The sequence below is a fragment of the Dermacentor variabilis genome, chromosome 6 (genome assembly GCF_050947875.1).
Source record: "Dermacentor variabilis isolate Ectoservices chromosome 6, ASM5094787v1, whole genome shotgun sequence".
Lineage (NCBI taxonomy): Eukaryota > Metazoa > Arthropoda > Arachnida > Ixodida > Ixodidae > Dermacentor > Dermacentor variabilis.
The window spans coordinates 114,743,246-115,031,603 of record NC_134573.1 but is presented as its reverse complement, the minus strand read 5'-3'; the positions used below and the strand labels follow the sequence as shown (position 1 = coordinate 115,031,603).

General features: G+C 45.6%; 1 protein-coding gene, 1 long non-coding RNA gene, 1 other non-coding gene and 1 pseudogene across 4 annotated transcripts; 1 reads left to right on the top strand and 3 right to left on the bottom strand.

Annotated features, from left to right (window-relative positions):
• Positions 1-37,955: 37,955 nt before the first annotated feature.
• LOC142584332 (uncharacterized) lies at positions 37,956-48,678 on the bottom strand. The gene is made up of 3 exons (XR_012828761.1): positions 48,559-48,678; positions 40,344-40,426; positions 37,956-38,030 (listed from the first exon to the last, which is right to left on the bottom strand). It is a non-coding gene; the product is annotated as an uncharacterized LOC142584332 (long non-coding RNA).
• A 57,342-nt stretch (positions 48,679-106,020) lies between these two features.
• LOC142585061 (multidrug resistance protein mrp-7-like) lies at positions 106,021-269,830 on the bottom strand. Of its 2 annotated transcripts, XM_075695534.1 has the most exons (26): positions 269,690-269,830; positions 251,475-251,609; positions 250,827-250,967; positions 228,754-228,891; positions 226,535-226,602; positions 225,132-225,251; positions 220,486-220,614; positions 211,343-211,508; positions 204,257-204,514; positions 195,154-195,357; positions 186,704-186,850; positions 184,608-184,701; positions 182,015-182,220; positions 181,083-181,259; positions 180,635-180,802; positions 173,343-173,527; positions 170,771-170,843; positions 167,715-167,925; positions 166,212-166,522; positions 163,643-163,975; positions 152,505-152,609; positions 130,485-130,679; positions 129,435-129,593; positions 126,192-126,358; positions 125,463-125,657; positions 106,021-108,120 (listed from the first exon to the last, which is right to left on the bottom strand). In XM_075695534.1, exons 1-26 carry the CDS (start codon positions 269,825-269,827, stop codon positions 107,976-107,978), a joined length of 4,368 nt encoding a protein of 1,455 aa, XP_075551649.1. In that variant the 5' UTR covers positions 269,828-269,830; the 3' UTR covers positions 106,021-107,975. The 2 variants fall into 2 exon arrangements, with proteins under 2 accessions (XP_075551649.1, XP_075551650.1); XM_075695535.1 differs by lacking the exon at positions 126,192-126,358 and having other exon boundaries at positions 107,995-108,120.
• TRNAS-GGA (transfer RNA serine (anticodon GGA)) lies at positions 126,623-126,696 on the top strand. The gene has a single exon. It is a non-coding gene; the product is annotated as a tRNA-Ser (tRNA).
• LOC142586512 (U2 spliceosomal RNA) lies at positions 230,799-230,979 on the bottom strand (annotated as a pseudogene).
• Positions 269,831-288,358: the final 18,528 nt, after the last annotated feature.

Genomic DNA, 288,358 nt, shown 5'->3' with positions numbered 1-288,358 from the left:
TCTACTTCCACCTTTTGGGTGGGGCCTCTGTCCGGATTTATTCCAACTTCGGCCAATATGGCTCTTCCTGTCCTCGTGGTGCTAAGTCTCTCAATTTGAGAGGTTCGCACCGCTTCCACCAGTCCTGCCCGTGTGTTGTGCACTCGTAGAGCCATCAGTCTCTCTGTTGATGTACACATGGGCAGTCCCAGCGCTCCTGTTACGCGTTTTCTCATTAGAGATTCAATCTTTTCTCTTTCCACCACTTTAAAATCGAGATATGCCGTTGCACAGCTCACCCGGCTGAATATGTACGCGTGTATTAGTTTAATCAAATTTTTCTCCTTTAGCCCTCGGCCATTGCTCGCCACCCGCCTAATTAGGCACAGGGTCTGTATTGCGTGATTCTGCAGCCTCTTGACGGTCTCGCTATTGTGGCAGTGTGACGGAAGAATCAGGCCCAAGATTCTAATTTGCTCGGCTATTGGTACCTCCTTACCCGCCACTTTCATTTTAATCTCCGACGGTGCCTGGCACCTTAAGTGTTTCGGATTTTACATAAACAATTATGATTTCTGCGGCGAGCATGCTAGGCCTCTCTCGGCCGCGTAATCGACCGTGATGTCGGTGGCGGCCTGGAGCAGGCTTTCGACGGCTGAATCACTTCGCCGGTTGACCCAGAGGGTGATATCATCCGCATATATACTAAATTTTAATCCCTCGAGCTTTGCCAATTGCTCGGGGAGTTCCCTCATAGCCACGTTGAAGAGTAGGGGAGACAGCACTGATCCATGGGGCGTACCCTTACTCCCTAGCTCAATTGTGGGGATTCCAGCGTTTGGAACCTCATGCAGGCAGTTCTTCCCGTCAGGAAGTCCCTGATGTATCGATAAGTCCTGGTACCTACATTAATCTTGTTCAGCCCTTCCAGGACCGCCTCAGGCATTACGTTACAAAAGCCTTCGTGAGGTCCAGTCCCAGAATTGATTTTGCATCTTTAGACCTGGAGTCTATTCTATCATGTTTCATTTGGAGCATGACGTCCTGCGTACACAAGTGAGGTCGGAACCCGACCATCTCATGTGGCTTCATGTAGCAGGGCGATCTGTGGCCACATGAATTTCTCAAAGTAAATTGCGTCAGAGAAATCGTAAAGTACGACTTACACACAAGTTGAAGAAGTAATAGTTTCGGATTGTTTTTCAAAGATACGAGAATAACGGCATCGTCACGTGAGAATATCGCCGAATGACGTTAATTGATGATGTCATCATCTCAAAAAGTTACGTCACGCGATGACGTCTTGGTCGAGTGGTGAAGTGATTATGTCACCTGGTGACGTACTGTGATGCCTTTTAGAGAAGCGGCACAATGTGCGCTTTCCGCTTGTTTGCACTTTCTCCGGGATCGGCCTGCATTTTTGTGTGAGCACAGCGCACGCGGACACGAGAAATACCAACAAAGTAGAAGCTAACAGCTTCGTTGTAAAATGGAGCAAAGCAAGAAGCGTACGTGGGATTTACAATATCGTTAACTGGTGAAGCAATCTCGCGTTGTCGTCCAGCACGGCCGAAGTGCGACTTCGCAAACGTTAAATTTTCCATACGATTCGGGTTAGCTTGTCACGGCCACCGTTTCCCAGCATTTCCACCTTGGCTCACGGAACATGACCGCTGACGTCTGTACATATGGCCTTAGACGAGTTACGACCCTGCTCCTGCTCATTAGTGCAAGAACAGGATAAGTAGGCAAGTGTAAGCTGTACTAATTCCCTTAGGTATACTGAATGATTGCTGAATAAAATCTGATGCACTTAACTGATCGATTACAGTGAAACACGGTCGGATGGGGCCCCGCAGCAGTGGAGTTAACATGTTCAGTCTGTTTATTGAACGCCGTAATAAATTTGGTACCTTACGGCAGGGTCTAAATAAGTCTGGACAGCCTGCATAGCGGCACCCACACTCTCAACACTTCCTGTTGTTTTTGCGTAATTTTACTTTAAAAATTACAGCGATATGACTTTTACGGAAAGCAAACAGACCAATTTCTTTTATCAAGCCGCGCGCATGCGTACTGTCCGAAGAGAAGCTACGATGGAGGAAATGGGTGAAATCGCAATGGCGAAGAAAATTTTGTGGGCACCCGCACAGTGCGCATACGCAATCTTTTGTCGCCTGCCCAGACAAGCATGGGCTCCGCTTTGGGCGCAGCAGGTGCAGGAAGCACCTTGGAGCATCTGCTCTTAACAGAAGTGAGTGACGGAGCTTAAATTCGGTGGTGGCAAGATATTTCGATTGTTTCAGCAGTTTAATGCAGTCTGCGATTGTCGTTTACGTATGCCGAGCAGCTATGGGTGCGTGAGTACGCTTTTAGTTTCGATATGCTTTGAGAATTTAATTTATATTCTTGAAAACTTCGCCACTAGCGAAAGTAAAAGTAATTGTATTGGTATTTTCCTCCCCTTGCCCCGGTGTGCGCTGTTATTCACAGTAACATCTAACACTACCTAGCCCAGACTCAAGCTTCGTTGAAATTAAGCACGGGACAAGAAAAAGTGCTATACCTTGAGCGTCGGATCAGAGAAGCAGACTGGGAAATTCTGCAATATTTGACGACATCGTTTAGCGTCAAAATTAAAGTGCACGCAGGGATACTTTTGAGGCACGCTCGCCGCACCGGGCTTTTTGACGCAGTCAGCGAGAAACAGCTCGGCCATGTGACGCACTTAATTTCGCCTGTACTGAATCTTGCTGGGACAAGTTCGGGGTGCTTTCTCTGAGCCCAACATTATTTTAAATAATTTGGTACTTTTCGGATGCTTTGAAGGTACGTTCGCCACACCCGGCTTTGTGACGCAGTTATCATAAACCAGCTTGGCCGTGGTCACAAAGTTAATTTGGCACATACTGAATCTTAGTGGTACAAGGTAGTGACACTTTTTATGGCCACGGGACATATTTCTTCCGGTACTCAGGCTTGTCAAAAACGCGATGAGCGATTTCCACGTGTGACAACACGGCATTGTAATAAACGAGAGGAAAAGGGGTTAACCGAGGGGCCCGATTTTTATTGGTCATATCATGAGAAGCCAAGAAACACTGACACCAAGGACAACATAGGGGAAGTTACTTGAGCTGAATAAATGAAATAAAGAAACGATAAATTAGTGGAAATTAAAGTGGATGAAAAAACAACTTGCCGCAGGTGGGAGCCGAGCCGGCTAACACTCCAAGGGTTCTACCAGAACTCATAAGTACCCAAGAAAGTGGATGGGAAAACGACGCCGCGGTAGTTCAATTGGTAGAGCATCGCACGCGAAATGTGAAGGTTGTGGCTTCAGCTCCCACCTGCGGCAAGTTGTTTTTTCATCCACTTTAATTTCCACTAATTTATCGTTTCTTTATTTCATTTATTCAGCACAAGTAATTTCCCCTATGATGTCCTTGGTGTCAGTGTTTGTTGGCTTATCATAACACGGCATTGTGTTGCTTGCGCTGATAGAACGCGCAAAAGACAACGCCTAGGAGCTGAAAAACCAGGAACTAGAAAATTGTCTGCTCAACGACTGAAAACAGGCTTGGCATCCACGCATTTGTCTTGAGTGCGAGTGGAAGGCATTCTGCGAACATCCGGCATAGCCTAAGAGCCTGTGTTGCAGCTAAACTTGGCACGCAGCGTACCGTCGCATCGCCTAGCTGTTTTGGAAACTCGCAATCGCCCGCGCATGTGTGCTCTTAGACTGCAGGAAATAATGAGAATCATAAATGTTTTTATTTCCAAGAAACTTTGTTGAGGGTTCTCAAGGTGAAAAGCTGCGACATACAGCTTGAATGACCTGAAGACCCTCACATGGCAGCAGCAAGACTCCTATCGGCAAACGTACAACATATGAAGCACTCATCTGTTAGGATATACAATTACAATGTAGCAAAACAAAATGTACAGGAACGGGTGATGCTTGGAAATGGTATGTTTTCAACATATTTTATGGTATTGTTTGGGATGAGTCGGGTATCTTCTACGCCATGTATATCAAAGCGAAATGATTTTGTTTGTAATGTCGTCCATTCGCCACTTCCGCACGTTTCGCCTCTACACGCAGTATTCCGATAACATCTAAAGACTAGAATGACACATACTTGTATTTTAGTTTTTCAGCGGGAACTACTGCTGCTTATCTGGTGCCCCAACTTTGGATGAATGCACATAAATCCCGGAACGAGCACCTATATAAAGCGAAACAGACATTTCCCCACTTACAAGGCGTCTGGCGTTTACTTTTGTAACTGCACATAGTACAGATTCGATGGTGGCTTGTAAATATTGTTCGCCGTCAGTCATTTTCACTGAATAATGAAACGATTCCGAACTAAGGCCGTGCGTGGATCGGCAGTGGAAGAAAAAAAAAACCTCCGATGCTAGCATCGAAAACGCGCCCACCTAAAATTAAAAACGAATACCGGAAGGGTGGTTCTGGTGTTAATTCCATCCGCTTGGTGTGATAAAGTCAGTTCGGCCGCTAGGCTCTGAGCAGCTCTTAGTGTTCACACTTGTTGAATGCCTTTTTCTATGACAACGCATCCCATCCCCCGCTGCCCTGCACGCGACGGATGACGGTGTGTTTGCACTCCGCTATGTTCCTTCGCGCCGCCTTATTGAGCGGCGGTCATCGCCTTCCCTCGCGTGCTTTTTCTCGCACATACAACATACCACGCGCGGCGACGGTGTTATCGCCCTCGGACTTGTATGGAACATAGCGGTTTTCGTCTTCTGTTTCAGTTAGCCACATAGCCACCACACACACAAAAAAAAAAAACAATTTTCCGTCACTCATGCTGCCGGGCCTTCCTTCAGGTGTTGCTTGATGGGCAATGCCTTACTGAATGCACCATTATTGTCCGATCATAGCAGTTAAGATACAACGAAGTCGCAATAAGTAGTAGCGCTAGAGTCTCATCTAGAGTCTGTACAGAAGTACGTTTATCTAGGTCAGTTACTCACAAGGGAGCATAATTATGAGGAGGGAATTTACAGAAAAATAAATATGGGTTGGAGTGCATAGGGCACGCATTACCAAAACCTGAATGGAAAGGAAAAGTGCACAATCATTGCATTCTACTTGCGCTAACATTCGGGGCAGTAAGTTGGAGGATAACAGAGAAGCTCAAAAACAAGTTGAGCATCGCGCAAAGAGCGATAGAACGAAAAATGTTAGGCGTGACGTTCAGAGACAAGAAGAGAGTTGGGTGGGTCAGAAAGCAAACAAGGATAGCCGATAGGCTAGCTGAATATAAAAATCATGATGATGATATTAGGAGAAAGAAAATGAGCTGGGCAATGCCATGTTATTCGTAGGTTAGATAACCGATGGACCATTAGAGTTACAGAACGGGCACCGACAGAAGAGAAGCGCTGTCGATGACTGCAGATAACCAGGTCGGCTAATGAAATCAGGAAATTTTTGTGGGCGCAATTTGGAAAGAGCTAATGCAAGACAGATGTAATTGAGGTCCCAGGATGAGCCCTTTGTCCTGCGTTGAACGTAAATACAGACTCATGATGATGATGTAGCGACAGTGGAAAGCTCCCAGTCGGAAGTTTGTAATGCCTGCGGTATGCACTCCAACTTACTAAGGCGAAATCATTATATGCTGCACTACGCGAAAATTTGACGTTGTCATCCGCGGCGTGACCGAAAGATGGTACCAACAATGGCCGACGGGGGAAGAGTAAGCGCACGTCAGAAAATGCCTGCATTCACGTCAAATTTGTCAGGCAGGTACCTGTAAGCAAAGTAAATAATTGCCCTCGAAAAGAAAAATAGGTAAATTTCTGTCTGGGTTGAAATCGAACACGGGCCTCCGGGGTGCGAGACGAGCACGCTTCCCAGGCGCCACGGTGGCGCATTGGTTATGGTTGGCTGACGTTGTGCCTAGTGCGTGCGTCATTGCACACGTCAGGTCACTACCCCCTGCGCGTCACTTGCCCTTCGGGTTTCATCGATGCTGCGTCTACTGCGATGCATTACGAAGCTTCCACTTCCGCGGCAGCTGTGAAACCTGGTCGCCCACGGAAGCACAGAACACGAAGACAGGAGACATAAAGGAACACGGCATAGTCATTACAAATCTATCATTAGTCAGAAAATAAAATTACTGATTCTGCAGTGAAATGATCCGAATATTTCCAGTCTGTGGCCAACGTATACACGAATACACACACCGATTCCACAGAAAGAACTTTAATACATGTCGCAAACAGAAATCGAATACAGTTCACCTAAGCGATTACAATGCTTCCGCATTCCCACTAGTAAGGAGCGTTAAATGTATCTGCTGAATTATTATTTTTTTTATTCTTTTGTAAGTTTGCTTCTCATGATCAGGGTCCCATGTCAGTAATTGGCCTTGATAGACGCATTTCTGCACAGACAAGCAGCCTGGCGATCATGAATTCTTGCTACACTTTCTCGGTTTGGCCCCTCAATCATTAGTTTCAACTTTTCCACATAGTTGCAGAAGAGGAGAATACCTTGAAGTGAATAGCTTTGGAGAGATCGTTTCGCCTTTCCTGACTCCTTTCTTGATAGGTGATTTTCTGCTTATCTTGTGGCGAAGTAAATGAGTTATGGAATCTTCATAACTATTTCCCAAGATATTGAGGTAAGTCTCCTATACTCCTTGATTACGCAATGCCTCCATGACTACTGGTATCTCTACTAAATTATAAACTATTAAAGTAATATAAAGAGTTTCATTCCACTGCGCAGATTTCTCAATTACGTGAATGATGACATGGATGCGATCCACCGAAGAATATTCCGTCCTGAAGCCAACTTCTGTGTCTGTTCATTGAAGTCAAATGTTGCCCTCATTCTATCGGGAGCTTACAGGAAAGCTACCCCTATCGTTGAAAAAAAAAGTGCACAATCACTGCACTTTACTAGTGTTATCATATGGTCAGACGCTTGGAGGTTAACACAAAGCTCGAGAGCAACTCAAGGACCTCTTGGAGCCTTGGAAGAAATATGTTAGGTGGAACGAATAACAGACCGCTAGAGACCGGTGTGGATCACGGGAAAGGCGGGGACAACAGATGTTGTCTGCAACGGCGTACGGGCCGATATAGCAAGGGGGCAGCTTCTCACGCGGACTACGGGTTGGACCCCAGCCGAGGCGGCTGCTTTTAGATGGACGCGAAATGCAAAAGCCTATATTCCTGTACTTAAAGTTTTAACGATCTGCAGGTGCTGAAAATTATTTCAGTGCCCTGTTACGGGGCATACCGCATAGCTACAACGTGGTTCTAGCACGTAAAACCCGAAAGTTTAATATATTACGACGTCTCCGTTGAGGCGACGTTTATTGGGCCCGAGTACTCGGCGTCAAACCAGCAAAGGCACATCCCCGATGATGATCACACCCGGAACTGAAGATGATGATGATGATGTGTGTGGTTTAGTGGCGCAAGGGCCAGATATGGCCAAAGAGCGCCATGTCCGTGTTAATTTGTTTGCAGTGAAATCATGAGTACTATGAAGTTGGTGTGCTGGGGCTGTAGAGGGGCCTTAAAAATGGTAGCGCTAAAGTGCGTAAAATCTGTATAATAAGATTATGGCGATGACTTATGAAGTGTACTACGAACAATAAGACAATTAAAAAGAATGATATGATGTCTAAAGATATATCAGGTTATATAAGATATGCTAGAGCACTAATGCCTCCTTAGAGCCCTTGAAACACAAGGGCCTGGAGGCATGTGCTATTTAAAACAATTATCGCAGCGGCATCCTCTGGAGCGAGGATGCTCTACGAATTTAATGGGCTTATGACGTGTAGAACTACATCTTTTAAGAAGTCGAGGACTGCCTTGGTGTTAAAAAGTGGTTCATGACCAAGAAACATAGCCGGGTGCAGAGGGATGTAATAACGGTATGCTAGCGGAAAATGTTTCTTTCTTTCAGGTTCGGCTTTCCGACACTCCAAGAGGACATGGAGGACGGTCAGCCTCTCACCGCATCTACCACAGGTTGGAGGATCGTTTCCCGTGAGTAAAAAGTTGTGGGTCCCAAATGTGAGTCCTATTCTGAGGCGACAGAATAGGACTTCTGTTCGCCGAGATTTTGTTGGGGAGGCCCAAAAACCTAACCTGGGCTTTATAACGTGCAGTTTGTTATTTGTTTGCGCGTCCCACGTGCACCGCCAGGGACTTCGCAGTTTATTTCGTACGAAAGGCCTCAGGTCTGTGACAGGCACATCAGCGGTAGGGTTAACAGCTTGCGATGTGATTGAAGTGGCCATCTCGTCCGCGAGAACGTTACCTTCGATTCCCCTATGGCCAGGGACCCAGCATATTATGATATTCTGGTTAGATGAGTACGCTTTACATAATGCCGAATACAGTTCATTGAATACGGGATTTTTATGTTTGTAGAGTGACTTTAAGGCCTTCACGACGCTTAGAGAGTCTGTATAGATCGCTGCTTTTGAAAGTTTTGATCTTCTTATATGCTTCACGGCAGAGAGTAATGCGTAGGCCTCGGCCGTAAAGATGCTTGTTTCGGGATGCAGTACATCGGATTCCGAGAAGGATGGGCCGACTGCTGCATAGGATACCCCGGCATTTGACTTCGAAGCGTCTGTGTAGAAATCAGCGCAGGAGTGTTTGTACTGAAGTTCCCCGAAATGCATTCTGATTTCAGCCTCAGGAGCGTGCTTTGTAACTTCTATAAAGGATATGTCACATTGTATCACCTGCCACTCCCAGGGAGGTAAGAGCTTGATTGTGTGCATTAAGCGATGCTCGAGGAGTGGGACATGCATTTCATTGCTAAGCTCCTTCACACGCAGCGAAAAAGGCTGTATTATGGAGGGACGGTTGCTGAAAAGTGTAGCGCACGTCATATCGGTAACTGTATCAAAACATGGATGTTCAGGATTGGAGCGTACTTTAAGGAAATATGTAACGCTGATGTATGATCTCTGTAGGTGGACAGACCATTCATTGGATTCGGCATATAAGCTTTCAATTGGGCTTGTTCTGAAAGCGCCCGTAACTAAGCGGATACCTAGATGGTGAACAGCGTCTAGCATCTTTAGCGCGCTCGGGGCGGCAGAGTTATATACCACGGCACCATAATCTAATCGTGACCGGATGAGGCTCTTATACAGATTCATTAGGCACTTCCTGTCACTACCCCACGTAGTCTGGGATAGAAGTTTCATTAAGTTCATTGTTTTCAGACACTTTTCTTTGAGTTGTTTAATGTGTGGGACGAAAGTGAGTCTATTGTCAAGTATAACACCTAGAAATTTGTGCTCTTTGTTTACAGGTATCTGTTGTCCACACACTTCTAAGCAGGGATCTGGAACCAGGCCTCTCTTCCTTGTAAACAAAACACAAGAACTCTTATGAGGGTTGATTTTGAATCCATTTTTCTCTGCCCACCCTGACACCTTGTTCAAACCATGCTGTACCTGTCTCTCGCAGACTGCGAGGTTACAGGATTTGAAACCTATTTGAATGTCGTCCACATAGACGGAATACAAAATGGCCGGTGGTAAGGAAGCACGAAGTGTTGTCATCTTAACAATAAAGAGTGTGCAACTGAGCACGCCACCCTGGGGTACACCGGTTTCTTGTGCAAAAGGACGTGACAGCACATTGCCTACTTTCACCCGGAAGGTACGATTGGACAAGTAGCTTTTTATTACGTTTAGCATATTACCATGAATGCCCATTTCTGACAAATCTCCCAAGATTCATTAGCGCCAGGTCGTATCGTACGCCTTCTCCATATCGAGGAATATCGATAAGAAGAACTGTTTGTGTACAAACGCGTCACGAATATGTCCTTCACTACGTACAAGATGGTCGGTTGTGCAGCGCCCTCCTCGGAAGCCACACTGCAAAGGATCAAGCATTTTGTTTCGTTCAAGGAAATGGATGAGTCGCCGATTTATCATTTTTTCAAATACCTTACACATGCAGCTTGTAAGGGCTATCGGGCGGTAACTTGCCACTGAAGAAGGGTCTTTCCCTTGTTTCAAAACAGGGACCACAATGGCTTCTTTCCATGCCGTTGGAAGGTACCCTGCGTCCCAGATAGTGTTGAAAAGTGTAAGTAGTGTTACTTGCGTGTCATTGTGTAAGTTTTTGAGCATTTCATACATGATTCTATCGGATCCCGGTGCAGAGCTCTTGCATGCGCTCAAGGCAGCTTTCAACTCGGCAGCACTAAAAGGGCAATTGTACGGTTCATTCTGTCGGCATTTATTGATGAGTGGCTTGCATTCTTCTATTTGTTTATATTTTAGGAAGCATTGCGAATAATGATTCGAGCTTGATACACTCTCAAAGTGCTCCCCAAGTGAGTCGGCCTGGTCTTTCAGTGTATCGCCCTGTGTATTTACTAGAGGGAGTGAATATGTTTGTCGCACTCTAATCCTATTAATCCTGTTCCAGGCTTTGGCCTCATCTCTAAACGACTTAATACTGGATAAAAACATCTGCCAGCTTTCTCTTCTGGCCTGCCGGCGGGTTCTCCTACCTTGGGATTTTATTTTTTTAAAGTTGACAAGATTCTCAGCGGTGGGAGAAGCTCGCAGCAACCCCCACGCCGTGTTCTGATTCTTACGGGCGGTCCGACATTCGCTGTTCCACCACGGTACGCGTGGTTTGCATGCCAAACCACTTACTTCGGATATGCATTTTGATGCGGCATCTATTATGAATGCTGTAAGATAATCCACAGCAGCATCAATTTCTAAAGAAGACAGGTCAGCCCATGAGATGCTAGAGAGAGTTCGAAATTTCTGCCAGTCGGCTGTGTCTATCTTCCACCTAGGAGCTTGTGGAGGATATTCGTTTTCTTTAGATGTTTTTATCAGTATGGGGAAGTGGTCGCTCCCGTAAGGATTGTTCATAGCTTCCCATTCGAGTTCAGGCAGTATACAAGGGGAAACTAGGCTGAGGTCAATTGATGAAAATGTTCTGTTGGCGAGAGAATAATATGGGGGTGCCTTCTTATTCAGCAGGCATGCAGCAGAAGAAAAGAGGAACTGTTCAACAAGACGACCTCGCGCATCTATACGAGAGTCGCCCCACAGGCTGTTGTGCGCATTGAAATCCCCAAGTACAACGTAAGGTTCTGGCAATTCATCTTTGAAGGACTGAAATTCATGTTTGCTTAGTTTGTAGTGTGGGGGTATATAAATCGAGCAAATAGTGATAAGTTTGTTTAGCAAAACAATTCGAACCGCCACTGCTTCAAGGGCCGTTCGTAGCTGTAAATGTTGACAGGCTATACTTTTATGAGTGAGAATCGCAACACCACCGGATGATGCCACGGCATCATCGCGATCTTTGCGAAGCGTATCATACGTACGGAGAAAGTTTGTGTGTTTGGATTTTAAATGTGTTTCCTGTAAACACAGCACTTTTGGATTATGTTTGTGGATGAGTTCCTGCAAATCATCAAGGTTTCTCAGAAGACCTCTGACATTCCATTGTATGATTTGTGTATCCATATTTAAAGTGAATTTGTGCTGTGTTTACGGAAACGGAAGTGATGTCTTAGATTACAGAGCTCTTGCGAGGCCCTGTAACCGGGGTTCTGCCTTTTTTGGAGCGTTCGAGGGAGCCTCGCCGCTCCTTAGGCGCTTGGAGCGCCGTGGGGATAGGTGTTGTGTCCATTGCCTCATGCGAGGCGCCGGACACGCGCTCTTGAGAGCGAGAAGTTTTTCGAGAGAGTCTCACTTCGGAAGGCGAGACCCCTGCGCCCACCAGCCCGGAGGTCGATGGGGCTCCCTGAGGAATTTGGCTGCGCCGGCTGTTGCCAGCGCTGGAAGGGGCCTGGGAGGTTGGGGCAGCCTCGGCTGCGCCCACCTTCGGGGTGGATGGCCCCGTCTGCTGTGTTGGCGTAGCAGCGTCAGCTGCAGCCGCCGGGGGGGCGGATGGCGTCACTGCCGCCTCACTGGGTGTGGGTCGAACAGCCGCCGGAGACCGTTGTGGCGCTGCCCCCTGACGCGCCACATCGGCAAAGGTGTGCTTTGGCAGGAAGGATACCCGCCTGCGTGCTTCCTTGAAACTGATATTTTCTTTTACTTTCATCGTTACAATCTCTTTCTCTTTTTTCCAAGATGGGCACGACCGCGAGTACGCGGTGTGCTCCCCATCACAGTTCAAACAGTGGAGAGTGTTTTCACACGATTCAGCGGAGTGCTCATGAGCACTGCATTTTGCACAGGTTTGGCGGCCGCGGCAGTTCGATGAGCTGTGGCCAAATCGCTGGCATTTAAAACATCTCAGAGGGTTTGGGACATATGGTCTGACCCGAAGCTTTACATATCCTGTCTCAATACTCTCAGGGAGCACACTTGTACCAAAGGTGAGAATTAGATGTTTTGTTTTGATTTCTTTTCCATCGCGCCTTAGCAGAATTCTCTTAACATTGATTACGTTTTGATCACTCCAGCCTTCTAATAGTTCAGCGTCCGTAAGTTCCATCAGGTCATCATCTGAAACTACACCACGGGTGGTGTTCATCGTGCGGTGCGGGGTAACTGTGACTGGGACATCTCCAAATGATAGAAGGTTAGGCAGTTTCTCGTGTTGTTTTTTGTCGCGGAGCTCCAAAAGGAGATCACCGCTAGCCATCTTTGATGCTTTATATCCTGGTCCAAATGCCTGAGTTAGAGTTTTTGAAACAACAAAAGGTGAGATTGTTCGTGCTTCTTTTCCTTGTTTTTCAGAATGGATTACATGGAATCGCGGGAAAGTGTCTTTTTGGCGTCCAAAAAATTCAAAGATATCTTCGGTGCGCCCCCTTTTCAGGGAGCGATCAGATAGTGGAGGGAAAGAACTAGCCATAAGTGGGAGTGTATTTTTCGGCAGTAGCGCCAGCCACCCACCATGGAGCCCAACAAGGGGACGCTGCAGGGCCTGTAAAACAGGGCCTACAAGCGCCAGCTGCACGCTACCGCTATAACCAAATATGATATTATCAAGGTTGGCTACTCACACAAGGTTAACCCTTGCTGCCAGGAAGGTCGGAAGTAATAAAGAAATGAGAAGGAGACAGGAAAGGTGGAAAGCAAGAGAAAGACGAAGGCTGGAGGGAGAGAGAGACAGGAAAAGGCAACTACCGATTTCCCGCGGGTGGGTCAGTCCGGGGGTGCCGTCTATGTGAAGCAGAGGCCAAAGGGGTGTGTTGCCTCCGCCGGGGGGCCTTAAAGGTCCAGACACCCAGCATCAGCTCAACACCCAGGATCCCCCTTTCCCCAGACACGGCTAAGCCGCGCACGGCTACACGCGGGAGGGTCCAACCCTCGTGTGCTCGGGTACGTGGTGTCGCAACACACCAAACGCCTGCTGACGCAGACGCCCCTGCGGGGGAACTGAAGATGAGGATCGGTCAACGTAGGATGATGGTGATCACATACAGATGAAGAACAACGTAATAGACTCCCACACTAACTCCCCCCCTCTCCCCCACGTGGAAGCGGCCATTCTGGCCGCAGGACAAGGCGACGAAGTACGCCACGTGAAGGGTTTCATGCGGGAGACGTGAAAGACCTCGGTGCTGCGACAACGGCCGCCTGTTGGGGCGACAACAGCAGTGAGGCAATAATTGACGGATGATGTCTGCTCTAAGACTATGTATGGCCCGATGGATCGCGGTTAGAGCTTGTCACATACACCAGGAGTGCGAAGGGGCCTCAAGAGGAGTACCCTGTCACCAGGTTGGAAGGACACAACGTGGTGGAATGTCATAGATGATCTTCCGGTCTTGTTGTCTGGCAGTTGTGTTTAGGTGGGCACACTGGCGACACTGAGCGAGTCGTGAAACGAATTCTTTGCGAGACGATGTAGGTGCGTTTACAGGATCATCGAAGAAACAAACATCGAGAAGGGAATTAGGCGACCGTCCGTAAACTAGCTAAAATCACGAGTAGCCGGTGGTACGCTGAACGGCAGTGTTGTAGGCGAAAGTGACGAATGTTGGAGCGTTTCCCAATTTTTGTGGGAAGGTTGAATATATACGGCGATCATATCGGCAAGCGTGCGATGAAATCGCTCTGTCAAGTCGTTAGTTTGTGGATCGTGCCTCGAAGGTGTTTTGTGGGTGGTACCAGATTCGCGCATGACTTCATTTAAAAGTTGCGAGAGGAAAGCTTTTCCATGGTCGCTCAGCAGTATTCCCGGATCACCATGGCGGATAATGATAGCGTGAAGGACGAAGTCGGCAACTTCCGAAGCCGAGCCAGTGATCCCTGATATTGTCTCAGCGTAGCGCGTCAAGTGGTCGATGGCGGTCCCCATCCAGCGATTGCCAGCAGGAGTAGCAGGGAGGGGCCCGTATAGATCAATACCAGCAATGTCAAATGGTACGGTGGAACACGGAATAGGCAGTAATTCACCGGCAGGAGCAAAGGTTGGGAGTCTGCGACGCTCTCACGGAGAACAAGAACCGACTTCCCGCGCTACACTAGTATAGAAAGTCCAGGCCAATAGTAGTGGCTTCGAATGCTATCGTAGGTTTCATGGAAACCGAGATAGCCAGCCATTATGTCATCGTGGAATGCTTCGAGGACATGGTTTCAAAGAGAGCGTGGTAGAACGGGCACACAGCGGTGACCGTCAGGGTGGCAAGTGCGCCGATACATCACGCGATTGTCCAGCTTGAATTGTGCGATTTCGCGTCGAAGCCGCGCGTTAGGTGGGCGAGACGCGTGAGAGAGGTAGGTTGTCATATGCCGACTATACGGGGTAGCCCGTTGGCGAGATGCGAAAGTGAGATCGTTGTCCGGAGAAAGGCAGACTATTGAGGCTAGGGAGGAAACCGGCGTAAAGGTCACATCCGAAGAGCTCCTTTGCGACCGAGTTACCGAGATGTCGAGCGGGTACGCAGGAAGCGCACAACGAGAAAGAGCGTCAGCATCTTGCTGCTTTTTGCGAGACTTATGAATAATGTCAAAATCATGCTCTTGCAGGCGGCGAATCTAGCATCCCAGGCGTCCGGTTAAGTTGTTGAGCGTGGAGAGCAAGCATAAGGCGTGGTAATCCGTAACAATTATAAGATGACGCCCATGCAGATAGGATCGAAACTTCTGTATGGCCCAAACAACAGCCATGCACCGCTGCTCAGTGATCGTATAGTTCTCGGCATCGGTGAGTACGCGGTTGGCGTATGCCACGACTCTCTCTCACGAAGAGTTGTCGCGTTGTAGAAGAATGGCACCGATGCCGTGGCTGCGAGTGTCTGTGTGCAAGAGAGTCGGTGCAGTGTCATCAAAATGGCAAAGCACAAGTTCAGACGTAAGGGCGCCCTTCAACTTGTTAAAGGCTGCTTCACTTCCTTGAGACGAGAGGTAGGGTACACCGAAAGCAAGTAGCTTGTGTAGTGGCGCAACGATGGAGGCAAAGCGCTGTATAAAGCGACGGAAATAAGAAGCGAGGCCAAGGAAGCTTTGCAAGTCTTTAGGCCTTTCAGGGTGAGGGAAGCGGAGGATCGCAGCAATCTTGTCAGGTTGAGGACGTATGCCGTCCATGTTCACGACATGTCCCAGGACCTTAATAGATTTGGTCGCGAAACGGCATTTGTTCGTGTTGGGCTGAAGACCGTCGTCGGTAAGGCACGTTAGAACTTCATCCAAGCGTTGTAGGTGCTGAGAAAATGTTGATGAAAAAATGACAATATCGTCCAGGTAGCCGAAGCAAGTTTTTCATTTCAGGCCACGCAGCACGGTGTCAATCTTGCGCTCAAAAGTCGCAGGTGCGTTGCATAGCCCGAAAGGCATGACGTTGAATTCATAAAGTCCATCGGGGGTAGCAACGCTGTTGTTTCTTTATAATCTTCGTGGATGGGAATTTGCGAATAGCCAGAAGGGAAATCGAGGCTGGAAAAGTATTCTGCGCCGTGTAGTAAATCAAGGGTGCAGTCAAAGCGTGGCATAGTATACACGTCCTTTCGAGTCACCTTATTTAGGGCATGGTAATTCTCGCAAAAGGGAACGGAACCGTCTTTTTTTTCGGACCAAAACAACAGGAGATGATCAAGGGCTATCTGAGGGTCGGATGACCTTCTGTTGTAGCATGTCCGCGACATTTTCTTCTATGATATTCCGCTTGCCAGAGACACGCGGTATAGGTGTCGACGCACTATAGACGCTTCGTCTGTGTGAATGCCATGCGCTGCAATTGTGGTTTAGCCCAGAGTCAACCGATGGACATTGAAAGAATTAGCCTGTTTGTTCAACAAAGCAAGCAGCTGCTGCATCTCTGAACGTGGCAACTCACTACTGATGGCTGCAGTAAGGGCGGAGGTAGAAGCAGTAGCGCAAATAGAAGGGTCTTCCGAGGGCACATATTTAAGGGGCAAGACGCACACAGGCCCTGGGTCAGGCGCGCAAGCCACTGTGGTGAGTAGCGGAAGGAGAATTTTCTCCGATGTTGCGTTCGGGGCGGTGACGAACGCAGAGCCGTTATGAAATCGAATGACACCTGGTGTAAAAGTGATGCTTATATGAAGGCAACAGGAAGAAGGCGAGACCAAGACGTCGCCATGATCAATATCGTTTGATAGAATGGTAACAATTCGCTGTCGGCTGGCAGGTAGTTCCATATCTTCCGCAGCGATCAGGCGCAATGGCGAGTAAGTTTCTTCTCCAAGCAAGTAGTCGGTGTCGGTAAGATGTACGACGCGTTGCCCACAACAAATGGCCGCGGAAGCAATGTAAGAAAAGCCCACCCTAAGATAAGCTGATGAGCGCACTGGGACAACACAGCAAACTGAATATGGTGCAGGATGTCATCGATTAGGACGAGGGCAGTACAGAGAGCGGAAGGCCAAACAGTGTCCCCTTGGGATGCAATTAGTGTCGGTCCATCGTAAGGCGTCGTGACTTTTCTAAGGCGGGAAAATAAATCAGGATGGATAATGGAAACTGTCGCAACTGTCTCCACAAAAGCATCGACGGGCACCCCTTGGGCAAACACCGAAAGTATATTTGACGAGCGCGCAGGACGAATGTGAGTCCTGTTGACATGTGCAGTTCTTGCTCCAAAAACTGCATCGCTTAGTTTTCCGGACGAACGATGGAGTTGAGTGAGACAGGCCGTAGTGTTGACGTGGAGCGGCGAAATGGCGAAGGGGAGCGGCGTCTGGCTGAACGGTAAGTGCTTCGGTCGTCTGTCGATGCGGGCGGAGATCTAGAGCGGAGCGGAGGGAAAGAGAGGCGCCGGCTTTGGGAAGAGGCTCGACTGGACGTACCCCCTGTTTCGTACCACCTATTTCGTACCCCCGACGCTCGTCTTGCTGGCGCTTGAGGCAGAAACGTGAAATGTGGCCGCGATAGCCGCAATAATAACACGTGGGACGTGGCAGATGCGAAGGCTGGTAGTACAGATGGCTAGGTGCTCCGGGAGCCAGTGCAGTCAGATGGGCCGGTGAAGGCTCAGACGGCATGGATACGATGTTCTGTGGAGGTGTGGCAGTAACGTACGCGTACGTTGTTAACGGGACCATTGAGTTGACGTTGGCTGGCGGCGATGTAGCAACTTGCACGTACCTTGGTAGCGGACGAGAGGCTGATGGTAGCATGTGCGCGGAGTAGGTTCAAAAGGCCAGTTCATCCCTGATGACCTCACGCAACGCCACGCCAGAAGGTAGACTATAGCACCACCGACGGCAATGACATTTCCTAGCGTGCTGCACTGCCAAGCCCCACACATACCTACGATACATAGACGACATACTCATAATATGGGGACATGGTCAAGACAGTCTAGATAAATATGTAGCATTTCTAAACTCTGTTCACCGAACAATAATATTCACATCAGAATCCTCAACTGAGCGCATAAACTTTCTGGACACAAAAATATACATTGACAATGGGGAGCTAAAGACAACGCTGTATACGGAACCTTTCGACAAACAACAGTACCTAGAATATACCAGCCACCATCCCAGACATTGCAAACAAGGCATCTTTAAAGGCCAAGCCACACGACTACGTCGCTTGAAAACCAAGACTACATAGACAGACTCGATCACCTTAGAGAAACCCTATCAAACAGGAACCACCCAAACAGTGACCTTCAAACTGCCTGCACCGCTGCAGCCAAACTTGATCGAGCCGAGGTCCTCAAGCCCCGCCCGTGGATCACAAGAACAACAACGCCTCTTCTTACTACTGAATTCTCTAACGCACTCTCAAACGCGAATAACATCCTCAATAAATACTACCCAATTCTCACCAGCAACAAGAAACTTAGTAAGATCTTTTCAGACCCTCCCAGAGTAGCCTACAGACGCAACACTAATTTTAAAGATGTTCTTGTACACGCCAAACTAAAGACAAAGAGGAGGTTGGGAACTAATCCCTGTGGCCGCCCCAGGTGCTCTACATGCAAACATATTCAATCTACTACTACAGTAATAAAAAGTACAGCGTCGGATTACGCACACAAGGTAACTTCGGCTTTCACCTACACATCAAGCAACGTAGTCTGATGTCCAGAATGCGCCGCTTGTAGCAAACAATAGATAGGTGAAACTGGACAACAAATTCATACAAGACTCAACGGTCACCGCGCGGACAGAAAACACAATTTACCCAAAACAGTAGCCAGCCACTTTAATGAACATGGTCATATATTTGACAAAGCAAGGCTCTATATACTACAAACAAATTTCCGTTCCCCTCACGAAAGGAAGTATACGGAATCATACCGTATACACAAGTTTAACTGCCTACACCCGACGGGAATTGTTTTGGCATGCGGCAACTTAGAATCTTTAAAAGCGGTAACTTAAATCTGAAATTCTCATATCATCAACCAAGACACAAAACACATTATACCACCCGCTAAACCTTAATTCTTAACCTCACCTACTCTTCCATTTGGAAAATTTTTTTCCTGGCTACTACTCGATTTATTATACTCTTTTAGGTTTTTACGCCTATATCAACTGTACGAACCCATTCTCCCATGTGCACTTGCCCCCGCCCGCTTCAGCGCTCGTCACCCTCCTGTGCGTTATTCCGGTTTCGGTCCCCCCTCTGTTTTCCCTCCTTTTTTCTTTATATATATTTTTTGAAACCCCCTCACCAACACATTCCGAAGTCAATATGCCTTTATCGGCGCCTCAACCCAGGTTATTGCCATTTCTGGATGCCGCCGTAACGACACCTACGCTGAGCGACTGGGGCAATGCCCCTTGAAAGACCATACCGCTGCCTTACAGTCACCCCATACATTGCACCGCAGACTCCTCGTCGCCATCTTAACTACTTCAAAATTACTCGGCGTATTGCTTCTATGCTACTCTTTTTTTTTCACTGGCCTTTCTTTTCTTTTCTCCCCGCGCTCCCACTCTTCGGCTCTTGTCCCCCCTTCTTGGGAACGAAGCTCACAGACGTCGGACGAAAGCGCTCGTTTCCTCTGTAGTTTATACCTTTAAAACAAGCCGCGAGCGACAACACCCGCACGTGAAGTCACTGCACTAACCGCTTAAAACTAACATGCGGAGGATGACGAGGCCGCCTTTGACGAAGATAGGTACTCCTATCGAAACGTTGGCCAGCCTTTCTGAGGCACCTTATCCCTGCTTGCAAACTTTATACCAAAGCCCATTGATAGTAATTTTTCGCGTATCATTGCTTTTATAATGAGACGCAGTTGTGGGTCCACCGTGAAAGAATATTCACCAACGTCCGGCTGAATGCGAACAGACTCAAGTTCGTCGAGGCGCTGACACGTTGTGACGATGTGAGCGGTTGTAGCGGGGTTCTCGATGGAAAGGGCAGTGAAGGCGACTGCTCTAATTCCTTTCATAATGTGGCGTAGTTTGTCTGATTCTGGCACAGATAAACTCACGCGGCGGCAAAGCGCAAGAACATCATCGATATACGATGTGTAATACTCGCCTGGCTGTTGTTAGCGAGTATCGAGGGTTTGCTTTGCGATGTTAGACCGAACCGCCGGGGTACCAAATACATGGCGGAGTTGCTGCGTAAAGGCAGCCCAGTCAGTAAAGCCTATCTCGTGGTCGAAGAACCATGTCTTCGCTACACCCTTCAAGTAGAAGGAGACATGGCGGAGCGTGAAGTGGTCGTCCCAACGATTAGCGGAACTTTCTCGCTCGTAGTCGTCCAGCCAGTCCTGCGCAGCTTCCGCACGAAGGACAGCGAAGAGATGGGGGTCACGCTGGTGGCTGCTTAAGATATAAGGCGTGGCTTGCGGCGTCGGAACAATATCGATAGAACTGGGGGGTGGGTCGGTCTGAGACATGCTAGCGGACAGTGGGCGCAAGCGGTGGCCTTAACGAAGCTCCAGGGGGTCGACTGAGTGAGTAGAGGACTGAGGGTCAAAAAGTAACCTCCACCACGTATGACATCTCTGTTGGAGCGACGTTTATTTGGACCGAATACGCGGCATCGAACCAGCAAAGGCACACCCCCGATAATGATCACACCCTGAATTGAAGATGAGGACCGGTCAACATAGCATTATGATGATGACATACAGACAAAGAGAGCGTAATAAAGGCCCACAATATATATATATATATATATATATATATATATATAGATATATTGCTAACCAAGGCCACGGCATCTATTAGAGTGCGAACGGCCACGCTTGGGTGGAACAATGGTACACTTATTCTTTCTGTTCCCAGCGCAGCCTTTACCACCAATAGGCTTTTCTCCAAGTTTGCCGCAGACTTTTGGATCCAACGGAAATTACGTGATCACCTGACATGGCGGCATTTGGCCTGTTTCAGGCCGGACGGGTCGCCGTTTGTAACCCATTCGCCCACTTCGCGGAAAGAGAGTAGTGTTGTAGACTTGCACCTCGGCAGCAAAGTTTGGGCGTTATCGCTGCCGTTTTCTTGACATTCGCTCTTGATATCGAGCAGTGAAGTCCATAGGCATCTCTTGTAGTCTTAGTCAAGAAGAAGCATGACAATACGTGCTTTTGCCTAAACTATTGCCGCCTAAACAAAATGACGAAGGACGTGTGCCCTCTGCCGCGGATATGTGACGCGTTGGATCGGCTATGTCATGCAAAGTATTTTGCATTATCATTTTGTAATATTTTTTTTGTAGTACAATCCTCAAAATGGCCTGCTGGAAAAACGAGGTCGTTAAAGAGGTGGAGACATTAAAATTTTCGTTCATGCGTTTGTTGATTCCAACGTTGCGTCATGCTTCAGGGAGCACGATACACACAGCGGGATTCATATATATCCGATAAATAATTTAATAATAGCATTATTATACCGAGCGATTTCGGTTTCGGTTCCTGGGCTCCGGGGGATGCTATGACGTCACAGAGGAGGAAACGCAATATGGCTTGGTCACGTGGGCCACAAAAAATGCTGCTATGCTGCTCGCGCATACGCATGCTCTGCCAGCAGAGGTGAACAACTGGTAATTCGAAGTGCATGTCGCGATTATTATAATTATCGCGAAGAGCGACAACAACGGTAAGAAAATATTGCGGCTTGTGAGAGTCGGTGATTCATTCCGAAGCGCCGTAAGCTTTAGCTTTGAAGTGAACCGGGAAAGGCCTAGCGACGATATCGGCGGCACCAAGCGATCATAGGCGGTGAAGCTGCCGTCGGTGCCAGAGTGACCACTCCTCGGTCGCTGATTGGGCGCTTCACCGTACGGCTGCCGCACAAGTGGGTCCCCGGGCCCGTCCTCTCTACGGCAAGGAAATGCCGCCGTTCGCGAGCAAAACCGCCGTCGCAAGGGGGGCCCGCGAACGGCAAACGGCGTGCGGCGAATTTCCGTGCCGGTAACGTGGACGGGCCCTCACATTGAGAAAAGCCAAACGAACGAGAGACCGCTCCGGGCTGCCGAACTATGCGACTATGCGAGGAGAGAAGCGGACAACACGAACGCCGCATATCCTGGTCCCTTTCGGAGTCGGCCGACTAGTGATACACTCAAACGTGTAAAGGCCCGTCCGCACGGCAAATCGCCGCACGCAGTTTGCCGTTCGCAGGCCGCCGCGCGGTGTTCGTGTTGTTCACTCCTCTCCTCTTGTGTCCGTGTCCGCACGCCTTACCCCTTCTTTGCATTAAGAAAGGATTTCTATATGCCTGTAGCTCGGTCATAGTGGAGGCTATGCTCGGTCGCTCGGCTCAGCATTTCATCGCTACTCATCATACGTCACGTTTTTGTGCTAGTGTGCTATGACGTCGGTAGTTTCGTTCCTGCTCTGTGACGTAACTGCCGCGCGAGCGATGGGTCTCGACTACGAGAAGGAGTATTTAATGACTTTTTGGAAGCTGAATTAAAATTATTTTGAAATGTTTGCAGCGTCCAATCCCTCGTTCTGGGTGTGCTTGCATACGGAAGCAGCCTACAACATGCTTTTTATAGCCTCAATATTTGGTGTCCCAAGCCCTTTAACGGGGTTCGAGCGAAGACCGTCTCTATCACCGCAGATGGCGTCTTGAAATTCAAGTGTCCAGAGTTTCAAAACACTTTAAGTATGATAGTCTCGACGAGAACCTAAGCCGGACTCTTCCCCTAGCACCGTTATATTATGTGAAACAGTGCTAGATACATTCAAGTCGCCCTAAAACCCGAAAAGGCCGCTTCGCCTACGAAGAGCTACTCTTTCGAGGTCGCGTCATCAGCTAGTCTGGAGTACGTCCAGATTCTCAGAAGACAGCCGCGACCATGAACTATCCGTAGCCCATGAACAAGAAGGAAGCAAGCAAATTACCTGGTCTATGCGCCTATTACAGGGACTTTGTCAAGGCATTTTCCTGCATTTCCGAGACTCTGATTCACGTCACGAAATGACGAGTCGTATTGAAGTGGGGAACGCTAAATGTCTAAGCATTTCAAGAGCTCAAGCGATACCTACAGTAAAAAGCAGTGCTCTTCCACTTCAGTGAAGGCACGGACACGGAAATTCACACTGAAGCAAGTAGCCTTGGCCTCGGCTTAGACCTCAGCGTTTTCCTTGTCCAAGGGAAAGACGGAATTGAAAGGCTCATTCTTTACGTTAGCTGGTCGCTGTCCAAAGCGTAATCCAGTTATTGTACGATGGAATAGGAACGTCTTACGATAATTGGGGATACCATGAAATTCCGCCCTTTCTAATATATACGGTAAGCCCTTTGAGGTCGTACTCGACCATCATACCTTGTTTTCGCTAGCACGTTTATAGGATCCTTCAGGACGCCTCGCACGATGGAGTGGCACACTCCAGGAATTCTACATCACCATCGCCTACAAGTCCGCACGGACTCACTCTTATGCCGACTGCCTATCGTGCTCCCCATTGACCCGCCGCCGCAAGATGATGAGGATGGCGATTCCTTCTTGGGAGCAATAAACGTAGAAGGCTTCGCTGCACCTCAACAAGCCGACACAGAAATAAAGAACCTCGTTGAGTACTTGGAACGCGACACTAATGCTCTCACTAAGGTATTTAGGTGAGGATTGTCTTCGTTTTCCTTGCAAAAGGACTTCCTCATAAATAAAAAAAATCTCGCCATCCGCACAAACTACCTTCTTGCTGTGCCCTCAGTACTGCATCCAGAGGTTCGGCCTGCCCTACATGACAGTTCAACCACTGGGCACCTCGGATTCTTCCGTATGCTATCAAGCACACAAGAGAAGTATTACTGACCACGCCTCACCACCGACGTTGCCCTCTATATCATGAGAAGCCAAGGCTACCAGCAATAGAAGACACCGCCAACAAAGCCAGTGTGCTTTTTGCGGCGTCTAGCCCCCTTGCAGTCCATTAAATAGACCTGAATGACTTGGGGTCATCTCCTACGTCAACATCCGGGAATAAGTGGACCGTCATGGCTGCCGGCTATGTTATCCGTTACGCAGAAACGAAAGCCATACCCGGAGGCACCGTCTAAAAAATCCTGCTACGAACATTCTATGAAGATTCATTGTTCAGAACATGATACTACGACATGGTGCTCAAGAAGTCATCACTGACAGAGGAACTGCTTTAACGGCGGAGCTTACCGAAGCCATTCGTACAGCCGGAGAGCCACACAGTCACCTCAGGACAACAGCCCACTGCCCACGGACGAATGGCCTTACAGAGCGCCTGAATAATACTCTCGCCGACATGTTATCGATGTACGTCCATGTCGAACACAATTACTTTACTTGGATGCGGTCCTTCCGTACGTAACCTTTACTCACAACACGGGTGTGCAAGAAACAACGCAGATTCTGCCGTTCAAAGTGATCCACAGAAGGAACCCAGGGATGACGATCGACGCCATGGTGGTACCACATGTCCCTCACAGAGACAGCGTGGACGTCGCCGCCTATCTTTAGCGCGCCGAAGAAGCCCTGCAGCTCGCCAGCATTCACATTAAGAATTAGCAAAGGAGAGACAGCCGACATTAGAAGCTTTGATGACACTACGTGGCACACCAGCCTGGCGGTCGAATTTGGGTTAGCACTCGCATGCGCCAACGTGGCCTAAATGAAAAGGTACTTCGACGTTATTCCGGGTCATACAGGATCCTCCGACATAGTGACACACTGGACTGTGAGGTCGTGCCGGACCGCATCACACAATCGCAACGTCGCCGCGCGCATCTTATCGTCCTGGCGGTGCGTCTCCAGCCATTCCACGTGCGCTAACCAACTTTGGAACTTTACTTTGTCACTGCTTTGCAATTGTCTTACTACCTGTGTTCTTGTTTAATGCGTCAGCATCCTAGAGCTACTTCCCTCGGAAATCTGTCCGTGCGTCTGTAACACGTGATACGGTGCGCTTCATAAATCTATGTGGGGTTCGATGGGGGTATTTAGTGGATGTCTTGTGACTACGTGCTACCTGTTGCTACTGAGATGTATAGATAAAACTACATATAGCGAATATTGGAGAAGTATTAGGAATAAGTAAGGATAATTAAATACTAATAACATTCATTACGATACAATTTGTCAAGGTCAAATAAGACTCCTTAAGACTAATGAAGAGTAAGGAAGCCTAGTGGAAATAAGTTGATTAACTTTTTTGATCTCTCGACGGCGAAGCAATGCGTCAGCATTATTGCAACAGCTAAAATTAGGTGCCCAACGAGAACGTACGCCGAGAAAGACGCCCATCAACTTGCACATGTTGAGCGATCGATGCGCCTGGGCGCCTAGGAGCATCTGCGAGATCAGCAGTCGTGTGCAGTTCGGAGACTTTCGCCATATCCGCATCGCTACCCCTCATCTCCGTGTGCACGCATCGTCGGTTTAGACGCTCCGTTAAGGCTGCTAATAAAAACAGAAGACAATTATCAGCCTGCGACTTTGCCAAGATTACATTGATAGTTTGTGTAATGCCTTTTAGTCAATTTAGCCCATGTGAAATTTTCTTGCAGTAGTCCTTAAATTTTCCCCAATAAGGTTAATTACGACTCATTAGGTTAAACAATAAGATAATTACAACAGGTCATTGCAATAGTTACCACAGATTGCATCATCCTTTATACAATTAACTGCGGTTTGCGTAAATCGGCAACTCAATCAATCGTTCGTTTCTTGAGTGCAACTTCAGTGACCGGAAATAAGACTTGCGCATTATCGGACAAGTCTTGTGTGTTTAAAATCGTTATCTAACGCTTACAGTGTTTCCCCCATATTCTTGAAAAACATAAGGTAGCAATGGATTGATGTATTTGGGGCCAAATTTGGGGAAATGCCATGCGCGACATGTACGGACAGTTTCAAAGGTGGCCTTGGCGCCTTGCAGCCCTTGAGTAAAATTACTTTTAGACGCATTCTAGTGCTTTAAAAGCGCATTTTACGAACCGCGCAGAAAATTTGTTCATTTTCCTGAAGAAAAGCTAAACGCCACAAGGTAGACAATTAGTGGAAACAGGGAGCATTTTAGAAGGGATGCGTGTCGAAACATTTATGAGCGTCATGCAGTTTTAGCTTTTGCACAAAACGTTCCCAAATGAGGCCTTGAGAGTGCTGTACAATCGTTATTAGGGATTCTTCCGAGTTCTTATTTACCAAGTTTTCATTTAGTAAAAGCCAGGGTCTTGCTAAGGGTAAATCGCCACAGAAGACTAACGTTTGTCGTAAATTTGAGCTTTCTAAGTAGCAATAAGACGAACCCACAATGCGCTCGGAGAACCAAATTAGGGACCTTGTTCATTTCGCGAGGAAACCTGGTGCAACCAATGGGTGATGTCTCGGCAAAATTTAAAGTCTCTGGACAAATTGCAGCCTTTGCAGCACACTACGCATGAAAACAGTCGGGAACATTAAAACTGTTTTTGAGTGGTGTATAAGTTAGCGTCCTTCCTGTGAATACTATATTTCCACCGAGAACGAATTTGCTGAAAGTAGGGGGAAGGTTACAGCTGCTATAGTGCTTCCGAATATTAACGTGCGTGGGTGAAGTACCACCTCTGCTAAACAAAATGGTTAATCAAGTTCCTGAAATCAGTAAACATGGGCATTGCTTCGCACTGGTAAGTCATATGCGGGCACAGTTGCAAAGCGTCTGGTCTAATTGAATGGAATTAAAGTTCCTAATACAACTGCTCGAAAGAAACAGCTTCGCTGGGAACATAGGTAAGCCTCTCCAAGGCAACACAGGTCTACTTTCTTTTTCATAGTAAGGTACGATATATAGAATCGTTGGCTCCTTTGACAGATTGTAAATTATTGCACTGAAAAGTTATCACTGAAACGCGCTAGAGAAAGAACGTACGACGCAGACAGAAGCGCTTCAAATAAATGATGTGTGATAGCCAGAAGTTTATTTTCGTTTCACATCACTTTATTTGCTAGTCTTATTTCTTTTGTCGCATATGTCCTGTTTTACAAACAGTTAAAGCATATCTAGATGTGAGATCCGCTACCACATAAAAGCAACTGCTCATGCGCAAGCACTCCTCCTGCGACAACTGCTACCTGTCCACCTCACCACTCGAACTGCCCATGCGTGATCTTTATACAACTTTATCGCGCCTTCGTTGTCCTTGCGCTTAGAAGCCGAAGGCAGAGAACCGCTCAATGCATTACTCAAGTTGATTGCACCTGCAAGCCGTCCTGCGATTAGTTGAATACTAACGCCGACATGGACGAATTCCTAACACTGCATTTACCTGCCACGGAGCCAACATGCCGGCTTTCGGTTGCTTCGCTTACCCCAGTCGAGGTGTTCGCTGCTGTCACAACTTACTGTGTCGTGAAAATCGGCTGCAATTTCTGTCTGGCCATGAATTCTCTCAAGTCGAATGAAGCAGTTTAGAAATAAACGGGCCTGCTCTTAGAAACAGTGGCCAGTACTAAATCGCTGCAGTGATCGAAAGACGTGATACGACTACATTGATGTCGCAAGTGGATAGCGCCTAGCAAACGCCATGCGCGTTGGCTCGCACAATTACTCAACGCTTTCCACTGTCCGAGTGCGTGTGCAAAACTACTCGTAACGACTGCTTCCGATGCATGCAGTGGCTCAATCACGCGCGCTCTTCTCAAACGAAACGCAATTTTGACGTCACTGTATTTTGTTTAATTTTTTTTAACGTCAGACAGTAACCGGTTCCAGTTTCCGGTGCAGAACACGGAATTTAGCTGCAGCCAGTGACATTCCTTTTCAATAACTGTTACTTACTTCAAGCCTACACCTTTCTGTGAACCTATTTCTTATTTGCACAAATTATTGCGGTGTTTTACAACATTTCCTCCGGCGACAGACGTGAGGACCTCGATTAGCGCGCCCGCGTCGAAGCAGAGCTTAAACCGGGCAGATTTAGCGCAAGCGCAGTGGGCAGGACGCCCTGCTATTGTAGCAGACGCCGCTAGAAGAGGGATTGCGCATGCGCATTTCACATTTCGCAGTAACGGGTTCAGGATCACGGCAGGCCATAGCTTTCAAATGTTTATATATCCAATCTGTAGGAAAAACATCTTTTTATGTCTTTCTGAAAAATGATATAAGAACAAAGGCACCCAATAAATTACAAAATCATAAAGATGAACAATTTGAAGAGTAATGTCGGTACATAATGGCGTCTCTTCCGCAGAGCCACCAAAACAGCCGTTCGCAGATATAGTGTATCTGATCTATATATTTTTTTGGAATTCCTTTTTCTCGCACATGGATCTCGCACTGTACTTTACCTGTGTAGAACAAAGAAACAACGATTATCATTCAATTTGCTGTAAGTGGCAACAATAATCTTGACTCAACTTATCAACTTCAATATCCCTATCACATTCGAGGTCTTTTGTTCTGTCTGTATTATTACCTGTAATTCGAATAAAGTGCTGATACCTGAAGATTTTTCAAGATAATGGGCCCATGAGCGCAGCGAAAATGGCGATTTCTTGCAACTTAGTCGTAAGGAGAGACGTACGCATTTTGTGCCAAGAACGATCGTAGCAGAATACTTATTGAAAGCGTCCGGAAAATGTATGTTGTATTTGAACATTGCGGCAGTTGCTCATATAGAAAATTTGGAAATATAGAAAATCGCACCTATTTTAGGACACCCCGTCAGCCAATTTCAACACTCAATTTAGGCAATAACGAAACCTAACGCTCTAGAATCGCGATTACGTCGAACGGAAAAGCTTCGTAACGAAATGCGAGACGAAGTTTTCATAATCGCTGATCACGACATAAACGGGAGCGGTACATCGTGGCATGTGTTTCATTAGCCAAACGTGCCGTATCTGCATCCGCCGCGATGTTCCGTTTGGACATCGCCGCGCATTTTGTCGTGGAGATATTTCGCAACGTGCTGTTATTTGTTCCCAGCGAAGTACGGCCACTTCTTGTACGTTTGTCGGCAGATGCATCGCGCAGTGTGATCGACGAAACCACGGCAGTTCGCGAATGGCGCAAAGCGTTCATGTACGGCCTGAAATTAAAAATCTAGGATGCTATTTTTGCAGCAGCAATAACAGCAGGTACTTTAATGAGTTTCATGGAGAAATTTATGGACTACATAACCCCTTACTCAAAGTTACCTTTATTATTTACACTTCTGCCACTCAGACGCAACAACGAGCTTTCAACGGGAATGCAACAGTGTGTACGTAACTGGGAATACTTAGCGAAATACGCAAGACGCAGCCACCGATGGCTCGTTAAAGACAGCAGGTTACCGAATGTGGTTTCAGTGAGGCCGAAAACAGAGGCTACAATGCTCTACATCACGGAAGGATGGCATCCGAAAGGTTCCTCCAAATCGCGCCATCTATTAGGGTATTCAAGCCGATGCAGGCCCATCAGGAGAGGTTCTTTTCCAGGGCGTCTACACCCTGAATGCTCTCTCGTTTCAGGAATTCAGAGAGCAGACGGCAACTCGTCAGTGTTGCTTCTCAAAGCGTAACATTCTCCGAAAAACGTCCTCTTCGATGTATCTGACGTTAAGCCGTCCTTTGCGAGGCGTATACTGCCGCCGCCCACGCGGTGCTACCTCCGTTCTGGGCACCGTAGAATGAATCTTCGATAGCAATTCCACTTACATCGTCACACAACAGGTGGTTCTAGGGCACACTTTCTGCTTTCCGGGTGACTGTAAGCATTTTTAGAGGCTAGAGGCGCCGCGCAACTTAAGAAGACGTTAGCTGAGCTCAGGTCGGAGTTCTCTGACTCCCCCCCTCCCGCAATATCGTCGCTCAAAATATTGACCCCTGCGGCGTCCCAATCGTGGAGCCCAACGCTGCTCTTGTCCCAATCCTAAAGCTCTGATGATCCTCCCAATCTAAGAGCAACCATTAAAACGCAGCTTGGGGGCCCCAATGTCTTGCGAGCCCAACGTTTTGGGTCCTCCAGAACTCTATATTGCATGAATTTAGCGTTGAAATTCTATTATGAATAACTGGGATTACGTACGATTTTTAAGATGCCTTGAAATATTGCGGCGCGTTGAAATCTTACTGCATCCCTATTTGCCATGTGAATACGTGCCCTTAAGGTCCTAATAAAATGGTCAAAATAGCAAACTTGTGTAAGTATTCTACCGAAACGCATTATTCGCGTCAAAGTATGTTCGCCTCGCCTAGGAATACATCCGTATGTTAAGTGTAATGGGCGCAGAAATTTTCGCATTCGTACCTGAAGTGAAATATTTTCGTATGATTACTTAACGCTCGTCTTATCCCGGAGGAAAGGCGTCATACGAGGTTCCTACTTGGTTTCTTTGGTGCCCTCGGTGAGACTGACAAAGCACCTTGTTTGTTACTGGTGGAAATGAGGTGCACTATACGAGTAATGCGTAATAAATGTTAGAAGTGCCTGTGAATTATTTGTCGTTTTTGCAATAACAACGTACCCAAGTGCTCCGGAGCGTTGGGTGTTACTATTACATGCGGCACATTCTATAGCCTTCTGTCGAGTCATACGTACAAGTGCGACGACAATGAAATTTCGCAAATATGAGAAAACATGACGGCAAATCTTACTGCGAAGATGCATGAGTGGGTAAAATGCATGCAGGTAAAATAGAGCCTTTATGAAAATTTTGTTATGAATTGCTCGAGAGTCATATATATGGCCATTTAGGCTATGTGGCCATTTTAGATTGTTTCGCATTGTGCCGAGAGAACTAAATGCTACACCAAACTTACATTTGGTTTCAATGAGTGACATTTTAAGTGGAGTTTGTAGCAATAGTTTCATTTTTCTGTTTTAATAAGACCTTCGCAACAATTACTCAACCCTAGTTCTTCTGCTGTTTTCATGCGCCACACGAGGTTCGTCGTTCGTTTCCCCCCAGTGTCCTTGGTAATGTAAACATGACAGCTTCTTTATGTTTGGTGAAAGCAAGCGCCAGGTTATGGGCGATGTGTAGAGAGAGAAAAGGAGAGAAGAAAGGAAAAATGCAGGAATGGGAGTTTAACCAAGACTGAGCCCTGTTGGCTACATTGCACTAGGGCAAAATGCAAAAGGTAAGAAAAAGATTAGGAGAAGAGAAACCCCGCTGTGGATATCAGCGACGTAGCAGCAGTTTTATCTTATCACAGACGGTCCTCAGTGCGGATCATAGACGGTCGCTCAATCATGTAGCCTTCAAAAATCGCAGCAGCGCTTTTGGGGCCTTTTGTAGCTGCGATATGCGAGGCCATGATCCCAACATCTTGTCCAAGCTGAAAGGTTTTCTATCCAACTGATTTAGAACTTGGTAAAGTTGAAATTGATGGAGTTATTTTTTTACCTTTAAAATAAGTGACCGATCGCTCCAGATCGTTATGACTGTGTTTTACGAAAGACGCCGAATTTAGGCCATTGCCCAAGGCAGAATTACAAAGAAATTACGGAAAAGAAAACATAGTTGAAGCAAGAAGTGCCTGGTTCTTGATCTAGTTTTCTCGCGCCTGGTTAAAGTTTCTACATATTGTTGCTAGAAAACCTAGGTGCTGCATTTTTTTCTCCGCACGCTTCGCAAGACCTTGCATTCGACCACCTCGAGCTTCTGTGGGCGAGTAGTGAACAAGGCATCTTTCGTGAACGGCGCGGATACCAGACGGTTGTCTACGAGCCCCAGAGGAGCTACACTGATGAAATGCCTCAATACGAAGTGGTCAGCTTGAAATGCACAGAATGGGAAAATTCTACAGGAAGCCAGGCTGCTGCTTGCAAATCTACTGTCAACAAATTATAAGCTTTTCAGCTATTTTTCAACGCCCGTCTCCCAGAAACACCGACGACTCGAACCTTAGCGTGACTTTCGAACGGCACATAGCCAACAGTGAGCTGGGAGCGAAATTTCTGACTCCTGCGGAATATAACGATCACATATAATCATGCTTGCTGAGATTCCCTGTATTGTCGTCATTCTGGAATATGCTGAGAGTGCAGTAGAGACTTATCCCCAGAGTGCTATCCTGACAGCTTCTGCCGTTCGCCAAGTATTGGCCCATGACTGTTGAATATTGAAATTTACATACTCGTATTTAGAGGTGACATGGTCAGGTTTCTGGGAGCAGGTGACCAAACTGTTCAACTGAACAACCCTATATCGGCCAAGATCGCACTTTTCTATTTACAGCATATAGTTGCGCTGCGCGGCGGCTATTGTCCGCTTACCAACTTCCGAAATTACTTGCCAAGATTGTCGCAAATATTTTTTTGGCGATCGCAAGAGAGAACACCACAACCTGTGAGCACTTTACCACGTACTTCCTGTCGATTCGGGTGGTGATGCACAAGGCCTCGAGCATGTGTACCAACTCTCACGTACCAGACGTACCAACTCTACCTCTCAGCCATGCTGATTGATGTCTACCATGCGATATTGTTCTCATATACGCGCGCGAAAAACCGGATCAAGCATTAAGACAACTTTAGTCTGCTAACAAACGAAACATCGAACAGCCAGCAGTGGCAACTGTGGAATCGGAAGCCGAGATAAAAGGGCTGTTTACGCTCACACGCATAGAACAGGGTACCCGTGCAAGGAGGCCGAGGCCGAGGCAACGCCTCCTAGATAGCATGTAGTGCCAGCGACATCGACGTAATCACCTTAGGAAAGAAGATGATTTCAGGCGATGCCATGAGCGGCGCGGGAGCTTAGTTATCTGGGAACTGAATAAATAAGAGATAAGTTGAGTTTGAGCTCCGCTGCTGGAATAACGTCTCGTTTTCTCTCTCTCATGTGCTCCACAATTGGGGACCGAAACTTGTGCCTGGTAATAACGCACCAGACAAAAACAAAGTTGAGCCATGTCCATCACCGACAACGAACGCGAGCACACCTCGATCAGCCCGGAAGCCGCTGAGTTCGCTTCAACAGCTGTGGTTGTCTCGAGTACCATCCGCCTGCCAGAATTCTAGCAGCAGAGGCCCATTTTGAACTCTTGCGCATAGCGTCACTGAGCCGCAATTACTTCCTTGTGGTCGACGTGCTTCCAGCGGCCGTCATGGACGAGATTTCCGACCTTCTCCTTTCATTCATGCACACCCTCCCAGCGTCGCCTCATGATGCAAGCAAGGCCGCCATACTAGATCAGGCAGCTACGCCTGAGCGCTCACGAATGCAACAGCTACTCTCATTCGAGCAGCTGGTCAATCAACGCCCAAACCAGTTACTGCGCTGAATGCTGAACCTTCTCGGCCTACGCGCTTCCTCCATGAACAACGCCCTCGTACATGAACAATTTCTTCAGTGCTTGCCCGCCCAAGTCCAGATGGTGCTGGCCAGTGATTCAGCCCAAGATGTGTCAGATCCCGCTGCATTGGCCGGCAAAGGGATTGCAGTTTCCAATAAACGTCCGCTGGCTGCAGCTATGATGTTGGCATCAGCGTCGCACACTGCGCGTTCTTCGTTTCCAAACCGGCCAGAGATAGCGTCGACAACCTTCGTGAGCTGTGCGACAGACTGGACGGGCTTCTGGTTGCGACCACTTGTAGGAGCGTTTCTGCTCGTCCCCGGCGTCATCGCCGATATCCATTTCGTCAACGCGGTCCGTCCAGCGAGTGTCACCGCTACAGTGCAGCAGTTCAGTCAACCATCTGATAATATCACCGTCATTTTGGTGTGCAAATACGCCACCGCCTTCTTTGCACTAGGTTGGGAAGCCGTCCGGCTGATTGCTAACGGCGATGAGTGGTTACGGCCGCAGCCCTTGTCGCCTCTTCTACGTCATCGGTAAGGCAACGCCTTCTGACCTACACGGGTGCACAGGTCACCATTCTATTTGCTACGCTCCCTTTTATACTTGCAAGCCATGAATGGAACTCGAATTCCGGTATTTCGACCACGCTCGCTCACACTTAACCTGGGCCTGCGAAGAGCTTTCCGATGGTTGTGCATGGCAGCCGACATCAGTTATGCCATTATCGGTGCTCATTTCCTCACCGACCATGGCCTCATTCTAGACGTCAAACCACAACCTCTCCTGGATGCGACAACCTATCTCTCTGTGCAAAGCATTGCTGCGCTGAAAACCATATATTTAGCGTTCCCTTGCGCTACGGTTTCCTGTGGACCCTTTCCTGTTTCGTTACGAGAATTTTCCGAACATTCTGCATCGCCCAACTGGAAAAAAGCCCGTCTGCCACGACATGCGACACCACATTATCACTTCCGGACCTCCTGCATTCTTCCAGTCATGTCGACTTGCTCCGGGCAAGCTCAAAGTTCCCCGTGCAGAGTTCGAGAACATGGATCCAATTTGGCATTATTCAGCCGTCCACCAGTAACCGGGCAGCTCCACTTTACGTGGTGCTTAAGAAATCGGGTGACTAGAGAGACGCGAGTCCACATACATCTTGGACGTTCATGGCAAATCTGACACCATCGCACTTGACCGGCTGAGGCCAGTCACATCCCTTAATTTAGCCCCAGCCGTATCCTTTCTGGTCGGTGCTCACGCTACATCACTCCGCTGAGTTTCGTGGACCTGCTCATATCGTTTGCAGCTCATGCTGGTCTATAGACGGGGAGCTATATAGCCTCAGCGACATCGACGCGATCACCCTAGGAAGAAGACGAGGACAAGCTATGCGTCAAGCGGCGCGGTAGCTTTGTTGGCTGGGAACTGAAATAAAAATTCGGTGCCCTTCCACTCTGTGAAGAAGGATGATCAGCGAAGCAGTAAATGTGGGCCCCTTACTCGCGAACTGCACCTCCACTGCTGGTTGGCACGGCATTGCACATTCTTTAGCTTCAGCCAACGTACAACTAGTGCGCAACGTCTGCTTCAACTACATCGCGGGTCGGCCCGGCATCGCACTATCTTCGGGAGCAGCCCACGTATGGGGAGTGCTTAACGCCAGCTTCACCTCCTCCGCGGATCGGCCCGGCATTGCACTAGCTTCGGGATTATTCCACTTAAGGGGAGTGCTTAAAGCCTGCATCACCTCCACCGCGGGTCGGCCGGCACTGCGCTAACTTCGGGATCGGCCCCCGTATGGGGATTGCTTGACGCCTGCTTCACATTCGCCATGGGTAGGCCCGGCATCGCCGCTATCTTCGGGGCCAGCATACGTATAGTATAGTTGTAGAATAGTTGGTCTATGTCCACGGCGACTAGATCCGCCATAATCTAGCCATAAACAGCTTCGCTGCAAAAGATCAATTGAGTTTGAGCTCCGGTGCTGGAATAACGTATCGTTTTCATTTTCTCATGTGCTCCACAAGCACAATGCCTCTCCACATCGACCCGTGATGTCGTGCTGCCATGCCCGACTTCTATAGAATCTAATAGGGATCATTCCGAGTAAGCCACGGTCATTTTGACGCCAGCGCTTTCATCACGCCGGGCTTGGCACTGGACATTTTGGTCCAAGCAGCATGGCGCAATGAAGAAGAGTGCCCAGGCCTGCTGTTTAGGAGGCGTTCGCCGAGGCAGGCGGTTCGAGGAGCGCCACCGACGCAAGTTGAGAGTGCTCTGGCTGGTGCACAGGAAGCGGCAAAGGAGATGATGTGGATATCACATCATGTCTTCCGTTTTGGCACGGATGATTGAAATTGAGGAGCGGCACTGGGAATTTTGGTAGCAACAAAGTTGTATATTGCCACGCGGAAAACAATGATAGACTTCTAGACAAATACGCTGCATATCTCACTTAATACTATTTTAGGCGTACTTTAATGCGATTAGCTGTGAAGTGATATAACATCATATGGTATTGCAACCACAGAAAACACGTAATGTGTGAGGTGTGTAATGCAGCCGGACTCCTCTCTCGTGCTTTCCTCAGGACATGCTGGGACACCCAGCAGCGCCCCCACCTAATACGCGTGCGGCCTCGGAAGTGCGTGGCGTGCCGATGCCACCGAGCAATGAGAATGGCTGAATCGCTGCCAGCGCGCGTTCCTGGCGCAACGCTAGTTTCGGGTTGTTGTGCTTGTGAATGAATACTGGAAGTGCAGTTTCACGACGGGACGAGAGAAAGACACCGACGCGCAGGACAAGCGCTAACTCGCAACCAAATTTTATTTTGATGAACACACCGAAGTTAGGATGAATAGTTGGGCGTGTTGTTTTCGGAATACACCGAAGACAAGCATCGCGGAAGCGCTCTGTCACCAAGTCAATCAATGCGTCATATCAAAGAACATTCTTGAGGAACCTTGCTTGCTGTGCTTGACGAACCCGTGAGATGAGGGTTCGGTTTCGGCAGCGCCGGAGGATCTTCAAAGGTTTTGATGTAATGACTGCAAGATGACCACGGTATCAAGAGGACAAAATAACTACGAAACAATAGCGATCGATAGAGTGAAGATGCCGGTATGATAGCGCAAGCATGAAAACGAAGGAACGAAGACGACGCGTGGGGACAACTTTGTTTTTGCGTATTACCTCACGTCAGCTATTACGTAGACCATATGCCAGCCCGGTCGGCCTCGGTTTGTACTATGGATAGCTCACTCATGACGTCACGGGTGCTTATTGTCCCCGTGCTAGTGCCCGATCATGACAGCCACAATGACGTCACTGCAACGAATGACCAAGTGTAAATTATTTTGATTTGTAGCGGCGACCATTTTTCAACGAATTATCTCCGTTATCAATTTGTCCCTTGGTGGAAGACACGCCTGTCTAGTTGCCAGGCTGCCGCTTTTCTTGCTTACGGAGCTTCTCGGCATGCTGGTAGCAGAAGGTTGCAGAACCGATTACGTCAATGGAAATCATCTATATCCAGTGCAGGTTTGCACTATGTCGGAGGCTAAAACATTGTGCAAGACAGATGCTGAAGATACTGCCCACAAACTAAGGGTAAGGATAATGTAACTAATCACTGTAAATTGAATAATAATAGCCAAAGAAGACTGTTGATCATTTGGCTCGGCGAATAATGTCGCAAAAGTGTTGAAAGTCGGCGAGGACGCATCTTTGTCGTGCATTCTTTGCATATTGTGGTCAATAAAAGAGATACAGAAATCTCCGCAAACGTTTTTCCCCAGTCAACACGTTCGTCGAGTTATTGCTGTTTTGGCTCTACAGGAAGCCAGCGCTGGCCAGGAGGCGCTACGGCAATTTGACTGTCCTACAAGAATATACTGAGGCCTTCCGATGGAGACGCCAAGGAAATGATATACCGTAAACAAACGCGCGCCCTGTCAACGTTTGATACCACCCAGTGCATCTGGACAAATTTATTTTCTCCGCATAGATTGTCCTTTTGAGGAATGCGTGCGCTCTGCAGGTTCCAGCACGCCGATACCTAGTCAGGTCAGTTGCTGGGGAGATGTTTATCGAGACGAGCGTCGAATTTGCTAACGCGAAATGCGAGCATGTAATACTACCATAAACTGTTTCCAACGCTCGCTAGGCAGTGCGTAATAGCGCTGGTTTTGCGACGGCCAATTTCGAAATATGGAGGTGCTGTCGCCCTGTTGTTGTCGCGCCAGACTAGTTCTCGCATCAGCAACTTCATAAAAGTAGTTTCCGCGGCGATAGCAACAGTTTCCCCGAAGTAATTAAAGCGTACGGGCACCGCAAACACTATAGGCCATTGTGGAAACAAAGCGACGGCCTCCGCCTGTTCGGGGGCGCATGCGGTAACACTGGCTCAATGAGTTGGACATAGTTAAGCTACGTCATTACCACCTTGGCTAGTTACAACAGCGTACTGAAAACAAAGACGAAGGAAAACGGAAACACAACAGCGCTTGTGTTGTGTCGACGTCTTCCTTTGTCATCACTTTCAGTGCGCCGTTGCTTATTTCCCATGAATCAATACCGACTCACCAAGCTTTCTGTCCTTTTCATGAACTTCGGCGACAGGCTAGGTGTACACAGTTATTGGTGTCAACTGAGTGTTGACCTAATCACCAAATCAAAGCTCTTCAAATAAAGAGTTAGATCATGCTGCTGATGTTTTTGATATGAACTTTTTGATGCGCACCGTTACAGCAGTACACACATGTGCAAAGTTAAGCTTTCTAAATACGAATTTCCAAAGATTATTTCTCAATAACTTACGATGATATACCGGAATTTCGTTGAATTTTAGTATGCTTCATTTTGCTTCCCACTTACCAAGCCAGGGATATAACATAACCCCACACTCTCCAGGATAGCTGTATCGCCATAGTTTTTTTGTGACATTACCGATCACTGAAAAATATAGAAGCGAAACAACATAAGCCCAAAACCAAAAAGGGTGGGCAGTGCATATGGTAGGCGGATTACTATGCGGCGTACGTTACAGCAGTGGCTGATGTAGGCTCACTACCCAGGTTTTAACAATGTTCCACGTAGAATTGGCAAAGGATTTTGCCAGTTTAAAAATAAACTAAGGAAAATGCATAGTGCTCCCAGTGAATCAGATCTTAGGTACGAGAGAGCACCAGTCAAAGGCTTTCTATCTCAGCCACTACCTCCCCGCTACCAAAGCGAAATGTATTGTACCTGAAGAGAACGGCCGGGCTGCTCGCAATGTTTTGCGGAGCAACGCTTTCCAGCTTACCTATCCCGGCACCGAGGTGAGAGAACTTAAAGTTAGCAATAAAATTTCAAAAGTAAGACGGTAAACACAAATACGAAATAGGTTGTTTCTTCTGTTGATCACCGAGTAACGCAACCTCTAAGGTGCAAAGCCACCGCCTCATTATCATTATCATCATGGCGTTCTCTTCTTTACGGCAAGAAACTGCTTCACGCATATCTGCGAATATTTGCTCCAAGTTTTAGAGAATGAAACTTGACGAAACTGGGCGCGGCTTAGCGCGCCTAATATGTGCACCGTAACGTCCCGCACAGGCGCTTACATTTAACGTACGTCAGGTAACAAACGTATTCTAAAGCTGTCTAATGATTTTTCAAACTGATGTGAAATGAAACACAGCAAACGAGCCTGTGCATATTATTGCATCAGCTGTAATCTCAGCGCTTCACAATTTGTGCGAAATTGAATTGTGTTATTTCTTTTCATCCAAGTCTTGAATGTTTGTATTAAAGCTGCTTCTGCTCAAGGTATTTGGTAATCTAGACGAAGAGAAAGCATACTCTGATATCATAGGATATACTCAAATTCCAATCCTAGAAAAACTTCTCGCAATAAAGATTTTAAAACATGCATATCCAACGCACATGTTGGAATCTACGTAAAACGAAGCTTAAGTACAGCGTATGGCAAGCAAAGCGCAAGAACCACGGACAGATGGAGAGCACAGCACATGCGCTAATTTCAACAATTTAATTCTTTGAAACAGGTGGTGTATATACATGCACGTGACTCAAGTGGTTCCGAGGCATGCGCGGATTAATGAGCATTTCGAAAAGATAACTCTCTTTGAAATGCTCCAGTTTCGGTCCAATTTTTTTGCGGCAACGTACATGCTGCGTGACGATTTCTTTTTGGAAATTAAAGAAAGCCCGCGAAATATGAAATAAAACCATGTGACTGCGCTCATGCGCTATCGTATTGCAGCGCTCTCAACCGCGCTTCGTGCAAAAGAACCGTGGCGAAGTGAGAGACCGCGGCTCCAGGCATCCGCTTCACATTGCGGCAGCAATTTTGACGGCGGCACACGGAAAGGAAGCGCTGTCGTCCCTGGTGAGCGATAGGATCGGCGCACGGCTTAGAGTACAGCAATACGAAAGCGCACGAGCGCAGTCAGGTGGTTTTATTTCATATCTCGCGGGCTTTTTTTAAACGCCCAAAAAATTGTTGCGCGGCATGTACTTTGCGACAAAAAATAGGATCGGTCGTCTCTGAACACCCCCTCTACAAGGCAACGAAACAATAATAATTAATATTTGGGGTTTTTACGTGCCAAAACCACTTTCTGATAATAAGGCACGCCGTAGTGGAGGACTCCGGAAATTTTGACCACCTGGGGTTCTTTAACGTGCACCTAAATCTAAGCACACGGGTGTTTTCGCATTTTGCCCCCATCGAAATGCGGCCGCCGTGGCCGGGATACGATCCCGCGACGTGGCTCAGAAGACTTTCGCGGACTAATGACCATGTAATAAAGATAACTAATTTTCTGGCAAAGATCTAGAAGGGATCTTAAACGCTGAAAATGGATGTTATCAATTTTTGCAGATTCAACAATCAGTCTAGCTAGAACATCATTATTTCTTATCAGACCAGTGCAACACTGAAAAAGCGGACGACACCCACACGTGCTGCAGTGGAGTGCTAGACAAACCATCTGTGTTTTCAAACTCTTACCTTTATGTTTACTAAGTGCAAAGGACATGTTTCTTTTCAATTATGTAAGCTTCGTATAAATATTTTTGCACGTGTGGCGTATTGGTTGAGTAATAGAAGTCACTGAAGAGCGTGCATAGTGAAAAGAACCGGCAATACGATGGACCTAAACTCAGGTAGGACATGACGGCACGGCACACTAGAACTTTCGCGCAAGCATAAAGCATCTTTCGTAAATAAAATTTTTGCAGCATTGTGTTTATACTCACCAGGCCAATTTGTTACATTCATGTAGGGACCTGGGTCGTGGGTTCCATTTCCTAGTTTTGCATGAAGATCATAGCGCTTGACGCTACAGGTAGAATGGTATGGTTAAGAAAAAAGTTGATTTTTAGTATTCAAAACACTAAAATATTGCGCACAGCATGCGGAATGGGGCAGTGTAATGGCAAGTGCAGATGACTGCACTAATCCTATTAAAAACGCCGTCAAACCTATGCACCATGATATATAAAGAAGGTAGGTGTTCTTGTTACCTACTGTATTAGCTCTCGAGGTGCTGCATTTACTTGTTTCCAAGAATACCGTGACCTGTTGTGCATAGTTTATTTCGTTTATCCCATGTTTTTTAGCTGTTAATAATTTAATCTCACTGAACGTGTTGATGTGACGTACTGCGTCCACCTGACACTCTCCTGAATTTTTATCCATGTTCACCCGCGTACTTCCCTTCCTTGTGTTCCAACATGTCAAACATGCATACAGTTCTGACAACGGTAAAAACACAGCAGGTCTTGCTGTTCCGCGTGCACGTGAAGTCAATGAAATCACGTTTGCTTCGTGTTTCCGCTCACATAGCTTAGCGAAGATAAGCTTGGCAAAGCAGCGCTCTCCACGCTACAGAGGACAATGAATGACAAAGAAACAAACAACAACAACGTAGAAGACCTCGACAAAATTTTGAACATCCTGATTAAAAAATCTTAAAATGATATGCTTTATGTCGGAGCGTTTGCAACCCACATGGTCAAAATGGAATCATAAAATTGCGTATTTAGACGCTATTTTCAATCTTTTTGATGTATTTAATGCACATTAACCAGAAAACTACTCCACAGGTCGCAGTGAAACTCTAACATCTTTAGTACGTTCCATTGCCAGCTAAATGTAGCGTTGCGGCGCAACCATGGGTGGCGCCAATCAGAAGAAGACGATTTAACGTGTGTAGGTGGAATCGTCTTGACAGCCGTGTTATTTGTGCATCGTTGTCTCTCTTGTAAATATTGTAAATACATCGTTATATGTGACTTCTTCGACGTATCAAATTGGCGAGAGGTGAGGGCTACCCACTAGAAACAACAACGGAGCTCCGCAGTGGCCGTCACCTCTTACTGGACAACATGACGGACGAAGCAGGGCCCGACAGGGCATGGCCAACATCGACGCTCACAGCCCCGATGATTTTGCTGGCTCAGCCGCGGGATTCAGGAACGTTATGCGGCTCCGATCACCTCGATGTGGAAGGCTGGATTGCCACGAGCATGTAAGGGCCCACAACAAATGGGATCCGACGATTCTGTGGGCTAACTTGATCTTCTACCTACAAGACACGGCGCACGTGTGGTATGACAACGACGAGGAAGAGTTTAACGACTGGGACACGTGCAAAGAGAAGATGATGGACAGAAGCTGATAGTAACCAACAATCCCGACAGCATGTCACCTACAACATATCTGAGCGAAGTAAGCGACCACAAGTTTGTTCATGCAACTTTTAACTTCGTTCAGCTAACACGTGAAAGTTATAAGAAAACCGTTCGTCTTTAGGGCGAGGCTAATTACAAAGCAATTAATAATGAGCTAATCTGTTCCTTCCCTATATTCGAAACACCTTTTCGTAGGCATTCTGTACAGGAAAAGTGGTTGCTTTTCAAGAACAAAGTACGTGAATTAATTGAGAAATACATACTAGTATGCAGCTTACATGCTAAAAAAAGACAAGCCACTGTTCAATCAATCACTGGAACGACTAGACAATAAGAAAAAAACGTTATTTCCGAGCTTCAATACTGCGAAAGTCCATGTACGGGGGGCAAATACTATTCCGCGGAAACAGCATATCTCGCCGCAATGCGTGACACTAAGTACAACTATTTTTCATAATGACCTTCCTAACATGTTAACAAGTAATCCTCAACAGTTCTGAGGCGTGGTAAACCCGGAACACAAACACACAAAACACTTGCTGACGAACAGATTGAGGTTGTAGGTGACGCAGGAAGCGGGAACGCATTTAACATCGCTTTTGCGAGTGTATTCCCTCGTACGTTTGACATGCGTTCCTCCTTACAAAGAAGTACCACCAGTGAACTAACTATGCCCGAGATTGTATTTACCGCAAATGGTCTACAATCTCAGATTGAACATCTCATGGTCACATCATCAGCTGGCTTTGAAGAAATTAATTCATAGTGATTACTAAATACTAAGAAAATTTCTGCAAACTGCCTGTGTCTTTCGTATCCCTTTCTACAACTCAAATACCTGATGACTGCATAGTGGGCAAGGTCATTCCCATTCTTAAACCAGGTAATAACAAGTCACCGTTGAATTATCGTCCAATACCTTTAACAAGTATACCGTGTAAAATCACGGAACATGTCATTTATTCACGAATCATGAACTTCCTAGACTCCAACAATTTCTTTAGTTCTTCACAGCATTGTTTTCGCGAAGGTTTATTCTGTGAAACTGGGCTAGCTAACTTTCTTCATGACTTACATTTCAATTTGGACCATAATCAACGAACTGATGCCATCTTTGATTTCGCGAAGGCTTTCGATAAAGTGTTTCATCAGCTTCTACTAATAAACTTTCTGGTCTAGATATTCACCGTCTTGTTCTCAACTGGATTGAAACTTTTCTGAGCAAGCGTTCCGAATTCGTCTTTGCTAATGAACACATTTCTTACCCTCTCCCAGTAAAGCCCTGGGTGCCCCAAGGGTCGGTACTGGGGCCCCTGTTATTCCTAATAGACATAAGTGATTTGCCTTTACGTGTAACAGACAGATTCATATGTCTGCGGACGACTGCGTCATTTATCGTTCCATCACTAACCCCTCTGAGCAGCAAGCTCTTCAAAATAATTTTAACTGTATTCACGTGTGGTGTGACCAGTGGCTTATGACACTTAACCCGACTAAATGTAAATCGGTATCTTTGTCTCGTCGTCGTAATATCCCATCTTTTCCTTACGCTGTCGGCAACGTTAATGTTGAGAGTGTAGAAACATAGAAGTACTTAGTAGTAACACTATCTTATGATCTAACATGGCGCGCACATATCACTAACAGAGTAGCGTCTGCTAACACAACACTCGGCTTTCTAAAACCTCCTTTACGTCACGCGCCTGAGCACTTAATGTTGCTGACTTACAAATCCATTATCAGGCAAAGCTTGAGTACGCCGCAGTCATCTGGGGTCCACATCAGGTGTACTTTATGGATACACTTGAGGCAGCACAGAATCGAGCAGCGCGATTTATTCATTCATCCTATTCGTATCATACCAGTGCATCATCCTTAAAAGCAGAATCATCTGTGTTTCTCTCGCACTTTGTCGCCGCATAGCATCTCTAGCCCTGTTCCATGAGTTTTATTATAGCACCCGTGACTCTCCAAGCTTTATGATCCCACGAGCCCACATATCTCATCGTACCGACAATGCCCTTCATGTTGCCCGGCTACGCAGCCGAACTTCTGCATTCTCCACCTCCTTTTTCCCGCGCACAACATTCGATTGGAATGACCTTTCCCACAGAGTTGCCGCTGTCACCTGCTTGCCAATATATCTTCAAAATGTAACAGACTGCCTGTCGCGAAATTAACATGTGGTTACCTTTGTCAAAAAAAATTGGGCGTGTCCACCCCGTATGTAACATTCCCTGGAGCATTAAAATATGCAATGAATTACCGGAATTACCGGTGCGTGCGTGTGTGTGTGAGAGAGAGAGAGAGAGCTCGTTTGTTAACATAGCATTTATAGACTCCTATTATTGATCGGTGTATGCTCAGAATATTTCGCTTATGTACGCTTATGTTTGTTCGTTATGTTCGCTTATTCATGTACTGTGATAATTGCAGAAATGCTGCTATTGACCTGCTTTTTTGTGCTCTATGTAATATTCGAATTTTCATGTACTGGGGTCCTAACCCGCCTTTTTTTCATGTGCCTGTGCTGCCCTCTGGCGGACGCCGCTGGAAACGTTTTGGAAGGGTGTCGGGACTTTTACCGGTTGATTTGGGTATCTGCGGTGAAGTTGAGTGTGCGTCGGTTGTGCGCTTTGTGGACGACGATTAATTATCAATGGCTTCACCTGGGCAGCATCTCCTTCAACCATCGATTACTGGGTGAACAGACCCGAGTGCTAACCGGAGTGTTGTGCTAACAGAGCGGCCGACAAAGGCAAGCTGAATTCCGTCTGCCGACGCGGCTGACTTGAAGTTTGTTGTTGCTGATGCCTGCGCTTCCACCTAACATTTTGTATTTCATTTGCACATTCATTAAACAGTTCGAATATTCAAGAAGCTTTCTAGCGCAGCCTTTCACGTCGGATTTCCCAAAGCGGTACATATGTTTACATCGCCATCTACAGCCAAAAATCGCTGTTAGCTTCGTATATTCTGGAAACGGTGGGTCACTGATATGAAATAATGTCAAAACGCAGGAAAACCACGGCTGCTTGCAAAACATACATATCTGCGCATATGAGTCACGTTGTTCCGCTCAGAGACGGGTCAAAATGAGCGGCCGAGCCACTTAAACAACGGCAACTGTGATCCACACATATACTACTGGCTGTTGTTACTGATTCTCGCTTTTGTTTAATTTCATCATAGTTGCCGTTTGTGCGTGCCATAAAGTGTTACTACAGAAAACTGTGCTCGGCATAAGCCCTCACTTATAGGCGATGTAGCTCTCTTGCGAAAACGCGGATGCCATCGCTGACACCATTGATAACTGAGCGAGTTTATGCTGCTGTATCGAATGCACTGTCTCTTCTTTCCCGTTTCATGCAGAGGTAAATAGTGCTTCTCTGGAATTAAGAAACGTGCCATCATAACAACACACACAGACCAACCATCTACATAGGGAATACGACTGGAAGCGTTAGGGAGCGTTCACGTAAGCACAGGATGTTGGCACAGCGCTGTGTCGCCGCTTGCCGCGTATCGTGTACACGACATGCGAATTAAAGAGTCGTTGATATCAAATCGTTATAGGGTCACAATTGAACTACAGGAGCGGTTTACTCCGTCCTACCTGCTTATTTTTTAAGTTCAGGTTCCCGGTAGCGGGTGCATGAACTCGACGAGGCTAGGCCTAATCCAGCCCTCGCTAAACAGGAACAACATTGACTCAAACTTCATGTGCATGGCTTGGGAGGACTGGACCTTGTGCATTTCAACTTCGGCGGCATGTCGACGCATTTTGAGTAAGAATAACTGCATATACAAGCGAATTTGCGGCGGCTATCGCGTTGTCGGTTCGACGGCCGATCACGCGGAGTTCAATCGAGTGGTCATAGTCGGCACACTGATTTTATCGGTGCAATCGACAAAAAAAAAGCCCATCGCGCTACAGCTCGCGCCCATTCGTTCAGTCGTGGTCGGCCAATGGTGATCAAATGGTATCAGCGACACACTGTACTGAGTAGTCAGCCAATAGTTAGCGTCATCGTCTTGTCGGTCTCGTATAGACCCAATGTTACCGCGGCGTGAACGAGTACATGAAGTCAGGCACGCGGCTGCCATCACCAGCAAGAGAGGGCTAACGCTGCAAGAAAACTGCGTCAGCAACGTGATGTTTTTGAAGTGTCGCCCAAGTGTAACGCAGGGCTTTATCGATAAAGTTGATCGCTGTCAATGCAAAGCGGCAACTACGTGCTTCACGGTGCAGTCCGGACGAGGCCCTGGCCGCTTTCTTTTTGAAAGTGGAGTTGCAGTCTTACGCTACGCACGTTTTCGGCACCACACTGATGTGTAAACAGAGCAACAGACCAGGCCAGTTCCAACGCGGTACACGGCAGAAGTATTCGCTGCAGTTTGCATTCGCGCTCTTCTTTTTTTTCGGGGGGGGGGGTGGGGGGGGAGGGGGCATTTTTGCCCGATATCAGGCCCCGCGGCCGCGCACGCGTCCGTTCCAAAACGTTCCGCGAATAATCAGCTAGGGCCGGGCGCATGCGCCGTCGCACCGTCAAAAAGGCGGATTGTACAAGTGCTGCTTTTGGGCCATCGAGTTACGGCTAGTAGGCCAACATTATGAACGAAAAAATAAAAAGACAACCTCCTCAAAAAGCGGAAATGACCGCGATGGCACGACCAAGACGGTACGACGACGGTATGCCAACAAATGCATGGTAGCGTGTGTGACGACGATGTAGCCACATTGATGACATGATAACGGCGGCATAGTGATGATTGAATGACGGTAGTATGGTTATGATAGAATCACGAACAAGAAATAACGCAGATGCATCGATGAAGTTGGTATGACGACGACGACATTGCGAAAATAGAATGGCTATATACTGAAGTGATGACAACAGTGAAACGATATCGTGACGACATATGGAATAACGACTATAGTATGACGACCACGGCATTACGAGAGCTAAATATCGAAGGTACAATGTTGACGACGAAACGACAGCGTCGGCATTCCGATAAACCGTACGACAACGAATTCATGACGACAACTACGTGACGATGACGGAGTAGCGACGATAGTGTGACCACGTCAAAAGGACGATGAAATGACTACGAGTGTACGACAATTGATGGCGTAGCAACAACTGCATCGCAATACCTGTAAGCGACGGTGGTTTGACGACGGCATTACGAGAGCCGGTTGACGAAGCTTGAGTGAAGTTGATGGCACGTCCATGACCGCAATACGGCGGATGTCTGTCAATGGAGGTCGGATAGTCATTGCCTGCTGATGATTTCATAATAAGGGTGGCATAATCACGATTGAACGACGACCGTATCATTACAATGCAATGACGAAGGAACATCAATGTCGACTGAACGAGGAAGGCGGTATGACGACGACTCCATGACGGCAATGGGATGACGTTGCTGAAGTGATGACAATGATGAAACGACAGTGTGACGGTGATGGCGTAATGACGATGACATAACGAGAGCTGAGAGCTCGTCATACCCAGTGATTCATGCTATTGACTACTTTGACCACTGGGACGCAGTAGGAGTGACGACGACGGAATGGCAAGAATAAGACATCAGGAAGCTGGAATGACGACTATCAAATGACGACTACCACGACGCATCACGACTAGGAGCACATACCTAGTGGTCAAAGTAGGTACGCGACTTGGGCCACTGGGTCGGCGTAAGAGAATGGATGGACGGACGGACGGGGGACGGACGGACGGAAGGACGGATAAATTTTTGCTGCCAGCAATGACCTATCGAGCACATAGATCACCATATGCGACTGCTTTTTTTTATTAGAATTTCGTAAGTATGCGGCCATAAAGACACGAATGGGAACTGGAATGAAATGTTGGCAGCAAAATTCCACAGCCACTAAGCCATCGTGGCAGCTTCAGTACCTTTCCAATAAGATGTGGCTATGTTGGAGATCTGGCATTTCAGGCATACTTTGAAATGAGCTGCTCGCAGACGAATCCATTGAAGGCGTTTTGCGTACAACGTAAACAAAACTTAAGAAGGTGACTTAGGTACGGAAATGTCTTGCGTTCTTCGCCGAGGCCTTTACACGCGGCCGGTATTTCCCGAAGTCATTCAAGAGAAAAGGAGACATTGGCGAGATGATGCGAAGTCTACAGATAATGCAATGACTATTATATCTACCCTAAAAGAAACATCACTTTAAAAGTATTTGAATGAATGTGTGGTGTTGGCGCAAGGGCCAGGTATGGCCAAAGAGCGCCATGTGTAAAAGTATTTCATTTTTGTTTTCGGTGCTCAACCAATTAAACATGTAAATGATCTAGCCCAATATCTAACGATGATTGCGCAATGCAAATGAGAAAAAGAAGAAGAAGAGGAGGAGGAGAAGGAGGAGGAGGAGGGGTGTCCGCCTGAACGCCACCTATCAAAGACAGTACGGTATGAAACAATTCACAGTGCAGCTAACAAATCCGGGTAACAAAAACAAGTTTACGCGGCACTCAGTACGTTCCTAGTTTACTAACCCCGTTGACCCACACGGCAATCATAAAGAAATGAGAATAATATTTCCCATCTTTCAGATTTGCCCAATTTGGGATATCAATTTCCATTATTCGGCCATTTATATTTCCCAGTAATAAACACAACATATTCATTTCTATTTCCATAGAATATACCGGAAACAAGATATTCTAATTATTCTTCAATCAGCGACACTTCGACATAATCATTCAACGGTTTTGCGTTAATGCATCGGCATACGTACCGGTTGTGAAAAGGCATAAATAATGTGAAGTTATAATCGGTATTATTTAGGTCTTTCTTGGTGTAGTAGGTACACATCTCGTGATCGAGGTCAGCTTCATGCCTGATACTTCTTCCGTATATGTAGGTTTTTTCCGTAGTGTTCAACATCTGAAAAAAGAAACGTTCGTAAGCACACACACACACACACACACACACACACACACACACACACACACACACACACACACACATATATATATATATATATATATATATATATATATATATATATATATATATATATATATATATATATATATATATATATATATATATCGGCTGAAGATTGAACAAAATATTAGCTCTCTTATATTAGCCCCCTTCTCCAGAAAGAAACAAAAACTAAAAATTTGGCGATGCCAGTTAAGGCTGATTACGTGTGGGAATGCAAAAGCATTACAGTCCCTTTGGTGAAATGTTTGTTTTTCCGCGCGTTACTTCTCCGCGCAAGCTTTCGCCAGCGTTGCAGCTGCGTCTCGGTAACGCCAAATCAAAACGCGTCAAGCGTCTAAACGCACTCGTTTACCCGGGAGGAGGTCATGACTCGAAGGACCGTGCAGCGGCGTTCAATCAGACAATAATTCCTTTTTTGTTTGCACACTCAGTTTATGCACTCATGACGTGGCGCCACCTCCTCACCATTGGCTGCGTCGTCACGTGCCGAATGACGCAAGCACTAGGTTACACATTTGGTGAACCAGAACCATGGAGCCGCCGCGAGGTCGGGGAAGCGGGGTCATTTCGAACTCAGGAGGCCTGGGTTCAATTTTCCCACTCAGACCGAAATTTACCAAGTTTTTCAGCCAAAGCGATCGATTTACTTTGTTCATAATAACCTTCCTGAGAAACCTAACATCAATACGAGCATTTTTGACGAGTTTTTACTCTTTCAGCCTTCAGTCGTTCTTGGCCCGTAGATCGTAGCGACGTGGACGACGCCGGATTTTCGCCTAATGGGGCATATCCCGACCACTGGATAAAAAGAAAAAGTTTTTCTTTTTGTTTCTTTACCAAGCGGCTGTGGGCATGTAATGCTTTCGCATTGCAAAATTCAAGAAAAAAAACTCGGTAGCGCGACGAACGGACCTGAATTTTCCCTCAGCCAGGCGCCGTCAGAGCCAGCCACACAAACAGCACAGACACGAATCTCGGCAACGGGGGCCGCATTTCGATGAGGGCGAAGTGCGAAAACACCCGTGTACTTCGATTTAGCTGCACGTTAAATAACTCCAGGTGGTCCACATTTCAGGAGTCCCCCACTAAGGCGTGCCTCATAATCAGATTGTGGTTTTGGCACGTAAAACGCCATAGTTTCGTTCATTTCAGCGCGGACACGAGGTAACCTCATGTTTCCACCCGCACTACAACAGCCGATTTCTTTCTCGCAGGCAGATTTGAACGGGGAGAGTCGCCTCCCGTCCCGTCTGTGCGTCCGCTTTGCCCTTTTGCGTTGAAATGCGTGATTCGGACGGTTGCGTTTTGGTGATAGGGCGCTGTAACGTAAAGCTATTCCACCCTGTATCAACTCCATTGCTTTTACTAGCCCTCCACGATTCTCTTACTAGCCCTCCGCGAGCCCGTTTCAGATGACGTGCGCACGCTGAATGTGCACGATTGTGCTGAATAAAAGAAAACTAATTATTTCCGGTTGTGCGACCTTTTCACCATTAGCCCTTCGCTAATGGACAAGGCTTTGCCTTTTTAAATTTGTCTTTTAAAATTGGGTTTTCGTTCGAGAATTAGTTAATGAACCAGACGGTAAATGACCGCTGTAAAGTTAATACGCTTACAAAAACACCTCGTGTGATCCTGTAAAAGTTAGTTATACAAGTTGTTTGAAGCACTGCATGCGACCAAAAAAAAAAGAAACCACCAAAATATTTTCAGGGTAGCAAAAACAGAATAGATGTATAAGAATTTTGCCTTTTATAATTGCATTTCCATTCACAAAAAATTTTACCAAACCAACGGTAAACGAGCTTTCTAATGCGGATATGCTTACATAAAGAAGGCCCCTGAAACTGGCTTCAGACCCGTTGCATACTGGTAGAAATAGAAGTACGCCCTGGCAGAGTCCAACTGCTAATGCGAGTGCCACGTTGTGCCGGCATTTTCCTATATTACGGAGTGCCTGCATCAGGATGGAGAACCGTTACACAAATCGGTAACCGCAAGCGAGCCCTGCGAATATATGTGTCCTAAATATATGGAACAGAATATCTTCTTGGAAGTTTGTCTGGACTTTGTTTATTATTGGGTACCTTTAAGCGGGGTCATGTATGATTGAACGTGCCCGTGTAACTTCTCCGTGATTTCTTGCACCTACACAACAGGAGAATTGTTCCTTAAAGCGTACAACAAAAAAACATTGCCGAGTTTTCGTTGGGGTACACTTTCTTTTTGCATTCTTCTTCCCTGTAATCAATTTCCTCTTATATATGGGCAACGAAGGATTTCTTTCGACACATCGTGCATTGTCGTTGAAAGGGCCGTAGGAACCTTTCGATTGTACGTGTCATTTCCGAAGGTCGGATCATTGCAGTAATAAGCCTTGTGAATTTTCTCCAACCTACATACATATGAAAGTTATCCCCTTGTAGGCTGATCAGGATATGCCATTAACTCCTGGCACAACGAGCCGTGGTAGTGATAGTAGCAGTAAAACGATGTCCTTATTATGTGATGGTCTCAAGGCCTGCGAGGGGATTGGCTAACAATAACGCCACGCTCATATGCCTACAGCACCGAGTCACGCCAAACCCCCTGATACAAGATAGGAGCGCGTGGTACGCACTTAGGTTAAGCCATGCCTGTAGGCCGTCTTCGCCTTGCATGCTGACGTTGCCTTGGCCGGCACGACTACGCAAAGTGCTGTTTCAAGGACAATTGTTGTTCACGAGAGCACTGCGTTGTGGCCCAGTTCTGAAGTCCGTGGTGCGGACTAGGGCGTAACTATGAGCGTCGCATCGCAGCGCCGCCAGGGCGCTTAGAACACTGTAGCTGTTCTGTGCTATTCCGGGGCGTCGTAGAAAGCTGGCTAAGTGGAACGAGATTTCTGAACCCACGTTGAAGTCAAAGGAAGCAGACCAAAAAGAAAAATGTGGAAGTGTCAGGATTGCCGCAAACTTCGCAAAGCTGTCGGCTCAACTCAGAAAGAGAGCGACGATTCTACAATTGCGACCGTGCTACCTGACATCAACCGAAAACTTGATGAACTGTTCCCTCTGAAGAAAGTCGTTCAAGACATGGAAGAGTCCCTGAACATGATGGCCAAGAAATTCGACACCATTGTTTCTGAGGTTGCGAGGCACAATGGTGAAATTAAGAACCTGAAATATGAGTGCCCGAACTTGAGGAAATCGGTGCCTGCGCGGAAATAAAAAAAGGTTTCTTGTGCGGTTAACGATCTGGAATACCACATCCGGAAACTGAAAATTGAACTTCATGGCATCCAGAAGAAACACAAGGAATGTTTAATGTCTGAGGTTAACGCTATTGCGTCAAAATTTAAGCTCGTACCTTTAACTGAACAAAGTGTATTTGCTATCCACCGGCTGCCCTCTAGCTCAGATAAGATTCCTGGAATCCAAGTCCGCTTCTCGAATCAATCGACTTGAGATCAATGGCTCGATAAACGTAAGGATTTGCCAACTGTTAAGAACAGCGCGTACATAATGGAAAACCTAACTACGCAAAACAGGGTCGTACTGAAATTGGCTAAAGCGTGGGAGCATGGGCATGATTTTTGCTATGCATGGAACCGAAGTGGCAAAGTTTTCGTCAGAAAAGAAGAGGGTGGTCGTGCGCACTTGATAAAATGCCCCAGTGACCTTGCCAAGCTTGTTTCCTGAACTCCTGGTGACTGTATTTGTATACGTCCACCATGTCTTGCGCTGATTGGGTGTGCCCTTCTGACTTCCTTAACTACTTTGGGTCTACACACAGAAATGGTGTAAAATGCGTTCATTTGAATTCTCAGTCTGCTTGTAGTAAACATGATGAGCTCGACGCATTTTCTGCCAATCTAAGCGTTTCTTTCGATTTTATCATGTTGTCAGAAACGTGGTACAACCAAAGCTCGGCCGTTTGGCAACTTCCCAACTACAGATGCTTCACGCAGTCTAGGGCGATTAGATGTGGCGGTGCAGTTAGTATTGTGGTTCGATACGAATTAGTAGTGCAGCATTAGAATATTTCTCTACTGTGGCCGAAGATTATGAGGTCCTTTCAATTATATGCTCAAAGTTATTGGTTACTGTTTGTTATAGGCCGCCTGATGGTAACACTGAGCGTTTTTTTCTATTCCTTGAAAACTTCTTTTCTTATATCTCTAACAATCACTATGAAGTTATTTGTCGTGGCGACTTTAATATTGACTACTTGCATTAATTTTGTGTCGTGACTTTAAGCTCTTATTACATTCACGCGGTTTTTCAAATGCTATCTCGGTGCCGACAAGAGTGACCAGTCACACAGCCACCTGTATTGATTTATTTATTACCGATTTCCCTGAGTGTAATACAAAAGCTGGTGTCTGTTCTTTTGTTTTGAGTGATAACATGGCCATTGTTTTCAGCGTAAACCGTAAAATTAGAAGATCTTCCCCATGTGAATTTTCCCCGCAGCTAATTGCCCCATTTCTAATGGAGAAATTTCGTGATGAACTGCGACATATTCACTGGAGTTCAGTTTCTCAGTCAAACTTTGCTAACTTCGCGTATGAGACTTTCCTGGCATTTTTTGTGTGCTCTACGACCGGCATTTTCCAACTCGCACTAAAACAAAGCGCACCTCAAAGATTCGAAAACCGTGGATCACGGCAGGACTATTCCAAGAAGTAAAAGAAAAAAAAGGTTATATAACAAGTTTATCGTGTGCCGTGACATGGCAGATCTAGACACGTTTAAGAGATACCGTAATAAACTTTTAAGAAGCCGCGACAGGCTACGATTCGCTATAATAATGAATATTTCGGGACCTGTTCGAGCGATAGTAGGAAAGTATGGAAGAAGGTGAATTCGCTTCTCGGTCGTTCACCTGATGCCCTACTCCCTGTTATTACTAAGAAAGACGTGGTTGATAGTGCTGAAATGTTACCTGATGTTTTCAATGATTATTTCACCAACATTAGTACGTTGCCCACAAATAACAGTGCTTGCCGTTATATTAAAGCCGCACCTCAAGACACAGTTTTTCTCCAGCCGACCGATGAACGGGAAGTTAGCCCATGCGATATAGATAACTTGCAGATGAAACCTGCTAAATACGTTCTCGATGTAATTGTCCCAGTGTTAACACATATTTATAAGTTATCACTCGCTAGTGGTGTCTTTATACGTAAAATTCAAACTGCAAAAGTCTTATCTTTATTCAAGAAAGGTGATAAACAGCCATGTAGAACTGCAGGTCAATATCTGTACTCCCGATATTGTCGAAAGCTTTAGGACAAATAATTTTTATCCGTGTATCTAACTTCCTTGAAACTAAGAACCTCCTAACTGACTCGCAATATACCTTTCGCAAACACAGATACTCTGCTTGCACTTCTTCAACTGAAAGAACATATTTGACAATATTTTGAGGACCGCCACCTTACTTTAGGGGTATTTATTGACTTTAGTAAGGCAATCGACTCCCTCAGTCATGAACTATGATTAAATAAACTTACCTACGACGGTATCCGCGGTGTCGCCTGAAGATTATTTCAGTCGTACTTGCAGCACAGATGCCAATATGTTTTCATGAAGAAAAGAGCACTACGAAGACGCGGACTAAAAGAGGAACATGTACGACGGACAAGGCGCTCTTTTCACGGTTTGTCCGAAGACGCGGCTTGTCCGAAGACGGACAAGCTGCGTCTTCGTAGCGCTCTTTTCTTCAAGTATGCAAAACCAACTAGCCCACATCAAGCTTCTGCTGCAATATGTGTTCATTTACAACAAATCATCCAAAATGTCATGTGTTACGGCAGGTGTTCCCCAAGGCAGTACCCTTGGGCCTCTTCTGTTTAGTCTTTACGCCAATAATATCGTTAATATTGATCCCGGTGGCAAATTCATCATCTATGCTGACGACACTACTGTCCTATTTTTGTCCAACTATGCTCCGGAGCTAATGTCATTGGCTAACTCTTGTTTCGAAAAAAACGTATTTATGGTCTCTAAAAAATGGTCTCAAGATTAACGCTGATAAAACAAAGGCACTTTTATTTCAAGCAAAGAATAAGAATACCGGTCTTTATAGGAACGTGGTGTTAGGACCTTCTAAAATTGAACTCGTCCCTTCTGTGAAAACACTCGGTGTCTGCTGTTTTGACGAAAATATGAGATGGAGTGATTTTCTTGCAGGCCAACTCTCCCTAATTACTGGAAGCGTTTTCTCTATTCACTACATGCATCGGAAGCTTAAAATGTTAATTTATAATGCTTTATTGGCGAGCCACCTTCACTATTGCTGCCTTATTAGGGGCACCAAATCTGTTACAAATATTAACCGCTTGCTTGTAATACAAAAGAAAATTGTTCGTGTAATTAGTGATATGCCCTTTGACTCCCCATCTAGCCCCCATTTAAAAAACTTCGGGTAATTAAAGTCAGTGATATGTTTAACTACCGCCTTGTTCTTGGATACCTAAAAAACCAAATAGAACTTAAGCCTTGTTTCATCTCTGGCTAGATTAGAACACAACATCCCATGTTATAACACCCGGTCCCCGGAATCCTGGCATGTGCCGCACGTGAGTTCAACCTATGGTAACAAAATGACTTGTTACACCCTCCCCACTCTGCTGAATAATCTCAGATCTGCGTCCATCGATGTGCTTAATTGTTCTGGAAGAGAACTGTACAATGGCAGATAACGGTATGCTTTGACCATGTACCTAATTTTCTTTTTTAAGAGTTTTGTGTATCTATATATCTACATTGTTTGTTTTTCCCGAGCTGTCTGATGTGCGAAACAAATTAAGTGAACTCTATGTACGATATGCCCTTACGCTCTCTTTCCGTTCTCCCTTTTCGTTGTTCCTCTTTCCTTTCGTTTTCTCTTTTTTTTTCTCGCTCCTTGCTGTCTGCTGCCTTTTGGACCTTATAGTTATTAGGACCAGTCAATTTGCTTTTTTATCTTTTTTTTCTGGTGCCTTGGCACTTTGTACCACTTTTTTATGAATAAAGTTATTATTATTATTATTATTATTATTATTATTATTATTATTATTATTATTATTATTATTATTATTATTATTATTATTATTATTATTATTATTATTATTATTATTATTATTATTATTATTATTATAACAACGTTGTACGTATCTATCGCCGACAGTTGCTTGTTGGCTATAAAGTAAAGACGGATGTCGGAGGAAACTACAACGATTTATTTTACGTATTTACACAACTGGCTCCAGATGTGGGAGCATAATCCATGCAAGAGCACGTTAAATGTCTGGGCTCACTACATGTCTGAGCACACAAACGTCACCGCTCACTCACTGCACAACTGGTGACCGCTTTTAAATCAGTTCTTTTCCCTAGTTAATGCGACAAGGGAATCTGATTACTGTCTTGGCCAATGATAATGCTCGAACTGTTCAAAAACTCCCACCCATGGTCGCACCAACTTACTGAACTCCTACTCCTAACGCCCGACCTTGGAAGCAAGGTTGAGGCAATCTGGAAACAGGGTTTGAGGTACCTTCCACGAATGTTTCCGAAACTGGCTCCTTGCTCTCCGTGGCGATCAGCTTGTCAGGGTCATCAGACTGACATTCACGATAGTTGCTGCTTCCACGGAGCGCAGCGGTTATTGTTAGTTCGAAAGGAGCGCCTTTGTTTGCTTGTCAAAATCACCGTTGTGCCTCGTCAGAGTCCCAGTGGGTGCTGGTGATGTGGCTGCCTCGTGGTAAGCGCCTAATAGATGAACATTGCAGTTTTGGGACGCAAGAACTGTTGCGGACGTATCACAAAGAGGATAGCGTACATGAGACAAGGCAGCACTCCCTTCAGTAAATAACTCCGTAGCTCAAGTATAGCGTTTCTCCAAAATCTGGAACCGATTTGCGCACGCACGGCATCGACACCGTGGCGCTACTATCGACAGAGCTCCCCAAAGCCACACTAGGTAACAATGATTCTGACGAAACTGGCACACGATATTGACGTCGAACGCTAGATCATGGCTGCGGTGGTCAAAACCAGAGATTACCAAGACGAATTTTGAATTAGATTTTGAATTGTCTTTGTATTCATAAACTTACAATTTATGGGGGATTAAAGGAAAAAGTTGAACACAGCAACTTGACGGGCCTTAAAACCCTGTCTGAGGCAGCAGCGGCAGGCACACGAACTTCTTTGTAATTCTACGCGGGCTGCACTTTGTCAAGTCGATCACTGAAGAGACAAAGCTCTTCTTCTGAAAATCATATAACAACGCCTCCCCACAGACGTTGGTCCCGAAGAAAGACGCCAGTTTGACAGCATTGTTTGCCATCTTTTCGTATAGTTTCTGGATGCGGCACCCGGTGCATTCCTCGTAGCTCCACTGAAAACTGCAGGTCGATCAGTAGAGTCAGTCTTACGCCGTTACCAAGAGGAGTCGTGAAAAAGTTGGTGGCTCAGTTCGTAATTTTTGAATAATTTCAGATATTGATTAAAATGGGTCAAAATCTTTTTGACATGTTGAAATTCGCTGTTGCGCTTTCTTCTCCACTTGTTTGATCATTTGTCTTCCAATTAAAAAGCGTTTTCTGATCTTAGAAATCAGTGAAGCAAAATAAACGCGAATACTGTTCCAGATTTTGATTGCGAGACACACCAAACATGGTGCCTTTATAACAGATAAGAAGTCGCTGTGCATGTTGGCATTCGGATACCATTATTGAGGAGTCGTGCTAGGACGATGTGAAGAAGTCGACCCGCCAATCTTTATCACCCTACTACAAACCCCTTAAAAATTGGCGTTGAAGAGTGGCTTATTTCTGTAACCGTAGTACAAATACTATAATCAGTGTTACTTGATCTATAAAACCTTAATAGAGGTTCAGTCCAACTGCGCTGCCAGTTGAAGGAATATCTGTGAAGGTTCAAAATGGGCGAACAAACGCAGGAAAGGCATCTGCGGTCAAAACATACAGCGGGGAAAGAAGGGTTCGATTCAATTGCATGGACGCTGCACCAATATTTGGGTCTTGGCCTTGGTGATCGCACAAATAGATTCGTTTTATAAAGATCCTACACTACCACATTATCTTTTTGTTGTTTTCGTTATGCATGCTTGGAGCCGATAACGGCTCATTGGGTTTATTCATTGCATTTGGTGAAAAAAAATATTGTTTTTTTTCGTCTCAGATGCCCTTGCGCTGGTTACAGCATCAGAACCATACAAACCTAGATTTCACCACAGAGCGCATGCAGCCCATTACTACATGTTCTTCACCCATGATTTAAATGGTCAAAGTGCCGAAATGACCTAGTGATATATTAGGTTGATGCGTCAATAAAAACGAGTAGTACTTGCTGAGGCCTGTGACCTCCAACGTAAGAAAACACCACCCATACACCCGGTAGAGATGGTAAAGCAGTGAACCTCAAATGTGCGGCCCCAGTGTTTACGTTGACGTCGACGTTGTCGCTGCTCTGTCTCGCGGGCCCGAACTGGCAGATCCTCGGCCTGACGTCGCCGCTGGCGATCTGACTCGACAGCGGCGTGTTGCGCCGCCTGTTTCTTGAACCTCGACCGGCGTTACTACTGGGTACTACGTTGTGGGCAGGTTGCAGGCGTCCAGTAGACCATGGCGACATGGAAGGGACGAGACGATTGCTAGTGTGAAACTTGCTTTGTTTATTGGTCGCAGATAAGGAAAAGAGAATGAATGAAATGAAAAACTGCATTGCGGGGACGCTTAAATAGGCCCGAGAAAATCGTAGGCGGGATCTTGCTCACGTCAACGTCACGTGACATGCACTGACTCTGGTCGGGGATGGGTGGCTGGTCACTTCTCCCAGGTGACGTTGCACGTGCTTGCATCCTCTGGTGGCAATGCACGGAGTCTGATCGGGGATGGGCGGCTGGTCCTTTCTCCCAGTTAACGTTTGCACGTGCTTGCCTCCTCTGGCGGCAACCCGCGGGTCCTCTTTGGTTAGCGGAAAGGGTCTCCTCTAGAGTGGGACAGTTCGCGGAAAGTTTTCCCATTCGTCGCACACACCCAAAGGGGCCTGTCATCACTGCGGGGCACCTGCCAGACCGGCAACCACTCGAGACAACCATAGCAAATTACGAATCTATCCTCCGTTTCGATTACGCAAGGTCTTTGAGCGTCCTCTTTGTCCAACAGTACGCCAACAGTAACAGGTGTCGACGGCGTAACGTTGCCGCTTTTTCTCCGATTCGCGATCTAGCTCGGCCGCACGAGGCGCCGGATCGGCCCGACATGGAGGAAAAGAACTAGGAAGCTTACTAGAAAGTATGCGGCCTGTAGGACGAGCAACACAGCAACAAAAAACGTCAAGCGGAAAGATAGAGAGGCTAAAATAACCTCATTGGTGGCTGCAATGGAAAAGAAGCCTGCCATGACTATCTACTTAAGAGGAAAAAACGAAATCAGGGAAGAAACAATTTATGATAACCCAAAGGGAAGCTCTTTACTTTTCGAAGCGAGATCAGGATGCCTGAGAACACTCACCTATAAAGCGAGATATATGAAGGGAGAAGAAGCATCTGCTCGCTGCGGTAAAGCTAGGGAAACTATGGAGCATGTTTTATTAGAATGTGAAGATGTCTGCCCAGCGGTCGATTTAGGCACCACTGGCCTCCTTGAAGTCCTTGGGTTCAGCGAGAGGAGTAGAAAAGTAAACATTTCCGCAATAGGGACTAGCAAGAGACGATTGGAGGATTGGTGCAAGAAAAGTAGGGAAACGACAAAAAACGGAGACATGCAAAAGCAGAGTTTGCAATAGGGGATCAGAAAATTTGGTTTTGGAAGTTTATCGTGGGTTCTTTTTTCTTTTTATTCTTTCTCCTATGCAGGACATTAGGCAGTGTAATAGCAAGAGCTTGGTGGCGCAACCCACCGCTGTGTTTTAAAGGGAACGCTCATACCAGCCATCCATTCATCCATTGCCGCTACTCATTCATTGCATCGCGGACCCGATCTTCTGCCGAGGCGTTGGTGCGACGCTGATGAGATCTCTCCCGCTCCTGCTCTCGGTGCTGTTGCTCGTAGGCCAGCTGCTCCTCGGGCGAACGAACGATGCGTGGCCGTCTTATTGGGAAGTCAGAGAGTGACTGCTGCACGCACACTTCGCTGCGAGAGTGATGACCTCACTAGCAGCGTAGCCAATGGTGCGCCACACCTACTGCGGTACGGTTACTGTGGTAGGACCGCGAGCGTTTCGCTTAGGCATATACAGCGTCACTGTAGCAGTTATCGGCGCCAATCGCGCAAACGTGCTAGTGCCACTGCTCAGGCGTTCGTCGTCGTCGTGTTCTTCCACAGCTCATTCCGTTGTGTTAAAAAATATCATCAGCAATGGCTCGAGCCTCGTCGTCTTCCACAGTGGCTCTGTTGCCGCTCATCATTCCAGCGTAGAATTTCACTTTTCTTTTCTCATCGTAAAGGTGAGGCAGTGTTTACAAGGTTCCGAGGCATTGCTTAAGGGAGTATGAGCCTAAGGGGATTTCTGTGGTTGGACCCCGAGCGTTTTGCCTAGGCAGATATAGCTTCGATGTAAAACGCGACGTAATCCATCTGACAAAGACTGGTGACGGTAGCGCGTTTAGTAATGAATATTTATAGCGAGACAACATATTGCCACACTCGAAACGAGTTGTCCATGAGGTGTGTACTGCAGCGAGACTCCTTATTCGCGCTTCGCTACGAACATTCGGCGCCATCTCGCGGGACCCTAGCGAATCCTGCTTATGACCTCCGAAATGCATGACGTGCCGATGCACGTGAACGCTGAGAAAAGCGTAATGCTGCAGCAGGGCTCTTCTCAGGCCCTTCTGTGTTGATGATACTATAACGAAGTATACTATGATGATGATACCACGATGAATTATACCCTATGAATGCTAAGATTTTAAGTATTTTGCTTTCACATAGCAAATGAAAAAAAAAGACATCTTTTTTGTACCATAGGTGTAAATGGCGTTAATAAGCACGTATTGATTTGGAAGTCCGACTGTGAAAATTAGGCAAGCACGGAAATTAGGCCACATAATCTATCGCTCGGATTTTATTGTATTCCTTTTGTCCTTATCTAATTTTTGGGATCAAGTTTTACTTATTGTTTAAATCAATATATAATTTCATTCTTAACACTGGAGAAGCCTGTAGAGCAATTCGAAACGTTTTCTTTTCTTTTTGTTTTCAAGTTTGCGCCCTCGTGAACATCTCAAATGATCAAGGTATGCTCAATGCTAAAGATTTATGACTGCTATGTAATACTGCCGCTACCAAGTATTTTGCTATGCATTTTTCTACACAAGGCAAAAGGCCTAGGATATGGGGAAAACCACACATGTTTTCGTAAAGAATGCGTTATTTCCACACTTCATGATACAATTGATACAATTAACTTCGCCCGCCACTTTTACTGATGGTTTCAAAGGGTGCGGGTACTCGAAGAACCGCAAGCACAGTTTGTTCTTAACGGCTCAGTTTTCGTCGGGGATTCTGCTCTCCTACTGTGAATGAACCTCTTCAGCTCTGAACAAAAAGGAACCACCCGAACTACCCACTCCCGAAGACCCCGAAATAAGCCAGTGACAAAGAAAATTGAAGGTCTGTAAAAGCCGAACATACATATGAGGCGCTGTGCGGTAGCCACTCATGATTTTCGCTCATATGGTTTACTCGATATCACGATGTTCAGACGATAGGAACCTCTCACTAAACAAGGATGCCTCTCATATGAAAGCTTACTGTCAGTGCAATATTGTCCCAACCTGTCTCGCGAAAACGTAAATCTAACAGATAATGAACGCAAGATAAGCATAGGGAAAATGAAGCGCACGTTTTAATTGATATCGAAATATTAAGGGAAACAGTAATGGAAGTGAAAGAAAAGACAACTTGCCCACGATGGGAGCCACATCCTCAACGTCTGTATTACGTGTACAGCAATCTTCCAATTTTGATTCGAGGATCAGACCACATTTTCAATCACCCGGTAAGCAATAGGAATAGAATGATCGCACCGGTCCGCAGATGAATGGGAATGAAATTACAGCCCGAGATTTCGGAAAAGAGTTAGAATGAAATGGGCACGTAGTTTCGGAGCGCTATATATTTTATACGACACTAAAAAGCCCGTAAATTTTCTTTTATGCGATAATATACTCAGCTATTCAATTACATTTCTCAATTTTTACTTACTACGGCTCGTTCAATATTTTCCTTTAAGATGTAGTCTCTGACGCGGTAATAGTAAAAAGCATGGTATTTTGCGCATTCTACGCTTCTGAAGACCTGGAAACCTATTTTCGTTGCAATGTTAAAGGGCATATAAAGACACAAACATCTACCAAGCGGTTACTCCTTTACTTTTGATAAGGAGTCGGCTTAGCTAAGTGCTTAGTTTTAGTCAACTCAATACGAGTTGTGTAATGATTTATGTCGCGAATTATGATTTACTTAGCAAGGGAATGCATGGCCTACAACAAAGGGAGCAGGCCGATAACAACGACGTCGCAAACGGGGGCACTCTTTGCGAATGTACAGGCGCCCAAATCTTTAACTGGCGTGCGCGAGCGGCGACTTTTCCGTGCGTCAGCGCCCTATGACGGGGCGAGGCTAGAAACAGTCCGAGGCAAAGCGCACGCCGACAAAGCGCGCTCAGCTGTGCCCATGGTCTGCTAGGCTGTTTCCAGCCTCGCCCCGTCATACGGCGCTGACGCACAGAAAAGTCGCCGCTGGCACACGCCAGTTAAAGATTTGGGCGCCTGTACAGTGATTTAAATCGCGATCCATGTTTTTCGCACAATATGGAATATCTAGAAGGCACGATAACTTGGTGTCACAGAGGTGCGCTGCAATATGGTGTCTGTTAATGTGCTAATACATGTGCAAAGGGAATAAACGCGACAAGCTTCAGCGATTGCTTTGACTCTGAACTCCTTTGGGGTGACGGCAGCATTATCCTATGCAGTGAAGATCAAGTTCTTAATGTTGTTAGCCTGTGGTTTCCTTAAATAATTGCACTCAATCTCTGCGGCGAGCACGATGTGAGAATATTTTGTACCTTGACGTTCTCAAACGATGTTTTGGAGATTATAGATAAGAACGCCCGCAAAAAAAACTGATTAAAAGAAAACAGTACGTAACAGAAATTATGATGGCAAAGAAATAATATGTAATGGTATTTTCTCCCTTAAAACATCAAAATACTTTTTTCAGAAGGACCGCAAGGCCTAAGTACCGAAAATTTTTGGAAAATTCATTTATTTACTCGAATTGAAGGAATGCAAGCGTACAGCTTAGGCACTCGACGAGATAGAGTAGTGCGACGCTCAGCATTCCGGTGATACGAGAGGAGTGGAATTGCCGGCAAACTTTATTCTCCAAAATGCAGCGGGAATTGAATGAAGGGCTCCACTCCGCAACTGTGGTGTGTGCTGACCTAGGCCACATCCACCTAATTACTCCCGAGTTCGCGTACTATGAAGCGCCGGCAGGTAAATTATTTTTCGCATCCGCCGCCATGGCTGTGAGTTGCGGCGGCTAAAGCTCACGGGGCTAGACTTGGTACACATGCAGAAATTCCAAAAAAGTTAGACAGCTACCGGCGGCCGCTCCGGCCGTAGCTTGAATTGCAATTGGCCGCATGATCCCAATGTATTGTGATTCTACCACACTTTCTGCTTTCGCCATCAGAAAGAAGAAAAAACGCCCGTGATGCATGCCATTGTTACGGGGATGTTGGGAGTATAGAAGATTATATTTACAATATATATACCAAATGAGTCTGAGTAGTTAAAATGTCTGACCACTAACAACCCGCAGCAGCCAGCGTCTCACGATCTTCTTCTTCCTCTCTTCGTTCATGCTTCCGTAACAGGACCCCCGGGTGGTGAAGTGCCGTCTCGGTGCATGGTAGGCGAAGAACTGCGAGCGAAGTATGGCTTCAGCCGCGAAACGTGGAAGCCGTCAACAGGCGGCGGACTTGAAGATGGATGAAACTGTAACGGCGCGATCTCCTAATTGACGTCGTTAACTTGACGTAGGACTTCACAAGGCCTTGCGTAGCGAGAGAAGAGCTTCTGGGAGAGTCCGACACGACGAGAGAAAGAGAAAGAGAATAAACATTTTTGTTGGGTGAATGCAGATTTGGAGAGGCGTCCTCATTCGAGAACGCCTTGAGCTCGGGCCGCGTCCTAGGCCCTCGCAATCAGCCGTTGCTGATCCTCGAGGTCGCAACTGGCCAAGGCTCTCTCCCAAAGCTCGTTGGTGCAGTAACGGTTCGGAGGATTTAATGGTCCCCCTACTATGTGCCTGAGGGACCTGGTCTCTGCGCAAAAGCGGCATTGCGGAGATAATTGTGTAGGGGCTATGAGGGGATTTCTGGTTGGGTGGGGGAATCGCTCCTGCTCAATCGCTCCTGCTCTCTAGGTAGTGACTTGTGTGGGGTTGCACATGTTCTGCTGGTTAGCTTGTAGTGTTGTGTGATGTCTTGGTACGAGATTAGAGGGTGCATGCGCTCGGGTTCAGATTCGTCGGGCTCGGATTCCTCGGCGACCAAAGCAGCATCGAAGCACCTGGAGTGAACTGAACATCGCGATGGAACCGGTCGTAACGCACTTTTTGCAGATGCCGCGAGGCTACTAAGCGAGATCGGGCGACTTGACGCGCCCTGTGAGCATGATCGATGACTTCGCGAGCGTACACAGTAGCAACGCGGGGCACAGAAGGTAGTAAAGGGCAATGTGGGTTCGCGATCATACAAAATATAAAAGGGTGAATATCCTGTGGTGTCATTTCGGGACGAGTTATACGCAAATGTCTCGTAGGCCAACACGGCGTCCCAGTCGCAGTGATCGTTGGAAACGTACATCGACAGCATCTCTGTGAGTGTTGGGTTGACACGTTGCGTAAGACCATTCGTTTGAGAGTGGTAGGTGGTGGACAGCTTGTGCTCAGTGACACAAGAGCGAAGGAAGTCGTCCACAACTCGAGACAAGAAAGAGCGGCCGCGGTCTGTAAGTAACTGCCGAGGTGCACCGTGCTGGAGAGTGACGTCGTCAAGGAGAAAATCGGCGACTTCTGTTGCGCAAGTAGTCGGCAACGCCTTTGTTATCCTGTAGGGTGTCGCGTAATCAGTAGCGACGGCGATGCACTTATTCCCTCTAGTCGTCGTCGGAAAAGGGCCAAGCAGGTCAAGGCGTACGCGAAAGAATGGTTCAGAGGGAACTTCAATTGGATGGAGTCAGCCGGCAGGTGGCAAAGGAGGTTTCTTCCGGCGCTGACACCGATGCACAGAGCGGTAGAGACCCGGCCAGAAGAACTGGCGTCGTACGCGGTCGTATGTACGAAAAACCCCAAGGTGTTCAGCTGTCGGTGCATCATGAAGTTGTTCGAGAACGACGGATCGCAGATGACGGGGAAGGACAAGGAGCAACTCGGGGCTTTCAGGGTTGATATTGCGGCCGTAGAGGATGCCGTCGTGCAGCACGAACATGTGGCACGTGCCGTCGGTGCTGCCAGATTTCACTCCGGCGATGATGAACTGTAAGGATACATCACGTTCTTGTTCAGCGCGCATGTCGGTCGTGTCAGTCAAAGCCATCACCCTGCTCACCGAATCATGCGCTACAGGATCAGGGGGATCCACGGGGTGACGCGAGAGGCAGTCAGCGTCCTTGTGCAGTCGTCCAGACTTATAGTTGACAACAAATGAAGATTCCTAGAGCCGCAAAGCCCAGCGACCAAGCTGTCCTGTGGAGTCCCGGAGGGAAGACAGCCTGCAGAGGGGGTGGTGGTCTCTAAGGACCGAAAACGTGTGGCCGTACAAATATGGCCGGTACATGGCGGCAGCCCAAACTAAAGCCAAGCACTCCCGCTCGGTGATAGAGTAATTCCTCTCGGCTATCATGCGCTCGGTACCATTCTACTGTTGGGCGAGAACAGCGCCGATGCCGTGGCCGCTTGCGTCAGTGTGGACTTCGGTAGGTGCAGAAGGATCAAAGGGGGCAAGTATGGGAGGGGTGGTCAGAAACCTGATGAGAGCGGCGAACGCGTGAGCCTGCTCGGGGCTCGATGAGAATGACATGTTCTTCTTTAGAAGATCTGTCAAAGACCGAGCAACATCGGAGAAGGTATTGAGGAAACGCCGAAAGTAAGAACATAGACCGACGAAGCAGCGCACGTCAGAAGCAGAACGTGGCACAGGCAAACTGCGTACGGCGCGAACTTTTTCCCTATGTGGTTGGACACCGGATCCGTCAACGAGGTGTCCTAACACGGTAATTTGACGAATTGACACTTGGAGTTGAGTTGAAGGCGGGCTTTTCGGAAGACCGCAAGAATTGCAGCGTGTCGGGTAGGGTGGCTACCGAACGTGGGAGAAAAAACAATAACATCGTCAAGGAAACAAAATCTGCGTGTTCCATTTGTAGCCTCGCAGAAGAGAGTCCATCATACGTTTAAATGTCGCAGGAGCATTGCATAGGCCAAAGGCCTTGACGTTGAACTGACATAAGCCATCCGGCGTGATGAAGGCAGTCTTCTTGCGGTTAATTGCATCAACTGAAATCTGCCAGTAGCCGGATCGACGATCAATGGAGAAGAAGTATTTAGCTCCATGCAAGCAGTCCAAAGCGTCATCGATGCGTGGTAGTGAGTAGGCTTCTTCTCGCGCGATCTTGTTTAAGTGGCGATAATCGACGCAAAAACGCCAGGTACCATCTTTCTTTTTCACAAGGACGAGGCGAAGCCCAAAGGTTGGCTGATGGTTCGACGACCCCTTTGCGGAGCATTTTGTCCACTTCTGATTGGATGACTCGACGTTCAGCATGCGATACCCGATAGGGACACCGACAAATATGATTTGTGTCTCCCGTGTTTATACGGTGGAGAACGATATAGATATTTGGCCTAAAGGCCTGTCGCCGAAATCGAAGATGTCATTGTATGATTCAAGCAGGTGACGTGGTTCCGGGGCCTGTGCAGAGGTGAGGTCACGTGCAATCATTTTCGCGAATTCATCCGTTAAAGAACCAGAGCTGTGAGCTGAAATCGACGCTAATAAGCTACTCTCGGCATTCAGACTCTCAATGTCAAATTCGGAACCACTAAAAACGCTGTCCAAGAACATGCCGGCCGGAATCACTTGAGGGCACAGGGCGAAATTCAGAAGCGGCAGAACGACGTCGTTGTTAGTAACCGTGACCAACCTATGCGGAACAGGAACGTTCAGGCGCAAAAGGACGTATATGACGGGGCGAAGCACATAGTCGCCACCAGGAACCTGTGGCTGGGTGGTCAAAGTGACGTAAGCAACTGCCTCGGGTGACAGACGCACATCGTGAAGGGAGCACAACTGCGGTGGGGCGGTGCTGGGAGCATCGGCGAGTTGAGGCAGTCTCAACTGAAGAACGCCGGTCGGGCAGTGGATGAGAGTAGAATGAGTGGATAAAAAGTCCAATCCAAGGATAACGTCGTGAGGGCAGTTGCCAATCACAGTAAAGAGAAAAGAGGTAGGGCGGCCGGCTATAATTAAGCGCGCAGTACACATTGCAATAACAACCAGCATGCCGCCGTCGGCCACACGAATTACTCGGGCAGCTTCTGTGGTGAGGACCTTTTTAAAACGTCTACGTAGGCTAGCACTCATCACAGATACGTGGGCTACAGTGTCGGCGAGTGCTTGGACAGTTGCGCCGTCTATTTTAACGTCTATTACATTTCTCCTAGTGGGCACAGACAGAGGATTTGCTGCGGTAGTAGGCATTACATCACCACCTCCGAGGGCTGCATTTCTTAGTTTTCCGAAGGGTGCGGCCAAAAGCCACAGGGGACGAAAGGCGACGTGGCTGCGGCGAACGGGAAGATGGGCGACGTGTTGGCGGTGAACGAGACTGGGGTCCGCGTGGCAATGGGGAGCAGCTGTATCACGTGTTCCTAGCAGAGTTGTCGGCGCTGTTAGACTCGGCGGTGGGCGAAACATTGCTGGCATTTCCATCAAAACGACTCAGGTTGGTCGGTGTGCGAGGTGGTGAGGGTCAAGAGTTTCGACAGCATCGGGTGACATGACCAGTGCGGGGAGAGGTGAAACATATCGTCTAGTCGTCCGCAGTTCTCCACTCAGTCGGGTTGCGATAGTGCGGAGAGAAGCGTCGGGATGGAGCGAAAATATTAGAAGGGTGTTAGCTAGCTCTGGGATTGGCGACAGTACACACAGACCGGAAACCAATGTTTTCAAGTTCCTCGCGAACGATGGCTCTTACGAGGGGAACTGAAAATGTGGTAGCATCAGGGCTACACGAACAGAAAGCTGCGGGTGCCATAGCATCCAATTCAGGTCTAACGATTCGCACCATTTCCTCTAATGGCGACGCATGCTGCTGTGCGGGTTGATCTTCACACGTCGACGCTGTGGCAGTATTGGGAAGTTTGGCGAATGGTTGCAAGACGCGTCGGCTTTTAGCGTGCTCGAATTGTCGGCACTCTTTAATGATTGCATCAACTGTAGAGCAGCTTTGGCATATGAGCAGGTTAAATGCGTCGTCAGCAATGCCCCTAAGCACGTTCCCATGTCATGTTCATGTTTTGTGATGTCGTGATCGGCCTTACGACAAAGTGCCAGCGCATCCGGGATGTACGAGACATATGACTCCGTGGGGGAATGGGCACGGGAGGCCAGTTCTTGCTTTGCGGCAATTTTACGGCTGGCTGGCTGGCCAAACAACTCTGCTAATTTTTTTTTGCATTAACCCCAGCTGGTTAGCTCCGCTTCGTTGTTTTCGTACCACACCTTCGCCGTGCTTCTTAGGTAGAACAACAGGTAAGCTAGCATAAGCGTAGGGTCCCATCTGTTAATTCAACTAACACGTTCGTACATGGCCCCCCACTCTTCAACGTCGGCGCCATAGGTCCCGCAGAAAGTTCTAGGATCCTTGGGTTGTACAAGCACAACGCAAGGTAACAGCGACGTAGTTTGCGATGGTGACGTAGGAGTGCGGCAACGATGTTGATCCGGAGTGCTCACCGTCATTCATAGTGCGGACGGTGATGCGACGTCCTCTGCGGAGCTCTGTTTCCAGCCGTGGTACCTCTCACCAATATGTTACGGACATGTTGGGATTATAGAAAATTATATTTACAATATATATAGACAATGTGTGTCTGAGTAGTTAAATTCGCTCACCACCAACAACCCGCAGCAGCCAGCGTATCGCGAGCTTCTTCTTCCTCTCTTCGTTCATCCTTACGTACCAATATCTATAAGACTGTATAATGAAAACTGGCATTACTTAAAAGGTTATCCAGGAAACGCATATCGTTACAAGAAAAATTGACGATCCAATATAATCCGTAATATAGCTCTGTTAAATCTTAAAAGCAACTCCGCAGATCACCTACACCATGTGTCACGCGATAGTGACACAATACGTACTCAGCGGGCTGCAATAATGCGCAATAACCCACTGGCCATGGAGCAAGGGATAAAGTCAATTTTAGCTCCCGCGAAAAGAGAAGTGTGAATGCTAGTTAGTGGAGACAACACTGTTCTGCGCAACTACATACAAAGAATGTAAGAAAGCATATTGCAAATGGTCATATACAATGCAGAAACGACGCAGGTATACCAGAAAGTAATCTGCTTTCTTGCAGGTTTCAGCTCATGCAATCGACATTAGCATAAAAAGACAGACCCATGCACACAAGATCAGACTCGCAACTCCTTTCCTTCATCAACGAATACAATATAAGCAGGGGCAATCATGAAGGGAAAAAGAACGCCTGAATTGCACGAACAACAAATGGTTTTTTGCATGCCCAGTGCAGAGTAAATAACGCAAGTTAGAAAGAGAACGTTATCGGTTAATTAGTTCGACTTATTTGCCGTAAATGCCAGTGCTGCGTGGCTAATGCAGGTCAGAGCGTTTCTTGATGTGAAGTGCATGTTCTTTTGTGTGTACACCAATTTTTGTTAGTAAACAAAATCAGTGTCTCGTATAAAGTAGATTGACAACACCAATCATTACAATGCTTAGGAAAATTTGAGTACTTATCGTTGTTAAATGAATGCATGTGCACCTTGATACGGTTGCTAATGCATTATCTTCCACGTGGCCACACGTAAAGACTACTAAGTGTACTACATCAGTTTCTGTATTTTAGATATACGGAACATTATATCACAACCACATTTCTATATTTTCCATGCCAACTCAGCCATCTATCTTGCTTGTGCTTGTGAAGTGCGCCCTACAGTTTATTTGAAGAAATTTGCCTCCCCTTTACATCAGTCTCTTTTGACGCAATTGTTTAAATAAAGCGCTAATTGTATAATGTGCTCGACTCGTTCTTTCGAGAAGACGTCCAGTACATATTCACAAAGTGGCACAAAGGCTCGGTGAAAGTAACCATCGGCTCTCTTGTAGCTTATATAGGAAGGGTGAAACCTTTTATAGAACTGTGGCGAGCTTAATTTTAGGAGTAGGTGCCCGATGGCGGAGCCTAGAGAAATGTTGTTTCTCATGCATAGATGGTACACAACGGCCTAGGAAAGGAGTGAAATGTTAGCGAGGTAGCGATATGAATGGTTGCGCAGACTCTCCTAACGCAATGATATATGTTCGAGAGCAAAGCATCTAAGCACTGAAATGAGGCGGTTAGCTTTGCTGGTTATGCCTCGTGAGTTTACTATATATATTATATGGGGAGCACGTCCAGTGTGAGAGAAATGGCGCAGTAGGGCTTTTTTTGCATAGGAAGGAGCAGGTCCTAAAGCTCAGAAATGCTTATTTCTGCGAAGGAATGATAGAGTGCTGTTTTGTCAATTGAAATACAGTTGTGGAGCCTTTCTTGCATTCGCAGAAGTCCGATCAAAACAGCTCCTGCTCTCTGTAAACATACGGTGAAGGTGTTTCAAGGTAGTGCCACACACAGCTGCAGCACTTCAGCTTACGAACCTTTTAGAATTTTTATATTCTTTCGCGAGAGGTTTCAAGAGCCCGCATATTGCATCCAAAGAGTGTTTTGCAGAGCGCAGCTTGAAACTGCGCTAAAAATTTGATGACGCACCTATTCTTACTACCACAGAGCATGCCAAAAATACATTAAAAGCTGTCGAACTTCTATAAGTTTCTAACACCGAGCAAGATTTTTTTAGGAGGGGAAACTGCGCTCGCTCCGACATAATATAAGGTCACGGAGGGGATCCCGATGGTTTAGTGACATCCCCTTTGAAACGGGGAGGTGATAGTCACTTTGCGCGCTTGAGTTAGTCAGGTATGGCATAAATCCCTTTCATTTTTTTTCATTTTATTATATGGGTCATTCCATGCCAACTGTCCCAACCGTGGCATTGGAGAAAAATAATTTCTCTCAATAGATTACAAAAAAAGCTCGGCATATAAAGCATTACTCGCACAATATTTTGCGAAATATTTTGCACTCTCACGAAAAAAGGAATTTGAATGGGATGTGGCGATGACAGCACTGTTCAGAGCGACTACCTACAAAGAATGTACTAAAGCATACTGCAAATGCTAATATACAATAAAGAAACGACGTAGGTATACCAAACAGTAATGTCTTTTCTTGTACATCTCAGCGCATACATTCGGCATTAGCATAAAAAGATAGACCCATGGGAACAAGATCACACTCGCAACTCCTTTCCTTTTTCAAGGAATAAAAAGCTAAATAGGGGCAATGATGAAGGGAAAGAAATGTGCAGGATGTGCACAAGCAACAAATTAATTTCTGCATGCGCAGAACAGAGGAGATAACATAAGTTAGAAAGAGTACATTACTGGTCAATAAATTCGAATGATTTGCCGAAAATGCCAGTGCTGCTTGGCTAATTCACATGAGAGCGTTTCATGATGTGAAGCGCATGTTCTTTTATGTGCACACATATTTCTGGGAGTAAACGAAATCAGTGTCTCATAGAAAGTAGATTGACAAGACCAATCGTTACAATGCTCAGCGAAATGTGATTACTTATTTTCAAGACAGTACATGTACTGCTTGATACGGGGGTGCTAATGCATTATCTTCCACCTGGCCACGAGTAAAGAGTATTAAGTGTACATCAGTTTCTGCATTTTAGAAATTTGCAAAATTATAACCACATTCCTTTATTTAACGTGCAAAGTCAGCCATCTATAGCACTGTTTGTGAAAGGCGTCCTAGCTTATTAGAAAAATATTGGCTCCCCCTTACTTCTGTCTCTTTTGACGCAGTCGTTTAAATAAAGCGCTAATTACATAATGTGCTCGACTCGTACTTGCAAAGAGACGTCCAGTACATATTCAGAAAATTCCACAAAGGCTCGGTGAAAGTCACCATCAGCTCTCGGGTAGCTATATAGGATAGGCGAAAGCTTCTCCAATTGCGACAAGCTTAATTTTAGGAGTAGGTGCCCGATGACTGAGCCTAGAGAAATGTTGGCTCTCATGCATAGATGGTACACAACAGCCTATTAAAGAGGAGTTAAATGGTAGCGAGGGAGCGATATGAATGTTGCGCCGACTCTCCTAACACAACGATATATGTTCGAGAGCAAAGTATCTAAGCACTGAAATGAGGCGGTTAGCTTTGCTGGTTATGCCTGGTGATTTTACTATATATATTATATGGGGAGCACGTCCAGTGTGAGAGAAATGGCGCAGTAGGGCTTTTTTTGCATAGGAAGGAGCAGGTCCTAAAGCGCAGAAATGCTTATGTTTGCGAAGGAATGATAGAGTGCTCTTTTGTCAATTGAAATACAGTTGTGGAGCCTTTCTTGCATTCGCAGAAGTCCGATCAAAACAGCTCCTGCTCTCTGTAAACATACAGTGAATGTGTTTCAAGGCAGTGCCACACACACCTGCAGTACTTCAGCTTACGAACCTTCTAGAATTTTTATATTATTTTGCGAGAAGTTTCAAGAGCCCGCATATTGCATCCAAACAGTGTTTTGCGGAGCGCAGCTTGAAACTGCGCTAAAAGTTTGATGACGCACCTATTCTTACCAACGCAAAGAATACCAAAGAAACATGAAAACGTGTCTAGCTTCGCTGAGTTTCTAACACCAAGCAAGATTTTTTCAAGGGGGGAAACAGCGCTCGCTCCGTCGTCCTGATGAAGCCACAGAGGGGATCCCGATTATTTATTGACATCCCCTTTGAAACGGGGAACTGATAGTCACCTAGCCTGCTTGAGTTTGTCAGGTATGGCATAAATCCCTTTCATTTTTTTTCATTTTATTATATGGGTCATTCCATGCCAACTGTCCCAACCGTGGCATTGGAGAAAAATAATTTCTCTCAATAGATTACAAAAAAAGCTCGGCATATAAAGCATTACTCGCACAATATTTTGCCAAAATATTTTTAGCAGAAAAAAATTTTTGGGCACGTGATCGCCATATGAATTGCACTATTTGGCGGAAAACCAGGTGCAAAAAACAAGTTCATGCAAAATCGGCCGTTTCTTGCATACTTTAAAATTAGCGTTTTTTTTTTCTGAACATACTTCTTTCATTATAATACAGTTTCACAAAGTAACTTTGTTTTTGTCTCATTATCACCGATGAGAAAATGCAAAAGTTATAGCGCTGTTGGGTAATTTTCCCCAAACACCAGGCAGCGAAGAAAACCTTAAATTACATTTATAGAACTTCCCCTAAAACATACTATCTCCTAAAATTTTACTTTCGCCGATGTGCTACGCATGGACGCTATAATTAATTCCTAAACTTTACAAAAAAAAACGCTATTTTGGGTTGTCTTTATATGTTAGTAACGCACTAAGGTCGTCCATGAAAAAGTAAGCCGAAAAGCACATATAATGGAGCAGCTGATTTCTAAGTTTGACTTTGAAAATGAGGAAAGCTCAAAAATTAGGCCAAATTATGTATCGCACGCATTTTCTTCTCATGATTTTGTCCTTCTCTAATTTTTACTGTGAAGTTTCACTTATTGTGTAAATCAATATATAATTTCCGTCTTAAGACTGGAGAAACCTTGAGAGCGGTTGAAAATGTTTTTTTTTTCAGGTATGCGCCCTCATAAAAATCTCAAATGATCAAGGTAAGCACAACGCTAACGATTTGTGACTGCTATGCAATATTAGCGCTAGCGCGTTTTTCTTTACGCACTTTAAGACATAAGGCAAAACCCCTAAGATATGTGGAAAACCGCACAGTTTTGCGTACAGAATGTGTTATCTGCGCACTCCATGATATCATTCAGACAACTAACTCTGCCCGCCACCTGTTACTGATATTTGCAGAGGGTGCGGTTACCCGGAGAACCGCAACCGGCAGTTTGATCTGAGCGGCTCAGCTTTCGTCCGCGTTTCTGCTCTCCTACTGCTTTACCAAAAAGAACGACCCACACTACCCGCTCCCGAAGACCCCAAATACGGTAGTGACAAAGCAAATTGAAGGCTTGTAAAAGCCGAACACACATACGACGCCATGAGCGGTAACCACTCACGATTTTCGCTTATATGGTTGACTCGACATCACGATGTTCCGGCGATATGATCCTCTCACTCAACAAGGGTGCCTGCCTTATGAAAGTTTACTGTCAGTGCAATATTGTCCCAATCTGTCTTGCGAAAACTAAAATCTAACAGACAATCAACACAAGAAAAGCATAGGGGAAATGAAGCGCATTTTGGAATTGATATAGAAATATTGAAGGAAAAAGTAATGGAAGTGAAAGAAAAGACAAGTTTCCCACGATGCGGGCCACACCCACAAGCTCTGGTCTACGGGTACAGTACTCTTCCAATTTTGATTCGAGAATCATCCCACATTTTCAGTCACCCCATATGGAATAGGAATAGAAAGATCGCACCAGTCGGGCAGATGAATGGGAAAATAATTACAGCCCGAGATTTCGGAAAAGAGTTCGAATCGAATGGACACGTAGTGTCGCAGCGCTATCTGTTTATTTTAGGCGACACTGAAAAGCCAGTAAAATTGCACGTTATGCTGTATTATACTCAGCCGTTCAACTACATTTCTCAATTTTTACTGAATACGACTCCTTCAATATGTACCTATAGGTGACAGTCGCGGACTCTGTAATTGTAAACAAAGCAATATTTTGCCCATTATACGCTCCTGAAGACCTGGAAACCGATGTTCGTTACAATGTTAAAGGGCGTGTGAAGACATAAACATCTAGCGAGCGGGTACTACTCTACTTTTAATACGAAGTCGAGTTAGCTAACTATATAACTTTAGTCAAATCAACACCGGTTGTGTAATGATTTATGTTGCGAATAACTATTTACTTAGCGAGGGAATGCATGACCTACAATAAAGGGAGCAAGCCAATAACAATGTCGTCGGAAATGGGGGCACTCTTTGCGAATGTACAGTGATTTAAATCGCGCGCCATGTTTTTTGCTGAATATTGAATATCCAGAAGGCTCGATAAGGTGGCGTCAGAGTGGTGCACGTAATTATGATGCCAGTTAACATGTTAATAAACGTGCAAAAGGAATAAACGCGACCAGCTTCAGCGACTGCTTTGACTCTGAACTCCTTTGGGGTACGGCAGCATTCTCCTATGTGGTGAACAACAGTAGCTTAATGTTGCTTGTCTGCTTGGACCTTAAATGATTGCACTCACTCGCTGCAGCGAGCACGATGTAAGAATAAGTCGTATGTTGCTTTAATCAAACGATTTTTGGAAGATTATGGATAAGAACGCCTGCCGAATATAACACATGCAAGAAACAGTACGTAACAGTAATCGAAATGTAAAGAAATATAATGTAACGTTATTTTCTGCCTTAAAACATCAAAGTGTTTTTGTTGTCACTGAGACTGCCAGGCGCAAGTATCGAAAAATATTGGAAAATAAGTTTATTTTCTGGAATGGAAGGAATCCAAGGGTCTAGCTTAGCCACTCGAAGAGAGAGAGATGGGCATCCCTCAACATTCCAAGTACGCGAGAAGCGAGGAATTACAGGGCAACATTACTCTCCAAAATGAAGTGGGAAGTGAATGAAGGGCTCCACTCCACAGCTTTGGTGTGTACTGACTATGGCCACGTCCACTTAATCACTCCCGAGTTCGTGTATTATGAGACACCGGCAGGTAAATCCTGTTTCCCATCCACCGACATGGATGTGAGTAGCGGTGGCTAAAGCTCAGGGGGCTAGACTTGGTACACATACAGAAACCCTAAAAAAATTAGACAGCTTCTGGAGACAACCCCTGCCGTTGCTTGAGTTGTCATTGGGCGCATGATCCCAAGCTATTGTGATTCTACCATGCTTTCTACTTTCGCACACAGAAATATAAAAAAAAAACGCCCGTGATGCATAATATCTCTTCACGTAATTATTCTGCGCAATCCCGCCAGGTGAAGAGAAGTAATTAAGCGGAAATGAGACATCCACCCACTCGTAGCAGCTGCTACAGAGGAAACCCCGTACGGATTCCACGAAAGAAGAGCCCCGTCGTTGAAAAAAATTCGTCCTGGTTCGGTACTCGAACCCGGGACCACCGCCCTTCTGAGGCGGCCGCTATACCATCTGAGCTAACCAGGCAGTTAGCAGATGGCAGGGAGAAGCTGAATTTGCCAACAACTTGAAGCAAAGCCAAGAGTTTTCACGTAATTAGTCCGCGGAAACCCGCAAGGTGGAGAGAAGTAACTAATTTAGCGGAAACTCGTGCGGGTTTCTTCTGTAGCAATCGCTACGATTGGTGAATGTCTCATTTCTGCTTAATTCATGATATCTTTTACACTTTACAATATAAAACTGCATCGCCTGAAAGGTTATCCTTGAAACACATATTGTTACGTAACAAGTGTCGATCTAATATAATTCGTAATTTAGCTGAGTGAAATCTTAATAGAATCTCCACAGATCACCTACAGAATGTGCCACTCAATAGTTACGCAATACATACTTAGCTTGCGGCAATAATACGATACCGCACTGACCATGTAGCCAGATATAAAGTCAATTTTAACTCTCACGAAAAAAGGAGTTTGAATGGGATGTGGCGGTGACAGCACTGTTCAGAGCGACTACCTACAAAGAATGTACTAAAGCATACTGCAAATGCTAATATACAATAAAGAAACGACGTAGGTATACCAAACAGTAATGTCTTTTCTTGTACATCTCAGCGCATACATTCGGCATTAGCATAAAAAGATAGACCCATGGGAACAAGATCACACTCGCAACTCCTTTCCTTTTTCAAGGAATAAAAAGCTAAATAGGGGCAATGATGAAGGGAAAAAAATGTGCCGGATGTGCACAAGCAACAAATTAATTTCTGCATGCGCAGAACAGAGGAGATAACATAAGTTAGAAAGAGTACATTACTGGTCAATAAATTCGAATGATTTGCCGAAAATGCCAGTGCTGCTTGGCTAATTCACATGAGAGCGTTTCATGATGTGAAGCGCATGTTCTTTTATGTGCACACATATTTCTGGGAGTAAACGAAATCAGTGTCTCATAGAAAGTAGATCGACAAGACCAATCGTTACAATGCTCAGCGAAATGTGATTACTTATTTTCAAGACAGTACATGTACTGCTTGATACGGGGGTGCCAATGCATTATCTTCCACCTGGCCACGAGTAAAGAGTATTAAGTGTACATCAGTTTCTGCATTTTAGAAATTTGCAAAATTATAACCACATTCCTTTATTTAACGTGCAAAGTCAGCCATCTATAGCACTGTTTGTGAAAGGCGTCCTAGCTTATTAGAAAAATATTGGCTCCCCCTTACTTCTGTCTCTTTTGACGCAGTCGTTTAAATAAAGCGCTAATTACATAATGTGCTCGACTCGTACTTGCAAAGAGACGTCCAGTACATATTCAGAAAATTCCACAAAGGCTCGGTGAAAGTCACCATCAGCTCTCGGGTAGCTATATAGGATAGGCGAAAGCTTCTCCAATTGCGACAAGCTTAATTTTAGGAGTAGGTGCCCGATGACTGAGCCTAGAGAAATGTTGGCTCTCATGCATAGATGGTACACAACAGCCTATTAAAGAGGAGTTAAATGGTAGCGAGGGAGCGATATGAATGTTGCGCCGACTCTCCTAACACAACGATATATGTTCGAGAGCAAAGTATCTAAGCACTGAAATGAGGCGGTTAGCTTTGCTGGTTATGCCTGGTGATTTTACTATATATATTATATGGGGAGCACGTCCAGTGTGAGAGAAATGGCGCAGTAGGGCTTTTTTTGCATAGGAAGGAGCAGGTCCTAAAGCGCAGAAATGCTTATGTTTGCGAAGGAATGATAGAGTGCTCTTTTGTCAATTGAAATACAGTTGTGGAGCCTTTCTTGCATTCGCAGAAGTCCGATCAAAACAGCTCCTGCTCTCTGTAAACATACAGTGAATGTGTTTCAAGGCAGTGCCACACACACCTGCAGTACTTCAGCTTACGAACCTTCTAGAATTTTTATATTATTTTGCGAGAAGTTTCAAGAGCCCGCATATTGCATCCAAACAGTGTTTTGCGGAGCGCAGCTTGAAACTGCGCTAAAAGTTTGATGACGCACCTATTCTTACCAACGCAAAGAATACCAAAGAAACATGAAAACGTGTCTAGCTTCGCTGAGTTTCTAACACCAAGCAAGATTTTTTCAAGGGGGGAAACAGCGCTCGCTCCGTCGTCCTGATGAAGCCACAGAGGGGATCCCGATTATTTATTGACATCCCCTTTGAAACGGGGAACTGATAGTCACCTAGCCAGCTTGAGTTTGTCAGGTATGGCATAAATGCCTTTCATTTTTTTTTTTCATTTTATTATATGGGTCGTTCCATGCCAACTGTCCCAACCGTGGCATTGGAGAAAAATAATTTCTCTCAATAGATTACAAAAAAAGCTCGGCATATAAAGCATTACTCGCACAATATTTTGCCAAAATATTTTTAGCAGAAAAATATTTTCGGGCACGTGATCGCCATTTGAATTGCACTATTTGGCGGAAAACCAGGTGCAAAAAACAAGTTCATGCAAAATCGGCCGTTTCTTCCATACTTTAAAATTAGCGTTTTTTTTCTGAACATACTTCTTTCATTATAATACAGTTTCACAAAGTAACTTTGTTTTTGTCTCATTATCACCGATGAGAAAATGCAAAAGTTATAGCGCTGTTGGGTAATTTTCCCCAAACACCAGGCAGCGAAGAAAACCTTAAATTACATTTATAAAACTTCCCCTAAAACATATTATCTCCGAAAATTTTACTTTCGCCGATGTGCTACGCATGGACTCTATAATAAATTCCTAAATTTTACAAAAAAAAAACGCTATTTTGGCTTGTCTTTATATGTTGGTAACGCACTAAGGTCGTCCATGAAAAAGTAAGCCGAAAAGCACATATAATGGAGCAGCTGATTTCTAAGTTTGACTTTGAAAATGAGGAAAGCTCAAAATTAGGCCAAATTATGTATCGCACGCATTTTCTTCTCATGATTTTGTCCTTCTCTAATTTTTACTGTGAAGTTTCACTTATTGTGTAAATTAATATATAATTTCCGTCTTAACACTGGAGAAACCTTGAGAGCGGTTGAAAATGTTTTTTTTTCAGGTATGCGCCCTCATAAAAATCTCAAATGATCAAGGTAAGCACAACGCTAACGATTTATGACTGCTATGCTATACTAGCGCTACCGCGTTTTTCTTTACGCACTTTAAGACTTAAGGCAAAACCCCTAAGATATGTGGAAAACCGCACAGTTTTGCGTACAGAATGTGTTATCTGCGCACTCCATGATATCATTCAGACAACTAACTCTGCCCGCCACCTGTTACTGATATTTGCAGAGGGTGCGGTTACCCGGAGAACCGCAACCGGCAGTTTGATCTGAGCGGCTCAGCTTTCGTCCGCGTTTCTGCTCTCCTACTGCTTTACCAAAAAGAACGACCCACACTACCCGCTCCCGAAGACCCCAAATACGGTAGTGACAAAGCAAATTGAAGGCTTGTAAAAGCCGAACACACATACGGCGCCATGAGCGGTAACCACTCACGATTTTCGCTTATATGGTTGACTCGACATCACGATGTTCCGGCGATATGATCCTCTCACTAAACAAGGGTGCCTGCCTTATGAAAGTTTACTGTCAGTGCAATATTGTCCCAATCTGTCTTGCGAAAACTAAAATCTAACAGACAATCAACACAAGAAAAGCATAGGGGAAATGAAGCGCATTTTGGAATTGATATAGAAATATTGAAGGAAAAAGTAATGGAAGTGAAAGAAAAGACAAGTTTCCCACGATGCGGGCCACACCCACAAGCTCTGGTCTACGGGTACAGTACTCTTCCAATTTTGATTCGAGAATCATCCCACATTTTCAGTCACCCCATATGGAATAGGAATAGAAAGATCGCACCAGTCGGGCAGATGAATGGGAAAATAATTACAGCCCGAGATTTCGGAAAAGAGTTCGAATCGAATGGACACGTAGTGTCGCAGCGCTATCTGTTTATTTTAGGCGACACTGAAAAGCCAGTAAAATTGCACGTTATGCTGTATTATACTCAGCCGTTCAACTACATTTCTCAATTTTTACTGAATACGGCTCCTTCAATATGTACCTATAGGTGACAGTCGCGGACTCGGTAATTGTAAACAACACAATATTTTGCCCATTATACGCTCCTGAAGACCTGGAAACCGATGTTCGTTACAATGTTAAAGGGCGTTTGAAGACATAAACATCTAGCGAGCGGGTACTACTCTACTTTTAATACGAAGTCGAGTTAGCTAACTATATAACTTTAGTCAAATCAACACCGGTTGTGTAATGATTTATGTTGCGAATAACTATTTACTTAGCGAGGGAATGCATAACCTACAATAAAGGGAGCAAGCCAATAACAATGTCGTCGGAAATGGGGGCACTCTTTGCGAATGTACAGTGATTTAAATCGCGCGCCATGTTTTTTGCTCAATATTGAATATCCAGAAGGCTCGATAAGGTGGCGTCAGAGTGGTGCACGTAATTATGATGTCAGTTAACATGTTAATAAACGTGCAAAAGGAATAAACGCGACTAGCTTCAGCGACTGCTTTGACTCTGAACTCCTTTGGGGTACGGCAGCATTCTCCTATGTAGTGAACAACAGTAGCTTAATGTTGCTTGTCTGCTTGGACCTTAAATGATTGCACTCAGTCGCTGCAGCGAGCACGATGTAAGAATAAGTCGTATGTTGCTTTAATCAAACGATTTTTGGAAGATTATGGATAAGAACGCCTGCCGAATATAACACATGCAAGAAACAGTACGTAACAATAATCGAAATGTAAAGAAATATAATGTAACGTTATTTTCTGCCTTAAAACATCAAAATGTTTTTGTTGTCACTGAGACTGCCAGGCGCAAGTATCGAAAAATATTGGAAAATAAGTTTATTTTCTGGAATGGAAGGAATCCAAGGGTCTAGCTTAGCCACTCGAAGAGAGAGAGATGGGCATCCCTCAACATTCCAAGTACGCGAGAAGCGTGGAATTACAGGGCAACATTACTCTCCAAAATGAAGTGGGAAATGAATGAAGGGCTCCACTCCACAGCTCTGGTGTGTACTGACTATGGCCACGTCCACTTAATCACTCCCGAGTTCGTGTATTATGAGACACCGGCAGGTAAATCCTGTTTCCCATCCACCGACATGGATGTGAGTAGCGGTGGCTAAAGCTCACGGGGCTAGACTTGGTACACATACAGAAACCCTAAAAAAATTAGACAGCTTCTGGAGACAACCCCTGCCGTTGCTTGAGTTGCCATTGGGCGCATGATCCCAAGCTATTGTGATTCTACCATGCTTTCTGCTTTCGCACGCAGAAATATAAAAAAAAACGCCCGTGATGCATAATATCTCTTCACGTAATTATTCTGCGCAATCCCGCCAGGTGAAGAGAAGTAATTAAGCGGAAATGAGACATCCACCCACTCGTAGCAGCTGCTACAGAGGAAACCCCGTACGGATTCCACGAAAGAAGAGCCCCGTCGTTGAAAAAAATTCGTCCTGGTTCGGTACTCGAACCCGGGACCACCGCCCTTCTGAGGCGGCCGCTATACCATCTGAGCTAACCAGGCAGTTAGCAGATGGCAGGGAGAAGCTGAATTTGCCAACAACTTGAAGCAAAGCCAAGAGTTTTCACGTAATTAGTCCACGGAAACCCGCAAGGTGGAGAGAAGTAACTAATTTAGCGGAAACTCGTGCGGGTTTCTTCTGTAGCAATCGCTACGATTGGTGAATGTCTCATTTCTGCTGAATTCATGATATCTATTACACTTTACAATATAAAACTGCATCGCCTGAAAGGTTATCCTTGAAACACATATTGTTACGTAACAAGTGTCGATCTAATATAATTCGTAATGTAGCTGAGTGAAATCTTAATAGAATCTCCACAGATCACCTACAGAATGTGCCACTCAATAGTTACGCAATACATACTTAGCTTGCGGCAATAATACGATACCGCACTGACCATGTAGCCAGATATAAAGTCAATTTTAGCTCTCACGAAAAAAGGAGTTTGAATGGGATGTGGCGGTGACAGCACTGTTCAGAGCGACTACCTACAAAGAATGTACTAAAGCATACTGCAAATGCTAATATACAATAAAGAAACGACGTAGGTATACCAAACAGTAATGTCTTTTCTTGTACATCTCAGCGCATACATTCGGCATTAGCATAAAAAGATAGACCCATGGGAACAAGATCACACTCGCAACTCCTTTCCTTTTTCAAGGAATAAAAAGCTAAATAGGGGCAATGATGAAGGGAAAAATATGTGCCGGATGTGCACAAGCAACAAATTAATTTCTGCATGCGCAGAACAGAGGAGATAACATAAGTTAGAAAGAGTACATTACTGGTCAATAAATTCGAATGATTTGCCGAAAATGCCAGTGCTGCTTGGCTAATTCACATGAGAGCGTTTCATGATGTGAAGCGCATGTTCTTTTATGTGCACACATATTTCTGGGAGTAAACGAAATCAGTGTCTCATAGAAAGTAGATTGACAAGACCAATCGTTACAATGCTCAGCGAAATGTGATTACTTATTTTCAAGACAGTACATGTACTGCTTGATACGGGGGTGCTAATGCATTATCTTCCACCTGGCCACGAGTAAAGAGTATTAAGTGTACATCAGTTTCTGCATTTTAGAAATTTGCAAAATTATAACCACATTCCTTTATTTAACGTGCAAAGTCAGCCATCTATAGCACTGTTTGTGAAAGGCGTCCTAGCTTATTAGAAAAATATTGGCTCCCCCTTACTTCTGTCTCTTTTGACTCAGTCGTTTAAATAAAGCGCTAATTACATAATGTGCTCGACTCGTACTTGCAAAGAGACGTCCAGTACATATTCAGAAAATTCCACAAAGGCTCGGTGAAAGTCACCATCAGCTCTCCGGTAGCTATATAGGATAGGCGAAAGCTTCTCCAATTGCGACAAGCTTAATTTTAGGAGTAGGTGCCCGATGACTGAGCCTAGAGAAATGTTGGCCCTCATGCATAGATGGTACACAACAGCCTATTAAAGAGGAGTTAAATGGTAGCGAGGGAGCGATATGAATGTTGCGCCGACTCTCCTAACACAACGATATATGTTCGAGAGCAAAGTATCTAAGCACTGAAATGAGGCGGTTAGCTTTGCTGGTTATGCCTGGTGATTTTACTATATATATTATATGGGGAGCACGTCCAGTGTGAGAGAAATGGCGCAGTAGGGCTTTTTTTGCATAGGAAGGAGCAGGTCCTAAAGCGCAGAAATGCTTATGTTTGCGAAGGAATGATAGAGTGCTCTTTTGTCAATTGAAATACAGTTGTGGAGCCTTTCTTGCATTCGCAGAAGTCCGATCAAAACAGCTCCGGCTCTCTGTAAACATACAGTGAAGGTGTTTCAAGGCAGTGCCACACACACCTGCAGTACTTCAGCTTACGAACCTTCTAGAATTTTTATATTATTTTGCGAGAAGTTTCAAGAGCCCGCATATTGCATCCAAACAGTGTTTTGCAGAGCGCAGCTTGAAACTGCGCTTAAAGTTTGATGACGCACCTATTCTTACCAACGCAAAGAATACCAAAGAAACGTGAAAACGTGTCTAGCTTCGCTGAGTTTCTAACACCAAGCAAGATTTTTTCAAGGGGGGAAACAGCGCTCGCTCCGTCGTCCTGATGAAGCCACAGAGGGGATCCCGATTATTTATTGACATCCCCTTTGAAACGGGGAACTGATAGTCACCTAGCCTGCTTGAGTTTGTCAGATAGGTCAGATAGGTCAGATCAGATAGGAAACTAATGTGTTTTATTTCTTTTTATTTCATTAAATGGATCATTCCATGCAGACTGTCTCAACCGTGGCTGTCGAGAAAAATCATTTCTCATAAAATATCCCAAAAAAGTCCACACATATAAGCATTACTTCTACAGTATTTTCCGAAAATTTTGAGCAGAAAGAAATTTGGGCACGTGATGACCATTTGAATCGCACTAATGGGCGGTATAGCAGGTGCAAAAAACAAATTCGTCATAAACCTGCTGTTTTACCACTCTTTCAAAATTAAAGTTTTTGCTTTTCCTGAACATTGTTCGTTCATTATAACACTGTTTCACAAAATAACTTCGTTTTTTACTCATTAGCACCGAGAAGAAAGTGGTAAAATTATAGCTTTGGTGGGGAATTGCTCACAAAAAGCAGGATGCGAAGGAAACCTAAAATTACATTCGCAGAACTTCCCCTAGAACATAGTATCTACTGAAATTTTATTTTCGCCGATGTGCTGCTCATGGGATCTTGAATAAATTCCTAAATTTGACAAAAATGCGATTTTGGCTTATGCTTAGACGTTAATAACACCCTAAGGTCGTCCATGAAAAAAATAAGCCGAAAAGCGCATATGATAGAAGAGCATAACAAATTTCCATACGTAAATTTTATTCAAAGTAATTTGCGTTTTCATCACGGAAGACGTTTTTGAATTTGTGTTCCATGATTGCATTATCTTGGTTCGCGCTTCGACTTGGCCTTATCGCATGTTGGGAGGAAATGCAAACCAGTGTTTTGCCGATCGTAATCTCTAAGGAATAAAAGCCCAGATCACCCGTAGTTCCTATGAATTTCAACCTTGACGGTACGCTTAGTTAAGCTAAATCGATATTGCGCACTTCCATGGTACCGGAAGTAAACACGTGTGGCCGCCTACGCGTGAAGTGGCAGAGCGGGCCGCCATTCACTTTCCTTTTCTCAGACAAATTTTGTGCAAACGTTGCTGGTTCTCCTGTAATCGAGAGAAGATGTAAGCATGAAATGGCAACCGGCAAAGCAGATTGGTTGGAGATGATACTAACTATAACCTTAAAACGGGTGTAGTGCATGTTCGCAACGGCACAATCGCACTGCACCTCACTGCTTCGCGCCATGCTGTGCACTGGTCCATATGGACGCGGCCCAGCTGGCAGAAGAAAAGCGACTGAAGGGAGATGCGACCAAACATCTCAGCAAATCTCGATTATTGTTCCAAACCAAGGCATAAAAATGATGTCCGTTCGACGACTATTTCTAATTAGTTTCAATATATGCTTTGTCAGTAGGGCCACTTGTGGTACACCTATTTTTCTACCGTTCGGCGTAAGCAAGGTTCCTTACAAAAAATTATCACATACACGAGAATGAAGAATTCAAATTGGTGCCGTTACGAAGATTCCAAATAGACGCGCAGGCTTGCACACCCTCTGCAGACAGGTATGCTCATTGTCGACTTTCGATCGTGAATACGGACCTATACACTACATCAGTCAATTCAGTATACAACAGGCGAATGTTGCCAATTATCTATCTCGATAAATAACCAATTCCAAATTGTCATTTCCCAAATATATTATCACTGCTCCTCCATATTGAGATGCCATGGTGTAACTGTGCTCAACCTAAAACTCAATCTGTAAAAATGCTTGGTGAACGTATATGTTTCTTTTAATTCTGGCAGTAGATACTAACAAAACCTTTCTCAGAAACACACTTCCTCTAAATTCATCTCGGTATATCCCAGGGCCCTTCTGAAAGCGGCCTCTCTCTGCACGCTCCAGGCTCCGCCTACGAAGTCCATCACCATAGCAAATGGAACCTGCGCAAATGACGGACTGTTTCACCACAATATGCACCGCGACGCCATTGTTCTGCACTTTGGCCCTTAGTTGTCTTTTTTCATGTCCGCACATATACGCCAAGGAATAAGGAATAAAAATGTAATAAACGAAAAAGATATGACGAGCGGCGCCGAGTACATGTTGTCAAAAAGTGAATAAAAAACGCAGATGTCAGCAAACCAAGACAACAAATAAGGGATATGGGGCAATACAGTCGCGGACTACATATTGAAATTCATGGCCTTATGTCTATGCTCACGCACAAATTTTCTTGGCTATGAAGTGAAAAGTACGGGAGGTTCTGCTTATGTATTTGTATACAATGTAGTCCGGCCGAGTTCGGCACCGGTTCCGGTTTCAGTTCTTCTGACCTTGCATAGCTACTTAACTTTAGTGACGTAGACAGAGATAACAAAGCGTCAATTAGTGGAACTAATCAACGCTTTACACATCCCATACGTATCGAGCTCTGGATAGACAGGCACGCAGCCTGTGTCTGAGCCTCGAAGCGGCCTATAGACATCGACGTCGGCAAGGACGCGCAACCGATACCGACGTTGGCGGATCCGGCGCAGCAAAGGTCAGCTCGCTGAATCGGTTGTAGACGCCGACGGTTGTGATTTCAGGACTTGTACGCCGGCTTTCCGCGTAGACCTTGCGCCCACTGTTCTTGTGTCCTTCTACGGCCGTTTGTTTCTGAAATTGATATGGTTCTATTTTAAAATTTTCTATCCTTATACGGTTCTATTTGTACATTCAAAGTGAGTGTGTCAACAGTTCTTGCGACACATCTGTTTAGTCGGCTGCAGATCCCACTTGCGTGTAATTGTAGGGGTGTTTATCTTAAGACATGGGCGTAGACGTTGTAACCTACCGCGTCCGGATCGGTTGCTTCGGTGGTCGATGCAGAGTAGGATAGCTGCATTCCTTTGTGTGGGTGCGCCCAAGGGAGCTAAATGCAAACTTGTGGGCAGGATGCAGGGTTACATTGGTTTGGTTTTGCTTGACACATCTCCTTCTTGGCGCTGGTGACGCTGAAACCAACCCCCGCCCTGACAAGGTAGACCAGACAGATACGAATAGGAAGGAAAGACAGGGAGGTTAGCCAGTGTAAATACCGGCTGGCTACCCTGTGCTGGGCAAAGGGTAAAGGGAATAAAAGGAGAAAGAAGAAAGAGAAAAAAACAAGAAAAATTCACGCAGTAATGCGATGTGACACGGGACAATAGTCAAAGGCGGTTGCACAATTCACAGGCCCTTAAAAGCTTCAGCAAAGCCCTTAAGGCCTTGAATACCGAAACCTGTCCGGATGAGTGTCCTAGAACCTTCTCTTCGGTGAAGGGGCGATTGTCCAGTTTTTCGAGCGCGGTCACGAGCACTTCTCTTGGCACATTGCAACGTGGACATTCACAGAGGAGGTGCGTGATCGTCTCCTCGCAGCCGCAGGTGTCGCAAGCAGGGCTGTCGGCCATTCCAATGCGGAAGGAATAGGAGTCCGTGAATGCCACGCCGAGTCATATGCGGCACATAAGTGTTGCTTCCACTCGTGGCAACCCTGGTGGAAGACGTGGTTGCAAACTTAGATCCAATTTGTGAAGACGTGCGTTCGTGAATTCACTGGTGTTCCACAGAGTTAGCGTAAGCTCGCGTGCGAGGGGCGAAGACTTGTGGCTGCATCTGTTCTTGACAGTGGTATGGGTACGATCGGGGCCCCATCGTGGGCCGAACGGGCAGCGTCATCCGCACTGTGATTTCCCGAAATTTCGCAGTGACCCGGTATCCACTGGTAGATGATGTTGTGTCCCTTGTCGATTGCGTAATGATGGAGTAATCGGATGTCAGCGACTAATTGCACATTAGGTCTGTGGTTAAAAGGGGACAGCAGACACTGCAGAGCTGCCTTTGAATCACAAAAGATGGACCATGGATGTGGTGATTTGGGACCAATAAACTCCAGAGCATCACGGATAACTGCGAGTTCTGCAGCCGTCGATGATGTAACGTGAGCCATCTTGAATTTAATGGTGACAGATTGAGCGGGAAGTACAACTGCTCCAGCTGACCTTTTAGAGGAGACAGCACCTTCCATGTAAACGTGGGTGCGTTCGGTGTGTTTGCCATGTAGGAATGAAAGCACGTTTTGTTTGAGGGAGAAAGGCGACATCTCCGTTTTCCGTTTTCTTTTGGATGCCGGGAATGACAAGAACGGCCCGGTGTGGATGCGGCACCACAGCGGTAGAGATGGTCGTGCTGCAGGTGTGAAATTTGACGGTAAACTTCCATGGCTGGCTGCAAAAATTCTGCTAAACGCTGAACGAGGTTGAGTGGCAGGAACGGAGGCGAGATAATGCGATGGAATTCGGGCGAAGTGTCTGATGTGCATCCTTAAAGAGTCGACATGAATATACGTATAGGTGGGGTGGTCATGCGCGATGTCTAGTGTTGCCGCCGTCGATGCACACCTGGGAAGACCTAGACCAATTCGCAAAGCTTGAGCTTGTACATACTGTAGGGGTCGGAAATTGGTATTACCGGTCCCACCTAGTATAGGTAAGCTGTAGCGTACGAGACCCAGGAACAGTGCGTTATAGAGTTAGAGCATCGCACTCACAGACGCACTCCCTGACTTTCCTGCAAAAAATCTGAGCACGTCTGTTATCATCACTGGATTCCTTTTTAAGTAAGAGAAAGGCACGTACCCAGAAGGGGGGGGGGGGCCGGGGTGCCTGTGCCCCCCCCCCCCGATATCATGTGGCATCCCCCCCTCCCCACCCACGCCACCACTCCTCACACATGCCAAAAGCGCCGCCAGATCAATGTTGAGACTTGGCAGCTGTTCATCGGTCAGCATTATGCTGCCTTTTTCACTCCTTTTAGATGGCGGTAGTTATCGGCATCTCATGTAATGTGAAGGACAGTTATCTCATAGATTCCGCACCCGCGCGATTAACTCGAGATGCATTCAGTTGTCACCATCTATACAACCGTCACGCGCATAGCTGTTGGTTTTGTTAGTTCAACCTTCTTTGTTTAGGCTGATCCTGGGACCAGGAGTGGGATGCGGCTGTTACTCAGCTGGTCTGTATTCTCATGGAACGAGTTGCGGCCGGAGAAAACGCCAATTGCGTTTAACTTTTCCCTTTGCTTCATTATTTCCTTGAGTTACGGCTCGCCGCGACGCTGGCAGATGCCCGGAACCATATACACGTGATATGGGTTAGATAAGATGGGAAATAAAATAATGTGAAAGAGCGTCCATCATGAAACCCTGCAATAACCCTTAAACCCATAAACAAGATGACTGTCGCCCGTTACCTCGTCTGTCTTTCCCTAATTCTATAGCACTTTTCGTGCCAAATTGGGAACTGGAAACAAAAATCGCAAGGAGTTGAGAAATTAAGCGATCTACTAAGGGAGAGAGCCAAGGCAACAGCCAAACTGCAAGCAAAAGCGAATAATAAAAAAGTTAAACGTTGTTTATGAGAATTTTTATGGATCAGCATCTTTTTATTTAGAAAGGAAGTAGAGAAAACGCCGCCAGAGGTGGAGAACAATTACTTGTTTTGAATGACGCTTCTACAGTTATCGGTCGAACCGCCTCACGTAGCCACTTCTCTGCTGTGCTTATGTGGGTGTTTTTCTAACCTTTCGCGGTGAGCGCAGTACGTCTAGAATCGCATCCTGCGCTCTACACGGTTGTATGGGACTGGCGGCCGAACAGCGCTAGGCAATTCGCGGAACTGTCAAAACTGCTCAACAAGGCGAAAATAACTGATATTCGAAACTATAACATGAGAAAAACTGAAGAAGCCGTAAAACTGAACGCAGCCTGAAATCAGTAAAAAAGAAACCTGGCATAGGACAAACCATGATGTATGCACTAAAAGATAAGAAGGATAATATCATCAGCAATCTCGAAGATATAGTAAAAGCAGCGGAAAAATTCTAAGCTGACCTGCATATAGTACCCAGAGGAGTCACGATACCTCACTTAGAAACAGTAATGAAAAGGATACAGAAACTCTCCTATAACTAGCGATGAGGTCAGAAGGGCCCTGCAAGACATGAAACGATGAAGAGCGGGAGGAGAAGGTGGAATAACAGTCTATTTAATCAAAGATGGAGGCGACATAATGCTTGGAAAACTGGCGGCTCTTTATACGAAGTGTCTATCGACTGCAAGGGTCCCAAAAAACTGGAAGAATGCAGACATTATACTAATCCACAAAAGAAGGAAACGTTAAAGAATTGAAAAATTGTAGGACCATTAGCTTGCTCCCAGTATTATATAAAATATTTACCAAAATAATCTCCAATAGAATAAGGGCAACACTCGATTTTACCAACCAAGGGGACAGGCTGGCTTCAGGAAGAGATACCTTACAATGGATCCCATCCATGTCATTAATCAGGTTATCGTGAAGTCTGCACAGTACAATAAGCCTCTCTATGTGGCTTATATAGATCACGAAAATGCATTTGATTCAGTAGAGATACCAGCAGTCGTAGAGGCACTACGTATTCAAGGAGTACAGAACGCTTACGTAAAAAGCTTGGAAAATATTGCTACATGCGTGTGGTATTTGTTTGTTTGAAAGAGGTGCGTGGGCGCCATCACTCCAGAAAAGAGGAGGAAGAACGAACTGGGCTCGCACTGTGAATCTGACCGGTCTTCGCTGCAACTGTTGTTGTAAATATAATATGTAAATAGCTTCTCGTCTTACTGACTCGTCCTTCGCGTAAGAATATCTACAGAGGTTCTACATCTACCTTAATTCTACACAAGAAAAGCAGAGAGATACCTATAGAGAAAGGGGTCAGACAGGGAGACACAATTTCTCCAAAGCTATTCACTGCGTGCTTAAAAGAATTCAAGCTATTAAACTGGGAAGGCTTAGGAGTAAAGATCGACGGAAAATATCTCAGCAACCATCGGTTTGCCGATGATATTGTTCTATTCAAGAACAATGCAGACGAGTTACAAGAAATGATTGGAGACCTTAACAGCGAGAGTGTAAGAATGGGGTTGAATATTAATATGCAGAAGATGAAGATAATGATAAATAGCCGGGCAAAGGAACAAGAGATCAGGATCGCCAGTCGGCCACTAGAGACTGTTAAGGAGTACGTTTACCTAGGTCAATTAATCACAGGGAACGCTGATCATGAGAAGGAAATTCACAGAAGAATAAAAATAAGTTGGATCGCATACGGCAGACATTGCCAGCTCCTGACTGGAAGCTTACCATTATTACTGAAAAGTAAGGTGTGCATGCAATCAGTGCATTTTGCCAGTGCTGACATATGGGGCAGACACTTGAGAGCAAGTTAAGGACCGCGCAAAGAGCGATCGAACGAAGATTGCTAGGCATAACGTTAAGAGAGAGAAACAGAGCGGTTTGGATCATAGAGCGAACGGGTATAGACGATATTCTAATTGACATCAAGAGGAAAAAATGTAGCTGGGCAGTTCATGTAATGCGCCGGTCAGATAACCGTTGGACCATTAGGGTTACAGATTGGGTACCAAGAGAAGGAAAACGCATTGAGGACGACAAAACACTAGGTGGAGCGATGAAATTAGGAAATTCGCGGGCGCTCGTTGGAATCGGTTGGCGCAGGACAGGGGTAATTGGAGATCGCAGGGAGAGACCTTCGTCCTGCAGTGGACATAAAACATGATGATGATGATGATGATGACGACGACGACGACGACGATGGAGGTGGTGCCCCCCCCCCCCGAAAAGATATCCTGGGTACGTGCCTGGTAAGAGACGTGAGGAGTCCAGGAGAGGTCTCGATCTGTTATCACTACTAGAAAGCGGTGCGTCTTCTCATAAGCAATGGGCTGTCAATTAATCCTAACGACATATGGTCTGATTGCTTTGCGCGTGAAAGCGACCATAGAGCACTTCTCGAAGGACACCTCCAAACCTCGTACTCAAAGATAGATTGATGTTATTTTGGCCGCTTTTTGGAGCCTGGCGCGCACCTGTAGATGCGTCACTGGTGATGACCAAATGCATATATCGTCTGCATATATCGACAAATAGAGGGATTGTGGAAGGGCATGAACTAGGTCGATGAGCACGAGGTTAAATAGAGTGGGACTCAAAACTCCGCCTTGTGGTACTCCACTGTAGGTGCTGTGTCGTAATGATGCGCCATCCTCTTTTTGCACAAAGAATGACCTGTCAGTCAAGTAGCTAAATATCCATCGAAACAAAAGTCCACCTAGGCCGACATCGCCAAAGGCGTCCAGGATGGCTCGATGTGTTACGTTGTCATAAGCGTCTTTAACGTCCAGGATGGCTCGATGTGTTACGTTGTCATAAGCGTCTTTAACGTCCAGGAACATGGCCGATGACAGTCTCCTTAGGCTTTTTTCGTGCTGAACAGACGACACAAAATCTATGACGTTGTCTACAGAAGAGTGTCCGCGTGGGAAGCCTGCCACAGCGTCAGGGTATATGTTGTAGTGTTCTAGATACCACTCTAGACCTATCAGCACCATCATCTCCATCACGTTTCTTAGAGAACTGGCCAGAGCAATGGAACCATAAGACGCCACGTCTTGGGGTGATTTACCTGCTTTGAGCAAAGGCACAACGCGGCTGGACTTCCATGCAGCTGGAACCACTCCTACACGCCATGAATTGTTGTACACCTCTAGAAGAGCATGCCGGGCTGTTTGACTGAGGTTGCCAGAGCTGCGTATGTCACCCCGTCAGGCCCAGGCGATGAGGAACGTCTACACGCTGCCAACGCCGCTCGTAACTCCTCGATGAAAAGCAGATTGTCCATGCGAGAATCCCGCGAGATTGAAACATCAATGGGTTCATGTACGCGAACGAGGAGGGTAGACCAGCAAGCCTTAAACAGAATCGCTCCGCTACGTCGATCTCACGGCGAGATTGAGAGATATCCAGGCATTTGAAGCGGTGGCGTTGTCGTGGTGATGTTCGAACCCCGCGCACCGTTCTCCATATATGTGATAAGGCTTTATGTGGAACAAAGGAATCACACAAAGTCCTCCGTCTTAGAGACTGCAGGGAGTTGATCCGACGCTGGTTCTTCTTCTGTATGCGTTTCGCCTCCCTTAGGTCGTAGATGGACTTGATGCGCCTATACCTTCGTTCCGCGCGACGGCGAATTGCTGGAATCCACTCCAATTCTGTTTGAATTCAGAAAATTTAGGAATAGGCCTAAAAATTCTGTTGGCTTCTCGAGCAGCGTCGTTAATCAGCTCCTAGATGTTGCCAGGTGGACAGTGCTGGATCTTTTGGCAATTCTTCTCCATGAGCAACGTCTATTTAGGCCAGTCAATGCGCTGAAGAACTGTGGTAGTGTGTGACTTGGGTATGCCATCGATTTTACCATATGTTGGAGCATGGTCACTACCATGTGTTTCGTTGTCCGGAAACCATTTCACGCTGGCCTTGAGGCACCTTGAAACAAAAGTTAAGTCCAGTCATTTGCTTTATGTCAATCCCCGCAGAAAAGTGCGAGTGCCATCATTTAGGTAGCAGAGTTCGTGGCCCGACGCGAAGGATAGTACATGCCTTCCTCGACAATGCATCTTCAAGCTTCCCCATAGCGGGTGATGCACATTGAAATCGCCGGTAAGAATACATGGTCCAGGTGTCGCTGTTAAGGTTGTACTTAGGCTTGCCTTGTCAAACCAACTCGAAGCTAAAATGTAGGCACCTACCAGCGTGAGTGAAACCGAATGCTTACTATAGTCAGGATCCAGCAACATCAAACAAAAAATGCACACTGACTTCCGGAGCAAGATGAAGGAAATTCAGACTAATGTTACGGACATAAAGCGATGCCTCTCTAACCTAAAAGAACATTCAGATGGTGTCGAGAACCTTTCTGACGACGTGAACAAAGTTGCAACCATGCTAACAGACTCCCAAGACAAGCCAAACAAAATTGAATCCGAAAAACATGAGCAGAGAAACTTAGTTGTTGACGATCTTAAACATCGGGTATTGCGCAATAACTTCATTTGTAATGGGATCCCAGAACAAACGTTCAAAAATAGAAGGATAGGGAAGAAGTGGTTGCAGACTTTGAGTCAAAAAACCTTAGTATGCCGGCTGGGAAAAATGAACGCGCTCACACAATAGGACACTCTCAACTGGGGAGTGCGCGCAACCTGTCACTGTGAAACTATTGAATTTCACGAATGAATGCAGCATACTAAAATGCATTCAAATTTAAAGAAGTACAGTCGCCTCGTGTTTGGATTGAAGAAGGTTTCTCGCCGTGTGTCCAGTTCATAGCTGAAAAGCTCAGAGCCTTCGCTCGAACAGAGAAGAAACCTAGACAAAACTTCAAGCTATTGTATGGTTTACACATTTGATTCGTCCACAAACCAAATTATGGCACTTCCCAGAGCTAACACGCCTGAGAAGCGACAGCGACATAAAAAAGCATGCTCTGATAGTGCCTTATCCTTAATTACTTTCGCAGCCTGTTTAACAAGCAGGACGAACTTTGTGGTTTTATTAAATAATATTCCGTTAACATAATACCCGTCCCAGAAAGTTGGTTATCTCCGGATATTCATGACCAAAAGCTGGCTATATCAAACTATTTTGTATTCATAAAAGACATGATTGTCTGCCGAGGTGAAGGCGTTTTAATTGCTGTCAAGAAGCATCTACAAGCCCAAATGAAACTTCGCCATCCGCAACTTGCGCCGTCGGGGTCTGCTATTGTCCTTCGACTTCATGAAGCGAATTCACAGACAGCCTAAACAGTGTTCAAAACAGATTCCCATCGCCGTCAGTAATCCTTGCCAGAGACTTCACTAATCCTATATTGATTGGCAGTTGTTCAGGCCCCAAAACGGTGCAAGAAAGCAAGAATGCCCAATGTTTCTTGATGTGCTCACCCTATTTAATTCACAAGTGGTCACCGCACCTACACGGGGCCTTGCCATATTTCAAGTCTAGGGTAGTTCAACGGTGCTGACCACACACCCAGAAAATATGAAAACCCAATCGCTTGAAAGTACAAGTGACCATAAAATGCTGCATTGTGAGTTTGATGCAGCAAATCAAGTTCCGGAGGCAAGGAAGAAAATGTTATTTGATTATTTGAGCGCTAGCGCTTAAATGATAACAACGAAATGTCAACCTTTAGGGTCACCTTCTTATGTTCATTCGATATAAGTGAAAGAGAAGAAAACTGGAGAATTGTTCGAGGCAAACTTACCTCATTAGCGCCCAAGTACTTTCCGAAGATTGTAATGACATCATCTACACGAAACACATGGTTTACCACGCACGTCAAACGTTGCATAAACAAAAGGATGGGCTTATACTCAAAAGCGAAACTCACGGGATCTGACAGAACTTTGAAACTGTACCATGAACATGCCAAACGTTCTCAAAATGAAATTCAAACTGCTAAAGTTCTACAACCATGACATTTCGACCCTTCTACGAAGCAACTCAGAAAAGTTTTGGAAAGTAATAAACCCCAATTACTCATCACAGGCCCCTACATCAATTAATAAGATAGACAATTTCTTTCCACGGCAGAGACAGCTGAGGCACTTAACAGTTTCTTCAGCTCCCTATTTACCGACGAACTACGCTTTCTTTGTGACGTGCAGTTTGCACGTTTTAGTGCTAACGTGGATGACGTAAGGAACAACCTCAGGGCATTTCAGCAACTATTGATGGATTGCTAATTAACTCTTCACCAGCTCCTGACGTCATATGCCCAAAACTTCTAAAACTAACCCAGCCTTCCATATGCCACATTTTAGCCGCTTTGTTCCACCAGTCTTTGAAATTCTGGGGTTTTACGTGCCAAAACCACTTTCTGATTATGAGGCACGCCGTAGGGGGGACTCCGGAAATTTCGACCACCTGGGGTTCTTTAACGTGCACCTAAATCTAAGTACACCGGTGTTTTCGCATTTCGCCCCCACCGAAATCTGGCCGCCGTGGCCGGGATTCGATCCCGCCACCTCGTGCTCAGCAGCCTAACACCATTCCACCAGTCTTTGGACTCCATTTTGTGCCAGGTGACTGCAACATCGCTCACCTTATTCCGATGCTAAAATGCGATGACTCTTCAATAGCTTCTAATTACAGACCTGTTCTACTAACTAACACCGCTTGCAAACTTTCAAGCTGCTGACGATGTGATGTGCTGTAAAACACCCAACGAAGCACGATATTTTTCTTTTATAAGCAACATGGCTTCTACACGGACGTTCCTGTGAGACGCAGTCTGAACTAATCACTGATCTCCGTAACGCCATACATTCTGTATTGGAAGTACATGCCGTGTTTATAGATTTCAAAAAAGCTTTTGATATGCTTCCGCAAATTCGGCTATTAAAGAAATTTTCACACCTAAACACAAAGATGAATATTCTCAAGTGGATCGAAAGCTTTTTAATGGGTCGCTCACAGAGAGTTTATGCAAACCAATACCCATCTCACTTAGCCCAAGTGAAATCTGGGGTGCCCCAGGGAACCGTACTTGAACGGATTTTATTTCTAATATACGTGAACGACAGTGCGATTGTTTGCAGACGACAGCGCGATGTGGAGCCCTGTCACTAATACCTCGGATGTTGACACATTCCAGGCTGACCTAAACGAAATTAATAAATGGTGCGAAATGTGGCGGATCGAAATAAATGTTTTAAAAACAGAAGCCATTGTATTCACTACATAAAACACCGCAGCCGAATGCCGTTGCACATTAAATAACATTTTCATCGAAACGGTGCCTCATATAAAATATTTAGCAATTAATTTGACATCGGATATTTCGTAGAATCACCATATCGATGAGGTGGTTAGCAAAGTACATCGTGCGCTCGGCTTCATTAGGCGCATCGTGCACTGTGCTAAAATTGATACAAAACTAGCTTTCGCTACATTTGTACGTTCGAAAATAGAGTATGCATCTATATTATGCAACCCTCATCAATTATACCTTATCAGCAAACTAGAATCACTTCGGAACTCAGCCGATCGTTTCGTTGCAATGAAGTATTCTCGAACATTTAGCGTAATGAAGTTAAAAACAACGCTCAAATTACTTTCACTTGCCGATCGCAGCCGTCACGCACTGCTGTATTTTGTTGAAATACTTTATCGCAGTCGTGCACTATTCGCCACCCGTTACATCACCTTGCCTTGTATCATCGACTAGACCATTCCTCTAAAGGGCAGTCTATATATGGCCGAACTAACCACTTTTTTTTTACTCGCCACTTCTTGTTGCTGTCAGACACTGGAATGAGGTCTCAGAAGATGTTGCATGTCTTGCCAATCATGAAACATTTGTTAGCGACTTTAAGAACAGACTCTTATGAAGATTATTGATTTCGTTTTCTACCTATATCACTTTCAGATTCGGTTTACTTGTGTCATGTTACTGTTTTATTTTTCTTTCCTGTGGCTTTAAATCGCAGATCCCCTCTTCGGTTTAGTGTACTTAGTGCCGGGTAGCTGCAAACTCCAGGCCCTGTTATAGGTTATTTGGTCATTGTAATTCTCGCTCCGTTTTTTTACATCAACTGCAATATGTATAGAAATACATATTGCGATGTTGCATCATTGCGTATTTGCTCATGATGTCACCAACACCTCCTGTGTATTTTGGCAGCTGACGCACCAGCCTTGCCTTCCTCGGAAGCTCGTGTTGCTCGTATCGTTGTCCTCAGCAATCTAGCTTTAACATGAGACAATATTCGTTGAGCAGTCATGAATCAAAGAAGGTAAGTAATCGCATTTATGGTTTACACTTCTGATATTCCTGAAAAAGAAAGAAACTTGCTTTAGCTCTGGGTTGTGCTTAGTAGGTTTTGCTAGGATGTGGGTGGAACAGTATTTGGTGACTCGAAATCCGCTGCTACAGATAAAGACTCGATTTCTTGGTTAATCTCATAAACGCTATCGCTCTGACTACACTAGCCAAAATATTTTTGAATAAACAACTTATTGTAGCGCAACGTATACGGCAGACCAGTTGATTTTCTGTTATCGATTATCTTGCGCCGTTTGCTCGATGAACTAGTATTTTATGTACGATTTCCACGCGCAAGAACAGGAGCAACCGATACGCTTCGAGTCATGACGCAGAATGTTACAGTGCTCAGGGATAGAAACTCCATACTCAGAGGGCATGGCTACCTAACCATTTTTGCGCAACTAGTGGAGCCAGGGGCCACCGACCTGATGCATCTGTGTATCCCATGAGAGCGAGAGGGTTTGTGCTATATTGTAACATGCGTTTGTCCTCTCAGCGATCGCACAGCACTCACCGACAACGCAAAAAGCTCCGGCTGCCGCGCAGTCGGGGTACCTCGTTTCAATCTCTGAGCACTGACCTTACGCAATTCAATAAGTTGTGAAGAAACAATGCTATACCGACGGTGGCTTGCCGAGGTATTCAACTTGTCATGTTCGCTGACAGCTCTCCGTGTGACTCATGTTGCTCTGAAGAAACAGTCTAACAGCTTCTTCGCATCTGCACATGTTATTGTACCAAAAAGATGGTGTTGTGCACTATCTTAGAGAGTCTAGACAACCGACCACTGTAAGAGCAGAAAAAAAATTCACCGACGATTATGATACCCCGTAATGCGAAACTTTTGCGCAGCTCTTTAGTGCTTTCATTTTAATTTTGCCATATACGAGTGAAAAAATTTTAGACATGCATGTATATGCAGTTGCAGATCACTCTTTATTTTCTACACATGCTGTTTTGCAAGAAACACTGCTCTCTGGTGAGGTTCTGCTTCGGTGGCGCAAATCTGTCGATTCTGGCGTTGGCGTCGCTGAGCCTCTGCTCGGGGCAGCTGGTTTGGCAGCAGCGGCAGACGAAGCACTTCCGCTGGTTGCGTCGCTCATTGTTGAGAGCACGCTGTGAGTAGCGTGGCTGGCGCGGACAGTGCGTTGTGCTGCTCATTGCGTTGATACGTGGGCACGTTCCATAGGAGTTCCCGCGGAGAGACATCTGCTCATGCACCGCTTTGTTTCAAATTATGGTGTCGCCCGATGCGCACACCGCACACCTTTTACCGACGAAATCGTCGACTTCATCGACGCCACTAAAACGCCTCAATTAACTAAAAGTAACGCCATCTCCTTTCTCTTCCTCCTGCGCTGGCCTTCGCTCTCTTTTCTGTCGACTGTAGCTTCCCATACGCGGTGCTCAACTAGCAGACGCTCTGCGAATCAAACGCTGTCACCGCGTATCGTTCCAGGTTTTGAGGTCGTATTCTGATCGAAATTTTTAGCGCGTTATATTATGGCCGGCTACCCAAACATCGAGAGAGGACGTCTAAATTTCGTTGTGCTTGGCTGACACTACTATTAGCGGTGAGACACTGAGCCACGCCGCGCTCAACCTCGGCGTTGGTTGATTTACCGCCGTTGCATCCGCGCTTCAGCCCTTCTGCGGCCATCGTTTACAGCGGACCTTCAACATTATGACCAGGCTGCGAGAGCAAATGATCGACCAGCAATATACATGCAGTTGTCTTACAATTTTTACTGACTTGTGAGCTATAGATCAATCGACGAAAGCGGTCCGTCGATAAAGAGGCACCAAGACGCTCGCTTGCAGACACCTTACTAAACAACACAATTTTGGTTTTCTTTTTGTGAACTTCATAAACGCTGCAGCAGTCATCTCACACCTGTGTGCAAGGCTGCTACTGCGTATACTGTCGCCGCTTCCATGTGTTGCGCGTGGGCGTGAGAAATTCTGCGTTGCATAGTTTATTCGCTATCTGATCAAAATGCACGCATTGTAAAAACAAGTGCTGGCCACTCAGAAAGTCACGCAGGAATTTGTTTACTCTAATATCGACCGCAGTCCAATGTGGATATCGTTAGAAGCAGTTTTATTGAGGGATTGCGCGTTTTCGAATGTTGGACAACTGACTAAGCGTACGATCAATTGACAAGCGATCTGCATGTCGATTATATAAAGGTAAGAAGCAAGCTGTCACAATGCAAACGCAGCAACGAATGCCCTACTGCATTTCATGACTTCGAGGTTAATCCCCTTGCAGTTGCTAGCGCGACATCGCAAAGAGATCATAGCGGCAAAGGAGTTAACCACGGAATAACTGCATTGCCTGCGACATCATGAGAAATGGGTTGACATCATTGGTCCAAAGACTTCCTCCGAGGGGCATTTGGCACTGCACTCTTCAAATGTACCTGACTGCGCGAATACGCGACTACAATGTTCTGCCCCATTATCAGCCGCATTACTTTCCACCAATTTCAATATAGTGATTGGTCCTCCAGAGATCTTTGAGCGCGGACGACAGCGACAGTAACTTGATCGTCGCAGACCACCACGTTCAGTTTGTTTTGAAGGAGCGAAGTCGTCCAAATAAGTTCGCATTTCCGCAGCTGAGCGCCGGTTTTTGCTTACGCTAAAACCCCTTAATGAAATAAAAGTAGCGCAATCTTTTGAGCATTGCCGCCGTTCTCCTCACCTGCGCTTTACCTCGACGTTCCGCCCTCCCATTGGCCGCACGCCGTTACGTGCTCTCGCGCGCTTTTTTGCTTGCTTGGTTTATGCTACCACCGACATCGCAGGGCTAAACATTGCAAGCAGCGTACGCAGGCACCATGTTTCGCGGCGCCTTTGTGCTTTTCTACCGTAGTTCCATGCTCACGATGCCGTGTTGCTGTTCCTAAGGGTGCAAGACATGTGAGACTGACAGCAAGCGACTCTTCCGGATTCCATATGCCAAGCGAGACGCGGCGCGGAGGAAGGTCTGACTTCTAAGAACGAGCCGGGCTGATTTCAGCCCTACGCAATGGTCCCGTCTCTGCGAAGTAAGTTTGTGATTCTGCACTCATAGCTAATATCATGTGTTGCCACTTGCTGTACTCTGCTTCGTTAGTTTTTCGCTCTTCTAATGCCGCATGTTTGCGCTTCGTTTATTTGAAACTTTCGTGCCCGACTTCAATAAAGTCGTCTACAAGCACACGTGCTTTTTGTCCACTTTGTTATGTTTGTTTGTTTCATGGCGTTGTCTTTATTTTGCCTGAATGTATGCGAATAGCACCTATTGACTGCATCGCCGTACGTTGAGAAGCGGTGATGGTGCGTAGGCAAGAAGGGCCGCTTACCTACTGAAAGATGAACTTCTTGGTGCGACCTTGCTTCTTCGTGTTTGAGTTGTAGGTGTCTGTAAATGTAGAAAAATTCACACAGAAACTCCTCTGGGAGTTGTCTAAGCATGCGTAAGCATTGTCACTTGCTCATCTCCATGCAGCCCGGTGTCACTATTAATGTTATCAAACTTGATCAGGCCAGTACAAACGAGAGCGTTGTGGCGACACGAACGGGTGTGGACGGTGGCTTCAGGTGCGCTGACGACGTTCCAATCATTATAAGCCATTAATGATCTTTACCTCCTTATCCGTCCGCGTCGAACCATTGACCAAACGTAGTGGACTGGTGGCTTCGTATGGCACTGCCGTGCGGGCCGTACCTTGAAAGCATCCCGCACTGTGTTCTTGCTGCTTGCTTAGCGGGGGAAAAGGAGGCGCGGTCCTGTGTCTTGAAAGCGGTCTGTGAAAGCGGCCGAGCGGGGCGTATGCTGAGAACTCCGTGAGCGCTGTGTTCTCGCCTCTTCATTGCCTTAATGCGAGAGGCTGCACGAAGGCAAATAAATTCGTTGCTGCGAGCGCTATCTCAATAGCTGATGCCCCAGGGGACTTACGGAAGGACGGCTTTCTCATTGGGCAAGCATAGAAACGCACTTAACAGCGTATAAGTGGTGCGCATGATCTAAGTACATCTGATTGAGGTCACGTCTTCCACCAAACACTCATAGGCATCGATGAAGAAGTATTGGCTCCACATTTGATATAACCGGGGGTCAGTATTGTCTGAGCGTGTTCCTTCACTTTATATAATTGACAGATCGCATCAGAAGAACTTTATTTGCGGTCAATATGATATGCGGTAAACACCAACTAGGCCAAACTAAAGATGGAGACAGCAGAAGAGAATGCAAAAACGACACGGGCGGTAACTTTCAACTGGTTTATTCACGGCAACGCGTTGCAATATATAAACAAATAGAACATGCACACAAGGTAGCAAACAAGAACACTCATCAGCCTTGCAAGGCTGATATTTTTTATACCTAGTTGTCCCGCTAGGCTGATGAGTGTTCTTGTTTGCTACGTTCTGAGCACGTTCTATTTGAGTATATATCGCCATGGGTTGCCGTGAATAAATCAGTTGAGAGCTACCGCCTGTGTCGTTTTAGAGCGCAGCTCTTTGGCGTCCGTTCCTGGGTTTCGCGTCGTCGTCGGCGTTGTCGTCGGCGTTGTCGTCGGCCTCGTAACCAGCTCCGCCCCCCTTTCATCCCCCCAGCGCTAGCAGCGACCGACTGATACCGCTGGATGCCGCTGACGCCGCTAGAGAGTCAAGATAACGTGACTGCATAGAACACCGTCGCCGCCATGCAGAAAGAGGAGGAAAGGGTCGCTGCTATCTCTTCCCTCCTCCCTTTATCGTGTTGTCCGCTTGCTGCGCGCGCTTCTGCCCCCATCGTTTGCCGCTGGGTGTACACGCCGCCCCCCTCCGCTTCCGCTTACTGCTGGTTGCTCTCGACGGCGGCGATGAGCCTCCGCTTCGGCGGCGCGAACTGCAGGGTCTTCTCGGCGGCGGCGATGAGCTTCTGCTTCAGCCTCGCTTACTGCTGGTTGCTCTCGACGGCGGCGATGAGCCTCCGCTTCGGCGGCGCGAACGGCAGGGTCTTCTCGGCGGCGGCGCTTAGCCTCTGCTTCCCCCACGGCTGTGACAACCTCTCGAGCCACTTGTATAGATCTCGTCTTTGAGAATCAAGCATTGGTGTACCAAGTCGAACATATATCAGTCTATTTCTCCGACCACAAAGCTTCCTTCATGACTGTCAAGAACTGTTAGTGGAGTCTTTGTTAAAGGAATACGTGTGAAAAAAAAAAATTCTGTGATAGCGCATACATGTGTTGCTCGATTTCTTTGCCTCAATCTATCCAAAAGGTGAAACAGCTTATTTGCTGCGCTCGAATTTCGCATTAGGAAGTAACGTAATCGTCGGTAATTTTTTTTTCTCTTCCGCTATCCCTTTCTTTATTTGCGGCCAATATGATAGACAGATCGCATGTTGCGGGCGCATTCATTCAGTCATCCAATATTCGAAAACGAAGACTCCATAGAAAAAACGGCGGTAACGCTATTGACATTGCAAGGCCCTCAATTCTGGAGTAAACTAATTCCTGCGAGGCTTTATCAGACGCCAGGACAGACTTGGAGGTTAGCTCATCGTTTCTGCTCTGCTTCCATTTTGGTAAGGTAATGGATAGAATACGCGGCGCAGGATTTCTCGCGCCCGTGCCCAACACATGCGAGCGCTGATATGAACCGCAGCAGCAGCCTTTCACACACCTGTGGGATGACGCTGCCGCGCTTCTCAAGTTACACACACACACAAAAATGTGTGGCGTTGTGTAATGTACCCTGCAAGCGAGCTAAGGCAGTTGTGCCTCATTATCGATGGGCCGCTTCCGCCGATTGATCGGCAACTCACTAGTGAATGAGAACTGTAAGACAGCTACATGCATACTGCTGGTCGATCATTCACTCTCGCAGCTTAGCCATTATGTTAAAGGCCCTGCGTTACCCTGTTAAAGGGATCTGTTATTGGCCCTGTGTACGTTGGCCGACGAGAGACTGAAGCTGCTGAAGCGCAGAGGCGACGCCGGTAAATCAACCAACGCCGAGATCGCGTGCGGCCTAAATGTGTCTCACCTGAAATAGTAGAGCCAATCAAGCATGACGACATTCAGACGACCTCTCGAGGTTTCGACAACCAGTCATAGTATAAAGTAAAAAGAAATCCGATCAAAATGCGACCTTAAACGCGCGATCAATACGTAGCAACCGCGTTTGATTCCTTAAGCGTATGGTAGTTCAGCGCCGTGTAGGGGGATCCACAGTCAACAGAAGAGAGTGAATGCCAGCGCAGGAAGAGAGCAGACGGCGCTAGCCTTATTTCGTTTATGGATTTGAGACGCCACCTCTCAGCTACCGCACACAGACTTCCGCTCGCGTAGCGCTGTGTTTCCTCTGTCGCTACTCTCCTCCTCCGATTTCCTCGTCGAGCGCCCTTCAGTACCACGTCATTCATTCTCCGCTTCACACCGCGTTCGCTTTCTTTCATCCACCGCTGTGCCCTTATGTCGATCGCTAGGTTACGGCGACGCCAACGCCACTCAATGCGCGAACGGGTGCTTAAGGTCTGCGCTAAAGGAAGCCAGTCCACTAGTTCACTTCCAATGGCCTGCGGGCCTAATAGGTAGACTACTATTATACTCCTTCAATTTACGTCGACAATTCCCGTTTGTATGCTTTCCTTTCTTATTTCTTTTTACTTATGATCTCTTTCCCCTTTACCCCGTGCATAGAGCAAACTAGACTTCTTATGGCTAACCTCCCTGCCTTTCCTTCGGTTTTTATTTTCTTTCTTTCTCTCGTGCTTACGAAACAATTATTTCATATAAAATGTTGTGCACTAACACGCTTAAATGTTTAAATGGATGTTAAGTTTTATATGGATGTTAGAATTCGTAAAAATGATTTTGTGATACAGAAGCAATACTGGATGCACTCACTAGTTCGTAACGGCAGAGGTATTCAGTGAGACGTTTACGTTAACCTAAAATAGATACAGAAGCTTTTTGTTCCTACGACAGCAGTGTTCCCATTGCGTACACTGCTGATAACGTTGTCGCCATCAACGTTACTACGTCATCCTCAGGCCCCCAACTTCCCCACCTTGACCAAACCTTAGAGATCAAAAAACAAAACTGCTCTCCAAACGGCCCTACTAGGATTCGAGCTGACCTCATTGCAGCTGTGCGACTTTAAGAGCCGAGTTCTAGCCACTGCACTATGAAACCACAGTGCTGGGCAATTAGTGCATCTTTTGTAGACCCACGCAGACTCTGAGTGCCGTAGTATCCGCGCATGTAGTTCGGAAGCCACAACAAGCAATACATGATAGTAATACTGTAGGTCTAATTACAGACAACTGAACTTCTACCTGCTTTAAGGAAACAGGTTCGTTTCAAATTTGGATGTGATTGTGTAAGGTAAAACCTCATCTGTCTTTTCTGTTGCTGTTAATTAACTAGTTTGTGATAATTTAATAGAATTTTCGTTTTTAACTTGACCCCAAGTGTAACAGCACTACGTTTCCTAACGAATTAAAAACTTTTACTACAATTGTTTTTGACTTGCTATTTTTTGCTTATATGGGCCTTTCTTGTTATCTATAAGAAAGCCTGCTATTTGTCTTCTTTTTAACTCAACCTGTTTCTTGTTTGAATGCCACAGCAGAGCACACCTTTATTAAAGCTGCGTCACATGAGCGTTCGGTTTAAAACTGCTTATGGGTACCCGTACTTGGATACAGTAACCTTGGATGCTCCAAGTAATGTCGAATTGTTAAGGACCCTTCCGCGCGGTGGGATTAGGTGTTCTGGATTCACCAGCTCTCCAATTCTCTAATTTATAAGTTTAGGACACTCAAAACTTGCGGTAATAAGTTTCACTCGTTTATGTGCATTCAATGGCTTATATACATTTGCTCCAATAACACTCGCTGATTAGGCCTAAATTTTAAAAGATGCATGAGATATGCTTCAATATAAAACTGCCTCCTCTTGGTTTACGTCCAGCACATACTTAATTGGCACTTCAGAGTGAGATGCACTGCCATTTTCTGTGTTCTTCAAAAGAACATAGTTTGTTGGGCTGTTTCTGCACTGCTTTTTGTCTTTGATGTTTGATCTTATAGGGAGAGCTGCATATAACCGCATAAATTTTCAGGGCAATTTTTTTGCGCTCCTGTGCAAGGCTCTGCTCTTTTTCTGTGGAGCTTACCGAAGTGCCAAGTGGGACATGTAACTCCCATTCTCCTCGGGGTATGCACCAATGTCGTAGTGATTAGCTTATCGTGAAGCCCCTGTTGTGAATAAAATTCCAACACATGGGCCTATTGAAATATGTGCAACTCTCTTTTATTGTGTACATAGGTTCAAAGTTCTTTCTAACGGAGCCTTCGTGTGGTTCGTACCACTCGCTCCTACTGTACTTACGTATTTGCTAGAAATTTTACCAGACTCTTGTGCGGCAGTTATAAGAAATGGTTCATAAAGCACGAACAACAATATTTGACGTGATGGGTGAGAAGAGCACTGAGGTGCTGTGCACCTTTCTACCCTCACGTTAATTCAAAACTCCAACTTAGCACCCGACGACAGTCGAATGAACACCGCAGTTACTTTTGAAGAGAGAGAATGAACTTTTATTCTAAGCAAGCGCAGTTTGCGCCCTAGGTGGGCGGCCTTCTTATTCCAGGTAGCCACGGGCCATGGCCATCTGTGCCTGTTCGGTGAGGCTGCGTTCGCTCTCCGGTTGCGGGTCTGATAGTTTACCGTCCCACTGCTCTTCCGTGCCCTTTTTTTCCGACACATCACCAACCTTATGGCATACTGTTTCTGGGACATTGCAGCATGTGTAGAAGTATGAATGCTGAGTATATGAGATTCTCTGTAATAGGATACCATGGATGTAGCTGTTGATTTGTAAATTCCTGAGGGTTACTGCCTCTTCCCTTGTCAGGATAGGGTGAGGTGGCGAATAAGTTCTTCTGTATAGCCTTTAGTGTTGCAGAGTATCGCTGTACTTTTTGGGACTTCATCCGTTCTCCATGTCGCGTCCAGTGAGAAAGCCTGGTGAATGTGAGCTCGGGCGGAGGCGTCGGCTGCCTCATTCCTCAGCAGGGGCTCACGCCCCGGAGCGCAAACCATGTATATATCTGGTAGGTTCTTTGTTGCTGTGGTTCCGGTGATTTGTAGGCCTTGCCTAGAGATTCTTCTTTTCTGAAAGTTCTGGCAAGTTGCTTGTGAATCTGAGTAATACTGCTCCCTCCCCATAGGTTGACAAGGCCAAGGCTATTGCGCTTCCTTCTGTCGCATCTGTCTCTCTTGTTAAAATGCTAGCTGCCGTTCTCTCTTTACTCTTTCTCTCGACGCCGTTGATCGCATGGGCCATAGTTACTGTATCGGTGTGTCGTTGCATCGGTGTATGGTCTGTCCAGATTTCGGCCATAGGTTTTTCGGAGAGTCTCTATTCTGGCTTTTCTTTTACCTTCATGTTGGGCTGGATGCATATTTTTTTTAGAATGGGGGCTACGGAGCTGTACTGTCGATTTGTATCCGGCATAATTTTTTCCTAGTCGCGCAGCTGCATAGCTTTAGCGTATTCTAATCTTCTGAATGTTGCCCTTTCAGTAAGTGCTAGATGTTCGAGTTGGTTAACTTCGTGTTCAACTAGCTTCTCCCAGGTGTTGTGGAAACCAGAGCAGAGTAGTCGTTGTGCGGAGGAGCGTTCGGAGATCCCACTGGCAATCTTGAAAGCCTTCCGGATGAGAGTGTCCAGATTTTGTTCAGGTCGATGTAAGGAGTGCCTAAGGTGATTCTGCTGATGATGAAGGCTTGGATAATTCGTGCTGGATCATCTAGTTCATTGAAGACGTATCTCGTGCTTGGTACCCGTCGTACCAAAGGTGCGACTTGAGTGATGGTTTCTTGTGGTTTGGGTAGGGTGGTGGTGCCCTATGCATCCTTGTGTACAAGTAGGCCTAAGATTTTGAGCGATTCTGCTTTATTGATTTGCACTCCGTTAAGTCAGAGTTCTGGTTCTCTGATTTCAACTTTCTGGAGGTCTATCCCTGGTTTTCACTTTTAGTATGAGAAGCTCTGATTTTTCCGGTGCGCACGCGGACCCGCAACCCTTGAGATAGTTTTCTATACGATTCATGGCTTCTCACAATGCGTCCTGCTGAGCTGATGCCTGCTGTCCAGATGGTGATGTCGTCTGCATTAAGAACATGTCTTATTCCATCTATGCCGTTTAGTGTATATGCTAGTTTCAGCATGGCTGTGTTAAAAAGATTACGTTTGGAGTAGTTTCATTTTGATGCCATGTTGGGTACTCTCTTCTCGACGTCAATTCCAGCGCTGACAGCAATGCTGCGAAACACGGAACATCGGTCGGTCAGCAGATCTCGCACACCACCAAACTCCAGCACTCGACCGTCACCCATGACGACGACCCTGCGACACAAATATGAGCATACCTTTATAACAACAGTAACAACACCAACAAGACCAAGAGCAATAATAATTTATCAATCAATCATTTATGCACTGTACTTATAAAATGCCTTACGGTCTAAGTGCTGGCGCCCCCATACACAAACAAAAAAAATTTCAGGGTACCATAAGTGAGATGAACTATCAATAAAAATTACAATATTGAAAAGAAGATTTTACATACAACAAGGAGCATGGTGAATGAAAACATAAAAGGAGGAGAAGAGCAGTTCGGCAATATTCGAAACTATGTCACAACAACGCAAACCTCGCAAAAGAAGAGGAAAACAACCGTGACGTCAGACGGAACCAGACGAAGGAGTGGACAGGACGAGAGGTCCTGTCCTGGCTAAACATCTCGGACAAACTGGCCCAAAGTTCCCCCCTCTTGAACTCGGAAAAGAACAGCGACAGCCAGCTATGAAAAATGTCGAGATCATGAAAGTAAGCATTATAATGACTCAGTATTCTGCGGACGGTTGAGTGTTGGCGATGACAGGCAGGAACCTGGAAAGGTCTATGTTCTCTGGTGATCTTGCGCGACATACGAAACACGCTAAAACTGAGAAGTTCGGGGCAAGTGAGGATGTCGTGAAGGAGTTTGAAAAAAAAGAACAGGTCAGCGCGATTGCGTGGACAGTAAAGTAAAGGCAATGATAATAAACTATCAGTGCTAGAATAACGTCCAGTATGTGTGTTAGCAAAGCGGGGATGATCAACATCATCATCAACCTGGTTACGCCTACTGCAGGGCAAAGGCCTCTCCCGTACTTCTCCAACTACCCCCGTCACGTACTAATTGTGGCCATGTTGTCCCTGCAAACTTCTTAATCTCATCTGCCCACCTAACTTTCTGCCACCCTTTGCTACGCTTCCCTTCCCTTGGAATCCATTCCGTAACCCTTAATGACCATCGGTTATCTTCCCTCCTTATTACGTGTCCTGCCCACGCCCATTTCTTTTTCTTGATTTCAACTAAGATGTCATTAACCTGCGTTTGTTCCCTCACCCAATCTGCTCTTTTCTTATCCCTTAACGTTACACCTATCATTCTTCTTTCCATAGCTCGTTTCGTCGTCCTCAATTTAAGTAGAACCCTTTTCGTAAGCCTCCAGGTTTCTGCCCCGTACGTGAGTAGTGGTAAGACACAGCTGTTATAAACTTTTCTGTTGAGGGATAATAGTAAGCTGCTGTTCATGATCTGAGAATGCCTGCCAAACGCACCCCAGCCCATTCTTATTTTCCTGATGATTTCAGTCTCATGATCCGGATCCGCAGTCACTACCGTTCCTAAGTAGATGTATTCCCTTACCACTTCCAGTGCCTCCCTACCTATCGTAAACTGCTGTTCTCTTCCGAGACTGTTAGACATTACTTTAGTTTTCTGCAGATTAATTTTTAGACCCACTCTTCTGCTTTGCCTGTCCAGGTTAGTGAGCATGCATTGCAATTGGTCCCCTGAGTTACTAAGCAAGGCAATATCATCAGCGAATCGCAAGTTACTAAGGTATTCTTCATTAACTCATATCCCCAATTCTTCCCAATCCAGGTCTCTGAATACCTCCTGTAAACACGCTGTGAATAGCATTGGAGAGATCGTATCTCCCTGCCTGACGCCTTTCTTTATTGGGATTTTGTTGCTTTCTTCATGGAGGACTACGGTGGCTGTTGAGCCGCTATAGATATCTTTCAGTATTTTTACATATGGCTCGTCTACACCCTGATTTCGCAATACCTCCATGACTGCTGAGGTTTCGACTGAGTCAAACGCTTTCTCGTAATCAATGAAAGCTATATATAAAGGTTGGCTATATTGCGCACACTTTTCTATCACTTGATTGATAGTGTGAATATGGTCTATTGTATTGTGAATATGATCTATGCGGGAATGATAATTGCTTACCAACGATTTCCTGAGCTGATCTATAATGGATCTAGAAATGCCACTCTAGACGAGTGACGCGTACCCGAGTTGAGAAAAACAGGTAGTTTCTTTACCGCTTGCGAAACGGTGTAGGACAATTGAATTCTCTCGATAGTCTGCAAATAAACACAATAGTGCGCGAAGCCCGCATTGTAACATGTTAAGTGGGTGCAGAAGTGTGTAATGTCATATCAAAACGTGCACTGAGATCAGTTGTCGCACGGACCTTACACAACGGTTCAGAATCTACGGAATAAGAAAAAGAAGTGCTTCATGTCCTGTCTCTGTAAGTCATGGCTTTAATCTTAGCAGCACTTAAGGTGAGGTTATTATTTTTGCACCATTCAGAAGGAGGCACCACTAAAGGAGGCACGACTTGAGGATGCGACAGACTTCTGCAATATGAATTTCCTCTAAAATTTAGAAGCTATCGGCATATAGAAAGATCCAAGAATTGCGAATAGAGGGAAGAAATTCATTAATATTTTGAAAAGGAGTGCTCCGAATACTCCTCGTTGAGGAATGCTGCTAGTTGCCTTGTAAAAATAAATTGGCAGCATGACAGCCTGCTTGGACTTTTACTTCGCTAGAGTCGAGCGGGCGAAAACACTCCCCACGTTTCGAAGTTTTTACGGATTTACTTTGAAAGTCCCGGCGGCCTGTTGAAGGGGCTCTTTTCCAAGGATGCAATATATCACTCGGGAGCCTGCTTATAGAGGGTTTTGCAGAGTCCGAAAAAAAAAACAGAATACGTCTCTCCTGTAATAATAATTATTATTATTATTATTATTATTATTATTATTATTAGTAGTAGTAGTAGTAGTAGTAGTAGTAGTAGTAGTAGTAGTAGTAGTAGTAGTAGTAGTAGTAGGAGTAGGAGTAGTAGTAGTAGTAGTAGTAGTAGTAGTATACACTTCAAACAACCTTGGCTATCTTTAACTTTTTATAAGAACGTACGCCTTCCAGTTCTTGAATACGCCTCCGTCATTTGGGGCGGCACTGGTAGGTCAAATTGTGAACTTCTACAAAGTGTGCAAAAAAGTTCACGTCTACATTTTAACAAAGATCCTGTCAAAAGCCTTCTATCTCCATAGAGCTAACACAGGCTTTCGCATTACCTACTTTTACCTGTAGAGGCAACAAATCGGATTTTTTTTTGCCAGAAATTAATACGTGGAAAAATCTGCTGCTCGAATTGCTTTCTGATGTGCGCTTTTATATTCCTCAGGAAAGCACAAGGAAACAGCGCGCTTATCAGCCTTCTGATTTTTGCGACCCTTTATATATAGTGTAGGCGATATATAACGCCCATTCAAAGTGCGGGGGCATCTTCATACCTAATTTTAATATTTTCCTGAAAGGAGTTGGCATCGGAATTTCAATAACTGAACAAAACCTTTCATATCTTTTGTGTGTTGCGTCATTCTGTAATGCTTTTCTGTTTCCCCACTTTCGCTCTGTATTCTCTTCGTGTACCGATTTTATGCCCTGTTATAATCTGTATTCACGAAATTAATTTTTTTTTGTGTCTGCGCGTGTGTGTGTCTGTGTGTGCGTGTGGGCTTGCACTGTTTTCCTGTGCATTCTTTTGCCGAGTGCGCCAGCACGAAGACCTTCGAGGTTGTTCCTAGGCGCTTTAATAAATACTTTTGATTTGATTGATGACTTGATTTGTATATTATTGCCCATGCATACATCTTTTAATGTATGCACACGCCAGCACTCAGACCTTCGGGTTGTTCCTGGGCCCGTTAAGTAAACATCACTGATTGATTGTCGTCCCTCCCTTATGTTTCGCGCTGTTACATAAGTTGCAATAATGAAATGTTTGCTATAGTGCCCAGGAACAGCTACGGAGCCATCGTGCTGGGGCACTTAAATAGTAATTATACACGACACAAAATGTATGTACACAAACAACTGTGGTAGAGAAAACAATGTTAGATAAGGAAACAGGAATCAAGTGGACGGGCCTAAGTGGAAGCTAATCTGACAAGACGATTATGTACATATATCCAAACCCAGAAAATGGATTCTGAAAGATATCAATAAAGGCAGAAAACATATTGCACGTTTTCTTTTTGTAAAAAAAATGCAAATTTTGAATGCAATAAAGCGGCGCAGGAAACGCGGGATGCTGCCTAGTGTACTTTTGAAGCACGGAAACTTGCACATGATCAAGAAGCTTTGGACAATGTACATTGCCATGGAGCACCTTGTAGAGGAACAGAAGGTCTGATTTAATACATCCTAATTTTAGGGGTGCGAGTATAGGCATATTTGAGAGGACTGCACTATGTTCACCAGAATGGCAAAAGCGGTGCTCGAAAAAATATATCATTTTATTTGCACGTTCTCCCCAAACTACACAGGCATACTCTGGTATAGGGAGGCACGCAGTAGAATACAATTTCAGAAAGACAACAGCTGAGTGGAAGTCAGCCGGTATACGACAAGCAGTATAAGAACGCGGAGGGATTTTTGTTTCACATATTTAGCTGCTGAAGACAAGCATAGCGCTGTGTCAAAGTAGAGGCCTACCTTTTCACCTGCCTTCATCAATGGAACAACACGAAGGGTGTACGAATTTTTGTTAATTAGTAGAATATGTGGTTCTATTTCTCGTGCCAGTGATGTTCGCCGCTCTGAATAATCCAGCTAGAGAACAAGAACGACGTTATCTTTCCAAACGACGAAACTTTCCGAACGGAGCGGTAGCCTTACATGTACTTTAGAGTTTACGTGGAACTTAAAATACGGCGTCTACCTTAGAGTGCTGGAGACATAGGTGTCCAGCACTCTTTTGAAGAGTGAGAGTGCACGCAGAGGCAGAAATGTTTTGAATTCTTTGTGGTGCTGGTTCCAATACGTTCAATGTGGTCGTATTGGTCATTGTAATAACAAAATCTGCAAAGGCAACAACAGTGCTAAATATAGCTCCCCCCTTTTTAGGCCTGTTTGTCCCATTTTCATGTGTGCAAGGTCTTTCAGACTTATTGCCATTTTTAGTTGTATGGAAAAGCAATGAGGGAACATTGTCTTTTTGAACATTATATCGCGATAGCAATTATATGAAGACTACAGGGATATTTCCGCCATTGTAATCTCTGTCGGTGTCGGCGTCGCCGAGGTGTTACGTATAAAGTCCAAGTGCGATATCATCGTGGCCACGCGCCGTATGCTGTGTATGCGAGTGAAAGCGTACGAGGGTGTGCCGAGGATGGTGGCTCGATCTCGCACATGCGCAGGAGAGGAAGGCAACGAGGAAGCGCGCAGTCTTCCATAGCGCGCAAGACAACGGGCGAGTGGGGGCGTTCAACTCCGGCGGTGGCTGCCTAGCTTGCGGTTGAGCGTGGCCGCATGGGCCCCATCTTGATAACAATCTGCAATGGGGACAAAGCCTAGTTGCGCCAAGAACTGATAGCTTCGTATATGCTGTGCTCTCGCCGCTTAGTTCGCGTTGAAACAAGAGGCAGCACGAACGTCGATTTGCCCGCTGCGGCTGCCGCGCTTCCTCGTGCACGCGTTTAGACGAATGTCTGTGCTAACCGAGTGAGATGGGCTGATGTTTGCCTGTGCGCGCGTGACACCATACTTGCTAATCTAGTAAGCGAATCTTTACAAGTTTATACGGCTGGTAAAACCGGTATCCTTACTTCGTTTAGCTGTGTAGTAATTTTCTATGGCCTTTGATGTTTCGCTATTCGGGTGAAACAGCGACTTTCTGTATGTATGAGCTTGCCATGCTATCTTCAACTACTTTCGTAAAAAAATTAAAACGTTCGTGAACATCAGCTGTCCTATCAACGAATGACCAGTCATCGTGGTCAAGATGATGGTACCAGTCAACGTAGCCTCGAAGAGAAAAGTTCCGGCTGCGCTTTTTGTGCATCTCGAAACACATACTGCTGTTGTGTGTTTCCAAAGTTCAAGCAACGATGAACGACCCTCCGTGGTTGCTCAGTGGCTATGGTGTTGGGCTGCAGAGCACGAGGTCGCGGGATCGAATCCCGGCCACGGCGGCCGCATTCCGATGGGGGCGGAATGCGAAAACACCCGTACACTTAGATTTAGGTACACGTTAAAAACCCCACGTGGTCCAAATTTCCGGAGTCCTCCACTACGGCGCCCCTCATAATCAGAAAGTGGTTTTTGCACGTAAAACCCCATAATTCAAGAAACGATGAATGGAGGCTGGAACTTGTCTGCCGCAGCCACATGAACGTTGCTACACATGAGGGAAACAGTATCAACATTCACAAGACAAAGCTCTATAATGTTGCGACAGCACTTCCCCGCGAGGTATAGTTACTGCATGGAATTAAGAGATGAAGTCAAGAAAGGAGTGGCATTTTTTGAAAAATGGAAAAGGCATTGGAAGACATGCAAAGCGATTACTGTAATATTAATATTACATAATTAGTAAAATAATTTCGTTCAAAAAATGTAGTACGTTTTGTAGACACGGCAGTCCAACCATGATGATGTTTAGAAAGGTGCTGTTGATGTATCGGTGTTCTTCTTTGGGTATTATGGTAGCATCGGTTTAATCAGAACTTGAACGACCTATATATCATGAACTTGACAGCCAGAGTTTGCGTTATTAAACTGTATATGACATGACCTTTTACTCACCAGCTGCAGATTTCGCGGGGAATATTACTCCTATGGTTGTTAGATGACCAAAAAATTTTCCAGTACACAAGTAAAACTGCTGTTACCTTTTGACGAAAAACAGCTTCCGGCGTTCCAGAGAAGCCAGAATGAAAACAGTTTCGCATGCATTCCCCATAGCCATTTGTCCCATTTTTATTGTTACCTTATTATTATATATTATAATTTTGCTCTGTTGTTTCTTTTCGATGTATAAAAGTTATGGTTCAGAAATGATGTGGGTTCATAGTCGACTAGGCTAGTGAGGAACCCATTAAAAACAGGCACTTCCAAAAGATTTGTAGCAAAAGAGAAAAAAATAAAGAAAATCCAAATTAACTGGACGGAATATATAACATAGACTATAAAGTAATGCGTAGTGTCAAGTGCTATATCATCATAGAAAGCTTGCGACAAATACCATTACAAAGACGAAAGTTTACATATTGTAGTAGAACATAGAAGACAAACGAGCATTCAGACAATGTACAGTGTCATAAAATGTATTGAAAGCATCGCATTGGAGAAACATTTTTGTAGAAAAGAGATGTGTGTAGGTTTGAGGCATTGGCGTCTGTTTGGCATCCTAAGGGGCATCAGTGAATGAATAAAAATGTGCACTTTAAATTGTGCCATGGTAACAGTTTACCACAAGATCATTAAGCGTGCTCGTTTATATTCTTTCTTCTGGTACTGAGTTCCCTCATCTCTCTCTCTCTCTGTCTATAGACAGTCAGAACACATGCAGAAGCCTGTCAGCGTGGGCTTCATATGAGCATTCGTATAGTGTTTACTAAGTGCGGCATGAAGTGCTTCCTCGTAACTTTTCATGTGCTCATTGGTTTGCACGATGCATTATTAGGGCATTTGCATTTCCTGCAGCTAAGGTATGGGGCACATGCTCACCGGACGAGAACCATGGCGAACCAAAACATGAAGCTGATTTGCTGCCAACAAAAGTAGGCCTAAGTCAGAATGCGCAATAGACCTCGGGGTCCATTTTCAGAAAATTTAACATGGAACAGACATATTGAATACTTAACCTAAAATTCATCTCGTATGCTATACCTTGTTAGACGTAATATTTATAACACCCCCCCCCCCCGGAAGTAAAAGAACTGCGTTACATAACAAATGTTCGACCGGTACTCGAATACGCTTGCCAGGTATGGGACCCTGAAAGCTCTAAACTTATAGAAAAGCTTGAACGCGTCCAAAACCGCGCTGGAAGATTTGTTTCTGGTAATTATAACTTCCGTGGCAGTATTACATTACTTAAAGAGGACCTTGGTTGGAAAACACTAGCACACCGCCGATTAACTGCAAAATTAGAACTTTTTTTTCCGAATCTACTATGATCTCACAGGATTAAATAATAACTTGTATATTTTCCCTCCCCACTTCATCTCAAAACGATGTCATCACGAGCTGAAAGTTCTTGAAGTGCGCTGTCGTACTGATGTCTACAGTAATTAATTTTTTCCGCATGCTTCCGCACACTGGAATAGGGTTCTCAGGAGCATTGGTGAATGTAAAACGTGTTCAGGGTCTCTGTCTTTATTGTCACGCAGTCTGTCGTAGTATATCATCCCGTTTTCTTTATATCATTTGGCTGGCATCGCACTTCATGCGATAGTGTACCCTTTCCATTTCTGTCTTGCAATCTTGCACCGCATTTCACTGAAGACGGTTTTGCCGCTGAGATGACTCATCGATGTTACGTATTTTTTTTTTACTTTTACCACCTGTGCTTAGCTGTATCAAGCTTTTGTCACATGTTCATTTTTCTTAAATTTGTCCCCCCCTCCTGCAATAATGCCCTTGTGGCGCTGCAGGTGCTTGTATAAACAAATAAATAAATAAATAAATAAATAACGGCGTTTGCAGAACAACGTTCAATGCTATGAAATGTCACAGACAAATGGAATACCACACGACTGCAGTCATGTCAGAATATGCGGATTAGATTGAACGTCGGATCGTAAATACACGCGGCTTGTACCTTTATAACATGCAAGAAGATCAACATCGCCATACCCGCCTATATAGGTTCGCACTATGACATTTAGGAACGAAAATGACGATTTACATCAACATGGCAGAAGTAACACACAAGCTCTAACTCGCAATTCAGGTCCTTTTTGGAAAGGTATATATATATATATATATATATATATATATATATATATATATATATATATATATGACACGTGCGCCACGTATTCTGGATACCTATGTTTACGTTTGGGTACACGTTATGGTGCTCCTCGCAAGGTAGAAACGGCTGCTGAAGAAGCGAATCATGGAGCTACGCGCGTGGTCGAAACCAGCGAGATGTGGCGCAGCAGACCGCTGTGCCGAGAGCAGCACAAGCCGCAGCTCGCCGTCGACGCCGTGTATAAATATATATATATATATATATATATATATATATATATATATATATATATATATATATCCATGATTCTCTTCTTCAGCAGCTGTTTCTACCTTGCGAGGAGCACCATAACGTGTACCCAAACGTAAACATAGGTATCCAGAATACGTGGCGCACGTGTCACATCCCTTGACCCTTGCCACGGTACGTTACTGTTGTTGTTGTTCTTTTTCTTGTTGATTATTATTATTATCATCATCATCATCATCATCATCATCATCATCATCATCATTATTATTATTATTATTATTATTATTATTATTATTATTATTATTATTATTATTATTATTATTATTATTATTATTATTATTATTATTATTATTATTATTATTATTATTATTGTGATGATGATGATCTCCTTCGAACGAGATAGTCACAAAGTCACCTAGCCTGCTTGAGTTTCTCCGTATCGACGCTACTCAGCGCTCATGTCAAATTGGAAGATATGATGGTAATGACGATGATGATTTATTTGGATTCGCTTTGAAATGGGATGCTGAAAGACAGTCACCTAGACTGCTTGAATTATTCAGGTATGTCGTACATGTTTTTCATCACATTAGGATTTATAAATCTCCATAATATAACTTTTAATCCTCAAATCCTACTTTAATTGTCTTGTACCGCTACCTGTGCAACTGCTACAAGGCGTTATACATGGTGTAATAATATGCAACTGCAATGCGAAACCTGCGAGTATCGCTGCTACGTGGAGCACATGTCGGATCGCATGTCTCCTCGCACGCTAGTACCCGTTTATAGGGCATGTTTCCGCTGCATGCTAGCAAGCGCTGGTGTGGCTCTTTCTTTCATTACATGAAAACAAAACTGAAGATATATTACAGAACGGAGACAGCTACACACTGAAAACTCATGCAAACACACACATGTGTCCAACAAGTGCATCCAGTCTGGCGGATGTACCTGCAGAGCGTAAACACTTCTAACATAAACAGCACTTTCGCGAGAGAAAGATTTTCTGGATTGCGGGCTTTAGGCATGGCGATCACACGGTCTACATCTCCGTAGGCTGTATAAACCACGTACTATGAACATGTCATAGGGAGGGCCACCTGTAACCTTAAACGGTAGAAACCTAATTGAATATGGAGTGATGCCAATGTCCTTTCTAAGCGTCCTTTGGAGAATGTCCCAAAATAAAACACAGCATCCCTTGAATCTATGAAACAGTGTTCTATGGTCTCGGCGCGTGGACAAAGTCGACAGTTCGTGACGACGGCACGAAGCAGCCCCTAGAGTTCAACCAATTTTAACACGGAGTGTTTCCGAACGTAACTTAAAGAAGCATGCTTTACTCCAGGAGGTGCACACATTTTTCGGACGCACTTAAGTACACGCTGATAAGTTCGGCCTAAATAAGGTGCACGATACAAAGCACCTGGGAAAATCGAGTCTACCAGTACCGCGGAAATCGCTTTTCGACTCACATTTAACATATACTCCAGACCAAATCTAACTTTCAAGAAATGTGTCAAAGACCTCCTTGAGAAAGCCCCAAGGAGCCTGTGGGACGTCTTTGACAGTTGATGACACTACTATATTAGGAAGATAATGAACTAATCGGAGTTGTAACATTTCACGCAAAAAACGGATGGTCAATGTCTCTAAAGAAAAACAGGCGAGCAACAATTTGCCTGAAGAAAAGATGAACCAATCCTAGATCACCACGTTGAAGAGGAAGGAACAGATTGTCGCACCGCATTCACTCACAACTCCAGCTCTAAATAAATGCTGCAAATACGCGATCCAGCGCCTGATTGCGAATTCGTGAGCAGTGCAGTACTTGCAGCACATAAGACAGGTAGCTAAGAACACGTTGCACACTTCAGCACGACGGAACATTGATAGATTCCGCCCTCGCCATGAATTCACGTAGCGTTAAATTTTTCCAACTTCTCCCGATCAATGAGTGTTACTATTTTTATACTGTGAGAAAGGTACACCCAGATAATGCAGATATTTCTTCCATTGAATGCCTTTGTTATATAATGGCATTATGGCGCATAATCCCAACGAAAACCCTGAACTTATTTCAAAGTTAAAGTTTGCACTAGAAGCCGCACAAAAATATTCTGTAACTGCAAGAACAGTCTTTACACTCTTTTTGTCAGTACAAAAAAAGGACCACGTCGTCTACATATGCAAGAGCCCGAACCTCTTTAGTCGGCAGTTGGTTAAACCGTTGGAATTTTTGTTCTTTCAGAATGTTCCTAGAAAGCGGCTGTAAATACTAGCAGCATCCTTGTCTTACTGATGATACAAGCATAATTGGATCGGAGAAGGAGAACCATTCACTATCAGCCTCGTCAAGCCATTAGCATACATATTCTGAGACATATTTTGATCCGATATTTGTGGGCTCTATTAGAGTAAACAGGAACGAGTGATTCACCCTGTCGAACGCCTTCGCCAGATCTAGCTGAACCATTGCTACCTGCCCAATCACCTCAGCTACACACCCTAGCACCGATCTCGCAACATGACCATTGATCTGAATTGGCCCCTGATGCCACATTTTTTATGATCACCGACCACGGATCTTATCACGACATGGAAACGGTTAGCTAATACATTTGCAAAAATTTTATAATTCACATTGCATAAAGAGATAGGCCGATATACGTGCACTTTTTGCAATTTAGTCTCATCATCGCTTTTGGCTATGAGGACAGTTCTGTGTGTTGTGGCAGTTAGGTACCCTACTTCCATGGCCTCGTGGTACGCCTGAATTAATAATTGTGATAAGAGGGAACGAAAACACTGATAAAATAAGGCAGCAACGCCATACGTTCCGGGCGCCTTGCCTTTCGCTAACGAATCTGTGCATACAGTTACCTCACTAATATTAATGAATTCATTTGTATAATTGTAATCATCCTCCTTTAACTGGAGCAGCCACGGTACGAATTTTCTGGCAACATCTCTGTCCAATGGATTAAGGCCTCGAAATAATACTTGGTAATGTTCGAAAAACGCTTTAGTTGTTACAGTCGGCTCATTAACAATGATTCTACCATACTCTATATCTAGTATTTGTTTAGACAGCGCTTATCGGCGCTCATGACCGAGGTACCTACTGCAAGGCTGCTCTTCCAGAAAATACTGACCTCGCGCACGCACTAGTGCACCTCTGTATTTTTCTGTGTACACGGGCCGTATAACGTAAAACCATCCCAATATGTTTTTATTCCAATCTCCTGGCGTCAAATTTGTGTAACCGCCGACGCAAGCATCGGGCGGTCCCCAGCAGGGTGGTTTGATCAAACCAATCAAATACTCCCCTCGTTCATAGGAGGTCACTTTTGTTTGCTTGAAAAACGAATAACATTGCCTACACTGAGCGGCTTGTCTTATCTAATTGGCTCACAAGAGGCGACGAGCTTGCTCAAGTGTAGAGGGATTTGATGGAGCTGAGCCACTGCACTGAATATCGATAACCGGTTGAAGAGGGTGGCGCCAGCGTCTACGATTGGTCCGCTTTCGCTTACTTAGCTTGCGGCGGCATGCAACGGAAGCTTAAGAGGGACGCTAAAACGGATCCGCAGCAAAGAAGAGCTGGCAGAACGAGGTCGTAAACGTGCCGAAAGCTCTCGAAAACGTTACACGACTACGCAGAAAGTTTTATTACACGCAGATAAACCCATGCTCTCCGGCAGGGGCGTGTAGCCAGTGCCTGAGCGATCGGTGGCAGCCATCTTTTATTCCTTCCGGAACGGGGCAGCCTGCGGCTATTCACAGAAGAATTCACTTTCGTTCGGCATATTAATGCATCTTTAATGCGTACACGTCACGTTGACGTGGTGAGTTTTCGCGGTTTTCTGACGTCGCGTGACAGGCAGGTGAAGTGGGTGCAGCCCTAAAAGTTTTCTCCAATAGTCGAAGTCTAATGGCGAAAAGGCATCGAATCAGAAATAACTATTTTTCCTTTGTTCAGTGAAATCATGCATAATCAGTGTGTACACGTCATATCAGATGGAGAGGTATCGTTTTCGTGACGTCGCGTGACAGACAGGCGAAGAGGGGGGTGGTCCAAAAAGTTTGTGACCAATCGCGGAGGGCTGATTGCAGCATTGGAATCGAAAAGTTTGGAATAGCTTGACGTTATAGCACCCCAGTTTGTAACTTCGCCTTAGTACTATGAATATCATCAATATACTGACCCGAATGTAGACGTTCAAGCTCATGTAATTCGCTTAGAAGTCTATACAATGCTTTTTAATTATTCTTTCTTCAAAGGACAATATTGACAATTCTTCTACAGCTGTCACAATAAATTACTCGTTGAATAATTACCACACAGCAAAGAGTGGCAAGTCATTGCGTCATGACAGATGAGCTGTAAGCTCAGTAACACGCTTTAGAAAGCACTCAAGAAAAGTAATTTGTTATTAATGTTCCACAACTTCCAGCGCGTACACTTACTTTGGCACCAACGGCTGCCAAACGATGCTGAGACTAGGCCATGGTCACTAAAGAATACAGGGTGCACAGTGTAACCATACATAAGAGATGATGCGCTAATTGAAGCATGAATACAATCAAGTCTTGCATGCGAGGTGCCTTTGGAGATTCGTGTAACGACATCCCACCCTTTCATTTTCTCCAAAGTACACAAGTCGAAAATCACATATCAGGCGTTGCAACGCATCACTACTTGGACCATGTCTCAGCTTCACTAACGGACGATCGTGCGCGTTTAAATTAAAGTCTCCAAGAGGACGAACGCACGATCAGTACAGAAATGATGTTCTGAGGATAAGAAACATTCTCGTTCACGTAAATTGTTCGGGGCATAAACACACGCAAATCTATACCTCATACCTCTGATATCAATGTCGCACCATAGTAGGCGTCCTTTCCTATCTGTAATAACTGTAGGAAGTCACAATGCAAATGTTTCCTAACAAATAACGTAAAACCAGCGAAAACGCATACTGCGCGGCTTGCCCGAACATTATAGCCACAAAGAAATTGAGATCTAGCTACTTCTCTGTTTTCGTTGGATTCAATCTTTGATTCTTGAATAGCAGCAATATCTAATTTTCTGTTGTGTAACAAACGAATAAGCTGTATTTGCCGTCGCTTATTTCGTAAGCCATGGACATTTAAAGTACCAAAATGGAAGGGAAGAGCGCCCGCCACGATTACCTATCTCGGTGCAGCTTTTAAACGCTGCTCCAGAGGTGCACCACTTCTTTCTTGATGGGGTGATGCATTGCCAACCTTGGGTTGCACTTTAACGCAAGATGCATCTGCAGGAATGGGCGTTCCCCGGAACGGTTTTGTCAACTTTGGCACTTTGGGAACCAGGGCCTCCTTTCCCGAAGGCGATAGGCTGTGAAATGGCGACGGACGCTTCTTAGCGGCCTCGCACACCAATACAGATTTCATTGACGGCGGACTATCTTAAACTAGTTGAAAATCTGGCCATGACGTACTTGGCTCGTTGTCAAGCAGCTTAGTCTCATGCACACTAGAAAGCTTCGGGCTATGGCTATTGTCAGCCGATGAAGGCCCAATGGATGAGCTTCAACGGTTGTTTCACCACTTGCATCCACAACTTCACTTACATTAATTAGATGATTGGTGATGGTATAATCCTCAGCTGGCCTATTTCCTCGAAGCTTGTCAGCGTAGGTTCCGATGCATGCATCTGCAAGGCGACCATAGCGGTGACGGTTACTGCAGCGTGGTGTCTACATTAGCGCCAGATATGCACAATTCAGTTGCACCGGAGGCAAAGTCGTTGTCGGCCTGGAACGACGATGAGACACTGGTGCCCGTATGTGTTCAATAAATGAGGCAGATTACTGGAAGAAACTCCATCCTTCAAAGTAAACGCCACGTCTCGATTAGTCATTTGTCAGCCCTCCATGCGGTCACACCGCCACATTTATATCGTGTTAGGCTGCGATGTGCCACATGGCTGTAGTAATTCAAGAATCCGTCTCTGTTCGAGGTGTGGGGTAAGCCAAGGAAGCTTCATCTTGATAGTCTTGCATTGCGGGTTGAGCCCTTCACCAACAACTTGCATTTGTCGACAAGTTTCTCCTTCGCAATGCTTTTAACACACGCCACTAGCCACAAATGGCTCACTGGTAGAATAGCTGATTCCCAAGCAGTGGCCCAGAGTTCGATGACGGCGGGAACAGGGTATTTTTTTTTCTTACTCCCAACGATAGCTGCTACGGAGACCGGATACCGGCGGCGGACACCATCGCCACCCGAAATGGCTGTTGGAATGAGCCCATAACAGTTTACGCTGTGAAACATACAAATGCCACGTAGCTGGACAGAACCAAGGTAATGTTGTTTGCCATCGCTTGTGAATAATGAGATCATGTTTTACATTACGTCTAATTACATAATTATTCTTAATTAATGAACTTCTAAAATATTTAGATAAATAGTGTAAATGAGAAAATTGAACAGCAAGATGAGAAACTTGCGATGCAGCTTTCTGTTGCACAATATGTGCTGCATAAAAGTGTTTTGCCGAGCTTGAACGAAACCCGCAAATGCACGCCAAGTGCATCGATCAGCCCGTCGCGCTGCAGTTTTGCGTGTCTTTTTTATTAGATTTTTTTCTCTTTTGCTACATCATTTTGCTTCTGTTCAGGTACGCAGCATTCACACATTTTTAAATCTTTGTGCATGATAGTAGGGACACCGTGTATATACGTTGCTAGTGCAGTCGGCCCACGTCAAACTGCCACGGCACCCAGCCGTCTCCGGAATTCCATAGCGGTTACGGACGCCAACGCATATGCGGGGCTGCCGAGATTACGATAATCAGGAGCAATGCCTCAGAAACCAGAAAATTCTCATGCTGCACCGTGTCACGACTCAAAGTGGCAATTGGAAGTTTTTGGGTACTTGCCACGAAGTGACCCCTTCACCGGCGCCCACGTAGACAACGGCGGTGACCGGCGTTGACAGGCCAACAAAGAATATCCCTTCGAGGTGACAACAACCACTGCATTCTGTGGAAGCTGTAACGAGGCCAGGTTTCTAATATAGCCACATGCTGACTGTCAGGAAGAGGCCATTAATTGATGCAAGATACCAGCGTCGACGACTTCCGTGCGAACAGCCTCGATTTCCAATTCCTAACAGCCTCTTGGTTGCGGCGAATGCGAGGGCGTTAGCATAATTTAGGGCGACATTAAGGGCGGAGTGCTGTGAACACTTCGACCCTTCTGATTGGCCGGTACAGAGTAACGAAGTTCCCTCACCTAGGATCTAGGCGAAACATTGGCTTAAAAGCAGGTTTTTGATGCAATGTAGAGCATGTGTGGAATAGCTTGCTCAGGCAAATAAAGTGTTCCGACATGGAGTGGTTCTTCCATACACACTGAGTCAGTTGTGAGTTCTAGATATGTAAGATAGAGTTGTTCGTTTTATTCGACCTCCCGACCTTATCTTTTCGCCAACAAGCCGATCTCGGCGAGAATGACGGACGACAGCATGGGTCCACTTGGTCAGCTTAGTGCGATGCTCCGGTATAGCGCAGCCCAGCTCCTATGTTTTAGGCGTAGGCAAGCGACCCCCTATGTGACGCCCTTATCCGAGCCACGAACTACAGACACGGATCACAAGAGCCAAATCAATCGTGCCAAGGGTACGCTCGCTCGGGGCTTCCGAGCGCCACGCTCACATGAGAACGCATGACCTATCCTACATGCAAGGAACATGCAAGACATGAAACTTGCAAGTCATGAGCAGTAAAGTGCTAAGGGGATTGGAGCCTGATATTCTTCCAACGTGACCGTGAATAAACATGCTCGAATACTACATAGGAGTCGTAGGTATCCCAGAATACTTTTCACTAGCATGATGCAGTAAGCCGATATTGAAAGACAGCCACGGATATTGTTGCTTATGAAAACTCCGACGTGAGGGTGTACAGAGTCTGCACAAAGCTTGGATTTTGAGGATCTAGCTGGATAATTTCCTTGATCGAACCTAGCTATACTTTAGTAACAGATTAACACGGTAATGAACTTACAAGCTACATAGGAGCTATGAGAGACGGTATATTGAAGAGTTCCTGAGTCGTCTAGAAAACCTCAGGTTGCAATGTACAGAAACCTCGTTAAACAAGTGTTCTTTCACTGTACCGCGTGAAGACCTGCATTCCATCACTATGGCTGACAAGTTACTCCACGGCCTCGAAATCATGTCCCGAATGATATTTCTACTTGCCCCCCAAGTTGGGTAATATGACGTGTGTTCAACGGTGATGACGCTGTTCACGTTGTGGCTCACCTGTCATAGTCTAGTATGGTGTCGATGCGGTGCGCTATCGTGATAACGGTGCAGTGCGCGAAGCTCTCCCTCAGAGTTGTCTGCACCCTGCGCTCCGTGTCCGAGTCCATCTGAGAAGTTGCTTCGTCCAGCACCAGAATTCTTGTGGCTCGCAGCAGGGCCCCCGCGAGCGCCACCAGTTGTCGCTGACCGGCACTACAATTCACCGCGAAAAAAACACCACAACGTTAGCTTTTCATCGTATATGAGTCACTTAATTGTTTCACTTACATGTGGATACCTCCATATATTTAAAGGTCATGCATATATTATCACTCCTAAAGGATGAGGCAGATGTTAATAGGCTGGTGATGGTAATGATGAATACGAGTATTTTCTTTATATTCGAATTCTTTTGTGTTGAGTGTTTCCCACTTTCTTACAGGGTTAAGAGAATTTTATGAAATGTTTTTGCCCTTTGCTATTTTCCATATTAGGAAGACAAATACCAATCTTTAAGTACTTTAGTAGTTAGAGAACCTCGCAACTTCTGAGACATGGTTCAGCTATAGGTGAAAGTACATTCTGTAGCGAACAAGAGGAACATTATAGGGTGCCATCCTCTCCAGTGCTTTCTAGTGGGTGAGTCTCTCCAGCGCTTTGCTCGGGGAACGCCACTTGTGCTGAGAGTCCCTGCCCTGCTCTGACTGTCGGCCAAAACGCCGGTGACTAACAAACACCTTTACTCACCTCAGGTTATCTCCCTTTTGAGACACGGAGAATGACAGCCTCTCAGGCGTCGTTTCGACGAAGTCACTTAGGTGCACGCTCCTAAGAACTCTCCAGAGGACTTCATCTGAGTGGCTGCCTTGTGGGTCCAAGTTTTCACGTAGCGTGCCAGTAAACATGGAATAGTCCTGAGTACGATTGAAAGTCTTTCGGTCGATTGGTTTTCTCTAATGGCATTAACTTACTTAATTTAACAGGACACAAAAAAAAGCCTTGACCTGTATACGTAATCCCGGTATTCTTAAACGACCCTAGACTGGAAGTTGTTCCTCCATTCAATCGAATTGAGTACAGCGCCGGTCTCAAGTGAAAAAGACACCATGCTTTTTCAAAAAATGATGCGGATTGTCACTGAAAAGAAGTGACCAATGACCAAAAGAAGTGACTAAGCCGCCTGGTTAGCTCAGATGGTAGAGCGGCCGCCCCGGAAAGGCGGTGGTCCCGGGTTCGAGTCCCGGACCAGGTCGAATTTTTCTTTAACTGTGAGGCTCTTCTTTCGAGGAACCCGTATGGGTTTCCTTTGTAGCAATTGCTACGAACGGGTGGATGTCCGATTTTCCCTTTATTAACTACTTCTCTCCACCTTGCGGGCTTCCGCAGAACTACTACGATCTTATTTTTTTTTGTGTGTGTGTGTGTGAAAACCGCAAGGGACTGGAACGGTCTGTCTGCCGACGTCACGCACCACTCCGACGCACGTCACTTCAAGGCTGCTCTTGAATTACTGTTTTATTAAACTAAGCCCATCCCTCATGTAATACCCCATCTCTGGGGCCTTCGAGGTATAATATATATATATATATATATATATATATATATATATATATATATATAAAAAGAAAGAAATAAATAAATAAAGAGATTTACGGTGCCGCAAGAATCCAAATAGAAGTTACTTCGAAATCAATGATTTTGAGGATATGCCTTGAAATTTTCACGCCGAATTACGTCAGCTAGCCGAAGTTCACTCTCACGAAAAAAAAACAAAGCTTACAGATTGATGCCATAAACTGGAATCCCTTTTATAATCCTAACCAACTCACCCACCTTGCTATATTGTTTTAGCGTGGGTTTTCTGATATGCCTAAGCAGACTCCATAAAGTTCTGATCGATTTCGTACGATCGCTTCAAATATCGGAATCTGAATACCGAGACGATATCGACACTTATCGTTTACGTTGGCTTCAAGAAGGTATTCGATTAAATAAACCATTACATAATCTTACGTAAATTACCTTGCTTTCGGACAAAGGGAAAAACCACTGTCCCTAGTCGCTAGTAACTTTTTCTCGTAATGGCAACGCGCACAATTAAATTGTATTCATTCAAATAACATACAAATCTATAGACGTTTGTGTGCCCCATGGCTTGATCTCGGGTCCCACATTTCCTTTAGTATATCAGTGACATAGTAAACTTTTCAAGTACGCCCAAAATGGTCCTTTATACGGATGATGCAAATTTATAGCGGGTACAATACAGGTCAAATAAATAGAGATGCAAATACTGAGTAAATGAATTGGCAATATAGCCCCGTGCGAATAGGCTACAATGAATTGTTATAAAGAAAATGTATTTTCTTCGACCTAAACAATGAAAACATTAGCAATAATGTGGATGCTACAATTTCTGGCCGTGTAATTGAACGTGTCCAGCCTGGTAAACTCCTTGATGTTACTTTCCATTACCGTATCTCATAGACAAATTACGTTAAAGATGTACGCTCAAATGTTTCCCAGTCTATCGGGGTAACAACAAAACCGCACTTTCGCCCAAGAGGCGAAGCATCGATTCAGACTTCAGATTAGTAGACAGCTATACGAAGTAAGGATAGTAGTTTTAACGGCCCTGTAAACTTGAAACATTCGCTAACTAAGTTAATTAGCCAGCATTTTGGCACGCGCGCACAGGCAAACATGAGTGCATCTCATTCGATGGCCGCGGAAGCTCGCCGTCAAAACGCTGGAGTAACGAAGCGTGGCATAAGGAGCGAGCGAATTGATCTTCATGGTGCCTCTCACTTCAACACGAACTAAGCGGCAAACCACAGGGCATACAAAGCTGTCTGCCCTCGGTGCGCCTAGACGCCTAGACTCTGACCCCATCGCAGATCGCTTTCAAGATAGGGCCCACGTGGCCGCGCCATATGCAGCAGCTGCCGGAGAAATAACTCCCGACACTCCCTCCTCCCCTCCCTCTGGGGCATCGCGTGCGACAGAAGACCGCATGCTTTCTCGCCGCTTTCCTCCCGTGCGCGCGCGGGATTAAACCGCCTTCGTCGGCTCACCCTCGCATGCTTTCACTCCTACATACCGCATACGCCACGCGGGGAAGATATTGTCGCCCTTGGGACACCACGGTGACGGCGAAGACGACGAACGCTGTAATGCGGCTGGTGTGACGTTATAAGTGCTACCGCAATAACAGAAACGGTGTTTTTATGGCGAAAGAAAGAGCTTAACCTTGAGCTCATTCAATCGCATTGGCATTGCTGCTTGCTAGTTTTAGCTAATACGAGTAATGGAAATGTTATTCATTCCTCATTCTGCAAATGAAGGCCATAAACGCTGTCATCAGTACTCTTTACTTCTATCTATCTATCTATCTATCTATCTATCTATCTATCTATCTATCTATCTATCTATCTATCTATCTATCTATCTATCTATCTATCTATCTATCTATATATATATATTTCCTGTTAAACAAGCCACTAGGTACACGTATATATGTTGTGCGTTGTTCGATGGTGTTACAAAATCTTTGTCTTGTACTATGGTGGTTCATTCTGTTGTGAAGCGACATTACTGCTTGCGTTCAAAGGTTATGACTGTGTGTAAGGGGATGGGCCTGGTTACGCACTTTACGTTCGCCCTCCTAAAGTGTGCCTGTATATTGCACGTTGAATTAACTTCACTTCATAATTTGCACAGGTTAAGGTACAAACGCACTGACAGATGGTGATTTCAGAAAGGAGCAGGTGTACTTAGGCTATAGCACAGATTGTTATTGAAGGAGCAATATTTTCTAATTGCGAGGTGTTTGCTACAATATTAATACTGGTGAATTTAATAACGATCAATAATTGAAGTATAAAACATATTTTCGGTTTAAAGACAGCTGTACAGGTGACGTGTAAACATTATGAAAAACTCTTCGCAAACAAAAAGCTTTCCCGTACGACGATTTTTTTGTACTCTTACCTGTGGGATAACGCTAATTGCAGTACGAAGGCGACTCAATGGAAGTGTTTGTATATCTATTCCGTCAATGGTGATCATTCCTGATGTGCGCTCGATCATACGCAGAAGTGCAAGTACAAGCGATGACTTTCCGGCACCCGTCCTCCCCACAACTGCCAGCTGGAAACGTGAGCAAAATACAAGATATTTTCTGTAAGAAACGCTTTAAAACGCATAAGTACTCCGATATACTTAGAAATATCTGCACAGGAAGGACCGTGAATTCTACTCTCCTTTTATATGTTTGATCCTTGCTTCTTTATTGCCTTCTACCACATTTATTCACACTATCTTAATTCTGATAGTACGTCATTCGCGTCGGTGTATGGATTATTTTGACGGCAGCCCAGTTTACACTCGGGAAAAAATTGCATAACTTTCATCGTCCCCAAAGCACCAAGTAACATATAAGAGACGTCACAATCTGGTATGAGATTAATTCTGACCACTCGAGATAATTTGGCATGGTCAGAAAGCAGGGTGCGCCAGCGTCTTGGGATTCTCCCCAGGAGCATTCTGCCGCAGCTACCAATGAATTGAACCCACGACCTCCTTCTAAGCAGCCGAACGGAATATACGCTGGGCTATTCTGGCGTGGAGATAGTAGGAGTACAGATCAAGGTGCCTCAGTGGCTATGCCTTTCGCCCTGCTGAACACGTGGAGACGTGGTGACTTTTTGACACCTCAGCTGAATTTCACTGGGAATGAAATAAAAATATGCTTGTCTGCTTAAACTGAGCTGTTCATTAATAGGTCACAGGGGCCAGAATTGTTCGGGAACCTCCGCTACGGCGACCCTAATTAAATACATTGCAGCATCAGTAGGTTAGGCATCCTAATATGGTTAGAAATGTAGCACTCTAGCGTGATTTTTAACAATCATAAGCAGTATAATATTTGAAACCCGTTCATATAGTAAAGTTTTGCAAGCTTAGTTCCGTAAATTTAGCTACAGGTAGTGTCAGCAAACCACACGAGGTACAAAGATGCAGGCTTCCAAATGCACGCACCTTCTGTCCCGCTTCTGCTACAAAGGATATACCTTTGAGCGTATCGTCGGTGATGCCCGGTCGATAGGAGGCGCTGAAATTTTCGAATCGCACGACCCCTTTACTGGGCCACAAGTCATCGTAGGGCTGAACAAAAATCCGAGGTCTTCCGTGTTTCGGATGACCGGTGGAGTCCTTGCGCTTTGTAAGAACTTCCTGCGGCAAAAAGGATGTCTATATTACTCTCCCGAATATATCGACTATGGCAACCTTGCTAGTGCCACAGAAATCTTGAGCTCAAATCCACTAACCCTCGCCAGCTCGTAAGGACAAGCTGTCTCTTGTCAAGCGCTGCAGAAAGACAAGAAACAAAAGGCCACATATCGATCAGCTTAATGAGCAGCATACTTTGGCTAGCTACCCGGTTTCATTTTCTGCTCCGCTCAGTTCGTCCTTCCGCTTCGTTTCCCAAAAACACGTACCGCCACAGAGGATTTTCTTTATTATTATTGCGACAGCGCGCCTTCTGGCACAAAGGATTATTTACAAATGTAGATAAACGCCAGATTCCAGCAGTGTCCGGTGGTGGGGCCCCATGATCCGACTGGTTACATTTGGCGGCCGACCTGGGGTTGGTTCCCATGGAAGCAGGTGTTTTCGGCGAAGGGCATGTAGAGAAGGGCAGGTGCAGGGGAGGTGCCCAGTGTCCGCCTCGCAGACAGGAGTGGGACAGAAAGGGCAGGAATCGCTGACGGAGGCACGGTACTGTGCCGTCCACGACCCCGACCAGGTTACCGCAGGGGTAAGGGCGAGATGGAGGCGCAAACATCGTAGTAAGACCTCTTCCAAGCGCGCTAGGCCGCCAGGGAGGTCGGTGCCACACGGTGGGAGAAGCATTCGCGTGGCGCGCCGAAGATTTTCTTTTTCTGTGAGGAGCCTTGTCTCCGGAGAGGTGAGGGCCGATTGAAGGGGACGAAAAGTTTTTTTATGACTTGCTTCATCTGCAAATGCTTGTGTGGGATGTGCATTGCTACGCATCCATTGTACTCGTGCTGTAAAGGGTAAGTGCTCAAGTGTGTCCCGAATCTCCTGCGCCAAAACGTCGGAATTCAGAACACGACGGATGGGGCACTTAAGCTTGCATCGGTGAATTTCTGTGAAAACACAAACTTCTATATGTTTACCGCCTCCTACTTGTGCACGCACGAACGTCTGACGCAATATTAACAATTAAATAGTTTTAGCTCCCGTTGTCGGCTACCTTCAAGTGACCTTGAGCCAAAAACCAGAGCGGTTATCCGGGCATGTTGCTAGAACTTAACGAGATTATCCGACCAACCAGTCAAACAAAACTCGAAGACGCGCCTTTTTTTAAAAAGGGCTCCCTTTGCACAGGACCGAATTAAAATGCTAGTTACTGCCCAAACAGGTTACAAAAAAAAAAGAAAAAAAACATTGCTTCCGAGTTTTTTCTGTTCGTTCACAATATCCCTCAAGCTGTAACCTGAACTACGATAATGTTTTTTTTTATTTGCAGTAGCGACGTTCAAAAGGAAAATACAGGCACCCACGGGCTTTCCGTTGCCTCGAGAGATGGCGCCACCCTGCGTAGCGCTTCGTTCAAGCGCTTCTACCCGCCGCGGTGGCTTAGCGGTTATGGTGTTGCACTGCTAAGCCCGAATTCGCGGGATCAAATCGCGGTCCTGGTGGCAGCACTTCGATGGAAACGTAGTCCATAAGCGCCCGTGTCCCCTACATTAGGGCATGTTAAAGGGAACCTGAAACGATTTTGACAATTTTCTACAAACGTACTGAGTCGCTAGAGTAGGTCCTTCTGATCATTAATTGACGCATCTAAGTCATCCGCGCAAAGCGTGTAATTTATTATAAGGGTTTAAATATGCACGTCGCTGCCGATCGCAGCACACTGCTCGGCGGAATTTTAAGCCGCCCCCACCCATATGACGGAACTAACCCATATGACGTCAGTGAGGCGAGCTACCCGATTGGCTGACCAGGGCGCATGATCGATAATTTTTCCAACTTCATGGTAAAGAAATGACGTTCCTAATAGTTGTAATGTTAGTTCATTTGTTTTTATAAAAAGAAAGTAACGTAAAGAGAATTCACAAGAACAAGTTTTCAGTACACTCAAGCACTTCCGGCACACAGCAAGTGTCGTCTGCGTGTGTTATAACGTGCTCCGTCTTTGACGAGAGCTCCGCCGTCAGTGTCGGTGTGTCTTTTGAATGAATGTTTGGTTTTTATTGGCGCAAGGGCCAGGTATGGCCAAAGAGCGCCAAGCCACTGTTGATGAATTCGCAATGTAGTTATGAGTTCAATGAGGTAGATGTGACGTGGCTGTAAAGGGGCCTTAAAAATAGTCGCTCTAGAGTGCGTAAAATCTATCTGTTATAATATTATGTCGATGATAATGACATGTTCTATGAGCAATAAAATCCATCGTGAGAGAACGATGCATTATAAAAGATATGTGAGATGGTAAAATTACCTGGAGCACTACTGCCTCGCCAGAGCCCTTGAAACACAAGGGCCTCGAGGCATGTGCTATACAGTATGACTGTCACAGCGCCATCCTGTCAAGAGAGGAAGCGCTACGAATGTATGGGACTAATAACGTGTAGGACAACATCTCTGAGGAAACCTAGGACAGTCTCTGTATTAAAAAGCGGTTCTGGACCGAGAAACATTACAGGATGAAGAGGAATGTGTTGACGGTATGCTAAGGAAAAATGTCTCCTTCTCTCAGATTCGGCTTTCCGACACTTCAAGAGGACGTGGAGCACGGTCAGCCTCTCCCCGCATCTGCCACAGGTTGGAGGGTCATTTCTGGTGAGTAAAAAGTTATGGGTGCCAAATGTGTGTCCTATTCTAAGACGACAGAATAGGACATCTGTCCGGCGTGATTTTGTTACGGAAGGCCAGAACCCTAATTGTGGCTTTATTACGTGCAGCTTATTATTTGTTTCCCTGTCCCACAAGCGTTGCCAGTAGTTTCGCAGTTTCCTGCGCAAGACGGGCCTCAGATCTGTACCAGGGACTGCTGCGGTAGGATGAACAGAATACGATGCAATTGATGTGGCCATCTGGTCCGTCAGAACGTTACCTTCGATGCCCCTATGACCCGGCACCCAGCATATGATGACATGCTGGTTACATATATACGCTTTACATAGGACGGAATATAGTTCATTGATTACTGGATTTTTGTGCTTACAAAATGACATCAAAGCCTTCACAGCGCTTAGGGAGTTCGTATATATAACAGATTTCTTGAGTTTTGTTTTCCTTATATGCTTTACAGCCGATATTAGTGCGTAGGCCTCAGCCGTAAAGATGCTTGTTTCCGGATGCAGTACATCGGATTCCGAGAAAGATGGGCCGACGGCTGCATATGACACCCCCTCGCGTGACTTCGATGCGTCTGTGTAGAACTCCATGCAGGAGTTTTTGTATTGGAGTTGCATTTGGATTTCAATGCATTTGGATTTCAATCCCTGGAGCGTGTTTTGTAACTTGAATGAAAGATATATCGCATTGTATCATCTGCCACTCCCAAGGAGGTAGCAGCTTAGCTGGAGGCATTAGGCGGTGTTTGAGGATTGGGACATCCATTTCAAGACTAAGCTCCCTCACACGAAGTGAGAAGGGCTGCCTTACAGAGGAACGATTACGAAGGAGTGTATCATATGTCATATCGTTAAAGGTATTAAAACACGGATGTTCAGGATTAGAGTGGACTTTCAGGAAACATGTTTGGCTGATGTACGTTCTCAGGAGATCGAGTGAACACTCATTTGATTCGACATACAAACTTTCGATGGGACTTGTTCTGAAGACGCCAGTGGCCAGTCGAATTCCTAAATGGTGAACCGGATCTAGCATCTTTAGCGCGCTCAGGGCTGCAGAATGATAAATCACGGCACCGTAGTCCAATCGTGATCGAGTGAGGCTTTTGTGAAGATTCATGAAACATTTTCTGTCGCTGCCCCATGTTCTATGGGATAAAATTTTGAGTAAGTTCATTGTTTTAAGCATTTCACCTTGGTATACCTTATGTGTGAAATAAATGCTAGTTTAGAGTCAAGTATGATACCTCAGAACTTGTGCTCTTTGTTCACAGGGATTTGCTGGCCATACATTTCGGCATTGGGATCTGCAACGAGGCCTCTCTTTCTTGTGAAAAGCACACAAGAACTTTTGTACGGGTACACTTTAAATCCGTTTTCGTCTGCCCATTTAGATACTTTGTTCAAGCCCTGTTGTACTTGCCTCTCACACACTGCAAGGTTGCAAGATTTGAAGCCTATCTGTGTATCATCTACGTAAACAGCATAAAAAATGGCTGGCGGTAATGAAGCACGAAGGGTGTTCATTTTCACGATAAAAAGTGTGCAGCAAAGCACACCTCCTTGAGGTACACCATTTTCTTGTATAAAAGGTCGCGACAATGCATTGCCTATTTTCACGCGGAAGGCACGTTTGGACAGATAGCTTTCTATTATGTTTAGCATATTTCCACGGATGCCCATCCCCGACAAGTCTCGCAAGATCCCGTATCGCCACGTCGTGTCGTACGCCTTCTCCATATCGAGGAATATCGATAAGAAGAACTGTTTATGTAAAAATGCATCGCGGATATTTGCTTCAATGCGTACAAGATGATCAGTTGTGGACCGCCCTTCTCTGAAGCCACACTGATGGGGATCAAGCATATTGTTCAGTTCAAGAAAATGTATCAGTCTACGATTAATCATTTTTTCAAATAGCTTACAAAGACAACTTGTAAGAGGGCGATAACTTGCCGCCAAGGAAAGGTCTTTACCCAGCTTCAAGACGGGAATAACAATAGATTCCTTCCATGAGGATGGGAGGTATCCGGCAGCCCAGATAGAGTTGAAAAGTGCCAGAAGTGTCATTTGTGTGTCTTCGTGTAAGTTCTTAATCATGTCATAGGTGATTCTATCAGCTCCTGGTGGAGAGCTCCTACATGTGCTCAATGCAGCTTTAAGCTCGGCAATGTTAAAAGGACGGTTGTATGGTTCATCCGGACGGCATTTTCGATCAAGTGTCTTAAGTTCAGCTAAGTGTTTATATTTGAGGAATGATATTGTGTAATGTGTGGAGCTTGATACATGTTCGAAGTGTTCGCCCAGAGCGTTTGCCTGGTCTTCCAAGGTAGTCCCTTGGTCGTCCACTAAGTGCAGAGGGTGAATTTGTTGCCCCTTTATCTTTCTTACACCATTCCATACTTTGGACGCTTGGGTGTAGGAAGTGATGCCCGAGAGAAACCTCTCCCAGCTAACCCTCCTTGCCTGTCTCCGTGTGCGCCTTCCTTGTGACTTTGCGAGCTTAAATTCTATGAGGTTTTCTGCAATCGGGGAGCGACGCAGCAAACCGCATGCTTTATTTTGTTTCTTTCGTGCCAGTCTGCACTCTTCATTTCACCAGGGTACCCGTCTTTTACAAGAGAGACCTTGTGTTTGGGGAATGAACTTTTCAGCTGCGTCGATTATAAAACAAGTAAAATATGCTACTGCATTGTCTAAGTTAAAATCAGTGATGAGATCTCGTGATAAGTAAGTTGCTTCCTTAAAATCATTCCATTCGGCGGAGGCTAGTTTCCACCGGGGTGTATGTAGGGGGCTTTCATGTTGAGGCATTGAATTTAACATTACAGGAAAGTGGTCACTTCCATATGGATTTTTTATTACATTCCATTGCAAGTCCGGGAAAATTGAAGCCGAGCCAATAGACAGGTCTATAGATGAATATGAATTATTATGGATATTATAATAAGTTGGCTCCTTCTTGTTGAAGAGGCATGCACCGGAGTTCACAAGAAAATTTTGAATGAAACGGCCTCTCGGGTCACATCGCGAGTCTCCCCACATGGTGTGGTGGGCATTAAAATCACCTGCGAGTATGTAAGGGTCCGGAAGCTGGTCAATCCGGTTATAAAAATCACTTTTTTCCAGATGAAAATTAGGGGGTATGTATAAGCAACATACAGTGATCAAATTACTAAAAAGAATTGCCCGAATTGACACTGCCTCAAGGGGCGTCTGAAGGGCGACCTGGTGACAAGCTACGGACTTGTCTACTATTGCTACATAGCCAGACGAGGTATTCGCCTCGTTGCGGTCTTTACGGTAAGATGGCCTACTGACAAAGAAAGTTTGTGCGCATTTAAGATGTGTCTCCTGAACACACAGCACCTTTGGGTTATGTTTGTGTAAGCGTTCGTTAATGTCATCGAGGTTGTGTATAAGACCTCTAACGTTCCAGTGGATTACTTGTGTAGCCATATTGTGCGTGTTTTTATGCTGTGTGTCAAGAGGAGTCAAGTCCGAGGAGTGACTTGCGGAGCCTTTTCAGGCCCCGTGATTATGGTACGAGTTTTGTGTGTTTTGGAGCGGTCGCGAGACTCGCGCCGCTCCCGAGGCGCTAGATGCGCCTTCTGGCTCGGGATTGTGTCCATCGACTCTTGGTAACCGCTGGACTTCCGCTCACAAGAGCGGGGTGTTTTCACCTTAGGCCTTGCCTCGAAAAGCAGGGCCTTGGAGGCCACCGACCCAGAGGTCGATGGGCCCTCCTTCGGGGACGGCGCAGCAGCGCTGGCTGCTGACGCCAGGGGGGCTGGTGGCAGGGCCGCAACCGCGCTCGTTGTGGGCTGGGCCGGAGCCGGAGTCTGCTGCGACGCTGCCCCCTTGCGCGCCGCACCAGCATACCCTGAGGTATGGAAAAAGGAAACACGTTTCCGCGCTTCTTGAAAAGAGATGTTTTCTTTGATTTTCATTGTTATTATGTCTTTTTCTTTTTTCCATGTGGGGCACGTTCGAGAGTATGCTGCGTGTCCACCGTCACAGTTGGGACAGTGGGATGTGCGATTACAGTTGTTGGATTCGTATTCGTGTTCGCCACACTTTGCACAGGTCAGTCGGCCACGGCACCTTTGCGAACCATGGCCATATCTCTGACACTTGAAGCATCTTCGGGGGTTTGGGATCTAAGGCCGGACTGGAAGCTTGGTATATCCTGTTTCTAAGGTTCCTGGTAAAACGCTGGACGCAAATATGAGGATGAGATGTTTAGTTGGGATATCTTGGTTGTCTCGCTTGATCTTTATTCTTTGCACCTGAATCACATTGTGTTCTTTCCAGCCCTCCAGGAGCTCTTCCTCGCTTAGGCTGAATAGATCTTCATCAGAGATGACTCCTTTGCACGTGTTCAATGATCGGTGGGGAGTAACGGTGATTGCCACATTACGGAACGCAAAGACACTGCGGAATTTGCCATGCTGTAGATTGGCGCGGACCTCAAGAAGAAGGTCGCCACTGCTCAGTTTCGTCACTTTCTAGCCAGCACCTAGTGTTTCGGTAAGGCATGTTTAGGTAAGGTAAGGCATGAAAGGTGAGATACTTCCGACTGTCTTTTCAGGATCTTGACTGTGTAAAGAAGAATGATAGGTGTAACGTTAAGGGATAAGAAAAGAGCAGATTGGGTGAGGGAACAAACGCGAGTTAATGACATCTTATAATATATATAGTTGAAATCAAGAAAAAGAAAGGGGCATGGGCAGGACATGTAAAGAGGAGGGAAGATAACGGATGGTCATTAAGGGTTACGGACTGGATCCCAAGGGAAGGGAAGCGTAGCAGGGGGCGGCAGAAAGTTAGGTGGGCGGATGAGATTAAGAAGTTTGCAGGCATGGCATGGCCACAATTAGTACATGACCGGGGTTGTTGGAGAAGTATTGGAGAGGCCTTTGCCCTGCAGTGGGCGTAACCAGGCTGATGATGATGATCATGATGATGATGATGATGATGACTGTGTATTACATGGTAGCGGGGGAAAGTTTCTTTGCGCTGGCTGAATAGTTGAAAAGTTTCTTCGGCGCGCCCTCTTTTTGAAAGAGGACTATCGGAGAGGGGGGGAAAGACGTGTTAGCCATGCAGAATTCATTTATTTCGGTAGCTACGCCAGCCGCCCACCACCGAGCCCAACAAGGGGACGCCACGAGTCCGGGAGGAAACGCAGACGCCAGCTGTACGTAGCCACTATAACCTAATATAACATACCCAAGGTTGGATACATACACCAGGTTAACCCTTGCCGCCTAGAAATTCGGAAGTGAGAAGAAGTGATAAGAAGACAGGAAAGAAGAGATAGCGAGAGGGAAAGCAAAAGATTGAATAGAGGGACAGGAAAAGGCGACTCCCGATTACCTCCAGGTGGGTCAGTCTGGAGGTGCCGTCTATGTGAAGCAGAGGCCAAAGAGGTGTGTTGCCTCCGCCGGGGAGCATTAAAGGTCCAGACACCCAGCATCGGCTCAACCTCCAGGATCCCCCTTTCCCCAGACACGGCTAAGCCGCGCACGGCTACACGAGGGAGGGTCCAACCCTCGTGTGCTCGGTACGTGGTGTCGCAACACACCAAACGCCTGCTGACGCAGACGCCCCTGCGGGGGGTGTGTCTTTTCGCGAGCGCTATGATTCGACTTTGTTGCGTTGTGGACTGAGCGACTGGCAATATGTCAAGCTGCGACATCGTGTCCCTCTGCAAGCCAGTAGACGAGCGGACTGGCTGCACCGCATTGGAGTGCCGCTATCCGATCGGCGCCAGGATTTGCGCGATTGCGGCCGTCACTTTACACCGGAAGATTACTAACGCAATAGCGTTTCGCGAGTCCGGTATTAGGGTTAACGCAAGCGCAAGGCGACAGGGCCTGGCCGCGTCCCCTTGAGTGTCGTTTCAGGGGATGAACAGAAGCGCAAATGTGGACGATCTGCACGGTGCAGCCACCTGGTGGCCCAGAACTCCACCACACAAAGTAGCTGTAACGAAATGTATTCTTTGCTGCTGGTGTAAATTTTTCCCCGGAGTGTAATCGTTAACACGTTGTTCTTGTAAATGTTTAAAATGTTTTACACTACGTTGGAGCAATATTAGCTCTTTCTTTGGCTGGTTAACCTCTGCGCCAGCGGGTGGCTGGACCGTGGAGACCGATCAGGCAGCTCACGTACGTCTACGCTAAAGTTCCTTCATCAGCTTGAGTTTATGCCTCATCATTCGGCGCTGCGAAAGAATGCTCGCAGCGCACGCTCCTTCGATAGCTCTCGCTTGGGGTCGACGGCCAAGCGGCTAGCGGAGAGGTATCGCGCGGGCGGGGGCGGATTCCGAAACAACCGGAAGTGGACGATGTGACGTCGCATCGAGACGCAGAACCAGTGAAGGTGGGGAGCTTAGCCCCGATCGCTCGGCGAACGAATCGAGGAGGAAAAGCATGGCTAGGGAGGAGGGTAACTTGTAATCGCTTGTGGCTCCGTTATTACGTAACGCTTTGCTTAAATTGTGGTGCGAATTTTCTATTTAAGCTGTACCCTACGCGTCTACAAAATTGATCCAAACCATTTCAGGGGCCCTTTAAAGATCCCCTGTAAACAAAAATTAATCTGGAGTCCTCCAGTACGGCGTGCCTCATAATGAAATCGGGGTTTTGGCACGTAAAATTCCAGAATTCATTCTTCTTCTAGCTGGGAGGTGCGCTCTGTCTCCCTGGCGTCTTTCGCTGCCTGTCGTGCGGCCGGTTTTCTTCTTCTAACTGGGCAGTGTCCATATGGACCAGTGCACAGTATGGTGTGGTGCGCTGTCGTGCGATGGGGTGTGCCGTTGCGAACATTCACTACACATATTTTAATGCGGTGGCTAGTGTCGTCTCCAACCAATCTGCTTCTCCAGTTGCCATTTAATGCTTACGTGTATACTCTCGATTATGGTATAGCCAGGAATTTTTGTCAGCCAGCATGGGAGTGGTGTTAAGACGTATATTTGCCTAAACTTCGTCAGTCTGACTTTGGGACTGTAAACTCATCGTTTTAAACAAAATTCTGTTTTATAAATAATTAATTAAACAAACTCCATAAAAATTGTCCGACCGCAGAATTTCAATACACCACATCTAGCACAGAAGCCCAATATTGACACCATTAGGCCACCCACACATTCATCGACAAATGACATAGAACATCCTTATGAATTATTCCTCGCGGACAAGCGAGCCCTTCGAGATGCTTGGAGCGTTTCGATTTCGCCTTACCGGGGCGCAGTTAGAACGCAGGCCAGAGCTTCCGCGGAAGGAGCGCGCGGATAACGCAAGCCAATGAAACAATTTCCGGCGAGCCTATCGGTTGGTTGGTTAGTTGGGGTTTAATGGCACAAAGGCAACTAAGGCCATGCTGGGCCAGTCACAAGACAAAAGGAAACGCAAGGTTAGAGCAGGCAAACCTGCATTGCATTATAGTTCTTGTAAATAACCAGTTGTCTCTAAAAAGTGGAACATGTTAGTAAATGGCACTAGCGGGTCATCTCCCAGTAATAGGGCAGGGTGTAAAGGTGTGTTTAAATTATATAGGTTGTGTAAAAGCTCCCGCCGCTGGGTTTCAAACTGTGGACATGTTATAAGGATATGTATTACTGTAAGGGGTTGATTGCATTTTTCGCAAGTCGGCGGGTTTTCTTTTCGGAGGAGAAAGTTGTGTTTTAAATGTGTATGTCCAATCCGAAGTCGGCACAGGATCACCTCATAGAACCGTTGCTGGTGAGTGCACGACTTCCACTCACCAATTACGGTTTTAGTAAGATGTAGCTTGTTGCTTAAGCAATGGTCCCATGTTTGTTGCCATTTGGCCGTCAAGGCCTTCCTAATCGCCGTGATACTATCCCGATATGGAAGCGCCGTGTTTGTTATGTATTTGCGCGCTGCCATTGATGCACACCTATCCGCTGCTTCATTTCCCGGTATACCGACATGGCTTGGTACCCAGCAAAACCTAATTGACCGGCCGTATTTGTTTAATGTTACCATGTTTAAAATATCTCCTATCAGGGGTTCACATTCGGATTTCGCGTGTAGAGCCTTCAGTGTGCTTAATGAATCAGTGTATATTACTGTGTTTTCGTGTTTGTCGATTATGCTCTATTTAACTACAGTGCATATTGCGTATACTTCGGCTGTGTAGACAGAGGCTTGTTGTGGTAATCGAATACTTGTTTCCCAATTTTCCGTTACGGCCCCCACACCCACGTGATCTTTTGTTTTAGAGCCATCAGTGTAATATTGCATGTTATTTTGATATTTGTCCTGAAGTGCGCGGAATTCTTGTATAATGTGTTCATGTGGGATGTCTCTTTTCTTTAGATGTGTTAACGTCCAATCACATAAGTGTGTGAAATCGTACCACGGGGCCAACCGTTGTGGTTTCTTGGCAACCTGGAGGACTTCGTTGGGAATGTCATAATCCCGACAGTATTGCTCATACCGCAGGACAAGCGGCCTAATCGTGTTCGGTTTATTTGTGTAGTGTAAGCGTGTGTTGCATTGTGTGAGGATGTTGTAGCATATGTGTTGGGGTGATGACTGAATTCTTAGTACGTAGGAAAAAGTGAGGAATGCTCTGCGCTGCTGTAAGGAGGGTTCATTACACTCGACGTATAAACTTGGAATAGGTGAAGTTCGGTAGGCACCACTTGTCAGTCGCAGTCCAAGGTTATGTACCGGATCAAGTCGTTGGATGTAGGACTGTCTGGCTGAGCCGTAAACCACGGAGCCGTAGTCTAAAAGGCTACGCACAAGAGACCGGTAGACACGTAAAAGTCACGTTCGGTCGGAACCCCAGCGCTTATGAGACAAAATTTTAAGTATATTTAGAGCTTTATTTGCTTTAACCTTTAGTGCTTTTATGTGAGTTAGGAAGTTAGGTTTGGTGTCAGAGGTTACTCCTAAAAACTTATGGTCTTGTTTCACCGGCAGTATGGTGTCGTTCAATTTTAGGACTGGATCGCTGTGTAGCCCTCGTTTCTGAGAGAACAAAGCAGTAACTGTCTTCTGCGTGGAGAACCGGAAACCATTTTTGTTAGCCCATTGTGTTAGTTTTTTATTGTCATTTGAAGCTGCCTTTCACAGGTTGGCAAATTTGAAGTGCGGCAAGCCACTTGGAGATCGTCTACGTAAACGGAGTGCATAAGAGACGAGGGTATAATGTTATTAACTAAATTCATTTTTACTATAAACAGCGTCGTGCTGAGAACGCAGCCTTGCGGAACGCCATTTTCCTGCGTAAATGTATTAGAATGAACTGTACCCAGACGTACCCGAAATGTTCTATTGGACATAAAATCAGTTAGGCAATTCAGAATTTTACCACGGATGCCGAGGTCTGCTAAGTCTCTTAAAATTCCATACCTCCATGTGGTATCATAGGCTTTTGCTAAATCGAATAAAACTGCCAGATAGTGTTGTTTATGTAAAAATGCATGCCGAATTTCATGTTCTAGAAGGACAAGGTGGTCAGTAGTTGAACAACCCTTTTTATATCCACACTGGTGGGGGTCTATGAGGTTTCTTGATTCTAAAATAAATGAGAGTCTTATATTTATAATGCTTTCATATGATTTTGCCAAACAGCTCGTGAGGGCAATGGGTCTGTAGCTGCTTGCGGATGTTAGGGATTTATCGGATTTTAGAAATGGAACTACTATTGCCTTTTTCCACTCTTCGGGCATTATACCTGATTCCCAGATTATGTTCAAAAATTTAAGGAGAGCTTCTACAGATGCCTGCGATAGATGAGCCAGCATGGCGTAGTGAATACGGTCGTGTCCTGGCGCTGTGTTTTTCCCTGCAGAAAGGACTCTGTTTATTTCTTGTTGTGTGAGGGGGGAATTGTATGGTTCATTTAACGCGCCAGTAGTGGGCAGCTTCTGTTTTTCAGCAGACTGTTTGTACTGTAAAAATTCTTTTGTATAATTCCCTGAACTGGATACACCACGGAAATGTTCGCCAAGTATGTCTGCCTGTTCTTGTATTGTTGTTTGTGTGTCTGGACTTGTAAGTAACGGTATTGTATAAGATGAGTAGTCTCCCTGAAACTTTCTAACTTGTTCCCACATGCGTTTAGATGTTACTGAACTGTTTATGGAAGATACGTATTTGTTCCACGATGATTTTTCTGCCTGCCGTCTGATAAATCGTGCCTTGGCTTTGGCCTGTTTAAAGCATAAAAGGTTGGTATAAGTGGGGTGTCTTCGTAACATACCCCAGGCCCTATTTTGAAGCTTTTTTCTTTCGGTGCACTCGGGAGTCCACCATGGGAAACTTTTTTTGTGCACAAGACTGGATGTTTGAGGTATTGCCCTTTCTGCCGCTGAAATTAAAACTTCAGTGAACTTCTCATTAATTTCATTTATATTGAGTTCATTTGAGAAGACTTCTTCAAGTTTTGCATGTTTCATAAAAAGTGGCCAGTCGGCAAGATGTATTTTCCAGCGACGTGGCTTAGAGTTTATGGTTGGTAATGGGGATGTTAGCTTGATAAATGCCGGCAAATGATCACTTCCATATGAAGTGTCTAGGACTTCCCACTTAAAATCGCTAAAAACAGACGGTGAGCAGAAGGCTAAATCTAGACAGCTAAATTTGCGTGAGCTTGATGAGAAATATGTTGGTGAACCCGAGTTTAAAAGACATATGCTGTTAGACAAAATAAAATCTTCGATTACTTGCCCTCTTTGGTCTGTTCTATCGCTGCCCCAGAGGCTTCAATGGGCATTAAAATCTCCTACTAGAATAAAAGGCTCCGGCAACTGGTGTATTATATTTTCCAGTTGTCTAGTAGTAAAATGAGTATGGGGTGGGATGTAAAGTGAACAGAGGGTGATGGTTTTATGCGACAGAACGGTGACGGCAACAGCCTCGAAAGAAGTATTCAGCTGAACATTTCGTGTGGGGGTGCCGCCCTGAACAACTATGGCGACTCCTCCTGACAACCGGCTAGAGTTTTCGCTGTCCCTTCGGACAACGGTGAAACCTTTCAGAATGTTACTATTTTTTTAACCAAGGTTCGTTTCTTGAAGACACACTGCAACTGGCGAAAAAGTGTTGATAATGACTTTGATGTCACCTATATTGTGCATCAGACCTCTGCAATTCCAGTGCACAATGAAAGCCATGGTTGTAAAATAAAAAAATGTACTGATGTTTGCGAACTTCTTAAAAGTTAAAGGTGACATGCGATATGGGACAGTACACGTTTAATGGGCGGTAACCGTTCAAGTTGCCTGTCCCTTTTTCTGTATAGTTATAAGGACCTTGTCCTTCTTGGAGCGCTCAGAAGAGCGCTGTTCTTTTGGCGTCAATGGCGCCGGGGTTTTGGTATCGACCTCCATTGCCTTCTCTGAGGCGCTGGATGATCGAGAGCCAGGCGCCGAGACACGCGCCTCGGGCCTTGGCGTTCTGTTTAGTCTTGGGACCTGCGGAACAGCTGTTTGCAGGGCCGTCTTGGATGATGGTGGAACAGCACTAGCTGCTGCCACCGAGGGGGCGGATGGAGTTGCTACAGGACCACTGACTGTGACCTCTGTAGACTCCTGAGACCGATGTGGTGCTGCCCCCTGCCGCGCCACATTGGCATAACTTATTTGAGGTAAGAGGGAGAGTCTCTTCCTTGCTTCGAAAAATGAAATTTTCTCTTTTACTGTGAGGGCAATCACTTCTTTCTCCTTCTTCCAACAGGGACATGATCGTGAATACGCTGGATGATTCGCTTTGCAGTTCACACAGCGTGGGGGAGCGTTACAGTTTTCAGATGGGTGATCGTTGGCGCTGCATTTCGCGCATGCTTCTTTGCCTCTAGATGATTGTGATGCGTGGCCGAACCTCTGGCACTTAAAGCACCGCCTTTGGTTCGGTATGTATGGCCTGACATTTACCTTTAGGCATCCTGCGTCGAGAGAAGTGAGGAGAATGCTCGTGCCAAATGTGAGGATCACATGTTTGGTGGGTAGTTGCTCATTGTTCCTTCGGATTGTAATTCTTTGAACTTTAATGACATTTTGTTCTTGGAACTCCTCGAGGAGTTCCTCGTCACTCAAACTGGGAAAGTCTTCCTCAGAGATAACGCCCCTGCAAGTGTTTAATGAACGATGGGGAGAAATTGACACTTTGATTTCGCCAATACTGGCGAGTTCGGACAGCTTTTGCACTTCTTTCTTCTTCAATTCAATTAACAGGTCTCCGCTGGTCATTTTCGAGGCTTTGTAGTCTTTTCCAATTTTTTTTATGAGGCATTTCGCCACCAAGAAAGGGGATAGCTTACGCATACTTTGTGTTCCTTCACTATGCAAGACGTGGTAACGTGGAAAGTTGTCTAGGTAGGTTCGGAGGGTAAATTGAAAAGGTGCATCGGTGCGGCCTCTTTTCAGAGGCCGATCTGGAAGTCGCGGAAAAGCTTCTTCCATAATATGGTTTCAAAATTCGGCGGCGGTGGTAGCCACCCACCACCGAGCCTAACAAGGGGACGCTACAGGTTGTGACCAACCTGCACACGCCAGCTATGCACCGCCACTATAATTTAATGCATATAACCAAGACTGGGTATACTACACACGGTTAACCCTTGCCGCCAGGAAATTCGGAAGTAAGAAGTGATGAGAAGACAGGAAAGATGAAAAAAGCGAGAGAGAAAGACGAAGGTCGGAGAGGAGGACAGGAAAAGGCGACTGCCGATTTCCCCCGGGTGGGTCAGTCCGGGGGTGCCGTCTACGTGAAGCAGAGGCCAAAGAGGTGTGTTGCCTCCGCCGGGGGGCCTTAAAGGTCCTAACACCCGGCATCGGCTCAACCCCCAGGATCCCCTTTTCCCCGGACACGGCTAAGCCACGCACGGTTAAACGCGGGAGGGTCCAACCCTCGTGTGCTCGGGTACGTGGTGTCGCAACACACCAAATGCCTGCTGACGCAGACGCCCCTGCGGGGGGTGTGCCTTTTCGCGAGCGCTATGATTCGAGTTTGTTACGTTGTGGACTGAGCGACTGGCAATATGTAAAGCTGCGACATCGTGTCCCTCTGCAAGCCAGCAGACGAGCGGACTGGCTGCACCGCATTGGACTGCCGCTATCCGATCGACGCCAGGATTCCGATCCGATCGGCGATCGGCGATATCCGATCGGCGCCAGGCGCCCCTGCGGGGGAGCCTATCGGTGGGCAAATTATGCAAGATAGAGAGCACAGCGACCACATTTCTTTAATTTACTACACACAAGGTAGCCAGCAAACATTATTTTACAGGGAAAATCGAGCACGTGGTATTCATCGGAATTGCTTATCTCTTAAAATACGGCAGTTTTGGTTTCAAGGGTACAGTATAGGCTTCATAAGAGATTATCACAAAGACTGCTACGCATTGTATGACAATTCCCCAATGTGGCGTTCCTTGCTTGCCATTTGTGTTCACTCGAAATCAGCTGTCACGTCATTGTACTGGAAGGCCGAGCGCAAGCTGTGCAACAAATAGTGAATGGAGCCATGATTAGAGAGACAGAGAGAAACTGATAAATGAAAGGCAGGCAAGTTAGCTAGGACTGAACCCAATTCGCTACCCTCCTCTGTGGGAAGGAAATGGAGAGGAAAATATTAAGGGAAGAAGGGAAAGTCCACTGTGGATGTCCCCGAAGTGGTAACAGTTTTCTACTCAATATCCACAGACGGTCACTCAGCCTTCATTAAGCGTGCTTGCTCCAAGCGTAGGTGTGAGTGTGAAACAATTTTGGTCTACGCACTGGAAGCTGTGAAAATAAGCGCCCTCCAAGGAGCGTTCTACCGCAATAATTTTTAAAGGTTGTGTAGGGGTAGCCAAATCGACGTCAATCATAGCACACCGATAAGTTCCAAATCATCCGCGCTACTATCATCCTCGCTAAAAAATTCCATGCTTAATCACGCTTAACTGCAAGTTTAAGCGTGAGGCGCATGTAAATGAGGCGCGGATTACGGTTCAAGCACCACGTGACCGAAAATAAGCGTGACAGTCCTTCATGTAAGCGTGAGGGCAAGACTGCCTGCCATGGTTCTGTTTTGTGCGAGTGTGAGCGAGCCGCGTACGCGTGAGAAACGCCAAACGCACGCTTAACATCCCGCGGAGCGCTAGCGAGGGAACTCTCCATCACGCTTATAAAAATTCAAATAGGGGACCTGTGGTCTGCGCGAAGCGTGGTAGAGGGAGAACAACACTCTGCGTCTTCTCTCTGCTGTGCAGGGAATGCGATACTTTTCGTGGGGAGGCTGTAAGAAACCGTCCTGTTTTGAAGACTGCGCTCGGCAATTTTTGGTGTGGATTTTCCGGTGGACTGCCACGAGTGACGTTCGTTCATTGCAGCAAAGACCTTCCGGTCTAATTGCCAGAGTTGGCGTGTACCACCATGCTCACTTCTACAGATATTCATTGCGTGTAACGCGAGTGGTGTATGCATACATAGTGCACTGTGCCGAGTTTAACAGAAAGATTCTGCCGGGGACTGACGGCTCCAGTGCAGCATTACCATATGGATAATGGATAGGCTGCAGTCCCCCACCTGCTATTCAATGACGATTTAAATATACGGGTAAGAACATTAGTTATGGTTCGCTTTTATCAACTAGGGCCTAACTGCCGATTTGCCACGATTTCCGGTATGTGGTTGTATGATCTGTGGTGCAAAATTTGCCGTAATGGTACATTTCTTGGAAAGCGAGAGCCTCTTACGCCAGCAGTAGCGTTGATCGAAATAGAGAGCAGTCAGCCTCGTGCTTTTTTTGACAAGTTTTAACATCGGGTTGTTGAATTCTTCTGAATTGTTCAGTTTATTGTGCTGAAGTACCAAATTCCTACGATTTCGGTTTTTATTTTATATTCGCCAGCTGACCATTCTCTCTCTGCCCGCGGCCATTTCTCGTCGGGAAAGGGTGGTGAGCTGCAACTTGCAATTCTGCATTTTGCGCCGTGATTCTTCTCATGATTTAGAACTCTGTTAGTGGCGCATCAATGGGGTATGCCGTGTATGCTGAGTAGTTGCCACATATGCCGCTCATAGTATACCGGTGCCTATAAAGAGAAAATTCGTAATTTTGTGAACTGTGTGTCGACTGACAGTGACCAGAATCTCTGAAGCTCTGCATGCGAGGTTGTAACCACACGTGCTACTTAATTTGTAACCTCAATTGCACACTTAATTAGGATATCTATCTAGTGTTGTTCCGCATACTTTACATTTTGCGCTTTAAAGAGAGGAAGTGTGACTGTGTTCAATGAACACGAATATACTCTGCCCGTTCCAGTCGTTGATTTCCAGCTTCAAACCCATCTATGCTCGCAGTGAGAGTTCACGTGTGTTTGGTTCATGTGGAATGTCATTCTTCTCAAAATTTCCATCTCCATTGGGCTGGGTATTAAGCGTAACTACGTTTTTCCCGCTCATCTTCCCTTATGTATTAAAAGGTTTTATCGAAAGCGTTGCAAGTTGTGTTCGAATTTTTAAACTTTATTTTTGTGAAGAGCATGACGGAATAAAATCAGTTACAGCTATGTGTATCACCTAAATGCGTTTTGCACATTGTTATATTGTTTTTCAGGTCATATTTGAAAAATAATAAAGGTTTGGATGCAGGATTGATGAAAATGAACAAAAATTGGAAAAGTTCCTTCTGATGTTATCGAGAATACTGAAATTTTCTGAGCCTTCATAGGTCGCTCCAGAAGCGTGCTCGCTGCCCAGGCTTGCAATGCATGCTCCCATTACTGCGCTGATTTGACCATTTTTCCCTATCGTCTACTTCTAAAAGCTTTCAAACCAGAACACTTTAAGAGCAGTCAGTAGAAGAAATGTCAGAAGTGTAGTCAGAGTTAAAGCAGCGAGAAAGCAAGCGGTCTTCGTTACCACATTTAGTCTAAAAGAAACATGCTTTGACCTCTAAAGTATTATACTTGAGGTATTAAGACATTTTTCTTTTTTTTCAGATTGTTTAAATGATCATGCATTGTCTGGGTGGAATCAAGGCTCCTCATCTGCGGCTGTGAGCAGGAAAGCATTGATACCATTGATGATGACACATCCCTAGAAAAACGAGGAGAAATGGGAATGACCGAGGGTCCTGATTTTTATTACTCAGATCATGAGAAGCCAACAAGGACACCAAGGAAAACATAGGGGAAATTGCTTGTACTTACCAACTGAGTTAAAGAAATGAAAAATAATAGCAATGAAAGTGGATGAAAAAATAACTTGCCGCAGGTGGGGAACGATCCCACGTCTTGGCATTACGCGAAAACGTGGGATCACTCGCGTAATGCGACACGAGAGCATGGCACGCGCAAGTCGAAGGCGTTGGACCTCTTGCCCCCTGCGGCAAGTTGTTTTTCATCAACTTTCATGGCCACTAATTTACTATTTCGTCAATTCAATTGCTAAGAACAAGTAATTTTCCCAATGTTTTTCTTGGAGTCTTTGTTGGCATTTCCCGATATGACATCCGTAGAAAAGGCACTAGCAATGTGCCTATGCCTTTATGGTATGTAATATGTAACATATCCGGCAGTACATGGCCAACTTGAAGTCAAGAACAAGCAAAGAAATATCATGGGCGCAAGCAAGGTCAAAGTATTTGTTCACTGCGTTGCGCTAATAAATCAAACTCTTATACTGACTTACGCTTTCTCACCACTCCGAAAACACTTTAACTCTGTTCGAGCATCAACGTTTCATTGTATCGTATATTCTGGGAATGAATGATATGAATGAAAGAATTACCCCAGGAAGAAACATGTACGTAATACTTTTTTCGCTGCGTAGAGTATTCGTGTTTCTTAGAGAAAGAGGCCAGTGAAAAAGAATTTGATCAGGTATTTTCGGCCAACAATCAGAGGAAGAGTGCAAGCATGATGATTTTAATGTGGTAACTTCTGTCCTGACTTCCTCATCCTACACAAGGCTTGCTAACTTCGAGCGCGTGGTGCGGCAGGGACCGGTTGAGAGGGAATTCGTCCTTGTGTACAAGGTGACACCCAGGGGCTTGTTTACGTTTTACATTCCTTGGCGTTGTTGAAATGTGCCAGGCCTTTGCAAAACCCCTTCTTAGAGGATTAGTTTTAGTGTCACCGGTTGGAGCACCTTGCGCAATCTCTGTGCAGCATACTCAGTTTCTACTTCGCCAGCATGCTGCCACTGTCATAGCGTCTTGGTTCGTCACAGTCGGCGCCGCCGAAGCAGAAGTTAAAGAAGAGGACTGCGAAGAGCTTGGTGAGCAAAACTCGCTTCAGAGAAGCGGCCCAAGCCGACCAGGGCCGGTGTTTGTTCGTTCCTTCCAATCCACGCAGAGAAGGGGCGAGGGGGATGGCGCATGCTCCTCACTCCATCCCCCTTGCCCCATCGGTGACCCTCTGTAAGCACGGAGATAGGTCACGCCATAGTAAGCGTGGAAACAGGGGTCATTATCACGTTTGCTATGCGTGAAGAGAGGTTACTGATCGTTCCTAGCAGGCGTGATAGTTAAGCGTGGGGAAATATCACGCTTAGATTAAGCTTAGAAAAGCTGGAAACGCACGCTTAAGTAAGCGTGGCTTTTTTATTTTTTGTTTAGAGTGTAGCCTCGAAGCAGCCCGCGCCCCTCTTTCTCTCACATTTATGTACGGAGCGCCGTTTCTCACACGAGTGCCTCAGAACGGCAGTGGTTTAATTGGGAATTAATGCGATCCTATCGTATTCCGTCTGTGAGTGCTACGATTTCAGTTGACCCAAGGGGCTACCACTGTGCTGTATTTGGCAGCGAAAATAACTTTCGGCAGCGAACATGAAGTGAATAGTCCTAGCACTCACTGCGGCTAACTCAACAGACTACGTCACGATTCTGACAGACTGGCATACAGCGTGACGCAATTGCACGATAGTCTGAATAAAGCCAGCCACCCAACGCGTCCTCAAACACACAAGCCACTTACTTACCCGAACTGTACATAGTCTGTGCAGCAGCGCTGGTTAAAGCTCACGTCGTGTGATCCTGCATGATTTGCGCATGCCATATTATGTCGGTGCTCTGCACTGATATCCCTTCACACCTGGAATAAACGTTCCTCATAGCCCGACTGCCCACTCACTCACAGTCTGGACAGCGGGAGACTCGTCCCTTGCAAGTAACAAGGCAGCACGCTGGCTGAAGCCCTATAAAATACTCTCCGAGTAGCCTCGCTAGAAGATAGAGTAACGGTCCTAGCAGGTCGACCCATTCTGCTCAGATACCGGGACATGCTCACTACAGACGTTGGAGAAGAATCTATACCTCGCCGCACCCGAAGTTCTGAAAAGAGGACGCGATAATTTAGAATGCGAACGTTCCCACATTGCTCGAAATATCATTTCATTTACAACGCCCTTTATAAATTCGAGTGCAAATTCTTCCACACTCCAAACAGCCTCTACCACATGGTAAGGGAATGCATCGAAGAACCGATATACCCATCGGCCCATATTGTCTGCTCAGTAAGACAGCAACCGGCACATACGTATCGCTAGTCAAGGTGACTCTCCTCCCTGTTTGTACAGCGCCAGATCGGCCGCCGTCCATCCAAAATGGGAGAGGAAGCTAGAGAAATATGTCGCTTAATTATTTTTTAGCATCTAACTCTCCAACAGATGTGCACTTTTGACAAATTGCTTTCTTTCCAACATTATACTAACTTTCCAAAACTAGTAGGTTTCAATATCGTATAAAACATTTGCCCATCACGTAAAACTCATTCCCTCGAGCCATTTAGGTATTGCAAATTAATAAAGTAAATAAGCATGCTTCCCAATATGATCATCCTTCATCCATGTAGTTTTCTTCCGCTCTGCGCAATCAACGCTATTCATAAAACTAGTCGTATATTGGAAATGTCGGATTCCAACTGGTACTATTATCACGATTCCTGATAAGCGGAATCACGCATCGTCTGTCTTCAATGCACACTAGTAACGTGTACTCTACATCGGTGAATTCTATATCTTCTTAACTAACCAATTCCATATTGTGACTTTTCGAATACCTGATGCCCGCCTCTCCACAACCGGTTGTAGGAGCGGAAATGTGAGAAGTACCAAACGCAACCTGTAAAAATACTTCGTTGATAACTTTTGAATAGTGTGTTAGGTTTAGCGAAGCCTTTCACACATACTCACCTTTTCCAAAGGTAGTTCCGTATATTCCAGGGCCCTCTGGAAAGCAGCGTCACCCAGCGCGTTCCAGAAGAGGCCCAGGAAAGTCATCATCATAGCAAACGGAACCTGCAGAAATGGTCAAAAAAGCTGTTGCTTCACCGGGACAGACAATGGTGCACTTTGCTCAGCACTCTAAATGGTCAGAAACAACTGACCGTAATTATCAATGCAAGGGAATAGCCGAACGATTCTAGAAAATTATTCGCTTTAATAAAGAGATGCTGTGCATCAAGGAGTGTAGTTGTTGCAGTGAGGACATTTGGGTAGCGTTCATTGTTTTGTTGCGTACTTCCGTAATAACAAAACCGTTAATCAGTAAATCTGTAGCGGCGCCCGGCCCTTCTCCGGCAGCAGCGTTACCTACAGGCGTCGGAGAGAGAAAATGGCTCTCCTACGCCAGCCAGAACGCTCCACCGTAGCATATATGACCTCATACGCCCCAAAGCCTTCACGCGACAGCAAGTGCAAGGAGGCCCAGTAGTGCGCTTGCCTAAACATGTTATGAAGGTACATTTACAAGGGAGATACTAGGTGCGCTGCCCCGTTTATCTGGCAGCATATCGTGCTCCGTTTTCACGTGTCCCTGGCCCGCTTCATGGCCTTGCCCGCCCCTGGGTTTGCTCTTCATTATTTAACGAAGACGTCCGTGACAAGTGGACACCATTCGCATCCCGGTCCGACGCCAGGCTGGCCCTCCAGGCCCCTCCACAACTCCGAAGCGGCGCGGCGCTGCGCTAACCGTAACTCGCCGTGCCTGTACCTCTGGAGTTAAGCGTCTCACGAAGACCCTGCAGCCGACACCCACCAATGCTCCGCTGGCCTCCTTCTCTACCGCCGCCGGTGAATTGACTCTGTCAATGCTCAATGCTAGTAGTGACGTGAACATTTCTAAGCCGGCAGCCCTGTCTCAACCGGCTGCGTTCCTGCACTCCGCGCCTGCTACCGTGCATATTCCGGCCACATTCAACGCTGTGAGCAACGCTGAGAGCTCAGACTCGACAGCCGTATCGCAGTCGGCGTTCGTCGCCTCAATGTCTCCTACGACCAAGCTCCACGCTGTCAGCGACGCCTAGAGTCTCGGACCCCTAACCCTGTCGCAGCCAGCAGCGTTCACCATCGCCGCCACAGATGCCGCCGCGTCTATTGCAAACACATTGGTGCCTGTTGCAAAGAGCTGCAATCAGATATCTGAATTGCAGCCGGCTCTGCCGGATCCACCACTTTTGCCGTGCTGGACAGTGCAAACTCTACGCCCACCGATGACATTCCCAGTGTTTCGAGCTGTGTTTCTGTGCCGCCCCTACCTCCTTGACCACCGTGTATTCGGCTGACGACTCGTCGGTGGAGATGGATTTCACGACGTCCCCTGACAACTATCATAATACGCCATCAATGGAAAGCGGCTGGAGCACCGTCAGTACCAGCCGTAAACCTGCCTCCGCCGCCCGGCCTCGCACCGAGCTTACCTCAGTTGGGATCCAACTTCCACCTGGTACTATCACTCCCAAGCTGCCTCTTTACGACTTGCTCGCCGCCATCATCTCCGCAGCACATCTCTCCACCAAAACCAGTGCACAGATCACTCTTCAGGCCAAGCCAGCTCACAGCCTTGTATTTCTGAAAACACAATCCCCTATCACCGCCCGACTCCTACTTCCTCTCACGCATCTTCAGCTCCACGGTAAGCCAATCACCGTCAAAACATATGCGCCCAATCCTCCCATTTCATGCCTCGGCGTCATTCATAACGCACGCGGTCACTTTACTCCTGCTCAGCTCATTCATGACCTTGAATCATTCACAACTGATATTCTGGCTGCTGGTATGATGGGCAGTACTGAATCAGTGCTCCTGACCTTCGCTGGCACCATCACACCCCACTTCGTGTATCTCAAACGCCTCGCTTTCCGATGCCGCCCTTATAAGCCTAAGCCCCCCACACGCACCCGTCGTCTTGCTATGGGACACCATGCTCACCAATGCCCTCTGCATAACGTTCCGGCCAAGTGCCGCAGCTGTGCTGCTGCTCTACCCGCAGATCCTACCGCTAACGTGTGTGCCCAACCATGGTGCATTCATTGCCAAGTAAACACACATCCCTCTCTTGACCCCACCTGCCCCTTCCTCCTTGCTAAACAACGCGAGCGTGCCAAAGCAGCGTTTCTCCATCGCACAGCTTTGCGCCGGGCTACGCAGCCCACCCCTTCTTCCGCCTCTTTCGCTAACCTTGTATCTCGTTCACCTCGGGCTCCATCACCTCCGGGCTCCTACGCCGCTACAGTGAAAGGGCCCTCGATGCCAGCGTCCATTTTTGGCACTACTGTACCCTTGACAAGAACCGCTCATTCGATCTCCGGCTCACAATGCTGGAGCGTCACCAGCGCGAACAACAGCGAATCTCCCCAGATTTACAACACCAAATCCACGCATTGACACAAACCCTCCAGACAACCACCTCCTCTCTTACATCCCCGCTCACCAAGCTAAGTGAGCACCTTGCCATGTTCATCACCCCATCCTCTAACGCCCAGGTCGCCCCATTGGCCAACCTGGTAGAAACCACCACCACCGCACACCATACTCGCTTGCTTCAGCTGGAAACTTCGATTGTCCAGATCCTCACCACACTCCAAGCCCAATCCAAGCAATTGGAATCCTTCACTTCTATGCTGGGCTCCCTCCAGGAGTCACTCCCCGCGGCCAAAAAGAAGGAACGTGTCCCCGGAAACTCTTCCATCTCTAACCTATCATAGATGGCGGGTGGAAAGGATCTCGAGATTGTGTAGTGGAATTGCCAAAACCTTCGCCAGAATAAGACCCCTTCCACCACTATCTCCTCACCCGCCCCTCCCTGCCTCATTTTCTCCTTCTCCAGGAGACGCGGACGGCCCGCACAGTCCCAGGTCACCGCGCCTACCATGCCACGGCGGGCACGCCGCTTGCGTCATTTATGTACGCAGCGACGTCCTCGTCGAGCCACTTGATATCCCCTCCAGCCTCCATAAGTATTTAGTTGGTGTGGTGTATTACCAACCTTCTTCCCGCATTTCACTCACCCTTATGTCTTTCTACAATCCCTCTGTCACATCCTCTTTATTCACTGCCTTGGGCAAGTTCCTTCATTCTCTTCGCTCCACCTCCCATCTCCTCCTTGGGGGCGATTTTAACGCCCCTCACACGTTCTGGGGCTACCCCCAGACCCTCAAGCCCGGCCACCTTCTCCACTGTCTTGCCCAGGAACGCCACGTCACCCTTCTTAATATTCCTGGCGCCCCTCCTTGAGCGGGCACTGTCTCACAGCGCTCCACGACACTGGACCTCTCTTTCTCTTGGGGCTCCCTTTCCTTTCACTGGCAGGCCTGACACCATTCTCAGCGACCATTTCTTGATTCATATTAGCGCCTCACTTTCCTACATCCCTCGATCGCACTTAACTACTCACACTGACTGGCACGCATTTCGCACTAATCTCCTTTCCGCCTCCTTTGAATCTTACGACCACTGGACGTCCCGCATCTCCGCAGCGCTTTCGACCAGTAGCCGTCTCGTTCGCTCACGACACCCTATCACTGACCCGGATCCTCACTTTCTCCGTTCGTGGCGTCGGTGGAAACGTCTCCAACTTCGTTCCGTCCCCAATCCCAAAATACCCAACTTTCCTCCCGGATTGCTGCTCTGCGGGCTAAGATAGTCGCCCATGGCGCGTCCCTCGAGTATTCTCGTTGGAGTGCGCTTTGTGACAGCCAGGATTCCGCATTGCACTCGCGATCCACGTGGTCCCTTTTTAAATCTTTCTTAAGTACGAAGCCTGCCCTTGCTCCCACTCTAGCAAAAGCCCTCACTCAGGGAACTCCCTCCGATGTCTTTGGCAAGCTCACTTCTTTGTATCTTCCACCCCCTCTCCCACCTTCCCACCCAGCCTACTCGGGCAATCCTAACCCACAGCTCGACCGCCCTTCCACTCTCCGGGAGCTCTAAGCTGCCCTGGCAGCTAATGTTACTCGCTCGGCTCCCGGTGAGGACACCGTCACATACACCACACTCCGCAACTTCCACGAAAACGCCAAGGAATCCCTCCTCCAGACTTTCAACAATGCCTGGGACAGCGGCTGCTTGCCGAGCTCTTAGACATCCTCCCTTATTTCTATGATTTCGAAGCCGGGCAAACCTCTCTCCCTTTCTAACCTTTGCCCTATCTCCATGACGTCGTGTGTTGGCAAGACCCTTGAGCGAATGGCTTTGACTTGCCTCTCTGATTTTCTTGAGGCGAGAGAGTTCTTCCCCCATTCTCTGATCGGCTTTCGACGCCGCGTCAGTGCACAGGACATGTTCCTGATCCTCCAGAACACCTTTCTCTCGCCCACCCCTAGCCAGATCCACGCTCTTGTGAGTGTTGATGTCCGCAAGGCCTTCGGCGGTGTGTGCCACGACCACATACTGTCCCAAATCTCCTCCCTAGACTGCGGCAACCACATGTACTCTTATCTTCGCCCCTTCCTCTGTAACCGAGTGGCTCGCTTCCGAGTGGACACCCCACATCTGTCCGACCCCCACCCACTCACCCGTGGCCCTCCTCAAGGTGCTGTTCTCTCTCCTACTTTCTTTAATCTTGTTATGACCCCTCTCGCCTCCCAACTAGCCGAAATTCCTGACCTCCATCACATTTCTTATGCTGACGACATCACCCTCTGGTGTTCGTCTGGTTCTCCCGGTCACGTACAAGACACCCTGCAACGTGGCCTTGATCTCACTAACTCCTTTCTCTCCACTGCTGGCCTGTCTCCTGCTCCGGAGAAATCCGAGCTTCTCCTTCTTAAAGGAACACTAAAGCGAAACAATAAATCTGTTTAGACTAATGAAGCTTTGTTTGAGAAACCTGCAGGCAATCAATTAGTTTGATTATTAGGTGAGAAAATGAAGGCCCAAGAATCAGTATTTGAATTTCGCGTCGAAACCGTCAGCGTCAGCGTAACGTCAGCGATTCCAAAGTATGTTTTCGCATTTGGGCCGCGTTGGCTGAATAAAGGTTCCCGAAACTTGGCATGTTTAATATTTGTTTCATTTAGAACACAATGTAGTCAATCTGTAGCGTTATATATAATTAGTAGGCCCTAGAAGATGCCATGAAAATCCAACACGTCACAGCCCCCAGGTGCCGGAACTCAAGTAGGCATCGCCGCCCGTATTTCGTTCTTGCGCTTTTTGTCGCTTACCAAACGTCTTATCGTTGTAAGAGTGGTGTTTTTGGTGTTGTAGAACGGTAATTTACTGATGCAGAAGAGATCATTTTTCACTTTAGTGTCCCTTTAAGTACGCCTCATACCAGCGCTCCCGAAATGCCCAAATCTCCCTCCATCTTTCCAGATCTCCCATTCCTATTGTCCTCCAATGCAAAGTTCCTGGCTTCCAGCTGCATGTAGCCAAGAATGGGCAAGCCCTCCGCCACGCTCTCAGGTCCTGTCACTCGGTAACTCACCTCCTGCCCTCGGCGCTCGGCCTCTACGAGGCTCATGCGTGCCGAGTTGCTCATGCGCTCGCCCTGAACAAGTCCTTGTACTTTGTACCTTACGTTTCATTCACCCACACTCAGCTTAACACCCTCGAGACCACCCTTGTGGGCCTGTACAAGGCAGCTCTCAACCTCCCTATCACCACCTCTACTGCTAACCTTTTTGCCACAGGCCTTTCCCATCCTCTTCGTTCTCTTTTCTCTCTCCGCCGTGACTCCCAGCTTGCCCGGCTTTCTCTTACCCGTCAGGGTCAGTGGTTCCTGGCCCAGGCGGATATCTCTCCCGTTCCCATTTCCACCCTTACCTCTCCAAAATCCACCCCGGCTCCCAATCTTCGCAGCCTTCCCCTCCCGTCCAAGATGTCACCTGTCCTGCCTGCCGGTCGTCGTCACACGGCCGCGCAGCATCGTTCCCCCCTCTTCACTACCCAGTGAGTAGCCTCCACGGATGCCTCTTTTATAGCTCATCGAGGTTCCTGCGGCTACGCAATCTACCATCCCCACCTCCCAGCACCTGAAATTCACACGAGTGGGCCGTACCTACACCATCCGGACGCACTCTCTCTCGAGGTCCTTGTCATTGTACATGCCCTACAATCGTTTCCCTCCCTTTCCTCGCTCCCAGAGTACACGATATACACCGACTGCCAAGCCGCCATTCACAACATACGAAACCGCTTCCTACCCCACGCACTCCAACAGGAGGTCAAACGAGCGGTCTCCGCACTTCAAACTTCCACCGTCTTCCTCCGCTGGGTCCCTGGGCATTCGGGGATTGACGACAATGAGCTGGCCCATCAGCTCGCCCGTAACGTTTTTAACCGGGCGCCGTTGTTCCCCTGCTCCAGGCCCTCGGAGGATTCTGGGGGACTCTCTCCCTGCGCCGCACTATCAAGGAAGTTTACCTCCAGCCCTGTCTCGACAAGCGTCTCTACACTCGCCCTCATCCATCACTCACTGTGCCGGAGGCTCGCCTTCTGCGCCACATCCACATGAATGCACTCGTTACCCCTTCCCGCCTCTTTCTCTGTCGCTATCGCTCCGACCCGTCCTGTCCCATCTGCCCCTCTGCTTATGCACACCTATCCCAATGCCTATTCTACTGTCCCGCTGCTCAGCAATCAAGTTCCTATCCTCCCGCTTCCCTTTCCATCACCACCTGGCTCGACTGGCTTGGCGCTGAAGGTGAAGAACAGCGTCGACTGGCCACCCAGGCGGTTGATAATCTATAGGCCGATCCTCGGCCTATAATTTTGGGCTGAACAAAGTCTTATACCACTGCTACTACATTTACAAAAAACAAAAATGAGCTCACCCTTCGCATTGTCACCGGTTTTCTAGTTTCAGAACTACTAGATGTTATACGGATTTTATACGGAACATCACGGCAACTGCAGAAATGCGCCGGTAGTGTCTATATAATAATGATAATGATGATGATGATGATGATGATGATGATGGTGGTGGTGATGATGATGATAATGATGATGATGATGATGATGATGATGATGATGATGATGATGATGATGATGATGATGATGATGATGATGATGATGATGATGATGATGATGATGATGATGATGATACCTTTTTGTGTCACATATAGGCTACACGACACTGGAGGCCAGCAGTGAAAGCTGTCATAAATGACAGCTTCACGAAGTTGCAGGCCCCCATGCACATGACAGCGGTATAGCGGCATTGCTTATATCAGAAAAAAAAACTGAAAAAAAAACACAACAAACTACACAATACACCCTGATAAATGAATTCCATTTTCCGGAAATTGAAACGAAAATGATCGTGATATAAGGCAGAAAGTAATGACAGAACAAATACCTTGAAGCAATTAAAAAAAATCACACGAAAGTATAGCTTACTAAGAAAAAATACAATTCACTACAATTCAAATTAAAATTCAAAATACCATTCAATATTACAAGTCATAAATAAAAGTCATAAATACAATTCACTCCGGTGGAAATAACATCCACACATATACAATAAAAGTGGGTAATGATAACATGCTCACTTAGAATAAGGAGAAAGGACTTAATAAAAACATAAGTAGGTTGATAACAACGATAACGGAATAAGGATAAAAAGATAGTAGCGTAATTGCAGATTGTGAGTGACAGTCAAAGACATGATAATTCGGGCATAGAATATTTCCGGAGCTCATTGAATGTACATATTTGCAGCTGTATTTTTTCTCTAGTCAGTTTATTTAATAATCTCGGTAACTGATTTTCCAGTGTTTGAAGACCATACGTCGTGCGGTGTGGTTTATATTCCAGTATTCGTAGTAATGGGTTACATGGCTAGGAACGTCACTGCGTAGGCTTGATAACTGTTTAAGAATGTGCCACCATTTCTTATTTCCTGTTTATAAAGCTTACTTAGTCGGCAATCGCATGTCTTCATAGTAGGCATAACGTTGTATTTTGGAAATATTTTGTGTGTGTGAGAACGACTGTGCACATTTTCTAGTGTACGAAGAAACCTTTCTTGAAGTATATGGATCTTTTGTATATTTCCCTTCGTTGTTAATAATTTATGGGGTTTTACGTGCCAAAACCACTTTCTGATTATGAGGCACGCAGTAGTGGGGGACTGCGGAAATTTTGGCCACCTGGGGTTCTTTAACGTGCACCTAAATCTAAGTACACGGGTGTTTTCGCATTTCGCCTCCATCGATATGCGGCCGCCGTGGCCGGGATTCGATCCCGCGAACTCGTGCTCAGCAGCCTAACACCATAACCACTGAGCAACCACGGCGGGTTCCCTTCATTGTTGATGCCCACAGTAATCGACAGTAGTTTAAGCTTGAGGAAAACAGGGTGTTATACATGACCAGCGTAATCTTCCGTATCAGAATAACTACGATTGCGGTATATGAGACCTTTAACTTGAGAGAGTTTCGTTGGTAGATGGTTAATATGATGGTTCCATGATAAAGTTTGATGAAAAATTACTCCTAATGTTTCAAATGCAGAAACAATTTCAATCGGAATAGAGTGTAAGGTTATTTTTCTCTTTACGGTTATATTTCTCCCTTTTGACCTGAATAATATGCATTTCGTCTTGGACACATTGGTCGTCAGGCGGTTTTTTTCAGTCCATTCTTCTAAAGGAAGCAGTGTGGATTCTGCAGAGTTAAATACTTCTTCAATATCTTTTTCTGCTAGGAAAATGCTCGTGTCGTCGGCGTATATAATAAATTGTGCTATAAGAGAAATGTTTGTAATATCATTTATATACATATTGAGCAGAAATGGGCCTAAAATACCGCCCTGAGGTACGTCGCTAGAAACCCGTAATTGTTCGGAGATAGAGTCAGCTATTTTAACAATTTCTTTCCGATGTTTCAAGTAAGACTGTAACAAACTTAAGGCTTTGCCACAGTAACCATGCCACTCAAATTTTTGAAACAATATTTTATGACTAATGACGTAAAACGCTTTGGAAAAGTCCAGCAATAATCCAAGTACAAAATTACCTTGCTCGAAATGCGGTAAAATATGTTCCTTTAGAGTTAGAAGGGCAAATTCTGTACTTAGCTATCGCCGAAAGCCATACTGAGAGTTTGTTATTATCTTGTGTTTTGCTTGAAATTTCTTAAATCGGCTTAATAAAACTTTCTCGAATGCTTTAGATAAAGTAGGTAGAATAGAGATAGGTCTGTAATTGTTGATGTCATTTTTGTTTCCCTTTTTATAAACAAGTTACCCGCGCAAGCCGCATGTTATGCGGAAAGAACTTGAATAAGACCAGTGGAAAAATATGTCTTATAACTGGTGCAACGAGATCAGCTATATACTTAAGAGGTTTATTTTTAAAACCATTAACATCTTTTCTATTACTGTTATTTAGGCGAGCTATTGTTAATATTTCCGCTTCACTTGTCGGTTTGACGAAAATTGTTTCTCTATTCCATCGAAGGTTTTCCAGATTGTTGTAAACGGCATCTTCTACCTAAAGATTAACAAAATATTTATTAAACGCATCTGCAAGTGGTTTACCTATTAGTTCAGTACCATTTATAATCAGTTTCTGTATCACATTTGGTGAGGCCTTATAATTCAGTAATGAAGCTAATCTCTTCCATATGACATCTGTGGATCCTGTTTTGAAATCTAGAAGATTTGCAAAATATTCACGTCGCGCTTTTGCTAAGTGCTTGTTCAACCGATTTCCATAATATTTAATATCTCTAAATTTATTCTGATCTTTAGTTTTGGTAAATAGATTGTAAAGGTAATTTTTATGATTTATTCTTACACTAAGTACCGCTGTAACCCAAGGTTTCCGTGTCTTTCTGTTTTGTTTAACAGATGTTTCAGGAAAGCTAGTTGCATATATAGGCTGCAGTGTTTCAGGAAACATATCATAAGCTACATTGGCATCAAGAGACAGGAAAAGGCGACTGCCGATGTCCTCCAGGTGGGTCTATGTGAAGGGCCGTCTATGTGAAGCCGGGGCCGAAGAGGTGTGTTGCCTCCACCGGGGGCCTTAAAGGTCCGAACACCCAGCATCGGCTCAACCCCAGGATCCCCTTTTCCCCAGACACGGCTAAGCCGCGCACGGCTACACGCGGGAGGGTCCAACCCTCGTGTGCTCGGGTACGTGGTGTAGCAACACACCAAACGCCTGCTGACGCAGACGCCCCTGCGGGAATCGTAATGGCTTGTGCGTTTGTCAATGTCATATGCGTCAACATTATAGCAAGTGTTTAAGAAGCAGTTATGGGGCTAGGTTGGTTGTTTCCGTCCGCCAGCCTTCTCCGTCACAATACTCCAATCGCCGGGTCGACGTCTAAAGGGTACATTTCTTTGAAACGGTGCCACCTAACCACACAAACATGGAATGACACTACCAACACATGCGCCGTCATGCCATCAGTCTAAGCGACGCACTGTTCATGCGGCAAAAAGAAATAAACAGACAAAATTCGCCCAACGCCGCTACCGCGGATTGAAATGATGTCCCTGCGTCAATTTCTACTCGTAGTTCAGAGCCGGTGCGCTAACCAATGCGCTACAGGGCGGCTTCGGCGCTTAGAAATGTATGCTTTGTATATTGCACAACAGACACCGAAATTGGTCGCATGTGTACATGTATTCGGGAGTCCTTGGTAAACAAGTCTGTAGCGAATGGAAGCAAGGTTGTGCCCACCGCAAAAGAAGTTGTTCCTCATCAGATGGCTGTTTCGCTTAAAGAACCTGCCATAGTGCCGCAGTAAATCAGTTCAGAGCTGAAGCAGTCGCTGAAGTCTGTTAAGTCTTCTTTTTTTCTGCCCTCTGCCGCTTCTTTACACAGAGCCAGGGTCGTTTACTCCACGCTGTACTCAGGGCACCTTAATACTTATGTCTATGCGCTGCTTGAGTGTGTGAGGGACGGTACCCTGGTTGTACTCACGTTATGTTTTCCAGCAAAACATTGGATGTAAGTTAGTGCAGCTCCTGTGCGCCTTCTAGTTCCCTTTAATTTTGACTGATCGTTAACTTCAGTATGCTAACTAGCCACACTGACAATTGAAAAAAATAATAACGCGCTTAAGCAGTCTATGTTCCAGATGATGCTAGCTTACCGTGAATGCCGACAACAACGACAGGCCAGCCATTGCAGCAGAACTTGGGTCATCACGGGCTGGTGCAACGATTATAGCTACGGTGAGCGCTATGACCACTAGGGCGCAGATGGTACTGATGAGGCGGCCCATAGCGAAGCAGTAGACAAACACGTTGAACGACTCTAGGTATGTAGTCATGATTCGGCGGAACCGGGCACAGAAACGTTCCATGACACCGTAGCAGCGTATCAGGCCTGCACAGTCGAGTGTCTCGATCAGGTGCTGGAGTACTCGAGACAGGCGGGTGCTTTCGTAGAGGCGTCCAACCATCGTGGCACGTATCAGATAGCGCTGAAAAAAGATCGCACAGGAAGGCCAGTAAAAAATATTATATCAATAGTAATAGTCTTCACCTGAAACATTTTTCTAACTAATAATAGAATGGTTTCACATTAAAGAACGCCGGCACATCAGTTTCTGGCGACGAACATTTTTTCACATCCTTCAAGGTAAAGTACATTTAAAGGTAGCTGTCGCACAAATGCAGGGTTCATTCCCTCCCTTTTAATCTCTACTAGCCCGCTGGATGCCAAGTGGGCAAAGCCCTGCCTAGAAGTTGGACTTTTTCGTCTTCTTCTTTGTTTGCTTGTCCATTTGCTTTCTTGTTTGTGTTTGTTTGTTCGTTTGTTTGCGACGCTACTTCCGGTTCAGGCTTGCGCCGCGCTTTCTCAACAAGGGATGGGCGCCCGGATTCCCTTGCGTCACCATGCGCTAGAGCTACGTCACCTTACATGCACCAGTCAGAAAACTTGGTTGTCAGAGCGTGTGGACGGCGAGAGGGCTCGTCGCGACACCTCACTGCGGCCTCGGCATCCACGCCATGCAGCACGCCGGTGCTATCTCAGAGGTCACGCGCAGCAGACGCAGCTACGATCAGCTGTCGTGTGCATGCCGCAAGTGCAAAAATGAAATGCAGTGTTGGTCTGTTTGCGATGGCGAAGTTGTGTACTTTTCACTGATTTAACTCGGAATTAGCCCTAACAAAGTTGCTGAGAATGTCTTCACAATCGCGTCATACAATACCTCTTGAGCCGCTTCCTGCCGCTTGCTACGTAGCTACTCACGGTATCGCCAAGGAGATAGTAAGCGTTGCTTGACTGTTTTTGACAGGAGATTATGCAGTCTAATAATATTGGGCCTACATGTTCACAGGAGATTCGCCTACAGGTAGGAGACGTTTTCCTCTTATCTCCACAAGGAGTGACAGGGCCCATTAAAGAAGCAGAGGTAATGCTGGTAATTCCTATGCAGGTTTAATGAGCTACTCAAATAAAGCTACGCACATATTCGAGAGCTCTCGCTCGCCCTAATTAAGGTCATTTACCTGAAGCAGCGTTGTGTTCGGTATGTTACTGCGATAGTGGAAGCTATTTATTGTACCTGAGCTTGCCACACTTGTGCCAGAGTACTCCAGTTGTTTTAGCGCTTACTTAGTGAGTGGCGGTATTCTTATAGAAAAAAAAAATAAGAAAGAAAATGCACCTGACCATGCGCTACATACGTACAAGGGAAATAAGAAAGCAAATTCTAGCAAGTATTATGAACTGTGAGCATGCCGGTTGTCAAGAAAGCCCCGAGAAAATATAAATGAACCGCTGTTTAGCGCGTTCTTAAAAAATTGGGAAAATGTACTGTATCCAGGCCGTACACGCACTTCGTGTCTCATGCCTCAAACCAAGTGACTACACACATAACGTTCGTTTTCACCGTCTCAGCTTTCACTCTATGCACTAGGTGAACTGAAAAAGCAGCCGGATGCCAAGTGCCTTAAACTACAGAATATCTCAAATGCTGTGGCTATTATCTGGCTAAAGGGCTTTTGTAGACTAAACCATATATTTCACGAAAATATATTTAAGATTTTGAGCACAGTGTATGTTGACCGTTATAAGGCAGTTGCTCGTCGAACATCATATTTATATAAATATCCCGTAGGACTGCTACAGATGAACTGCACAATTGCTTTTGCGATGATCGATTATTTGTTTGAAATTACGAAGCCCTAGGCAGCCATTACAGGCAACACATCCGCACTAGGAGCGTCATGGCGTGGTAACACATACTACGGAGATCGTATTCATACGCAGCTCGGGAAGCTTCACACCTAATGCGTTATAAGTATGCAACATTTCCAAAGAGTATTCTACAGCAATTCTTTCTTTCTCCACAAACTACCCGTAGCGCTTACATTTGCAGGCCCGCCTCAGTTCTTTTACCAAACCGCATAATTCTGAACTAATAGTTATGCGCTATATCACGGTTTCTGAGCTGCCTAATCCTCGAACAATCTGAGACGTCCATGTCGGGCAGCAAAGTGCAAGGTTGTCCCGATCTGGAGAGGCTAATACTGTGTGGACGTTGCCTTAGCTTCGTTTGCTCGTAACATTCAATTAATTTCAATTTATCCCACGTTCCAATTGACATGATTACTTTGTGCATAGTTCGCAGAATACTCATGCTCAATAGCAATGCAGCGAGAGTAACAAAGATTGTGGTTTCAAGAAACGGGTAATTCAATCGAACTCACCATGCAAAATAGCAATATAATCTCTGCACAAAGGGTAAGGCCAAACACCAAGGGCGCCTGGGTTCCTATGACAGCGAGACGTGCGAACACATAAAAGAGGTTCTGCAGAAGCAGCTTGAAGAACACAAATACACGAGTGTCGTTTGTATCCAGATCCACCGAGAAACGATTGAAGATCCGCCCCCTTGGCGTAGCGTCGAAGAAAGAGAGCGCGCTGCCGGCTACCCGCTCCAGCATGTCGGCATGAAGCTTCAGCGAACGGTGGTGATTGGCTCGAGCCAACAGCATGCCCCCGACAAGCCTTAGGATAACTGCATAAACGAACCAAAACGGCACCATTGTATAGAATACCGGTTTGAGACAATTCTCGTGTCATCATGTCTGAACGACGGCTACTGGGCTACTGAAGGATTTTTCACACGGCCATAAGTTAACTGTACAGGGGACACAGACCCAACCTATCAGTTTCCCGCGAAAAACCTTGCTATCATGGGCGTCTGCAACAGCGACCAACGGTAGTCACATTTAACCTTCCTCCAGGAACTCTCGGACCACTCTGCCAAATACCATTAGCTCATTTATAGTGAAGCTTCGAATTATAGAAGTACGGAAGAAGCCTATTTGCTTTACCTGGCGTCATTTTTAGGTGCCAAGGAACAAACACAGTCCTTGTAGGTAGCTGATTTGTTTCGCAGTACATTACCTCCACTTCCATCTAGGTTATTAGATGGCAGTAACCGCTCGTCATTTCTATTTCTGTTTTATTGTTTCAAGAAAATTTTGAAGACAAGAAGCGAGAAAGGTGGGAGCGCTAGTGGTGCGGCTGCAAGTAGGATTTTCTTATATTTTTTTCACAAAACGCGCCCAGAAACCGAAGCAAAACATTTATTATGTTTATAGGGGCAGTAAGAAGTTATAAGAAAGATTATTCGGCATGTTTAACAGCCTGGAAAAGTTTCTGCAGATGCTCATGATTGTGCATCGTGTGCTCCTTTATTATCAGCTTCATTTTCATTACTGTGTGCACTTTGAAGTCTTAACATGTTCCAGTGTCTTTAGTGGTTTATCTTGCAGTGAACGAAAAGCGTAATACATGCGTCGTCCAGAACAGACGCCTGTAATCCACGATTTCACCCCGTCAAAGCTTCTGTAGCAAAGACATTCTAAGCCTTCACTGGCGACACACCTGCCTGTATAAGGGCAGCGCGTGATAAAATGTTAAGGCGCGGTCTACCATTCATACTGAAAGCTAATCGTAAACAAAATGGCAATATAAGCTATATTTCTCTCGATGGACGAAATTATGAATACCACAACAAGCAAATTCTGAAACTAGAATCCCTTCTATCGTATATTTTTTTTTATTCGTTCAATGGACATGTTCCAGTTTTATTTCTTACGCACATCAAAAAGCACTACATATTTTGGCACACGAGGTGTGTACTAATTTTGACGGGCTCTATGCGTGTATAAAATTCGGTCGTTCAATCTAAACGAACTTACCATCTCCCAAGCAAAAGAAGGCGAGCCAGCAAACAATGCTCCGCCCCGAGTTCGTCGTGTTTACCGCGTCGCTCATCATCGTCGCCGCCCACGCTTTGATGCAAAGCAATTGACAGGCCACAAATACGGCACTCGCCGCCAGGAATAACAGTGCCGCCGGTGCACACGAACCAGAGTACTTGAAGTATGCTCGCACGATTTCAAAGAATCCCTGAAAGAAGCACAGACCATAAGTTCTAAACGTTACTGAAGACCACCATTATGAATGCGCAAACGCAGTGAGGGAGCTGCCTAAGTAACTACGGAACATAATTTAGATTGAATACAGTCGCACGTTGCTGGTAAAAGATAGTCACGTCCACCGACACTTAATCGTCCACCAACCCGTTCATGGGATGCATCGTCACAGATTATCGCCTCTGAACATGTCATCAGCTCTCGACATGCTCTGAACATGTTACAGCAGTACTCTGCACTCTTCTGCACTTTTACCCTTCTTGCATTTTTACCCTGTACGTTACTTGCTCAGTTCTAAACGCTTGTTCAGCGGCGTTCAATTGCAGGCCCATTGACGTATATAATGAGATTTCTCAAAAGTGATTAAGCCCCAGAAACCTTGACCCCTACGCTCGTGCATGCAGCTGTAGCATTATTCTGGTTTACTGTCCATGCGAATGTCTTCATTGACAAGACCGAAAAACATTCTTTTGAGTGCACAATTTGCTACCTCCCGGTGTTTTAATGTATGCACCTTTTTGGAAGAGGCGTCAACAAGAGTCCTGAAGATTTTTGTGTTGAACAGCGCAATATTAACTGAATTATATCACCTTGAGATAGGGTTTAAATCGCACTTGCGTTTAATTTTATTGCGTGCATAATTACCTTTACTCGTAAGTGAGATTTCTTTTTTTTTCTTTTTTTGATGACGGTGTACGACATGCGCCACTCACTATGCCTGATAGCAACGCAAATACAATAACAATGGCTGCTTATAACTACATGACGATGAGGATGATTTCTATTGGCATGCTCTTGAAACGTGGCGGCGACAAACAGTCGCTTAGCGTGACTGAGCTAATCACGTAATATATATACATCGATAGCAGTCTAGCATTTCGCCTCTCTCTCCTTGATATTTTCTCTCTTTATTAAAACCTATATTTCTATAGTGTGCAGTTACTTATCGCTCTTTGACGACTGCGGCGTTATTCATCTTATCCCTGCTTTTTTTATTTATTCATTTATTTATTTTGCAGCAGACATTCATCGTAACATCTAACAGCAAAGCCTACGTTACTATAGCTATAATATTGAGGCATTTTCGAAGTGAACCTGTGCATAAATCTCTATCTATGTGACTCTTATTAGCTCTCTTATAAAACCTTGCAGTAGCTAAAGTATGACGACCAGTCTTACTTCCTGGTCCATTTTATCCCCACCAGGTGTAAGAGACTTTTTTAACCTGGTTGTGAGCATTATCTTAACAACGTTGCTCACACCAAACAAGCAATGTTTTGTACGCATTTCGTGCTACCTATTCCTAGGATCCTTGAATTTTAGGTTTAATTATATTGAAATGAGGGAGTAAAAATCAAGTGTTTCTTTCAAAAGGAAAAAAAAATAGGCAGAAGTCGGGGTCTTCGCTTTTTGTCAACCCAAAAACATGGATTTTCCAGGCTTTTCACCCACAATCAACACAGGCAACGGTGACATCTTTTTTGGCGTAAGCATATTTAAACCACACAAGTTTCTGAAAGAAAGATGCTATGACATAAAAAGCTATCGCTAAATATTGTGCCGAACTCATGATTACAAAGCGTTGTTGGCAGGAAATAATTACATATTCTAAAAGAACTACATGAACAAAAAAGTATAGACCTGTTTCCCGATCAATTTGTTGCTTTATTCTTTCCACTTTATTTAAAGAAGATGCGAAGAGGTAACATGTTTTTACTTGTCTAAGCCTTTGTTGACCTACGTTATTATATATACTTGAGAATTTATGGGCCCATCTTAGCCTGTCGAGTCTTTCATCCTTGTGTTCTGTCGTTCTGTTCTACTGCTTCATATCACGCTCTGGTGGAACAAAAATAATGTAATATCAAACTAAACGAATCTGCCACCCTTCTTTAACCATAACATAGTTGAGTAAATGTGCTCTCAACGTTAAAAGTAGTTCACAATTGTTGACAGACAGGTTCTGAATACATACATACATACATACATACATACATACATACATACATACATACATACATACATACATACATACATACATACATACATACATACATACATACATACATACATACATACATACATACATACATACATACATACATACATACATACATACATACATACATACATACATACATACATACATACATACATACATACATACATACATACATACATACATACATACATACATACATACATACATACATACATACATACATACATACATACATACATACATACATACATACATACATACATACATACATACATACATACATACATACATACATACATACATACATACATACATACATACATACATACATACATACATACATACATACATACATACATACATACATACATACATACATACATACATGCGTTTTATTTCCTGAAATATAAGAGTTCTTGTAGAAACCATGGGCTAAATGTTGCAAACAGCGTGACTTGCCCGAATGTCCATTACAAGGCATACATGATTATGTATGATACAGTAACTCTATTTTCGTATATTTCCTATCGTGGCTTCATGTTTCCTCTGGTTCCCAGACTTCTCTTCCCGACTGTACGTGATTAAATATATGTCCATATATTCTGCCTTTCGTAAATATTTCCTATTGAGGCTTCAGTGTTTTATGTACTGCCGCCATAAAGTAGCGTCTAAATTTATAGATAGCTAAAAACGTAGCTTTGCCATGCGCCGAGTCAGTGCCGATAATACCTACATCATAACGTTTTCAGATTCTAACCTTGATAGCTTGATTTTGCAAGCAACCCTGCTCGACTAAGTAGAGTCAGAACTGAGTTACCTTGCTTGACATTCCTTCTTCTTTGATGACCTTCAATTTCTCCTCGTTCTCTTCGAAATGAGGTTCGCTGTGCCTATAAAGGCAATGCGTCAGTGACAAAATAAGTTTTTCAACGAGAAAATGCGGAAGTTAAGGAAAATTCACATTATGCAGCCACATGATCTTCAGCAAGGGATCTATTAATGCTGCAATAAACGTGTATGACAGTGTAGCAAGCAGACATCCCTTCAGTTCATATTGAGGCATCAGCTTAGAAGTTTTACTACTTGTTTTAATTCTATGTAAGGCAAACGACATGTATTAGGCTAATTCGAGCACACTGCTATATCAGCCAGAAATTTATTTCGGTGCAGAAATCTGCATTCTGCATTACGAACTGTTCGGTCTATGACTGACTGCTCTCCTAACTGAACGTCTAGGAGGCATCACCGTCACTAAAGAACGCAACCATTACTAGCAGTATTGTTCATACCAAACGGCCTGGTTTTAAAGCAACCTAGTTCGATAACTCCATACCCAATTCAGCCTCCATTGACAAATTCCAATTGCCTTATTTTTAAAGCAAAGTTTTTTTACCTCTTGCTTCGACTTTCCCGCAGCTTCTGTTTGCTGCTGCTGTTGCTAGAGCTGGTTGTCTGTTGTCTTGCTGAATAGCTTATACACAGGACGGCAGTATGATCGTTATGCCCCTGCTTTGATGATTCATGCGTTGTCATGTCATGACGGTCGTTCTATCATCGTCTTTCTGCCGTAGTGATTCTACTGTCAAAATTTCATTCTCCTAACTGCACAGCTTGCACTTGAGAAGTTGAACTGTGGGCGAAAGATGTGCTAGGCGGTCAGCATGAGCCAACAAAGGCCAGGATCAGCATAAGGTTGTCGCGATACCGTCGTTATCACACCATCGTCAATATACAGTCATCTTCATTCAGCATCGCTCATACGTTTGGTTCTCATAGTCTTGCATACTTTGCCAGTACCGGGCATAGTACAACCGAACATCCAATGTAGTTATTCTTGACAAATGTCGCAGTGGCAAGCGATGTACGTAAGATTAGACGCGAGCTCAAACGCCAACATGCCACCGTCGTCATTACATTGCATTCATGCCATCGAGAGCTATCATTCGTTGTCATCTCATTTTCATGCTTCCGTCGTGTTCCCTCTGACTCGGCTACTGCGCTGTCATAGTTGTCCTCACGCCGCTTTCTTCGAGCCATCGTCGTCATACTGTCATCGCCATTTGGTCATCACCAATGCGTTGTTCTGCCATTGTCGTAGTTGCGTCATTGTCATAGCGTCGCCGTCATGCCATCATTCCTTCGTTACTTTGTCGAAGTGATTGCACTGTCTAACCTTCTTTCGTGGTTTCCCCTTGGTCGGCATGCCGTCGCCATAACAACTAGTTGGTGTCATTCCAGCATCGTCACACCATTTTCGGCAAACTATGTCAATTTAGCATCGTCAACTCATTGTTTTCACACAGTCGTCGTCATGCCTTTGTCGTCATACCATAGGCAAAATTCCAGTACCAGCATCACGATGTCGTCACATCGTGGTCATCATGCTATCACTGTCACTCCAGCGTCGTCTGCCCGTGATCGCCATGTCATCATCATATCGTCGTCATCATGTCATTTTCGTCATTGCAGCGTCCTCATACCGCGTTGACCTCTCATCTTCGTTATTCCGTAATGTTCATTCCATCAGCATCATTCCAGCATTGGCATCACGTTGTCGTCACACTGTGTGGTCATGGCATCGCCGTCACTTACACGTCATCATACCTTGATTTTCATGCCGTCACCACATCCTTGCCCTCACATTGCCGTCATCATGTCATCGACGTTATTGCAGCAGCATTATGCCATGTTCGCGTCTGATCTTTGTTATTACGTCGTCGTCACATCATCAGCATCCTTTCAGCATAAGCATCACGTGGCCGTCCCGCCATCATGTCGACACCGCCGTCATCACACCGCCATCGTCATGACATGGTCATCGCTCCTTGCCACCAACGCATGATCGTTTTCTCGTGATTCATCGTCGTCTTTCCGTCGTCGTCATACCATTGCCGCTGTTGCATCATCGTATGCAGTTGTCATGCGGCCGTACTCCTCCTATCGTTGCCTTTGTGTCGCAGCGTTTCCAGTGCCGTCATTTGATTGTCGTCGTTTCGTCGTCATAAGGTCATCTTTATGCTATCGTGGTCGTTTCATTATTGCCATGCTTGGCATGTGCATGGTCGAAAACGACACGTTTATACTATGCAAGGTGGTTCCCAGTGAAAATATGTCCATATGCGTCGTGTGACCTCCCCTAGCAAATTGTCGCTGAGGAGGAACAGTGTTCTTTACAAACACCGATGAAAGCTTCGCGTAACCCCATTTCCACAGCTCATGGGATCCGCATAGTTTTTTATCCGCGACTTGAGCGAGGCGCAGCGCAGGTGCTTGCAGATAGAGCAGTTTCTTCAGAGTTTTTGAAAACTGGCGACAACATCTTCAATAATCAACAACCTCACGCTTCGCCTCCGTATATATGCACTAGCTCCTAAAACGCGCGGACTTACTTCAAGCTGGTTGTGCGTTCCCGCAGACGCTTTGAAGGCGGGTTTTCAAATAATTCCACTGGTGCACCGGGGTGGTCTTTCAATTCTTTCAAATCACGAAATGTGATTCCTTTCTTCTCGTGCATTAACAACCATTGGTTTGGGGATAAAGGCAGCCTTAAGTTGTTCGTCACCAGGACTCGCGTCTGTAAAAGTGTGAAGAGTAGACAAAATTTTAGTAGATTGTAATTTTTTCATTCAGTTCGGCTTAACTGCTACAAAAGTGGGGGCAGGCCCAAGAAAATAATCGGAATATTCATAGAAAAGGACCGACTCGCATATAGGTAAACACAACACAAAAAAGCGTCTATACCAAAAACAGGTCTTCAATCATAACAGGTCTTTAAAAAAATGCCCAACACGGACAATACTACTTCTTCAAAACGCATCTGGTAACATTTGGCATGTACATATTGTTATTGTGATAGCCATTATATGGACACTTCAAGCGCATTTCTGTTGTCGGCGTGGGCGTCGCCATGAGGTTTCGTATAAAGTCCAAGGACGATAACATCGTGGCTGCGCGCCATATGCTGTATGTGCGAATGAAAGCACACGAGGGAATCCGGTGATCGCGGCTCAGTCTAAGGAACTAGAGTGAGGACGGCGGAGAGCAAACGCGCCGTCTTTTTTCGCGCGAAAGGCCTTGCTTGGATGGGACGGAGGGGCGGCGGCGTTGTGCACCGGCAGCAACTGCGCATTTCGCGAAAGGCTCCAAGGGAACTGTCGATCACGGCTCACTCTCGCGTGCAGGTGGACCAAATAGAGAGGCAGCGCGGTGGAGGAGGCGGCGGCGTCAACTCCACCAACAAGTGCACCATTCACAAGGCCGCGCGCGATCGCGCACGCCGTACCTTGCAAGGGATCTGCAGGCGGCTCATACTTCTTCAGCGCGCTGAGTTCTCGCCGCTCCTGCGTTGAAGCGATAGACCGAGGTCACTTCGCTCGCTGCTGCTGCCGCGCTTGCTTACAACAGCGTTTTGACAGCGAGTGTCTGCGCCCATCCAGTGTGATGTGTTCAAGTTTGCTTGTGCGCGCTTACACCATGCTCGTTAATTCAGGTAGTAAGCGAATGTTTTCAAGTTTAAACCGCCGATAAAGCTACTATCCTTATTTTGTTGATGAAATAGGATGAAATAGTGAGCGCAGAGTGCAACGGAGGATGTAAAGCGAAGAGAGCGCGAGTAGAAAAGCGAGGAAGAGGCAGCAGTGAAAGCAAGAAGCGGAAAGCGGAGGAGTAGGGTATGGCGAAAGCGCGAGAAGTCACTTGATAATTAAAAGTAGCGCCAATTAAAGTAGCGCCAATCTTTGAACTCTGCCGCCGCCGCGCGCCCTTCTCGCCTTTTGCGCGTTCCCCCCGCGGCAAGTAGTTTTGCCCCAGTTTTTCTACCGGACGATTGTTCTCCCTGCAGTTGCCCTTGGAAACGCGCGGATCTAGTGCTTTCCTTGCGTTTTTTTTTATGCGAAGCATATTACTGGAGCTCAACCCAGCTCCTCAGGCGCGGCGGTGTCGCCTTCAATATCACGTGACACCGTGACGTCACGACAGAGGAGAAACGGGACTCCAACTTGCGCCGTCGCTCGAGAGCTCAACCCAGCTCCTCAGGCGCGGCGGTGTCACCTTCAATACCACGTGACACCCTGACGCCACGACATAGGAGAAACGGGGCTCCAACTCGCGCCGTCGCTCGCGGCGTCGCCTTCAAGGCTGACCACGTGACATCGTGACGTCACGACAGAGGATAAACGGGGCTCCAACTCGCGCCGTCACTCGCGGCGTCGCGGCGTTATATAAGCAGCTGCGCTTGCCTCTGCTAGACACTCACGAGGTGAGATGCCTCCTGGAGACAGAGCTGCTCGTTGGAATGAGAAGCGAAGGTTGCGGCGTGCTACAGAGACTGATGAAGAGCGGGAAGAACGTCTGGCCAAGCAACGTGCTCAGTATGCGGCTCGGCGACAAGTTACTTACCAAGTTTAGCTACCAATATGCTTCGCATCTGACTAGGCTTAACCAAGCTAAGCCTCAGCCAATTTTTTTTTACTTTTTCGGCTGGCTCGGCGCTTTGGCTCCGCGTAACGAACGTTGTGCGCTGTGTTTCCTGCTCTTTGTGCTTGCGCTATGCCTTGCTGTTGCGCATTTAACTGCAGCAAGAAGCCTAAAGATGGTTATGCTGTTTTTATGATACCACAAGAAAAGCGTGAGGGCTTGCGCAGGAAGCAGTGGCTGCATAACATTGGCCGAAAACACTTTGTTCTGACAAAGAGCAGCGTTGTTTGCGAGGAGAAGCATCTTTCTTGTTGCTAGTAGCAAAGCATCCTATAATGCTGGATTTTTTATTCTTGCGGCCTTCACACCAGCGTTATTGTTGCGACAATTTGTACGTTGAATAAAAATGTCGTGTCCTCAGTGTGCTTCATATTCTGCAACGGCTCCATCACCTCGCACGCCGCCAACTGTCGTTATTCAGTCGGAAATGCAGCACTTTAGATTCTTCTTTCCACTTTTACTGAAAATTGAAATAGCGGCTTGTAGAGGAGCTATTTTTCCTAGCTTACGTCGATCTGTGCGTCACTCAGATACAATAAATGCATGCTCTGAAAAAATTAGTGGCAAGTATACCCGTGGTTTGCAGGTGATGAGCACTAGCTAGTCCACATGGCGTTTCTTTAAAATTTTAAAGCGATCTCTGTTTCAAGGTCGCGTTGTGAACAGAAAATATCACGTGACCCAAGGAAGGCCAGAGGCGACCGAAAGCATGTCCACGCCTGTATAAAAGAATAATTAGAAAAGTCAATTATTGATTCATTAGCGATTTATTTAATGTGGATTGGGAGCATTAAGGTGGATTATAGCGTCTTAGGAGGATTAAGGTGGACTAGATTGTATTAAGCGAATTATGGTGGATTAAGGTGAATTAGTGTTTATGGAACAGTAAGACCGATTAGGGCGGATTAAGGGGAATTAGGGTGCATGAACAAGTATTGGGGAGGATTAAGGTAGATGAAGAAGGATTAATGTCGATAAGTGTGAATTAGGGTTGACGAAAGAGGATTAACACCGATTATGATGTATTCGCATAGATTAAGGTGGATTAGGGTTGATGGAGGTGGATTAGGGTGTATTAGGCAGGATTAAGTTTGATCAAGGTGCCAGAGCAAGGATTCAGGGGGATTAGGGTGGATTAAGGTGGATGAAGGAGGATTAAGGTTGTAAAGCCTACTGTAACGAAACTTATTCCACACTAATCAATTGTCTATCTTAATCGGCCCTAATCCTCCCTAATGTACCCTAATCCCCCTAATGCACCTTAATTATCCTTCAACCACCCAAACCATGCTTCATCGACCTCATTCCACCCTAGTCCTCTTTAATGAACCTTAATTTTCCTTAATCCACCATATTCCTTCTTCATTCACTTGAATCCCCCAACTTAATCCGCCATAATTCTCCCTAATGGCCTTAATCCACCTTCATTCACCCTAATTCACTTTTGATTGACTTTTCTCCACCTTAATTCTCTTTATTAACCTTAATCCTCCTCAATGCGCCTTAATTCATCTTAATCGAATCACTAATCAACCATTACTTTGCTAATCAGTAATCATCTCTTATACACGGCTACACATGCTTTCGTTCGCTTGCGGCATTCCTTTGTTCACGTGATATTTTCTGTAGCTCACAACGCGACCTTGAAACAGATCTAACGCTTTCGCTTGTAAGCCCCACACAAAGGGATATGCAACACTTCGTGCGTCTAGGTCAGACGCACGAAATAATTCATCTCATCATGTGGCAGAAAAATTGCGTGTGGTATAGAACTCGCCTCAAAGCTCCTTTTACATCATTATGTACCGTTCATACGGCTTTAAGAAAAAAACGAACCTCCTCATAAATATTGCATTCAGCATTGTCGATGCAATTATCAGCATTTCTCAAAATTTTCAACACCACTGGGACGCGCAACTGGCCCAATATAACATTCCTCCATAGAATGCTGCCGTCCATCCGCGGGAGCTCAGGAGAAAAAGCGTGCCATGCGCAGCTGGCGGGCGAGATATCAAGGGGTTTTACCGAGAAGAAAAGCGTAGTGCCGCACTGCGGCAACGATGGCTACCATATGGCGCCAAAGTAGCACGCGTCGTTTGTTCACCGGTGGCATGCGGCGAGCGCGTCCATCGATACAATGCGTATATGAAAACAAACAGCTGCATTAGCAGAGATCTGCTTGCGGCGGCTGGTGTGAATCGCGCCCACGCGTCACTCGCGCGCTGTCTCTCGCGATCTCCCATTTAACGAGGAAGTCGCGCCTCACTTCGCTCCGTTTGCAACGTGCCGCGTGAGACAGACTGTCCGAGCCATCCAATATATCGTGCAGTGAAAACACTTATAGAATTGCGCTCAAATTTCGCATGAGGGAATATCGTAATCACAGGTGAATTTTTTATGATCAGACTTCGCCGGATGGTTGGTTTCCAACCCTGTCCCTTCAACACAGCAGCTTGATGATCTACCCACTAGACCATGGAATACCTAGCAACCTAAGTTACAGGGAAATTGGTTACAAGGACGGATGGATATATGGCTGTTTGGATGGATGTTTGGATGGATGGGTGGATGGATGGATGGATGGATGGATGGATGGATGGATGGATGGATGGATGGATGGATGGATGGATGGATGGATGGATGGATGGATGGATGGATGGATGGATGGATGGATGGATGGATGGATGGATGGATGGATGGATGGATGGATGGATCAAAGAATGCTAATCGCATTATTGATTCCAAGAGAGCCCATCTCACGATGAGTGTACAATGTGAATGTGGTTAGCACTGAAGTTATGTGGCGCCACACCGCATTGCCATTGCTGAAATGGGTAATCTGTGAAGTGAGTATGCAGCCGTGATACCCTCTAATGTATTCCTCAATGCACGTTCCACCATTTAGCAGCGCTGCCACGAAGTCCACATGTGGCACATGTGGACTTCCCATTTGTTGAGGGCTTTAAGGTAATAAAATGGAATGAAATATATTGAGACAAGATATTCTGAGTATATGTGATGCAGGTCAGAATCCGCCCAGCATCAGAAAAAATTACAGGCATTTTTCGCCATCGAAGAGAAGCACTACCTAGTGCTCTACCCAGTGGAACCTAGCCAGACACCCAAGTTGGTTCCGCATAGGTTCAGTGAAAAGGGGCCCATTCGACGTGCAACATACCCAGTCACTCAAGTTGGCGTGAAAGGAATTCATTGAGAATACGCAGTGTCACCTCCGCAGTGTCGCCTCCGCAGTGAATACGCAGTGTCACCTCCTCATTGACCAAATTGGTTCAACGGCTCTTCTTAAATACGGATTTATCCGCACAGTATACCGATGACCTACATTTAGAGAGTGACCGAAGTTGGCAGGAAAACGATTAGAACACGGAAACAAACCGGAACGTGCGTGCACTATCCGAAAGCTAACCACCGTAATACTTGTGAAATGCAGGAGCCACCTACGCTATGATAAAGACTGACACCGAATCCCCATTACTCCAAATCACAGCTCTCGATAATCCTGAACGCACCATTTTCTTTTCTTACGTTTTCAACACTACTAAAGCAAACCGCGCCTTACTACAAAGTACGAACATCATGCGAGTCCATCGACTTTTGACTTCAGTTTGGCAACCGGACTAAACATTGCGTGGTGTACCACGTCCTTCAAGCCAGCCCCATCGTTCCCATTTTCACACCGTCTCGTGAACGACTTTGGAACATGCAGCAAAAATTGTCGAAGCAAAGTTTAAAAATGGAGACTGTCCGCTGTTTCTAACGTCAACTCAAAACATAATGCTTGTATAGCCTTGCCTATAATTGGTGCCATTTGTAGCCCTCGAGTCAACAAATTGCCGCAAAGCACGTTCTTCGCTTTGTCTGAATGCTTGCGTCAAATTTTGCTTGACATTTTATATAGTTATTTTGCAGCCTTGAAAGTATAACGGTTGTGTACATCTCATCCGATAACTGACGTAATTTTCTAGCAAGCTTTCTTTAGCATAAATTCGTTATACAATAACTCGCCAGCTCAAAACATATCGACGTCGTCCGGTTTCGCTACGGCAAGAGGATGCATTCGAGCGTCAATAAATAAATTATACACAAGTATCTGCAGTCAAGCCTCGTAATAATCAGCTGATAAAATTAAGGTTAACCTGTTGATATGCCATTTCTTGATGCTATTTGTGCCTTCTTTGTCCGTAAACGCATCGTTAAAAAAATTGGGAGAACCAAATTAAGATAACCAAGTGGGGCCACGTATGCTTTGTTGATACAGAAAGGAATCTCATGGATCCTTCTAGGTCCGCTTTCCTACCTAGGAGCACTTTTAATCATAATATATATGCCGGCAATATGTATACGTACGCATGTATAAAGTAATATTCGTAAGTTTATAGATAATTGCGTAGTCTAACGTACAGTTACTACTGTCGCACCAAACATCCATTCAGATCGACCTTAGCAATACTCAAAGCGGTAACTGCTAGCTAATGAAATTAAATCGTAACAAAGGCAAACATCTGTGTTTCGTCAACTACCGCGATCCCCTTATTCGCCAATTATGGCGGTATTGTCAGAGCAATATCAGCCCAGTCATTAAAATACATTGCTGTACGTTGTATGGTGATCGGTCCTGGCAACTGAACGCTACTAACATCTTTTGATTAGCTAATAAAGCAACTGACATTTTTATGCGAAATCTACGCCATTCTCCGAAACATGTAAACATGGTGGTGTGCAAATAATTTGTGAGATTAAAACTTGAGTGTGCATATCCCATATGTAACTCCCAGCAAACCTGTGTAACTCCCATCAAACATGGGAAACGAGGGAAGGCAGAAGATGGTGATTCAAGACGATCAGCATAACGAGAACAAGGCAAAAGCAGGAGCCAACGTTTTGGCATGTGGACTTGTCTTTTTCAAGGCGGCATATGCTTTATTCGGCACTGCATGGATAGGTAAAGTTACTCTAAAGCGGAGAGGAAGTAACGCGGGTTGGCCAGCCTATGACCGAGGGTGTGATAGCGGCGAGGGTGTAGAAACTCCGAACGTGGCAGAGCCTTTCAAAGCTTTTGAAGAAAATAATTGCTTTCCTGTTTGATTGCGCATGCACGGGCAGGGTCGCAAAGCTGCTACTTCTGCTTTTGTAACCTTCCTAAACATACTTGGCCTCTGCTTTCAAATAGCACCTTCCTTCTCACCCTGCTAGCAAGGAGGCCACCTTGTGCGAGTACTTGCTGCACGATGCGTTGTGCCACGCGAGCGTCTTGGGAGCTGGTCGGTTCGTCCAACAGGTAGATGTCACTGCACGAGTACACTGCCCGTGCTAGCGCCACTCGCTGCTTCTGGCCGCCGCTCAGCATTTCACCCTGCATGGATTTGTGCACCATAAGTCACTGGAAGTTCCTCGCAAAGAAATAAGAATGACACGTCACTTTTGTGACTACAATCATAAAGTGTGTACAACAAATTATGTTAGCGAGACTATCCGATGATAACTATGTTACTCCTGTGTGTTTTAATGATGCTATTCGAGCTCAGCTGGAAGAGCATCATCGCCAAGCAGCGCTACATGATTCTGATATTTGTTTTCTGCTAAAAATGTTATGTTCAAAGTAGCGCGGTCTGAGCATGAACTGCAAACCTTACCTTATCCCCAGCTTCGGTTAGGTCTCCTGCTGGCATCATGTTAATGTCTCGACAGAGCTGGCAAGCTTCCACAACTTTAGCGTAGTACAACTCATCGAACTTCCGCCCGAAGGTTATGTTGTCTCGTATAGTCATGTTTAATATTTGTGGCGCTTGAGACACAATACCAATTGAGCCCTGTAAACAGAATAGCAGTGAATAGACGGCACTGCTCATACAAAGCGCCTTTATTGATGAACTATTCCAGTCGCTATCGAGGAAACGCTCGAGTACACAAAGGAACAAAATAAAGGACACCTACTTGCCAATAAATAAAACAAAATGTGTATCATATCTTTAAATACCGGATCCAAAATATCAAAACCTATTTTGCTGCAACCGAAAGCATTTTTATTTATTTCTGCTTTGTCCCTAATCTTGAAAGACCCAGTGTGAAATATCTTGATTTACTCGGAGAAACACTGGCGCGCCTGTTCAAATATTAACAAGCATTCAAACATCACGTGAGACTTAACTACATTTCTGGAAACTTTGGGAGCAAAAAGAGAATTTTAGTTCAGCAACCAAATATAACAGCCTAAGCAGTATCCGTAATACTACTGCTTTTAGGCACTGTATGGTAGAGGATAACTTCGTTTCGCATTGCTTTCCTAATTTTTGTCACCACACCTATCGTAAACAAGAAACATGGTAGGGTCCGGCTATACAGTAAAACAATAGTCTTGAGAATAATTTATCGCTTTTTTTTTCCTCTTGACCCACCAAGCCGTTTTTGTGGTGGTCACATTGTTCTGCTACTGAGCTTGACGCTCGCAGGCTAATGTGCCGGTTTCCGCGGCCGCATCCAACTACAGCTACCTTTTGAGCAGCAAGTGAGACGGTAGTGGTATCACGCGCCACCTTCTTATCCCAGTCTTCACAGATGCACTCACGTTGAGAGAGACAGTGCCACTCAGCTGTCTCATGTCTCCAACGATGGCTGACAGGAGAGAAGACTTGCCGCTGCCCACTGGGCCCACGATGCCAACGAACGAGCCGCGCTCAATTTGCAGGTTAATATCTTCCAAGACAGGATCGTCAACTTGTTTGTCCCTCTTGGCCCAAGCGAAAGAGCAGTCCTTCAATGTGACCTCGCCGACTGCAAAGTATTGATACGTGGTCCCTTCATCTGTGCTCTTTAAAAGAACGTTTGTAGTTTCTTTTCCTGTCCATTTTGAGTGTACGTTTGTGTTCTGCTTTATTTTATTCGTTCATAATAGAGAATTTTTTTTTCATAGATTAAGGGAGCTTGTACAACCGAAACTGTCTCACCTCGCTATCAATTCCATGACTGTGCAACAAGCTCTACAAAGTCTAATTAACCTCTCTGCTATGACTTCCTTTCCTTGGTCTACCCTCTCTCTCTCTCTCTCTCCGTCTCTCAGTTAAGATTAATTGTGCAGTTCTCGTGCCTGACCGAGCCATATAGTGTATACCGTAGCAGTATACCGTATACAATATGCCTAACAAACACGACTAGATATTGCTTATCCGCGTATAAACGATTCCTCGGCGTATGTACTTCGCATAGAAGCCATCACGTAATTAGTAACTCGGGGACAGTCATAACGTGGTGTTCTACTTATCCTGGCTAAGATTTCGTGCTTTATGACAAATTGCTGGATGCCAAAGACTGAATAGAAGGTTATATTTGCGACTGCTGTATGCAAGCCAAATAACCATGTATACTTTCGTTTTCCACTTAAATTGACCTGGAAATGAGAAAAAACGGTCACCAATCGGGCTTCCATTTGCAGGCTGATAAAAAGTGAGAGATAAGTAAGATGAAACATGAGGCTTTGATAACAGGCTGAGCCGAGCTATACAATCGGTATATCGCAACGTAAAGGAAAGGTTGCCCATATAAATTACATTTTATGGTGCCGCGACACCTGCCAGCACCGCAACCGAGAAAGGTAACCTCTAAAGTTCGATCGATCTAAAGCTTTCACAATGCTTATTCCTCCTTGCTCTGTCCTTGCTATGAGCTTGTTTTCGCAGATTTAACATTTCACTGCCATACACGAAGCAACAAAGCGCAGGAACACACAGAAACATCTCAGCAGAATCAAAAGGGCGGGTACTCACCTGCTACGTAGCGAAAAACAATTGGACCGGCTGGAACCTTCGGCGAGAAGCATTTTGCGGGGAACCTATGAAGCTTCTTCCTATGCGGTTTCACAAAAAACCTCATATGCCTGTGCTGCTCTAGCCAGGTCACTTGGCATTAATTGTGACTACATCACACACACACAAACCTTATGCCTATCATGACATTTCGTTGTCGCTAAAAGTGAAATTGTCTACATTATGAGTGCTCAATTACTTTTAACGCGCTTATCATGCACCTGCAAGGCCGCACATAAGGTTGGCACTGTCTAGACACTGTGCTGTAACATTGACCATTCTCCTGCTTTTCTAGAAAGAAGAAAAAATTTAATATTTTTTACCCTAGCTGAATTCAACAGAATTTCTTCGCTTGTTGGTTGAAGAGGCAAGTTTCGTTTCCCTGAACGGTGTCACTAGGACAAGACACGTAAGAAAACACGCGCACACGGCTTGGAAGTTTGTCTGCTGCTCTTGTATTGTTACTTGGGCAGTGCCTTTGAACTGCTGCTGTAAGCCTACCCCTTCGCTTAAAAATTATGGTGGACTGTCGTTAAATACGTGAGTTACATATTATTTCCAAGTGCTGGAGAATCTACTGAAAGGAAGTTAAGGAATTAGAAAGTTAATGTGTGCATTTTGAAGAAAGCCGTCACAATTATCAAGTAATCAAGTATTCAGTTAGTGTGCAGTCATCTATGTCGCAGTTCTTTTTCCATAAACGAACGAAATAGACGACTCAAAGAGCATGAGCATGTTAGCTTTCGGTGCAAGGATTACGAGCAAGAAAATACTATTTTTACGTCGTTGCTTACAAAGCACGGCACGTCGAACATCGCGTCCAACACGCAAGTGATTCAGTCAAAGTAGTGGAATATACCGAAAGTCACCGCAGTGAAGTAAAATCATAAGCCAAAAGGAGCGCACCGCTACTTAAAGTCCGAAGTTTTTGACCTGTCGCTACCGCACAGAGCCCGCGAGAACAATTTGTTTGCACATACTGGTATGCCGTCATTGAATGGGCTGTTCTCCTAAATAACATACGAAATGGGCCATTTCAATTTACCACTGCGTCTAATCTGTTCAACCAGATTTTCTTCATTATGCACGTCATTGTTTTTTTTTCTATTTAGGCTATTACAATTGACTTACAGAACTTCCCGCCTCAGTTTTTAAAGCATAGAACGGTTTACTCCATACTAGAAATAAAACACTTGTATAAGCTTTCTACAAGAGCAAAGCACTTGCAAGGGGCGTACTACGTTCCATGGTAAGTAATTAAGTTTTTCCCGCTGTTTCATTCCTTAAGCAACGCGTTATTTTGGTATTGTTTTGGACGTCCCTTGAACACGTGCAGTATTTGAAAAGCATAGTTAATACCTGTGACGTTACGAGAATGTCGGTTTTCTTCTTCCACCCTACTGTACTCTTCCTCTTCGAAAAAGGTTATCAATCTTCGACAGCTCCGGAACATCTTAAAACAACAAAGTGGGGCTATGTTAGTACCCTGCAAATTTGTGTAATGATAAATTTAACTGTGAAACTACAATAGTACGATTTACTCTCAACTGTGAATACTAAAAAGCAAGGTAGATATACTGTTACCACGAGCATAACATAATGAAAATCAATCCGTGCTTCAGCGCCGTCGGCACTGCGATTCCGCCGCTTCTTCGGAAACGTACTCGGCTGCACATGCACCTGCACTCGAATCTAATCGGTGTAGAAATACTGTCAAACAGATTTTGTGGTTTTGTCCTGATTACGACATCCAGCACCCCTTTAATTGGGTAGCATCAAACAAGATCGACACAAGAGCGGTTGCATGGACAAAAACCCGCAGTTTCGCCCAAAAGGCGAAGCATCGATTGTGATAACAAATTAGTGGACACTAGCTATACGAAGTAAGTATAGTAGTTTTATAGGCCGCGTACACTTGTAAACATAAGCGAACTAAATTATCAAGCATGCTGTCACGCGCGGACAAACAAACGTGAACCCATCTCACTCGATGGCCGCGGAAGCTTGCTGTCGAAACGCTGGAGTGAAAGCTTGACAGCAGCAGCGAGCGAAGTGAGCTTCGTGCTACGCATCGCATCAGCGCCAATTAGGCTGCGAAAAAAACAGCGCGTTGCCATCCCTGTCCCTTCGACTGATGGCTTTCAAGCTACAGCGGCCCGGGCGAGCGGGCACGGCTGCCCGGGCCGCCTGGTGTAAAACGCGCTCCCCCTCTCTACATTCCTCCGGGATCCTTGCGCGCGACGGGAGACGGCGTGCTTCTTCCGCGCTTTCCTCCTTCGTGTGCGCGAGATTGAGCCGCGATGACCGGCTCATCCTCACACGTTTTCACTCGCACATACAGCAGATGGCACGCGGCGACGATTTTATCGCCCTTGGACTTTTTACGGAACCTCACGCTAACGCCGCCGGTGACGGCCAACGCAGAAATGCGCCTGGAATGTACATAAAATTGCGATCGCAATAAAAACTCAGGGCAATGACCGTGTGAAGCACAGGCGCAAATAGCTATGGAGGATGACTACAATGTCACAACTTCACAGGTTTCTGCAACCCTTTAAATACTCTGAGCACTTCCGCATTTACGCGCAGTTTAGTCATTAGAAAGCATTTGTACAGTAGTTATGCAGTTCTGTAGTTCATTCGACATGGTTGTTCAAGCTGCAAAATATGGAAACATTGATTCAAAGCACCTATAAACAACAATAAATGAGTCGTATATATGATAAAATGGCTGTCCAAGTAACTTTCTCTCTTTTTTCTTCTCAACTTCAATATGCTTTCATCTGTGTTTTTGGGTACTTCAATGTCATGCCAATTTAGTATTTGTTCATATTAAATTCTTAGGCGGAAGGAAGCGTAACGTGCGAAAAGCACAGCGTTGACTGCAAATATCAGCACGAAGGGGATAGACCAGACCTATAGTTGCGTCAATACGCCGAGGGCAAGCAATGTTTTGCAATTTTTCTGCTGAAATCAAGCCTTGAACGACGTGGACTTAATAGGTAATCCCCGTAGAGCATTGTTTAGAAAATTCGATGAAAGAACACGAATCTGCTCCGAATGAAGTACTAAAAAATACACCAGAGACAAGCATCAAAACTTGTTCCGGGTTTCCAAATGTATATCACCCTCTGAAACTCCTCTGCGCGACTCCGTAAACACCTTTTTAAGGTATATTACTGGTCCTGTTGAATGGTTGATTCGAATAAAAATTCATAAGTGGCAATTTTCGCATCATGTAACACATTACGTCAAGACTAGAGCTCCATCTGCAGCTTTTGTAAAACGCGGGCAATGAGCCAAAGTCGAAAAAAGCCCGGAAATACTCGTTACAGATTTCCTATTTCTGCAACAAAACTTTTCTTCCGAGCAGCGGAATTGTGCAGTATAATCTAACGTGTTAAGCACTGGAATATTTCGTTTGCGCATATGTACTGAAAATAGCACGCACTCACCGAGCTTTTTAGCCTGAGCACGTGTGGAGCACCAGTTGACAAAGTATCCATTATTGTCAGCATGTATACACATGAAAACATGGCAGCGGGACTGAAAATGGCATCTGGCTTTGTAAGGGTCACGGTTCCAAATGCAATGATTATCATCTGGAAAACAGAAAGCACGTGGTAGTGAGTTCCATGCACTGGTTCGCCCGGCATGGGTACATGGAAAAAAATTACGCCGCGACGTCACCGCGCATGAACAAGGCATATAATATAATACAAGCAAGGGAAGAAGCGTATTTATCGAGTTACTCCGATATTTCTACAGAGCACTCGCCTGCGGGGCGCTCGAAATTCGTAGAACTCCTATTTAAACTTGCTTCGAGTTACAGAGGCTGGTTCAACAAGGCCATTGCCATTGGCTTTGGATGACTAGGCATTTGTTCGCAAAGCGCACTTGGCTGTTAAATATTAAATCTGACATACCCTCATTACTACAGTTAGATGGGTTTATCACTAGAATCGTGGTAGTGACGTGTCAAGAAAATGCCTATTTTGTCGACGCCATGATGCATGTTGGTGTAAAGTGAAGTGGAACATAGGCCACTGAGCAGAATGCCCATACACCTGCTCCGGATACATGCGCATAGGTAGAATCATAGCGTCTTTAATAAATAAATAACAGTAAAAACTGTTATGAAAGGTAAGCACTACTACACACACCTTATAAGAATGAAGTAGGGATAAAAGGTAACTGCACAAAGTTCCATTAGTCAAAAGCACAATTTGTGTGGGCGCTTCGGATTTGCAGCTGTAACATACTAAAGTTAATTCCGCTTGCACGAGGCTACCTTTATTTTTATGCCAACAATTCAACAGCTGAGAACATAGCCGTAAAATAAACCTGGCTAAAGACTTATGCACTGCGTGCATAGCAAATCTAACGCGGCTGGGAATAATTTCAACAGATTGTTGCAATGCAAAGGCGCAAGCTAGTTATGATACCGAAAAAAAGAAACAGAATATAAGCCGATCCGCAATATAAGTTGGCCCCTGGCTTTGAGATGAATAAAGTAGCGACAAGCATTTTTACTGGAGTTCATTCACTCCAGAACATACTTTATTTGATGACTGCGCTCATACATCGTCGGAGACTAAAACGGCACATTAACTATCAGGAGTTTCAGCTACACTGATCGCCATCGTGCACTTTCCGGACTACTGTGGGCTTGCTCGCATGAATGCCGGCCATACGCTCGTTTTGATGCTCTAGCTCCCGTCAATAGCAGCTTCGGATGTATTGCGCTGCGTTCAAAGACTGCGGTCGCCGACGGGACCTCTTCCGCGCCGCCGATTGGTCGTGGCGCGTAGTCCTTCTTACGCACGATGTTCGAGAATAAATCACCTCATGTCGTCTCCAAGTTAGCGCAACTTTCGCTGAACAACGCTTCAGGTAAAGCCAATTAACAGCTGCATCCACCGTTGTTGCACACTTTCGCTTTTTGTTCACGGAAACCTAACGATGTGGTTCCACCATGCTCCCGCTCGTTTCCCCGCATTCTATAGCATAGTGTAAATTGCGGTATACATTACATGAACATTCCATCTGAATTTTCACCATCCTCGTCGCCATCGCTGTTGCCCTAGGGCTCCGCATATGTTCAGGTATATGTATGGTTTTTTTTTCTTATTTCCAGCTTGGCTACAAGCCTTAAAAAAATTTGTGATCATAGATTACACTCCTTTTATATGTGTCAAACTATCAAACATTGACACCACAGCTTCATCACAGTCATTCGTCTTGTACACGTCACGTACCTTCACAACCATTTTCACAAAATATTCATATACAGATCGGCCTTTAACATCACAATATCTATATGACAACAGATTACGCCAGACTGCGTGCAGCCCAAGTAAAAAGATAACATCCATCTGTTCAAAATCGCGTTCAGGTGGTAAAAAACGAATGCCATGTGGATTGAGGGGTAGGTCTATATTTAACGTTCTCTGTACTATATCCCAAAAGAATATGGCATTATTACAATCAATGAAAACTTGTTCGATCGTTTCAGCTTGTTGCACAGAAAACATCTGCTTTCCCACGGCACATAAATTCCTCTTTCCTCTAACCACGTTTTAGCTGGCAATGTTCCTGTGTGAAGCTATAGGAAGAATGTTTTAACATTTGCCGGTATCCACATATTTTTAACCCTTTTAAGTTCGTCTTGCCCAGGCAATTCTTGAAAAATTAACTCATGCAATGGAACAGGGAACACACTTTCAATGAGATCCTTCATAAGACGCTTTTTTTATATTGGAGAGGTACTCAAGGGAAAATCTCGCCCTAAGGAAATGATAGGACATTACAACTTCACGCAAGAACCTTGGCATTGCGTAATGAGGGCCAATGGCTGAAGAAAAAATAAAAAAACAGGCATAGAAACTGTTAAAAAAGCACAAAAACGCGTCTCTTTCGTCCGTTATCAATATGGAACGGCATACAACTTGCTGAAGAAACAAGTGGCACACCGACAGAGCAGCTTTCTTTACTCGACGAAACAAATTTGTACTTGATGTTCGCTCCCACGTAGAACACCAGATAAACGTGGCAAAGATTCGGTGAAATTTTTGAATGTGCTTAAGTGTACAATACAGTGCCTGCAGAAGATACATAATTTACTCATGCGAGAAGAACGTTACAAATAGTGGCACGTACAAAAATCGACAATTCACGGCCACCTCATGCTACGGCCATCGCAAGCATTTCATCCGTTTCTTCTAGCCAGAGTGACTCGTTCTCGCGATACCCATCCAAAAGTACCCCCAGGTAAGCACTAGGTGTCGTGAGCCAACGGACATTTTCATAAACACCGGGCGTGGCATTCCGATGGGCATGCCAGCGGCCAATACTCTTTTGCTTACTGATTTCACTGCCGCTTTCCTCGCCTAACCTTTCAGTAATTCTTAATAATGAGCTGACACTCTCCCTATCTGCAGCAAATAGGGCAACGTCATTGGCATCAGCTAGAACACGTACTTCACAGGACTGTATTTTAAACCCTCTGATTTCTGTACTATTATTTTCTACAGAGCGGCTCCAAAAATAAAGCAAAAAGTAAAGGACTTAGCGGACAACCCTGTCGAACGGTAGAGTGTACTGGTATGCGTTGTGAGAGTTCACCATTAACAATTAAATCGGTAGATGGGCTTTGATATGCCATTTTCATGCCTTTACACGTGACGGAACCAACTCCTACATAATTAATAAAAAGAGAACACTATGTGGTACCATGTCAAAAGCCTTAGCTAGATGTATTTGCAGCATCGCTACTTTGAGGAGAGCGCTATCATAATATTCTAAAATGCGTCTAGCTTTATGAATATTTGTAAATATTTTCCTACCCCCGATGCCGCATGTCTGATGCGGCCCAACCAACTTCCGTATAGCTCCCTGCAGCCTTGCTGCAAGAACTCTCATGAAAACCTTGTAGTCAACATTTGTCAACGTAATTGGCCTGTATCCCGTTACTTTAGGTAATATATTTCTATCTTTGCCTTTTGGGTTTACTACTGTGTGCGCACGATTGAACGATGGAGGTAAAGCTCCCCGCTCGAGTGCCTCTGAACATACTTCTTGCAATGCTGTTGCCATATCTGTCTTGAACTCCTTGTAAAATGTCGCGGTAATTCCATCCGGACCAGGACATTTGCCCGAGCTTAGTTCCTCAATAGCCCTCTCAATCTCTACCATACCAATATTCATTTCTATTAAATTCGTTTCCTCTTTGCCTAGCGACGGCATTTCTGCTAAAAAATCATCCTGGTAGCCTGGCACCTTTGGCTCACGACAAGCAAACAACTCTTTATAGTAACTTTAATATGTCGTCATGATAACTTTCTGTTCTCTGAATATCTTACCATTATACTCTATTTTCAATATTTCATTTCCGCGAGCGTATGCTCTTTCATCTGACAAAGCTCGCTTTGTTGGTACTTCCCCCGCGAAATATTTTTAAGCTCGTGCACATATAATTACACCTCTGTATTTATCCTCCTCTAAGCCTTCTAGTTTTCTTTTAATGACTTCCAGTTCTTGGGTCACCAAACCCGGATTAGCTGTTTCGATTCGCACCAAGTCTTCGCGCTCCTGCCACAGACGCTGTTCATGTTTTTGAGTTTGATACTTCATATACCCACCTATTTCTATTGCGTTCAATTTTACCCTTTGTTTAAGTAACTCACATTTCTCTACGGCACTGCGTAGTGTGTCATTAAAAAAACTACTGTATTTCTTTTTTGTTTTATCTATGAACACGTCATCCTTGATAAGCTTGGCGTTCAATTTCCACCTTTCCCATTCAAGTTTCTTTTTTTGCTTTTGGCCGATCTCAAAGTTCACTAAACAATGATCACTGAAAGAAACAGCATCAACATCGTAGTTCTGACACAAAGGCGCAATCTCCGAACACACATACACTCGATCTAGTCGTGCATGGCTGGTGCCTTGAAAGCGTGTGAAGTGCTGGCGACTTCCACTTCTTGCGAACTGTGCCACATCATTTAAAGTGAATTTGGTCACGCATTCTTTAAGATACGCAACACTTTCGTCATTTGCACTAGCAGTGGTTGAACGGTCTTCCTGATTAAGGACAGAATTTTAGTCACACAAAACACCTCTCACAATTAAAATGCGTACTCAATTCGCGAGAGATCAAACATCTTTCATGTGGCTTTGTAGGTGCATAGACACAAATAAATTTAAATTTCGCTTCCCCATAGGAAAGATCGCACAAAACAAAACGTCCTTGCAAGCAACTTGTAACCGTTTCAACGACAATGCCAAATGAATTTTTAACAAACAGCATACACCCGGCTGATCCCATCGCATGGCTCACACATACATTGTACCTTAAAGAAAATTTTGCTACCAAGCCATCGGTCGCCTCCTCTCTGCTAACCTTAGTCTCCTGGACCGCAAGCAAATCTAGGTCTCCTCTTGCGTTATGCGTTTGACCTGCTATTGCTTGCGGCTAGCCCCCTAGACCCCGTACATTAAGCGTACCGACGCGTAATGGTGCAGGTATACTAATCATGGTGATTGTAAGCGCGAACCACCAGCACAACGCTTACCGTGGCTCTACCCTGCAGTGGGTATATCGGGGTATTACTTATCGCGTCCCTGACCCCGAACCGGCGACGATGACGCCGACCGAACTTCGGGGACATATTTTAACGCGATAGCGTTATTTTTACCCTTGGCGCCAGCAACGCGATGCCACTGACGCTCCAGGGGTTTAACCTTGCGTTCGGTGCTGTCCTCCGTCAACTTCGGAATGCCTGTTCTGGGACACTTCCCGCGTGCCGCGGTCGCCCCCGTAGCGTCTGCTTGATCTTCGGCTGTAGTGATCTCGGTGCTGTCCCTCATGTCTTCTTCACTTGCTTGATATAAGAGCAGTGGCTCTTGCATGCAGCCTATTTCGGCACGTTCCTCAGTTGTTTTCGTCACGTCCCGGCTTTCAGGTGTCGTCCCTCCAGCTTTCTCGGCGTCCGTCTCCCGGCCCTTGGCTTCGCGTTCCTTTGGGTTGCTGTTCGGGCAGACTTTTCGGTCTCCTCCGCGTCCATTCTGTTCTCTTGGACTTTTTCTGTTGGGAGAACCGTTTTAGTTACTCTAGCGTAGCTCCTTGCACAATCATTGCTTTCGTGTCCGAACGCCCGGCACACACCACAACGTGGCGTCTGGCAGTCCCGTCGAATCTGTCCTTGCCTGCGGCACCTCAAACATAGCTGGGACCGGCCTGGGGCCACAAGAAGGACGGTGCCACTTCCTAACTTGAAAAGAGGATGCAGGTCATCAAGCTCAACACTTTCCTCAAGTCTCATTCGCACGACTCTAGTCATGGACGTCGCATGTTCAAAACCGGCGACGGACCAGCTGTCGTTCGACACGTCAAGGACGTCACCAAAGCTACTCAACGCTTGCCCAAAGCTCCCTCTTTGGACAGCAAAATCGACCCAGCGCACTTTCACGTTGACGTCCTGTTGGACGGGGTCAATCACAGCGCAGAAGCCACCCTTGACTTGAAGTCCACCCGTTTTCACCAGAGCATACTTGTCCGCCTTGCTGCGCAACTTGACTAGCCAGATTTGAGTCATCTGGAAGGCTCCTATATTCGTGATGTTCTTGATGATACCAGCTTCCTCCAATGGCTCTCGAAAATCTTGCAGCCGATATAGTCTTCTTCAAAGGTCACCGTGCAAAAAAGCGCACTGCTGCATGCTTTCGCCTGAAGGCAATGTTGGCAGCAAAATCCTATAATACGAGGGTGCAGAAGAAAAGCTGTCACCGCGGCCAACGGCGGCCGCGCAAGGACTTCGCATGGAGCGAGCCACCACGCGTCCGTCCTGCTCGAAAGCCGAACGCGGAGTGAGGTATATGTACGGTATATGCTTATCCATGCATTGTAAGCGGGTTAATCGCGACACTATTCAATCACGTAAGGTTCTCATACCAAGTGTTACGTTCCTGACTAAATTATTCCTCAAAATTTTGAGAATGGTAGCCCGCAAACAAATGTCAAGAAACATAACAGCCACAGCACCTGCCGTTTATCCTAAATTTTCTTAGACTAATAAATATTAAAAGTTCAAAACAATATCAGTGCTCAAACCTGAAAACGATGTAAGTTTATGGACGCGGCAGTTTACGGGGCTGCCTAATGGCATCTCTGCGATGTCATTACAGGCCGTACACGGCACACCGGCGTTAAACGGACCCGAGTACAATTAGAACACCGTCCGAGAAATTCAAGCGCAACGATAAACCTTGCTTTTGCAGTCGGTTCTTCGCCCTTCAAACGAAACTGTCATTAGTTAATGCACCGCTAAAATGAAGTGGACACCTCCACACTTTGCACGCTGAGATAGCAGTAACGCACGTTTGCACACAGTTTTCACAAATTCACGCGTTCCGAACGCCTATAGCGATGGAGACACAGTTTTTTTCGTTTTTATTTTTCTTGTCATATAGTGGCCAGATAATAAATGAAATTTTGCCAAAGGCCGCTATGTAAGACGAGGGGACGCTTCTGCAATTATATTTTTTCCGAAATTCGACCTATGTTCTAGTTTTTACGGTAATGTGTATCCTTTAAAACACAATCGCCTCAACCTACCATTCGTTTCAACGCATAAAGTGAATGGTATAATAGGTGCTATGTTTTCGTAATAAATAGCGACAATACAAATGCATCGCTGATTTCACGAGTCTATAAACTTAACAATTAAGCGCACTGGATCCAGATTATCACCGGAGTGGGTTCAATTTCAAGAGCAATAGGGCCAAACTACCGTTTTCACATGCGCGCACACAAAGCTCTTTCATATCAAAGAATAATAAAATTCGTGAGCTCTAGAGTAAACTTTCATGTAAACCACTGAGACCAGGAGCCTTTGATTGCAATTGTGTTTGTAAGTGAGCGCATGAGGAGGTCACGAGAAAAGCATTGATCTTCAAACATGGCAGCCAAAATGACTGTCTTCGATAAGCCCCAAGCTAAACACAAGCCGCAACTAACAACTCAAAGAACGCAAAATGTCCTTTTTTTTTGAAGAGCTTGTATTGCTATGATTCTTTAGTGCATTAGAGTAAAGCTGCAACTCAAACCCTCGCATTTGTTCTCATGTAAAACACGACGCTGGGGACATGATACATCAACTGAAATAATTAGAACGAAATTTGTCACAGTTCAAATTTAAAAGAGAACAACATCCAGGGCACTTGCGAGCAGATTTCAACCTACAGTCTTGCAAGCATTGTCTACAATTAAAACAACAAAATATGTAAGTAATAAGTTCACAACGCTAACATTGCAGAAACGTTGAACCCATCACTTTGCAAACTCTGTGCATTGCATCACCTGAAGTACACTAAATTCGTACACAGACTTAATCATAGAACACACATATTGTGAAAGGAAAGTTCGCAAAATTCAAGTAAATTAAGTAAGCTTTCCATACAAAGTGCAAAGTAACATGCTAAATTTCGAAAGCGGGATCTATAAAATTATATCTTTTGTTGTTATGGAGTTACACATATAAAGAAATACGAAAATATGCCATAGTTTTCGATTTCCTATCATCAAATCGTTTTCTGAAATATCGTATGAAGGTAGCAAGTTGATCTCAAGACGTTCAGACTGTTCATACTCTGACTCTTTATTTTCAGTCAAAACAAACTTCTCACATTTAGTTCAGTTTTTAGCTAACAAATTTGCTTTAGCGCTTTACGTGTTTTGCCATCAGCAGGGCCTGATCTCTCGATTTTGCCTTTTTTCTAAGCAGAGGTATTAATGGAAATAAGTGCGTACATGTCATTTACTCTAAAAGGCACGAGGCTTTTTAATAACAAGCGCATGTTTAAAGGCGTTCGCTTGCACATTCTTCAAGAACGTTGTCTCGCTTACCAGCGTGCTCGATGCACTAAACAGTGTTTCGAGGAGCATCTCCAGAGTGTTGACACGGTAGGCATGGTTAATTTCCTTTGATCTGAGATGAAGAAGGCTCTTCTTAAATACTCCTTCGAGGGCGGACATTTTGATCGTCCTTATGGACAAAAGGAAGTCAGTGAACTTCTTTAGGCGTTCATCTCGAAACCTGTACAGTACTCTCTGTAAAAAGATGGACAGAAAATAGCATCAAGGTGGAGAACTTCTCAACAGAGTATAACCGTAAACTCTGCCGCTTTAAACGCCACTTCGGGGCAGAGCGCATGAACGTGTCCGTAGAAGTTCAGCCTCGTACAAAATTCTCTGTATAGTACTGAGATCTCTTTTCTGTTCTTCAATATTATGTCTCATACAAGTGTAGCTTAGGTTGCATAGAGGACAGGCTATCCTAAAATTATGGCAATGAAAATCAGCAACAAAAGTTGAATAAAATTCCACAAGGCTGTCAAAAGTACATAACAAAATAGCAAAACACAAACAGAGCAATTGCGTTGATATATTAGAAAGATGAAGAAAATCTCTTTTTTTTTATTCTGGCTATGCAAATTTCATTGTGGCCAATGTGGCAGCCCGTTCAATTCTGCTACTTACTTCAAATGGATTACTTATACTTGCGCATAATGGGTACACATATTGTAAAATGCAGTGTATAAATAATTATCAGAAGCGATCAACTCATTCAACCTTTGTATCAATTGCTACGATTGGGTGGATGTCTCATTTTTCTTTTATTAACAACTTACTTATAGTGAAAACTACGTTCACCAAGCAGGTCGATGGCTATCGAGTACATGATCTTGGTTAATTAACATAAAAGCGAACGAAACTATACGTTCCTGTTGACACAACGCTGATATCTCAGGAACAAATTGGAGCGAGCAAATCAAATTGATAAACACCGTATGGGTTAACTATTTGTGAACGGTTTCATAGACAGAAAGCACACATTATCGTATATGAAAACTACGAGCGTCAAAATTCCACCGCATTGCAAAAAACAGTCAAGACACTTTCGTGCATTGTGGCCCACCAACTTATAAAAATGGTTTAATGAATTACTGTAATTCGAAAATTCACTCTGGTCAAGAATCAAGTGATATTAATCAGCAGGTAACAGACTAGCACCGCTATCAGTTACATAACCACTTCCACAATGAATGCTGAATACGTTGACGTTACGTACGCTTAGAGTATCTTAAGAAAAACAGCAACGTTCTTCACTCTTGACAAGCAAATCTGCGTCAACGAATAAAGCGTTTTGTGAAAATGCTTAAGACGGAAATTTCGGCACCAATTCCAGTCTCGAGACTCTTAATAAATCAACACGCCTCGAACTTACTTCATTGTAATAGTCGAAACATGTGCCCTAAAAATATGCATAAAACGAATTTAGTTGAATTTTGTCAGTTCCCTAACTGAACACTTTCCACAGGCTTTATTTCACGTCAGCCTCTTCAGTTGACCTAGCTGTGCTACCAACCACCCTGTATGTTAATATAACTATAAGCGCATATGCTCAATAGGCAATTCCGGCAGATATTTATCAATCGCGAAAGTCCTTACCATTCCTCTAGGTTGCAACTGTGGAGTTCGCAGTGAGAGTACAGAGAACCGCTTGTACCACAAAGCCACAAGGCATGCGTGGTGTTTAGGTAACCCAATAAGGCTTCGAGTAATAAACATTTTGTTTTCTGAACTCTAAGCAACATGTGCGCAATACACTTCACTTCACTTTACTTCCTTAAAGAAAATCAAGTGATATTAATCTACTATATCAATTATATTATTACTACTCTATACTATTATATTACTACTATATACCATATTAATCTGATATTAATCTGATATCTCGACACACGTTGGAAATGTATAGTTCTCATTCTCCACTCCTCCATTTACTCGTGCACGACGGTGCTACCTGTTCCGGGCCTAAGTAGCTGAGTCTAGCACAGTGCGTTGGTGGGCTAGTTGGTGCGAATCCATGAATACTTTGTTTAGTGCAAAACGACAGGCACAAGAAAGACGACAGGACAAGGCGCTTTTACTTTTGTGCCGCTTCCCTTTCAGTTTCTGAAGGAACACCTCCGAGACTGACGTCACCACCACACTTGGGTAACCAGCAGCCTGCAGCCTATTTAACTGTGCAATGAAACTCATGTTCGCAGAGTGATGACAGGATTTCATTAAGGAAGATTCTAAACACATCAGAGCAATGACGCGTTTCACAGTCTTTGAGTGCGCAGACGCGTAAGGTAAAAGATCCTTACGTGCACGTGGCGAGTACATCCAAAAGGCATGGCCTGTTTGTAAGGATAGCTGCAAATCTAAAACCTGGAGTTTACCGTCCCTAGATAGCTCATGTGTGAAAGTTAAACCTTTGCCATTGTCATTGAATATAGTTAAAATATCAGCTACCGTCACGTAGCATTCGTTGTTAGTCTGTTTTATCACAACAAGAAAATCGTCACCATATCTAAAAATTTGAACCAAGTCATTGCTTAAGGCACCCCAAAGAGCGCGGTCCACAAACGATAAAAAAATATTACAAAGAGCAGGCGCCACAGATGAACCAATACACACACCACTTTTCTGGATAAAAAAGTTTATTTTCGAACCGGATAAAAGTTGCACTTAAATAAAATTCAAGAAGGGACATAAAACTTTCCGAAGACAACCCGGTCGCATTGCGAAAATCTACCTCGCCACATTCTTCGATGCACGTCATCACACTGCGCAATAGCTCATCATGCGGTATTGAATAGTAAAGATCTTCGACGTCAACAGAAAAAATGTCGGCTACTGAATGTTGTCTTCCAGAAAGGAAACAACATCGAAAGAATCCTTTATGCCATAAGGATCGTCAATAGTTAAATGCTTCAACTGTTTTTGCAAAAAGCGGCTAACCAAAACCTGCCAACAGTTGCTTTCACTGACTATTGTACGGAAAGGCACATCCGGTTTGTGCCTTTCTGCAGTGAAAAAAACCTCTAGAGCAAGTACCTTACATTGTTTTACATCTTTCACAATCTTGGTGAGGCCTATAGTTCCCAACAAAGAAATGGCTTTGCGTTTTACCTTCTGAGCTTTCTCATTTGCCAGAATGAAGTTCTTGTTGACAGCCTCAATGGCTTTTTTGTTGAAGACAGCAGACGGAGCTATCACAAAACGGCCCTCTTTGTCACTCAGTAACAGCCGAAGTTCATTGTCTCTAAAGAAAGATACTGTCCTTTTGATCACAGCTGTCGAAGGTGGCGCGCTCCCGGTGACGGTCCTACGAAGGCAGTCCACCCCATATAGGAGGCGCCTTGTCCTGTCGTCTTTCTTGTGCCTGTCGTTTTGAGCTAAACAAAGTATTCATAGCTGAGTCTAAATGAATACGCAGTCAAACCGAGGCGACCGAGTGTAATTTTGTAAGATACGTCTCTTACGCTTTTAGCACAACAAACACCTCTATACATCCAGGCCATTCGAGCTGCAATGCTATAATTTCAGTGACGTGCCCTCTCCGAAACTTTCATTTTTGTGGAAGTAGCTTCAACCACCTCTGTCACTTTGAGGGGTCTAAAGAGTTGCTTACATTCCAAACTCATTGAATGCATGCTATTTTTGTGTCTCAATTGCACAAACATGAGTAAGTGCTTAGTATTGCACTTGCTCACTTACTGCTTAGTATAGTAAGTCGCTTACCATGCGCTTTGATTTCAACCTTCAGGCGTTGCTGCTGTCAATCGGCGGTGCGTTGTTCCCTGCTTCTGCCTCATCTTCGACTCTACCAGCATCTACGGCTACAAGAATCGATGCGAACCAAGGACAACTCTATAAAGTCATCGAGGCTGCCCCGTTCTTTCCTTCAATACATTGTTTTGTGACGTCACTATAATGCCCTGCTATAAAGACTGTACCGTTCCGGACCATCTTCATTGGGCACAGCGAAACGGCGGAGCGCAAGTCGCTTACTATGCGCTTTGTTTTTACCCTTCAAGCGTTGCTACTGTCAAACGTCGGTGCGCTGTTCCCTGCTTCTGCCTCAGCTTCGCCGCTACCAGCGTCTACGGCTACAAGAATCGATGCGGACCAAGGACAAATCTACAACGTTATCGAGGCTGCTCCGTTCTTTGCTTGGATACATTGCCCCATTACGTCACCATAACGCGCTGCGTCGGCGTTCAGTGGGCACGGCGAAACGGCTGAGCGCACAGCGCTTACCATGCATTTTGCTTTCATCCTTCAAGTTAGTTATAACTCCTGCCTGCGTAGTGACAAACGATTTCTTATTCTTGTGTCGTGCCCACGGAAGTGCTTGCGTATTCTATACAATTGTTATTGTGTTTGTAAATTGCTGGTTTGCAACAGTCTATTAGGCCGCATATATATCTGACTCAGAGCAAGTCTTGAGAACACAGAGACTCATAAGGAGTTTTGGTGCGCATTTAGCAGACCTCGAAGGCAAAGTAAGCGAGATGCAAAAAGGACTATCTTGATGGAAGTTGTTAGGCTAGCTAATACGGATATGCAGAAGCATCTCCACTCGCAGAACGAAAAATCGCAGAAGTCGCAGAAGTCGCAAATCGAACATAATCGTTTTGGGAATCCTAGACATACCTGACGAATCAGAAACAATCCTCTCAAACAAAGCTATAAAAGACATTTTTCATGATAAAACGCGCGTTACCTGTTTGTCTGTTGCCCGAATTCAAGAACTAGGAAGGCCGAAATCAAATCGAGCAGTTATTCTTTCTTTCAGGATTTCCGCTAAAAGCATGCTGTGTTGTCTAACTTAAAAAAAAATAAAAGGCACGGATATATACGTTCAGCAGGATTACTGCGCCGACAGGCTAAGGAAACGCAGGTTTCTTTGAACTAGTACTAAACGCGAAAGAGATGCCAAGAAAAAGGTATCGCTTGCATGCAGTAAACTACGAATAAGCGACGAAATTTTCCTGTGGCATGACGCATTGAACAGTCGGAAAGAAGTGCAGGATTCAGATTATTTTCTTCTAGCCAACAATCGAAGCCGCGCCAGTTACGTTTGCTGTCTCTGAACGCTCGCAGCATCCTAAATAAAAAAAAAGATAGTCTTGAAGATCTGCTTCTGCATACGCCGCATCTTTGCGTAATCACCCAAACATGGTTGAAACAGTCGATTCGCGATGACTAAATAGTTCCTCCAGCTTATCAATTGTATAGAAGGGACAGAGGCACTCGTGGCGGTGGTGTAGCAGTCATTCAAAATGAAGGAATAAATAAAAAGTACACGCTTTCATCAAATCCACAATCACGAGAGCTTATTCCTGAGAGCGGTATTGTCGAAAATAACGTTTTTTCTTGTCACAGTTTATCGATGTCCTCATGCTAACGGTGATTACATGATTCAATTTTATAATGAAATTTTAAATCTACAAGGCAGAAACTTATTACTCAAAGGTGAATTTAATTACCAAATATGAAATGGAACACTCTCAATTACAGGTGTTCCCCATCTCAAAACTCAATTATCTTAACCTCGAACAACTAGTGAAAGTGAACACAAGAGGGATTTCGATTCTTGACCTTATGCTCGACAGTGAAATCTGCGGTTGTGCACACGTGACAGTTTAAGACCGGAATCTAGCTCTGACCATGAATTGATTTCTCTCACGTGGGCTAGAGCTCTGGATCGTCAAAAAAACTTCTGTAGAAAACGTAGTTAAGGATTTTGATCGTGAAGATAATGCGGCAATCATAGACTCTTGGATACAAATCTTTGCGGTTCAATGTATACTGTTGAAAGTGCATAGCAGATGTTTCGTACTACTGTCACATACCGTGTTGAAAATTTCATACCATTGAAAAATCTTTTCAAACGTCATTCAAATCCATGGATTACCTACCAAAGAGATAATTCATTGTAAGTGCAAAATAAAACGACTGAGAAGCGAAGCTAAAACAGGAACCGAGCATTTCAATCCTCTTTGGAGTAATTAATTGACTAAGATTAAGCAAGCTAGACATAACTTTTTAGTAAGGGTTTGGAAAGATTTAATGAAAGGGACCCTTCCAAATTGTGGCAATTTCTTAGCCAAACTTGAATAGAATTGTTGAAAATAAAGGTTGGTGGCAACAGACCATTGTTGCATAGCGGGAAATTATAACCACTATACTCAAAGTGTTTTCGGAGCTGGATGAAATTGAGCATAGCGCACCAGAGTGTGATTGTGCACATGAAATTGCAATCACGTGCGCGGGTGTTCAGGCGATGGTTTTGAACATAAATGTGAGGAAGGCCTAATGACCAGTTAGCATTCTTAAGTTATTCTTAAGGTGCTATGCTGAGCAGATTTCTTGATTCCTTACGGATGTTTTTAACTTATCACTGAGGTTATACGATATCCCATGTGAATGGCGAAAGGCACGCATTGTACCAATACATAAAATAGGGAGTAACATGCTGGTTACTAGTTATCGCCCAGTTCTTATGGCCAGTCAGTGCTGTTAGCTGTTGGAGCATGTTATTTAAGTTACTAGCAGAAATTTCTTGTTGAACATACATCTCCGTTTACTAGCACGGTTTTAGAAAAGGTCTGTCTACGGTCACGCACTTAGCCTGAACAGTTCCTGAATATCCTAGTCTTCTTGATATGTCTGGCCAGGTGGATGTATTGTTCTTGGATTTTTGTAAGGCCATTGACAAGAAGCTTCGTGTTAAATTATTGTTGAAGTTTCGGTACATTAGTTTTCCGTCCAACATCGTAGGATGGTTTACTGCGTATCTTAAAGACAGACAACAATTTGTTCCAAGTGCAAAATTATTCATCCCGCATGCTATCAGTTAGAGCCGGAGTTCCCCAGGGAAGTATACTAGGAACGTTGTTGTTTTTAGTTTGTATAAATGATTTAATATACTTGCTAGTAGATGATGTTTCAGTCAGATTATTTGTAGATCACTGTGTTGTTCTCAAAAATATTTGATGCGCAAACGACCCTATTTGTCTACAGCCAGCTCTCCAGGCAATTGATGATTGGTGTGCAGAATGGAGCAGGAGCTAAACAGGAAAGTCCTAACGTATTCGCATATCATCTTGGCAGGAGTGCGTTTTGCGAAGTTGACAAGTATAAAAACTTAGGAGTGAACCTCACGAAAAATGTTTCATGGCCCATATATATCAGACATTTGTACTTCTGCTTTTCAAAAGTTATGTTTTCCTAAAAGAAAGCTTTAAGATCCCCCGTGAGTACAAAGCTTTTAGTATGTAATGGATGTATAAGGTACAATTTGGAATATGCTTCCGTACTGTGGGATCCCTACACAAGGAAAGACATTGAAAAATTGGAACGTATTCAAAGAAAACCGGTAAGATTTATGCAAGGTAAATATAGAAGACTAGATTCTCCTTCCTTGCTCATGCAAAACCACCAGATTCATTACAAATTTGCCGAAAAATAAGTCGACTTCTCTTTCTTCATAAACTTGTTTCAAGAAAACCCCCATTAAACCTTTTGAATTGCATTCAGCAAGCTATTACCTGGCGAATAAGGCATACACCACAACGCACGTTGGCTCCAATTTTTACAAAAACTATTTTATATGAGAACAGTTTTTTCCCTAAGACAGCGAAAGAATGGAACAAATTATCACTTGCCGCTTTCAAATCAAACGACGTCCTCGCTGAACGGGAATGCCCTTTTTTTCAAGCAAGTGTATCTTGCGTTGCGATGGGTTCTCGATTTGTGAACGTCTTTTGGGATAGAAGGATACAGTTGAAATGATAGTCTCGATCTTCGTCTCACTTTATTTGGTTACGTATTTGTAAGCCTCTTAGTACTTCTGCACTTTTTCTTTCGTGCACTGCATTGGCGCCCTTTTTCTTGCTAACTTGACTAGAATTGAATTAGAGGTAGATCATTGTTCTTATGGTTGTATGGCCTCTTCCACACTTCTTCTTGTAATGCCCCTCCTGCTTGGTGAAATTAATTGGACTGCAGTATGGTTAAAAAAATACTAGCCACAATCTTGAAATGGGTACAGTGCATGTTCGCAACGACACGCCCAACCACACCACAGCAAACGAACCTAGTTTGAACTTAACCTCATTGCAAATGTCGGCTCGGTCAAACAGCCATCCGCGGCGCGCGGACGCTGCCGGCTTAGTCACGCAGTGTGGCGCCATCTCTCGAGTTCACGCAGAACCCGAGCCGCGGAATTCGCGGACCGCTGCCGTTGAACAGGAAATACTGTCTCACCGCCAAAAGGTTGACAATCAAGTGTATGGTGCCCTGTATCTGCCTTTTGAACGTCGCTATTGAAGTTGGCAAATAAAATTTCAATGTACTAGAAGTTGCAGTTTGCGTGATATTGTGAACAAATATTCGGAAGTAATAGGAAGCGATTTTATTCGGATAATAGGAAGCGAACTTTTTTAGGCGTACGTAATGTAACTAGTGTATGTAATGCGGTCCTCTACAAAAGGTTGGGCCCAGAGACCGCATTTTCTTGAAGTTTTGACTGTTTGACCAGATGATCTCGTTTTGTTTTCGCAACGATGCCGGGATGTTCTCATCGTAGTGCCTGAATAACGGCTCTGAATTTTAGCCCAAGGTCCCTTGAATGTCGCCGACAATGGGAGCGAAAAGCATTTCATGCTTAAAATACTCTCAACATGAGGACTCCTTTGCTATCCCGGAGTATTGCAAGGCTTTACCGTTACCATTGCTTTTAGCGTCGGGGGCTTCAGGTGGCACTTGTTCGCCAAACTACATGTAATGAGCAATTTTCGCTCACACATTACATTATTTTGATTTATCTTTGTCTTTTTTAAGGACTACATCCTGCATTACCTAATTTGTTTGATTACGGAACTGTACGAGCCCTTGCAGACTTAGTCATTTTATGTACTCCGCAAACTGTTTATAAGCTAGAATAGAGTCAAATTTGTTTGTTTGTCGTCACTATATGGCAGTATTGCGGTGCATAATATTGCGCGCCTGTCTTTTACACGAACGTACTTATTAAGCTCTATTCGTGTTTTTTCTGCTTTTCTGTGCTCCACAAGCAGAAGGGAATACCAACGTAAATTGCACTCACGTAGCTTTTGTAGAGCAGCGGCTCTATGAACACGCAGGCCAATACGACCACCACTATCCAGGCTAAACAGGCACAGGGGGGTTCGTAACCCATTTCTTGTGCCAGAGCAGACAAGACGACCGGAACACACAGAACGCCCAGGCCGGCGTTCACTAAGTAACTGATGAAAAGAGACACCAGCCAGGCATCAGCGATGAGCAGCGTAGACACGAAGCCAGATGGGTTGGCCGCTACGCCGGCGGCTGAAAGGCAGGTCACCTGGATAGGTCGGCATGAAATGAGTATAAGTAATCCCCACAGACATTCAAAATGGCTAATTTTTCAATAAAGAACTGTTTATGGTACTCAAGTCAGCAAGGGGAATTCAACCCTCTTAAGCGAAACTACACTTATCGTCTCATCGTCAAATATGTCGATCATACAGACATTTATCAGACAGGTGAGATCGACCACTATGAGAGATGAAATCTATCGATCAGATGGTTAAACATAATCGATCTACAGATGGCTATGACACTGAAAAAGACGCTCAGTCGGATCAATTGCATGCTGGATCTGCCAGGCTAACCCTGCATCATCACAACAACCACCACCATGTCGGCTTTCTTGAACAAGCTATCATTAGCATCATTCGTGTAGCCTGGCGAATGAACAAACTACTTCTGCGTTGTATTAGCTACCAAGCGGGTCCCGCTCTATCACGCTCACCTGGGGAAATCGCCATGCTAAGTGCGATTGCATCCTGCACTGATTTAGCCAATAAATTTTTGGAGAGAGAGGAAAAAAGCGTTTCACAGCATCGGTACTCAGCGATGACAAAAAAAATGGTGCTAAATGCTAAGAAAAAGCGTTGCCATAATCACTTGTTACGCCTAACCCATGTGTTAAGAATAAGTGGGAGAAGTTCAGTTCTACGCGAGTATGCGTCTCTTCACACTCACTCTTCCGATCCCATGCTTCCTAATTGCATGTGTTAGGAAGGACTTGGCAGATCCCTTCAGACAGCATTGAGATTTATCCCCAGGAGGTCAGTGGGCCACGTTTTGAGAAACACTGTCATGGGTAAATGTTAGAACTTACGTGCTTTTCGAAAAGAAAATTCAACACATCGTTAACTTTTTTGGAATGGACTCGAAGAAAGAATTACCTTCAGGGAAACGCAGTTCAACAAATAGCAACAATAGAAAATACCTGGTTAACGGCGCCGTCTTCCCCGCGAAGCCGGGTTTGATAGCATTCATTCGTTCAAGATGGAGCTAATTTGAAGGCCGCATTTTTAAACCAAGTTGAAGAAAACGGAGGCCGGGCTCCCAGGAACTTTGCTTCGGTAATAAACATCGATGGTGCAGTGTGCTCAAGGCAGACTGTATAGAATCTGACCAAGTAAGTCATATGAGCTTCTCAACAGTACCTCAAGACGATAGAGTTCAGTTCCCGGCAGTCGACACGCCATGCCTCGTCTAATGTGCGTCACTAAGCCGAAGTCTTGTCTTGTTCTTTCATTAACCGAACCCCCACCCGAAGTGTACGGGAACGAACTGGAGAAATTCTAGTCCCCCTCCCTGCCTTTCATTCTTTCCCTCTCTTTCTCAAGTCAGCTGCACTTGTTTGATGATGGTATACAATGAGCAATATTTATTAGGAATAGTTGACCTTCAAGCCACACCGAGTGGCTTCCGGTTCCCTTGTATCGTGGATGCTAATAGGTTGTACATACATCGTTCAGCCATAAATATGCGTGCACCCCATTTCGGGAATCAAAGCATGGCAGCACAGTGTGTTCTGAAACGCATTGTAAATTCCTAACACCCTTTTGGATCATTAAAAGCACAATGATTTTTTTGTATGTTTGTTTTTGAATGAGCTCAAGGATTTTACTACAAAGCAAGATTCAATGGTTAAGATAGACAAAAGAGCTACTCGATCATTCATGAATGCCATATTTTTGTGGGCCTTTTTGTGTCCTTCCTTAGTGTACTGCGTTGTAGAAGTATTACTATTACCAATTTAACCAATCTACAGTTCTTGGGAATTTCAGGTTGCTATACTTCCAGAATTCGGCCCAACTTGATCGCAGAATGCGCGCTTCGGCATACTGTGCTCGCTATCATTTAACAAACGCTATGTAATGTTCACCAGCGCAGGATTGACCCACCCTGATGAAGTACTGCTGGGACCTGAGGGCCGGGGTTTTATAGTTGTCTTCATATAGGAATGCAACAATCAAACCCCGGCCCTCAGTCCCCAGCAGCTGCGAAGCAACTGACCACGGCGGCAGTCAGACCTGTGACGTAGCAGAGGGTGCTAAGTATCTCTGGATCCTGACAGGCCACCATTGGAATCTGAACCTGGCAACATTAACGCTAGAACGTTATCTAGTGAGGCCAGCCTAGCAGTGCTAGTGGAGAAATTAGAGGGCAGTAAATGGGATATAATAGGGCTCAGTGAAGTTAGGAGGACCAACAGAACCATATACAGTGCTAAAAAGTGGGTACGTCCTGTGCTACCGGGGCTTAGCGGAGAGACGAGAACTAGGAGTCAGAATCCTGATTAATAAAGATATAGCTGGCAACATACAGCAACTCTAGTATTACCGAGAGGGTGGCAGCTCTTGTTGTGAAATCTAATAAGAGGTACAAATTGAAGGTCGTACAGGTCTACGCGCCCACATCCAGTTATGATGACCAGCAACTGCAAAGCTTCTATAAAGACGTGGAATCGGCGATGGGTAACGACAAAACAAAATACACTATACTGATGGCCCAGGGTAAGGTAGGCAAGAAGCAGGCTGAAGATAAGTCAGGGGGGTAATATGGCATAGGTTATATCAATAGCAATAGTGAGTTTTACTAGAATTCACAGAACGCAATTACCTGCGGATAACGAATACCTTATTCATCAAGCGGGATAGCCGAAAGTGGACGTGGAGGAGCCCGAATGGCGAGAGTAGAAATGAAATAGCCTTTATACTGTGCGCTAACCCTGGCATCATAAAGGATGTGCACGTGCTCGGCAAGGTGCGCTGCAATTACCATAAAATGGCAAGATCTCGAATTAGCGTAGACTTGAGGAGGGCACAGAAGAAGCTGGTGCATAAGAAGCCGATCAATGTGTTAGCGGTAAGAGGGAAAGTAGACGAATTCCGAATCAGGCTACACAACAGGTATTCGGCTTTAACTCAGGAATAGGACCGTAGTGTTGAAGCAATGAGTGAGAATCGTATGGGCATTGTTAAGGCGTGTACAATAGAAGTCGGTGGTAACTCGGTCAGACAGGATATCAATAAGCTATCGCAGAAGACAAGGATTTCATTAAGAAACGCCAATGTATGAAAGCTTCTAACCCTACAGCTAGAGTAGAACTGGCATAGCTTTTCAAGTTAACCAACCAGCGTAAGATAGCTCACATAAGGAAGTATAGTATGAATAGAATTTAGCATATGCTCAGGAACTGAGGCAGCCTAAAGGCACTGAACAAGAATCGAGGAATAGGGAAGAATCAGATGTATGCGTTAAGAGAGAAAGCCGGGAATGTCATTACTAATATGGATGAGATATTTCAAGTGGCTGAGGAGTTCTATAGAGATTTATACAGTACCAGTGGCACCCACGACGGCAATGGAAGAAAGAATAGTCTAGAGGAATTCGAAATCCCACAAGTAACGCCGAAAGAAGTGAAGAAAGCCTTCGGAGGTATGAAAAGGGGGAAGGCAGCCGGGGAGGATCACGTAACGGCAGATTTGTTGAAGTATGGTGGGAAGATTGTTCTAGAAAAACTGGCTACCCTGTATACGCAATGCCTGACGACCTCGAGCGTACCGGAATCTTGGAAGAATGCTAACATAATCCTAAGCCATAAGAAAGGGGACGCCAATGACTTGAAAAATGATAGAGAGATCCGCTTACTGTCTGTTGCCCACGACGTATTTACTAAGGTAATCGTAAATAGAATCAGGAACACCTTAGACTTCGGTCAGCCAAAGGACCAGGCAGGATTCCGTAAAGGCTACTCAACAACAGACCATATTCACACTGTCAATCAGGTGATAGAGAAATGTGCAGAATATAACCAACCCTTATATATATACCTTTCCTTGATTAGGTGAAAGCGTTTGATTCAGTCGAAACCTCAGCAGTCATGGAGGCATTACGAAAGCGCAACAGTTGGGCGAAACAGTACGGCTTTATTTAGCCATCCACTTAACAACGGCGGGCGAGCTGCCCGGTTCTATATTACAGGAATGAAACCCCGCGCCAGCTTGGATGCCGGCGCTTTTAAGCACAACCACAGAGTGATAACGTTGGCGCCGCTGCCACGGCGCATGCCTAGCTCTGACGCCTTGTCGCCTAGGCGCGCGACATATCAGTCGAAACCTCAGCACTCATACAGGCATTACGGAATCAGCATGTAGCAGAGCCGCCGAGCCGTAGGTAAAAATCCTGAAAGGTATCTAAAGCGGCTTCACAGCCATCGTAGTCCTCCATAAAGGAAGCAACAAAATCGCAACAAAGAAAGGCGTCAGACAGGGAGATACGATCTCTACAATACTATTCACATTTAGAGGAGGTATTCAGAGACCTGGATTGTAAGGAATTGGGGATAAGCGTCAATTGAGAATACCTTAGTAACTTGCAACTCGCTGATGATATTGCCTTGCTTGGTAATTCAGGGGCCAATTGCAATGCGTGCTCACTGACCTGGACAGGCAATTCAGAAGGGTGGGTCTAAAGATTCATCGGCAGGAAAGTAAAATAATGTTTAACACTCCCGGGAAGAGATCATCAGATTACGATAGGTAGCGAGGCACTGGAAGTGGTAAGGCCTACTTTGGGCCGGTAGTGACGCGGATCCGGATAATGAGACGGAAATAATCAGAAGAATAAAAATGGGCTGGGGTGCGTTTGGCAGGCATTCTCAGATCATGAACACCCCAGGTTGCCATTATGCCTCAGAAGAAAAGTGTAAAACAGCTGTGTCTTACCAGTACTCACCTACGGGGCAGAAACCGGGAGGCTTACGAAAAGGGTTCTGCTTTAATTGAAGACGACGCAACGAGCCATGGAAAGAATAATGGGTGCAAAGTTAAGGGATAAGAAGAGAGCAGATTGGGTGAGGTAACAAACGCGAGTTAATGACATCTTAGCTTAAATCAAGAAAAAGAAATGGGCATGGGCAGGGCATGTAATGATGAGGGAAGATAACCGATGGTCATTAAGCGTTACGGACCGGATTCCAAGAGAAGGGAAACGTAGCAGGGGGGGGGGCAGAAAGTTAGGTGGACGGATGAGATTAAGAAGCTTGCAGGGACAACATGGCCACAAATAGCACACGACTGGCGTAGTTGGAGAAGTATGGGAGAGGCCTTTGCCCTGCAGTGGTCGTAGCTAAACTGATTAAAAAAATTAAATTATGGGGTTTAAATTACGGGGCTTAATTATTAAATTATGCCAAAACCACTTACTGATTATGAGGCACGCCGTAGTGGAGGACTCCGGAAATTTCGATTACCTGGGATTCTTTAACGTGCGCCTAAATCTAAGTACACGGGTGTTTTCGCATTTCGCCCCCATCGAAATGCGGCCGCCGTGGCCGGGATTGGATCCCGCGACCTCGTGCTCAGCAGCCTAACACCATAGCCACTGAGCAACCGCGGTGGGTGTAGTCAAACTGGTGATGATGATGATGTTCACAAGCTGAAACGCTTCGTAAAAACGTAGTTCGTGGCTGTGTTATTTTTTGTTACGTTAGGGATAGAGAGAGATATAAAGGCGGGGAAGTGAACCACAGCTTCGCCTGGTTGGCTACCCTGCACGATTGGAAAGGGACAGGGAGATACAAATAAGAAGGAGAGAAGGGGAGTCATTGTGCGCGCCCCCACAGTATAATGTTCACTAACGTACATGTTCACTCGGGATGAATGTTCACTCACAGGTGCTCGTGTAATCCGGTTGTCTTTAAATAGCGCGTCAGCGCTTTGCTGGTCTTGCGCTTACTGGAGGCCTGCGGCCAATGTCCTTAGCTCTTAGCCTTCGAGAACGGTCTGTCGGCTTAGTTGTTACCGCCGTATTCAGTATTGTATTGTTACCGTCAGGGTTATTGTTACCCCCTGCCAAGTGTTGCAATATCTTCGGTATCAGCCCACCTATGGAAGCGCTTAACGGATGCTTCACCTCCACCGCGGGTCGGCCCGGTATTGCACAATCTCGGGATTGGCCCACTTATGGGAGTGCTTACGGCTGCTTCACCGCCACCGCGGGGCGGCACGGTATTGAACTATCTTCGTGATCGGCCCACGTATGTGGAGGGCTCAAAGCCTGCTTCACCTCCGCCGCGGGTCGGCCCGGTATTGCACTAGGTTCCCGATCGGCCCACGTATGACGAGTGCTCAAAGCCTGCTTCACCTCCGCTGCGAGTCGTTACGGTATTGCACTATCTGCGTGATTGGCCCGATTACGGTGCGGGTACCTAACACCTGCTTCACCTCCGCCGCGGGTCGGCGCGGCATGGAATTATCTTCGTGATCGACCCATGTATGAGATATTCTTGGTCTACGCACGGACGCGATCCGCCATATCCTAGCCATATGCAGCTTCGTTGCAAAAACTTGAAAAGGGATGTGCCGTTTGCATGGCTTTATTTTATGATTGAGTTTACTTTTTCTTTCATTGACATGGCAGAAATATTGGGCACGAATGTGATGCCGGTTTCCTTGTCTCAAGAAAAATTACTTTTACTTCATTTCCTGGTATGCATTATTTTATATAACTCTGATAGTCTTGTATATGTTACATTCAAAGAAGGAAATTAATTTAGGGCCCTCGGTTTTACGTGCCAAAACAACGATATGATTATGAGGCACTCCATAGTGGAGGACAACAGTGTAACGTGCACGAAATGCACCACTCAGTTTGCATTTCGCCCCTAACGAAATGCTGCCTCCACGGCTGGGCTTTTATCCCTCGACCTCGGGCTTAGCAGCGCTACACCAAATCCACAGCACCACCACGGCTAGTCACGTAAATCACTGTAGCTTTCATTAGCTAGGTATGTAACATATCTAGCTAATAAAACGCATATATATGTTACCTTTCTGAAAATAGCCGTCTGCACCAATAGTTGAGCTCTCGCCTGGCACCGGACGAAAAACGTGACGCAGAAGTTGCACACGAGGCCCTCCGCAATACACGAAGCAACCAGCAAGAGCACGGCTTGGTTGAAGGAGAGGCCGGCGCTACCACCCGCGAGCAGGCCACTGTGTTTAGGTGACAGACATGCAAAAAAGGCAAAATAAAAGGAATTTCACGACCTTGTAAAAGTGTTAATGCGCCCGATACATCTGATAAGATAACTCCACGGCTATAGCGGTCAACATAAGGTTCACATTCCAATCGCCACTATTCTATTCGCATTTCCTTGGTTCACAAGTCATTGATAGCACGCTGTCAGGTTTCTGTCTTACAAGGACTGGCATAATGGGTTAACTTTTAAGGCTGGGTCTTCTTTGCTTCTAGCAAATTGTATTTGAATGAAATGAGCTAGAAAAATGGAGGTCGCTTCAGATTCGCCTTTAAGAGTTTAATGCGATCGCCTTCAAATATCCCCGACTGCTTTTCACGCTTACCGGCAACTGCAGCTTATGTAACCATGAATGAATGAATGTGTGGTTTTTATTGGCGCAAGGGTTAGGTATGGCCAAAGAGCGCCATGCAAGTGTTATTGATTTCTTAATGGAGTGATGTGTTCTATGAAGTTGATGTTACGTGGCTGTAGAGGGGCCTAGAATATAGTCACTGTAAAGTGCGTAAAATGTACGTGTAATAAAATTATGGCTATGACAAATGATGAGTACTATGTGCATTTACGTGCACTGCAAAATATTGATACGATAAAGAAATGCACAAGTTTCTAAAATTCACTAGAGCACCATGGTCACTTAGAGCCCTTGAGACACAAGGGCCTGGAGGCATGTGCTATATAAAACAAATATCACAGCGGCATCCTCTGTAGAGAGGATGCGCTACGAAACCTTTGGGCAATTAACGTGCAAGACCACATCTTTTTAAAAACCTAGGGCAGCTTGGGTGGTAAAAAGGGGTTCTTTACCAATAAACATAGCAGGATGGAGAGGGAGACAATAGCGGTACGCTAGAGGAAAATGTTCCCCTCTTTCTTTTTCGGCTTCCCGACACTCCACAAGGACGTGGAGGGCGGTGAGCCGCTCACCACATCTACCACAGGTTGGAGGTTCATTGCCAGTCAATAGAAAATTGTGAGTACCATATGTGTGTCCTATTCTGAGTCGGCAGAATTGGACGTCTACTCTTCGTGATTTAGTAACGGAGGGCCAGAAACCTAACTTTGGTTTAATCAGATGGAGCTTATTATTAGTTTCGCTGTCCCACGAGCGTTGCCAGTGTTTTCTGAGTTTAGTTCGCAAAAAAGGCTTGAGATCTGTGGTAGGCATAGCAGTGGTATGATTTATAGCTTGAGATGTGATTGATGTTGAGTTGAGTTGAGTTGGGTTTAGTGGCACATAAGCAGCTTAGGCTATCATGCGCCAAACACTAGGTATAGATTCTTTTTAAAAATTGGGACACCTCAATGAGTCCTTGTCTGGGCAAGAGCCATTTGGTCTGGCCATCTGGCCATTTGGTCAGCCAGCACATTACCTTCGATGCATCTATGGCCAGGAACCCAGCATATTATTACATGTCTACGAGCTGAATAAATATTGCACAAATACGAGTAAAGCTGAATAATAACAGGATTTTTGTGTTTCCTTAAGGACATGAGCGCTTTTACGACACTTAACGAGTCCGTAAATATAATTGGTTTTTCTAGTCCTAATTTCTTTGTCTTTGACCGCAGACAATTCTGCATAGGCTTCTGCGGTAAATATACTGGTAAGGGGGTTCAATACACCTGATTCAGAAAAACATGATGATGATGATATGTAGTGTTTATTGGCGCAAGGGCCAAGTGTGGCCAAAGAGCGCCAAGGCAGTGTTGATAAGTTCGCGATGTAGTTATGAGTTCTATGGGGTTAAAGTGGCTGTATAGGGGCCTTCAAAATAGTCGCTCTAGAGTGCGCAAAATCTATCTGTAATAAGATTATGTCGATGACAAATGACGTGTTCTATGTGTAATAAAATCCATCGTGAAAGAGTGATGCAATAGAGAAAATATATTAGATGGTGAAATTACCTGGAGCACCACTGCCTCGCCAGAGCCCTTGAAACACAAGGGCCTAGAGGCATGTGCTATATGAAACAGCTATCACAGCGGCATCCTCTAAACAGAGGAGACGCTACGAGTGTGTGAGGCTAATAACATGTCATCATCATCATCATCATCATCATCATCATCAGCCTGGTTACGCCCACTGCAGGGCAAAGGCCTCTCCCATACTTCTCCAACAACCCCGGTCATGTACTAATTGTGGCCATGCCGTCCCTGCAAACTTCTTAATCTCATCCGCCCACCTAACTTTCTGCCGCCCCCTGCTACGCTTCCCTTCCCTTGGGATCCAGTCCGTAACCCTTAATGACCATCGGTTATCTTCCCTCCTCATTACATGTCCTGCCCATGCCCATTTCTTTTTCTTGATTTCAACTAAGATGTCATTAACTCGCGTTTGTTCCCTCATCCAATCTGCTCTTTTCTTATTCCTTAACATTACAATTATCATTCTTCTTTCCATAGCTCGTTGTGTCGTCCTCAATTTGAGTAGAACCCTTTTAGTAAGCCTCCAGGTTTCTGCCCCGTAGGTGAGTACTGGTAAGACACAGCTATTATATACTTTTCTCTTGAGGGATAATGGCAACCTGCTGTTCATGATTTGGGAATGCCTGCCAAACGCACCCCAGCCCATTCTTATTCTTCTGATTATTTCCGTCTCATGATCCGGATCCGCCGTCACTACCTGCCCTAAGTAGATGTATTCCCTTACGACTTCCAGTGCCTCGCTGCCTATTGTAAATTGCTGTTCTCTCCCGAGACTGTTAAGCATTACTTTAGTTTTCTGCAGATCAATTTTTAGACCCACTCTTCTGGTTTGCCTCTCCAGGTCAGTGAGCATGCATTGCAATTGGTCCCCTGAGTTACTAAGCAAGGCAATATCATCAGCGAATCGCAAGTTACTAAGGTATTCTCCATTAACTTTTATCCCCAATTCTTCCCAATCCAGGTCTCTTAATACCTCCTGTAAACACGCTGTGAATAACATGTAATACAACATCTTTCAGGAAGCCCAGGACTGCGCTGGAGTCAAACAGCGGTTCTGGGCCGAGTAACATTACTGGATGAACGGCGATGTGCTGGTGGTATGCTAAGGGAAAATGTTTCTTTCTTCCAGATTCGGCTTTCCGACACTCCAGAAGGACGTGGAGGACGGTCAGCCTCTCCCCGTATCTACCACAGGCTGGAGGCTCATTTCCGGTGAGTGAAAAGATTTGTGTGCCAAATGTGTGTCCTATTCTTAGACGACAGAATAGGACATCTGTCCGGCGTGATTTTGTTACGGAAGGCCAGAATCCTAACTGTGGCTTTATCACGTGGAGCTTATTATTTCTTTCCGCGTCCCATAGGCGTTGCAACTGGTTCCGTAGTTTCCTCCGTAAGAAGGGCATCAGGTCTGTGACAGGAACTGCAGCGGTGGGATTAACAGGATGCGATGCAACTCACGTGGCCATCTGGTCCGCCAGAACGTTACCTTCGATGCTTCTATGACCTAACACCCAGCATATGATGACATGCAGGTTTCCTATATACGCTTTACACAGTACGTAGTAGAGTTCATTAATTAACGGATTTTTGTGGCTACAGAAAGACATCAAGGCCTTCACAACACTAAGGAAGTCCGTATATATAACTGATTTCTGGAGTTTTGATTTATTTATATGTTTTACGACCGACAGCAGTGCGTAAGCCTCAGCCGTAAAGATACTAGTTTCCGGATGCAGTACATCGGTTTCCGATATGGATGGACCGATGGTTTTAGAGGACACCCCGTCGTGTGACTTCGATGCGTCTGTGTAGAACTCCGTGCAGGAGTATTTGTGCTGGAGTTCCCGAAAATGCATTTGGATTTCAATCTCTGGAGCGTGTTTTGTAACTTGCATGAAGGATATATCGCATTCTATGAGCTGCCAATCCCAAGGAGGTAGCAGCTTGGCTGGATGCATTGGGCAAAGCTCAAGGATTGGGACACGCATTTCATCACTAAGCTCCCTCACACGCAGCAAGAAAGGCTGTCTTACGGAGGGGCGATTATGAAAGAGTGTAGCATATGTCGTATCGTTAATGGTATTAAAACACGGATGTTGAGGATTAGAGTGGACTTTCAAAAAATATGTTTGGCTGATGTATGTTCTCTGCAGATGAAGTGACCACTCATTTGATTCTGCATATAAGCTTTGAACAGGACTTGTTCTGAAAGTTCCAGTTGCCAGTCGGATTCCTAGAAGGTGGACCGGATCTAGCATCTTTAGCGCGCTCAGGGCTGCAGAATGGTAGATCACGGCACCGTAGTCCAACCTTGATCGGATGAGGCTCTTATAAAGATTCATTAAACACTTTCTGTCGATGCCCCATGTTGTGTGGGATAACACTTTAAGTAAGTTCATTGTTTTTAAGAATTTGACCTTGAGGTACTTTATGTGTGGAATAAAAGTTAATTTCGAATCAAGTATGATGCCTAAGAACTTGTGTTCTTTGTTCACAGGAATTTGCTCACCATACATTTCGATACTGGGTTCTGCAATGAGGCCTCTCTTTCTTGTGAGAAGCACACATGAACTGTTGTTGGAGTTAACTTTAAATCCGTTTTCTTCAGCCCATTTGGTCGCTTTGTTCAAGCCCTGTTGAACTTGCCTCTCACATACTGTAAGGTTGCAGGATTTGAAACCTATCTGTATGTCGTCTACGCAAACAGAATAAAAAATGGCTGGCGGTAATGAAGCACGAAGGGTGTTCATTTTCACGATGAAGAGCGTGCAGCTAAGTACACCTCCTTGAGGTACACCAGTTTCCTGTATAAAAGGTCGCGACAATACATTGACGACTTTCACGCGGAATGTACGGTTGGACAAATAGCTTTCTATTAGGATGAGCATATTGCCACGGATGCCAATTCCCGACAAGTCTCTCAAGATTCCATAGCGCCACGTAGTGTCGTACGCCTTCTCCATATCGAGGAATACGGATAGGAAATATTGTTTATTTAGAAAGGCGTCGCGAATGTTTCCCTCAATGCGGTACAGGGTGATCGGTTGTGGACCGCCCTTTTCTGAAGCCACACTGAAAGGGATCGAGGATATTGTTGAGTTCAAGGAAATGTACAAGTCTGCGGTTAACCATTTTTTCAAAAAGCTTACAAAGACAATTTGTAAGAGCTATCGGACGGTAACTTGCCGCCAAAGAAGAGTCTTTACCCTGCTTAACAACAGGGACCACAATCGGTTCTTTCCATGTGGATGGGAGGTATCCCGTAGCCCAAATAGCGTTGAAAAGCGTGAGTAGTGTAAGTTTGGTTTCAGTGTGTACGTTTCTGATCATTTCGTACATGACTCTACCAGGTCCCGGTGCAGAGCTTTTGCATGTGGTCAAGGCAGCTCTCAACTAAGCAATACTGAACGGCTGGTTATAAGGTTCATTCTGTCTGGATTTTCGTATTATTGGCTTACATTCTTCTATTTGTTTGTACTTCAAAAAGGATTGCGAATAATGGTTTGAACTCGACACGCTCTCAAAGTGTTCTCCAAGTGAGTCATCCTGATCTTTCAGTGTTTCACCTTGTGAGTTCAACAAAGGAAGTGAATATGTTTGTCGTCCTTTTATTCTATTAACCCTGTTCCAGACTTTGGCCTCATCTGCATAGGATTTCATACCATATAAAAACTTCTGCCAACTCTCTCTTCTCGCCTGTCGGCGGGTTCGCCTGCCTTGGGATTTTACTTGTTTAAAATTGATAAGATTCTCCGCAGTGGGGGAGGCGCGTAGCAACCGCCACGCTTTGTTTTGTTTCTTACGAGCGATCCTACAATCGTCGTTCCACCACGGCACACGCCGTTTGCATGCCAATCAATTTACTTGTGATATACATTTAGTTGCGGCATCTACTATGAAGGCTGTAAAATATTCCACAGCAGCATCAATTCCTAACGCGGACATGTCATCCCATGATATGCTAGTTAAGGTTCGGAATTTCTCCCAATCTGCTGTGTCAGTCTTCCACCTAGGAGCCTGTGGTGGATATTCGTCTTCTTTAAGTGTTCTTAATAGTATGGGGAAATGGTCGCTTCCGTAAGGATTGTTCGTAACTTCCCATTCGAGTTCAGGCAGTATGGACGGGGAAACTATGCTCAGATCAATTGAAGAAAAGGTATTGTTCGCAAGACAGTAATATGTGGGTTTCTTCTTATTCAGTAGGCACGCACCAGAAGAAAAAAGGAACTGTTCAACAAGACGACGTCGCGCATCTATACGAGTGTCGCCCCACAGGGAGCTGTGCGCATTGAAATCGCCAAGAACAACATAAGGTTCTGGCAATTCGTCTATAAATGACTGAAATTCATGTTTGTTTAATTTGTAGTGTGGGGGTACGTAAAGCGAGCAAATGGTGACGAGTTTATTTAAAAGAACAGCTCGAAACACCACTGCTTCGAGGGGCGTTTCTAGCTGTAAACGCTGACAGGAGATACTTTTCATGAATTAAAATGGCAACACTGCCTGATGATACGACAGCATCATCGCGATCTTTGCGGAACTTGACATACGGTCGGAGAAAGTTCGTGTGTTGTGGTGTTAAGTGTCCTTCCTGTAGACACAGCACTTTTGGATTGTGTTTTTGGATAAGCTCTTGCACGTCATCAAGGTTCCTAAGAAGACCTCTGACATTCCACTGAATTATTTGTGTAGCCATATTGGAAGGAAATAAGTGCTGTGTGTATGGAAAGGGAGGTGTTGCCTTAGGTTACAGAGCTCTTTCGAGGCCCTGTAACGGGAGTTCTGCCCTTTCTGGAGCGTTCGAGGGAGTCTCGACGATCCTTAGGCGTTTTGTGCGCCTTGAGGACAGGTGTAGTGTCCATTGCCTCTTGTGAGGCTCCGGACACATGTTCTTGCGAGCGAGAAGTTTTCAGGGGGAGTCCCGCCTTGGAGGGCAAGACCCCTGCGCCCACCAGCCCGGAGGTCGATGGGGCACCCTGCGGGATTTGGCTGCGCCGGCTGTTGCCAGCGCCGGAAGGGGCCGGGGAGGTTGGAGCAGCCTCGGCTGCGCCCACCTTCGGGGTCGATGGCCCCGTTTGCTGAGTAGGCGGAGCAGCGCTAGCTGCAACCACCGTGGGGGCAGATGGCGTAACTGCCGACTCACTGCCTGTGGGTCGGACAGCCGCCGGAGACCGCTGTGGCGCTGCCCCCTGACGCGCCACTTCGGCAAAGGTGTTCTTTGGCAGGAATGAAACCCGCCTGCGTGCCTCTTTGAACGATATGTTTTCCTTAACTTTGATTGTGACTATGTCTTTCTCTTTTTTCCAGGACGGGCACGACCGCGAGTATGCGGCGTGCTCGCCTTCACAGTTTACACAATAGAGAGTGTTCTTGCAAGCTTCAGAATTATGCTCGTGGGCACTGCACTTCGCACAGGTTTGACGGCCTCGGCAGCTCTGCGAACTGTGGCCGAAGCGTTGGCATTTGAAACATCTAAGGGGGTTTGGGACATATGGCCTAACACGGAGCTTGATGGACCCGGCCTCTACAGACTCGGGCAGAATACTTGAGCCGAAAGTCAATATAAGCTGTGTGGTCTTGATTTCTTTGCTGTCACGCCTGATCTTAATTCTTTTAACACTGATAACATTCTGGTCATTGAAGCCCTCCAAGAGTTCATCCTCAGTGAGCTCCAGCAAGTCATCGTCCGAGACAACACCGCGGCTTGTGTTCATGGTACGGTGCGGGGTTACTGTTACTTGGGTCTCTCCAAATGACACAAGTTTCGGCAGCTTCCCATACTGCTTCTGGTCTTGGAGCTCCAAAAGGAGATCACCACTTGACATTCTCGACACCTTATATCCTGTACCGAAAACTTCGGTCATAGACTTGGATACAAGGAACGGTGAAATGGACCGCACTAGTTTGTCTGGCTTTTCTGAGTGAATCACGTGGAATCGAGGAAAGTTGTGGACTTGTCGTCCGAAAAATTGGAAGAGATCTTCGGTGCACCCTCGTTTCTGAGGGCGATCTGGAAGTTTGGGGAAAGAAGTTTCCATGAAATATATAAAAATTCGGCAACAGCGCCGACCGGCCACCACGGAGCCCAACGAGGGGACGCGGCAGAGCTTGCATGCAAGTCTGCACGACGCCAGCCGTACGCCGCCACTATAACCAAATATGGTGTACCCAAGGTTGGATAGCCACACAGGGTTAACCCTTGCCGCCAAGAAGAAGGAAGTAAATAGAAGAGAGAAGGAGACAGGAAAGGTGGAAGGTAGGGGAAAGACGAAGGTTGTAGGAAGAGAGAGACAGGAAAAGGCGACTGCCGATTTCCCCCGGGTGGGTCAGTCCGGGGGTGCCGCCTACGTGAAGCAGAGGCCAAAGAGGTGTGTTGCCTCCGCCGGGGGGCCTTAAAGGTCCGAACACCCGGCATCGGCTCAACCACCAGGATCCCCCTTTCCCCGGAAACGGCTAAGCCGCGCACGGCTACACGCGGGAGGGTCCAACCCTCATGTGCTCGGGTACGTGGTGTCGTAACACGCCAAATGCCTGCTTACGCAGACGCCCCTGCAGGGATGATAATTCGGAGATCTATAATTAGTTGCAATGGTTGAGTAATGAATTGCAGGGGTGGCAAATTATCAGTAAGCCTTTGTAAGCAACTTACATGTTATTGTATTCGAATTCTCTATCTATCTGCCTTATGTCGTAAGGTTTCGCATGCCTGTGGTAGCTACGCTTTTATCTCTTCCGTGCTTTTTTTTTTTGCTTCAATAGTCTAAGCATTGCTTGCTCATCTCGACTACTACGAGTTGCGACCGTCCTTGTAGTAATGTGTTTTCCTGCAACGTCAGCGTCATCCAAGTGTCGTGACCTTCTCAGCAGAAAGGAGAGTGATTCCGAAAATGCGTAATGTTATGAACGCAGGCGGGAAAAAAAGTAAGCGTTTGAGCCTGGCGCTTTTTACGCTATGTTGTTCACTCTAGCAGAAACGTCAACGGTATTGAAGGATGTGTACTTACTGAAAAAGTGGGATCCGCAGCAGGATAGATAAGTAGTACATGGTCGCGACGGCGGTCGACCACACCTGCTCTTGCCAGCCGTGGCGAATGATCAACCAGATGAAACGATAAGGGCTGCGGACTCCTTGGCTGCAAAGCCAGGTAAAAAAAATTGTTATCGGGAAAATAATAGCAGGAGACTTACTTCGTAAAGCCGGTCTTTCTTTCATTTGTTCGTCATCATCGGTTGCGCATAATTGCTGATACCGGTGATAAGGGTGGTGTGCGAGCAAATAAGGAACTGCAAACGAGGACTACTTTGTATGTCGCTTTTTTGAAAGCATCCGCGGAACCACAGTACCAGCCTCTTTACGCAGCAACTCAATGAACAAAAAAAAATTCTGAACAATTTTCTTTACAGGTTCCTCAAACTGGCCGTATTATGCTTTAGCGCAGCGCCACTAGCACCGGCGAGCAGAGATGGCATAATCTGGGTGTTAGCATCAGCGATCCACGCATCTCGTAGGCGTGCCGCAAATGGCACACCATGTCCAGAGCAAGAAAGCGTTAAGGAACTGTATACAAAAATGCTAAAATGAAAAACATGTAGAGCACGCCTGATAAATCAAGCTAGCTAGCGACTATTAGTCACCGCCCCGTTTCAAAGGGGATGTCCGCAAATCATCATCATCACCATTTTCATGGGGGCGCCAGAAAGGAGTCTGGCTGCAATACACGGCTCATACATGATGTGTTTTATTGCGTACGCATTCTGAGGCTACCTCCCCCGGAAACTTGTCCCTCCCTACATCCGCCTGTCTGGGTGGCACGATGCGCTCCATAGGTATACATGGTGTGCTATGGGAGTATGCGTATATGAGAATGCGTTATAACTACGTATGAAAGCTCAGATGACTGTAAGCAATCCTTACGCACTATTTCCCAAGTCCCACTAGGGAGTTTCGGCAGTATTGCTTTAGTGGCCTGAGCATCGAGTGGCAGTCTTGTTTTCTGTGCAGCACTTCCGATTGATTTCCTGACACGATCGACCGGAGACAATATTCAAAATAAATCAGAAAATATAGTGCAGTACAAACTTCATGGGTTTCACTATGGATAAGACATCAGAGCATAAGTTTAGTTACAAGTTGAGTTACTGAAATGTCTTCAATAATTAGAATTAATTAGAAATCACTGATTACCGCACACCAAAGCAGAGAATCGCAGACTTTAGAGACACGCCACGTCAGCATGACTTTGGCGAAACTCCTGGAAACCCAGGAAAAGAAAGCGGAAGTAATGACGTTACTAATGACGTTACACCCATGAAGGTAGCATGACATTTAACCAGCTCATTATTGGAAAACAGTTACCAGCCATAGACTGAGCATCTGCCAAGCAGAGCGAATCTGTCGTCACTGCCTCCTCTCTCGCTGCTCCTCTCGCGGCGCTCCCCTGCTTGCTCGCTCGCTTGCTCGCAACAGCTGCGCTTGCGCGGTTGTTACAAATTCTAAAGCCACAACTGGAAAGGGCGCGTAACGTGCGCATCGTGCACCGCTCGCTAGGGGAATAGGTGGGGCGCGCGGCACTTCCTCCTTGCCCTCTCTCCCTCCTCGCTCACATATCGTGCCTTGGGAAACAATAATAATAATAATAATATTTGGGGTTTTACGTGCCAAAACCACTTTCTGATTATGAGGCACGCCGTAGTGGAGGACTCCGGAAATTTCGACCACCTGGGGTTCTTTAACGTGCACCTAAATCTAAGCACACGGGTGTTTTCGCATTTCGCCTCCATCGAAATGCGGCCGCCGTGGCCGGGATTCGATCCCGCGACCTCGTGCTCAGCAGCCCAACACCATAGCCACTGAGCAACCACGGCGGGTCATGGGAAAGAAGTTCGCTCGCTTAACCTAATGAACACCAATGCCGAGGTGCGAGGGGCACTAAAAGACGCCTGAGTCAAAGGATAGGCTTGCCTACCATTTTTTTCATTTAGATGATTTAACAAGACGTTGGCGTACAAAGGCAGTGGCTGTTGAATACGTGGTACATACAACATACAGTCACAACATAAAGTTACAACAAAATTACATTATCACATAAAAGTCAAAATACCACCACGACATTACAATTACATTCTTAAAACAATAAGACAAACAGTATCGTACCTAACAGTGGCATTAGAAAGAAACACCAAGGGCATCAATTCGAACGACAATGACGTGTTTCGGCCGTGACATTGCGGTGCGTCAATATATTGCTCGCACGCTAATCGCATTAAACGCCGAAATTCATCACAAAATAATATTGCTCGTATTTTTTAGTCATGCGACCCTAACGCAATGGTTTGAGCATCGGGATTCTACGCTGGGCGATCAAAGTTTGAAACTAGTCATTGAATATGCAATCTTATATATATATATATATAAAGTCAAAGTTGTCAATAAGGTCGCATAAACAACTAGAAAAGAACATACATACATACATGGACACAAAGCGCGAAGGAGGGGAAGAGCCAGAAAAAAAACTATCGCTCTTATATCCTTCGCACATGTATGCCAATCTGAGCATCCGATTCATCAAAGGCTGCGAAGCTGCACAAGCGACTTCGTACACTCTTCTGGGGTAGGCTGTGTTTGTTGGCGGTTCTTATGATGATTCATCAGCGACGCCGCCTGCGCGTTATCACTGACATCTTGATCATACGGCCGATTCGGGGCGCCGAACTTTCACGCAGGTGGTGTTGCTGGACAACGCCATCAGCTTTCACTGCCATAGCTGTATACAAACACCTTGCTGGCCTCCAAAGCGGAGACGGCAAAATGAGAGGTGAGACGCAACACTTCCGGATAGCTATTAAGAAGAAATTAAATAAAAAATTTCGTCTGCTTTGCATTCTTCTTTTTCATGGAGACACACTCTTCGGCACGCAAGGCAGTCTCCGAAGCCGATGAGCAGCAACCCAAAGTCCCGACGGTGATGGGAGCTGGAGCTGGTGAAATCGGTGAGCGACAAGGCGCGCTGGCCTCGTCGCCGGTCATATGCCACGTTGTGCCAGTTTAACAGCTCGGCTCGCGGACCTCCTCGACTTAGACTTGGATCCGTGATCCGCCTGGGATGGGGCAGTGTTGGAACGCTGGCTGCGCCGGTGTGCCGCCATCATCACCATCTCGGCCTGGCTCATGCGCCCGTGACACGCGCAGCGGGCCTGGGACCGGAGCGTGAGGAACGGCGCCCAAGAAGCTATCAGTGAGCTTAGTATATTATATATATATATATATATATATATATATATATATATATATATATATATATATATATATATATATATATATATATTGGGTATCCGTACTTAGTGTGTTTCGAGAGAGCGAGCAAAACCAACGAGAATGGTAGGGAGGTCAAACCTGCACTGGGGCAAGGGAAAGGGGGAATAGAAAGAGGAAAGTAGAGGGACAGAGGGAGCATTGTGTGTGCGCGCAGCAAAGCGCCTTGAAATAAGTCAAGTCCAAGCAAAACCCTGGCAATACAGTGGAATTCCGTTCTGAAGCTAGTCTTAGCGCATCCCCATAACTGGTGATCCGCGTTGAAATCGCCTGGGAAGACTAAAGGGCCAGAGCTTGTCAGCAGTATGTTGCACTACGGGGCAGTATATTGTCGAAGTAAACGTCGGCCTTTTCCACTTCAGTGTGAATACAATGCTGCGGATGAGCCATGATGCTTATTGAAGACTTGCGACCACTGAACTGACGGCATCCAGCACTTGCACTGCAGTTCGCGCTCATAGAGTATGCAAGTTATTCAAGTACATTCGAAAAGTATTCATCAGAGACCGGAGCATCATAACTACTTGCCGGTCTTCTTCGGGTAATTTGTCAGGAACCCGCGCCGTGCACACTGCAACGATGCGCTGTATCACTTGACGTGGTTTCGGCTGTGGCTTCGGTTGTGCCTTCCGCTCTGGCTTCGGCTGTGGTTTTAGAAGTGCAGACGAAGTTATATTGCTCTCCGCCACTGCCTTGTCAGATTGTATTCCAGCAGGCCTAGGGGGCAGAGGAGGAGGTGTGTCGGATGTGGCGCAATCTTTACGGAGGTCTCGGCGTTCTTTGAAGTCCGACGGTGTAGAGAACGTCGCTTTCTAACGATCGCAAGAGCTTACCGACGAGAGGAATGGTCTCTCGCGATCTGCTTCAAGACCGCTGTTTCTTCATTTTGGGGCATTCCTTCGAGGAAGCATCATGGGTCGCAAGACAATTGTTGCATTGAGAACCGCGGCTGCACAGGAGTTTGCAGTGTGGGTCTAGCTGAAGCGTGAGCAAGCTCTCGTGTTCTCACACACGACGCTCACGTATCCAAGCCTGACAGAATTGTGACATTGGAGTGGGCTTGGCATAAATGGTTCAGGCACAGGGTGCCTGAAATGGCCCACTTTATGTGCGAAGGGCGAGACTCACCCTTGAAAATTATTTTCATTAGGTGTGTAAGTGTGCGATTAAGAAAATAACGTGGCATTTTATTGCAATTGTGTTTTGTTTCTGCTTGGCCGACACTGATTTACCTGACAGATATCGTACGCACCAGTTGTCTTATATCTGCTTGTCATTATGCACATGCGCAGTTCCACTATAACACTTAAAAGCACACATGTCCAAGCGTATACTTACTTCTTTTTTATAAAATCGTGTGATTCATCCTCGCTTTGTGGGCCGCACCGCAGACGCCATGTCGACCTCGGGATGTTCTCCACGACGACCTTTGTTTTGATCATCAGGTTCCTTAAGTATCTGTTTAATGAAAGTGCAAAAACAATGCGAAAGAATGTCCTCATTTACACAGGAGATATAAATAGGCCTCATTTTTATACCTCATATTTGATTCTGCCGATGAACAATGTTGTAGCATAAACCTCTCTATTAAATCTTTTGCATGCGTTCCAATACTTCCTACAGTTCGCTAGAAGCTCTCCTTGTGACTTTTGCGGAAAATGTAAAGGTTCTCTATGACTACTGCAGAATGTATTTATGGGGTGTAGCGCCACGGAAGCGGAAAGAGTTCGAAACATTGCTCTACCTTTTGCTTTTGGTTCTTACATGCGTAATTTTAATTTGTCGAGTGACATGTCCGTTTAGGTTCGCCTGCCCCTTAGGACCGAAGTCAGTGGCTCAGGCAAAAAACTTTACATTGAAGTTTCTATTCCAAAATTGCTTTAGGTATAAGTCCATATTCTTTAAATTCATCTTGTTGATGAGTGCGCTGAGACCGTATTAATAAAATCACAGCAATACATTTCAATTCAATCTTTCAAAATGATTTTTTTTCTATGAACGCAAAGGAAAGGGAAGGGAAGATGTTGTCCACCGTAGGTGGAGTTGCACCAATTACGTCAAATAGCTCTAGTTTTCTTTCTTCCTTACTATAATGGGCTATTTTTGATGTACTTATATTATTTCCAGTGCCGGTAACGCTCTCTTTTTCGTTTTACTCTTTCGATTAGGCTTAAATATCTTCTTTCTTACGTATCTATTATCTCAATTCGTCCGTTCTCATTGTTATACCGTACCCAGGGTCTGTAATGCCATAATTTGGCGCTGTGGGTTTGTAATAAAAGAATAAATATAACGCGATGAGTGTATGAAACAATGCGGATGCATATGAAAGACTTGGCATTGACCAAGCTGATTATTTTGCCCTCAAATCAAGAAAAACGGTGAATGTTCTGCCGTCCCTATTATATATATATATATATATATATATATATATATATATATATATATATATTCTTCAGTAACATTCTGACAAAACTTGTGATAAAACAGCCATGTATTCCACTGAAGGTGAGTTACGGTCTGCTGTGATAGAAGACAACGTTTCGGGCTCGACAAAATGGTTGCTTCATTTTCAAACATGATCCATATTTTAGGCGGCAGTTGGCGCATATCTGAATATATTCCAGAAAAGTATTGGATCGTTATTCTCTTGCTAGTCATTTAGCCACAAATAAATGTGGTTCTGAAAATCAGACATTTTTAATGAAAAGCAGGCTTGCCCAAAATTTCTATTTACTCACTTGTACACAGCTGTCAGAAAAACCTTCGAAAATGGACTAGAATAATCCGTGTCATGGCGCTTTCTTGGCTGCAGTAAAGAAATAAGCATCATAAATGTGCAGTTACTTGTCAGGCAAGTGCCAATGGGATAAATTAGGCAAATTTTTATCCGCGTTACACAATGGACGAGCATATTTCCGAAATCTTCGGTTGATCACCAACGTAACAACTGATATGCAAGAATAGATCATAAATGAAATTATCTGCGCCGCACAGACTCCAGTATACCCATTTACAACTTTTATACTGCCTGGTACAAGCTCCATAACATTCTAGTGTAACCTCACACGTTAGTGCGTTCCCCTTTGTTTTCGAAACACACGGCAATACGACCCCCAAGTCAGTCTGCTGCATTGCATAAAACACATTGGTACTACTGTGAGCTCTTTTGAGTGTCTATTTTGGCTTCCTGTGTTCGAAGACGTAAATGCTGATAGTCTACGTTCACTACATATAGCTCTTATCTATTGAGAGTATTTATCGCATTGAGGAAAACGAACATGTGAAATTTTGGTTGTTTGATTGTTTTTGCAAACCGGCTCAACATTACCATAAGTTTTGCTTAGGTGGCTTGCACTTAGTGCTTAGTGAACACGTAATTTCACACACAAAAAAAATACGTGCTGATCTCAGAAATATGTGGGAATCAGTTACAAGCGAAGATTTACTTATTGTTTACTAAAATGAGCTCACTCCTACGTAGCTCAAAGCTCGTCGCCCAATGCGCGCTCTGATTCCGTTTTGATAGCACAGCTTAATTCACTACACTAGGCTGCTTTCGGTGCAGACTTTTACGCTTTAAAGCCTTCTTTACGCATTTCACAGTCATTGTGGAATACCAGACGGATTTGAGCCTCCTTTTTAGGTGCTATAATTTGGGAACTCTTGAACACTCACGAATCGGAAAGTATACATGCCTTAAGCTCCGACAGTTTCAATTCTGCAATTGAAACATGTGGCCCTAAGGAAATATTTATGCGGCAATTACAAATAAGGGAACATTAAATATCAAATGGGGCTTTAGCGTTCCTACTGAATTTTAACATACCATGCAACACAAACAAGTAAGCTCATTTTATCTATTTCTTTGCACAATTGAAATTTTTATTTAAATGCGCTGTAAAAAGCGATGCAACAACTCCACTGGACATGTCTAAGCATGTCTAAGCATATCCCCAAATTTAAATTGCTCCATTCCCAAATTAACGTTGACCCACGTCTAAATTTCAACCTGGCCTGCCTCCTAATTGAAGTTGGGCCACGCCTTAACTTAAGTTGGCCCACTTCCAAATTTCATCTGGCCCACCACTACTATCAGCTTCTCCATGCATATTGAAGCAGACATATGTATCTTTATGGGTATTCTCTTTTATTTTTATTTTTTTATTTGAAGCGTACGCTATCGCTTATAAGGCTGCCAATCGTCTACATTTACAATGTTATAACGATTAAATGTCTTTGCAAATTGCGTATTTCTGTGCAGACAAAAAGCATTGCGCTTTTCGCGTGATCGGGCTGCAGTACTCGCCAAAGAATTCTCACGCATTTAAAGTGGTGCTTGAGCCATGGAATGATTCAGAAGCACAAAGCGGAGCTCTGAAACCTTTACGAGGTCTATTAACGAGTACTGCTGTTAACTTTCATTCTTAACACTTCGTTCCTCCACTTTGTAGAACTTTGTTTCTTTTTCATTTCCATCTTCTTTTGATGATCTCTTCTTTTTTTGTTTGTCAATCATTTACCAGCTTTTGTTGTTTGTAATCAGTTACGCATTTCCGGATTCATCGCTAAATTGTCTAAATGCTTCCCCTCGACCGTGCAGTTTTATTATGTTGCCTGTTCTTCATCTGTTCCTTTACGTGAACATTTTACCAGGTCTAGATTTGAGATTGATTCTTTTATTCCAGTGCTATAGTCCAAAATTTTCTTCCATTACTTGTTCTTCTGCAGGTGTTCGTTTATGTGCTCATTTGCACGAATTGTATTAATGACCTACTGCATATCTGTAACTGATTCAAGTGCATCAACACTATAAAGTTCATGAACATTTCTTTCTTCCAAGTTTTTTTCACATGACTTTTCTGTTTTCTCATACGACTATCAAACGTTATAAAGACAACGATGAAAGTGGACAGCATTCCCAATGTTGTGAAATAAACAAATCGATAACTCGGCGTACCTCAAGCTTCTGCGGGACCGTGGGCCTGTCGGCAAACCCAGCTGTCAAAAAATTTCCCAATGTTAAGAATGCGCCGCAGGTGAGAAGCATCGCTCTATTCACAGTATCAATCCGAAGCATACTGTGATACGGTATGATCTGTAATTGAGCAAGAGAAAAAAGAACAAGCACTTTCTATTACCGCCATTAGAGCGTGTGCTGCAGTGTTGCGTCAGTTTAATTTTGTTACATGGTAATGACAGGAGTAATAAGACACGTCTTTATTATATTGAGGGTCATCTTCCCCCATTTCTGTCCGTAATACGTACGTTGAGAGACAAAATTCGATCGGAGCACTAATGCGCACAAGCTGCACAGTAGGGCAGAGTCGCTCAATTGCTAATACCTGCCATGTGTTGAAGCACAAAGTCAACAATGGGTGTAATTTTACACATAACGTAAAAAAAGTGTAATGAACGTCAAGTACGTTTCATAACATTACGGAAGTCAGACTAGTAATTTCAACGCTTGCAGTTACGCTGCAGCTCTTAGTGGGCCAGGTTTGCAGTGATTCCATGTGTTATGATAATTGTGCGTTAAATATATGGATAGTGATCTGTAAAGGCATCTTGCTTGCAACTTTATGCATCTCGGCGATGAATGACAGGCTATGTTTGGCGGCTGTGGAGACATTCTTTACGGGGCGCAATGCAAGAACATCACCTCTAGCGACGCTGTTCTAGGCTGTGTCTCGTCCTGCTCAAAGACGATCATCGTCAAGTTGGACGCAATGTTATAACCAGATAACCCTTCACACTCAAGCTTATTCGTCAAGAAGAGGCAAATGGCAAGCATTCTTCATAAATTGCCAGCGTAATATGCATTGAGAAAGCTGCCATAAAATCGTCTGAACGAGCAATATGGCTATCACCATCTCTTAACATGATTGAAAGCACCTCAAAAATTTGGGGGAAAAGGGAGAGCAAGAGAACAGAAGGCTGCTTCTCAACTGAACCTTCTTTAGAAAAGGTGATGCTTATATACACATGGGCACCACGACAGTAGCGACGCAAAATGTTAGTTGATCAACGACAGAATGGCTTCACAAAATCAGTCACTTCGACATAAGGATATCGATGAAATACTGTTGCATTCAGCGTGGCGTTCTTTGTTAAAAAAATTACTCGGATAGTTCACGTGCAGTCTTATCATGGCTCTTGTTCAAGATTTTTTATTTCATTGAGGAGAGGCTTACAGATGCATTGCTTGCAATCATATGCTAAATGGAAGCCAGTTCCGCTTGATGTAAAGTGTTCATGCTTTCTTACTCTTTCGTTGACACACCTTCTGGTGTGACCTGCCGTAAAAACCGGAATATTAGTTGACCCCCAGTCTTTAATTCACAAAAAATAGGGTAAAAAAAGAAGGGTGTAGGACGGTAAATAAAAATGACCGGTATATAAGACGAGGGTCGACTTTCTGCCGTGCTCTTTCTTTTTAATGTTCGACCTATATTCTATTTTTTACGGTATGTACAATCGTGGTCTGTCCTGTCGCCATTCCTTTATGGCGTTACTTTCCATCATATCTAAATGTCATCTAGCCACCAAGCGAAAGGATGGCTTGCTTGGTGAAACGTTATTCTATCCTAGATTTAGATTTGCGTTTCTCATTTGCGTTCCCATAGGCAAAGGAGAGAAACAGTAAAAATTAAGCAGGCGTTCAGCCATGGGCGTTGCACGGAGTTGAAACCAACCGTGGCAGCGTAGTGGCTATGGCGTTGCGCTACTAAGCTCGAGGTCGCAGGTTCAATCCCCGCCGTGGAAACCGCCTTTTGATGAAGCCGAAATAATACAAAAGCGCGCGTGTACCCATGCTTAGGTACGTGTTAAGGAACCCCCGATCATCAAAACTGATCTGGTGCACCTCAATATCATATCGTGATTTGAGCAAACACAACCACTCCCTCTTTCTTGTGCCTGCTTTTTTTGCAGCAAAGCTGTAAATGGCTAAGTTCTGGAAAAAATTGGGTGCCTGTCGAGTCGTGTAGATTGAGAATTTTTCCCCATACGTGGGCCGATCCTGAGATAGTGCAATACTGGGCCGACCTGCGGCTGTGGTGAAGCAGGTTTTAAGCACTGCGCCAACTTGCTAAAATAAGTTTAATATCTTAGGTCCAAGTACAACCTGTATCAGATATTAGGCTGATAAGAACAGGTGTGACACTTTGACCGGCGCCGGTCATGTCTACGTTCGCTGCATGTAAATAGCGCTGGGTGCAACTTTCACTTGCGAAGCGTGTGTAGAAAAAAGAAAATGTTCTTGATTCGTCAATATTTTTAGTACTGACCAGTCATGAAATATGATCTAATTTTTTTTCACCACCATGACAGATTTGGAACAACTTGAAAACCAACATTGGAATTCAGTTGCTCAGGACATGGAGAAACGGCTTGGAATTTCGCACCAAACAGTTGCATCACTAGAGAGGAAGAATGCTCCCCTCGGGAAAACATCAGGGGTCGTAGCTTAAACACAACACTCCTACTAAACTGCCAAGAACACTGACATAATACACGCAAAAATCACATATTGTCATGTAGGCTACTGTGGCAAAACCTAAAACAAGTCTCGCATTACTAGAGCCCTGGTTCAAATACTTGAACCAGGAATAGCTCGCCTGAAATAATCGTATTCTATAGCCCACCTCTTCGGAATATATTCCAGCCAAGTGGTACAAGAGCGAATGACTGTGCCTTGCATGTGAAAGTACACCACTCTACAGACATGCAGCATTGTATAGATGACCAGATTAACAAGAAGTGAACACGTAAAGGCATTATAAACGCGTAAGTGGCACAAATACACACCAAGGATAGAAGCACGAAATACTAGAACAAACTACTACTTATAGGTAGCACACTCCAACACATCATTCTGCAAGGGTGATTGTTAGGAATAAATAGAACAGCATTGCAGTTTTAAGAGCTACGGTAAAAAGCAAAAGTAATCATTCCACAACACTGAAAGGTATTATAACCACACACACACATTGGTGCAGACATGCCAGTGCTTGCTTTAACCCTTTAGCCGCCAACTCCGAGCTGTGCTCGTCACACAAGTCTGTACCAATATCGCCAACGACGAGTCACAGTCGCCTGGCATGATTTTCCGCTCCTTCCGCCGTCAAAGGCGTATCACGGTCGTCAATTTCTTTGCTTATAATTTTCGACCCCAAATGGCTGTAGTTGTCTATAAAAAACCGAATTTCGTGCCTTTTGCGTGCGTTTTAAGCCTGCCAACAGCCATTTTATAATGGCGCTTGGCAAGAAGAATGCCGGTGGGAGCGATGCTCCAAAAAAAGGAGGTGCTTCTTGGAGCAGTGCAGAAAGCAGCGTTAGTGACGACATGGAATTTGTGTCCGACAGCGACTCGGACGTTGTATTTACCCTGGATATTGCTTCAGATGACAATGAGAACGCTGACAGTCATGGAGCAGTGCACGTGTGTGGCAGTGCGTGAAAACCGATAACCCGCCGCCTGTGCCTCCGCGGCTTCCCTTCAGTGTCCGGTATTTTGCGGCAGCCCACAGACGAGAATGACATTCTCAGCTGATTCCATGTATTTCTTGACTGGGGCATCACTGACCTAATCGTCAAGGAGACGAACCATTATGCAGTAGCGTACTTTGCTGCTCGGTGTTCTGCATGGAAACCGGTAGACCTCGATGAGATTATGGTCTTCCTAGTGCTGATAATATTGCAGGGTATTGTCGGCAAACCTCAAGTTGAGACGTACTGGTCAACAAAGGAAGTTTTGGACACACCAGTGTTCAGGAAGACCATGAGCAGCAAGCGCTTCGACAGTTGACGCGCTGCCTTCATTTCACGAACTTGAAAACCGTAGATGAATCTACCCATCCGCCCCCCAGGCTATGGATGCAGCGTCTGTGCAATTTTCAATGTCTTACCGTGTATTGCATCAAATAAATACTTCGACTTACAGTATGTTCTGACCCATTACCACGGCATGCATTGAGGGAAAGCCGCCCTCAAGAGCAGTTTGTTCTTTAATTTCTGTGCTAATATTAAACAAAAATCAATGATTCAATATATTTTCTGAATTAGAATTGCATAGAAAAACTTTATGACTTAAGAGAAATTGGCAATCTTGGTACGTTTTTCGGAAGTTAAATTGGCGGTTAAAGGGGCGCAAAATAAGCCCGACGGCACTGCGAGTCAGTCCATCACGCAAGTACTCGTACAGAAGAATCGCGGTGCCTTGCAAGTGAAAGTGCACTACTCTGCAGGTGTGCAGCATTGTATACATGCCCAGATGAAGAGGAAGGGAACAAACAAAGCCATTATTATAGCTAAAGTGACACAAATACACACCGGGACTATAAGCGCGAAATAATAGAACAAAAAACTATATATAGGTAGCATACTCTGACACAACCGTCTGCAAAGGGCGATTGTTATGAATAAACTGAACAGCAGTGCAGTTTCAAGAGCTACGGTAAAAAGCAAAAGTAATCATTGAACAACACTGAAAGGCATTATGACCACACGCACACATTGGTGTAGCCATGACAGCGCTTACATTAAATGGGTGCAATACATGCCCGACAGTACTGCGAGTCAGTCCCTCACGAAAGTAGTCGTACAGGAGAATCGCGGTGCCTTGCAGGTGAAACTGCACTACCTAGCAGGCATACAGCATTGTACACATGACCAGATGAAGAGGCAGTGAACCCACAAAGCCATTATTATCGCTGAAGGGACACAAATACACACCAAGACTACAAGCACGAAATAATAGAACAAACAACTACCTATAGGTAGCATACTACGACACAGCAGTATGCAAGAGGTTATTATTATGAATAATGAAAGGACAGTATTGCAATTTCAAGTGCTGCTCTTAAGAAGCAAGGGTAAATGAACTGTTACGAATATTGCACATGATACTTAAAACAAGATTGCATGTTACGAAGCACCAGCAACAGGCAGGCTTCATTCATGTTGATGATGATGATGTGTGTTATTTTGTGGCGCAAGGGCCAGGTTTGGCCAAAGAGCGCCATGACAAGTGGTAGCGTTAACGATGTATTATGAAAGATGTGATTTGGCTGTAAAGTGGCCTAAAAATAGTCGCTGTAAAGTGCGTAAAATCTACGTTCTATAAAATTATGGCGATGACTATGAACATTAAAATCCATCGTAAAAGAATGATGCATTGTTTGAAATATGCGAGATGTTAAATTGGTTACAGCACTACTGCCTCACCCGAGCCCTTGAACCACAAGGGCCTAGAGGCATGTGCTATTCAAAATAATTGTCGCAGCGGCATCCTCTGGAGAGAGGAAGCGCTACGAACGTGTGGGGTTAATAACATGCAACACAACATCTTTCAAAAAACCTAGGACGGCGCTGGTGTCAAAGAGTGGTTCTGGACCTAGTAACATAACAGGATGAAGGGGGATGTGGTGGCGGTATGCTAAGAGAAAATGTTTTTTTCTTTCGGATTCGGCTTCCCGACACTCCAGTAGGACGTGGAGGACGGTCAGCCTTTCCCCGCATCTACCACAGGTTGGAGGCTCGTTTCCCGTGAGTAAAAAGTTATGTGTGCCAAAAGTGTGTCCTATTCTTAGACGGCAGAATAGGACATCTGTCCGGCGGGATTTTGTTACAGGAGGCCAGAAACCTAATTGTGGCTTTATTACATGCAGTTTATTATTTATTTCTTCGTCCCACATGCGTTGCCAGTGGTTTCGTAGTTTCCTTCTTAAGAAAGGCTTCAGGTCTGTGACAGGGACCGAAGCAGTAGAGTTAACTGCATGCAATGAGATTGATGTGGCCATCTGGTCCGCTAGTACGTTTCCCTCAATGCCCCTATGTCCAGGCACCCAGCATATAATCACATGTTGGTTCGATATATATGCTTTACACAGTGCGGAGTAGAGTTCAATAAATACTGGATTTTTGTGGTTACAGAAAGACATCAAGGCCTTCACAACACTGAGGGAGTCCGTATATATAACTGATTTCTGGAGTTGTGATTTATTTATATGCTTTACGGCCGACAGCAGTGCATAAGCCTCAGCCGTAAAGATACTAGTTTCCGGGTGCAGTATGTCGGATTCCGAGAAGGATGGACCGACGGCTGCATAGGACACCCCCTCGCGCGATTTCGATGCGTCTGTGTAGAACTCGGTGCAGGCATACTTGTACTGGAGTTCCCGGAAATGCATTTGGATTTCGATATCTGGAGCATGCTTTGTGACTTGCACAAAAGATATATCGCATTGTATGAGCTGCCACTCCCAAGGAGGTAGCAGCTTGGCTGGGTGCATTAGGCGGAGCTCGAGGAGTGGGACGTGCATTTGGTCACTAAGCTCCCTCACACGCAGCGAGAAAGGCTGTATTACGGAGGGACGATTGCGAAAGAGTGTAGCATATGTCATGTCATTAACGGTTTTAAAACAGGGATGTTCAGGATTTGAGTGGACTTTCAGAAAATATGTTTGGCTGATGTACGTTCTCTGGATATGAAGTGACCATTCATTCGATTCTGCATATAAACTTTGTATGGGACTCGTTCTGAAAGCTCCTGTGGCTAAACGGATACCTAGATGGTGAATAGGGTCTAGCATCTTTAGCGCACTTGGAGCGGCAGAATGATAGATCACGGCACCATAATCTAATCGTGAACGAATCAGGCTCTTATAGAGATTAATTAAGCACTGCCTGTCACTACCCCACGAAGTATGGGATAGAAGTTTGATTAGGTTCATTGTTTTCAGACATTTTTCTTTAAGATGTTTAATGTAGGGGACGAAAGTGAGTCTATAGTCAAGTATGACACCTAGAAATTTGTGTTCTTTGTTAACAGGTATCTGTTGTCCATGCAGTTCTATGCAAGGATCTGGGATAAGTCCTCTCTTTCTTGTAAAAAGAACACAAGAGCTTTTGTTAGGATTGATCTTAAATCCATTCCTGTCTGCCCACATTGACACTTTGTTCAGGCCATGCTGTACCTGTCTCTCGCAGACTGCGAGGTTACAAGATTTGAAAGCTATTTGAATGTCGTCCACGTAAACAGAGTAAAAGATGGCGGGTGGTAGTGAAGCACGAAGCGTGTTCATTTTCACGATAAAGAGCGTGCAGCTAAGCACGCCTCCCTGGGGTACACCAGTTTCTTGTATGAAAGGACGTGACAGTACATTGCCGACTTTAACCCGGAATGTACGATTAGACAAGTAGTTTGTTATTATGTTTAGCATATTGCCATGAATGCCCATTTCTGACAAGTCTCTTAAGATGCCATAGCGCCACGTTGTGTCATAGGCCTTCTCCATGTCGAGGAATATGGATAAGAAAAACTGCTTGTGTACAAATGCGTCCCGGATATTTGCTTCTACACGTACAAGATGGTCAGTTGTTGAGCGCCCTTCTCGGAAGCCGCACTGATAAGGATCAAGCATTTTGCTCTGTTCAAGGAAAAAGATGAGTCGCCGATTTATCATTTTTTCAAACACCTTACAAATGCAACTTGTGAGGGATATTGGGCGGTAACTTGCCACTGAGGAAGGGTCTTTTCCTTGTTTCAAAACAGGGACCACAATGGCTTCCTTCCACGCGATTGGAAGGTACCCTGCATCCCAGATGGTGTTGAAAAGTGTGAGTAGTGTAACTTGCGTATCCGTGTGTAAATTTTTGAGCATTTCATACATAATTCGATCCGATCCTGGTGCGGAGCTCTTGCATGCGCTCAAGGCAGCTCTCAATTCAGCAATACTAAAAGGATGGTTGTAAGGCTCATTCTCTCGACCTTTTCTTGTTAATGGCTTACGTTCTTCTGTTTGTTTGTATTTGAGAAAGGATTTTGTATAATTTGTTGCACTTGACACGCTCTCAAAATATTCCCCAAGTGAGTCTGCCTGATCTTGTAGGGTATCGCCTTCTGTGTTTACCAAAGGGAGTGCATGTGCTTGTCGCCCTCTTATCCTATTGACCCTGTCCCAGGCTTTCGCCTCATCTCTGAACGAGTTAATACTCGATAGAAATTTCTGCCAACTTTCTCGTCTGGCCTGTCGGCGGGTTCGCCTGCCTTCGGATTTTACTTTCTTAAGTTGACTAGATTCTCTGCAGTGGGAGAAGCGCGTAGCAACCCCCACGCCCTGTTCTGTTTTTTACGAGCGATCCTGCAATCGTCGTTCCACCATGGGACACGCCGTTTGCAGGCCAAGCCTTTTACTTCTGATATGCATTTAAATGCGACATCTATTATGAATGCTGTAAAAAACTCGACTGCAGCGTCTATTCCTAACGAAGACAGGTCAGCCCATGAGATACTAGTTAGAGATCGAAATTTCTCCCAATCAGCTGTCTCAATCTTCCACCTAGGAGCGTATGGTGGATATTCGTTTTCTTTATATGATCTTAGCAGTATAGGGAAGTGGTCGCTCCCGTAAGGATTGGTCGTAACTTCCCATTCAAGTTCAGGCAGTACAGACGGGGAGACTATACTAAGATCTATTGACGAAAAGGATCGGTTTGCAAGAGAGTAATATGTGGGTTCTTTCTTATTGAGAAGGCACGCTCCAGAAGAAAAAAGGAACTGTTCAACAAGGCGACCTCGCGCATCTATACGAGAGTCGCCCCACAGGGAGCTGTGCGCATTGAAATCGCCAAGAATAGCATAAGGTTCTGGCAAATGATCGATCAAGGAGTGAAATTCATGTTTGTTCAGTTGGTAATGCGGGGGTATGTAAAGGGAGCAAATGGTGATGAGTTTATTTAGTCGGACAACTCGAACCGCCACTGCTTCAAGGGGCGTTTGTAGCTGTAAAGGTTGACACGCAATACTTCTATGAGTAAGAATCGCAACACCACCCGATGATGCGACGGCATCATCGCGATCTTTGCGAAGCGTAACATAAGTACGGAGAAAGTTTGTGTGTTTAGATTTTAAGTGTGTTTCCTGTAAACACAGCACTTTCGGATTATGTTTGTGGATGAGTTCTTGCAAATCATCAAGGTTTCTAAGGAGACCTCTGATGTTCCATTGAATTATTTGTGTATCCATGTTTAAGGTAAATTGGTGCTGTGTTTACGGAAACGGAGTGGATGCCTTATATTGCAGAGCCCTTTCGAGGCCCTGTAATAGGTGTTTTGTTCTTTCTGAAGCGTTCGAGCGATTCTCGACGCTCCTTAGGCGTTTGGTGCGCCTTGGGGACAGGTGTAGTGTCCATTGCCTCGTGTGAGGCGCCGGACAAGCGCTCTTGCGAGCGAGAGGTTTTCAGAGGGAGTCCCGCCTTGGAGGGCAAGACCCCTGCGCCCACCAGCCCGGAGGTCGATGGGGCTCCCTGAGAGATTTGGCTGCGCTGGCCGTTGCCAGCGCTGGAAGAGGCCGGGGAGGTTGGGGCAGCCTCGGCTGCGCCCACCTTCGGGGTTGATGGTCCCTTCTGCTCGGGTGGTGGGGCAGCGCTAGCTGCGACCACCATGGGGGCAGATGGCGTAACTGCCGACTCACGGCTTGTGGGTCGGACAGCCGCCGGAGGCCGTTGTGACGCTGCCCCCTGACGCGCCACTTCGGCAAAGCTGGCCTTAGGAAGGTATGCAACCCGCCTGCGTGCCTCTTTGAATGATATGTTTTCTTTTACTTTGATTGTTACTATTTCTTTTTCTTTCTTCCAAGACGGGCATGACCGCGAGTATGCGGCATGCTCGCCATCACAATTTACACAGTGGAAAGCATTCTCACAAGCTTCAGAGGAGTGTTCGTGCGCGCTGCATTTCGCACATGTTTGGCGGCCTCGGCAGCTCTACGAGCTGTGGCCAAAACGTTGGCATTTGAAACATCTCAAGGGATTTGGCACATACGGTCTTACACGGAGCTTGATGTACCCGGCCTCGATTGATTCGGGCAGGACACTTGAATTGAAGGTGAGGATTAGGTGCTTGGTCGCAATTTCTTTACCCTCGCGCCTTATCTTGATTCTTTTGACATTTATGACATTTTGTTCGCTGAAGCCCTCCAAGAGTTCAGCCTCAGTGAGCTCCAGCAAATCATCATCCGAGACAACGCCGCGGGTGGTATTCATCGTGCGGTGCGGGGTTACTACTACTTGGGTCTCCCCAAATGATACTAGCTGTGGCAGCTTCTCAAATTGCTTCTGGTCGCGGAGCTCCAGGAGGAGGTCACCGCTAGCCATCCTCGACACCTTATATCCTGGGCCAAAAACTTCGGTAAGGGACTTAGATACTAGAAATGGGGAGATTGTTCGTACTTGTTTAGCTGGTTTTTCTGCATGGATTACATGAAAACGAGGAAAATTGTGGACTTGGCGTCCGAAAAACTGAAAGACTTCTTCGGTGCGCCCTCGTTTCTGAGGGCGATCAGGCAGTTTAGGAAAAGCGTTTTCCATAAGTACAGTTGGGTTTTCGGCCGCGATGCCGACCACCCACCATGGAGCCCAACAGGGGGACGTGACAGGAGCTCTTGCTATAGAAACCCTGCCAACGCCAGCCGTACATCGCTGCTATAACCAAATACAGCATAACCAAGGCTGGCTAGCTACACAAGGTTAACCCTTGCCGCCGAGAAACTAGGAAGTGAGGAGAAGTGATAAGAAGACAGGAAAGATGAAAAAGGCGAGAGAGAAAGGCGAAGATTGGAGAGGACAGGAAAAGGCGACTGCCGGTTTCCCCCGGGTGGGTCAGTCCGGGGGTGCCGTCTATGTGAAGCCGAGGCCGAAGAGGTGTGTTGCCTCCGCCGGGGGGCCTTAAAGGTCCAAACACCCAGCTTCGGCTCAACCCCCAGGATCCCCTTTTCCCCAGACACGGCTAAGCCGCGCACGGCTACACGCGGGAGGGTCCAACCCTCGTGTGCTCGGGTCCGTGGTGTCGCAACACACCAAACGCCTGCTGACGCAGACGCCCCTGCGGGGTTCATTCATGTACAAGAAGATATATTGCACACTTATAGTAAATATTGCACAACAGAAGAACACGCTAAACCATAATGTTACATTAGAGTAGCCATACCTTTTCATTCATATACGAGGCACTTTTTGGCCATGAATGCAAACAGCGAGAAAAGTCGCTCCAGCCTTGTTAGAGTTGCCTGCTATGCATGAAACATGTGTGCACATTCAACGCAAAAAATAACTCATGAATTCAACATTCGAGATTACTTAGGCACATTTGCAACCTTCAGATGTGATACAGTGGCACCGCTGTAATGTCGATGTGGTGGCATGCTACATAACCACCTGCCCCACATACATTCCTTCCGCCATGTTCCTTATTGAATGCCCTTGGCATAGCGCAAGAAAGGCGTGAATAAGCACAGAAAAACATAACACATGCAGCACTGACTTTCAAGACTAGATTTATTTCCAAGATGAGCATTACATATGTCGTCCACTGCGTGCGTCACTGCCCACGTGCTCCGAAAATGTCATCAAACGCAAAGCGCACAAAACATGTGTGACTAGAGCAGGCTCGTGGTAAGCTATTATGACGTGCGCAAAAATTCCAAATGTTTTGTTGATAATCCATAGCCATGTATGCTGACGCTTGCGTCAGCAAGCCTCTCGTAGTATTATCAACAAAACAATTAGAATTTTTGCTTACCACGAACCTGCTCTATTCACACGTTTTGTGCTCTTTGCGTTTGCTGACGTTTCATTGCTGTTGTCACACATGTTCTGTATTTTTTGCGTCTGCTGACATTTCCGGAGTAGTCGCGACATATCTACTGTTCATCTTGAAAATAAATCTATTGTTCAAAGTTAGCGCTGCATGCGTTGCTTTTCTGCGCCTTTTCGCCCCATCTTTTTTGCGCTATGCCAACGGCATTCAATATGATGCATGAACAAGCCAAACGTGCAACGTTATTCCACAAAGTCTTCCCCCCAAAAAAATGAAGCTATACTATTTACATATCTGCCATGGTTGCTTAGTGCCTAGTGGCTTAGTGCTGGGCTGCTAAGCACATGGTCACGGTATCAAATCCCAACCACGGCGGCCGCATTTCGATGGAAGCGAAATACGAAAGCACCCGTGTACTTAGATTTAGGCGCACGTTAAAGAACCCCAGGTCGTCCAAATTTTTGGTGTCCCCCACTACGGTGTGCCTCATAATCAGACCATGGTTCTCGCACATAAAACTCCATAATTTTAAACTAGCACACATCCTGGCACTACAGCTTGATTCACTTCTGCCTCCGTAATGTCACTACAAGGCCATTTCCAGGCTTACAAGCATAGAAACCTTGTTGCAATTTCTTGTATGAAACATACTGTCCATTTAAATACAGGGTGTCCAGTTGTTTCACACGCTTTGTTAACAGCTATGGTACAAATGCCCACTTAGCAAAATGCAGCAGGGCTGGTAGCATTTCACTTTCCCAAAATTTACCGTTAAAATATATCCTCTGTACGTGAATGAAGTTTGGCTCACTTGCGTGCTGATTTTCTGTCCAAATTACAAAATCAGAGCATGCATGGCCAGTGATGGCCATTCGCCCTTGCACTTGAAAGTAATAGGTGTAATCTTTTTTGAGTACTACTTCATCATCTTCCTCAAGGGCCCAGAAAAATTTCTGTCCTCACTTGCCTCTTCAATTGTAATGCCCTTCTTGGAGGCGGGACACTAAACTCCCAAAAGGTCTTCCTCTTCATCTAAAACAATAATTTTGTCGGGTGAAGCTGCCAGAAAAGGATATTGTGGATGAATGCGCAGCCCAGTTTCATGGCTTTGCACATTTGTACCTCTCATTTGCTGGATCTGCACATACAAATCAACATCATCCTCTTCATGCATCCGTCCATATGCTATTGACTCTGACATTGCTTTACCACTTGGATAGAATACTGCCCTTAGCAAGCCTTCAGGCTTGACACAACGGCAAAGCAGTTTGAACGTGGATGCAGTTCGGCGACCAGTGCGTGCAGCATGCCACTGTTTGTCATCTGCCTGGCCTACAGACTGAAGGCGTATAGCTTCACGCTCGGCATCATCTAAGGCTGATAGCGATTGAAGATGAGCATTTATTACGCCCTGTACTAGCGTGTCTCACAGGTTATCTCCATCTGCAATATTGGGCTTTGCTATGTCCATTTCTCTCTTAGGAGGGCATTCTGCTGTGCCGAGGTAGCGCAATACCTACAGAGTTGGTCAACAAGTGCGAAGCTTTTTTCGGGAGCAGCCACATCGCCACATGGCAGCAACTTGCTGGTGGGGCTATAATCCCTCCTTCGTTTCGTGCGAGCCGGTTGATTAGCTAAGTGTCGCTGGAAAAGAATTTATTTCAGGGGCACCCTTGGAGCTGGCTTCTTGGCTGGAATAAAATACATGCAGTATATTAGCAATGTAACTCTATGTGCTCATTTCCATTAAATGTGCTCAGTATTGCGTGTGGTGTCTCTGTAGGAAGGTGCCTTGTAATTTAAGTGAGTTCAACTGTCAGCATGGTCCATTATGAAACACGAGTTTAAAAAATGGTGTGTTATAACTGCAACATGACCTTGTTGTAGTGTACCCTGTTTTAGTGTACGGTGTACGCCCTGCTGTAGTGTACGGTGAAATAAATTGTTTTTTTAAGGCTGGAAAGCATGAGTGATTTGAAACACCAAGATCTAAGGACACACTCGATGTTGAAGCGAGTTCAAACTACAAGACACCATGCTTGTTTGTAATAACACAATACATTGCACACCTTCTGAAGGCACAATCCATCTGCAGGCAATGTCGGTGCAGGTAGTCTTGTGAGCTGCCTTCTCCGCAACTACGAGCAATGCCGCAGCCGCATGCTGGTAGCTTTCACTCAGGCAGCAAGCCAAACATAGATGCATATATATGATAATGATAAAAGATATAGGCAAAGATATGACGTCTGATGCAAAGCATAAGTACTATGATCCCAAACCCGCCTGCACGTATGGCTATTTCGTGTTGCGTTGAATAGCTGGAGTGCATGCATTCGGAAGCCCTCTGCAAATAGGCGCAAAGGTGGCATGCAACATATGACTGCCAAGGAGGCTCATGACACGTGCCACGCAGAGATATCATGACGGCACACAAGTTCCGATACCTCGCTGCTCTTGGTGCAAGTTCTCAACGCGCAATTTGCTGCTTATTTCGATCTGCAAGCTTTGGGACGCGCTCAAATGCAACCGCGTTTGCCGGAAAAGTGATAAACTCAACACAGCCAAACACAGACAGAGCGTGCGACTGCGCACTGGCGTCGCTCGCGTTTTTTGGCGACCTTCACACTACCAGACGAAATCAACCTGCCTGCCCAAGCGTTCACATTTGCATATTTGCTCTCGGTGCAGAACTATCAATATTCCGAAATATATGGCGCACTTTTTCAGCGCAAGCCTGTTGCAGATACGCACACGTCCCAAAACCTACACGATACTCGAAGCCGGATACTCGCGGGCAAGTTGACCTCACGTACTCGCGTGGGCTGCGGCTGTTCGACAGCTCGTTCTACCGTGTAAAAACTCGCAGATCGACAAAGAAATGCAAAGCACGCGGATGAAAGAATCAATTTTGATACAAAGCTTTATATTAGGGGACGTAAGCCGCACCAAAGCGTTGGGGAAGGCAAACTCTATTGTTGGCCCGTCGTGCTTTTCGGTGCTCGCTTTGGGTTCTTTTATACGGCCAGAGGTTAGCGTCACCGACAGCTTCGTTACGGCTTGCATCCCCTAATCTTCAAGTCCGTAATGCCCCCCATGTCTTGCACAACAAACCGATATAGAAGCAAAAGTGTGCTCACCCGGCGACACATTGACAGCGGGCTCCAACGACGTTGCCTGTTGCTCTGTCAAACCACACGGAAACTACTTAAAATGCACTCTTCAGTGGCGGACGACACGTCATTCTCATCAGTGGTATCGCCAGTGTCCAAATTCATTCTGATATTCTTGACATATTTTGCTTCTTTCAGTGCCCAGCCTCAATGGGTCTGACGAACGGTCGAAGTTTTTGAGTGCAGATAGTGCCACACACAGTCGGTTTGGATTTTACACTTGGTCAAGTCGGAAGTCCATGCAGCGTCCGAAAACGGGCACGGAAATAAGACGTCGTCTTCAATCATTTTTTACAGCAGCCGCTGGATGAAAGATCGCACGGAATGCCGCTGTCGCAAGGGCGCAAGCCTACAAACAAAACACACTGTCTAACCATTCACTCTCCCACCCAGAGCGCTGAAGCTTCGTTATTTGTACGATAGATGGCGCTCACTATTTTGCAAACACTGGAAAAGGAGCTGGTGCTGACAAACTTCAACTGGAAGAAAGCGGAAGAGAAAATTCCTAAGCGCACAGCCACAGGGCTAGACGAGATTCCCGTTAGGCTGATTAATGAACTAGGACCAAAAAGTAAGGAAGCTCTGGTGAAAGCAGTGGAAAAAAACTTTAAAAGATAGACGAATACCAGACAGTTGGCGACAAAGTGGAATGAATTTAATTTATAAAGGTAAAGGGGACAAAGATAGAATTCATTCGTATAGACCGTTGACCATTACATCGGTAATATACAGGCTAGCAATGCAGGCAATGAAATAAAGCTTCAAGCATGGGCAGAGAATAATGGCATTTTGGGAGAACTTCAGAATGGCTTTAGAATAGGTAGGCGTTTGGATGATAACTTGTTTGTTTTTACTCACTGTAATTAATATTTGGGGTTTTACGTGCCAAAACCACTTTCTGATTATGAGGCACGCCGTAGTGGAGGACTCCGGAAATTTTGACCACCTGGGGTTCTTTAACGTGCACCTAAATCTAAGCACACGGGTGTTTTCGCATTTCGCCCCCATCGAAATGCGGCCGCCGTGGCCGGGATTCGATCCCGCGACCTCGTGCTCAGCAGCCCAACACCATAGCCACTGAGCAACCACGGCGGGTTTTACTCACTGTATTGAAATATGAAAAGTAGAAAGCAGACCGTTATATGTGGCCTTTTTAGACATACGAGGAGCCTATGACGACGTAGACCGCAACATTTTGTGGGATATTCTGAAAGGGGAAGGCTTAGGTGACGATTGTCTGTAGCTTTTAAAAGCGATTTACCTAGAAAATACCGTTTGCGTTGAATGGGAAAGGATGAGGAGCGAGGAGAAAGTTCATATCAACGAGGGACTGAGGCAGGGGTGCCCTTTATCCCCGCTGCTGTTTATTATGTACATGGTGAGGATGGAGAGGGCGCTAGAAGGAACTAATATCGGCTATAATCTCTCATACAAACAGGCGGGTAGAGTAATATAGAAGCAGCTGCCAGGTTTAATTTATGCGGACGACATTGGGTTGCTAGCTAAGAAGCAAAGTCATTTGCAACGTCTGGCTAATTTCTGTGGACAGGAAGGCAACACTTTAGGTTTGAAATTTAGTGTTAGAAAATCAGGTGTTATGGTATTCAATGAAAACAGTGAACAGACAGTGGAGATACAGGGCCAGGAAATGCCTCGCGTAACAGAATATAAATACCTTGGTATATGGATAAATGAAGGCAATAGATATATGGAAACACAGGAAAAAATAACAGTGAAGGGGAAGAGAAATGCAGGCATATTGAAGCACAGAGCGCTATGGGGATACAATAGATACGAAGTGATCTGAGGTATGTGTAAAGGTGTAATGTTTCCAAGACTTACTTTTGGAACTGCGGTTTTTTCCTTTAAATCAGGGGTACGATCAGGACTCCATGCGAACCAAAGGTCAGTGGGTCGCCTCGCATTGGGCGCTCACGCGAAGACAACAAATGAAGCTGTGCAGGGTGATATGGGCTGGACTACTTTTGAAGCGAGGGAAGCCCGCAGTAAAATTGAGTACGAAGAACGCCTGAGGAATATGAAAGAAAGTAAATGGGCTGGGAGAGTGTTAAGGTATCTCTGCAGGAAAAACATTGATTTACAGTGGAGGAAAAGAACTAGGAAGCTTACCAGCAAGTATGCGGCCTGTAGGGTGGGCAACAGAGCAACAAAGAAGGTCAAGCGGAAAGTGAGAGAGGCTGAAATAACCTCATGGGTGGCGGCGACGGAAAAGAAACTTGCCAGGAGTAACTACTTAAGAGGAAAAACGAAATTAGGAAAGAAACAATTTATGATAGCTCAAAGGGAAGCTCATTACTTTTCGAAGCGAGATCGGGATGCCTTAGAACACGCACCTATAACGCGAGATATAAGACGGAAGAAGAAGCATGTACTTGCTGCGGTAATGCTAGAGAAACTATGGAGCATGTTTCATTAGAATGTGAAGACGTCTACCCAGCGGTGGACTTAGGCACCACTGGCCTCTTTGGAGCCCTTGGGTTCAGCGAGAGCAGTGGAAAAGTAAACATGTCCGCAATAGACGTTAGTAAGAGGCGATTGGAGGATTGGGGGAGAAAAAGTAGGGAAACGACAAAAAATCGAGACGTACAAAAGCACGGTTCGCCATAGGGGATCAGAAAATTTGGGTGTGAGAGTTCGTAGTGTTTCTTTTTGCTTTTTTATTGTTTAACCTAGGTAGGACATTAAGGAGTATAATAGCAAGAGCTTGGTGGCGCAACCCACCGCCCCGTGCCAAAGGAGACGCTCATAGCATCCATCCATCCATCCATCCATCCATCCATCCATCCATCCATCCATCCATCCATCCATCCATCCATCCATCCATCCATCCATCCATCCATCCATCCATCCATCCATCCATCCATCCATCCATCCATCCATCCATCCATCCATCCATCCATCCATCCATCCATCCATCCATCCATCCATCCATCCATCCATCCATCCATCCATCCATCCATCCATCCATCCATCCATCCATCCATCCATCCATCCATCCATCCATCCATCCATCCATCCATCCATCCATCCATCCATCCATCCATCCATCCATCCATCCATCCATCCATCCATCCATCCATCCATCCATCCATCCATCCATCCATCCATCCATCCATCCATCCATCCATCCATCCATCCATCCATCCATCCATCCATCCATCCATCCATCCATCCATCCATCCATCCATCCATCCATCCATCCATCCATCCATCCATCCATCCATCCATCCATCCATCCATCCATCCATCCATCCATCCATCCATCCATCCATCCATCCATCCATCCATCCATCCATCCATCCATCCATCCATCCATCCATCCATCCATCCATCCATCCATCCATCCATCCATCCATCCATCCATCCATCCATCCATCCATCCATCCATCCATCCATCCATCCATCCATCCATCCATCCATCCATCCATCCATCCATCCATCCATCCATCCATCCATCCATCCATCCATCCATCCATCCATCCATCCATCCATCCATCCATCCATCCATCCATCCATCCATCCATCCATCCATCCATCCATCCATCCATCCATCCATCCATCCATCCATCCATCCATCCATCCATCCATCCATCCATCCATCCATCCATCCATCCATCCATCCATCCATCCATCCATCCATCCATCCATCCATCCATCCATCCATCCATCCATCCATCCATCCATCCATCCATCCATCCATCCATCCATCCATCCATCCATCCATCCATCCATCCATCCATCCATCCATCCATCCATCCATCCATCCATCCATCCATCCATCCATCCATCCATCCATCCATCCATCCATCCATCCATCCATCCATCCATCCATCCATCCATCCATCCATCCATCCATCCATCCATCCATCCATCCATCCATCCATCCATCCATCCATCCATCCATCCATCCATCCATCCATCCATCCATCCATCCATCCATCCATCCATCCATCCATCCATCCATCCATCCATCCATCCATCCATCCATCCATCCATCCATCCATCCATCCATCCATCCATCCATCCATCCATCCATCCATCCATCCATCCATCCATCCATCCATCCATCCATCCATCCATCCATCCATCCATCCATCCATCCATCCATCCATCCATCCATCCATCCATCCATCCATCCATCCATCCATCCATCCATCCATCCATCCATCCATCCATCCATCCATCCATCCATCCATCCATCCATCCATCCATCCATCCATCCATCCATCCATCCATCCATCCATCCATCCATCCATCCATCCATCCATCCATCCATCCATCCATCCATCCATCCATCCATCCATCCATCCATCCATCCATCCATCCATCCATCCATCCATCCATCCATCCATCCATCCATCCATCCATCCATCCATCCATCCATCCATCCATCCATCCATCCATCCATCCATCCATCCATCCATCCATCCATCCATCCATCCATCCATCCATCCATCCATCCATCCATCCATCCATCCATCCATCCATCCATCCATCCATCCATCCATCCATCCATCCATCCATCCATCCATCCATCCATCCATCCATCCATCCATCCATCCATCCATCCATCCATCCATCCATCCATCCATCCATCCATCCATCCATCCATCCATCCATCCATCCATCCATCCATCCATCCATCCATCCATCCATCCATCCATCCATCCATCCATCCATCCATCCATCCATCCATCCATCCATCCATCCATCCATCCATCCATCCATCCATCCATCCATCCATCCATCCATCCATCCATCCATCCATCCATCCATCCATCCATCCATCCATCCATCCATCCATCCATCCATCCATCCATCCATCCATCCATCCATCCATCCATCCATCCATCCATCCATCCATCCATCCATCCATCCATCCATCCATCCATCCATCCATCCATCCATCCATCCATCCATCCATCCATCCATCCATCCATCCATCCATCCATCCATCCATCCATCCATCCATCCATCCATCCATCCATCCATCCATCCATCCATCCATCCATCCATCCATCCATCCATCCATCCATCCATCCATCCATCCATCCATCCATCCATCCATCCATCCATCCATCCATCCATCCATCCATCCATCCATCCATCCATCCATCCATCCATCCATCCATCCATCCATCCATCCATCCATCCATCCATCCATCCATCCATCCATCCATCCATCCATCCATCCATCCATCCATCCATCCATCCATCCATCCATCCATCCATCCATCCATCCATCCATCCATCCATCCATCCATCCATCCATCCATCCATCCATCCATCCATCCATCCATCCATCCATCCATCCATCCATCCATCCATCCATCCATCCATCCATCCATCCATCCATCCATCCATCCATCCATCCATCCATCCATCCATCCATCCATCCATCCATCCATCCATCCATCCATCCATCCATCCATCCATCCATCCATCCATCCATCCATCCATCCATCCATCCATCCATCCATCCATCCATCCATCCATCCATCCATCCATCCATCCATCCATCCATCCATCCATCCATCCATCCATCCATCCATCCATCCATCCATCCATCCATCCATCCATCCATCCATCCATCCATCCATCCATCCATCCATCCATCCATCCATCCATCCATCCATCCATCCATCCATCCATCCATCCATCCATCCATCCATCCATCCATCCATCCATCCATCCATCCATCCATCCATCCATCCATCCATCCATCCATCCATCCATCCATCCATCCATCCATCCATCCATCCATCCATCCATCCATCCATCCATCCATCCATCCATCCATCCATCCATCCATCCATCCATCCATCCATCCATCCATCCATCCATCCATCCATCCATCCATCCATCCATCCATCCATCCATCCATCCATCCATCCATCCATCCATCCATCCATCCAAACGTATTACAAGCAGCGACGCGCACCAACAGATTCAGACCTAATGCGCGCAATATTATAAGTAAATCTTTATTTTGAAGTCGACAAAGAGAGAGAGAAAAGTGTTATACGAAATGCGCTGAGGTCAACCTGAGGTACATTCCTCTAGTCAGCTACACTGCGCTGGGGGAAGAGGAAAAGAGAAAGAAAGAGGGACGTAAGAGGAGCATGATGGGTGACGGTGACGACATGATGTTGCAAAACATATAAGAAACATTATAGGTCTACTCAAAGCCTACAGTTCAAACCCGTACTATTTAAAAAGATAGATAAAGCCTGCGTGGCTTGAAAACTAGATTTAGCGTCTTGCCAAGGGCCTAAAATAAATGTCCTCCGACAAGGGTTTTTGGGGTTGTGGTTCCTGTTGTTTCGTTCATTTTTTTATTCCAGAGGACTTGCCTAAAGGCAATGATATCAAAAGAAAGAGTTTCCAACTCTGTATCATGCAGGAACTGCAGCAGTGTCTCCGCGAGCTTATATTTTATCACCGAATGATGGTAGCTTTAGGATGCGTCTGGTTGTTGTCGTCATTGTTGTTCTTTTAGTTGTTATTGTTGTCGTTGGGGTAGTAGTTGTATTTATCGTTGTTATTGGTGTCGTTCTAGTAGCAGTAGGAGTATACTACAAGTAGTAATAGTTGTTGTCGTTGCATTTATTTTTTGTTGTTGTTGAATTTGTTGTTATTGTATCTGTTGACGTTGTCGTCGTCTTTGCTGTTGTTATTAATATTGTTCTTCTTATCCACCCGTGCCTGCAGCGGATACCCGCCTTAAGCTTCCTTTATGTCCACGGACAAAGACGATATGATAGGAAGTGCATGCTCAGTCGTACCCAGTATACGAATGTAGTCGGCCATAGATTACGAATGATTAATTATGAGCAATAGGTTGCACAGGCCATTTAGGCAACTTCTTCACGAAGAAGACCTGCACGCATTTGTTATACTATAGAATGCCGTTGGACAAACCGTGTGGTAAAAATGAAAAAGGAAATTGAGAGAGAGACTGCTGCAGATGGCGCCAATCCACAGGGTCCTCTTTCTAAGACGCGAATCGTAGCATGAGTAAGCGGTAACTATCGTTTCTTGCACTCTCAATCAGATTTCAGCTTTATGGTCATGAGTTGGCATGCAACATTGTTCCAAGATCATTCCGTTTATTTGAAACTTACAAGCAGCTCCTTCCGTGCCTTCCCTCTGATTAGTAAAGGAAGTGGGTTGTCCCATCCAAAATGAATAATAAATAACAGTAACTTCTCCAGCGTAGCCAACATAAACTTGCCACACGTACCTTTTCCGTGCATTCAGTGGTAGTAGCTGCAAGTATGTCGCCTACCAGCGTGATCAGAATGATGCCATGAACAGTGCACGCGATTCCTGGCGCACCTTGACGGCGAAGCCTCCGCGTAAGGAACACCACACTCATAAATACCTGCGAAGAAAAACAAAACACATGTTTTCGTTTAAGAAGAATGTCAAAACTGGGCGAGCTTGTACTGGTTCATGTTTGGCGCTAGCGCTATAACTGACACGGAACATACGTATTTATTTATTTATTTATTTATTTATTTATTTATTCATTCATACATGCATGCATGCATGCTGTGCATAAACCTCAGAAAAGAAATGGCATGCAGAGAAATTACGTCTTGTTTGCGGAGACGCGCAAATTTTGTGGCAAAGCTTCCAGCAGCCTAACTTTGCAATAACATTCTGGATAATGATGCTTACTTGAAGTATATTAGGCTTTACAGGAGGTTAAACTTCATGCATGCCTCCTTTCTAGCATAAGTATATTATTTAAATATGATAACATAACGGTACCAATACTGATGTGGTGTTACCGACAAAAGCGTACAGGCTCTATACGAACGAGCATGGGAAAATCACGCTGTGCAGACAGACTGCTTGAGGTAGAAACATTCACAAGATAACTCACAGTCTCCGCGCAGAAGGCGCACACGACGAACAAGTCGAAACAGAGCATTGGGCTCCACGTTGCCCACAAGCTGCCGATGTGGATGTGGTGGCATGCTAACATAATGAGCACAGTGCAAGCACCAATGCACGTCACCTGTAATGCAATAGCATCGAGTGTTATACCATTGCGTGATACGTAACACGTTACCGCTGTACGGAATACATTGCACCCATTGCGCATGCGTGCCTCATGCCACTGACTATAGCCGCCGGTTTCCCTGACTGCGCTAAAACATGACGGCGCAGAGACCAGCCCACACTCACAACCACGACAGACCAGCCCAGGCCAGAGGAAGCTAAATATTCTTGCCGAATTCGGTAGCGCTCTTCGGCGCTGTCCCGTCTCACTAGCTAATACATTTTTACATTGATGCTGATCTCTTTGCTTCTATTGAAGATCAAAAGGCTACCAAATTTGAGCACATTCCTTTTTTTCCTCTGTGAACTTTTATGTTTAGTACGACGAAATAATACGTGAATTCCGCGCCCATGCAACCAATCACAGAGCCGCAAGCAGGAGGAGGAGGAGGAGGAGGAATAAACTTTATTTGTGCACAGCAGATTTGAGACCTAGGCCTCTACCTAAATGACGGCCTCGAGCCCTTGGGCCCTGGCGGCATCTTCGGCCTGCTGGATTGCCTTGAGTTGGTCTTCCGGTGCACAGCTGAGCAACGCGGTCTCCCACTGCTCTCTGGTCTTAATTATTTTATTCTGCATGGATGTACGAGGACAAGCCCAAACCATATGTTGTAGGTCCGCCCTTTCTTCACAGAATCTACATCTATCCGTGTAAAGGTCCGGGTAGTACCGGTGGTAGGCCACCGGGTTCGGATATGTATCTGTTTGTAAGAGGCGCCATGCCGTCGCCTGCCGTCTATTTAACGAGGAGTGGGCCTGGGGGAAATGGGCCCTTCCCAATTTATAGTGTTTGGTGATCTCGTTAAAGCTGGTCATCCGGTCTCTCTCCCTTCCCAGTATTTGTTGCGTGTCACCTGCTCGGCCTGTCAGTTGTCGAGCCAGGTTGTGCGCTATTTCGTTCCCGGGAAGGCAGGAGTGTGCGGGTGCCCATATAATGTGAATGTCGCGATCTTCACGAAAGTTGTTTAAAATCCCGCAAGCCGGCTGCCAAATATATCCGACGCATGCCGCTGCTATATGCGTGCAATGTGTGTATTTTAGAAGCTTTAAGATACGGAATAATCCAATGTTGGCGCTGGTATGAACATGCAAAAATATCAGAGACAGATCATACCATACATATCATACCTATCCGCGCGCGATGCTCTTACCACTTGAGCTAACGCGGCGCCGTTTTCCCGTCCACTTTCGGGGGTGTTTACGTTTTACTACTACCACAAACACTGGGAGTGTTAGCCAGCTTTCATTACATTAGTTCATTACATTCCGAGGGCCTCGAATCTGGCAACTCTGTTGCCTTCAAGTAGAATGTGTGGGTTTTTACTGACCAGTTGCCATCACCCAAATAGATAACGTACTCCTGACATCTGCGGCAGAAAGGATGTTCTACATCCACCGCCTGGGTTTCTGAATGATGGCGCTCGCTAACACTCCCAGTGTTACTTGTAGTACTAAAACATAGTTGAGTTGAGTTGAGTTTAGTGGCACATAAGCAGCTTAGGCTATCATGCGCCAAATACTAGGCATAGATTCTTTTTAAAAAGTTGGGACACCTCAGTGAGTCCTTGTCTGGGCAAGAGCCCGGAGAGTCCCAACAACTAGTAAAACATAAATACCCCTAAAAGTGGATGGGAAAACGGCAACGCGGTAACTCAATTGGTAAGAGCATCGCACGCGTAATACGAAGACGTGGGTTCGTATCCCACCTGTGGGAAGTTGTTTTTCCATCTATGTCCATTAGATAATTTTTTTATTAATTCAGTTACTAAATACAAGTAATTCCCCTTATGTTGTCCTCGGTATTTTCTTTTTGTTGGCTTCTCAACATATAGCTAGCACAACGTTTTAGGTCATGGCGTTTGTACGTGTAACTTCGACTGTCTACCTGTGAGCACCGCTTGCTCTGAACTGAGGCTAAACAGCGCGAAGAAAACAAGGACACGAAAAAACAAATACCGCAGACAAGCGCTGACTGCCAACTGGAAGTTAAATTGAAATTATCCAGCAATTTGATATCTTTTCCAGCATAGGCATGTGGTTTCTTCGTGCCTTTGTTTTATTCGCGCTGTTCAACCTCAGTTCTAAATATGAACCAAGTAGCACTTATCAATGTCTTACTACTGCTTTCTCGCGAGGGAAGACGCCCGTTGTTCTCATAATCTGCAGACGCAATCGTGAGCGAAATATGAGGTATACGCTTGTGTCTTTCAGATGGCCAAACCTGATGAGGGACCTTTGAACAGCGGTAGCCGACGCTCCGCGTGGCTTTTTCAGCATGCTGTTACGGCTATGACTCTTATGACTTATCGCTATGGCTACTTTGTTGCTATCCTAAACGTTGATTGAAGCCAACCAGTAAAGACCTTTACAAAAAACCCGCTATGTTTTAATGAGCGTTTGCAAGTGTTTGCTAACTGGATTCAAGCAATACAGTGCAATTTATACGCCGCATGATCACTACGTACGGTGTACCGGTTGTTTAACGTTAGTTTGATCGCATTGCCAAGTGTATACGCCTACATTAGTAGCCGCCAAAATTGCTTCTGCGTCAGATTCTTGCCCCTTCTAGGGCCACGTCTACGAAAACACTCCTTGCAGGTTCACTTGCGGAAACCATAATATCAACTTAAAGTAAATAGTCCTATCAAATTCTTTGCTGTAACGATAATATTGGGGATTATCAAGATGATGATAACAGTTCATTCAACATATTTGCAGTGCGCGTATACGACTGAGTCTCTAAGGTCCTGGCACGTGTTGCAGCTCAAGGTGCGATCTCTGATGTACATTCAACGAGGACATTGGGAGGTTCCCTTAGAGTATTTGCATTCAATGACTACAGCAGATATAAACACGGCGCCTATGCTGAAACTCAAGCGCAACGGGAAACTGAAGTAAATCATGTTACTGCAAAGGCACAATGTGCAATCTAAAGATTATACATCTTGGAAAAGCGTCTACGTTTATTTTCTAAATGCTTTCATAAAATGAAAACTTCATCTATGATTGACGTATTCTTCCTCAGTTAGTCAAAGGTATATTATATATATTGCTGCTACAAACTTCGTGATATTCAAGTTGCGCGCCCTTCGTATAGGACACTGTGCACGCCCTACCGTGGTGTTGCTCAGCAACAACACGCAGCGATCTTCGTGGCACGGGCAGCCAGTTGGACCCAGCTCGCATGCGCCACGCGCAGGAGGTGTCACGCGAGGACAAAGAGAAAGACGGTTCGAGGTCAGTTTGGAGAACGTGATTGCCGGAGATTTCTTCACGACCGCAGTGACTTCTACACGTTGGCACAAGTTCGCCCTTAATCAATATCGTTGTATTATTAACATTACAACAGATTATATATATATATATATATATATATATATATATATATATATATATAATGTCGAAATCCGTTATGAACTTCAGGAAAATTTCGTTCATTACACGCTCGATGTATACTCGATGTATACGATGTATACTCGGGCTTCATTTTCGCAGCCAAAGAAGTACCATATGCGGATAATCTAGTAGGGAAACTAGTAAATTTACGTTAATAAGGCAAAGATAAATGGAAGACGTCAATACTGAGTATCGCCACAGAGCAACGAAATGAGGGCGTCCGTCACATGTTTCTTCTTCCAGCAAAAGGCTGGTTTTAGTTTTGTTCTTTTTATATTAATTTATTGACCAAGTTCACCAAGTATTGTTACGCGTAAATGAAGTTTATTTGCAGGTGAGGTGATTATGGCGTCGAGAGAGTGCCACCAGCTTTCCCTCTTCGTCATCTTGTCCTTTCCAGGACCATGCTGGAACACTATGCACGGCGTTGTCTCTACGTTTCCCAGCCCAATGGTGACATCGAATCCTAACAAATGATTAGTGGCTCGAAAAACCCGCTTGTACGAACATTTCACAGAAGAAAAGCGTAACCGGGGTGGCAGGTACAAAAGCTAACCTTTTGTACGAGTGATAACAGTGCAAAAACAGGAATGGACGTTTTGAACACGTCGCGTATACCACCCTCAACAAACCGCCGAGGATCCCGTATGAAAACGTTCCGCCTCCTCTGTCCTCTGCTACTGCCACCTGTTTGCAGGGTCGCTGTGACAGGCACAGGCACCGTCTGTTGGTTTCCTGCTGTTCTAGGTCGTCAAGCACTCCACAAGGTTACTGGATTTTTCGCAGATGTGCGAGAATTCGAGCACCATACTATGAGGATGGAAAAAAGGCTGCCAGTGACATTTTGTGAATGGTTTGTTAGTGGGAGCGATGGCACCTATAATTAGCTTCTCACTGAGGTCTTGCGGATTGGCTTTTTAGCTTGTTGCTTTCACACCTGACTGACACATGGAAAAAAAATGTCAGTGCCCTTCCTCTCCGTGAAGAAGGATGACCAGCGAATCTGTGTATGTGGGCCCCTTAATGGCCAACTGCACCTCCCGGTATTGCACTATCTTCGGAATCGGCCCACGTATGGGTAGTTTTGTGTCTACACACAGACACGATCCTGGGTGAACCAGGCCTTCACAGCTTCCCTGTAAAAAAAACGGTTATAACGCATACGCATGGGCACGTACATGCGTCGATACGGTGTGCGACTATGGTTTTAGCCTTTATACTAGAACGTGCGGCGCTATAACGTAAATCTAATCCAATTTGTTTCTATTCTATTTCTGCCTCTATAGCCCTTCGCAGTTGGTCAAATATTTTTCGGACTGCCATCATTTTTGCCTGCCGGTCACGCGATGTTCATGAAAGCAGCCAAAGCTGGTCGTCTGCTTTGACGTGTACGCATTAATTGTGCATTACTTTGCCGAATAAAAGAAAATTAATTTTTCCCGTTTTACACCTTCTTTGATATTAATCCTTCACTATTCGCAAAACTCACCACGTCAAAGTGAGGTATGCGCACTAAAGATTCGCGCATAATTATGAGGAATAGAACTTCATTGTTTTTTTGTAAAGACGCAGACCACCCCGATACACAAGGCATGAAAGATGACTGCCCTCCTACTCCTAAAGTGCTGGCTACGCGCAGCTGCCGGTGATAGTGTATCTCTCGGCATATAATAACAAAAAAAATATAGTGGCAGTGTTGTCAAGCTTCTTGCATACGTATACGACATCGATGTGCCACTATTATTGTTGTATCGTCATGGCACCGCACGTGCCTATGAAGCTGGGCGCACCTGCCGTAATCACTTCCTTCCCTTACTCTCTATTTGTCCCTTCCCCTCTTTCTTTTTGTGTGCTATGTGTTGCACGTGATACCCGTAATAAACGTTCTTTGCTCGGTTGATCTTCTTGGGAGTACGTGGTCGCTTCAATTATTTTGTGAGGTTTTGTTTTGGCGGTGTTTTTAACCTTCCGCTGAACACCGCCGCGATTTTAGTCCAGCCATCGCAAACTCAACAAGGATAACTGAAGAAGAAACAATAGCTGGGTGAGTTAGCACAATTTTGGAAGGCTTAGGAAGCAGCGCAAAAAAAAAAAAGGCGACTGCCGACGAAAGCGCCTGCGTTGTCTCGATCACCTTCCGCCTTTAATTTTTTTTTTTCGGCGCTGTATTCAGCCTACCAATAAGCAATCGCAGACGCCGGCGCCACTCTCCTCATTCGGTTATCTACTTTCACTGTGTTACCTGGGACCCACTAAAACCCTCTCAACTTCAGCGGTAACCAAACCACTTGTCAACCTAATAAATAAGAAAAAAGCTGTCAAGATAAGCGTGCTATTTGCTTTCAAAGCAGACAAAAGTGTCCGCCTATAGAAGAGGAAAGCGTTAAGCGGGCTTCTTCAAACAATGGTGCGGGTCACCGCCCGATGCTGGCGTCCGCGGTCACGTAAATTTGACATCAGGATATGGGAATGAAATCAGAAAGGAATAATTTTAACGTTATACGTACGGTCCCTGTTCTTGGTACTTGTTGTAAGGCGTACACTTGCCACTAAAAGGACGCACATGGAAACACTCGAGTCGGGCCGCCCATCTCGTCGTCATTGTTTTCATTCGTTCTCCCTATTCGTATACGTCCCTGTAGCGGCAGTTGTGTCTTCCATCGAGAAAAGAAAAACAGCGCGTTTACTACGTACGCTAGTTGAACGTTGTGCTTCATGAATTTTTATCCGCTGCTCTTTTTAGGGACACCAACTGAGCACAAAAGCGGACCAGATTCAACGCACATGTTCGAATCTGTGTGAAGCAAAGCTTTCGTCGAGCGTTTAATAAAATCCAATAAACTTGCCCATTTCTTTGCTGAGGTCTTGCAGCAATCGTCGAGCGTTTAATAAAATCCAATAAACTTGCCCATTTCATTGCTGAGGTCTTGCAGCAAAAGAAACGAACCGACGCATGTGCTGTACGCAATGCAACAAATCTTATATCAGCTTCTATGTTGTTCTGTTTTCTTTTGAATTTCTTCTGATTTGTTTAAAATGTACTTGCCCCTTCTTGGCCAATCCCCCTTTGCGGGTATGTGCCAAATTATGGAAATTATAATAATAATGAACGCGCGGTGATCATCTCAGAGAACCACTTGGCGCACGCACGGTATGTACTGCCCGCTTCTTGGACAATCGCCCATCGTGAACGTGTGCCATGTGGAAGTCGTCATCATATTCCCCATGCGGACACGCTTCACGGCGAATACCCCGTTTGGGCATGTGCTCTCGAGTACGATGGGTTACAAGGTATTGGTAATTAATAAATTACGTAGTTTCGATGTTTCTTGCAAGTACCCTGCCTATCTTAGAGTAATCAAGATCAGTGATGGGAATTCTGCTATCTAATACAGACAATTTTTCGGGATTAAAATAACCTGATGGACTGTGATGCGCGCTTTCGTACTCCAGCTCATGTCGTCAATTACTGAGATATTGGCTCCTTGATTTATTACTTAATAGAAGTGTCATAACACAGCAGTCTTATTTACCGTATACCTCGTGTGCTTTGGGTTGTTGAGAATGACGTCACATGTACGAAATCGTAGAAAACTCTGAATACGTAATCCTTGATAACAGTTAACGATAAACGTATTGCGAACTACGATCGACCAATATGACAGCGGCCTTTGTAGTCAGGAGAAAAAAAAAACAATTTTGAACCGTGCGATACCATGTCGGCGAAATGGACTGCTCTGAAGTCTTTAGTAGTGAGCCTAAAATATTTTGTGACGTGGTGTAGAATTATTACTGCGATAGCGTCAAGGGTCCCGTGTCACAAAATATCAGGTGTCGGCGTCTTATCAATGCACATTCATTACAAACCACGCATACGGAATCACACAGGTCTTACGCGAAGCGGGGAGGAGCTACTGAACGTACTGAATTTCTCAAAGTAAAATGCGTCAAAAAAAATCGTAAAGCACGACTTACACACAACCTACCGACATGACAGCGTCGAATTATAATTTGACTTTTGGAAAACCTTCTTGGTTGCAAATTGCTATTCTTTTTAAAAATACAATGGTATGCTTGTGTGTGTTTCGCTTTCGTTATGTCAGATGTTTGAGTGGTCTCGCAGAACAGTACGGAATTTTTCTGTTTTTCATTATTTTTCGGTCCCTTGCCGTGGGTTTGTGTACGCAACCAGACTGCTTCCTTTGGTCCCTTTGTTAGACTGAACGGAATGTGATACATTCTTTCTTCCCGCTCTTTTATTGTTACTTGCATAGACTAACTAGCGTGTTGTAGCCAACTGATTAATAGCTACAAGAATTCAGTTCGCCTGACATCTTCATCTCATTTGTACATCAAGTTAACAAAGCGGGGAAGCCTGCGGAATGTTTGTAGTCACTGCTTACAATACCGCAATAAATAAATAAATAAATAAATAAATAAATAAATAAATACTTGAACCAACTATGGTTTCAAGTACCACCAAGTGCATGAGCCGATAGCGTTGGCCATTAGCTTAACAACACAAGGTTAACAATTGCAAACCTAGTCTACCTTGAACCACCAACAAATGCATTTAAATCGAGTGACGTAGAAATGTTTGGGTCAAGACTCGTTACATGCGCTGACTGTCAGGTGTCATGCAGAAAGGAGAATTCTGTGTCATAAGCCCCGCGAAATTGCAGCTGGCTTCGCTAGTTTGCTTCTTTTTTCCGGAGGTTTAGTTTCCGGCACAAAAAACGGACGTATTCCTCGTGTAACCTATTGGACGACGTTTTTCTTTTTGCCTTGAACTCGTGTACCACTATCCTACCTCCACATAACTCAATGGATTGACTACTCGGGGACCGTCTTTAAAAGCGTGATAAGCTCCTCTTTCAGTTCTTGCTTGTGTAGTGCAGGACTTGAACGTCTTTTCCTGTATATTCTGATTGCTAGAAAGGCGTTCAAGCGAGCCTTAAAAACATACTTACCCGCGTGTCACATACGTCCTGCGAGCGAACACCCGCGGCTGAGTACAGTGTGGCCCGTGCGACTACCACAGAAGTTTATTTTGGCCCTCGATGGTTTTCACTTGCGCAGCCTTGCATTACGTGACCACCTCATGTTCGCCATAGCGTGCATTGCGGCTTCAGCGTGAGCTAATCTCAACCGACGGTGTTTGCTGCTTTCACAGCATGTCCACGCTTTCGTACTTCGTCTTCCTTGCACGAGCTTTGCGGCAACCTTGGCCTCACGCTACGCGTAATCGGCTTAACGGCGTAGCCAGGGCAGCTTTCTGACTTTCGTAGCAGCATGAGCGTTGCGCCCACAGGAACTAGGTTTCCTGATGTGTAGCTATGGGTATACCGCACCGCACTGCGATGCATGCAGTGGTCTGAGCGGAACTGACGGAGCACTACAAGCTACACGGAACGACGATAATCCTCATCACGCCAGCGTTGTAAGACGCCCGGAAGTTTCCAGGGGACTGTTTCTGCTGCGAAGAAGCAGTTACCTCACGCGCTATGTCACGCGAACATGTCACGCCCACGTATTCTCATAGCATTGTCTGGACTATTGCTTCAGCGTGGCTCTGAACCTTGCTATCACTTGCGATGCTTCGCTCTCCTGGCAAAACTTACAATTTCTAGTTTTTTCTTGTTTTTTTTTCGACTATCGGTGAACTTTCACACCTACTCGGCCAAGCTCACTGAGACGCACACTCACTTGCTCAAGTTTTAACATTCAAGGCACTAATTGGTGAATATGCCAACGAATGGCTAATGGCCGGTTTACATCCTTTGCATATACAAATGCCCGAAGCTGAAGGAACTGTCATGCGCCGCCACGTAGATGAATGACGAACAGTATTATGTCTTTTATACAAGCCGCTACTAAGGGTCAAAGCAATTCCACTGAAGTTCGTAACGTCCATATCGATCTGTCTTTGCCCGGAGCACGCCAAAAACAAATTTATCACAACGGGATACATCAAGCAATTAAGTAAAAGAAAGCAATCAGGTGATAACATTACTAAGCCAAAAACTAGAACCAGATGTGCCTTCAAGGCAATTGGCAAATAAAGAAAGAAACAATGAAGTGGAAAATGCAGTCCTCATAGTTTAATCAGGGGCAGAAAGGTATACACTACTATGCCTTTAAAAAATCCTTGTCTTCTAGCAGGCGCACCATACGGCGGCACTCACACCATTTGGGCAAGGCGCAGTGACCAAGCTATGGCTAAAGCTTCAGGGCACGTGTAAATCCCAAGGACAGGTGCTTGGGATTTACACGTGCTCTGAAGCTTTAGCCATAGCTTGGTCACGTTCACGCAGTCATTGCCGACGACGCATGCCGAAGCAGCGGCTTGCTGTGCCGCACAGCCATCTTGCGCAGAGACAACGGAGGCAGCATACAGAATGAAATTCACAAGGAAGGGAAACTCGGCGAAAACTGACAACAGGATAGTAGTGTTCGCCCCATCCGTAAGCTGACACGAGTATCGAAAAAAAAAAAGAACTTGAACTTACAGACAATTTTTTATGTTCTTTGTTTAATTTTTGCCGCTAAAACTAAAAAAACTGCTGATAAAAGAAGTTACACTTTGCGACGTGCCTATCTTGCATCACGACCTGAAAAGACAATAACACGCCAGTCGCGCAAGGTGCATGCGTCATGCGCCAAACACGCCACCGAAGCGAGGGAGGCCGGCCGCGCATGTGAGTGATCACCTGTTCGGCGACCCGCCTGTCTTTTTTGGGTGTAGCCTGGTTTATTGAGCTCCCGGCGTATTCTGCATTCATTCTGCCCTTGCACACGGCACCACTGCACTATCGTGCTACGGCAAGGTGAAAAATTTTGGTTGAAAGTCGTCTGCACGGCGCCGAACAGCGAGAACAGCTCGGCCGTTGTGTCCACTTAGTTTCCGTGTACTCAATCTTTATGGGACATTTTTGTGGTGCTCTCTCAAAACCTCCCCCATAATTGCAGCTAAATTCGTTACTGTTTCGGATAATTTTGAAGCACGGTGGCCGCATCTGGCGTTGCAGCGCAGTTGGCGCTGTTTGAGAAGCGCAGCTTAGCTCGGGTGTGAGGACACAGTTAGTTTTGCATGTACTGAATCTTACCGGGACAATTATGCGGCGCTTTCTCAGACCTCCCATATTATTATAAGTAATTTTGTTACTTTTCGCGGCACTTTCGAAACCCGCTTGCCACACCCAGTGTTGTGACGCAGTTCGCGAAAAGCAGCTCGGCCGTAATGTGGTGACGCAGTTAGTTTCGCGTGCACTGAAGCTGACTGGGACCAGCTTGTGACGATTTTTAGGCTCCACAACAACATATTTATCTCGACACTCACGCTTGTCGAAAACGCGACGAGCGATTGCCAAGAGTGATAACACGAGGGTGTGATGCTTGCGCCAGCAGAATACTCAAACGGTAACGCCGAGGAACGCAAGAACCGGTAACTTGTCACTCGAAAATTCTGCATTCTGAACGACTGAAAACAGGCATGGCACCTACGCATTTGTCATGAGTGCGAATAAAAGGCATTCTTGCGAGCGGATTGCTGGGCGCCTTTGTTGTGGCCACATGTGTATATATGCCGTACAATCATTTTGGCTGAGGCCATGTTGTGCAGAAGAAAGGCAGTTTTCTTTGTACATTTAAAAAGCGGGAAATAATGTTTGGGAATGGAGGAATGCTTGCAAATCGGGTGTTTTACTCATACTTTGTGTGTGGTATTGTGTGGGATGAGTCGGGTAATTTCTACGCCATGTATGTAAAAGCGAATTGCTTTTGTTTGTAATGTCGCCCATTCTCCGCGTTCGCACATTTCGCCTCTACGTGTAGTTTTCCTTTGGATTCTAAACAACAAAATTACACAGGCTCGTAATTTCCTTCTTTTCAGCTGATGCCGTCCGGTGGAGCTTCTTACGGGAACCGCTGCTGCTTTCCTGGTGCCACATCATTAGATAAACGCACCAAAAGCCCGGAGCAAGCATTTATGTAGAGCAAGATAAACACTTCATTTCAGAAAGTATCCTGCACTCTGTGAATTTCACGTCGCACAGATTCCATGGAGGCTTGTAAAGATCGCTCGCAGTCATATTTATTTCACTAAAGAAATAAAAAAGAACATCTCGCCAAAATAGCGCGCGGTTGACCAGTATAAGCGAAAACGAATGCCACGCAGGTCAGCGCAGCCGGCGTAACACGTAGCAGTTATATGTTTCAAAACGTGCGCTCCCAAAACCGAAACTAGATGTCTGGTTAAGGTGTTAATTAATGAATGTTTGATGTTTTATGGCGCAAGGGCCAAGTATGGCCAAAGAGCGCCATGTCCGTGGTAATGACTTCGCAGTGTAATCATGAGTTCGATGAAGTTGGTGTGACGTGGCTGTAGAGGGGCCTTAAAAATGGTCGCGCTAAAGTGCGTAAAATCTGTATAAGATTATGGCGATGACTTATGACGTGTACTATGAACATTAAGGTGCACTTAAAAAAATGATACGATGTGTAAAAATATATACGGTTATAAGATATGCTAGAGCACTACTGCCTCCTTAGAGCCCTTCAAAACAAGGGCCTGGAGGCATATGCTATGCGAAACTTATCGCAGTGGCATCCTCTGGAGCGAGGGTGCTCTACGAATTTAATGGGCATATAACGTGTAGTACGACATCATTTAAATAGTTGAGGACTGCCTTGGTGTCAAAAAGCGGTTCCTTACCAAGAAACATAGCCGGGTGTAGAGGGATGTAATAATGGTAAGCAAGCGGAAAATGTTTCTTTCTCTCCGTTTTGGCTTCCCGACACTCCAGGAGCCCGTGGAGGATGGTAAGCCTCCCATCGCATCTACCACAGGTTGGAAGTTCACTTCCAGTAAGCAGATAATTATGGGTGCCAAATGTGTGTCCTATTCTGAGGCGACAGAATAGGACATCTGTTCGCCGAGATCTTCTTGGGGAGGGCCAAAAACCTAACTGTGGCTTTATAACGTGCAGTTTATTATTTATTTCTGCATCCCACATGCGTTGCCAGTGGTTTCGCAGTTTCTTTCGTATGTAAGGTTTCAGATCTGTGAGAGGCACCAAAGCAGTATTATTAACAGCAGGGGGTGCAACTGACGTAGCCATCTGGTCTGCCAGAACGTTACCTTCGTTTCCCCTGTGGCCAGGTACCCAGCATATGATGATATGCTGGTTAGATATATAAGCTTTGCACAGGTCGGAATGGACCTCAGTGAGTAAAGGATTTTTATGTTTGTAGAGTGACATTAAGGCCTTCACCACACTTAGGGAGTCTGTATATATTACGGCTTTTTGGAATTTTGATTTCCGTATATGCTTTACAGCCGACCATATAGCATAGGTCTCTGCCGTAAAAATACTTGTTTCTGGATGTAGTACATTGGATTCCGAAAAAGAATGACCGACGGCTGCATAGGATACTCCGGCATGTAACTTGGAAGCGTCTGTGTACAACTCTGTGCATGAGTGCTTGTACTGAAGTTCTAGGAAATGCATTCGTATTTCGAGTTCTGGTGTGTTTTGTAACTCTTACAAAAGACATATCACATTCTATCACTTGCCAGTACCAAGGCGCTAGCTGCTTCGCTGGAGGCATCAAGCGGTATTCGAAGATTGGAACATCCATTTCCACCCTAAGCTCCCTCAAACGGAGTGAGAAAGGCTGTCTCACAGAGTGTCCATTACGGAAAAGTGCAGTACATGTAGAATCGTTAATAGCTTCACAACACGGATGTTCAGGATTAGACTGCACTTTAAGGAAATATGTGAAGCTGGTGTAAGAGCTCTGCAGATTGAGTGGCCACTCATTCGATTCTACATGCAAGCTTTGAATGGGGCTAGTTCTGAATGCGCCTGTGGGCAGACGGATACCCTGGTGGTGGATGGGATCCAGCATCTTTAGTGCACTCTGGGCGGCAGAGTTGTATACTATGGCGCCATAGTCTAACCGTGATTGAATGAGGCTCTTATAAATATTCATTATACATTTCCTCTCGCTACACCATGTTGTGTGTGAAAGCATCTTTAGTAAGTTCATAGTTTTTAGACATTTAGTTTCGAGATATTTTATGTGCGAGATGAAAGTAAGCTTAGAGCCAAGTATTACACCTAGAAATTAGGTATTTCTTGTCCACCCAGTTCCATGCACGGGTCTGGAACCAGGCCTCTCTTTCTTGTAAAGAGAACACATGAACTTTAAGGGGGTTGACTTTAAATCCATTTTCGTCTGCCCACTTAGATATATTGTTCAAACTCTGCTGTACTTGTCTTTCGCACACTGCAAGGTTACAGTATTTAAAACCTATTTGTATGTCATCTACGTACACGGAATAAAATATAGCTGGTGGTAATGAAGCGCGGAGTGTGTTCATTTTAACTATAAAGAGCGTGCAGCTGAGCACACCTCCCTGTGGTACACCAGTCGCCTGAATAAATGGACGTGATAGTACATTCCCGACTTTCACGCGGAAGATACGGTTGGACAGGTAACTTTCTATCAGCTTTAACATATTGCCACGGATGCTCATTCTCGAGAAGTCTCGCAAGATTCCGTACGGCCACGTTGTGTGTACGCCTTCTCCATACCGAGAAATATCTATCGGAAAAACTGTGTACGAAAGCGTCGCGAATATATCCTTCAATACGTACAAGATGATCGGTTTTGGACCGCCCTTCTCTAAAGCCACACTGATAGGGATCTAGCATTTTGCTCAGTTCAAGGAAGTGAATTAGTCGCCGATTAATCATTTTTTCAAATACCTTACAAAGGCAACTTGTGAGGGCTATCGGGCGGTAACTTGCCACTGAGGAACGGTCTTTGCCTTGTTTCAAAACAGGGACCACAATAGCTTGTTTCCATGCGGTTGGAAGGTATCCCACAGCCCAAATAGTGTTAAAAAGTGCGAGTAGGGTAACTTGCGTTTCATTGTGTAGGTTTTTGATCATTTCATACATTATCCTGTCAGCTCCAGGTGCAGAACTCTTGCATGCGCTCAAGGCAGCTCTCAACTCTGCAATACTAAAAGGACGGTTGTATGGTTCATTCTGACATTTCCTGATGAAAGGCTTACATTCTTTTATTTGTTTGTGCTTGATAAAGGATTGTTAATAGTTTGTTGGACTTGACACGCTCTGAAAATACTCCCCAAGTGAGTCTGCCTGGCCTTGCAGTGTATCGCCCTGTGTGTTTACCAGAAGGAGTGAATATGTTTCGCGCCCTCTAATCCTATTAACCCTGTTCCAGGTTTCCGCCTCATCTCTAAACGAGTTAATACTCGATAAAAACTTGTGCCAACTTTCTCTTCTGGCCAGTCGGCGGGTTCGCCTGCCTTGGGACTTTATTTTTTTAAAGTTGACAAGATTCTCAGCAGTGGGAGAAGCGCGCAGCAACCCCCACGCCTTGTTCTGATTCTTACGAGCGATCCTACATTCGCCGTTCCACCACGGTACACGTCGTTTGCATGCCAAACCACTTACTTCGGATATGAATTTTGATGCGGCATCAATTATGAATGATGTAAGATACTCCACAGCAGCATCAATTTTTAAACAAGACATGTCAGCCCATGAAATACTAGTGAGAGTTCGAAATTTCTCCCAGTCGGCTGTGTCCATCTTCCACCTAGGAGCTTGTGGAGGATATTCGTTTTCTTTAGATGTTCTTATCAGTATGTGGAAGTGGTCGCTCCCGTAAGCATTGCTCGCAACTTCCCATTCGAGTTTGGCCAGTATAGACGGGGAAACTATACTAAGATTTATTGAAGAAAAGGTTCTGTTTGCTAGAGAGTAAAATGTGGGTTCCTGCTTATTCAGCAAGTACGCACCTGAAGAACAAAGGAACTGTTCAACAAAACGACCTCACGCGTCTATACGAGAGTCGCCCCACAGGCAGCTGTGCGCATTGAAATCGCCAAGAACAACATAAGGTTCTGGCAATTCGTCTATAAATGACTGAAATTTATGTTTGTTTAATTTGTAGTGTGGGGGTACAAGCGAGCAAATGATGACGAGTTTATTTACAAAAACAGCTCGAACCGCCACTGCTTCAAGGGGCGTTTGTACCTGCAAACGCTGACAGGAAATACTTTTATGAATAAAAATGGCAACACCGCCTGATGATACGACAGCATCATCGCGATCTTTGCGGAACTTGACATACGGTCGGAGAAAGTTTGTGTGTTGTGATTTTATGTGTGTTTCCTGTAGACACAGCACTTTTGGATTGTGTTTTTAATTAAGCTCTTGCACGTCATCAAGGTTCCTAAGAAGGCCTCTAACGTTCCATTGAATAATTTGTGTATCCATAATGAAAGTAAATAAGTGCTGTGTGTATGAAAACGGAGGTGATGCCTTAGGTTACAGAGCTCTTTCGAGGCCCTGTAACGGGGGTTCTGCCCTTTCTGGAGCGTTCGAGGGAGCCTCGCCGCTCCTTAGGCGTTTGGTGCGCCTTGACGACAGGTGCAGTGTCCATTGCCTCTTGTGAGGCGCCAGACACGTGCTCTTGCGTGCGAGAAGTTACAAGAGAGAGTCCCGCCTTGGAGGGCAAAACCCCTGCGCACACCGGCCCGGAGGTCGATGGGGCTCCCTGAGGGATTTGGCTGCGCTGGCCGTTGCCAGCGCTGGAAGGGGCCTCGGAGGTTGGGGCAGCCTCGGCTGCACCCACCTTTGGGGTGGATGGTCCCTTCTCCTCGGTTGACGGAGCAGCGCTAGCTGCAACCGCCGCGGGGGCAGATGGCGTAACTGCCGACTCACTGCCTGTGGGTCGGACAGCCGCCGGAGGCCGTTGTGACGCTGCCCCCTTACGCGCCACATCGGCAAAGCTGCTCTTAGACAGGTATGACACCCGCCTACGTGCCTCTCTGAAAGATATGTTTTCTGTGACTTTGATTGTCACAATCTCCTTTTCTCTTTTCCAGGATGGGCAGGACCGCGAGTACGCGGCATGCTCGCCATCACAGTTGACACAATGTGGAGTGTTCTGGCATGTTTCGAAGGAATGTTCATTGTCACTGCACTTAGCACATGTCAGCCGGCCTCGACAGTTCTGTGAACTGTGGCCGAACCTTTGGCACTTAAAGCATCTAAGAGGATTGGGCACGTATGGCCTAACACAAAGATTTATATAACCGGCCTCGATGGACTCGGGGAGGACACTTGAACCGAACGTGAGTATCAGGTGTTTCGTCTTGATCTCTTTACCATCTCGACTCGTCTTAATTCGCTTAACATCTACGACATTCTGTTCACTGAAGCCCTCCAAGAGTTCAGCTTCAGTGAGCTCTAGCATGTCATCGTCCGAGACGACGCCGCGGGTGGTGTTCATGGTAAGGTGCGGGGTTACTGTTACTTGGGTCTCCCCAAATGACACAAGTTTCGGCAGTTTCTCGTACTGCTTCTGATCGTTGAGCTCGAAGAGAAGATCACCACTTGTCATTCTCGACGCCTTATGTCCTTTTCAAAAAACTTCAGTTAAAGACTTCGAAATAAGGAACGGTGAAATGTTACGCACTAGTTTATCTGGCTTTTCTGAGTGAATCACATGGAATCGAGGAAAGTTCTGGACTTGTCGTCCGAAAAACTGAAAGATCTTCGGTGCGCCCTCGTTTCTGAGGGCGATCAGGTAGTTTAGGAAAAGCATTTTCCATAATTATAGTTGGGTTTTCGGCCGCAATGCCGACCACCCACCATGGAGCCCAACAGGGGGACGTGACAGAAGTTCCTGCAAGGGAAACCCTGCCAACGCCAGCTGTAGATCGCTGCTATAACCAAATACAGCCTAGCCAAGGCTGGCCAGCCACACAAGGTTAACCCTTGCCGCAGGGAAACTAGGAAGTGAGAAGAAGTGAAGAGAAGACAGGAAAGATGAAAAAGGCGAGAGAGAAAGTCGAAGATTAGAGAGGAGGACAGGAAAAGGCGACTGCCGATTTCCCCCGGGTGGGTCAGTCCGGGGGTGCCGCCTACGTGAAGCAGAGGCCAAAGGGGTGTGTTGCCTCCGCCGGGGGGCCTTAAAGGTCCGAACACCCGGCATCGGCTCAACCCCCAGGATCCCCCTTTCCCCGGACACGGCTAAGCCGCGCACGGCTACATGCGGGAGGGTCCAACCCTCGTGTGCTCGGGTACGTGGTGTCGCAACACACCAAACGCCTCCTGACGCAGACGACCCTGTGGGGGTTCAGGTGTTAATCCCATCCGCTTGGTGGGCTACAGTCAATTCGGCCGCTATGGTCTATGAGGGCGTCCGCCTTTGTTGATTGTCTTTTTCTATAAAGGCAGGCTGAAGCAAGCAGTGAAAGTGTCACCACGTGACCAAACATGGCCACACCCTCGGCAGCGTAGTGACATTGTCCAGACTGGGACAGATATTTTCTTTTTAGTTCGGTGCAGTTACGTGACATGTATTTTCCAAGCTGTACGTGTTGTGAATGGCGTTGACTCTTGGAGTGACCCTTCAGTCGCAGTTCCATGCGATTTTCATCACTACGTCGTCATGACAGCAATGATAAATAAAAAAAGTAACGCGCTCTTAGGAAGTTCAATTTAGCAGTAATTTTCCTTTTCTTGTCACCTGCCTGACTTTACAAAATAACTGCACGCGAGCAATGTTTTGGTCGCGTTCAATCCTCCTTACCAGGTATGTGATGTCGAATAGGCTGTACAAAGTTGGTTTTCTCGAGTGCTGTCTCCCCGAGTTCCACAGTTCCATTCCAGCCAAGCAAGTGCAGACGACGGTCACCAGCTTCAGACTTCCTAATATATAAATATCCATCGTGACGGCTTCTGAAATATGCAGAGAGATATGTAAAAGCCACAGATTTACCACAATTACGAAAAATTATTTCCCACTATAATATTGAGGCTGACGAAGAGGTTCACCAGGGATGGTAACTTCTCTTATTGTGTCCTAGGCAGGGGGCGGGCAACCGCTGAGGGATGACAAAAGGGAGAAAAGGAGGCGAGTAACCAAAGGTGTGATCGTGTCGATGTTCAGACCATACTTCCGCGACCTGTATTTCTCTCCTTTTCGCCGAGATAGTCCGACCATGGACAAACACAGTAAGTAGCTTTCTCCTAGAACGGCTTGTGCTATGGTCTTCTATATGTTCCATGGCTCTAGTAATGGCCTCTTTTGGGGGCTTTGTCTCTGTCTGTCGGATTTCACTTTCATTGAAAGTAATAATCTTGTCGGCATCCTTTTATTGTTAAGTGATTGCCTGGCATACTCGAGAGAAGGTCCTGACGTCGTTCTTGTTTGCCCGATTCTTTTGATCAGATGTTTTCTTTCCCCAATGTAAATTACTGAACAGACGGCATAGGTTATCTTGTAAACGACACTTTGAGACTTCTTTCTTTACGGATGGTCGTTGGTTTCGAAAGAAGGCTATTCAAGGTGTTTGTTGGCCTGTGGAAGACATTGAGGCCTCCTTCCTTTGATATTTGGGTAATAATATTGCTGGAACTTTAAACGTAGGAAAGCGATACTCATTTCTGAGCACGGGGGGCAACGAAGGGTTGTAGTTTTTATACCTAGGTATAATTCTTTCCTCGTTTTTTTTTCCTTTTGGCTCTCACCTGGTTTGCCGAATGAGGTCATTAAATAGCCATTGCTTGTTTGTTTGTTTGTTTGTTTGTTTGTTTGTTTGTTTGTTTGTTTGTTTGAACAACAAAACGTATAAATACAATATGTATTCAACTGAGTACCAGACAATATAATATAAATATAATATTTATTCAAAAGCATAGGTGCTTTCGAGCGGGACTGGTCATTGTGTTGGCCTTAATGACAAGACTTTGTTTTGCGTTTTCTGTGTTCGTTGACGACCATTCTTCTTTATTTAATTCGGTCGCATCTCAATCATGTTTCTATTTGGTGTATGTTTTTTTCTATAACTCTTTAGGCATGTTTGCGAGATTTTCTTTATTGCCGCAACATTTTTCACATCGCGTTATGTCATCATGAAACAATTGTTTTCGGTGAAGTCGCCTGCACAGTACTCCTGAACGTTTAAAGTTTCATCCAGATTACTCATTCACTTTAGTATAATGGTGCCGCTCATGCCAACTCAGAAGCTTCTCGTGTTTTTAGCAATTGTGTCTATAGCATAGCACGAGCCCTGTCTATAGCGTATTCTCAGCGAAATCAAATAAACGAAGGCGTGTGTCCTTTTCTACATCCTCTTTAGGCGTGTTTACGCATGTCGTGTTTATCATTTACGACCAGCCCGTAACAAAAACTGAAGTAACTCTCAGGTCCGGTACAAGTTTACGTGTAATTTTTATGCTTCAAATGAATAACGGTGAAATAACGTGTTCAGGGGATGTTTACTGATAATGAGTCTAAGGATAAAGCCTAGGTTACAACTCCCCAAATTAACACCTGCTCATAGTTGTCAAGGGCCGTTGTGTGAGAGTGCATTGGGCGGAGCGATCAGTGCATTAGTGATCAGGCGCGGCTGTGCAAACTTATATCAAGAATGGTTTTAGCAGCCTGGTGGCCCCACGTGGCAATGAATGTGGGTGTAATCCGACGCTTCCTGAAACCAAATTTATCGGGAGGGGTTCAGTTAGGACTGAGAGGGAGGTCATAGAGGGTATTTCACATCAAACGAAGGGGTGATGCCTGTGTCGACATGCCGTCTTTATGCTTTATTGACAAGAAAATCACTAACCGCGCCTTTTGATTAACATGCGTAGTTGATCGCTTAGCGCCCATGCTCTGTTATTATTTTATTCAGAAGCACATTCGCCATCGTCACATCGCTGGGCTGTGCGCAGGAAGCGAATTCTCGTTCTGAATAAACTCAGTTGGAAGTTGACGACACTCCTGCCTGTGGTAAACGTTCTGTCCACGCTTGTCTTGTGTCGTTTATTTCCTCGAGTAAATAATTATCAATTCAAAGTTTCACGTCGCTCTGATCTCATAATTTAAAAAATTAGGGGGCTCTACGTGCCAAAACCACTTCCTGATATTGAGGCACGTCGCAGTGGACGACTCGGGAAATTTCGACCTCCTGGGGTTCGTTAACGTGCACCTAAATCTAAGTACACGGGTGTTTTCGCATTTCGCACCCATCTAAATGCGGCCGATGCGGCCGGGATTCAATCCCGCGACCTCGTGCTCAGCAGCCAAACACCATAGCCACTGAGTAACCCCGGTGGGTCATTTCACAATTCATTCTATACAATACTCTAATCGCGCTACAGTGAAAAATATATTGCAGAGGAATTGCAGGCTATTCAATGTTGTCATTGCTAAGGTAAGCATACAGACTGATTTTAAAGGTCAGTTGCACGTGCTGTGTCGCTAGCACATGAATGCCTGCAGACCTCAGAAGTGTCAGCGGGCACAACTCTTTGTGAACAGCTGCTGTAGTGTTGCGGCATTAATTTTCTGCTGCTAAGGTCGAGGCATTGTCATCAAATCGGGCCCACTGCTGTTGCATCACGGCAATATCGAATCGACTGAAGGCGCTCTTGTATAGCTAATTTAGGTTCACGACCCCGAAACAAGAGTGGTCTAAACTAAAGCGCAGCCATTCATGTCGTAGTGTAGATTTAAAACCTAAAGCACCACGAGACACTACGCTCTCAACAACAATCTACACATGCCTCGATGGCCTCTGAGCGGAGCAGCGCAGCAGTGTTGTCCCTCCGGGCGAGGCCATGAAAACAGCTGAGCGCAGCGCGAAACACAAACCACACCGAGTAAGGCGCAAACGAAGCGCTTTGCGATTGCTGTAGTGGCGCCGGAACAAGTTTTTTCATTGACCTTTTTTTCATGACGACATACGGCTCATTCCAAGCCGTACCGCTCTCGAACTGAGCACCGATATTAAAATTTAATTGCGGATATTAAGGTCACTATGCGCTGCACAATGAACTGTGAGTAACTTCGTAGCCTGGCGCTCCGGGTCCCTCTTTACCGCGCACCCAAAGTAGGGCACACAAGCGGTCTTTTTTGGCAAATTTTGCCTTCATCGAGATGCTATCAATGGCTATCATCATCAGCAGCAGCAGCCTGGTTACGCCCACTGCAGGGCAAAGGCCTCTCCCATAGACTTCTAACTACCCCGGTCATGTACTAATTGTGGCCATGTTGTCCCTGCAAACTTCCGAATCTCATCCGTCCACCTAACTTTCTGCCGCCCCCTGCTACGCTTCCCTTCTCTTGGAATCCAGTCCGTAACCCTTAATGACCATCGGTTATCTTTCATCCTCATTACATGTCCTGCCCATGCCCCCCAATTCTTTTTCTTGATTTCAACTAAGATGTCATTAACTCGCGTTTCTTCCCTCACCCAACCTGCTCTTTTCTTATCCCTTAACGTTACACCCACCATTCTTCTTTCCATAGCTCGTTGCGTCGTCCTCAATTTAAGCAGAACCCTTTTCGTAAGCTTCCAGGTTTCTGCCCCATACGTGAGTACTGATATGACACAGCTGTTATATACTTTTCTCTTGAGGGATAGTGGCAACCTGCTGTTCATGATTTGAGAATGCCTGCCAAATGCCCCCCAGCCCATTCTTATTCTTCTGATTATTTCAGTATCATGATCCAGATCCGCGGTCACTACCTGCCCCAAGTAGATGTATTCCCTTACTACTTACAGTGCCTCGTTACCTATCGTAAACTGCTGTTCCCTTCCCGAGACTGTTAAACATTGCTTTAGTTTTCTGCAGATTAATTTTTAGACCCACCCTTCTGCTTTGCATCTCCAGGTCGGTGAGCATGCATTGCAATTGGTCCCCTGAGTTACTAAGCAAGGCAATGTCATCAGCGAATCTCAATTTACTAAGCTATTCTCCATTAACACTTATCCCCAATTCTTCCCACGACCAGGTCTCTGAATAGCTCCTGTAAACGTGCTGTGAATAGAATTGGAGAGATCGTATCTCCCTGCCTGACGCCTTTCTTTATTGGGATTTTGTTGTTTTCTTTATGGGGGACTACGGTGGCTGTGGAGCCGCTATAGATATCTTTCAGTATTTTTACATATGGCTCGTCTACACCCTGATTCCATAGTACCTCAATGACTGCTGAGGTTTCGACTGAATCAAACGTTTTTTCGTAATCAATGAAAGCTATATATAAGGGTTGGTTATATTCCGCACATTTGTCAATCATCTGATTGATAGTGTGAATATGGTCTATTCTTGAGTAGCCTTTACGGAATCCTGCCTGGTCCTTTGCTTGACAGAAGTCTAAGGTGTTCCTGATTCTATTTGCGATTACCTTAGTAAATACTTTGTAGGCAACGGACAGTAAGCTGATCGGTCTACAATTTTTCAAGTCTTTGGCGTCCCCTTTCTTATGGATTACGAATATGTTAGCGCTCTTCCAAGATTCCGGTACGCTCGAGGTCATGAGGCATTGTGTATACAGGGTAGCCAGTTTTTCTAGAACAATGTGCCCACCATCCTTCAACAAATCTGCTGTTACCTGATCTTCCCCCGCTGCCTTCCCCCTTTGCATAGCTCCCAAGGCGTTCTTTACTTCTTCCGGCGTTACTTGTGGGATTTCAAATTCCTCTAGACTATTCTCACTCACTTTATCGTCGTGGGTGCTACTGGTACTGTATAAATCTCTATAGAACTCCTCAGCCACTTGAACTATCTTGCCACTTGGCTATCAAATGCTATTAAATATCGTGGGCCAGTAGTCGAACCCTCGACCTCGTGCAGATCAGAAGAACGCCATAGCCACTGAGCTAACATGTCCGCGGTGGCGCGGAAAGATAAGTAATTTGCCGCGCCTGGGCACAAAACCTTACTTGGACATGCGACGTGAGATGAATGGATAATCCGGCGTCTGCAGGGCAAGTATCTCAGGCGTGCACACAGTGTAGCATCCTGGTGGCCACGAGCGTGTCACCCGAGAGAGAGAATATTTTTGTGGCTTTGAGCGCAGCCGCCAAGCACAGCAATGTGACTGAGAATGCCAACGGTATACACCGGCGGTGCTGAACAGTTGCGCAGCGGTTTTCCGGAACAGGTGTGATTCCGAGAATGCGCGCGCGCATTTACAGGCATGTTTCTTGCTGTTTTTGCTAGGGCGCCTCACTTTTTTATTTTCACAATATTTCTCTGCCGGTATGAACTTTCAAATTGACCTGTTTCCCTGCGCGCAGGCGTGTGATTGTGGCGGCAGGATACACTTCATTCCCTTCCAATCTGTGTATAGAAAACTCGCTGGAACTGTGTCGATGGAGCTAAGAGAATTGAAGCAAGCGTATCTGCAAGTAAGCAAAACTCAGACATACATACGTGTAAGTCCTTGCAAAGACATAAACAGCAAATTCCTATTGTCACTCTTGTATGAAGAAAAGCATTTATACTTGTACAGGTCTAAGTTGGGTGCAGGCTGCTATAATGTGCTGCAATATAAAACCACCACTACCACCGCGCCTTACTCCATGCCTGTTATTCAGTTATTTAGTGTGAACTGTAGAGGAAGGGCTGAACGTATCCGTTCGTTCGCAAGAATTGTGAACGAATCTTAATTAAAGGAAATTGTATGTGGTGCAGTGATTCAAACCTGTGCTCGTGATACTTCAAACCTAGCGCTAAAATCGCTACTCTACGTCCACCTTCTATTGCATTCCAGCGCAATAACAACGCTACGTAACGGCCCGTACTTTCCTGACTGCGGCCGCTGAGTGCTGCTGCTGTCTTGCTTAATAGATCACACAAAAAAATGAATTACGTACATAATGGCGGGATCAAACCTCTTTTCCACAGCCAGGCAGCCCGATGCTCTGAACATTCAGCCACAATCGAACTTTCGTTTTTATTGCATAAAAATAATATCGGTATAGTATCTAGCGAACAATATTTAGTTCACATTTAGAGTAACACATGCTATGCAACACAGTTTACCGCAAGTTCTAAAATCAGGCAAACAATCTCAATTTTCCAGAAGCGAAAGCTACTTAGGAACGGGATTGAATGTTTCGACCACGCTACGCACTTGAGCCCCGACTTCCCGTAGGACCTTGTGCAGCGAAGTGGCTCGACATGCCTGTCGATTATGCTGCCCCTCGCATGTCTTCGTTCTTTCCAACGCCAACTGGCTCTGTGAGATGATTACCACCTCCCATTGGTGGCGTAGAGGTAGAACACCCGCCTCGCGTGCAAGAGGTCCGTGGTTCGAATCCCGGTGCCGGCAATTTTCCACCGGATTAAAAAGAAATCCGTGTGTTGATAAAATTGCACAAACAGGCCTGGAGTGTGGCCTGATCCCGGTGACCAGAACCGGTAACGCACTCCCTCACCAGAGCAGGATTGGCCACCCTGGTGCAGTACTTGGCCACAACCTCCTATATGAACACAACAATCAAACCCCGGCCTTGAGTCCCCAGCAGCTGCGAAGCAACTGACCACGGCGGCGGTCAGACCTGCGACGCAAAAAAGGGTGCTAAGAATCACTGGCTCCGGAGAGGCCGCCATTGGAATATGAACCTCGCAACGTTTAACGCTAGAACGTTATCTAGTGAGGCGAGTCAAGCAGTGCTATTGGAGGAATTAGAGGGCAGTAAATGGGATATAATAGGGCTCAGTGAAGTTAGGAGGCCGAAAGAAGCCTATACAGTGCTAAAAAGCGGGCACGTCCTGTGCTACCGGGGCTTAGCGGAGAGAAGAGAACTAGGAGTCGGATTCCTGATTAATAAGAATATAGCTGGTAACATACAGGAATTCTATAGCATTAACGAGAGGGTGGCAGGTCTTGTTGTGAAACTTAATAAGAGGTACAAAATGAAGATTGTACAGGTCTACGCCCCTACATTCAGTCATGATGACCAGGAAGTCGAAAGCTTCTATGAAGACGTGGAGTCGGCAATGGGTAGAGTGAAAACTAAATACACTATACTAATGGGCGACTTTAATGCCAAGGTAGGCGAGAAGCAGGCTGGAGACAAGGCAGTGGGGGAATATGGCATAGGCACTAGGAATAGCAGGGGAGAGTTATTAATAGAGTTTGCGGAACAGAATAATATGAGGATAATGAATACCTTCTTCCGCAAGCGGGACAGCCGAAAGTGGACCTGGAGGAGCCCGAACGGCGAGACTAGAAATGAAATAGACTTCATACTCTGCGCTAACCCTGGCATCATACAAGATGTGGACGTGCTCGGCAAGGTGCGCTGCAGTGACCACAGGATGGTAAGAACTCGAATTAGCCTAGACATGAGGAGGGAACGGAAGAAACTGGTACATAAGAAGCCGATCAATGAGTTAGCGGTAAGAGGGAAAATAGAGGAATTCCAGATCAAGCTACAGAACAGGTATTCAGCTTTAACTCCGGAAGAGGACCTTAGTGTTGAAGCAATGAACGACAATCTTGTGGGCATCATTAAGGAGCGTGCAATGGAAGTCGGTGGTAACTCCGTTAGACAGGATACCAGTAAGCTATCACAGGAGACGAAATATCTGATCAAGAAACGCCAATGCACGAAAGCCTCTAAACCTACAGCTAGAATAGAACTGGCAGAACTTGCGAAGTTAATCAACACTCACTCACCGCTGGCTTGACTGGGCGCAAATCGCAAAGAGTGCTCTAGTATCCAGTAGCCCGATCTCATGTACCCGATGCGCTGCGCCGCAGAATTGTCGGCTGCAGCTCTGTCAACACCCCACGAAATAATTGCACGAGCGCGCGGGTTAAAAACATTAATTCGCAAAATGGTCGCTAATCTACTCACCTTAGCGGAACGTTTCATGTGGGGTGCGCTTGTGCCGTGCGTTCATGCTGGGAGCCCAGCGAAGACGAACAAAGACATCAGCAAGAGGGCGTTCCACCAGCGCGCCCGGCGCTTGCGTTTACGGCGAAGCGTTCATCGAGAGTGACGTTGCATGAGTGCGGCCGTCAAATGTCGCGAATGGGATTCTCTGGATCGTCTTCAGACTCGGTGCAGCCGAAGAGTTTGGCGGCGTATGACTCAACATGCTGTGGTCGCGGGCCTGCCGAGATGTTCGGCTCGCTTTTACTTCCCCTCTCCCGCTCGCTCCGAGAAGCCGCTGCGAAACCTGCCGTTATGTTTCACGCTTTTCTTCTTACCCTCGAAAGTTTCAGAAAACTGTTGTTGTTGTGTGACTTCATGTCACAAGTACAGTGTCTGTGTCAGCCGTACAGAATCTTATTTAAGAAAGGTGAATTTTGTAAGGATATTTCCCGATATTCTATGAAGTGTCTTTGTGATTACTAGGAACACGGTAGCGTGAAAAATATGGCAGATAAGTATTAACAATATCCTTAATAATCTCTTAATTAGTACTTATAAAGGAAGCACTTCAATTCGAGAATTTACGACTCAAAGTCATATTATTAACTCAACAAAAACTTCTTAAACAAAACCATTTTGGGCGCTACAACCTACAGTACTTTGGCATTGCGGGCGGCGCCCAGTATGGCAGCAGCGAAATAACTATGAAATAGTGGACCAGTGACGTTGATCCCTCAATCCTCACCATTGCGAGTGCGGACCAACAGTAGTGCAAGCTTTCGCTGGGACGGCTTCATCGCGGCCTTTTTTTCTTTATGGTGACGCCAAGAATCGACACGAAGCGTGCTCTGTTCTGTTCCCAATCTTTTGGTGGCACCTCAGCTCGGATAATCACGTTTGTCCGTATAGCAGCAAATAAAAACAAGGCTTAATTGATCAGAATGAAGAGAACTCGTAATTGTCATAGCATTGGCGCCCGGGCAGCAAGGTGGCCGATGGCGTTTTCCGTTTTTTAATATGGTGGGGAGATCACCGTCACTGAAACACAATCAAATTTTCGTTTTCGTTCAGGGCTGCCCACAGCCAAAATACTGCGTGCCATAGTACCTACGACGATTTTTGTGAAGTTGTTGTTGGGCAAGGTATGAATGTCGGCCTTCAATTCTGCAAATGCAATGTTGCCGCTAAAATTGGTAATTAAAACTTTATAACGATATTTTTTGTTACTTGTGACGTGAGCCGTACTTGCCACGATGCCGCATTTGTATTGGTTGCGAAGCCTTACAGTCTGACAAAAGATGTGCACATGCGCTTATCACACGTTATCACTGCAGCACCCCGTGTTATTTAGCGCAGAAAAAAACAGCGTGTATACCAGCTGCATTTGCCATCTCTGGGAAAGAAAGCGAAGGAGAGGGTGACCCCGGGGACGTGTGCGGTATCCAAGGCGGCTGTACTGGTGCTCAAACCTGGAAATTGTCGATATCCTCGCTTTCCTCGACAACACCCGCAGGGTGGGGGGAGTGAGTAGACCTATGGGCCCCGGGTGCCAGCCGACCTAGCTACGCCACTGCGCTGCACCCCGCCCCGATATTGGACCGGAAACGCACCGGCCAGTTGCTAACGATGGCATGCGACACCGGCCCTTGCACAAACCGCCTATTATTGGTCGTCGACCGAATTACTGGCATCCGCCACCTACCACAGATCGGTGTCTCCACGGCCACAGGTGGCCAACGCGGCAAGTCAACACCCACGCTCTACGCAGTCAACAACGCTGTCATCGCGTCGTGTGAGCTCTAGACAGCGGACTCCGGCGCTCGTACAAATGGATGTTTGTTATGGCCGACGTCAGCTTTGCCTTATTGGGAGCGGACTTCCTCAGGCATTTCAGCCTAGATGTGAGGGTTCGCAATCGATGCCTAAAGGATAAGGCCACATTCCTCGATGTACTTGGCCTGCAGTCCAACCTCACCTCATCTGGCATCCGTTATCTTCGGCCGGTCTCAACGTATGACAATATACTTGCTGAATACCCGCAAGCCCCGAAACGATGCGCAGCCCGTTAAGCACAAGGTGACGCCATCGAGTAACATAGTGAACAGAAGTGAACTCTCGAGCCGTTTCGTGGCCAAGCTAAGGAGATTCGCCGATTCCGCTAAGTGCCAAAGCACATGACGAAAAGTGTGACTGTGGCGGCGGCCGTAGCTAGCAGCTTCACAGGAAGCACGACCCAACACGGGCGCCCTATCCGAGCCGACAACTTCCTGAGCGCAGCGTTATTCGCGACTATAGGCTCTCAAACATAGCTAATATGCTATGCCACCTGGTTGGTGTGTCCAGCTTAACCGTGACTGCCCCTCCCCGTCCTACTGGAGCGGCGTTGTATGCGTGGTCGCTGTTTTGACAGCATTCATCAAGTACAGGATCATTTTCGTCATGTTCAAGCGTTTGGGCTGTGCTGACCAACGATTGCACTGCCGCATTCAGTTCCGAGTCCGCGATCTCCTCCAGGTCGGAGGCCCGGTAGTGCACAGTTTTCATAATGTCACGGCAGCTGAATAGCAAACTGTCGAGTTTTGGGACACTTCCGAATCCGTCCTTGATGACGAGGTTGTGTAGGCTGTGGCCAACACACAGGTGGTGTTCCGTGTGCGCGAGACTCGCTGCGCGCCTCATGTTCGAGCCGGCGTCAGTGACTGCACACACTTCCTTTCCCACCATGTCGAATTCTTCCAGGCACCTTTGAAACTCATTCATGATGGCAGCGCCTGTATGTCTCTCGGTCATGTGCCTCGTGCTCAGAGTCAGCTCGAAGTTCCCTGAAATAAAAACAGCAACCATTACAGTCTGAAACAGCGTGGTACGTCGCTTCCCTCACCAGCAAAATGCTTGTTCTTGGCGATTTATAGTAAAAAAAGTAGGAAAAGATGTGGGCCAGCCGCGGCATCTGTTATGGAACTATGAAGCACCTGAGGTGCGGCCAGCTTAAATAAAGGGTCGGGGAGTGGAGAGGAAATAAAAAAGGGGAGCGATAGGGAGAGAGGACAGGGGTATAGGTATAGTTATAAAACACTGTACAAAGAACGCGACGCCCGCCCCCGATTGTCCGAGCACCGTGATAGCCTATCACTGCAGGCGGGCGTCCCGTGAGTGCATAGCGCCCGCGCGCGCATGTCCGAGATTTCACGGCGCGCGGGCGCAAGCACACACACTGTTACGAGCGCTCGCGCGGGCTCGGCAATACATCATATTCACAAGCCACGCGAGCGGCGCACACAGAGTCAATAGAGTCCGCTTGCAGGTGGTGGGCGCCAAAGCACGCACGCGATGCCGCTAATCGGCGCGTGGGGACGCGCGCACACACATGCAGCCACGCATCGCACTCACGCACAAAACATTTACAAGCCGCGCGCGCGGCGTGTCCTATCAAGAAAAATAAGCAACGCGCGCGGTGTACTATACCATAACGGCTGCCCGATCCGCCGTGGATCGAGCGGCCGTTACACTGTACGGCAGCCAGAGTGGGGGCGCCCGGCTGTATGCAATCGTCCGACGTAGCACGCGCAGAGCGTCCTGTCACTGCGTGCAACCAGCTGGAGAGGAACACAGAGTTGAACACACTTCAAGTGTGTTCGCTACACTCGCCCAGTATTAATGCATGCAATCGTCCGAGGCAGCACGCGCAGAGCGTCCTGTCACTGCGTGCAACTAGCTGGAGAGGAATGAATGTATGTGGTTTAGTGGCGCAAGGGCCAGATATGGCCAAAGAGCGCCAAGACAGTGTTAGTGATTTCGCGGTGGAATGATGAGTTCTGTGACGAAGATGTGACTTGGCTGTAAAGTGGCCTAAAAATAGTCGCTGTAAAGTGCGTAAAATCTATGTGCTATAAAATTACGGCGATGATTAATGACGAGTACTATGAACATTAAAATCCATCGTAGAAGGATGATGCAAAATATAAAATATATAAGATGGTAAAATTTCTTGGAGCACTGCTGCCTCGCCAGAGCCCTTGAACCACAAGGGCCTAGAGGCATGTGCTATTCAAAATAATTATCACAGCGCCATCCTCTGAAGAGAGGAGACGCTACGAACATGTGGGGCTAAAAACATGAAACACAACATCTTTTAGATAACTTAGGACCGCGTTGGTGTCAAATAGCGGTTCTGGGCCGAGTAACATTACTGGATGAAGGGGGATCTCCTGCCGGTATGCTATGGGAAAATGTTTCTTTCTTTCAGATTCGGCTTTCCGACACTCCAGAAGGACGTGGAGGACGGTGAGCCTCTCCCCGCATCTACCGCAGATTGGAGGTTCATTTCCGGTGAGTAAAAAGTTATGTGTGCCAAATGTGTGTCCTATTCTTAGACGACAGAATAGGACCTCTGTCCGGCGTGATTTTGTTACGGAAGGCCAGAATCCTAACTGTGGCTTTATCACGTGGAGCTTATTTGTTTCCCCCTCCCATAGGCGTTGCCACTGGTTCCGTAGTTTCCTCCGTAAGAAGGGCTTCAGGTCTGTGACAGGAACTGCAGCGGTGTGATTAGCAGAATGTGATGCAACTGACGTGGCCATCTGGTCCGCCACAACGTTACCTTCGATGCCCCTATGACCTGGCACCCAGCATATGATGACATGCTGATTACCTATATACGCTTTACACAGAGCAGAATAGAGATCGTTAATTACCGGATTTTTGTGGTTAGAGAATACCATCAAGGACTTCACAACACTAAGGGAATCCGTATATATGACTGCTTTCTGGAATTTTGATTTTCTGATATGTTTCACAGCCGACAATAGTGCGTAGGCCTCAGCCGTAAAGATACTAGTTTCCGCATGTAGTACATCGGTTTCCGAGAAGGATCGCCCGACGGCTGCGTAGGACACCCCGTCGTGTGACTTCGATGCGTCTGTGTAGAACTCCGTGCAGGAGTGTTTGTGCTGGAGTTCCCGGAAATGCATTTGGATTTCAATGTCTGAAGCGTGTTTCGTAACTTGCATGAAAGATATATCGCATTGTATGAGCTGCCACTCCCAAGGAGGTAGCAGCTTGGCTGGATGCATTAGGCGAAGTTCGAGGAGTGGAACACGCATTTCATGACTAAGCTCCCTCACACGCAGCGAGAAAGGCTGTCTTACGGAAGGACGGTTACGAAACAGTGTAGCATATGTCATATCATTAATGGTGTTAAAACAGGGATGTTCAGGATTAGAGTGGACTTTCAAAAAATATGTTTGGCTGATGTATGTTCTCTCGATATGAAGTGACCACTCATTCGATTCTGCATATAAGCTTTCAATAGGACTTGTTCTGAAAGCTCCAGTGGCCAGTCGGATTCCTAGATGGTGGACCGGATCTAGCATCTTTAGCGCGCTCGGGGCTGCAGAATGATAGATCACGGCACCATAGTCCAACCGTGATCGGATGAGGCTCTTGTAAAGATTCATTAAACATTTCCTGTCGCTGCCCCATGTTGTGTGGGATAACACTTTGAGTAAGTTCATTGTTTTTAAACATTTGACCTTGAGGTACTTTATGTGTGGAATAAAAGTTAACTTTGAATCAAGTATGATGCCTAAGAATTTGTGTTCTTTGTTCACAGGAATTCGCTGACCATTCATTTCGATACTGGGTTCTGCAATGAGCCCTCTCTTTCTTGTGAAAAGCACACAAGAACTTTTGTTGGGGTTAACTTTAAATCCTTTTCTTCTGCCCATTTGGACACTTTGTTCAAGCCCTGTTGAACTTGCTTCTCACATACAGTAAGGTTGCAGGATTTAAAGCCTATCTGTATGTCGTCTACGTAAACAGAATAAAAAATGGCTGGCGGTAATGAAGCACGAAGGGAGTTCATTTTCACGATGAAGAGCGTGCAGCTAAGTACACCACCTTGAGGTACACCAGTTTCCTGTATAAAAGGTTGCGACAATGAATTGCCGACTTTCACGCGGAATGTACGGTTGGACAAATAGCTTTCTATTAGGACGAGCATATTGCCACAGATGCCAATTCCCGACAAGTCTCTCAAGATTCCATAGCGCCACGCAGTGTCGTACGCCTTCTCCATATCGAGGAATACGGATAGGAAATATTGTTTATGTAGAAAGGCGTCGCGAATGTTTCCCTCAATGCGCACAAGGTGATCGGTTGTGGACCGCCCTTCTCTGAAGCCACACTGAAAGGGATCGAGGATATTGTTGAGTTCAAGGAAATGCACAAGTCTACGGTTAACCATTTTTTCAAAAAGCTTACAAAGACAATTTGTAAGAGCTATCGGACGGTTACTTCCAGCCAAGGAAGGGTCCTTACCCTGCTTAAGAACAGGGACCACAATCGCATCTTTCCATGTGGATGGGAGGTATCCCGTAGCCCAAATAGCGTTGAAAAGCGTGAGTAGTGTAAGTTTGGTGTCAGTGTGTACGTTTCTGACAATTTCGTACATGACTCTATCAGGTCCCGGTGCAGAGCTTTTGCATGTGGTCAAGGCAGCTCTCAACTCAGCAATACTGAACGGCCGGTTATAAGGTTCATTCTGTATGGATTTTCGTATTATTGGCTTGCATTCTTCTATTTGCTTGTATTTCAAAAAGGATTGCGAATAATGGTTTGAACTCGACACGTTCTCAAAGTGTTCTCCAAGTGAGTCTGCCTGATCTTTCAGTGTTTCACCTTGTGTGTTCACCAAAGGAAGTGAATATGTTTGTCGCCCTTTTATCCTATTAACCCTGTTCCAGGCTTTGGCCTCATCTGTATAGGAGTTGATACCGGATAAAAACTTCTGCCAACTCTCTCTTCTGGCCTGTCGGCGGATTCGCCTGCCTTGGGTTTTTACTTTTTAAAACTGATAAGATTCTCCACAGTGGGGGAGGCGCGCAGCAACCCCCACGCTCTGTTTTGTTTTTTACGAGCGATCCTACAATCGTCGTTCCACCACGGGACACGCCGTTTGCATGCCAATCCATTTACTTGTGATATACATTTAGCTGCGGCATCTATTATGAAGGCTGTAAAATATTCCACGGCAGCATCAATTCCTAACGAGGACACGTCATCCCATGAAATACTACTTAAAGTTCGGAATTTCTCCCAGTCTGCTGTATCAATCTTCCACCTAGGAGCTTGTGGAGGAAATTCATTCTCTTTAGATGTTCTTAGCAATACGGGGAAGTGATCGCTCCCATAAGGATTGCTCGTAACTTCCCATTCGAGTTCGAGCAGTAAAGAGGCGGAAACTATACTAAGATCTATTGACGAAAAGGTTCTGTTCACAAGAGAGTAATATGTGGGTTCTTTCTTATTTAGAAGGCACGCTCCAGAAGAGTAAAGGAACTGTTCAACGAGACGCCCTCGCGCATCGATACGAGAGTCTCCCCACAAGGTGCTGTGTGCATTGAAATCGCCAAGAACAACATAGGGTTCTGGCAATTCATCTATGAAGGACTGAAATTCATGTTTGTTTAGTTTGTAGTGTGGGGGTATATAAATCGAGCAAATAGTGATAAGTTTGTTAAGCAAAACTATTCGAACCGCCACTGCTTCAAGGGCCGTTCATAGCTGTAAATGTTGACATGCTATGCTCTTTTGGATTACAATTGCAACACCTCCCGATGATGCGATTGCATCATCGCGATCTTTGCGAAAAGTAACATGCTGTCGGAGAAAGCTTGTGTGTTGTGTTTTTAGGTGTGTTTCCTGTAGACACAGCGCTTTTGGATTGTGTTTGTGTATAATCTCTTGCACATCATCAAGGTTCCTAAGAAGACCTCTGACATTCCATTGAATGATTTGACGAATGATGAGACTCGAAATAAAATAGACTTTGTACTCTGCGCTAACCCTGGCATCATACAAGGTGTGGACATGCTCGGCAAGGTGCGCCACAGTAACCATAGGATGGTAACAACCCGAATTAGCAGAGACTTGAGGAGGGAACGGAAGAAACTGGTACATAAGAAGCCGATGAATCAGTTAGCGCTAAGAGGGAAAACAGAATTCCGGATCTAGCTACAGAACAGGTATTCGTCTTTAACTCAGGAAGAGGACCTTAGTGTTAAAGCAATGAACGACAATCTCATGGGCATCATTAAGGAGTGTGCAATAGAAGTCGGTGGTAACGCCTTTAGACAGGAAACCAGTAAGCTATCGCAGGAGACGAAAGATCTGATCAAGAAACACCAATGTATGAAAACCTCTAACCCTACACCTAGAATAGAACTGGCAGAACTTGCGAAGTTAATCAACAAGCGTAACACAGCTGACATAAGGAAGTATAATATGGATATAATTGAACATGCTATTAGGAACGGAAGTAGCCTAAAAGCAGTGAAGAAGAAACTAGGAATCGGCAAGAATCAGATGCATACGTTAAGAGACAAAGCCGGCAATAGCATTACTAATATGGATGAGATAGTTCAAGTCGCTGAGGAGTTCTATAGAGATTTATACACTACCAGTGGCACCCACGACGCTAATGGAAGAGAGGTAACAGCAGATTTGTTGAAGGATGGTGGGCAGATTGTTGTAGAAAAACTGGCCACCCTGTATACGCAATGCTTCATGACCTCGAGCGTACCGGAATCTTGGAAGAACGCTAACATAATCCTAATCCATAAGAAAGGGGACACCAAAGACTTGAAAACTTATTGACCGATCAGCTTACTGTCCGTTGCCTACAAAGTATTTACTAAGGTAATCGCAAACAGAATCAGGAACACCTTAGACTTCTGTCAAGCAAAGGACCAGGCAGGATTCCATAAAGGCTACTCAACAATACACCAGTTCACACTATTAGTCAGGTGATAGAGAAATGTGCGGTATATAACTAACCCTTATATAAAGCTTTCGTTGATTACGAGAAAGCGTTTGATTCAGTCGAAACCTCAGCAGTCATGGAGGCGTTACGGAATCAGGGTGTACACGAGCCATATATAAAAATACTGAAAGATATATATAGCGGCTCCACAGCCACCGTACTCCTCCATAAAGAAAGCAACAAAATCCCAATAAAGAAAGGCGTCAGGCAGGGAGATACGATCTCTCCAATGCTATTCACAGCGTGTTTACAGGAGGTATTCAGAGACCTGGATTGGGAAGAATTGGGGATAACAGTTAATGGAGGACACCTTAGTAACCTGAGATTCCCTGATGATATTGCCTTGCTTAGTAACTCAGGTGGCCGATTGCAAGGCATGCTCACTGACCTGGAGAGGCAAAGCAGAAGGGTGGGTGTAAAAAATCATCTGCAGAAAACTAAAGTAATGTTTAACACTCTCGGAAGAGGGCTGCAGTTTACGATAGGTAGCGAGGCACTGGAAGTGGTGAGGGAATACATTTACTTAGGGAAGGTAGGGACCGCGGATCCGGATCATGAGACTGAAATAATCAGAGGAATAAGAATTGGATGGGATGCGCTTGACAGGCAATCTCAGATCATGAACAGCAGGTTGCCATTATCCCTCACGAGAAAAGTGTATAACAGCTGTGTCTTACCAGTATTCACGTACGGGGAAGAAATCTGGATGCTTACGAAAGGGTCTTGCTCAAATTGAGAACGGTGCAACGTGCTATGGAATAAAAAATGATGGGTGTCACGTTAAGGGATAAGAAAAGAGCAGATTGGGTGAGGGAACAAACGCGAGTTAATGACATCTTAGTAGAAATCAAGAAAAAGAAATGGGCATGGGCAGGACCTGTAATGAGGAGGAAAGATAACCGATGGTCATTAAAGGTTACGGACTGGATTCGAAGGGAAGGGAAGCGTAGGAGGGGGCGGCAGAAAGTTAGGTGGGCGGATGAGATTAAGAAGTTTGCAGGGACGACATGGCCACAATGAGTACATGACTGAGGTAGTTGGAGAAGTATGGGAGAGGCCTTTGCCCGGCAGTGGGCTTAACCAGGCTGCTGCTGCTGCTGCTGCTGCTGCTGCTGCTGATGATAATGATGATGAAAACTCGTAATTAAGTTTCCGTCACCCGCCTTCAGTGATTAACCACGTCGCTTAAGCTTCGTTTGCCGTTTGAGTTTTCTCTGTATAACCGGGATTGCAAGTCCCATAGCAACACCGCGTCAGGCTTGAATAACGTAACTTTTGTAGGCATTTGTATCCCAATGGCAGCACCTCTCATACACGGCGGTTGGCCAACCGTGCTGCGTCAGTTTTCTGTCCTGTCACATTTGTTATCATTTGGGCTAGCGTATGTTCTGACCTCTGTGCGGGATGTGATGTATGAGATAAAATTCATACCACAGTGTCCCTTTCGAATTACGAGATTGTTGCATCCCCGCATTCTCATTTTATTCTTAGTGAAGCTGTAGTTAGGTTCACTGCAGCTGCAGTTAGGTTCACTTTGTTTTTTTTTATTATTGCGATAGGAAATATAGGGACGCTCCAGGTGAATTTCCGCTGATGCGCCGCACGCAAGGTACGTACGCACCAGTGGGTTGTGGTTTTGTGAGCGCTCTTTCCGTCCAGCTATAGTGTCGAAGGTCGCATAAACTATAGCGCTGCACGCCCTGAAAACGCGTTGTAGCTGGAAGCAACAAGAAGCGATCGCTTGTCGCTGCTGCGTCGC

Bases quoted from the DNA above. Each gene is read 5' to 3' on its own strand.
- LOC142585061 (XM_075695534.1), bottom strand. From the start codon at position 269,827: ATGGATATTTATATATTAGGAAGTCTGAAGCTGGTGACCGTCGTCTGC. The intron at 195,358-204,256 runs GTGAGTGCAATT...ATCTTTTTACAG, and splicing joins CGCTGCTCTACAAAAGCTAC to AGAGTACTGTACAGGTTTCG. The intron at 182,221-184,607 runs GTATTAACTATG...AATACTTTGCAG, and splicing joins ACATTCTCGTAACGTCACAG to TCGGCGAGGTCACATTGAAG.